The sequence below is a fragment of the Denticeps clupeoides genome, chromosome 12 (genome assembly GCF_900700375.1).
Source record: "Denticeps clupeoides chromosome 12, fDenClu1.1, whole genome shotgun sequence".
Classification (NCBI taxonomy): Eukaryota; Metazoa; Chordata; class Actinopteri; order Clupeiformes; family Denticipitidae; genus Denticeps; species Denticeps clupeoides.
Genome location: NC_041718.1, coordinates 352,286 through 640,643, shown reverse-complemented (window position 1 = coordinate 640,643; position 288,358 = coordinate 352,286). Strand labels below are relative to the sequence as shown.

Genomic DNA, 288,358 nt, shown 5'->3' with positions numbered 1-288,358 from the left:
TACGTTGAGGATATTGTGCTGCAGTATCAGAGATGCAGAATAGAGTTTACATGTGCAAATTTTTACAACAGTATTAATTATAAATGTGCAGTTTCTTTGATACAAATGCTTGTTTAGCTGACAGGAGAGATGCAACAAATGTGGTAGTAATACCCCACTATTAGAAACGTGCCAGTGGCTTAGTGCTGCGTGTGCAAGGGTGGTGTCCCTTTTTGATCATGACTGATACTCTCCTAAGTACAAAGTTATCTGCAATAACCATACAGTCCAAAATCTATTCTTTTTCATTCAGATACCTTAATGAACATTCTGTATTCAAAATTCTGAGATAACCGGACCTACTTAGTGGCATAAATTACCTTTTACACTAATACGCTTAAATAAGAACATGATGGTAGAATGGGCAATGACTGGTGCACCAGTAATGCACCAGTAATGATAAAGTTGATATGAGTCTGTCTTTTTGTGTCCTTTGGGGTCTTGTGTCCATTGTTGTACTGATCTCATTTAATGTCTGTAGTGTAAATTATTTTCGCAGGCAGACTCCAAAAAGAAGGGAGAAAGGAATTCCTCTAACATGATGCGTCTTATCCTGCTCCTCTGCGTTGCCTGTGTATGGTTGGTTCCTGTGATCCTGTTGTCTTACTCCTTTGGTTACAGGGGCATATGTGCCTGTCTAGTTTTCACTCCTCTTCCACAGGGGATAGTCCGGTGACTCCTCAGAGTAGTTAATTGACCAAAGAAATAGGTCGATCTGGTTCCTGACCTCTGAGTCTCTGGTTGAGAGAGGTCTTCAAGATACCAGAGCCATAAACCAAGGAATGATGTCTCTCCCAGAATAAGGCTGTATGAACATCTGGTGGGGCAGCCTCCAACCTGTCCGTGTCCTCTACAAAAGCATTTGATTCAATTTCCACATTTTGTTCAATTTTGTTCATATCTTCCACTGATAAAAGACTTGACTCACTGCTTATCAAATTGAAACAAATGATGAAGAATGTTTGGTTCCTCCAAATCATTATACCAAGTATATTGGAATTCACCACAACAAGCAGGAGGAACTAATAAAAAAACAACAAAGCGACTAAATCAGTTAATCATACTGTATATATTTAGCATTAAAACACCTAATCTAACACCCACTCTTCAGAAAAAAAAGTTACTGGAGCTTTGCATTTCGTTTCTCTGTCGCACTATAAACTTACTTCTATGACAGTGTTGAAAATGTTGACTTTATTTATTTTATTGTATATTATATAATTTCATTATTATTTTAAAAATGATATATTTCTCAATAATTTAAATAGTTTTTCTAGGGGAACTTAATGTATACTCATACACAATATGTAAAATAAATGTAATTACAATTTATTTATTGTATTTTATTTTTTATTTTTGTACTAAGTTTATTGTACTGTTACTGTGTTTTGTTCATTTCAGTTCACAATGATAATCTTTGGACAGACTGATGTTAAAACTATTATCTAAGAGTGTAAAATTGAATATGTGCATTATTGATTTCTGGTAAGCAATTGCATGCTGTAATGAGAGTTCTCTCAATAAATCACCTTTTTTATGGAACTATGTCTTATTGATGGGGAATGTGCAGAAGTAGGAATCATTATAACACAAATGAAGCGTGTGCGATGGCCAAAAAGAACAGAAATTAACGAAAACTAACCCAAAGGCATGTGCCCCATTGTGACAGGAAACTGATAAGCAAGGCTTTAGCTGTAGACCACATTAATGAAATAATTAGCAGCATTGTCTCGTTGCCCAGCAGCATTGCATTGCCAGGCAGAACCCAGTCGTGACACTGTTGAACATAGCCTTGAGTTCAGCTGTTGATTTTTTTAAAGATTTGATTCCACAAAGCATTTAAGTGATTACCGATTACGATCGTTCAAGATTCTACACTGTCCTTCCAGATTTGAATGGTGCAATGGATATTTTCAACCTAATTTTATGAGTTTCTGCAAATTAAACAATCAAGGGGAGAGGTGGCATAACCGAAAGGTTGCCGGTTCAATTCCCCAGCTCGGAAGGTTTCACTGAGGTGCCCTTGAGCAACAAGATCCAAAAAGAAGCTGTGGATGACTGGACAGGTACGTGAGCTGCTCAAAGCTCAAGACTCCGCCTTCAGGATGGGTGACAAGTGAATACAAAACTGTCTCGAGCTAATAGAGCAGCAAAGCGTGCACACGGGCAGAAAATTCACAGCCACTTCCAGTACAGCGGTGACACACGGCGCATGTGGCAGGGCATCCAGACCACAAACTACAGGACTAAAACCTCTGCCTATGACAGTGACCACTCCCTCCCAGATACGCTAAATGACTTCTATGCATGATTCGACAAATAGAACGACGGGACAATTTTTGTCTAGAATCACCTGTGTTTCCTTCCTCGGTTGTGACACTTGGCATAAACTGTACATTTTTTCCAAGTCATTTCCTGTCATGGGGTAAACACCCAGCTGAAACTGACATGCAGAATAAAGACATGGAATAGTAGAATCATGTCTTGTGGTCTGGTGAGACAAAGCTAAAGGTATTTGGCCGCAAACAGGTGAGGAAAGCAAAGACAAGTGTGCTTTGGCTATTGAAGCATACTGAAGCAGAGCATGATCCCCTCCCTTTGGAAACAAGATAAAGACCACAAATGTACCTCCAAGACTACCACTGCCTTGAGTCTTTTGTCACAATATGGACATTTTCACTTGGTTGTGTGCTTACCTTTGTGGCAAGCAGTTTAACCATTCATTGCTGTATGTTTGTAAATTACATGTCCCCTCAAATAACAACTGTTATACAAGTTGCACATATATAATTTGAAAGATTTAATGTGAGGGGTGTATGCACTTTTGTGAGATTCTGTAGCCTATCAGATTCTGGCAGTTTAATGTGCGTGCATCTTTGGACACCATTGGGCTAAAACATTCATGCATCTTGCAAAAAATGCTGTAGCCACATCTCCATGCTTTATTGCATTAGAAACACAATGCGGTTCGATCTGAGGCTGAAATTGACACCTGCTTGTTGTTTTCTCAATTAACATATCTAAACGTGTTCATAATGAAAAGGCACATTTTTTCTGTACCTTTGAGGTTCTTAAAAATGTCATAGGTTATTACATTTACATTTAAGGCATTTGGCAGATGCCCTTATCCAGAGCTACTTACAACGTGCTTTCAAGTTGCCAACGATGAATGCGAGGGGGGACCTCGAGGGGAAGTTCATTCCACCACCGAGGGGCCAATACAGAGAAGAGTCTAGACGAGTGTCTTCCTTTTACCTTCAGAGATGGAAGGACCAGTGCTGCACGGGGTGTTATAAGGGCTGTGAGGTAGGATGGTTCTACCACAGATGATTTAAATATCAAACTGCACAGTCTTCACATAAGTGTTTACATAAATATTAATAAACCTCAAATCACCCTTTTTTTCAATGTAGGCCAGGTGTGGTCTATGAATCAGTTTAGGACAACAAATCCAGACAGTGTTTCTGTGTTTGTTTTATTTGTTTACTCATTTATTTATTTATTCATATCCTTTAATATTTAAGTTTATGGGGTGCTAATGTAGTTTTTTCCCATTGTTTTTACCATTTCATGCCTTCCCACCAAAAGAAGCTGACTGTGTCTGTGGGTTGAGAAGATGGATTGTTTGCTACATTGCTCTAAATCTTTGTCATCTGCTCTTTAGGGTCTCTCACACCTGTCACATGCCTGTTTACAACATTAACATTTCATGACAAAATGCACAGAAAAATAATCACTGGCATTTTCTATACAGCAGTTAGAACCACATTCATTACTCTTCATTATCAGTCTCCTAGAAATAGTCATAAACAACTATAAATCAGTCCTAAAAATTTTAGAATAAACAATTATTATATACCTGTTAGACTCTAGGCTCTTTTCAGAGATCCCTGAATTACAACTGACACACTGCTAACTGCTGATTAGTTTGGGGTATTTCATTTTCAATCATGAAAAGAATTTGCTGGTCCAATCAAGAGTCTCTAAGGAAGATCATGTGACACAATAAATAAAGTGCTTTACAGGAGCATTAAAACAGGGACAAACAAGTGCCATCAGGGCACTTAATGACATTTAACTAATCTTTTCACCTACAAATTAATTCTTTTTTTCATGTGCAATAAGGTTTCTACCTCTATCTCACCCTTTAATTTAACATTTATATTTTGTATTTTTATTATATTTTGTATTATATTAGTATATGTCTTCTTATAAGCTAGCTTTTTTTTCTACACACAGTATTTAATGTACCCCTCAGGCTCAGGGACTGCACCTAATTTCATTGTACTTGTTACAATGACAATAAAGAAATTCTGATTTTAAATTTAACAGGTTACAAACTACACAGAATACACTGAAACAGTCCTTTACCCATAACAATAAAAGGTCTTCCTATTTACCCCTTCAGAGAAAGTGATGAAATCATAAACAGGAACAGAACGGCAGATCGGCAACATCATAAGCAAACAAGAGTCCAAAAAGCGTGGTCAGGTGAAGAAGAAAAAGAAGAAGAAAGTGAAGTGATTCTCATTATGAAACAGTGAAGCACAGCACACGGTGCACAAAACAAAATGTCTCCTCTGCTTTTAAAATCCCCCATAGTGAGCAGTGGGCAGCCATGACAGGCGTCGTGGGGGACGATGCTTTGCTCAGTGGCACCTCAGTGGATTCGAACCAGCAACCTTCTGATTACGGGGCCGCTTCATTAACCGCTAGACCACCACTGCCCCAGAAGAGCTGAGGTAGAAAAAAGCAGTTGTTATGCGATATAATCAGTCCAGAAAAATTGGCTAACAACAAATGTGACAGAAGATCGACAATGAGTTTGCATTGTAGCCAAGAGGCACTGTTTTATGTCCGCAGTTGACCCCTGGTCAAAGCCCTTCCAGGCTGGCTAGTCCTGGGGTTACCATATGCCACCTGCCATCCAGGTGGCCAGGCAGCAGCCATGACACCCTCACATCTGCAGGACATGACTATTTGAACTGGGACAGACCTTCACAATGTGCCCAGAGGGCTATAGTGTTCTGGCCAGCTGGGAGTCAATATCATTACAACAGAGCCATTTCTTGTAAATGTCTCCATCAATGATGACTCAGGACATCCGCCTTGGCATACATTATCTGTGGCAGGGATTCATCTGGCTGCCCCATCAGAATACAATTAGGTGTTAAAGGTTAAGAGTCCCTGACATCCGAGGAACATGACCCAGTGGTTTAGAGTCAAGCATTACCTCAATAAGCACAGTATGTAGGAACTATATGTATAGAGGTTGGGCTCCCACTGTGGCATGCAGGACCGAGCAGGAGCACGGTTAAGTGCAGATTTGAAGGAAAGTGCAAAGGAAAGAAAAGACAAAAGCAATCAGTGAAATAAAAAAACTGCTCAGGTCTGATCACAAACGTGAATCAACATGGACTATCAACATGGTTCCTGCCAGAATAGAATAAAATATCTTGGGTCAGGTCCAAGTCAGGTAAGTGTGATTCATGACAGAGGTATTTCACTCCGCCAGTAAGGTATTTACTTATGTCACCTGACAAGATTGTGCAATGCAAAAGCTAAGTCCGCACACCCAATGCTTTTAGTCCCCTTACTCCCCTATGTGAGAATGTGGTGCCCTACCTTGCTACCACCCACGGCACCGCCTGGGGGAATGTCTGAGACAATGAGGGGAGGCTTCAGTACTCGATATCACAGCGGCCCACTGAAGAATTGATAGCCTAACAAACTCCAATTTTCTCCCTGAACTTGCGAATTAGGTGAGATGCCCCTACTCCCAAGTACATACCTTCATACACACAGTATGATTAAAGTAATAATAACAATTTATTACAAAACAGAAACAACAATAAACTGAACTGTGCTCAGTCCATTCACAATCCTTCTTAAATAAAAATATGAAAAATGGAAAAAGAAAGAGTCCTGATCCTCCGAACAAAAACACACAAAGCTACTGGATTATCCTCCTCCTTAGGATAATTCCTTCGTCTTCGTCAGCACAATGCCACAACTCAAAAAGCAGCTCTTGTAAACTCAAATAGTTTCTCATTCGGCATACAAGTTAAAGAAAATGGTAACAGAGAAAAAACTAGTTTGGCGCACAACCTCACCACTCGCTCATAAAACTCGGGCCCTTCTGAACAATTTTTTCACAAAACAGACTTGGTTGTTCCAATACACATATGGCAGAACTTACGCAAGGAAAAATACTCCCAAAACAAAAACAGTTCAGCGCAAGGCTATAAATTCGTCTGACGATTCTAAAGTCAAAAATAAAATAAGGAAAACCGGACTTCACCCTTGATGATGATTGCGTGTCCCCACTTCCTTCCCATTGGCTAGGCTTCTCGTAAGGTCAGGGCATTTGACCACCCACGGCCTCTCACTCTCCAGTGCGGCATGGGAAACAAATGTCCTCCACTCAAGATTGTGCGACTTCTACATACGATAACTTACTATGATGGGTCAGCAAATCTTCTAGCTTACTTTTACACTCTATTCACTCTATTCACTCTATTCTTGCCGAAACCTGTGCGATCGCTTTCACCGTATTAGAACCTATTGCCTGCATGACCACACTTCTTCCTGTTGCCTTCACATACTTCTCTAGACCTTTCTAGACTCTTCCAGAGTATCTCAGACTACCTTCCACACGCAAGGCTAGCCGAGACTTTTCTGGCCCCTCACCAACGTCAGTGAAGACGTCAACCTGAAAAGACACAACACACCACATTTAAATCCAAAGACATTCAATGCAATGTATAGCAACAGGACGTATCATTACTTCATATCATAGTACCTAGTAGGCAATTTTCCACATGTGTCTCTTTGACTACATCTAAGAATAAGAGGATTTTCACATTCACTGTGATCATCAGTCAATGGAATGTTCAGAATCATTCAGTATTTGATCAGGTATTCGATCCCGTGCACACAGTACACCTCTGCCTAGCATCCTGCTCACCAATGTTCAGTCACTGGAGAACAAGCTCGACGACCTCAGGGCCAGGATAAAGTTCCAAAGAGACATCCAGGACTGCAACCTCCTCTGCTTCACCGAGACATGGCCGAGTTCTTCTCGGTCCACCGCATGGACAGGACACGTGACTCGGGGAAGACACGGTGAGGAGGCATGTGTTTGATGGTAAATAACAACTGGTGCAACAGCGTTGTCCCTCTCACACACCGAATCTGGAACTATTGTCCATCAAATGTTGTCCTTTTTACATTCCTCGGGAGTTCACATCGGTCATCATCAGCGCCGCTTACATTCCACCGAAAGCGGACAAACACACTGCCTTATGCGAACTGCAGGAGGCGCTCACACAGCACCAAACACAGCACCGGGACGCTGTGCTTATTGTGGCAGGAGATTTTAATAATGCCAGCCTCAAACGCGCAGCGCCAAACTTTCATCAGCATTTCACCTGCCCCACCAGGGGCGAAAGGACACTGGACCATTGTTACACGACAATAAAGGACGGATACAGGGCACAATCTTGTCCACCGTTTTGAAAATCTGAACACGCCGCATCTTCCTCATGCCTAAATACAAAGAAAGGCTTAAACAGGAAGTTCCGGTTCAGAGGAAGGTGTCACACTGGACGGACCAATCGGTGGCCGCTCTTCAGGACTCACTGGATGACGCAGACTGGGGCATGTTTCAAAGTAGCTCCGGAAACATTAGTGAGTTTGCGGAAGCGGTTGTGAGTTTCATTGGGAAACAACAACAACAACAACAACATTTATTATTATATAGCCCAAAATCACATACAGTATGTCTCAATGGGCTTTGACAGGCCTTACAGTTGACACCCCCCACACTTGACCCTTCTGCACACAAGGAAAAACTCCACACAAAAAACTGTAGGAGAGAGAAAAAAAGAAAGGAAGAAACCTTGGGAAGGAGTGATACAGAGAGGGACCCCCTTCCAGGGTAGAGTGAGCCTGCAAATGGTGTCAGTGCAGGGTTGGATATGATATAATGATAAGTCCTACGGTTGTAGGGTTGGAGAAGTCCAGGATGTATTCAGTGTCATGGTCTAGATTACGTGTCCGTAATGATGTTACTGGTCCATTTGAAGATCCCTGAAGCTGTAGTTGTAATGGTGGTGGTGGCTGTGGTGACCCTCTGGTTTGTTTCATGTTTTGTCCTTGTAAAGCAGTTGTCAGGAACCAGGATTTATTTGCTGGTCTGATCACTGGGGTCTTGATTCCGTGTCTCGGAGAAAAACAAACAGAAGCAGCGGCAGACGGTTGCACTGTACGACCAATACTGAAATATGTGGTTATAATGGTATATTGGTGCTACAGTGGCCCGGTACCCTAACTCGGACAGCCTAACTGGTGAATTTAACTTTGTCTGTGATAAACTGGACTTTATAATTGACACTGCGTCAAAGTCAAGTGAAATGAGGGTCTAGGACTTTAGCAAAAAGCCAGTGAAAACAGATAGGTTTTGAGATTGGATTTAAACACTGAGACTGTGTCTGAATCCCGGACACTGACAGGCAAGCTGTTCCACAACTGCGGAGCTCTATAGGAGAAGGATCTGCTCCCAGCTGTGACCTTCTGCACCTTTGGTTCCAGTAGTGACCCCGCACCCATTGATCGAAGGGGGCGTGGCGGTTCGTAAGGAACCAAAAGTTCACTCAGGTACTGTGGGGCGAGACCATTTAGAGCTTTATAGATAGATTTAAACGATAGTCAGAACATTTCCCAATCAGAAGCCGTGGGTGGGTAAAAACATCGCGATGCTCTGAAATCTCGCACCGCGACCTATAACGAGGGGCTTGCTTCCGGGGACATGGAACCATACAATGTGGCGTCGTACAGCGTCAGGAAAGTGGTGAAGGAGGTGAAGCAGCACAGAGTCACAACTCGAACAGAGTGACTCTAGGAGCCTGTGGCAGGGACTAAGGACAATAACGGACTATAAAGCACCAGCATCCGGTACAATGAACGCAGACGTGTTTCTGGCAGATGAGCTAAATACATTCTATGCTCGCTTCGAGGCTGCAGTTAAGGCGCTAGCGATGCTACGGCTAGCGGCTCCAACAGCTGCAGACAGGAGGACACGGCCAGCACAGAGAACGCGTTCGTCATCACCGAGCATGACGTGAGGAGAGCTTTCAAGAGAGTGAACACCAGGAAGGCAGCAGTACCAGAATCTCGGGGAGAATCCTCAGAGCCTGCGCAGACCAGCTAGCACCTGTGTTCAGAGAGATATTCAACCTCTCTCTATTTCAGTCAGTGATCCCCACATGCTTCAAGGAGTCCCCAAGAAAACCCATCCTGCCTCCCTCAATGACTCCCGCCCTGTAGCCCTCACCTCAGTAGTGATGAAGATCTTTGAATGGCTGGTCAGAGACATCATTTCTTCACTACCGGACACACTCGACCCACTACTGAATGCTTGGGACTCAGCTCATCTCTCTGCCAGTGGATCTCCAACTTCCTAACTGGGAGACCACAGGCAGGAAGGATAGGCGAACATGTCTCAGCCTCCATCACTCTCAGCACTGGAGCCCCCCAGGGCTGTGTTTTGAACCCCCTGCTGCACTCCCTGTACACATACAACTGTACAGCCACTACTAACTCCACCACCATCATCAAGTTTGCTGACCACACTGTCGTGGTGGGCCTGATCTCTGACAAAGACGAGACGGCCTACCTGGAGGAGGTTGGAAATCTGGTGAACTGGTGCCAGAGGAACAATCTCCACCTGAACGTCAGCAAGACAAAGGAGTGGACTTCAGTACAAAGCAGGAGAGGACCATCCAGACCCCTGTCATCAGCAGGAGCCCAGTGGAGAGAGTTGACAGCTTCCGTTACCTTGGTGTTAACATCACGCAGGACCTGTCATGGTCCTGTCACATCGACATCGTAGTGAAAAAGGCCTGGCAGCATCTCTACCACCTCAGACGCACCTCAGAAACTTCTACTCCTGCACCATAGAGAGCATCCTGACGGGACATCTCAACCTGGTTCGGGAACAGCACCATGCAGGACAGGTGAGCCCTACAGAGGGTGGATCGATCAGCCGAACCTTCAATCTATCTACAGAAAACTGTGCTGTACCATTGCCAGGAAGATAGTGAAGGACCTCAGCCACCCAAACAATGGACTCTTCTCTCTGCTGTGATCAGGGAAGCACTTTCGCTCCCTGAAGTCCTGAAGTGAGGAGGAGCTGTCTGAGCTCTCAACAACAACAGTACATAGAACTCCAGCACTTTCACCTTCAATCACTCTGCACAAATCACTTTGCACAAAATCTTTGCGCTTTTTACTTTACTGCTCTTTTTTTTAGATATATACATTGTCTTTCACTCATTTGCACACCTTCACCCTACCTGTTACACATATTTTATGTTAGAGACGTAAAAGTGTAATATTTGGTTATGTTTGCAATAGTTGCATAATGGTCTTCATTGTATACTTGCAACATTTGCAATACTGTGGCCTGTAGCAGTCGCAAAAAGCATTTCACTGCATATCATACAGTGTATGACTATGTATGTGACAAATAAAATTTGAATTTGAAATTTGAGGTACTGTCACAACCATGCGGGCATGACGAGGAAGGTGCACAGAGAGGAGGACTGAGAGGTGATGAGGAGACAAGGAAGCAAGGACGCAATCGCTGACATCACGAAACCGGGGTTGACTATGTGAAGCACAAGACAGGGGAGACATCCGAGACACTGGTGAACATGGAACATAACTTCAAAGACTTGACAGTGAACAGAAATGAACAGGGCAGCTTTATTCAATTGACACAGGTTAAAACGATTACACAGGACAACAGTGAAACTCCTCTCCGGATCCCAGACCGGAGTAACCCCTTTCGGACCGGATCATGACAGAACCCCCCCTCTTAGGGCACGACCCCTGATGGGCCAGGCAAAGCAGTCCATGAAGGAGGGAGGGAAGTCCATACACTGAGTTTAAATGGATCGAGTGGACGATAAGAGGAATCGAGCAGAATCGATTCTAGAGGAGAGAACAGAATGCGATGAACATCTGAGAGGAATGATAAATGATTGAATGAGTGGATTTACGTTGGACGAGCGGCGGATGTCCTGCACAGACGGCTTTGGGCCAGTGTGGTACCGGCCCCTCGTCCGCCATCCGCATGCATCCGCGGATCACGGTCAGTCTCCGGCTCACCCCGCTGAATGGCCACTTCTCACCTTCAACACCGCCAGACACGGGACTGAGAGGCAGGGGTCGGGACCCTGCAGAGAGTGAAGCCATGGAAGGCCAGGGACAAGGAAGTTGTCGGCGTCCTCCCGGCGAGTCGCGGCTCCTTTGATCTCAGCGGGGCTGCATCAGCGGCGTCCAAATGTGCGGTCAGGTCTTTCTATCACAACCATGCGGGCATGACGAGGCAGGTGCACGGAGAGGGGGACTGAGAGGTGATGAGGAGACGAGGATGCAATCGCTGTCATCACGAAACCTGGGCTTAATAGGTGAAGCACAAGACAGGGGAGACATCCAAGACACTGGTGAACATGGAACATAACTTCAAAGACTGACGGACAGAAATGAACAGGGCAGCTTTATACAATTGACACAGGTGAAAAAGATTAGGGAACATTACACAGGACAACAGTGAAACTCTGGTCAAGATTCCGGACCGAAGTAACCCCTTTCGGACTGGATCATGACAGGTACATTCTCAAACACAGTGTTCTCCTCTATATCACAATTACTTGTTTCCATTTCATTCACCAGAATGAGTCATGATGCTTATTCACCCAATCATCCAAGTTTTACGCTGAATTTGAAGTCTTTTCCTCCTAATATATCCATTGGCAGATGAGCGACTCTATCAAATATCAAGTAGACTGCTGGGTAATCAGTGGCTGCATGGACTTTGTTGTAGGCCATGACTAACTTCTTCTCAGGGGTCAATGTCCTTAACATGTCATGGTTCTATTAAACCATCCCTCGGATCACAAATCACTCCCCTATGCAATCTGATACGGTCAATCTGTCTAGCGAGTCATTTCAGTTTCAGACTCATGTCACGCAATTCAATGAGTGTAGGTTCCCTTTGGTTCTGCACTGTAATGTACACTGGACTCACGTCAACATCACTCCTCTGTTGTTCTTTAATTTCCTACACCTGAGTCCTCAGACACACTTTTTCTTAGGTCCTAGGGATACGCTGTGAATACTTACGTACATTTTCTCTTTTTTTTTATTATTTTAATAAATAATAAACGTAAAGTAAGCTTTTTTCACATTGTCATTATGGGGTGTTGTGTGTAGAATTCTGAGAAAAAAATAATTTAATCACTTTTGGAATAATGTGGGGCAGTGGTGGCCTAGCGGTTAAGGAAGCGGCCCCATTATCAGAGGGTTGCCAGTTTGAATGCCGAGCCACCAAGGTGCCACTGAGAAAGTACTGTAATGACACACTGATCCCCAGGTGCCTGTCATGGCTGCCCACTGCTCACATTTTGTTGTGCTATACTGCAAAAAGTAATGCAGTGTGAATGCTTTCTGGATGCACTGTACATGTGTCCACAAAGATCTCTGCTTGACTGTCTGACATTTTATGCTGGATGGCAGCACATTATCTGAAACTCAACCCCAGCAAAAAATCATGCCACCACTTCCATTCCCTGTATCACTCTGCACCACTAAATGCTTTCCCCACGTACACTACTGTGAGCGAAACTGAGCATAAGAGACAAGGCTGAAGAGTTTTATTGGATGCCTATGGTCTTCAAGCCTCAAATGACACTGCATCCCTGATCAGCATGAACACATGAATGACATTAATAGATGTGGCCAAGGAAAACTTCCAAAAAACACTGTCTGTAAGCACAATCTGCTGTGTCATCTACAAATGCTCAGTCATGCAAAAAGGAAGCCGTATTTGAACATGGTGAAAATTTTTGTCATATCCTGAAGACTATTCTATCATCACCCAAGCTCTACTTCCACCTATAGCCATGGTAAAGACTGAGTCCCCTGATTCTCCATGTGCTGCCACTGGGGCCATTCAGTCCTGTATACCTCTCCTCGTTGCTGCTGTTCTGCCTCCCGATGCTAGTTATATAAACTAATCCATTGGTTTTACACCACAGCATTGCCTTCACTAAGTGGTAAATTAAACATATTCCGAATAGCTACTTAACTATAAGAAGGCTCTTAGCGCGGCTCGATCAACATATCTCTCCTCATTAATAGACAAAAACTAAAATATTATAAATTCTATACTCAAAATTGTTAACTCGTCGCTTAGCACCGGCCACATACCAAGTTCGTTCAAGGTAGCAGTCATTAGACCCCTGGTTAAAAAGACTGATCTTGATCGCAGTCAGCTTTCAAATTATAGACCAATATCCAACCTTCTGTTTATATCAAAAATCTTAGAAAAAGTTGTAGCCCAGAAGCTGAGCAACAATATCCATGAAGTATATCAATCGGGATTTAGACCTCATCATAGCACTGAGACAGCCCTAGTTAAAGTGGTGAAAGTGAAAGTGAAGTGATTGTCACATGATACACAGCAGCACAGCACACGGTGCACACAGTGAAATTTGTCCACTGCATTTAACCCATCACCCTGAGTGAACAGTGGGCAGCCATGACAGGTGCCCGGGGAGCAGTGTGTGGGGACGGTGCTTTGCTCAGTGGCACCTCAGTGGAACCTTGGCGGATCGGGATTCGAACCAGCAAACTTTTGATAACGGGGCTGCTTCCTTAACCGCTAGGCCACCACTGCCCCACGTGACCTGCTGTTGGCCTCTGATCAGGGACGCATCTTGCTGCTTGTCCTGCTTGATCTGAGTGCAGCGTTTGACACTATCGATCACGCTATTCTCCTTGCCAGGTTAGAGAATGTTATTGGGATTAAGGGAACAGCCCTTGAATGGTTCAGATCATATTTGACCAACCGATATCAGTTTGTGGACATCAATGGTGTTTCATCTTCACATAATAAAGTAGAGTTTGGTGTTCCACAAGGTTCTGTCCTAGGTTCGTTACTTTCTTCCCTATAAATGTTGCCTTTAGGTGACGTCATCCGCAAACATGGTATTAGCTTTCATTGCTACGCTGATGCTGTCAGCAATGCCAGATCAGAGGTAGCAGCTGAACAAAATAGAGAATTGTCTGAAGGACATTAGACAGTGGATGCTCACCAACTTTCTCCTGTTAAACCCTGACAAGACAGAAGCTCTTGTACTTGGGCCTCAAGCAGCCAGGCATAAGCTGGCTGACTACACCATAACCCTGGATAGCCTTTCTATTTATTTCTATTGAAGTAAGGGATCTAGGTGTCATCATTGATGCAGGTCTCTCATTCAATTCGCATGTAGGTAATGTCACTAGGATATCATTCTTTCACCTTAGAAATATTTTGAATATAATTTCAATGCATGATGCAGAAAAGTTGGTCCATGCATTTATTACATCAATGTTATCGTCTGGATGCTCTAGTAGGTGCATGAGTAAACTATAGCTAGTACAGAATGCTGCAGTCAGTTTGGTCCAGCCTGCAAGATCAATCAAGTGCCCAGACTACTAGCAGACCCCAGTGAAGAGACCAGCAAATAAATCCTAGTTCCTGACAACTGCATAGCATGAAACGAACCAGAGGGTCACCACAGCCACCAACCACCATTACAACTACAGCTTCAGGGATCTTCAAGTGGACCAGTAGCATCATTATGGACACGTAATCTAGACCATGACACTAGACTACATTCTAAACTTCTCCAAACCTACAACTGTAGGACTTATTATTATATTGTACAAATCATCACCAGCCCTGCACTGACACCATTTGCAGGCTCACTCTACCCTGGAAGGGGGTCCCTCTCTGTATCACTCCTTCCCAAGGTTTCTTCCTTTCTTTTTTTCTCTCTCCTAGAGTTTTTTTTCTGTGGAGTTTTCCTTGTGTGCAGAAGGGTCAAGTGTGGGGGTGTCAACTGTAGGGCTTGTCAAAGTCCATTGACACATACACTGATTTTGGGCTATATAAGAAATAAATGTTGTTGGTACATGCTTGAAAAAAAAACTATGGTAACCTGTTACATCCCTGGTCTTGGGTCAGAGACATAGCAAATGGGACAAAGGAGCAGAAACTCCAAAACGACACAATTGCACTTATGGCTAACCGTTTATTACAAACAAAGACATATAAACAGACAGACAAAACACACACAAAACACTTCAGTTTTTGTCAGTTGCGTTACGATTCAAGTCTTTGTTATTCTTGTCCTCTGGTCACAATCCTTCACTTCACACTAAGGCTGTGCAATATGGACAAAATAATTTTTTGAACAAATTTTGTGATTGCAATTTTATTTGCGATTTTGGCAACTGTTTTTGCTTTTTGAAACAAGCTACATACATTCTAAATGTATTCAGTACACAAGAAGTGCATAACAAAACATTTCACAATGAAATAACATAGTATTGTGTTTAATAAACAAAACTGTAGTAAAATTGTCTTTAAAACAGACAACATAAAATAAATTAAGATTAATTAACCTCAACTCTAGTTAATAACAATAAATAAAAACTAAATCAAAAACTAAATCTCTTAAAGGTTTTTTGCAAGAAATGAGTAGCGAGATGGCAGCTGGTATCTTTTGTCAAGTGTTTGAATTAGTCTTCGGAAGCAGTCTTTACTGACGATGTGCGCAGGCATTATATCTTTGCATGTATAATAGCGTCGGTAAATTCTTTGTGCCGTTTTGATCCGTTCTCATAAGGCACGGTGCTTGCACATGCTTGAACAATGGATACTTCACTCTGTTCAGGCTGTCTTTGTGTGCTTTTGTATGTTTCGATGGACTTTGTCGACATGCATTGATCATGCAGTTTTTTATGATGCAGTTTTAAGTGTTGGAACAGATTTGTAGTATTGCTCCGTTTCGTTGGAATAATCATTTCACAAGTCTTGCAAATTACCTTTCTTTGTGACACATCCTCTCTCCTGAATCCAAAATACTCCAAAACGACTGACGCGGAATTTCTCTTTGGCACCAAATCATTTTGACCTGCATCCATATTTTTTGTTCTTTCCTCCCGCTCGCCTATTCGGTTCTCCCGATCAGCTTCGTTGTGCGCTCTGATTGGTTAACATCTTTCTCCCGCTCAGTTTAGCTGTGATTGCCCGGTGCGCTGCGTCAGCCCTGATTGGTTAACAAATTAAAATCATGCACACAAGAACGTATTCTGAATAAAAATCTAAATAAATTAATGGATAAAATCGCAGCCTTAAGCGGTTTAGAAATCGCATGTGCTTAAATCGCAGTTTTTTTTGCGATTTTTTTCCTTCCCGCTTCACCCCAACACCCTCTCCTCTTGTCCCAAAGCTGATGCCATTTTGAGCCCTCTTCCCTATTACAGCCCACCAATCATGACAGGAAGGGGGAGGAGTCCAATGAAAATACTCACACAGTCATTGTGATACACATCAGCACAGCACACGGTGCACACAGTGAAATGTGTCCTCTAAATTAAGCCATCACACTTGGTGAGCAGTGGGCAGCTATGACAGGCGCCTTTGCTCAGTGGAACCTTGGCGGATCGGGATTCGAAAATGGCAACTTTCTCATTACCTGGCCACTTCCTTAACCGCTAGGCCACCACTGCTCCATGAGCTAAGTAAAAAACAAATGTGGCTGGTAGCGCGGCGGCGCTCGGGAGACAGAGAATCTTCAGTCAGGAAGAGAGAGCGACGTCGAGACTCGGTTTGGACTGCGCACGCGCAAAATACAATTATCGCTTTTTTAATCGCGCTAATAGAATGCATAGAACCGCCTCCTGGATATAGTGAGATGCCTTCCGGATATACTGAAATGACTTTTTACTTTACTTTACTTTATTTAGCAGACGCTTTTATCCAAAGCGACTTACAAGAGGAAGACACCAGCAATTCTCGTTTGATTTCTATAGAATATTGAGTTTACAAACTAAGAGCCCTGATAAGGCTCAGACTTGTCAATGAAGAGCATGCTCAGAGATTGTTAGGCGCTAGACGAAGAAAAATTATAATGTATTTATACATTTTTGTATTGTTTGTGCAATGTGTATGCATGTGCGTGTGTAAGTGTTAGATTTGTCTGTAATATTTTTTGAACAAGAGGGTTTTCACCTGCTTCTTAAAAGTGGTGATAGTCTCGGCTAGTCGTGTGAAGGAGGGCAGGTTGTTCCACCAGCCAGGGACAACAACGGAGAACAGAGATGATTGGAATCGGAGACCCCGTGAAGAAGGAATTTTTAGTCTCCTTTCGTTTGCAGATCTGAGAGAGCGTGCAGGGACTTCCGGATATACTGAATTGACTTCCGGATATAGTGAAAAGTTTCTTTTTTTTTGTTACATAAGACTTCATCACATGTATGTGTGTGAGCATTTAATGTATGTGTGTGAGCATTTAATGTGTGTGTGTGTGCTTTTCACCTGTATCTGTGTGAGCATTTCATATGTGTGTGTGTGTGTGTGTGTGTGTGCGTGCTTTTCACCGGTATGTGTGTGAGCATTTCATATGTGTGTGTGCGTGCTTTTCACCTAAATGTGTGTGAGCATTTCATATGTGTGTGTGTGTTCTTTTCACCTGTATGTGTGTGAGCATTTCACCTGTATGTGTGTGAGCATTTTATATGTGTGTGTGTTTGCTTTTCTCCTGTATGTGTGTGAGCATTTCATATGTGTGTGTGTGTGTGTGTGTGTGTGTGCTTTTCACCTGTATGTGTGTGAGCATTTCATATGTGTGTGTGCGAGTTTTCAGTAGGATAAATGCATGCTTGTCAGTTTCATATGTGAATGTGTGTGTGTTTCACATGTGTTTGTGAAACAAAAGTCTGAAATATTTCCTAAACGACCTCTCATAGTTTTGTCCTGAAGCGGGTCTGTCTGTAATTTCCCTGTCAACTAATGAGAGCTGGACTGGTCCTGACTGGTCTTTTTCAAACTTACCATCAATTCAGAGATGTCTAAAACACTGTTCTCAGTAGACATACTGATTGAACATGGAGACCAATCTTACTGAAATAATACACTTGTATTCCCCTATTAATCTTTCTGAGAAAGTAGCAGTTAGCCAAAGCAATCTGCTTGGCCTCTGGTGTCTCTCATTTGAAAGCTCTAGCAGAGACTGATGTGCCCTGGATCTCTGGAATGGCAGATGTGTGTAAAGGAAAACAGCATTAGGTAACATGAAGACTGTAGCAATGACCAGAAGCAATTTTCAAAAGCAAAAATATAAGTTTTAGTAATCATTGTTAGATTTCCATAGGAGAACTGATACATGAGTCAGGATATCTCTGATTTTTAAAAGCCCAAGCAGTAAAGAATGTAAGACAAGTTACATATACAGTTGCAATCAGAAGTGAAAGTATACATAGAAACTGGTGCACCAGACAGATCTCTTCTTTTTTTAATTGTTTCTCAGATTTTTAAAATTGTTTCTCAGCATTTGGCTGCCATCATTTCATTCAGCAGATTTATATCTGAATTTTTCATTTCATTATACAAAACTTGGACTTTGTCTATTGCCTATCTATAAACTGTGCACAGCTTTTCTTTCTTCCAATTTGTCTTCAATTATTTTGTTAAATATGTAATTTATCCTGTTTTTATATTGCTCCAATTACATTACGATATTGGCTCAATCCCCTGAATTTCAGCATTGCAGTGTAGCTCCTCTCCTCCTTGGGTAGCCCTGCCCACTCTCTTTATGCTTTGTGCACTCCCAAACCTTATTGCACACTTGTACTTGCATATGAACTTAAACAAGTAAAAATTAAAACACTTAAAAACGATCAAAGTGACCTGGGAATTTCTGTTTGTCTGTTTGCCTTCTGAATGGAAGTTTTCTTCTTGCCAGCCTGGAAGCATCTATACTTATGTACTAATCAGACAACAACAAACACACAAATGTGACAGTGCTGCATAAGCAAATCAAAATGGTTCTTCATATGTAATAATCTCTCTCCAAGATGCTGGTATTTATTTTCCCTGACAGAACTGATTCTTTGATTTAATTGGAAACACAATGCAGCTAATAGTGGGTGGCAGGGATATTAATGCACCTGAATGCTCCTCTCACCTCCGTGCCACTCACTCATGCCTGTGGCTACGATAACCCTTGTTGTCCTCTTATCTACCTGCCACATCACCTTTTATTTACACATCTGAGAAGTGGAAAAGAGTAGGAGCAAAATGCTTCCAAGTGCTTAGACACTAATACCTACCTAACCGTGGAGAGAAGACATGCTAGCAGATTGTGAAAGTTCAGAATATTCAGTCAGTTGGCAGAAAGATGATTGCTTCACACTGCAGATCTTGACATATCTTTAGACAGGTGAAACTTCCTCGTAAAACCTTTCTGTCTGTGATATAAAATGGTTAATATATTGCAATATCTCATCTTTGATTATATGTTTGGACTGGCGGGTAGGCTTTTACTAGTATAATGGTGTCATTTGGAGTGAGCAAAAGGAGCACCTGAGAGCTCTTTTCCTTGTTTAATGATGGAAACAAATCAGACAATTTAACACAATTTAAAATAATTTCTGTGGTGGAGAATAATTCCGTCATACACATAATTTCAGTTTTACTGTTACTAAAAAGCTACAATTTTAAGAGCATGTTTGATTGATGTGCCTAGAGTGTTGGTATCAGTATTTCCAGTCTCTATTGACCTGTTTTCTTTTCTTAAATCCAAAAATGAAATTGAATTGTCCCAACATCTAACTGTAATTGTGGATCTCTTCCAGTTCAGTACTAGCAGTATGATGTAATTATACAACATAACACTTGGGAATAAAATTCACCAGAGGGTGAAGGGGACCATCTGTACTTTTATCATCCTTACAATCTAGGAACTTGCATTGTTATGGGGTTCTCTGAACCATCAACTGTAAACTCAATTAGACTATTACGTTTTTGTATCACTCAGTAATAATGACAGCTGTTTTGGTCGCTAGCATAAGTGGCCTTCCCAATAAGGAGAGCTCCAATTTTTTTCTGAATCTACAATAGATGTGCTTGTGGGTGAAGTGGAAAGCCCAAAAGATTGGTTGGTGGTCAAAATAGCAGGATGGCAAATAAAAACTGAGTTGCAACAGGTAACAAATGCTGTGAATGAAGTGAAGTTACAAGATAAACGATATAATTTGCACATTTATCGAATGCACGTTTTCTATTTATCTAAATAAATTCGTTTACAACAGCTGTGGTGCGTAGATTAAAGGTGTAGATGAAGTTAAGATTTAAATCTAATTTTATGTTTCACTATTCTAAATATTTGACAGAAAAAGTGCCATTAAATGTATGATTTATTACTCACAAGCAAAAGGAATTATTATATATGTACTAATTCCACTCATGTTTTTGCTCACCCTATTCACCCACGATCACATTTCTCAAAGTATGCGTAGGAAGAGGCATACACATATTTTGGGCTCATTTTGAGCCTACTCAGCAGTAATAAATTAGACCCCTGGTCTCTCATGTCCTTCAGCTGTCTCTTCAGGTTTTCTCAAAGACAGACACTTCATTAATTATAATTATTCTTGTATTCTTGTATAAATATTCTATAACAAGGCTGTGAATACCTATGTAAATATGATTTCTCAAATGCTTTTTTTGCCAAAAAAAATCATTTACTCCATTTGGGAATAAGACTAAAAAAACTAAATGTGAAAAAGTAATGCACAGTGATTACTATCCATATGGACTGTAACCAATAAATGGTAACAGCCAGGAAAAGTCAAAGAGAAATGATTGTCATTGTGAAGCACAGCATATGGTGAACACAACAAAATGTGTCCTCTGCATTTAACCCATCACTTTTGGTGAGCAGTGGGCAGCCAAGGGAGCTGTGTGTGGGATCAGTGCTTTGCTCAGTGGCACCTCAGGGGTACCTTGGTGGTTCAGGATTCGAATGACAGACATGACCAAAGCACAGAGGGAAAAGGAGAGAGAAAAAGAGTTGGACAGAAAGTCAACATATAGAGGAGGAAGGAGAAAAAAAATGGGGTTGGTTTGGTGAAAGATAGGGAATGAATACAGACCATCTGCTTCTGTACCTGCTTAAACAGAAAAAAAACAGCAACATGCAAAATATGTATATATCACAGTAAATAATTCATATTAAACATTATTGAACAGCACACAGTACTAATAATACAAGACATGTACAGCTATTCTGTGTGAGTCAATGTTTCTGCGCCCTTATGAGCCCTAGAAATTATTCTTCCTTGTTATGCTGACCAATCATTTAGTGTGTGAGCTCAGCCCAACCCAACACACCAAGATTTAGGTTTTTATGTGTGGAGGTAAGCCACCTGCGGCAGCATTTGCATGAAGTGGCTGTCGGGTGCTGGGAGCATGGTCGGATGCGCAGTGCAAGGTCTTCCTCAACCACCCTAGATTCCAGAGCTCAGTCTGGAATGCACCAAGGGGAGCAGTGAGGCGCTTTTAACCATTTTATCTCTGATTTTCAAGTTACAGCCTCTCTTTCCAGCTTTTGCTGCTGACTGGTCACGCTGTGGAATGGGCGGTGGCTTGCCTCAATTCACCCAACTCCGTGATGCTGTCATATCCAGTCTTTGTGGCAAAATCCATGTTCTGCCACCCGGATAGCGTCGCATTTCAGTTATTATCATTTACACCAGGGTACTTTGACTGTTAGTCAATTCACTGCAAAGTTCTGGATCCTGGCCGCCAAGTCACCGCTGGACACCCAAGCCCTCCGAGTAATTTATTACGAAGGTCTGACCCCGCGAATCCGCAGGGAGATGGTCAGCCGGGAGATGCCGGACTCCTTTGACTCTCTTGTTCCGCTGGCATTGCACATAGATCACGACCTGCTGGCCCATCCGAAGCAAACCAGATCCTCTTCCAGTGTGCACCATATTCCCCGGCCTCCACCATCTCTTCCTAGACACACCTCTGCTTGTCCAAACTACCTAGGGGAGCCCATGCAGCTAGGAAGGGCTATTCCCACGGACATCAAGAGGGAACAACGTTATAAGGAGGGTCTGTGTGCGTCCTGTACTTCCCCTTCTCACCTCCTTGCCATACTCAACCAGGAAACGTGCCACCTAATTGAGCTGGACGGCATGAGACACACCAGTCACCATCTCACCATGTTATGTCGACTTACCATCACCTCCGCCTGAACACCCAAGTCAAAGAAATTCAATTCCTGATCACAACCATCATCACCTCACCTCTACTCCTCAGGTTCCCCTTGCTGGCTGTCCATGAGTCACACCTGTCCTGGTCATCGGGAGTGGTGCTAGAATGGTGATTGTCATCGCCACTGTCTCCAACCTAGGCCATCTCCAACCACCAAAACTACAGTAACACCTGCTTGACCTGATCTGGACACCGTCTCAGCCTGCTACCACCCCAGCCTCCTTCTCCAACATGTCGTTCGCCCGGGTTCCTTCAGAACTTCTCTAATCGGGGACCCCAGTTCGTCTCAGCTGTGTGGAAGGCGTTCTGTCGGCATGTTGGCTCCACCTGCAGTCTCTTCTCTGGCTATCACCCACAAACCAATGGCCAGGTGAAGAAAACAAACCAACAGCTGGGACGATACCTGCAGTGCTTCACATCAGACCACCAATACACATGGCCACATTACTGGTGTCTTCCTCTTGTAAGTCACTTTGGATAAAACTGTCTGCTAAGTAAAGTAAAGTAAAGTAAAGTAAATGTAACTCCTGTGGGCGTAGTTGATTAGTAACCTGCAGGTCTCATTCTTCACTGGATACAACCCTTTTTAGACCTCATCTCGCTGCTTGTCCTGCTTAACCTCAGTGCAGCGTTTGACACTATTGATTACGCTATTCTCCTTGCCAGGTTAAATAATGTTGTTTGGAATAAGGAAACAGCCCTTGTATGGTTCAGATCATATTGGATCGATCAGTATCAATTTGTGGACATCAATGGTGATTCGTCATCACATAGTAAAGTAGAGTTTGGTGACGTCATTCACAAACGTATCTATCAGCAATGCCAGATGAAAGGCAGTAGCTGAGCAGAATAGAGAATTATCTGAAGGACATTAGACAGTGGATGTTCACCAACTTTTTTCTGTTAAAGTCTTTCTATCTCACCAACTACTAAAGTAAAGGATCTAGGTGTCAAATTCAAATTGGCTCGCTACTGTTAACACCCACGGCATCTGCAAAAAGCCTTGGAGTTTGGATAGATGACAAACTGAGTTTGAACCATCACGTTGCTGCGATCTCCAGATCCTGCAGGTTCACTCTCTACAACATTCGCAAGATTCAGCCTTTTCTCTCGCAACAGGCTACGCAGCTCCTCGTCCAGGCAATGGTCATCTTCAAACTCCACTATTGTAACTCTCTCCTGGCTGGAGCCTCTGCAGTCACCATAAAACCACTCCAGATGATCCAAAATATGGTAGCCCGTCTCATCTTCAATCAGCCAAAATACACCCTTGTTACACCTCTTCTTACCTCCCTCCACTGGCTCCCGGTAGCAGCTCGCATTGAGTTCAAATCCTTGATGCTTGCCTACAGGGCTGTAAATGGAACTGCGCCCTCCTACATCAATACAATACTACCTAGCTGCACTCCTGCTCGCTCTCTCAGATCGGCAAATGAAAGGAGACTAAAAATTCCTTCTTCACGGGGTCTCCGATTCCAATCATCTCTGTTCTCCGTTGTTGTCCCTGGCTGGTGGAACAACCTGCCCTCCTCCACACGACTAGCCGAGACTATCACCACTTTTAAGAAGCAGGTGAAAACCCTCTTGTTCAAAAAATATTACAGACAAATTTACATTTACATTTACAGCATTTATCAGACGCCCTTATCCAGAGCGACTTACAATCAGTAGTTACAGGGACAGTCTCCCTGGAGCAACTTAGGGTTAAGTGTCTTGCTCAGGGACACAATGGTAGTAAGTGGGATTCGAACCCGGGTCTTCTGGTTCATAGGCAAGTGTGTTATCCACTAGGCTACTAACACCCTAATCTAACAAATCTAACACTTACACACGCACATGCGTACACATTGCACAAACAATACAAAAATGTCTAAATTCATTATAATTTTTCTTCGTCTAGCACCTAACAATCTCTGAGCATGCTCTTCGCTGACAAGTTCTATAGAAATCGAACGAGAATTGCTGGTGTCTTCCTCTTGTAAGTCGCTTTGGATAAAGGTGTCTGCTAAATAAAGTAAAGTAAAGTAAAGTAAAGGTGTCCTCATTGCACTGACACCATTTGCAGGCTCACTCTACTGTGTAAGGGGTATCTCTGATCGCTCCTTCCCATGGTTTCTTCCCATTGAGACATACTGTGTTTGATTTTGGGCTATATAAGAAATACATGTTGTTGTAAATGTTGTTGTTTTGTTTAGTGCTGGCTTCTGGACACTGATTCGACCATGGAGGCCATTTCGAGACAGAATTCAACAAACTGTTCTGGTTCACACAGGGACTTCAGGTGACCAGGTCTCATGGAGCTCTGCTGCAGTGGAAAATGGGCTGGCCTGGGATTTTCAAGCCACCAAACGGTCCTCTGGAGGAGTTGTCTTGCGGGGTCTGCCTGACCTGGGCTTGTCAAAATATCTCCAGTCTTTTCAAATCTTTTTTGTATCCTCATTGAAGTTGTCTGCCACATCAGCAGTGGATCTGGTCTTCAGCCTCTTGATAATCAACACTTTAGTCTCAGGGTGAGTTTGCAGAAGTCTAGATGCATTTGATGTGAAGGTCTAGTGCACTGGGGTTCTTTTTATACACACCTGAGACGTAATTGATCTGTCATTATTAGTCATAGTTGAAGCTCATATGACAAGGTGACAACACCTATTTCTTTGCAAAAATTGACTGAAAGCTTTGAATATTAGAATACTTTTTGACAGTTTCATTTTGCACTGAAACATTATTACAAAAGCTATTGAGAATAAAATGAGCCATTTCTTGTAAAAAAAAAAAAAAAAGTATGCACTAATTATGCAAAATAAAAGGGTAATGTGGGTGCGGCTAAGGGTATAATGAGAGCTGGGGTTTGGGTGTAAAGAATTGTTGTAAAGAACTCCAAAAGGTCTGAATTGTGACCCTGCAACATGGTTTGATATTGGCTTTGCCGAAGTAATTGTACCGGATTATTACTCAGAAGAGACAAGCAGCGTTTTTTCTTGTGGCCTTCAGAGATGTTGGATTGATGGATGTCCTTCATCAACCACCTTAGGCACTCTCTTGTTGGACCACTTTCATCTACTGCCTCTTCACCGTGGCACTGCAGGGTTGATCTACAGAGCATAATAAAAACCTGGTCAGCAAGGTTGACATCAGTCAAAGAAGAAAAACTAGACATAAACATCCACAAAAGTTATTTGGTTGCTAGTAGGGAAGTGACAAATGTCAACCTTTCTGACCAGGTTTTTCAACATGGTGAACCCTGCAGGAAAAAAGCCAATGTTATCTCATTATCTCAAAGATTATTATAACGTATAATGTTTTATGATCTATATCAATTTACATGCCCACTTCGGAGTACCACTAGAGAGCAATCTTGTAAAGCTGGCTACTGTCTGCTACTCTTGATTTGTTTATGTTACTTTGCTGAAATTAATTTGAGCTTTTATTGTTTTATTCACTAACAATTATTTCACCATGTTTTATGTAAAATAACAATCATCAGAAAGTACTTCCATTCTTTCAAGATGGCAATTATGTAGAGAGAGAGAGAAGTTGCTTGGTCTTCAAGAATAACAATCAATTCTTAGAAAGAAGAATAAGTCATCGATTGATCAGCAATTACCAGTATTCGTGCATCAATGGAAGGCAGTGGAGTGGACAGGAGTGAAGTGGATTTCTGGATTGACGAAGATATGACCAACAACTCTGTGGACGATGGAGGGATCAACAGCTCACTGAAGGGTGTAAGATCCACTATCTGAGGGGAGTTCAGAGTGAACTGTGTCACGCTCTTTGGCATGGCGAGGCAAGTTATCTGGAATGATGGCTGGACATAATGATGAAGAAGGACGCATATGCACGACGTCACAAAACAGGGGCTTAATATTTGATGAACAGGACCGGGGGGACATCCAGGAACATGTAACATGTAACAATGACCCGACTGTGAACAAACACGAACAGGGCAGCTTTATACGATCAGCCACAGGTGAAAAGATCTGGAAACATTACACAGAACAAACATGAAACTCCAGATCCTGGACCCGGAATAACCCCCCCGAGACTGGATCATGACAAACTGTGGTTGGGCCCAAGACGCTCCAGATTTTGTAACACTACTCTAATTTAATAAACAGCTCTGGTCGGGGTTTCCAGGTGAGTTCAGAAAGACACATCAAAATATATATAAAAAAACACAAAGACAGGCTGCTTGATCCATTTTTTGTGTTCATAGAGCTTAAATGCAAACCTTCTGATTACGGCGCCGCTTCCTTAACCGCTAGGCCACCACTGCCCCTGAGAACAAAACAGACACACAAATTTGAGTTTACCTAAAATGCCAATTTCAGCAGCTTGAAATAATGACCGAATTAATAACTACATTTTAACTAAACTGAAATAGCACACTTGAAAAAATGGCTGTATTTTTAATGGTTGTTTTATGACTGAATATTTGATTTTAAATGCTGTAATTCCAATTGAAATAAATTCAACAGAAGCTGCAATATATAAACTTACATGCCCGCTGTATTTAGCCACGTCCGTTATAAGGGGCAGTAGTGGCCTAGCGGTTAAGGAAGCGGCCCCACAATCAGAAGGTTGCTGGTTCGAATCCCGATCCGCCAAGGTGCCACTGAGGTGCCACTGAGCAAAGCACCGTCCCCACACAGTGGGCGCCTGTCATGGCTGCTCACTCAGGGAGATGGATTAAATGCAGAGGACAAATTTCACTGTGTGCACCGTGTGCTGTGCTGCTGTGTATCACATGTGATAATCACTTTACTTTATTATTATTATTATAACCATTAAGGAATGGTTATAACATATGTAATTATATGTGAGTATTGGGACATGTAGAGTGAAATAAATGACTCTTAAAGTTTGTGTCAATCTCCAATAGCACATTTAGTGCATTAATGTCCCCAAATGGATAGTCTGATAAATATTGTAAATGTAAATGTGTCTAATAATATCTCTTGTAATATGGATTCCTTGAGATTTGCCGCTACCAGCACTCTTTTCAGATTGGTACTTTCAGAATCACCTGAATGTGTAAAGAAATTGATCACACTTTTGAAGATGTAAGAAAACTGAAAAAATATCAAGAAAATGAACCCTTTTGGTCACATATTAATTTAATCTCTTTATTAAAAGAACCGGTGCATATAGCTGATTTAGTGGTCTTTCCTCTTATTCCAGTGAATTTGAATCAATGATGTATTGTGGTGTCTGTGCTTTGCCTTGTTCTTTCTTTCCTCCCTTATACCCCCTTATATGATTGTTCATTTGATTTGGTGGAGACACCCAAGATTCCAGAGAGTGCAGCATTATTGTGCAGTAGCCATGTGACAGCTACACTCAACCCTGCAATTACAACTGCAATGCATCTCTTTAATGTCAACTGTATTAAGTAAGAGTTTCAACAACAAAAAAATCTGCAATTCTCTCTTACTCCTAAACTGATTAGCCCTGGTACTCAGGTTTGTGGCTGATGGAGCCCATTCCGGGGCACTGGGTACACAGCGGGGGATTCCCCAAGGGCAGGGTGCACACTCACACACTCACACCTACGGTCAAGTTAGTCGCCAATCCTAATGTGTATGAGGAAACCAGAGAGCCCAGAGGAATTCCACCAACCAACACGGGAGAGCATGCAAATGTGACGCAAGCCTGAACTCGCAACCTTGGAGGTGTGATGCCAAATTTATAACCTCCATATCCATCAGCAATTCTCACAAAAGTCAAATCCAATTATATTGTTTCACCCCAAATACAAACATCCACTTTCAATAATGCACCAGAACATGTGCTGCAACAACAGCCATTTGGAACCTGCATATGTCATTATGTAAAAGTTGTAGTCAACCTCAAGACCAGATGTCTGACTGAACTCTTATCTCTCTATTATCCCCAATGGAGTGTGTAACAGCTTTATCCCGCAGAAGTGTGTCTATCTCCGTTCCACTGCAGGGCTGGAGATAAGACACACTCTCCAGAGAAGCTCGTAATTGAACATTTACTGAACAAAGGGCTATCGAAGTGAAGCCAGGCCATAAAATGGAGATAAGCCTGGATGGATTCGGGATATCACCGACTCATCGGCCAGACCCCCTGAGAACCTTCTGTCTGCTCCAGGATAAATCATTGTGAATACCTTTAAGTGTTATGGATATTACCAATTTTATTTAGTGTGAAGTTCATAGTGCCAGGAGGGAGGAAGTAGGACACACTTTTTACCATGAGGTCAGCAGAGTGCCAAGTCATATTTAAGATGCATTTAACATTTAGAAGTGTCTACAAAGGCAAGGCTAGAGTATATAGGTTTGTATTCATTTCAAAGATGTTTTCAGCTTTCCTGTGCTTAGCGGCCAACTTGTGAGACCCTCATTTGCAGTCAGAATATGGAGATCCAGCAGATCAAAGCATAGCTCCAAATATATCAACTGCTGTCAGAGATATCCTACTACACATGCCTGCCAAGCTTACAAGCTCAGGGAAATGGCTTTGTTTATAATGCAGCACATGTGTCTACAGATTCTGATGTTTTGATGTTTTCTAGATTTGTAACTGCTGTATCACATCACATGACTTTTCACCTAGCCCTTTCCAGTTCCAGCCTGTCTTTGTAAAATAAAGCCTTAATCGACAAAAGTGGGAGACTATGCCACCTATGGCCTGATATAGTAAAAATAGTTTGGAAACTTTAACTATCTTAATTACATAACTGTTATCATTACATATGAATGCCACCACTCATGGCTACTGCTAGTAGCTAGTCAGAATTGAGGATAAAGAAAACCAAATGCAAAATTAAAGGATCAACAAGAACAAAAGAATAGAAAATTGATGTTTACCATAAAAAGAGCAAGCCATTGTTTATTACTCTTCTAAGAACGCTTATCTAATTCTTGGAATTATGATATATTAGATGATTACTACAATTTTGTCAGGTCTCACTTAACTGCTTTTTGTTGTGTTGTTGTTTTTTTTGGAATGGACAGTAGACAGCCCACAGGGATTACACCTTAAACAAATAGGGAACCTTTTTAGGTTTTTGTATTAGGTTTTAATAAATGTACATGTAAGTATCTTCTTCCAGAATGTGTAAATGCTTTTCAGTATTCAGAATGACTAAATGTGAGTTTGGATTATAATTAAAACTACAAAGTCTGTACCCTTTTTCAATTAAAATTTAATTTACCAAAAAAAACAAAACAAATATATTCTCAGAACTATAAGCAGAACTATAATTTTGATGAACAAACATTGCGGTTACAATGTTCATGAATATGGAAACAAGAAAAAGAGAGAAAACTTTATGCTTTGGAGGAAAAAGTGTGAAAAGCCTGCCAGAAAGGACTGCAGGCCATCTATCTTCCAAAAATGGTATCAGTCGATTGTCTTATGAAACAAAAAATGACTATAAGCCTCTCGGTAGATGTCCACCCACCAAAGCGTAGGAAGTCTTTTATGTCACTGCACTGCTCCTCCAATCTAGAGAAAGTCATTTGTATCCACCCTCATTCCTAGAACCTGCAACTGATTCCTGACAGCTGTGAAAATACTCATGGCCAGGTTAGCTGCAATGGAGTGGCCGCCTGTGTGATTTATTAAGGGGTGCTGGTGTGATCGTATTACTTCTGTCTGGGGAGGCTGTTCAGCAAGGATACCGATGGGATAGAGAGCACAGCAGACTAAGATAGGACTGTTAGGCTTGCTCCCTCTCTGACCAAGCAGGGACACTGATAGGTTTGCTGTCCCACTGTATTACGACTGTCCACATCACTTACAGCTCCAGCTACCGGGGCCTAAGGTTTTGGCTAGGCTCTTGCTTGGAAGGCAGTCATGGAATGTTTCTCATCCTCCTCAATTGAACACCTTGGTGGCATTTGGATCCATGAATCCAACTGAATCAATTCTGCAAACTTTCTCCTGATGCTTCCTGTTTGCTGCAGCATAGTTTCTGTTTCCAGTTTTTCTTTTTCTTCCTTCAGCTGCACCCAGCAGAGTGGATTAAGACTGATATAGCAAAAGTTTACACTGGATGATGTGACCAACCCAGTTTGCTCAGGCTAGGGACCAGCACAGAGAACTATGCTGGTGCGTGCATCTCTAATGATGGGTTTCCAATAATGATCAAGTTCTCTGTTTGCAGTAGAACTGTCTATTGGGTTGAGAATGGCAGGGTGCTGAGCGTTCTACAACAATGTTGGTGTGGATTAATTGTATTAAAATCTTCTTGATTTTGGATAGAGAATGTTTTTATTCATCATTGTAGAAGTATTAAACTACCCTGTTTCTTTTCATATTCATCAAACTATTTCATTGTGCTGTATGATCAATGTCAATGTGATATACAGGTGATGGTCTGGTCACAGTGTTGGAGTGACTGTACTGTAATAGAAAGATCAATCACACAATCACAATACTGAATAAATCCCAGCCACACTTTCCCTCATAATCAGATGAAGTCATGACCTGCATTGGAGTAGTTGTGCATGTAACCTTGATATTCATGCTATGAGAAAAGAGCTTTAAAAGGGTAATATTTGAACGGCAGTGGCAAACAATATAGCATGCAGAGAGAAAAACATTAAAACATTTGCTTTGATTTTCTCATTGCAAAATTAATGAAGGGGATCATACCAGGGGGATCAATAAGCAGCCAGTTGGCATGCGCATGACATTTTTCAATCTTATTTGTGGGATGTGTGGCATTGCCTGAGCATTGTGCATTTGGTAGGTGCTTCATCAGGCAACCATGTTCAGATATGCTGCAGGGATTGGTCATCAGTTACAGAAGGAGAGATAGCAGAGACAAAAGAAGACACAGATAAAGCGAACATCCCCATGGTTTGCTGTAGCACCTGACTTATGAACACATATCATGTTCACATTCATAGCAGTATATCTTAAAAATACGTACATATATACATATATCTGTATATATGTGAGTTTGTGTGTCAATTAGATCTAGATGATTTAAAGGGTTTTCCATATAGAAATAAACCTGTTGATGTACGATAATTGAAATTACTGTACATTTCATGATCAAGCAATTGGGGTAGACTGAATTTATGGCAGCTCAGCCCTTTGGTGCATTCTACGGCAAATACAGCAATGAAACATGCCCCTGACAATGATTTCAAATCAGTTTTCAGCGTTCAGAATGTTGTTACATTCATTAATGACATCCTAAGCTCAAGGCTTCAGACTGGGCAGGATAAACAGTCCATAAGACGAATCCTTGGTTTATCTGGAGGTGGCTGATTGAACCCCACTTCTGCATAAAAATAGAGAGTGAAAACATATGCATATGCACAATTACCTGGCAGATAGTAAAAACCACAAACTTACAACAACAACAACAACATTAATTTCTTATATAGCCCAAAATCACATACAGTATGTCTCAATGGGCTTTGACAGGCCCTACAGTTGACACCCCCCACACTTGACCCTTCTGCACACAAGGAAAAACTCCACACAAAAAAAAACTCTAGGAGAGAGAAAAAGAAAGGAAGAAACCTTGGGAAGGAGTGATACAGAGAGGGACCCCCTTCCAGGGTAGAGTGAGCCTGCAAATGGTGTCAGTGCAGGGTTGGGGATGATATAATAATAAGTCCTACAGTTGTAGGGTTGGAGAAGTCCAGGATGTAGTCAGTGTCTAGATTATGACTATCTAGATGGTCTAGATTACGTGTCCATAATGATGTTAAATTAAAGCTACATGTGATTATTTAAATAAACTGACTTGACATTCTTACATGGGTTTTTGTGAAAATGTATTTTTGTCACCCACCCAAGCGCAAGCGTTTCAAACTAAAGAAAGTTGTTTATTAAAAAAAAGAATAAAAGGGGATGAAATTCCCAAAAGGATTCACAGAATTCAGCAGTTTGACTGGCACAGATAACAATCGGCACCTACACGAACAAAATCATTGTGGTGGTGCAAGATAATGCAGTTGCAGTCAATAACACAGAAGAAAGTCAGGACAGGTTGCGGGTGAAGATAGAAAGAGCAGATGAACTGAGGGCATGACAAAAGGTGGGGGAACAATGAACCTGTTGGGACAGGGGCAGCACGACGTTACAGTGCTTTTTGCCCGCTGTCAAGATTGAAACAATTATTGTCCAACTTCAACAAACATTAACAGGTAAGTGTGCTTACTGTGACTAGTGGTGGTAGTAGCATAGTGGGTAAGACACACATTTATGAACCAAAACGCTGCAGTCACAGGTTTAAACCCAAGCATCTACTATTTCTAAAAGTTTCTTTATTTGATAAACTATAACAAGTACATACCCAACACAAGGCATGCATATGACTGAGTAGAATATGTAATTGAGTAAAGATTCAAGCAAAAAACACAAAAACAAGCACCCTGGGAAATAATGTAAGTGAAAGTGTCACATTTGACACAGCAGGTGCCAGAGAGCAGTGTGTTGACCTCAGTGACCTCAGAGACCTGAGTGGCATCTTGGCGGTACAAGATTTGAACCTGCAATCTTTCAGTTACAAGTCCACTTCTTTACCCACTTGGCCACAACTAAATTTGGGTGGATCATTCAATGGATCTACAACATTGTCTCAAATGTAGAGAAATTCTAAATTGTCGAAGGAACAAATGACAAGGGAGCAACCTGCATGTTATTTAACTTGATTGAATGCATTGTGTTTAGGAATAGACAGACATGACTAAATGAAAATATATTGGGAATAAATCCAGTTTGATTGAAATTAAACTGCTTTATTTCATAGTTTTAAATGTCTGATCACAATTTAAGAGAACAAGGGGAAAACTTCTAAAAGTATCTGAAGTAGGAATTAAGATCTTTCGGGTTAAACTCCACATTTGGTCTTAATATTATATAATTTTGTCCTCAATTTCACAATGTTTCTACTTAACTTTTAATAAAACACCACATTGTTTACTGAAAATAGAATTGTATTTATACTTTCGGTTTAAGATCTTATTGTAGACTAGACCGTAAAAAGGAAGTTCTAAGCAGTTCTAAAGCTGGAAGCATTTATTTTATGTCAATTAAGCTCCCTATTTTAGCCAATTCATAAGAAATAATATGACCCCTTAATTACAACCTGCAAGGCGTTGAGCCAGAGGAGAAAAAAAAGATGACAGTGATTATGGAACTCAACGAAGTGTTAGAAGAGATTATGCATACTGGGGGTGATATAGCCTGAGTGAACACAAAAACCTGTAGAGCAATGCCTGCTTTGTGCCCCCTGCTGTTGCATTATTCTCTGCATTTCAGTGCAGTTTCTCTGCAGTTTCCTTGTCCTTGACTGTTCCTGTAACTACTGATTGTAAGTCGCTCTGGATAAAGGAGTCTGATAAATGCTCTAAATGTAAATGTAATCCACCCTCTGTCAAATCCAGGAGATCCGAGCAGACCTTTGGAAAGAGAGAGAGGTCCAGCACACCACAACCAGCCAGCTGCAACAGATTGTGAGCGAATTCTCAATTATGGTCCAGCAGTAATTTGGGACCTGGACCAAGCTGCCTCCACCCACAATAGTCGCCCTTGTCGTGGAGGCAAGCTTTGACAAGCTTTGAGTGCTCCAGTCTCTGTCTTACCACCATAAGCTCCACCTCTAGTCGCTCTGCCAGTGATGCCAGGACTGAAGCAGACTGACTCACCCTCTTTCTCTCTCTCTGAGTCAGTCTTCAACTTAGTCCTTTAATCCTGTGTGTGCAGGTAGTGAGGCGGCAGAGGAACTAGACCCCAGTCAGGAGACCCCAGACCCAGCTGCACCAGAGAAAGATCAGGATGACTGGGTTGACGGTTTACCCTTATCCAGCAAGGGGGGCACTCATATCATGTAATTTTTTGGGGGTGCAGTATGAGCTGGGGGCTCCAGTACTGGGGCCAGAGGGCGGAGGAGCTCCACCTTGCTATTCAGGAAGGTAGGATGGGCCATAACCTGAAGGACAATACCAGGACAATACTCGACTACTGTAACTCTCTCCTGGCTGGATCCTCTGCAGTCACCATAAAACCACTCCAGATGATCCAAAATATGGTAGCCCGTCTCATTTTCAATCAGCCAAAATACACCCATGTTACACCTCTTCTTACCTCCCTCCACTGGCTCCCGGTAGCTGCTCGCATTGAGTTCAAATCCTTGATGCTTGCCTACAGGGCTGTAAATGGAACTGCGCCCTCCTACATCAACACACTACTACCTAGCTACACCCCTGCACGCTCTCTCAGATCTGCAAACGAAAGGAGACTAAAAATTCCTTCTTCACGGGGTCTCCAATTCCAATCATCTCTGTTCTCCGTTGTTGTCCCTGGCTGGTGGAACAACCTATTCTCCTCCACACGACTAGCCGAGACTATCACCACTTTTAAGAAGCAGGTGAAAACCCTCTTGTTCAAAAAATATTACAGACAAATCTAACACTTACACACGCACATGCGTACACATTGCACAAACAATACAAAAATGTATAAATACATTATAATTTTTCTTTGTCTAGCACCTAACAATCTCTGAGGATGCTCTTCACTGACAAGTCTGAGCCTTATCAGGGCTCTTAGTTTGTAAACTCAATATTCTATAGAAATCGAACGAGAATTGCTGGTGTCTTCCTCTTGTAAGTCGCTTTGGATAAAAGCGTCTGCTAAATAAAGTAAAGTAAAGTAAAGTAAAGGACCGGAACAGTGAGGTCCTTGAATCACCTTAGAGGACATGCATACTACATAGTGGCAAATTGCATAGTGGCAAAATATAGTGCTAGGTTGAACATGCAGGGACAGGTTCTGAGTGTTCCACATCCCTCGGAACGGGCTAAGCTGGGACTGGGTCAGTGAGGTCCACAAACCTCCATTTCGGAGTGAGGCCATCTGAGTGTCTGGGCCCACCTCCAGTTCAGAAGCAGAGAGGGAGGCCCCCTGAGGGTTTGGGTTCACCTGTGCCTTGGAGGAAGGAGAAGGAGAAATAGGAGGAGATGCAAAGTTTCTTAACCTGTGTTTGCCGCCACGTCCTGTGTCTCCTCCTGGGTGTCTCAGTTTTGCGCACATTGGGGGGGTGATCCCTAAGTGTGAATGGGTTTTAACCACCCTCAGCTGCCACTCATTTGGTCTGGGTGATTAGAACAGTTCTTAAGCCTGAATTTATCAGACGCCCTTATCCAGAGCGACTTACAATCAGTAGTTACAGGGACAGCCCCCCCCCTGGAGCAACTCAGGGTTAAGTGACACAATGGTAGTAAGTGGGATTCGAACCCGGGTTTTCTGGTTCATAGGCGAGTGTGTTACCCACTAGGCTACTACCACCCTTGAATGAGAGAAGCAAAAGCTGTCATGCTTTGTGAGCTATAGATGTTAGTTTGTTTGTCACTATGACATTTTGGGCCATAGCGCCTTTTTCTTTTTTTTAATAAAACCACTTATTTACATGTTGTTTGTTCACAAACACTTGACATTTGGAAATGAAACGTATTTTACCAAATCAAAAGAAACAGTGACATGATGGCCAAAAAAAATAATACAAATTGAAACCAAAAGAAGCAGCAAGGTAGAGCAACACATAGAAATACCACCTGAATCCTGCACAGTCTGACTTATAAAGCATGTTCTAAGCACCTGCACCAAATAAGCAGCAGCTGAGGGTGATTAGAACCCTTTCTAAGAGCTCTCACACCAGAGGCCCATTTCTGAAAGGAGGTTCAACAAACTCGGAGTTTAAAATTGAACTCTGAGTTGACTTACCTAGAGATTAAAAAAAAAGTTTTCGGTTTCAGAACAGCTGAGACTAAGACTAATTCAGAGTCTTAGTTAATCAAACACATTTAACTATTAGTCAAAGATAACACAAGTAAACATATTTACATTTACAGCATTTATCAGACGCCCTTATCCAGAGCGACTTACAATCAGTAGTTACAGGGACAGTCCCCCCCTGGAGCAATTTAGGGTTAAGTGTCTTGCTCAGGGACACAATGGTAGGAAGTGGGATTCGAACCCGGGTCTTCTGGTTCATAGGCAAGTGTGTTACCCACTAGGCTACTACCACCCCTAAACACAAAATGCTTTTTTTAAATTATGTTTTTCTATTATTTAGGGAGAAAAAAAATCCAAACCTACATGGCCCTGTGTGAAAAAGTAATTGCCCCCTGAACCTAATAACTGGTTGGGCCACCCTTAACAGCAATAACTGCAATGAAGCGTTTGCGATAACTTGCAACAAGTCTTTTACAGCGCTCTGGAGGAATTTTGGCCCACTCATCTTTGCAGAATTGTTGTAATTCAGCTTTATTTGAGGGTTTTCTAGCATGAACCGCCTTTTTAAGGTCATGTCACAACATCTCAATAGGATTCAGGTCAGGACTTTGACTAGTCTTTACTTTACTTTACTTTACTTTATTTGGCAGACGCTTTTATCCAAAGCGACTTACAATGGGAAGACACCAGCAATTCTCGTTCGATTTCTATAGAATATCAAGTATACAAACTAAGAGCCCTGATAAGGCTTAGACTTGTCATTGAAGAACATGCTCGGAGAGTGTTGGGTGCTAGACTAAGAAAAATTATAATGTATTTATACATTTTGTATTTGTTTGTTAAATGTGTATGCATGTGTATGTGTTAAATTTGTCTGTAATATTTTTGGAATAAGAGGGTTTTCACCTTCTTCTTAAAAGTGGTGATAGTCTCGGCTAGTCGTGTGGAGGAGGGTAGGTTGTTCCACCAGCCAGGGACAACAACGGAGAACAGACATGATTGGAATCGGAGACCCCGTGAAGAAGGAATTTTTAGTCTCCTTTCGTTTGCCGATCTGAGAGAGCGTGTAGGAGTGTATCTAGGTAGTAGTGTGTTGATGTAGGAGGGCGCAGTTCCATTTACAGCCCTGTAGGCAAGCATCAAGGATTTGAACTCAATGCGAGCAGCTACCGGGAGCCAGTGGAGGGAGGTAAGGAGAGGTGTAACATGGGTGTATTTTGGCTGATTGAAGATGAGGCGGGCTGCCATATTTTGGACCATCTGGAGTGGTTATCTATCCAAACCCCAAGGCTTTTTGCAGATGCCGTGGGTGTTAACAATAGCGATCCAATTTGAATTGAAAGGTTTTGCTGAGGAGAATTGTTGCCCGGAAAGATCAGAATCTCGGTTTTGGATAGGTTGAGTTGGAGGTGTCGCTCAGACATCCATGCCGATATGTCTGAGAGGCAGGCCGAAATTTTTGTTGCTATAGTAGCATCTTCTGGTGGGAATGACAGATAGAGCTGGGTGTCATCAGCATAGGAGTGATGCAGGAGTCATCAGCATAGTCTTCATTTTGTTTTTATTCAGCCATTCAGAGGTGGATTTGCTGGTGTGTTTTGTCCTGCTGCAGCACCCAAGATCGCTTCAGCCTGAGTTGACAAACAGATGACCGGTCATTCTCCTTCAGGATTTTTTGGTAGACAGTAGAATTCATGGTTCCATCTATCACAGCAAGCCTTCCAGGTCCTGAAGCAGCAAAATAACCCCAGACCATCACACTACTAATTATGTTATCTTTGACTAATAGTTAACAGTTTTTGATGAGCAGAAACATTTAAGTGTGACAAACATGCAAAAGAATAAGAAATCAGGAAGGGGGCAAATAGTTTTTCACACCACAGTATATTTACACATAAAATCAGAATCAGAATCGTATTTATTGGCCAAGTAAGTGCAAGCACATACAAGGAATTTGATTCCGGTAGATGGTGTCTCTCAAGTACAATGTAGGAAAAAACAACAACAACAATCAACAACAACAACAATGTGCAAGGGTGTGGTGTTATTGTCCAAGTTGTGGATTGTTGATTTATAAATAACTATATTTACTTTTTATGAATAAATAGGTAAAAAACTAACTAAATCTTATATACAAGTGAACATAAAGTGCAGTGTGCAATGATGGAGGTGATTTACAGTATCAGCTGTTTAGGAGGGAGATGGCGAGGGGGCAGAAACTGTTCTTGTGTCGACTGGTCCTGGTCTGCAGGCTTCTATAACGTCTGCCAGAGGGCAGCAGGTCAAAGAGCCTGTGACCAGGGTGTGAGGGGTCTGAGATGATTTTCCCTGCCCTTTTCCTGGATCTGGAGAGGTACAGGTCCTGGATGGAGGGCAGGGGGGCACCGGTGATCCTTTCTGCTGACCGTACAGTCCGCTGCAGTCTGATCCTGTCCTGTTTAGTGGCTGCTCCATACCAGGCGGTGATGGAGGAGCACGGGACAGACTCAATGACCGCAGTGTAGAACTGGATCAGCAGCTCCTGTGGAAGACTGTACTTCCCTAGTTGCCTCAGGAAGTACATCCTCTGCTGGGTCTTTTTGAGGATGGAGGAGATGTTGGTCTCCCACTTCAGGTCCTGGGAAATGGTGGTGCCCAGGAACTTGAAGGTTTCCACAATAGACACCGGGTTGTCTGATATGGTGAGGGGGAGCAATGTTGAGGGATGTCTCCTGAAGTCCACCGTCATCTCCACAGTCTTGAGCGTGTTCAGCTCCAGGTTGTGTTGACTGCACCAGAGTACCAGCCGCTCAACTTCCTGTCGGTATGCAGACTCATCACCATCCTGGATGAGCCCAATGACATTGGTGTCATCTGCAAACTTCAGGAGTTTCACAGTTGAGTTTCTGGAGGTGCAGTCGTTGGTGTACAGGGAGAAGAGCAGTGAGGAGAGGACACATCCTTGAGGGGCACCAGTACTGAGGGACCGTGTTCCAGAAGTGACCTCCCCCAGCCTCACTTGCTGCTTCCTGTCTGTCAGGAAGCTGGTGATCCACTGGCAGGTACCAGGTGACACGCTGAGCTGGGAGAGTTTGGAGGTGAGGAGTTCAGGCACAATATGCCTGAAGTTTAGCAGATGATCTCTGGAGAACGTTATATGATCTGTGTGACCAAACACACAGAAAATAAACAAAAAAAGAGAAAGTAAGAGAGAGTGCAGTACCGAGGCTGCCATCTTGGCGCCGCGCAACACCACTGCATAGGTTAGCGAGGGAAAACCTAGCTGCTCAAGTTAATGTGTAAGTTTATATTTAAAGTATTTAAATACTTATTTTTTAACTATACTTAAATATTGTAACGTGTGAAGTTTATTTACTTTTTACTTGAAAAAGTGGGGAAGTTATTTCAGATGTAATTGCATTAAATTACATAAAATAGGCTACTGCATAACAAATTTGACTGCATAAGAATGCATATAACCTTAACTTAATGTTCAGAGGAAATGTTTAATTTAAGGTTCACACTTTTACACACGTTTAAGATACAATTTCTAAAATTTAGGTTTTAGAAATTTAGTAGTAGAGGTTGATACGACATTTAGAATGTAAGTAGAACTAAAAAATTGTTTTAGAACGATAAATACTCCCATTAATCTAATTACAGTACATGTCCATGTTGAAGGTAGAGTTTAAGATAATTTTTTTTTTTTTTGTAATATCAAAGTTAAAACAAAATACTATGGTATTGAATCTAATTGTAATTTTCATGTAGGTGCAATCCTGCAGATTTAAAAGACCATGGCAGCAGCTGAAAATTAAATCTAAAACATATACAAAAAATATAAATAAAAATATGACACCTTGTCCCTGAGTCTGAACACTGGAAGGTTCAGAGCCAGTCACTCCCCAGGACACAAGTGCTTACATAAAATGTAAGAGGGCTACACACACACATACATACACACACACATATATAAAACTATTTCCTTTTATTTTTGGATTGTTCTGAATAGATTCTGATGGCAATATCTGCCTTTAGGAGCCTCCTGTCTTTAAAGAAACCCAGGCAGTTGTAAGTGTCCTAATTTGGTGTATTGAGTAAGCTAAGTAATATTATAAAGTGTGCTCAACCAAATGCTCATCCTCTCAAGATCTAGGGGATGAGGACACCATTTCTGCTGATACAGAGAGGCCTATTTAGGTAATGTTATGTCTCTAGACATTAAACCTTTTTTACAATCACATCTTCACATTTTAGTGTCCATAAACCTATAGAAAGTAAGTATATCCAAGTATAAACGTATATTCTTGTCTTCTCCCATCACCTCCAGGCTGTGGAAGAACAGGAATATAGACTGCATCTGTTTAAACAAATAGATAAAGAATAAAGAAATTAAATACTTGATTCGACAGATCCTATAGTCAAATATGGAAATTTGTGGTGGTGGCTGACTGTGCTACATTGAATTGCTGCTGTGGTCCTTGTTCAGGTTCTGGGTAGGGGGTTAGCAGTGTAGGCTGGCATGGGTAGCCTCTATCCCCCAGCAGATAGCAGTCAATCTCTCCTGTAAAAAAAGTTCACATTGGTTTAGTGCTGTATTGAAGTGCCCAAATGCATACATTTACTTACCACTTTGGGCCACTTGGCCTCAACATTGGTGATAATATGGGCAGCATCACATATTACACTTTCAGAGGTCACAGCAAAATGTTATTAACTGAACATATATATTGTTTCATATTAAATACATTTGAACGCTACAAACCAGCAAATCTGTAAAATTCCTCTTTGATGACTCCCAGGGGTTTGTGGTCATGAAAAGTCAAGTCAAAGTCAGCTTTATTGTCAATTCTGCCACATGTGCAGGACATGCAGAGAATTGAAATTTCGTTACTCTCAGACCCATGGTGCTTACAAGTAACATTAAATACAAACAGCAACATTAAATACAAAGGTATAAATACAATTTTTAAAAACACAATATACAAATAAGGGCACATGGTGGAGAGTGCAAACCATGTAAACAATGTGAACAATGTAGTGCAACAATGTAGTGCAACAGAGCTTGTAAGTGTTAAAGTGACAAAGTGACAAAGTGATTGCAATGAAAAACAGTAACGCTCAAACAAAAATGTATGGGATAAAACAAGAAATCGACTCTGGGTCTCTTGCCCGACGTAAATTAATACAAATTAATACAGCCTTCTCCTCTATGGCATCCTCCAAAAAAGGACATGCCATTCTTGTAACATTCTTGTTCTTTGTGTTACCGAAATGTAGGCAATGAATGACTAAGGACAAGGTGAGAAATACCACTTAGTCTTTAAAAAAGGGGATGAGACCGACAGAAACTCAGAGTTTAGAGAAAAAACCTGCTCCTGACCAGGTTAGGTTCACAGAGTAAGTTACCACGGTAACTGACTCAGAGTAAAAGTTACCTCTCTTTCAGAAACAGGCTTGACTTACCCTGCTTTCTCGAGTTTGGCAAATCTGACACTTTGAAACGGTAAACCCTGAGTTTCTCTCATTTCAGGGTTAACATACTCTGAGTTTTCACTTAACCTCCTTTCTGATTCGTGCCTCTGGACTGTCATGATCCGGTCCGGAAGGGGTAACTCCGGGTCCAGAGTTTGGACCGGAGTTTCATGTTGGTCCTGTGTTAGTATGTTTCCTGATTGTTTTGACCTGTGTCTGATTGTATAAAGATGCCCAAACCGTGTTGTTCACTTTCGGGTCATTGTTACTTGACATCTCCCATGGCAACTATGTATCGTGACATTGTGCATATGCTTCCTTCTTCCTTGCCATGGCCAGCCGTCGTTCCAGATCTACTGACTGTCATGTCAAATCAGCGTGACAGAATGACCAGACCTGATTTGGAAGAAGCCAACGCCGCCCCTCTGAGATCCAAGGAGCCGTGACTCACCAGGAGGACTCCACCAGACCCCTTGTGCCTGGTCAGTGTTTGCTTCGAGTTCCGCAGTGTCCCAATGCACCCAATGGTTTTTCCGGATGGTCAAGGACGCCTGCCCCATAGTCCCATGTTTTGTGGTGTTCAAGGTAAAAAAAAAACTGCCATTTTTAGCGGGATGTGCCGGAGACTGACTTGAGCGGCGGGCACCTGTGGGAGGTGGACAGGGTGTTGGTGTTGAACCGCCACTCCACTATCTTGAATGCTGTATCAGTCATTAGTCATTTTTCATTCATCTCAGCTAATCATGTTCTCTAATATTAATATTAATCTCATCTCTATTTGCCTTGTTTCATTTTTTTGTTCATGTTCAAAAAGATTCCATGTTTGAACTATGAACGGGTCATAGTTACATGATTTTCACTCCTGTCCTGTTCATGTATTAAAGCCCTGTTTTGTCGTGGGTATGCGTTCTTTTTCCATGTCCAGCCAAAGTGGCAGGTATGGTGAAACACTGTTATCTCTCAAAGGTTTTTTTCTGGCCTTTACTATGTCTCCCAGATTGATGGTTTCAAATTACTTATAAAACATTGCATGTTGCACCATGGTCTTAAATGAAGTCTTTAGCATGGACTATTTATTTATTTTCCCCATTTTGAGCCTAATAGTTTTGCCCAACAAAGGCAAAATTATAAGGAAGAGCACCGCCTTAGGGGCAATTACTTAATTTTATTACATTTTACTCGTTAATTTGTTCACAAATACTTAGTAAATATTTCCTGATTGAAAAGACTAATCCATAATTTAACACATTTTTAAAAAAAGAGTTTTCACATTTTCAGTTACTCAAAGGCAATTTTTTATGTTTTTTTTGTTTTGTCACATTCATTTTGAAATTCCTGAAAAGCATCTGGCCTTAATTAACTTACATGTAAATAACCGAGAGGCAACAATGCATAATATCACAAATAACTGATCATAAAAGTGATCATTAACACTGACATTTACACTGGAATATCTGCAAGCTTGTCATCAATATACTTTTCAGTTGTGGACAGAGATGCTTGCTTTCCTTTTGCACTTCAAACTGTTGGGTTTAGTGATTAAGTTTAAGCTACTTAAAAGTTCTGCTTTCTAAATTTACTGTTATGACATTTATCAGACACCCATATCCATAGTGACTTACATATGTACGAGCACTTGCAGGAAGTACTGCAGCTTGGAGCAGGTGTCAGTAGTTACAGGGACCGCTTCCCTGGAGATACTTAGGGTTAAGAGTCTCGCTCATGGACACAATGGTAGTAAGTGGGGTTTGAACCTGTGACTTTGTGGTCTTCTGATTCATAAGTGGGTATGTTATTGACAGTGCTACTTCAGCATTTCTTCTGATTTCTCGAGGGTGTCAGTGTCAGTCTCTTCACTTACCCTCTTCATTTTGATTTCATGCAGCTCATCAGTGACGGTCTTTCACTTTATCTCAACACCTTATGCCATGACACCCACAGGACCACCTTACTTGCCTCTACCACACTTTTTTTTAAGACTCTGCATGAGTCCCTTTTTGGACTGATTACCCTAGTACAAACTCTGCCTGTCTTAATGTTTACGCTTCCCCACACATGTTGCCGATCAGCGTGCTCTTTACCCTTGACTATGCATAGTTGTAGCAAGCCGTTACAATCCCCTTCCCACTGCAATCAGCTCTGATCATGACACCTTGCCGTTCTTCCTGTCTTTTCTCCTCATCGGGGTAGAAATAGTGCTTAGGTCTGGCTCCTGAAACTGAAAGGCGATCTCTCCCTCTATAATGCTCAAACAGATAGCACATGGTCTTTGAGCCACCAAAAAACGTCTCTCCTGGTTAACCACAGTCAGATCAACAAGACTTTTAGAATCTTGACCACATTCCACAATCTGGAAAATTATGGTTGTGTCCTCATTGACTCGTACAGGATGGTGTCAATCTAATTCCCTAAATTTCACTTGCAGAGCAGTCAAAATCACAGAACTTCCCAAACTCTCTAATTACATTCATAAAACTTTGCCTCATCTATAAGTTTAGCTTCAACACGTTTGTGCAGCAGTCTTTTAAACTGACTGGCAAATAGCTCCAAAAATAAAAAGATGATTTACTTGGTCACAAAACAGGACACATGAACAGGGAATCATGAACACACATAATAAACATCAAACTCTTGCCTGGAATGTAGATGTTTAAGGTTAAAAGTCAGGATATGACAGATGGACTACATTTTCATGTAATGGAAATCATGTAATGGAGAGAAGTACTGCAGCTTGGAGCAGGTGTCAGGCTGGAGACTTGGGGGTAAAAGCCAGCAATGTAGCTGAGCAATGATCCACGCTCAGCAGGAGCCTGAAGCTTACCTCCCTTTGCATGGCTAGTTAGCGCTGCCTCTGCTGCCTTTCCCATGACATTTAGCATGTCTCGGGTGCTGCGCTTTTAAGCGTATACTTATCCAAGTTAACCAAACCATTGTTAAATCGACACTTGCCCAGTTGCGCAAGTTACTATAGACCTGCTTGAAAATGTAACCATATAAAGATGTTTCTTATATTTCTGGAACCATTCACTTCATGATGCCTTTATATGTCAATCACATTTCTGTAAATTTCTCTTTTCAATTATTTTTTCAGGTTTTTAATGACAGTATCAAACCCTGAATAAAACTGTTCAAAAGCACTGTAATTCTGAAACTGCTGTTTGTATTACGATAAACTTTGTAATACCGTGGAATGGTTTTAAAGAGATGCAGAGCGTGACATTATCATGAAATCCTAGAGTAGATCAAAACTTCTTAAGACTCCTCAGGCATGCGTGCTGGGCACATATGAATGATGCTCACTGCCGTGACCCCATCTTGCATCCTGCTCAAGATTGTCAGTCTTCCAGGATTCATTGCAGTAGGTATCTGTAGGTGTCAGAGGCGCCATGTTTAGGACACCCCAACAGAGATGAGAGGCTGTTCCCTTCAGGCATTGTGGCACAGCAGACCCACGCCTGCCCTGCTGGAGAAGTCAGGCGGGACCCATCAAATGCAGCACTGCAGTCTACCTTTATCACGCCTCCAGGCTCACGACTTACGCCCACCCAGCCACAGGCAAGCATTAGGCTTTAGAAAAGAGTGTAGTGGAAAGAAGAAAAAAGAAGAAAGTCAGGGGAAAAAGGCAGAGAAATCTAATCACAGACTCCCATTTTTCTGCACTTTGATTTTGTCTTCTGGCCCTGTAAAGCCAACAACATGTCCCTGTCATTCGACACCATCATATATTCAATTGATAGCTAGTAACGGAAATAAAAAAACAACTTTGGCTTGAAATCATCTTTTTATTTTTATTTTGAGTTGGCTCAGAAGAATACAGATTCTGAACGTGACAGATATATCTCACTGGATGATTTCTGGTGATTTCTTGTTGCTTAAGCTAATTCGATCCCGACTTTCCCAGATCCCATAAGTGTAAGCACATACTGCTGTCTTACTGTTATACTGTTCTGTCTCTTACATTTTAGATTTTTTTCACCCACTACAAATAAATAAGTAACTCAGTCTGACTCTTAATTATACACGCTAGCCATTTCATTATGTACTCATCATACATCTAATCACTATCAAATGAGCACCTTTGATTGCATATGACTCTGAAAACAGTGTTGTGGTTTAAATGTTGATGGGATGTTGGATTTGTGCTAGCTTTTTTAAATTGGTGTGAATTAAAATGGTTGTGAAAAACAGATGTTGTTGTAACTAATCCAAGGGAGACACAATACTCCTGCATGTAACCGCTACAATGTGATGATTAGGCTGTACAGACATGTATGGCGGTGCAATACATGTCAGTGTTAGGCAGGGTGTCATGGAGCAAAAGTCAGAAGTGCATGACATTTTAAAAGTTTAATAATAAATGATCAGAAAAGAGGCACGAGGGCCACAAAACAGAACAGAAAATTTACTCAAACATTATTTATAACTATAGATAAAAAGAGTACACATCCATACATCCTGTGAGGGACCAAGCAGGCAGTTTTTTCATTATTCCCTCCCACACAAAAAAGCAAAAGCAGTACAGAAAATATCCAGTATTGTTCAGGGCCCATATAAAAGATCAACAAAAGAAAAATAAATTAAAAGAAAAGTAACTCCAACTGAACAAGCCACACAGGGGAATTATTGACTGATCAAACTATAAAAAACACAGTAGTAAGATTAACAAAATCTTAAAATGCAATATTCAGTGTATGTGTTGTGATAATATTGACATGTTCTATACAGTACTATATTTATAAAAAAATAAAATATATATAAAAATAGCATATACAAAAAGTATAACTGCAAATCCCCAACCCCTCTGAGGTGACCATTGGTGGTACAGTCTGATTAACCATTTCCTCTATGGAACTGGTTGGCACACTGGACTCATCTTTCCAACAGCAGCAGATATCCCTCCAACAGCAGCAGAACCATAAGTGGAAATAGTGTGACTAGCTTTTTTAATTAAACTGTATTTTATAATTCAAATGTTTATTATGTAAATTTTATATCACAGATGTTTAAGGTTAATTGTCATGATGGCTGGACATGGTGAGGAAGGAGAACGCACATGCACGACATCACGAGACAGGGGTTTATAACATGGAGCACATGACATAGGAAAAACAACTCGATGGAGAACAGTCACGAAAAGGTGACAATCATACAAAGGTGAAAACAATCAGGAAACTTGGCAACACAGGAGGAACATGAAACTGTGTTCCAAAGCCTGGACATGGACATTAACATAATTTAAGGAAAGTTGATTAAATATCAACCAAAACTAAAGGAGTTCAGTGCATAAGGTTTTCCAACATTGGAGTGTATCAGAGGGCCTTGTATCAGAAATGTGGCCATCACCCATCTATGCATATGAGGCTATGCAGAAAGGGTAGTGGTGGCCTAGTGGCTATGGAAGTGGACCCACAATCGCAGGGTTGTCGGTTCAAATCCCGAACTACCAAGGTGCCATTGAGGTGCCACTGACCAAGATACAACACACGGCTGCCCACTGCTCCCTCATCAGTCTGAATCCTCTAAATCTTTTGAATTATGCTTTATCTGTTAATATCTGTTCTGATATTAACACTCCATCTCAAATGGTGATATAATTTTAACAACTTTTTCTTAACTTTGAGAATATTCATAATTTATTTAGAAATAAATATGAACTATACTGAATATATATTGCTGTTTTCATTATTATTAATTCACATCTCAGGCTATAAAAGCAGCTGAACACTGAAGTGTTAGAGGTGATGCTGCTCTGGTCAGGAAGGCTGAGAGTGGGTGGACAGAAAGCATTGAGGCTAGAAGAGATTATGAAGACTGCCAGTTTCAACTATAGAGACATTCTTAAAAAGCCAAAACTGATTCCAGGCTGTAATGTTCTTAATGCAAATGATTACATAAAGTAAGTGGCACACCTAGAATATTCTTATGCAACTGCTTACATTTTTGCTTTTTTTGTCAAAGCCATCTAAACATGTAATGACATCCTTTTCCCACCATCCAGGAACAATGTATAGATTAACTAGAATGCACAATTTTGTTTGGTGGAAAATTATGATGGAAGGAGCCAAGAATGAGCCGTGGCAGAAAGCAGTTTATGTCGGTGGGGGAGGTCACTGCAGTTTTCAGGCAGCTTGCTCAGGGCAGCTTGGAGAAGAAGAAGAAGAACAACAAAAGGATCTTATGTTATGCAGAGCCACATTTTCTGGATTGGTTGTCATGGAAACTACAGGTTTTGTAGAACTACTCTCACTGGAGGTGGAGGAGGGAGAGTGTTGACCTGTACGCATGTACTCAGATGCTCTCCCTTGTGTGTTTATACACAGCTGCTGCCTCTCACCTATCTGACCTCTGTGTTCCATTAAAAAGGATCTAATAAAAAAAAACTGGATAGAACATGTCTATCTTTAAACAGGTTCTTTGGTCTTGGCTTTTGTCTTCTAATGCATTTTTATTTATTTTCAGAGAGCATTGAGAATTAGTGGCCATCTTCATTTTGCTTAATAGTTGTCTGAAATGCCAGACTGTTTTGATTTAGACTGCTGCTTTTCTCGGTGTGAGCATGATTACCTTGGATGTTATTATTTCTTCCATTGATTAAATCCCATAAATTTCACAGCATGAGGTTCTATAGTGGGTAGGCGCGCTGGGATGACTTAAGCAACATGGCGTTCTCTACATTTCATTTGAATTCTTTCAACCACGGCGGTGAAGTGAGAACAGAGATACATATTATTTCCTCCACGTGGTGCATGCAGGAGTTATGGGGGGCCGACGCCAGCTGCTCCATCATCATCTCACGGGTTGCCTCCTCAGTCAGGCCCCCATTTATCACAGGGAAGGTGTGGGTGCCCAAGCGACATTGTGTTTATGCAACTTAAAGAGCTCCTGGCGGCCATGTAACATTGATGTATGGTGCGCCACACAGGAGCAGATGATGTGCGCGGCAGGAGCATAGAGGAGAAGAAGGGGCTGGGGCCAGTCCACACAATGTCCACAGGAGCTCATCAAACTGGCGGCCATTTTCTGAAAACACTAAACACCTGGAGCATGTATTGAGATGCCCCTTTCTCTATCTAGGTATACTCTCTGTATACTACTGCAGATTCTTAATAGGTTTCTATAATCCTCTGCAATTTTCCAGACATTATGCCGGTTTTAGCATGATGCTAGTTCCAAAGAATAATGTCAATAATGTATAACCTGTAAATTTACTGGTTTTACTTTAAACTATTTTAGTTTATAAATTTTATTGCCAGCACAATGCAGTTTCTCCAGATTATTCAAAAACACAGCATCTAAATTGATTTAATGAAGCATGACCCTGGGTGAATAGAGATTGCATGATATCAAAGGCATCAAAGATACACAGATTATAAAAAATTAACTTTGCAAACAATGCCAGTGGATGTGACAAATCCACTTCACAGCAAAAAATCAAAAGGTGCTCTGCTTGACCCACTCAGTGCTGCAAGGTTGAGAATAACAATATCAGATGTGATGTGCAGGCTCACATGGTTTGCTGTTCATTGCAGGGCTTTCAGTATTGATTCAACATACAAGGGTGTCCCACGTCTGTAAATGAGGACAGGTAACACCTGGGGCCTGCTCAGCCTCCATTGAGCAATCAACACGCCTTATCACTTAAATATCATGAAAAGCGAAAAACAATTTCGTGGCTCCATGTATAATCGCTGCTCCATCCTGGTTCTGTGTCTTGTCCACTGAGTTTCTGAAAAGCAGTTCCATTTTTTTCCGCCAACAAAGGGTTAAATTTATTGTGCTGCTACCAGGGGTCAGAGATGAAATGTCAAATAGTTACTTAGCATGCCGTTGAAATAGATCAATGTGTCTTTCATAGCCCTCCATATACCGCAATTCCCCCACAAGTAAATGGAAAGGCCTCCACGGGAATATACAATCCCTGGCAGACAGGTTAATAACTTGCTTTGCTTTGGATAGCTCAAATTGGGTTCTATTGACACCTGCTATTTCCCTTCAGACAGAGTGAAGAACCTCATCAAATCATGGACAGAGCTGGTGGAGGAAATAGCCATCTTCATAAGTGTTGTTTTGTATTATTCCACTGAATTTCATGAAGAACTTTATTTGATTTATTGCTGCTTTATTTTGGAAATGGGAAAAAAAGAGTCAGTTATGCAAAGCTACTAAATGCAATGAAAATGCAATGTTTCGTTTTTTGTGCATTTCATACTTTCTTGACCTTGACATTTCTTAATGCAACATATTTTAACCTGAACATTATATAAATGTTTATATAATTAATTAATGCTTTTTCAGGTCACCAATTCATTAATGGATAAACACAAACATGCAACAGCTGTTTCTGATGCTTATTGTTTCACAAATTGTTAATATTAAATACATTTCCTCATTACAATTGTACTATTGTATATAAAATTGTGTATAACTATATTCATCTTTTATATAAAAGCACTTATAGCGGTTAGAGAAAATATGTGAAAACCATTGAATTTTGTGTCTATCTGCACTAAGTACAATTCAGGTTCAGCTAATATAATGGGGCTAAAATAATAACACAAAAAAATCAGAATATCAAATCATGGAAACATCATCTCAACCATGAACTACGGTGGTGGGAACATCATGATTTGCCCTTGATTAGCTGCATCAGTGCCTTTCTAGCTCATTGAGGGGAAGATGAATTTCTCAAAATAATGTGAGGATGTTGGGTGATGCAACCGGACATTGACCCAAAACAAGTGACCCAATACAAACCAAGTCAGATCCTAAACCTCAACCAAACAGAGGTGCTTTGGAATGAGTTGAAGAGAACCATGAGATATCCAAAGAATGTGACAGCTTCTGACAGGAAGAACGGGCCAAGATGTTTGTCCACTCAGATGTTTTTGCGTTATTACTTTAGTGTCATTATATTTCTCAATACCTTTGACTTAAATCTGATCAAATTTTATGACACACACACACACACACACACACACACACACACAAATGTCAATTCAGCATTGTCACTTTGGAGGAAAAACATAGAGAACATTGAAACTTCGTACATCCAAACTGTATCTAGTGTATCTAGTATAGTGTAACTGTATCTGATTGAAGAATATTGTAGGAAGAACCAGCCTTGTCTTGAGAGAGGTTAAAACTAAAACAAACACAACTTAGTTGGAAAGGAAATTCCTGTACTCAAGTTAAAAATGAAATGCATTATTTTTAGATTCCTTTAACTCATGAGGTCTCATAAGTTGGGCACACCCTGACATTACTTCTGGTTGTATGGACAATCCTAAAAACGCAGATGCTTTGTGACATTAAGACCTTATATATAAATTTAACGGAGAACACATAATGCATGCATGTGAAAATGCCTAGAAGTGCACCAGAGGCAATCACAAAAAAGAATCAGAAGAGAGAATCAGACCCCACAGTTCTGAAATGAGAATAAATACCCACCACATGACTTTCATTAATGACTTTCACATACTGGACTGGTCATTAATCATCTGTAACTTCTTTTTGATATCACACCTCTGTCTATACACATATTTATATATGTGTGACATTTATATTACCTAGTTTCTGGACACCAAGTTGTCATAGCATGATAAATGTGTTTGGAAGAATGAATGAAAATGTAATACTAGTGGTTCCTTTATTGAAGTCACAAAAAAGTTCCACTGCAAAATATAAAAATAAATGTTACAGACTAACATGAAGTCTAAGACGGCAGTGGTTCAACAGATCCAAATGACTAGACTGGGTCATTAGTATTAGAATTTTCAGTCTTACAGCTGCTTCTCATCCAAGTGAATGGGCCCACTCACAAGTTTGCCTAAGAACACAGCCATGAATAAAGAATGGTTCTCACATCACCAAAGACGGGAAGGACCCATGTGCTTAAACACAAACAATTTTATTTAAAGTGGATGAAAACACATAGGACTCTACATGGGGCAAATAGAAGTGGAAGAGGAAGGTGAAGAGCCTTCATGGGTGAGGGCCTCTCAGGGTCTGTCATCCTTGCCAGCCCACCACCCAGGCTCCAGATTCTGATAAGACGCATGGGCAAGGACCGCTCAGAATCCATGACACACATGCAGTATTCAGCATTTTTCAGCATTCTCGCTGTTGCTTTTGTGTTTTGGTCCTGATAGTGCATGTTAGAGACTGTTTACTGACTGTGTGTCATCATGTTTTGTCTTTATTGCTGTTGTGCCACACTTAGAAAACGACTTAGAAATCTTGTTGTGGACCCAGTGTAGGGTAGGTTAGCCTAGGTTTTTTTATTTCCTGTAGTGCCGTACAGAGTCCTAGCTACGGTAGTGGTTTTGTCTTTGTGTATATATGATAATTTGTATATATTGTAAATAGTCCATTAAATAGTCCATTTGTAAATAAAAAATAAAATAGTCCATTGTAAATAGTCCATTGCACCTACATTCTGTTGTGGAGTGTGTAATATCTGCATACATCGCACACCATTTCTCCTTACACTTCTTCCCCTGACCCTAGACTGGGAGAAGAAACAATACAATTACACTTTGTGAATTAAGTTCAAATTACAGATTAAAAACAATAAGAGTAATTAAATGTCAAAATGTAGATAATAATAATAATAAATTGTAGAAAAAGTGAAAATGAAGGGATTGTCATTGTGAAACAAAGGACAGCACACAGTGCACACAAAGAAATGTCCTCTGCTTTTAACCCATCACCCTTGGTGAGCAGTGGACAGCCATGACATGCGCCCAGGGAGCAGTGTATGGGGATGGTGCTTTTGCTCAGTGGCATCCCAGTGGCACCTTGGCAATTCAGGACTCCAATCAGGAACCTTCTGATTAGGGTCTGTTTCCTTAGTCGCTAGGTTACTTCAATCACTCAGTTGCTATTATGCAAAACAATTATCATCATAAGCACAGCATTTAGAAAGTGATTGTTTACCTGATAATCAGTTTAAGGATAAATAATATCTCACAAATTTCACAGTTATCACGTTAGTGTAGGTGTGAATGTCAATATGTTTTGGCTTTTCCCTTTTTTTGCTTCAAATGCAGTACTAAGGTCCCTATGCTTAGATCATGCTTGCTCTAATTGTAACATTTAAAATCAATTACTTAATAATTGTGGATCAGTTCAGAAAACAAGTTCATAGATTAGAAATTTTTGAGATGATTCTACACATTAACATCACTCATTATTTTAACATCATCCATACTTAAACCCATATGTTAACCCCACCTCAACTTGAAGACAGCCATGACAGCAGAGCCAAGAGCTGATCTGCATACTGCTGCAATTGTGTTTAAAAAGCGAGGCATATGTTGTCAAGACAAGACAAAGATCATGCTACATCACTTCTGCATGACAAGGATATGAGCGAGAAAGAGAGAGAGAAAATATGACTTTTCTGTAGAAACTCAGCTCTTGTCTGAAGTCTGTGAGATATTTGGCAGAATCCTTCATTTTGACCTGCAGCAACAACACCTGCAGCTGTAACAGAGATCCAGATTTCATAACAGAAAGCAAATAAAAAGTGTTTAATTACAAAACACTCAATAAATATTAAAAGTTAAATGGCGGAATGCAATAACAGAGTCAAGATGGGGCTGTATGGTCAAACATCAGTAGTTCAGCATATTATTAATAAATAAATCTTAGTCTTTGTCTGTTGATATTTTTAGTAACAGGTAGCCTTGAAAGATGATCATGATGAGAAGAAATACATGGCTTTTTGCATCTCTTTTTGTTGAACACAGACAAAGCTCTCGAGACTTTGTCCTGGTGCACTTTGTGTCTGCTTTGACAAAGACATGTCTTTGTCACTTCCTGACAGACACAAACTTCCAGCAGGGCTCTGCTGAATATGCATGCTGTCAGCTAAGTGTGGAGTTGTGTGCTAATACTCCACCAATCAATGCCAGCTTTCATGCCATTTTGGAATTCCAAACATGATTCCCAGACAATTTGTGCAAGAAAAGCTTCCCCTCTGTCCCCTTCTGGGAATAATGATGGATTGGGCTTTTCTACATTTGATATTCCCTCCTTTATCTGTAATATGATATATAATAACTCCATATAAGAAGTTACTGACCCTGTGACTAGGCTGATTTTTAAGGCAGCTTGCTGTTTCTCACTGTGTTCAAAACCAAATGCATGTTGGTTTGTTGACATACCATGAAACAAACCAGAGGGTCACCACAGCCACCACCACCGTTACATCTACAGCTATAGGGATCTTCAAATGGACCAGTAACATCATTATGGACACGTAATCTAGACCATGACACTGACTACATCCTGGACTTCTCCAACCCTACAACTGTAGGACTTATTATTATATCATCATCAAAAAAAGGAAAATAGATGTTAGGCAAACATTCATCCTCCCTTTGGTTCGCCACATAAAACTCCAGCAAGCTAATTAACTAGTTAGCCTGGACCAAGCAGGTAACCAAAAACTTACCACTTTCATCTGGAATGAGAGAAGGATTTTTTTTTTCTCCAACGTGTTTGTCTCATCTTCCAATATACCATCACTATTCCAAAGAAGGGAAATGTGAAGTCATCAGAGTAAAGTAAAAACCAACAATGCATATTGATTAACATGGTGCTTGTGGGAAACACACTTGCATATGAACTAGAAGACAACAAAGCCACAGGTTGAAACCCCACTTGGTCTCACGTCTTGTCTTGGTCTCGATTGTAGCGTGGTTGGTCTTGGTCGTAGTCTCGAATTAGTGTGTTTTGGTCTTGGTACATTCAAGTCTCGGCAGTGTCTTGACCTTGATACTCTCTGGTCTCGGCAATGTCTTGGTCTCGGTTTAGGTGGTCTTGACTATAACACTACCTGTCACTACTGACTGTATGTAAGACTCTCTGGATAAGGGCATGTCATAAATGCCTATAATTTGTAATACGGGTGATTCATTTTGACTTGGCCATTTTAAAAGTTGTTTAAAGGTGTGGGCACAACACATACTTTAAATTGCTTTATTGAACTTAAATGGCTATTAATGTGTTATTTAAGGTGTCAGCATGAAGCCTCTTTTGGGGTTAAGGGCCAATTGTTGAGAAATATAGCCATCTTAAAGAGTAATTTAATCAATTATTTAAAACATAAATTCATTTTAGAGCTTATAAAAAAAAATGGACATGAAGTAGTTTTAGTGCCGATGATGCATTGGTTGGGTTACCAAACAAGATGGCGCCGGTGAGGTCGGCTGCCGTCGTGACTGCTCCGACCAAGTTTAGTTTGTTATTGTTTTTTAAACCTTCTTTCAACAACCCTACACCGGCAAATCTACCACCATGGAATGCATTAAATACAGTAGAGACACTCTTGTTTCTATTAGTATACAATGCACTTACAATACGAAGACTTTGACTGCTTTTCCGGATCCCAGCTGGCCGAGTGAAATCCTGAGGAAGAACAAAGGACGCGATGCAAAGCGGCTGCCCCGGGGGAAACGAGCCGGTGTCAGGAACCGGCTGAGGGCCCGTGCACACAGCACACCTCTGTCTAACATCCTGCTCGCCAACGTCCAGTCACTGGAGAACAAGCTCGATGACCTCAGGGCCAGGGTAAAGATCCAAAGAGACATCCGGGACTGCAACCTCCTCTGCTTGAGACATGGCTGAACCCAGCGGTGCCGGACAACGACATCCAGCCGGCCGAGTTTTTCTCGGTTCACCACATGGACAGGACACGCAACTCGGGGAAGACACGGGGAGGCGGAGTGTGTTTGATGGTAAATAAAAACTGGTGCAATTCCGTTGTCCCCCTCACACACTTGTGCTTACCGAATCTGGAACTATTGTCCATCAAGTGTCGTCCCTCCGTCCTCCGGAGTTCACATCGGTCATCATCAGCGCCGTTTACATTCCACCGAAAGCGGACACGGACACTGCCTTATGCGAACTGCAGGAGGCGCTCACACAGCACCAAACACAGCACCAGAACGCTGCGCTTATTGTGGCAGGAGATTTCAATAATGCCAGCCTTAAACGCGCAGCGCCGAATTTTCATCAGCACATCACCTGCCCCACCATGGGAGAAAGGACACTGGACATTGTTACACGACAATAAAGGACGGATACAGGGCACAATCTCGTCCACCATTTGGAAAATCCGACCACGCCGCCATCTTCCTCATGCCTAAATACAAACAAAGGCTTAAACAGGAAGTTCCTGTTCAGAGGGAGGTGGCACGCTGGACGGACCAATCGGTGGCCGCTCTTCAGGACGTACTGGATGACGCAGACTGGGGCATGTTCCAGAGTAGTTCCGGAAACATCAGTGAGTTTGCGGAAGCGGTTGTAAGTTTCATTGGGAAACTAACAGACGACACCGTTCAGAAAATGATCGTCAGAACGTTTCCCAATCAGAAGCCGTGGGTGGATAAAACCGTCCACGACGCTCTGAAATCTCGCACCGCGACTTATAACGCGGGGCTCGCTTCCGGGGACATGGAACCATACAAGGCTGCGTCGTACAGCGTCAGGAAAGCGATGAAGGAGGCGAAGCAGCGCTACGGGAAGAAACTGGAGTCGCAACTTGAACAGAGTGACTCTAGGAGCCTGTGGCGGGGACTAAGGACAATAACAGACTATAAAGCACCAACATACGGTACGACGAACGCAGACGTGTCTCTGGCAGACAAGCTAAATACATTCTATGCTCGCTTCGAGGCTGCAGCTAAAGGCGCTAGCGATGCTATGGCTAACGGCTCATCTCAGCTCATCTCTCTGTCAGTGGATCTCCAACTTTCTAACCGGGAGACCACAGGCAGTAAGGATGGGTGGACATGTCTCAGCCTCCATCACCCTCAGCACTGGAGCCCCCCAGGGCTGTGTTTTGAGCCCCCTGCTGTACTCCCTGTACACCCATGACTGTACAGCCACTACTAACTCCACCACCATCATCAAGTTTGCTGACGACACTGTCGTGGTGGGCCTGATCTCTGACAACGACCTGGAGGAGGTTGGAAATCTGGTGAACTGGTGCCAGAGGAACTATCTCTACCTGAACGTCAGCAAGACAAAGGAGTTAATAATGGACTTCAGTACAAAGCAGGAGAGGACCTACCAGACCCCTGTTATCAACAGGAGCCCAGTGGAGAGAGTGGACAGCTTCAGTTACCTCGGTGTCTACATCACGCAGGACCTGTCATGGTCCTGTCACATCAACACCATGGTGAAAAAGGCCCGGCAGTGTCTTTACCACCTCAGACGCCTGAGAGACTTCAGACTGCCCTCCAAGGTGCTCAGGAACTTCTACTCCTGCACCATAGAGAGCATCCTGATGGGAAATATCTCAACCTGGTTCGGGAACAGCACCATGAAGGACAGAGGGTGGTTCGATCAGCCGAACGAATCATCCGTACCAAGCTCCCTGACCTTCAATCTATCTACAGCAAACGGTGCTGTACCAGGGCCAGGAAGATAGTGAAGGACCTCAGCCATTCCAACAATGGACTCTTCTCTCTGCTGCGATCAGGGAAGCGCTTTCGCTCCCTGAAGTCCAACACAGAGAGAATGAGGAGGAGCTTCTTCCCGCAGGCTGTCCGAGCTCTCAACAACAACAGTACATAGAACTCCAGCACTTTCACCTTCAATCACTCTAGACTCTTTGCATAAATCACTTTGCACAAATCACTTTTGCGCAATATCACTTTGCACAAAATCTTTGAGCTTTTTACTTTACTGCTCTTTTTTTTAAACATTGTTACATATATTTTGTGTTAAAGGCGTAAAAGTGTAATATTTGGTTATGTTTGCAATACTTGCAACATTTGCAATACTGTGGTCTATAGCAGTCGTAAAAAGCATTTCACTGCATATCATACCATGTATGACTATGTATGTGACACATAGAATTTGAATTTGAAATTGTTTACTGACTGAACTATTGAAAAAACTTTTCTTTTTTTTTTTTTACAGCAATGACTGCCAGAGATACCGAGGGGGCATGGGACAATCACAGCAGGTGCTCCTGCAACTGATTATGGAGTCCAGATCCATCTCAGCTGAAACCAATTATGAACCAGGACTCCGTGAGGCAGACTCCAGTAGGTGCTGTGACATGATGACTTTGTGGATGCTTAGCTCCTGTAATAAGTGCTAGACAATTTTCATGTGTCGGTGTGTGAGTGTGTGCGTGTTAGACTTGTTTGAAGTACTTTTTAAACAAGTGAGCTTTCAAATGTTTCTTAAAGGTGGTGGTTGTCTTGGCTAGTTGAATGGAGCAGGGCAAGTCGTTCCACCAGCCAGAGACAACAAAGGATTTAAACTCACTGCAAACAGCTACCGGGAGCCAGTGGAGAGAGGTGAGAAGGGTGTATTTCGGCTGATTGAAAATGAAGCGGGCTGCCACATTTTAGACCATCTGGAGGGGTTTTATGGTGACTGCAGAAGCTCCATCCAGGAGAGAGTTACAATAGTTGAATTTAGAAATGACCATTGCCTGGACAAGGAGCTGAGTAGCCTGTTGTGAAAGAAAAGGCCTAATCTTGTGAATGTTGTAGAGAGTGAACCTGCAGGATCTGGAGGTCACAGCAAAATGATAGTTCAGACTCAGTTTGTCATCAATCTAAATTCCAAGGCTTTTTGCAGACGTCGTAGGTGTTAGTAGTAGCGAGCCAATTTGAATTGAGAAGTTTGAGAAGATTTGAAGTTGAGAAGATCAAAATCTCAGTTTTGGATCAATTCAATTGGAGGTGTCGCTCAGACATCCATGCTGAGATGTCCAAGAGACAGGCCGAATTTTTTGTTGTAATAGTGGTATCTTTTGGTGGGAAAGACAAATCAGCGTAGGAGTGATAGGAAAAGCCATGTGATTGGATGTCTGAAAGTTGAGTCATGGCAACTGGACTTTCTTTCTTTAATATAGAGACGTTTCATTCTGCATCCACAGAACATTGTCAATCTGAATTGCAGAATGAAATGTCTCTACATTAAAGAAAAGAAGTCCAGTTTCCATGACTCAACTTTCAGACAAATTCACTTGGATGACTGAGAATCTTCACAAATATGTGATTGGATGATGTGACCAAGTGAGTTGAGTGTATATTGAGAATAGAAGGGGGTCAAGGACAGAGCCTTGTGGAACCTGGTACTCCAGATGTCTCACCTCCCCATGATACCTTGAAGAACCTGTCTTAAACAAGATAATCAATATCAATTACAAATTGATTACAAAATTTTCATTGGTTACAATATTTGAATCAATGAATTTAAAGCCAATCAAATTTAAACGTCTACATTTTTATATGGGTTAAAAATAGATGGACACAAGTTGAAGTACAATGAGTAAATAAAATTGATTCAGTAAATGATTTTGCATAATTAATATATGTTTAATATTTCAGTGTTTCTAATCACTAATATGGACACAAAAAATAGCATAATCTGGGTTAGCTACATACCATTAATCTCATTGATTTGTCCTCAAAAGGGAAATTATTGCTTATTAATTTCAGCATTATCATAATCTTAATAATCTTAATGTCTAGGAAGTAGACAAGGAAGGGTTGGCATCTTCTATAAAAAAGTAGTCTACTCATCATTGTGGTTTTCCGCTTTGTTGCTGCTCATTTTTTCTCTAAATTGAGGTCGGCATGCCTCATTTTTTCTCTATATTGATTGCCTGTCATCTGTTCTTCCAACTGCCTGCCTTCCACCCAACACTGCCTCTCCTCAATCTTTTTGTGTTCTGGACCTTGCCGTTGCTGACACTTGCCTGAAGACTTCTCTATTGCCTAACCAAGTATGTTAGAATATTTTGCTATAAGGATAACCTTTTCAGATGTGTAAAAAAAGTAAAGACTGCAGACTAAATGCTGTTGAGGGCAAATAATTACACTACAGTCATATCATAACCTAAACCCTTAAGATAAGCATGACTTTTAGCAGGTCCATACTTTACATGTTGCAACAGAAGCAATGAATACTTTTTTTTGGCTTTAGTTCAGATAGTCCTAGCCTGAACACTGATACCATTGTTAACACCTATTTTAAACATTATCAAGGGTCTTCGTTTGGATCAGCCCATACAGGATAACCTTCAGTTTCATAGAGCATCAGTGAGGCTCTAGTGAGGTACCCATAGCCTTTTTGTTGGTTCACAACCACTGTTACTAAGCACTGCATTAACAGCAATACTCTACATGACCAGCAGTTGCTCTGATCGAATTTTCTAGCATTATGGTTGTCAAACTCCTCCACATCCTGCTTAGACTCAACACCGTCACCTTATCATGATGAAGGAGTTTGAGAGCCCTAATAATCCTAGGAGCTATGTTGTCTGGGGCACTTGGTGCCCCTGGTAGGGTCTCCAATGACACATTGGACTTAGGTAAAGGGCGAGACAAAGAATGGTTCAAAAGACCTTTCATGGAAAAAAACATCAAAGAGTCAGTGTACCTGGCCCAGAGGGTTAGCGAGGTAACACCCTGATGCCAGGCCTGGAGTTGGGGCCCGTGAGCGAGTGCCTGGTGGCCGGGCTTTCGCCCATGGGGCCCGACCGAGCACAGCCCGAACTGGATACATGGGCTCATCCAACTGTGGACCCACCACCCGCAGGAGGAATATGAAAGGTCCGGTGCAATGTGGATCGTGTGGCAGACCGAGGCGGGAGCTTTGGCCGTCTGATCTCTCTGGCAGGGAAGGAGCTGGAACTTGTGGAAGAGGTTGAGTGGTACCGGCTAGATATAGTCGGACTCACCTTGACACCTAGCATTAGCTCTGGAACCCAAGTCCTTGAGAAAGGTTGCTGGAGTTACTCGGGGTGAGAGGCAGAGGGCTGGGGTTGGTTTTTTGTTAGCCCCAAGACTCTTAGCCTGTTTGTTGGGGTTTACCCCGGGGGACGAGAAGGTAGCTTCCCTGCGCCTTTGGGTCGGGGAAAGGGTCCTGACTGCTATTCGCGCTTATGAATAACAGCTCAGAATACCCACCCTTTTTGGGACGAGTGCTAGATAGTGCTTTCCCCACTATTTCCCCACAATGGGGACTCCATTGTCCTGCTGGGGGACTTCAACGCTCACGTGGGCAATGACAGCACGACCTGGAGGGGCGTGATTGGGATGAACGGCCCCGCCAGATCTGAACTTGAGTGTTGTTTCATTATTGGACTTCTGTGCAAGCCGCAGTTTGGCCATAACAAAGATCATGTTCGAACATAAGGACGCCCATTGGTACACTTGGTACCAGGGCAGCCTAAGTCACAGGTCAATTATTGACTTTGTAGTCTTATCATCTGACCTGCAGCTATATGTTTTGGACACTCGGGTGAAGAGGTGGACACCAGAGGTTAGGGGAGCTGTCAGGCTGAAGAAGGAGGCCTATGGGGCATGACTGGTCTGTGGATCTACAGAAACAGCAGACAGGCACCTGATGGCCAAGCGGGGTGCAGCAGTGGCAGTCACCGAGGCAAAATCTTGAGCGTGGGAGGAGTTCGGTGAGGCCATGGAGACAGACTACCGAGGTTCTGGTAGGTTCTGGTAAACCATCCGGCGCCTCAGGAGAGGAAAGCAGCAACTCGCTCACACTGTTTACAGTAGGGATGGGGAGCTGCTGACTTCGACTGGGGCTATAGTTGGGCAGTGGAAGGAATACTCTGAGGAGCTCCTCAATCCCCCCAATGCGATGAGGAACCAGAGCTGGTATGCCTGGGTATGGACTGTCCAATCTCAGGGGCAGATGCTACTGAGGTAGTCAAACAGCTACACAGCAGTGGAACCCTGGGGGTGGATGAGATCCATCCTGGGAATCTCATGGCTATGGATGTTGTAGGGCTGTCATGGTAGACACGTCTCTGCAACATTGCGTAGGGCAGTTCCGGTGGAGTGGCAGACTGGTGATCCCCGTTTTTAAGAAAGGGGACCAGAGGCTGTGTTCCACCTATAGCGGGATCACACTCCTCAGTCTCCCTGGAAAGGTCTACTCCAAGGTACTGGAGAGGAGGGTCCGGTCGATAGTTGAGTCTCGGATTGAGGAGGAGCAATGTGGTTTTCGTCCTGGCCGAGGAAATGTGGAGCCTTGCTAGGGTAATGGAGGGGGCATAGGAGTTTGCCAAACCAATCCACATGTGTTTTGTGGATTTGGAGAAGGCTTCTGACCATGTCCCCAGGGGCACCCTATGGGGGGCGCTCCAGGAGTATGGGGTAAGGGCCATTCAGTCCCTTTACCAGAGGAGCGTGAGTTTGGTCCGCATAGTCAGCAGTGAGTCGGACCTGTTCCCGGAGAGGGTTGGACTCCGCCAGGGCTGCCCTTTGTCACCGGTTCTGTTCACAACCTATATGGACAGAATTTCTAGGAGCAGCCATGGTGTGGAGGGTGTCGTAGTTTGGTGGTAGGTTTGCAGCCAAGTGTGAAGCGGCTGGGATTTGGATCAGCACCTCCAAATCTGAGACCAAATTATATCTCCAGTCTGGTCTGGGAACGCCTTGGGGTCCTCCCGGAAAAACTGGTGGAGGAGGCTGGGGAGAGGGCTATTTGAGATTCCCTACTTGGGATGCTGCCCCCGCGACCCGGACCTTATAAGCAAAGGCAGATGAGGACACCATTTTCAAGAATAGACTTGGACAGACCTGATCTATTAGTGATTTTCAAATGCAGACTTTGGCTTTTCTGGACTATTATATGCAAACTGGTTTCAGATCTTTAGATATTAAAAGTATTGTTTTATTTCATAATTCTTTGTGTAAGTTCTGATTGTATATTGTGATATATATATTTCTCTATGTTGTAGTCATGCCACTCACAAACTGATGTAAAATAATGTAACATATCAAATGAAAGTGATATAACTTACCATATCTTACCTTATACAATCAGTGACATAACAGTGCTTATATCCAAACCATGACTGAAGTTAGATGAAGTCCTTCACATCCCTTTAAAAGTGAAACTGTGAACATGAAGTTTTCAATCAGGGCCAATGTGGAGTTATGATAGTGTTCCAAATGCAGTGTAGTGTAGTACATTGTTGTTCGCTTTTCAACACAGCAAATAGTATGACTTGTGATTGAGTTCAGATAAGTGAGTGATCGAGGTGCACACATCTTCATTTGCTGACTGAAAATTAGCATTTGTAACAGGACTGCAGTCTTCCTAACAAAAAATTATGACTGATGTACATGACTTTGCTTGAGTCCAGCATTCTTCTGTCTTCAGCATGGGTTATGAAAAGGGACAGCAGGTAAAGCAGCTGAACCACCTAAACAACAGAAAGCAGAATACACCCCAGAACATAACCCATCTGGTCAAAGATATACACAATAAACAAAAGTCTCAATTTGTCTATATCCAAGGTGGCATCTTTATCACAAAACATCAATCAAGTCATTCAGTGTAAGACAACCCCCAACAGACTGGGGGCCTTTACAAATGAAACCATGACAATATTTGACCTTAAAACACATAATTCTACATGAATGATCCAAAAACCTTCCACTGAGGTCTCAGAATATGGACAACTGCTTATTCTGTACCCACTCAACATGCAGATGCTGCAATTGGTCTATTCCAGCCAAGACTGTCAATTCACTTCTTTTAGTACTAGAGTGTGAATCAGTAATGCTAATTGAATAAAAGTAGAAAATTACTTTCTAGGTGACAACTGCAACTGAACAGCATTTTCTAGGTGAGAAAATCATTCCTTGAAAAACACATGGGATGGGCAGAGCTGAAAATGGGACTGCAGTCATCCAGCAGGGGTGCTAGATCTCTGGTGTCTTCACTGTTTTGAGATGATACAGACGTGTTAACAGTTCAGTTTAAAGCAATGACTCCCACCCTAACCTGATCTGAGCCGAAATGTGCCATTAAACATTTAAAAATACTCTCAAATATTTGGTGTGTGGGGGTGACTTTCATGAACAGTGGGATCTTCCTGTGATCAGGGAACAATTAAAGAAAATAACCAAATGGTTTTATTTCATGTTAATACATTCTTGGGACAACACATTATACTTGCATGAGTGGCCAAAACAGAAATGTCTTCCACAATATTGGCACATAAGCTGCAAGGGCAACATGAATATACAAACAGTATAAAACATACATGCTTTTATTATTTTTTATATATATTTTTTTAAATATATATATATTTATCTTTTTCACAATTCCTCCATAGTTGCTGGGCAATAAGAAAAATCAGAGACAAATTAAAGCCATATTCTGCCTTGGGTGAAAATCCAAGAAAGCAGTAAAGGAAGCAGTAAAAAGAAATGGTAAAAATCTCTCCATCAAGAGCAGGTCGACATCCCAGTCTCTTGGTGAAATACTCATTTGACTGATTTTACTCACTGTACTTTGACATCAAACATACTGGGCATGCATTGACAACTGCTACGTGAACACCTTGTTAAATCTACAACACCTTCACGTGGCGCACTCTACATCCCCCTGCTGACATGGCAGCTAGTCCACATCCTCTTCAGGAGAACACCTTCACCTCATTAATGGGAGAAACGTTTCCAACAGAAGAATATGGCTTTAATATAATGTGCATCCAAGAAGCGAAAAATAAACTCAGATAAACAACAAACAAGAATGCCTGAAAAAAAGAACCACACAAAGTTTTACAAGAGTTTTGGAAAACTTGCAATTTTTGGAAGTACATGTAAAGACAAGAAGTAGCCGACCCTCGACTGGTGGGCGGGGTGAAGGAGCAAGGGCATTGCTGCTCACGAGACACAGTGAGGGATGTGTCTGTCCTCCCAGTTCAGCAATACCAGTCAGGGCCTCCACACCAGGAGCCACAACATCTGGCTTGCATTCACACTATGATACGGCAGTGCTGAACATTCTGTTAGCAGCATCCACTTTACCATTTTTTATCTCATGAAAGAAAAACTCAGCATCTCTGTGTGTCTTTTCTCATTTCTTTAGATATTTTTAGTTATTATTTTGTGAAAATACCAGTCAGCCTCCTCAAATGAAAGTTGTAGCCGAGGAGCCGGCCACAGTCCTGATTCCTGTTGTGGGTGGGCAGCACAGCTCAGGGACGCAAGACGTTTTTTTTTTTATTTCTTTATTTTTCTTTTTTTCTTTTATCTTTTGCCAGAGGGGCAGAGACCAAGCATCCTCATTGATCAAACTCCCGCTCTGAAGAAGGCCCTTAGATCACAAGGTCATTGTAACTCACATACTTCTTCTTTGCTGCTGGACCTGGGGACAGGAGGAAGAATTAGTTTTATTTTGGTATTTTTTTCTTTTTACTTTTTCAGAAGACATGAATCATGAAGCAAAATAAAAATACCTACACATCTTCACTGGGTCACATAATTCTTTTGTGAGAATGTGCACTGTATCAACAAACCTTTTAGCAGTCTGATTTCCAGTAAGACCCAGTTTGTTTGAGTATATCAAGTTTAAAACAACTTCCCACATAAAGAATCCAATGAAACAAACAACTGAAGCTCACTTCAGCCTAGGGCTTCATTTTCTAATGGATTCCATTATGTCATTTGTGTGAGAGAGTAACTGAATTATGTTACTAATTACATCATATAAAGATAATTAGTTAACTTTATTTTATTTAAATTACACTTAGGTAAACTGACTGACTGATTGATTTATTAATTGGCTGATTAAAAAGAAAATCTGATCCTAGTATTATTTGACTGATAAAAATAAAACAGCCCTAAAGCCCTAGTCTAAAATTTGAAACGCACACATTTTAGCAGCAACTTAAAAGCGCCCCTGATACATCAACTAATGAACAGAGCACTTTAAATGAATAATTCAGGTATACATTAGCTTTTGCATGCAGTCTATATGAATGTACAATTCTGTGCACTAATATTCCTGGCAGTGGTGATTTGTCCTGGATTCTTTATGGTCTCTTCTAGTGATCCTCCTCAGGATACCCTGATGATTAGCCAGTTCTATTATTAAGGCATTTTTCTATCTTGTTCTCTTTGCTCTGAGCCCCTAAGTGAGAAGAGACCTTTAACCCTACCTCACTAGACTTAACCCCCCCCCCCCCCCCCCCCCCCCACACACACACACACACACACACACCTCCCGTCTCTCCCACAAATCTATCTATCTATCTCTCTCTCTCTCTCTCTCGCTTTCTCTCTCTCTCTCTCACACACACACACACACACACACACACACACACTCCTCTTTTTACTGAACTGTGTTGATTGTCTCCCACAACAAACAAAGAAACTGCTTACATCACGTATCTATGCTGTTATACAAATTTATCACACTACAGCATTAATTCATGCTGCGATACCAAGAGGTCACAGAGGTCACTTTTGCACTGTTGTCACATTTACACACTGGGGAAATCTAAGCATTAAATGTGTTAAGTTTTCAACACAAGTTTTAAAGTGCATGCATTCACCAGCTCACACTCAGACAGACTTGTGTATTTACAGCTGCAATGGTGCGACCTTTAAAGACCTGCAGGTAATTATGTACTTCCTGTAGCTATTGGACTTAATCACAAATTATCACGGCTATTTACCAAGGCATTTTAAGTTCTGCTGGACCCAGAAGTCATTATAAATGTTTCAAGTAAAGGTCAGTGTGTGAGAAAATAATACTGGCTCAAAAGAACTTAAACTCTTTTCAATGTTAGGCCTTCTTGAATGGGATCTTGTAGGGGATGTACTTATTAAGTATTCACCTTCTGTTTAACCTGTGTATTATCTCATGTAAGAACAAATTCATGCATTTTTACATTATTAGCAGATAACTAGGAGTATCTGGAGTCACATTTATTTGATGATGGTATGTGGGGATCAGCACCTTAATTAACAGAGATTTAAAAAAACGAATGATTAAGCATGTATTGTTAATATTCATATAGTGCTTGTGGACTTCCAAATCATTTACCTCTGACCTGTAAAGAAAAAAATGTCTTTACAAGAAAAATCTGAGCCATCAATTCATGTCACAATATGGTTTTCTATATTCTATATCCCGGTCCGCCAAGGTGCCACTGAGGTGCCATTGAGCAAAGTACCCACACACTTCTCCCCAGGCACCTGCTATGGCTGCCCACTGCTCAATAAGGGTGATGGAATAAAAACAGAGGGCACATTTTGTTGTGTGCACCGTGTGCTATGCTGCAGTGTTTCACAATGACAATCAATTCACGTTCACTATATTCATTACATATTTTATTCTATCAATGCTGTTACATTATTTTTCATAAATACACCTAAATACATATGCATACATATGTAAAATTTCTTTCTGAATCATGCTGTGCTATGATTTTCTTTTTTTTTTCCCCTAAAAAATTAAATTAGTTTCCCCACCTGCTCAATAGAGACCCAGCACAACTCTCTCCCACTCCCATGAAGTGCCTGCACTGTAATTATTTAAAAGTGTCCATCTAGAAAATTAAACCTTTAAAGCAAATGTGTATACAAGCCCTAGTCTGCTTCTACTTGATGTTGTTCATGTTTTATTGTTCATAAATGTTGTCATTAATTGTTGCCCTCAATCCATTGGCACTAGTCCCTTTTAGCAAAACAAAAAATACACTGTTTTACAGTACATTTAGCTATAATTTGAAGACCTAGTTTATGCCCTAGTTTATCCCATCCTGTACCATGTAGACACATCACCATAATACAATGTTATTTTCAACCAGTGTATAACATGCGAATATAAGTACAGTACAGCACTAAACAATATGTGAAATCATAAAATCCAAGTTTTCAGCTGTTTCAGTGAGACTCCAGACGCATTTTTTTCTCAAACTCTGACCCAATCAGGCTTTTACTTTACTTTACTTTACTTTACTTTATTTGGCAGACGCTTTTATCCAAAGCGACTTACAATGGGAAGACACCAGCAATTCTCGTTCGATTTCTATAGAATATCAAGTATACAAACTAAGAGCCCTGATAAGGCTTAGACTTGTCATTGAAGAACATGCTCGGAGAGTGTTGGGTGCTAGACTAAGAAAAATTATAATGTATTTATACATTTTGTATTTGTTTGTTAAATGTGTATGCATGTGTATGTGTTAAATTTGTCTGTAATATTTTTGGAATAAGAGGGTTTTCACCTTCTTCTTAAAAGTGGTGATAGTCTCGGCTAGTCGTGTGGAGGAGGGTAGGTTGTTCCACCAGCCAGGGACAACAACGGAGAACAGACATGATTGGAATCGGAGACCCCGTGAAGAAGGAATTTTTAGTCTCCTTTCGTTTGCCGATCTGAGAGAGCGTGTAGGAGTGTATCTAGGTAGTAGGCTCAGGCATCACTGGCTCTTTGTAATTATAACAATTACATTTTCTTCAGGAGAAATCTGTATCCTGAGCTTGCACTCTCTCTGACCAAACAGATCCGATTTCACCTGATGCACCAGTCTGCTGTGTGATAAAGCATCTCTAAGCATAATGACTGCTCCAAAATTCATTATCACCCTCATTCTCTCTCGGCACTAGAGCCTTAAAGAACGCCACGCTATAAATTTCCTAATGGGTCTTGTCTCCCGGATTCATTCTACCAAGCAGACGAAGGAGTGGCACACTTATCAGCCGAGATATCTGCCATGTAGCCCGTCTCTGCACAGTAGCTGTCCTTGACTATGTGAGACAAAGGCAGCTCTCCACCATAATCACAGAAGTATGCAACAATGAAAGAAGAATGAAAATGATCCAGAATAGATTTTAAATCAGGCAGTGTTTATAATTATGACTGACTGACATAATCTGTAATGACAATCAATGAGAGGGCAAATCATTGTTAAATTGGCTATTCAAATTGAGCACTGAAATTGTAACATTTCATGACTCTCTTCAGATAAGGCCCCTCTGTTCTTTCTCAGATTTTACGAAATTAAACAGATCAGAAAGCTTTCAATTTTAAGTTTGTATGTCTATGTAAATAAGTAAAGACTGACATCAGAATGACTTTACTGTGATTCCGTGTTTCGTTACATTCCCAGGTTTAGTCTGCTCCGTCATTTTTTATTGTATTTATTATGCAATGTTTCAAACTAGGCTGTTTTTTTTTTTGTTTTTACTCAGATAAAACAAAAATGTATGTGATTTTATGTATGATTTATGCAAATGAAAAATCTCTATTTATGTCACAACAGTAAGTCACTAATAATACCTGGTAGTTAGAGCAGTCTTTCAGGATGTCCCTTTTTATGCATTTGACTACTTTACCCTGCACTGTAAAAAATGGCTGGAAAAACAATCAAGTAGTGTTTTATTTACACTTATATTTACTAAACTACTAAACCAAACAAAACTGTTTATTTTACAGTAAGTAAATGTTAAAATAATTCTATTTCTATGTGGAAACTCTAGATGACTATAATTTTAACAATGGAAAATTGTACTACTAAAAAACTACACAATACAGGTAAAATTACATTATCACAGTGTTGATCTAATGTTGATCTAATTTGTACAGAAGAAAACTGTATAATCATTTACAAATAAATATGTTATAATTTACAAGCAAGATTGTATGTAAAATATACATACACTAATCAGCTATAACATTCTAACTGAATAACACAAATTATTTTGAGACCATAATGTGTTGTGAGGTGTATTGGAAGCAGTAAATGAGTCTTGTTCTTTTAACAGAGGCAAGTGGCCAAAGCGCGTAACTTTAAAAAGACAGTTGTCTTAAAGGAAGAAGAGGCAATCATTTTAATACTTGCAATGACTGACAGCGTATACTTGTTTATCAGTTTATTTTTTTGTTATTATAAATGATAAAATGGTTGGTAATGTCATTGTATAATATTAAGGCTTTAATGCCAATCTAAATGTAAAAGTGTGAATTTCAGTGTATATTTTACATTCCCGTTTGAATTTCAAACCAGGTGAGATCTGTGTAGTCAAGTTTCCAGGCTGCAGGTTTCTATTTGTTCTCTGATTGGACAACGCAATTATCGCGAGAGCAGCCAGCGATGCAAAGTTGCAACGAGTGGAGCTGGATCTACATGAAGACACAGAGAGTCACGTCTATAACACTGGTAAGCTAATGTCTTTTTTCCTGTGAATCTGAACTATATGACCAATGGTTGTGTGGAAAATACAAGCTTCTCTCTTTAACCGTCGATGCATTTAGCAGTTAGTGTAACGCGTCTCACCGGGCCTGTCTAATTAGCTTGAGACTAAAATCTTCCAGTTTGTTTTTTAATTAACTTTAGTTAAGTAGTAGTTTTTATTGCATTTTGGCAGAGGTTACAAACTTTACTAATATGGCATAATAATAGACAGGTTGTTAGTCTGATAAATATGATAACCTGCCGTTTTTGCAGCAAACCAATAGAGAGTTTGAAGGGTTGTGTTTTACATTGTAGAGTTCATAAAAACAAACCTCATTGTTTTTTCAAATGTGTTGGTGCTGACTGCAAGCAGACATTTTGTACTTATGCAGCTTTTTAAGCTCATTTCTATCGTGTACATAACAGACCTACAGTTCCTGCTATTGCTGCAGCAGTTGTTACAGAATTCAAATGTGCAATTTTGCTGTGTATGCGCCAATTTCACACAGTGAAAGGACTTGTATCGCACTTAAAAGAGCACTTGACATGTCTTTTAAAAGAGCACACGGCCTGTGACGTGTCGTAAAAATACATTCACTGTGAAATCATTTACTGCTCACATGTACAGGAAACATAAAGCATGTTCAGAGGATAGCATAATTGAGATGTACAGTGTCAGGATTGACTGCAGCTGTGCTCATCACCGGTGGCCAATCCTGACAGCGCATTAAAAACCCTAGATTTCCTCCCCTTCGGAAGGGACGACATTTTAGTGGACCTTGTGCACGTATGTGAATGTGTGTTTTTTGAGTTCTGGCAATCACCACACGCCTGTGGGTTAGTTTTAGTTCTCCCCTTTGTTTAAATCCTTTTTGGCCACCGTGCCATTGTTTATTTGTATTTACTTATTTTTATTTTATAATAAAAACCCCTTCATAGCATGTCCTGCTTCTGCGCTTCCTTCTCCCGTAAGTCCGTAGTCATGACATACAGATTGCCTCTACTTCAGCTATTAGTGCACATAAAGATGCTTCGCAGAGCTCAAATGATATCACAACAAATATAAGCTTTGAAATGACAGAAAATTTAAATGAGACTTTCCTTAGGAATGTATCTTTGTTCTACCTAAAACTGCAAGGGCAGCTTTTTCTTCCAGCTTCAACAATACAGACAGTTGTGGAAGAGAGGCAAAATGTGCATGAGTTGGGACAGGATTACACTTTATGTAAACTACGGTCACTTAAAAAAAAATTACATGGGTCTTACTGATGATGCTATTGCTAAAATATGTGATTCAGATAAATAAATACAAAGAGTTTCATTTGTTTCATCAGACCAACAACTCTTTGTCCTCATTCTCTTTTTAAAAAAAAAATCTTTTGTCGTTTTGGTTGTTAATAAAACTTTTATTTATTTAATGCTGTTGTCTGTGTTTTCATCTTTTTCCAAAGGTGTTTTTTCTCCATCAACCCAGAAAAGGGGCAGTGGTGGCCTAGTGGTTATTTGTGTCACATGAGTCAAAATCACATTTGTTACATTTTGTTCCTGAAAGTCTTTTATTACAAATAAATAAATACATACAAATAGCTTTCCACTGCCACATTTTTGCTTAAGGAACTCTGATGGCTTTTTCCCCAATATGGGTTTTTCTTTGTAAAATTCCTAACACAAGTCCTTTTTGGTAGCACTCACTTTTTCCATAATTTGCTATTTTACAGCCTTCTTCTAAAATGCTACATTTTTTTTATAAAATGGTCCATAGTGGAAAAGTATGAACGTGTTTTAAACCATTAAATGTGTGACATTTTTAAACTTTAAACATAATAGATACATGAGTATTGACACGCACACATTTGGCTGCATTTACATTGGGGGGTTTCTCTTTCCTGCTGATCCTTCAAGATCAGTCAGACATATTTAGGTCTTTCCATAGATGTTCATCTGGATTCAGTCACTCATGGACATTGACAGACTGCTACTATTGTTATTTTGCCTGTCTGAGTTCCAGAGCACTCAGGTTATCTTAAAGAATCTCTCTATATGGGGCTGCTGGCATCTTATCTTTATTGTGATCTAGTTGCCCAGTTCCTGCAATATAGATGAACATGTGCCACTCCAAATCATGTTCAATCAACTGAATTTACCACAGGTTAACTTCAGTAAAGTAGTCAAAATCTGAGCTCAATTTAAGTGTGAATACTTATGTACTTTATGAATATGGATATATATTATTCATGATGAGAATCACATTAGACGGTATTAGACTGCAATAGAATGTAAAAATCCAGTGCAATTTATATTTTTATGTATTTTTCGTACTTATACCAGTCTAATTTGTATACATTGTGTATACTACTATTTTATTTGTTTGTTATTTAAGTCCTTCTTATTCTATTCCTGTCTTTAACTATATGTCTCACACAGAGTCAACTGCACCTTAAATTTCATTGCTCCTTGAAAAGGGAATAAATAAAGATTTATTTTATCTTATCTATCTTAAAACATTCTATTAATGTACAAATGACTAACTGGAGAAACTGCTGTATGGCCATACTGGAAGGCCATACTCAGGCCAGCTCTGACCAGCAAGATTAATCATCTTACATTGTGATTCTGTGCTGGTCATTCCCGTCCTAAACTGTCATGGCACATTCAGAGCCATGGTAATGTGCTTCATAGAATGCACTCCTGTGACTGCATATCACCTGATTTGCATATCATATATCTCAAGAGCTACTTTTATGTTACAGTTGCTATTATGTTGCTAGGCAACAATGCAGTAGTGTTAATGAACTTCATTACTTGGCAATAGATGCTATTCCTGTTGTGCCTAACAACATCCCTTAAGCATTATATGCAGGCCTCTGGTGGCTTATTGGTTTAATTAAAGCAGGAATTTAGGAATAATTGCAATGTGCATTGACTACTGGCATTCAGACACAAGCTCATTGTTTCTCATGTCCCAAAAGAGTATTAAAGGATCATGAATGTGAGAGTGCAGCTTGCTGACTGGCAGGCAGCATCTGAAGCATCACCTGCTGCTCTTTTTTTGAATGCACGTCCGGATGTGACACAGTTGTGTAAAAAATGCTGTGTTAATAAACTTAATAGTGACAGTGATACCCGTTAGGTAGCGCTTCTCCACACTCTTTTCCTTTGCTTTATATCAGGCATTTCAGGGATCAGGGCACATGTCCAGCCTCTCCTCTGATGATAAATATCAGTGCATTGCCTCACAGGGATGAAGGATGAAACAGAGGGAGAAAAAGGCAGAGAGATATAGAGATAGTGAGAGTGTGGTGTGTGCTACAGAGAGGGAATCGGAAAGAGGGGCAGGACAGCCAACACAGATGGCACTTGGCACTAACGGTGGAGTGGGGCAGTCTGTGTGTCAGAATCATCTGATTCACATGAAGCACCTAAACACACTCTGAAAATGTGTGAGGCAATGCTTGTATCCTACTCAAGAGTCATGGATATTCTAACATTGTGTAGAATATAGGTTCAAACATTTTTTTTCAGCTATCACTGGACATTCAGATCAGAGTTCATTCTTAATACTTCTGATGGTGGAGTGATTAGTATCATGGTGGCACTTAATCAGAAGAGGAAGCATAATCTGTAATGACAGACATGGACTCGATCGGAACACATTTCCGGATTAATGCAATGTTGCTTTGCTGCCTTTTCAAAGTGTATTATTAACTTCTAGGAATGCTCTGTTAACATTTTCCACATGCCCTTCCCACAAGCCTTAATAAAATGAAACAAGGTCAAGGCATAAAATGAAAAAGTACAAGATTAATTTGGTCTTACCTGATAACATTGACAATTAGCCTGTTGAAGAGAGAAGTACAAAGCTGTAGTTTAAAGCACAAAAAAAACATTTGAAAGTCATCTGAATTTGCATATTTACTCTCACACTAACATGGAATTGGTGGAAAGTAAGATATGCAACAGGGCAGATTTTGGGAGTGGACAAGTCATTTGCTTAAGATGATGGCATCAAGAAAATGACAGCTGTGCAAAAAGCAACGGGACTCAGACACTTTGGCCAGAATGTTTGTCAAGGCACTAAGGAATGAATGCTCTGTATCCAACCATAACACAAAAGGACTAAATGGCTAATGACCGAATGCCATTATACAACCCATCATTTTCTTGGTGCTGGTTTGTGAGCACTGAGTCCTTGGGGAGAGGGGAGGGGGGGTAAGATATTCCCTACTGGGGAGTTCATGCTGAAATGAAGCAGATGGTCAAGGACATCAGCTGGTGAAAGAGGAGATGCCAACTGTCGGAGGTGATGCTGTAAGGGACTGCACCTGGGCAGGTTTACATAACACAACTGTGACCAATTGGAGTTGGATTTTTAACCCCTAGCTTTTCTGTTGACATACAGGACACAAAAGGCTGACTTCTTCAGCCAAAGAAAAACAGACATGACATTTTTCTTAAGTGACTATATGAAAGTGAAGTTAAAGTGATGTGATTGTCATTGTGAAACACAGCACAGCACATGGTGCACACAACAAAATGTTTCCTCTGCTTTTAACCATAACCCTTGCTGAGCAGTGGGCAACGATGAAAGGTGCCCAAGGAGCAGTGTGTTGGGATGGAGCTTTGCTCAGTGGCACCTCAGTGGTATCTTGGTGGTTCGGGAGTCAAACTGGCAACCTTCTGATTACGTGTAAGTTTCCTCTGGGTACCGCTGCCCCATATAAAACTGCAAAAGGTATAAAACCAGATACAGGAAAAATCCAGATACAAATCCTCAAGGAACCTCAAACACAATCCAGATAGCATTTTTTGATGGTGAATAAATGTCACTAAAATATAACTAATTGAATTTCTTTTTGTTTTCAAGAATTGTTTGCATTTAAATGGAAAAGCATTATGAAATGTACATATTGTACATTGTTTGATTCTATTGTATTTAGTTGAAGCCATACTTGGCTAAATTAATTAAGTAATTTTGGCTTATCTGCAGTACAACCAGTAGCATTCAATGTTTTATTTGTAATTATTTAAATGAAATCCACAACAGTTTTAATCTATGTCTGATTACTGAAGATCAGTAATGTGCTTGGAAGGACATAAACTGCTGTAAAGTGAGTCTTTTTTGACAAAGCAACATCATAGAATATTACTCATTCCCTCATAAGTTCTTTTTCTAATACCTACCCTGAAGCAATTATGATAATAATTAAGACAAAAAAAAGATGGGCCATTTGAAAGGTTGTTGGAAAATTTTAGTTTTAGATTATGGAGTGGTCACAAAGAAAAGGGGCTTTTTTGCAGACTGCTATACAGTCCAATATAAGTCTGATTTTAACCTTGATGTTCCAAGGTTGGCTAAAACATCCACATGAGTCACCCTTAACAGCTATGTGTCTGCTCTATGTCTGCACTGCAGAGAGCAGCCCTGATACCATGGCAAACTCAATCGCACTAAAAGGAATGGAGCCTGCACCCCGCTTATAAATGTGTCACCAAATAAATAAATAAAGCAAATGAAACAGCAAAAATAGAAATTGTATGAAATTATTGTGACCTGCACATGCGGTAACTGCCTTTGGTGTCACTACAGTCACTGAGTTATTCGGCTGAGTGGATAATGACACCATGCCAAAAAATTTCACACATTCTGCATTTGTTTAAAAGTGTGGCCACAGAATTTAGCATAAACAAAATTTAACATATTCTCTGTACAGATTCAGTAAATAGCTTAATCGTTCTTTCTCTTTTTCATGACACAGATTAACAATTTTATGAATTGCTTTTTGTAATGCCTTTTTTCAAAGTCAACCAGAAATAAGCTTTTATGGGCCATTAGATTTAAACAAATATCTGATGATAAAAATCCACTAAATTCAGAGCGGGTGGGATGTACATGTATATTTGATTTATGGACAAAGTGAAATCCAAATACAGCATATCCTTCCCACATCTCTGTATTCTGGAAGTGTGCTGGAGGTGGGCTGGCATGGTGGCACTCACTGTTTGGATCCACATTCTCACAGAGCTCGGTCTTGGCCTCGCCGTTGGGCCGGTCACTGGGCTTGTGGGAGAGACGTGTGGACATGGTGGCTGCTGTGACGACCGCCTTGAAGCTGCGCTTCCTCTTCTGCACATTGAGCTCTGGGTGGAAGATGATGACGTAAACTTTGGGCATGTAGAGCATCCCCAATGCCACTGATGCACTCAGGTTCATAGAGATGGTCAGGGTTGTGGTTTGGATGTAGAGCTGAAAGAAAGGTAGATAAATTCACAGTTGTATGTGAAGTTGTAAACACATTTTCAGTAGGCAGGACTGTGTCCATTGACCTCCAAAATTTAATCAATGTTTGTGTCAATTCTGAAGACTGAAGGTCGTTCATTGCGATGTCCTAAAAAAAGATCATATTTTGGTCAGAATTTCAATCAGATTTAAAGAAAAATTAGATAACATTCCATCAAAGTATTTAAAAGATATAGTGTTTAAATAAATTAGGATAAATGAACACACAGATGCATAACATGGACAGTTTAGTCAAGCTCGCCGATCATTGCTGGATTTTTTAATTGGGTACTGTTCTTGTCACAGTATACACAGGAGAGAATTCAGTTTATTGACCGACTCTGCTACAACAGGTGGTGATTTGCTTGTTATCATTGCATTTTTTGTGCTTGACCTATTACATAATCGACCAAAACAGCAGCCAAACAATTCAGCTGACTTTAAATTGGCATGATGTCAAACTGTGAATTGGACAGTTTGTTACAATTTCATACATGCTGTATACTTCACATTTTCTGTTGCCATGTTAGCTTTATCCAAATTCCACAGAGAGGAAAATGTGCAGCAGAAGTAGCTCTACTATCAGTTGCACTATCTGGGTGTATTTCATTTCTGTCAGATTAACATGTTTGCACATTTATTCAGACTAAAAATAATATTTTGATTTAGTAAATTTCAGGCAAATTTAATGAAACACACTTACATGCTAATTGTCAATGTTGCCAATAAGTAAACATGTGGGGGACTGTCACGTCTACGGACTTACGGGGGAAGGAAGCGCAGAGGTCTGACATGTTGGGAAGGGGGTTTTATTATTAAATAAACAATAAACACAAATAAAGATGGGCGCGGTGGCCGAAAACAGTTTAACATAAATCACGAACTGAAACAAACCCGTAGGCGTGTGGCGATTGCCAGAACTCAAAACACATAAAACAAAACTAGGTCAAGTTCGTGCAGCGAGTTCACGAAAATGCCAGCGACCCCGAAAGGGTGGAAACTTCCGGCATTTATGGGGCGTCAGGATTAAAGTCAGGTGTGGAGCCCAGCTGCAGGCAATCCTGACAGAGCCCCCCCTCCAAGGGCTACGTCCTCGGAGCCCCAACAGTACCATCAGTGGAGGCGGCGGGGCGGACGGCGGCAACCTCAGGGCTCCTGCCCTGCTGTATCCTCCCCTTGGAGGACCCGGTCCCTCGGGCTGGCTCCCCGGCGTGGTCAGGCGTGGCGGCCCCGGTCCCTCGGGCTGGCTCCCCGGCGTGGTCAGGCGTGGCGGCCCCGGTCCCTCGGGCTGGCTCCCCGGCGTGGTCAGGCGTGGCGGCCCCGGTCCCTCGGGCTGGATCCCCGGCGTGGTCAGGGCGTGGCGGCCCCGGTCCCTCGGGCTGGCTCCCCGGCGTGGTCAGGCGTGGCGGCCCCGGTCCCTCGGGCTGGCTCCCCGGCGTGGTCAGGCGTGGCGGCCCCGGTCCCTCGGGCTGGCTCCCCGGCGTGGTCAGGCGTGGCGGCCCCGGTGCCTCGGGCTGGCTCCCCGGCGTGGTCAGGCGTGGCGGCCCCGGTGCCTCGGGCTGGCTCCCCGGCGTGGTCAGGCGTGGCGGCCCCGGTGCCTCGGGCTGGCTCCCCGGCGTGGTCAGGCGTGGCGGCCCCGGTGCCTCGGGCTGGCTCCCCGGCGTGGTCAGGCGTGGCGGCCCCGGTGCCTCGGGCTGGCTCCCCGGCGTGGTCAGGCGTGGCGGCCCCGGTCCCTCGGGCTGGCTCCCCGGCGTGGTCCCGCTTGGCGGCCCCGGACCCTCGGCCTGGCTCCCCGGCGTGGTCCCGCATGGCGGCCCCGGACCCTCGGCCTGGCTCCCCGGCGTGGTCCCGCGTGGCGGCCCCGGACTCTCGTACCTGCACACAATAATCAGGGCCGATCCATCTGGGTATGTGTGGGCCCTGTCTCCACACATCCCCTCTGACACTTCTTGTGTCACCCCCTGCACCGCGCAGGGAGATTGTCCCAGAGCCTCCGGCGACTGTTCCAGGCACCCCAGGCTGGTGCCTTCTGGGACTATGCAGCCCCTCTCGCTGCACGGCCCTGGTGCCAAGGGGGGGGCATTGCCAGACCATCCGGCTAGCCCCTTCTGCGTCCGTTGGGACAAGCAGGCCCTCTTCCTGCCTGTCCCAGCTGGGTCCTCATGCCTACCCGGGGGCTCTATGGCGCTCCACCCCTCTGGAGGCAGACGCAGGCCCATGCCTGGCCTGCCCTCCTCACTGGCTACCGGAGGACCCAGCTCCATCGCTTCCCCACCTCCCCTCCCCTCAGGAGGAGTCCCCAACCCGAACTGCACCCCCCCAAAAAATTCTTTGGGGGAGCACCCCCCCCGGCTGGACTTAGGGGTACCTTGGGGCTTGTCCACCTCGCCTTGGACCAGCACATTCGGGTCAGGAACCTCCTCCCTGGGGTTCGGCTCCGCGGCTGGGTCGCCATCTGGTGGACACAAAGAGGGGAAGTGGGGGCGACATACGGACACATATGCCACGCACACACACACAGACAGAGACAGACCGAAGAGAGGGTCGTCTAGTTCCCTCTCTGAGCACTCCGGGACCTCCTCAGGGGGCACAGCCAGGATCTCGGGAGGCGCAACCTTCTCGTCGCCCGCCAGTGCTTGGTCTTCTTGCCCCGGATCCTGACTGGCGCTGGATGTGGTGGAGGGGCAGAGTTCGATCCCTGGCTCAGGCTCTGGCCGATCAAACTCCGCCCTCAGTCTCTGCTGGAAGTCCCGAAAACTGCTGTCTGTCTCTCCCTGCTGCCAGAGGGCTGCGCTCCAGCCCCATGCTGACCCAAGCAGACACGAGAGGATGGTGGTGGTCTTATCAGTGTCTGCTGCCCCACTGAAGGGTCCCGGGACAATTGGGCTGTCCCACACGGGGCTGGGCACGGCGCTGGAGATGGTGGTAGGTGTGTGGTGTGGAGGGGGGTGGACGTCTTCTCCAGCAGGTGTGGGCGCTGGTGCTGCGCTGCCATTTCGCTGGGGAACGTCCGGGCAGAGGGAAGGCGGGTCGGCGACTGGAGCAGGAATGGAGGATTCCCTGCGAGGCAGTCCCGGCAGCGCAGTTGCTGGCTGGCGACCTCCCGTCGCCCTCTTCCACCAGCTTTCCTCACACTGCTGGGAGGGACGTGGGTTTCCACGGACCTCGTGACGATCCTGGATGGGCGCGATGGGCGGAGCCATCCCGGCAACGACCGCCCACCGAAAATCCACGTCATCATCGCTTTCGTCATCCGTGTCCTCCCACCGGTGACTCCAAGGGTCGTCCACCCTGCGGACATCCTGGACCCATGGCGCGATAAGCTCCCATGGGCAGTACTCTGGCCATTCGGGCTGGAGGCTGCCCACCTCCTCGCTGGAGGAACGGCGCCGTTGTTGTTGCCGCTTCTCACCCCCCTGGAAGTGACGTGGGTCCCCACGGACCTTGCGACGATCGCAGACTGGTGCGATGGGCGGAGCCCAACTCTCGTCTCCCGTGCTCTCGTCGTCGTCCGTGTCGTCCCAGTCCACGGGGAGCCTTGCCAGCAGAGCGCAGAGTTCTTGGCTCGACATGGCGAAGATCGTGGGGGTCGCATCTTCTGCGCTCGCTGCCCACGTCACTTCCTCGCTGCTGCCGACGCCAACGTCCTCGCTCCGCCCACTCACCCGCCGACGTTGTCGCTTCCGGGTTTCGCGGAGTTTCCCGGGGGTGACGTCATCACGCGGCGCCGCGTACCACGGCTTCTCGGGGAGAAAACGCTCCACCAGAACGGGTGCCGCGTCTCTCCCCTGGTGTCCGCGTTCGCCCCGCCGGGCTGCGTCCTTCGCGGCGTTTCTTCTCCTCTGCTTTCCACCTCTGCGCTTTTGGGTGGGTCGCTGGCATTCTGTCACGTCTACGGACTTACGGGGGAAGGAAGCGCAGAGGTCTGACATGTTGGGAAGGGGGTTTTATTATTAAATAAACAATAAACACAAATAAAGATGGGCGCGGTGGCCGAAAACAGTTTAACATAAATCACGAACTGAAACAAACCCGTAGGCGTGTGGCGATTGCCAGAACTCAAAACACATAAAACAAAACTAGGTCAAGTTCGTGCAGCGAGTTCACGAAAATGCCAGCGACCCCGAAAGGGTGGAAACTTCCGGCATTTATGGGGCGTCAGGATTAAAGTCAGGTGTGGAGCCCAGCTGCAGGCAATCCTGACAGGGACTCAGTCATCAATAGAAATAAAGGAGGGGAATTTACAGTACTTGGATTATTATGAACTTGCATATTAAAATATAATTTAATTTAAAAATACATAAACAGATGGGGGCAGAGGTGGCCTAGCAGGTAAGGATGCGGACCCGTAATCATAAGGATGCAAGTTCAAATCCTGACCCGCCAAGGTAACGCTGAGGTGTCACCGAGCACAGTAGCATCCCCACACATGGATGCCCACTGCTTAATAAGGGTGATGGGTTAAATGCTGAGGACATTTTTAGTTGTATGCACCATGTACTGTGCTTGCTGTGCATCATAATGATAATCACTTCAGCTTTGCTTTCACTTTAAAAAGAAAAGAAAAATCTGAAACGTTGTAGCTTTATATAATGTGCTTGATTTTTTTTATTGCAGGTTTTTCATTAATTGCATTATTATTTTGCACACATTTGGCTTTGTTACATGTAAAGTAGACATGCCAATGTCTACTTTACAGCATAGACTGAGGCAGGGTTATTGCAGCTGATTTTCAAGCTGCAGAAACCTGTTTGTGTTTAGGGGGTTATGGCCCCTTCACCAGCCTGGGGAATTCACTAGGACCATTCATTCAAGCATCAGGTCAGTGTATGTGAAGTTTCCAGTCTTCACATTTTCATTTGTACATTTGTACAAGACACATCTTCACATATGTCATTTGTACAAGATGTCAAATCACAAAGGATGGAGGTGAGAACTTGGATGGAAGTGAGATGCAGGGTGGATGCTCTTCTCTGAGCTGTAACCTTAATTTATCCACAAGTCAATCAGGACACAAGGCGTTATGAGACATTAGATTTAATGGAACTTAAGGAACTTATGAAAACATTGCGTTGGACAGCTTATTTTTTACTCTTCTGTAATTATGTTGTATTATTGCTGTAAATATACACAACAAATACTTGATACATGTCTGAAAGTTGAGTCATGGCAACTGGACTTTCTTTCTTTAAGGTTGAGAAGTTTCATTTTGCATCAACAGAACTTTCCGGGAATGGAAGAAAGGGCAGCGAAATAGGTTGGAGATAGGTTGTGTCTCAGACAAAAAAAAAACAGGCCCAATTCACACGTTCACCAGGTTGGCCACATTTAACGACCCGCTTAATGGAGGTAGGAGGAGCTGCCAGGGCGGAGCTGTCACATCCACCCACCCCTCCCCCTGCCTTTGTTCAATCACAAATGTAGAATCACATTTATTGGCCAAGTATGTGATTAAACACTTACAAGGAATTTGATTCCTGTTGAAACATGTATATAACATACTGTCATGATCCGGACCGGCAGGGGTTACTCCGGTTACACGATCAATGTTCCTTGATCGTGTTCACCTGTTGTCTATTTATATAATTGTATAAAACTATCCTGTTCGTGTCTGTTCGTCGTCGGGTCATTGTGCGTGTTAATGTTCCCTTGTCTCGTGTGTAGATTGTATTAAACCCCTGTCCTGTGATCGTGCGAATGCGTCCTCCTTCACCGCCATGTCCAGCCCACCCGTGACACATACGTACATATAACAATGTACAATTGTTACGTCCCTGGACGTATGCTCCCACGTGTTCTGTGTGTTTGGCTGTGTTTTTGCGTCCTGTCCCTTTTAGGTTGACTTCGTGGGAGGAGTTGAGGCCTACCAGCTCCATCTGCCATTGGTCACCTCCACTTATTTAAAGAGATTTCAGATGGTGTTCGGGAGGTCCCCAGGGTCTGCTAGGCCCTTATGCTTTTGGGAGGTCCCCAGGGTCCACGGAGATCTGCATAGAGCTCCGTTGGGGATCTCATTCGTGTTTCTTGTTTCGTTGTGTGATAGACCCTTTGTTGTTTAGCTTGTTAGCTGTTAGCCTGTCATGTGCCATTTTTGGTAACTTGTATGTGTTTTAGTTATCCCTGCTGTTATCCCATCCCTTCCATTAAGCTGTTTTGATGTTGGTTAGCTGTCCTGAGTCCTCTGTCTTATTGAACCTGTTAGCACACTGTAAATAAAAGCACTGTTTGTATCGTTTGTTTGGTTGCATGTGTAACAGGGACCTCCTCCTCTCCACACCCTTGTTGCGTTTCTGAGACCCCTAGACTTAGGAACGTGACAACAATATAGTCTAATATCTCATAGGACTGTTCCTGTAATCTTTGCACAACATCTGCTTAACCTTCTGAATGTCATTAATAAAAAACAGAAATGAATTTATAAACAGAATTGGCTCAGATTCATGCTTTCACAAAGCTAGCCAATCCTTTATATAAGACTTAATCTCTTCTCAATCACTGTAATTGTACTTTGTCGGCAGCTGAACAGATAATAAGCTGTCAGCTCATTGATTTGCTGATTGCAGAGTTGCTTATCACACTGTTCTAATTGTTGCAAAATGTTATCAATCTACATGATCATAGATAACCAAAGACAAAATGACACCGCAGATTATCTGTCCAATTGTGGTGTAATTATGTTGCGGAATCCCATCAAGGTGCACCGGTTCATGTGTTAAAGAAATTATGTGCACCATGCTGCTCAAACTTTTTTGTATTGCCATTGGTACAAAACAGTTGCGAGAAGCCCACCTCCCTATATCCACTCAATAAAAGTGAACAGAACTTCATTTCCTTTGGGAAAGAGGGACTTATACTGGAAATGAAGTGTTTGCTAGAATTTAAAAATGTGAACTCAGCTGCTCCGTAGTGCAGTATTGAAGGGTATAGCATATCGGTCTAATTGTTTGAAATGTTTTTGCATCCAAAAAGGAAGATGGTATGAGAAAAAGCAGTCATGTTAATTAAGGAGACTGGCGTGGAGTGTGAGGGGAATTCATTATGAGCCTCAGTGCTGGAACTGGAACAGTGGAGGGGACACCGTCTCGGCCTGTATTCATTTTTTTCCACTCTGTTGTACTACTGTAGATATGCTGGTTTTTAACTTGTTGACTTGGAGCTCGTTGATAAATATTTACAGTGTTTCAAAAAAGGGGTCAACCTGAGCAGAAATAAGGAGCCCTGCTCAGTAACATCACACACTGTGATGCTGCAGGAGAAAACACAGAGGAGGATGTTCGCGCGTGTTTCGCAGCGCAAAGTGTCATCAGCTCGTCAAATGAGTGACTCTGGTTTGAACCAGCCGTTTGAGAAAAGCACCCCCAACCACCATCTTGAGATGTGCAGCAACAAGCACAAAAAAAAATTCCCGGGCAAACACTCAATACCTCCGCCAAGTTACCTCTTATTCTTCTCTTCTTCATTTTTTGAAGACTAAAGGAAGTTAAGAGGAAATTTGCACTGCCACACAAAATGACTGTGTTTCCATTCATGTCAGATAAAGGCTGACAGGCCTGTCAACACTGTTAGAGCTCCATAAAGAGCAGGAAAAGATAGCAGTATAACTGCTGAGGAAAGTGGCATAGCTGATTTAATGTTTCATTCAAAGCGGTGGCAACTGTTTCATTATGAACTAATGCAACACTCAGTAAACTCCTCCAGACAGGTATCAGCAACAATACATAGCAAACTGGTGGTAGGAAACTGGAGCACCATGGAAAGCATGGGAAGGTGCCATATGTACAATCATTTCCTGCATGTTAAAGCCAAGGCAGATTTCCACCTTTCTTCCACTGCTTGATACTTAGGGAGCACATCTTGGCAATCTGATTGAACTTGGCATATCCAGTAGGGGAGATAATGGAAGCTTAGCTCTATCACAAACGATGGAGTTTAGATGGTCTCACCCCACCATTTGCTTTTATCTCAAAGAGCTTAAAAAATCATGTCATTATCCTCTTCAAGCTGAAGTCATGTTTGGGTGGTGGATGTTGTGTTGCTGTGCAAATACTACACTTACACTTCTCTTTCTCTACTACTACTGTCATGATCCGGACTGGCAGGGGTTACTCCGGATCCGGAGTTCAGACCGGAGTTTCATGTTTGTCCTGTGTAATGTTCCCTGATCGTGTTCACCTGATGTATATTTATATATTTGTATAAAGCTATCCTGTTCGTGTCTGTTCGCCGTCGGGTCATTGTGCGTGTTTATGTTCCCTTGTCTCGTGTAGTTTGTATTAAACCCCTGTCGTGTGAAGTCGTGCGAATGTGTCCTCCTTCCTCGCCATGTCCAGCCCCACCGTGACAACTACTACTATTACTACTAATTATAATAATATCATTAAAATGTTCTAAAATGTTGAAACAATCTGGAAAAATATGATGACACCCCTAAAAACTACTTCTGCTTCCTGACATCTGTTTTTTTTTTTCCATTTTCAATAAATTACTGGTAGTTTAATTAAATCATTAAGAGACATTTGAAAGGTCCAAAATGGCACCCAGAATCCGACACTGTCATGTTCCCAGCTACCTGTCTGTTCTCCAATTCTGTGATTATCTGACCAGAGCTTTGTGTTTAGTTAGTTTTGTAATCCATTGATTACCTAAATTGTTCTCCCCTTTAATCACTGGTATCCATTTATCTGTGCTGTGTTTAGTTGTTCTGGCCACTGTCTACCATTAGTTGCGTGTAGTTTTGCAGCCTTTGTGTGGGCCCACGTGGCAGTAATTTATATTTGCATTTAGCATGGTCTTCCCCTTAACAAATCATATCCACTTACTGGGATGAATGCATATAAATGTCCTCCCTCTCTAATGATATAGAATTCACACTAGTCTGTTTGCAAATGCAGTAAAATATACCAGAGAGAAGGCAGCAGACACATTGACACTGGATTTCTGCACAGGTTTCACAGCAGTGCATAAAGCAGTAATTATGTACATGGGCTTTATAGGCTTTCCTGTATATTTATATGCCAGAGAGTCAGTGGAGGTATTTTAAACAGTGCTACTGTTCATGATGTGTTGTGCATGTTCATAGTGTATCCAGTGACTTGACTATGTGTTTGGGTTGAATAAGGAAGGGGTCAATACCCCTGGCCAGTGAGTGCAGCACGTACGTCAGCATGAGAAAACATACAATCTTTTATTCACACCATCTGTAGTCAGGCTGTGTGTATATAGGTCAGTGAACGCAGGTGCTTTCATATGTGCTTCTCTTCCATGAGTGCACTGCAGCCAAACTCACGCCTAATCTCCCCGATGCAGAGCCACAGCCCATACACACCCTCCTAAATGTCACCCAGAATCAGTCTCTCCTCCAGAAACCACCAACAATGGAAGTCAGAACTACCATTGTCCCCCTGAACAAGACACTTAACCCTGAGTATCTCCATGTAAGTCACTCTGGATAAGGGTGTTTGAAAAATGATAAGACTATCAGAAAAATCTGAAAAAAGTAGTGACAACTATCTAATCAGCCAATAGGAAGGTATGTTGATATATCCCTGATATGAACTGATATGATGCTCATGTACAGCTGAAATATCCAATGGACTTTAACCACTAAAATCTAAAACAAGATGTTTTTTAGGAGCACATATGTTCTAACCAGACACCAGTTCTCCACTTGTAGATCCCCTTTGCAGCGCAGTGAATTCCTTTTGAGATAACACAAACAGATTTAATTTTACATATTTAAACACCCCAGGGGTAACAGAGAGACCTGTATATTATAAGGAAAGATGCTGTACATGTTCTACCATGTTTGTCCAATGATGCAGAACTCCAGCTGCCTGTGGCTTTGTTAGTGCAAGCTGTCCATATCACTGTTAGTTACGTAAGAAGATTTTTTGGAGAGTAAACATTTTGTAGAAAAAGTATGATTCCTCCTGGCCACCCTGCGTGAAAAAGAAAAGTCCCTTAAGACAAAACAACATGTCAGTCTAAATGTAGCTAAATATCGGTGGGTGTTGACTGTAAAATAAATCCCAGAGTAAAGAAGGAGCTACATGGGGCCTTCAGGGCCTGCCTGCCCCCACATAGTGCAGTAAACACCACCTACTCACTAAAGTAGGCCAGCTGAAGCAAGAGAATGAGATTGAGCTGACCGACAAGGCTTCCACTTTTCATAACTGTTTCCAGTCACCCCACGGTCTATGAAAGAGCATTTTGTTAAAAGCTCTGCTGGAAACGAATGCGAATCAGGAATTTACATGCATGCTTAGTGCAGCTGCTTCGAATGGTGGAGATGCAAATGAAAGCAGGGCAGATGCTACAGTGACACACTTCTCTATCTCCAGGGAACCACACAGATTCTGGAGGCTCAGGGCTCAAGTACTTTTTAGGGTTAATGGAAGCAAACGAAAGGGTCTCAGGAATGTGGGTCATGCTTTCGCAGAAGTCATGGGCAGCATGGAGAGTCAAACAACTGCACAAGTACAGTTATAAAGACAAAAGAACTAATACAACACATTCTGTCAGGATTGCGGAGCAGGGAAGGAAGCAATCGCACAACTCACAAACAGGTGATTTTAATAAAAACAGAACACATGGACATCTAAATACTGAACGTGGTAAAAAGACAAATAAACGAACAAGGACATGACATGGTGTGGATACATTTATACTAAACAGATATACAAAATATAACAGTCAGTGCAATCAGGAAACACAAGACAAGGCAAACATGAATTCCTGAGAAATGTCCGTATCATTCATTTAAATACTGATGGAATCTTTTGTTATCTGCAAAAGCAGAAATATGTGGGGAAGAAATATATTACAAATATATTGAAATATAATTCATTGTTCCAATAAGAGCAGTTTTATTACTAAAGAGACACATAAAACACAAATAAGATGTTGATGTGAATTCTGTAAACAAGTGTGCCAGGCAAGTGCCTGCCTTTTGATGTGAATTTGTTTAACTGTGCAGTGGTACTTCTTAATAAAAACATTTAGATTTAACTTTTGTTAAGTGAATGGCACCCGGGGAGCAGTATGAAGGGGACTTCAGTTGTACTTCGAAATTTGAACCCCCAATCGTCTGATTATGAGTCCACTTCTTTACCTACTAGGCCAAGGAAAAAACATTGAAGAGGCACATTGGAAAAAAAGGGGATGAAAACGTCGAGCTGGTTTGATTTGAGATCAGAACTGAATAACTGAGAGAGGATTCCATGATTAAATAGAACAGGAATCACCTGTCACTCCCCTTTCCCATCATGTGACGCCGATGCAGAGTGTCTCGAGACGTGATGTTTATTTTAAAATGCAGTGCATTTATATTGTGATTTTTATACTGTACATATTATAATATTGGCCTTGGTTTGATTTAACATTTTTCCTTATGCACATCCTAATGTTTTCAGTCAGAGCATATATGGTGTTAAATGTGCTGAGAAAAACTAAAGAGAAGTGGGACCAGAGACTGACAGACAGGGTCCTAAAGCTCAACAGAGAGACAGAGACACCAAAGACAGGTCTCAGAGTCAGCAAAAGGGCCCACATGACATAGTCATCCTCATGTCATCGCCTCCCTTTACTGTATAGTTGATTGGCAGATGAGGAACCCTTCAGGCCCTCACATTGCTTCACATTTTGCCTACATAGCATGAATGATCCTGGTCATTTTTGAGATAAATATGTTTCTTTAGGTAACAGGAGACACAATGAATGAACAGCTCTGTAGCGTATGCCCAGGATCACAGATGGCCGATCTTCAAAGACCCTTTTAACCTTTGACACTTACGTATAAATTACAAACCTGAACCCTTATTCTACACTTAGATGGAGGCTTGATTGCCCACAGTCTTCCCCCACTATTACAAGTGATACACAATCACGCACACACTTAAACACATTTTCTGTATCTTGTGCTAGGAATATGCGATTATAAGTGGATCCAGTATATGCATACAATGTGTGTACATTCCCTTGTATGAATTATACTAGTTACAGCTTTCTATTTCCATTAATTGCCTTTACTTAAGTGTATAAGTGTATCTCTACTTTCCTACCTACTAAAGGTCCCTTTCTTGGTATCAGAAGGAACATCTCTTTATTACTGAAACAGTGATGCATACTATGTGATCACAAAATGCATCATACAATTTCTAAAAGGTAGAAATTGTAACTGCAGTGAACTGCAGTTTCTCTCTGGGCCAGCAATAAAAAAGTAAAATAAAAATAAAGTGAAGTGATTGTCACATGTGATACACAGCAGCACAGCACACGGTGCACACAGTGAAATTTGTCCTCTGCATTTAACCCATCACCCTGAGTGAGCAGTGGGCAGCCATGACCGGCGCCCGGGGAGCAGTGTGTGGGGATGGTGCTTTGCTCAGTGGCACCTCAGTGGCACCTTGGCGGATCGAGATTCGAACCGGCAACCTTCTGATTACGGGGCCGCTTCCTTAACCGCTAGGCCACCACTGCCCCGCTAGGCCACCACTGCCCAAGGGGTCGTAAAACCAAGACAAAGAAAGTTTCTCCCACCAAAAAATTCACACTTGTGAATGGCCATTCATGCCATTCAGCATCAAAAGTGCTTCTTCCAGGCCCGCATCGCTCAGAAAAATCTTCTTCCTCCTGAGACACTTCTTTTCAACACTTTGTTAAGCTCATCTCTTGGGCTTAATCTTCGGCAAGTTTACCTTCAAGTAACTTCAAGGAAAACCTCCAGCTCACGCCTAAAGGTTGAGGATCTTGACCCTACCGTATCAGGACTCTTTTGCATGAAACAAGGACCAATGCAATAACGTTTTATAACTATTTAGATGCGTGTTTAAACTTGAACCCCTTTTTATGGTGAACCTTGATTTTCTGACGATTCTCATTAGGCTGTGGTTAATTGATGTGAAATACTGCCATTCTCTTTTCCTCACTTTCCTTTATCCTGTATGTATGTTTGTTTAATTGTTGTATGTTAGCTATAGCCTTGTTAATTAAATTCTTTAAATTCACAATCATTTGTTTCTGTGTGCTGCTCACAATCTGGACTCATTGAACGTTGATCCTTTAAGCTACATGCTAAATTACTGCTAGCACTGCAGAGTGGGAAAGCTACCCTTCCTGGCCAAGGGGGGTAATCGTTCCCAGAATTGATAAATAATTATATTATCTGCTCGGTGGACGGACAGATCAAGTAATTGTAACATTAATTCTGCTACAGTTTATCCTAAAATCTAATTTAAATGTTTATAATTAATTAGAAATATTTCCCTTTTGAGCAAATTCGTTACAGCTCCATGAAGGCTGAATGTGAAAAGTCTGAAACAATGGTGGTTTAAAATAATATGTCCTGCCCTCCTCCCTAATCGCCTTGAGCAACATGGGTAAGGTAGGAATATTTTTGCACAGCCTGGACAAAAAGTTACTCTGTAGCACATCCTGACTTTTTGTAGCAGGGTGCTGATTTGTGGTTTGCTGTATGACGAACTTAATGCTGTGTTCAAAAATTATTCATTTCAGCAAATGATCTACAGACACTGAGCCTTACTAAGAACTATTTTATTATTAACATCATTAACCGTTTCCTCATGTTGCCCTTGACATAATTCTTTACATTTAACTTGTGTTCAGTGCACATGCATGGCTCATTTAACAGTCAGATCCCCCAGCTCCTGTACTGTACCCTACCGCATGTATGGGTTTAACCGTGGAATTTTTTGAGATTTAAATAGCATGGATGACTTTTATATACCTGCAGTTAGATTGCAGGATTATTAGAAATGTAAATTTCTGTCACACAGTTTATTGAACTAAATGTTCCTAAGAGGCACTGATATATTAACAGAGACTGTGTACTATGGAAGCCTGCAATAGATACTTTTTTTTATTTAACTGTCACAAAATGCAAGTTTGAGTTACCAACATTGTGAATGTTGGTTAATAAAAAAACTCATAAATATGCTGACACACTGTTCCCTGGGCTTGGCTGGGTGTCTGTTTCAGAAATGTATTACCCATTACCATCATTCCTACTGAACCTTCAACCAGCACCTTAGATATAAGAATAGGATTTTTAAATGTCAGATATCTCACTCCTAAAACGCTCATTGTTAATTAAATTATTACAGATCAGGGGTTTGATGTACTGTGCCTGACTGAAACTTTGTTAAAACAAAAATCTATAGCGTTAAATGAGTCTAGCTCTCCTGGATACAGTTATGTACACCAATCTCGCTTAACTGGAAGAGGAGGTGGCAGTATTTTATAATGATAACCTCGGTATTACAAATAAACCCAGACATGGATTTAACTATTTTGAGATTCTCTATACCAACATAACCTATATAGTCTTGCAAAATAAAAAGCATAAGTTAGCAACTTTTCATTCTATACACACATGTATTTCTATATTTGGTGAATTTGTGTCTTTCGTATTTGCAGGTCAGTCAGTGTGTGGGATATTATGTTTAGATATGGTAAGCTTTGGTGAAGGTGAATGTGAAGGTATCACACACAGGCAGCTGCAGTACACTGAGTACACGTCAGTGTTAGAGTAAACTTCTTGGGGGGAAGGGGAGTGACACATTCCAATTGGCCACCCATTTACAAATTTGGCAGAGAGTTGGCTGACCCATTGGGGTCAGAAAAACCAGGGACTTCTAGTGTTAAGGGAATCAGTTTGTTTATCAGTTTGTGGACATCAATGGTGATTCGTCTCCACATAGTAATATAGTTTGGTGTTCCACAATGTTTTGTCCTAGGTCCGTTGCTATCTTTCTTATAAATGTTACCTTTAGTTGACGTCATTCGCAAACACGGTATTATCTTTCATTGCTACACTGACAACACAGAGTTGTGTCTATCAGCAATGCCAGACGAAAGGCAGCAGCGTAACAGAATAGAGAATTGTCTGAAGGCCATTAGACAGTGGATGCTCACCAACTTTCTTCTGTTAAACAGAATAAGACAGAAGCTCTTGTACTTGGGTCCAGGCATAAGCTGGCTGACTACATCATAACTCTGGATAGCCTTTTTATCTCACTAAGTACTGAAGTAAAGGATCTAGGTGTCCTCATTGATGGTCTCTCATTCGAATCGCTTGTAGATAATATAACTAGGATAGCATTCTTTCACCTTAGAAATATTGCAAAAATAAGAAACATCATCTCAATGCACGATGCAGAAAAGTTGGTCCATACATTTATGACATCAGGTTTCGATTACTGCAACGCATTACTGTCTGGATGCTCTAGTAGGTGCATGAGTAAACTCCAGCTAGTTCAGAATGCTGCACTAGAACTAGAACTAGAACTAGAAAATGCGATCACATCACTCCAGTCTTACAATTGCTGCACTGGCTACCCACCAAATTTAGGATTTTTTACAAAATTCTACTTTTGACTTTTGAAAGCTGTAAGTGGTCTTGCCAAGCAGTACCTGAGTGAACTTTTAGTTATTTACGACCCGCCACGCCCCCTGCATTCAAGGGGGTCACTACTGGTACCCAAAGAACAGAAGGTCACAGCTGGGAGCAGATCCTTCTCATAAAGAGCTCCGCAGTTGTGGAACAGCTTGCCGGTCAGTGTTCGGGACTCAGACACAGTCTAAACTAAAAACACATCTGTGTCAATTATTAAGTCCACTTTATCACACAGTCACCCTGTTAAGCACAGACAGTGTTAACCTTAGTTAGGCTGTCTTAGTTAGGGTACCGGGTCACTGTTGCACAAATATACCACTATAACTACATATTTCAGTATCAGTCATACCAACACTTCTGTTTGTTCTCTCTGAGACACTAGATCAAGCGTACAGACTACTGGCAGACTCCAGTGAAGAGACCAGAAGATTAATCCTGGTTCCTGGCAACTGCTAAATGAGGACTTAGCATGAAATGAATCAGAGGGTCACAGCAACCACCACAACCGTAACAACTAAAACAGGGATTTTCAAAGGGACCAGTAGCATCATAATGGACACGTAATGTACACAATGACACTGGTCTACACTTTGGATTTCTCCACCTTTACAACTGAAGGACTCTACAACTTTTTCTCTTATTGGACAAACTGACACAATTTGCAGGCTCACTCTACCTCAGGCTCACTCTAAGAGGGTCCCTCTCTGTATCATTCCTTCCCAAGGTTTCTTCTTTTCTTTTTTTCTCTCTCCTAGAGTTTTTTTTGTGTGGAGTTTTTCCTGGTGTGGAAAAGGGTCAAGTGTGGGGGGTGTCAACTTAGGGCCTGTAGGTCCATTGAGATATACTGTATGTGATTTTGGGCTGTATAAGAAATAAATGTTGTTGTTGTTGAATACTGGTGTTTGAGACACAAGGAGAAAAATGTGGATGCAAGCTTGATGTAGTGTATGGTGAGAAAGTATTTCAGAAGGCCCAGTAAAATAATTTGCTATTTCTAACAATTTAAATAATATGAGATTTCTGAACCAGGGCAGGAGGCAGATTGTGTTTATTCAGCAGAGCATCCAGCTGAATTTTTTGTTTTGATCCATCTTCTCTTGCAGGCAAAGAGGCAGTGAAATTAACTCACTTCCTTAGTTTTGTACAGTTGTTTATCAGCAGTTTTATTTTCCTGAGCTGTTTAAAGTAACACTGCACATGAATTTAAACCCCAAAGATGGGTTTCATGCCTGGCTGAAAATACATTTTGTATGATCACTTACATATCAGGTTTTTTCAAAAAAGCATGTGTAGCTCACTGCTCTAGTTCTAGCTCTAGCCATCTATGCTATTTATTGATAATTATTTTTAACTTGCTAACGACTCCCTCGCAGCAGAGCTCCTCATTCTTGACTTCAATGTCATTCAGTTATGCAAAATCTGACCCAATGATGCTTTAACCAGCCTGATATCTTACACAGGAATACACATGCACATACACGTCAAACCGCAATGTGCCATGCTTCTCTTCAGGGCTAAAATAATTCAATATTTAGCACCTGGGGCTATGGTGGCATTGTGAAAATCCAGAGTGGCTCTTGCTGGTGATTAATGTCGTAGTCAAATATAGCAAGGCTATTAGCCTCCGCAAGGGACAAGGAGAGAATGAGGAAATGGTTGAAAAAAAAACAAACAAACAAATGAAACCAACAAATAAATAAATAAGTAACTAACATTTAGCCAGTTGGGGGGGGGAAGTGGCTGCAGGGTCCAATTGCTCCTTGGGAAATAATGTTATTAGGAGCACCTGCTCCATAGGCAGCTGCATCCCACTTCAGCTAGCTGCTGGATCCTGACAATCTTCCAGAAGCATTTATCAAAAGACCCTCCATCCCTGAACATTGGACTGTTGGGAGAGAGGTGGGTGGAGGAAAACATACACATGCATTAATGGATATGGCAAAGAAATAGAAAAAAACCCCACACCATTAGCATTGCAAATGTTCTATCTAGGTGGGAAAGATGCAGTATCACTCATCACCAATTTTAATTAATTTTAGTATAACGCTCATCACAAACTGACTCACATCAGAGACCAGTAATGATACCTGACTGCTACTGAAGGTTCTGGAGATTTCTGAAGTTGAGGCATCAAATGCTGATTCATTTGTATTACAAAACAGATGCTGCAGTTTGACTATGTTAGATAAGTGAAGGTGACTGTTTTTGTCATTGTGCACAGCAAGCGGTGACACAACGAAATGTGTCCTCTGCATTTAACCATCACCCTTAGTGAGCTGAGGGCAGCCATGAAAGGAGCGCGGGGAGCAGCGTCTGGGGACGGTACATTGATCCGTACCAGTATACCAGTAGGCCATTTTTTTCTTTATGTGATATATTGTCTTATAAAATATATATTATGTATTCATTTAAAAAGATGTGCTTTCACTTTAAAGGTTTTCATCAGTGCTGAGTTATCAACTTGTAGAATAACCATAAATAAATAAATAAACAAACAAAAACTATATAAACTATTGTCATTAAGTATGATTAAAGTAAACTCAGTAACAGGAATTTGACTGTCCAAATCAATTAGGCTAAAATGTCACCCCATGTTTGATAATATTATGTTTATGTTAAAAACAATCTAATAAATTATGTAAATAATGATAAACAGCAGACTGCCAACATGACTTAATAGAATAATGATTCATCAGACAAAGTCAATTTCTTCAAAAGTCAGCACCTCACACACACTGTGCGTCCACACACACTTTATCAAAAAAAGATTCAAGAGTCAAGACATGTTTATTGTCAGCCCAGTCATATACAGAGTCATGCTGAAATAATGGCTGAAGGGTTGAATTGTTTTTCTAAAATCGTGGTGTACAAAATCAATATGAAACATGCTGTACTGAAACAGCCAATCTTATTCACTTCACCTACCAGTGGTGTAAATCTGAGGTGCTGTAAAAAGCTCAGGTAGTCCTCCTGAGATGTACAGTATAGGCCAAAAGTTTGGACACACCTTCTCATTCAATGTGTATTCTTTATTTTCATGACCATTTACGTTGGTAGATTCTCACTGAAGACATCAAAACTATGAATGAACACATGTGGAGTTATGTACTTAACAAAAAAGGTGAAATAACTGAAAAACATGTTTTATATTCTAGTTTCTTCAAAATAGCCACACTTTGCTCTGGTTACTGCTCTGCACACTCTTGGCATTCTCTCGATGAGCTTCAGGAGGTTGTCACCTGAAATGGTTTTCCAACAGTCTTTCCAAGGAGTTCCCAGAGGTGTTTAGCACTTGCCTTCACTCTGCAGTCCAGCTACCCCAAACCATCTCAATTGGGTTCAGGTCCAATGACTGTGGAGGCCAATTCTCCACTTTTTGTTAAGTCTCCATATGTATTTATTCATAGTTTTGATGCCTTCAGTGAGAATCTACCAATGTAAATGGTCATGAAAATAAAGAAAACACATTGAATGAGAAGGTGTGTCCAAACTTTTGGCCTGTACTGTATCTCTGCACATTATTATTAAGTCAGTAGTTTGTTTTATCAGTAAAAGCTTTAACAATTTCATGAGTTATGCTAAATGTATAGTTCTTAATATTAACATGTGATTAACTAACTTTTTTAACAGATATAAGATTTTAAGTGTGATTCTCTTGTGAGCAAAATAACACTTCTCTCGTTCTCTCTCTACTTCAATCATTGTGAGTGCAGCTGAAACAAACATAAATGAAACAAACATAATGAAAAATCTGAATAGTTAGCTCCTGAAATATTGTTAAATCACTCCTGGAACATGTTGCAATCTGCTGTAAGAGTAACTGCATGTCCAAAATATGATTAGACAATATTTCTAAACAAAGAACAAATATTCTGTTCCAATAAGAGAATATTTGATTTATCACATTTTGTCAAGGATTGGGATGTTTGTTTTATTTTTATTATAGCTGGGGTTTCATGGCTCAGATATGACAAGGCGTTATACACTTCTAAATGTGTATTTAAAAAAGTGTATGAACCATTTCAACACTATGCATGAAGCATGAAGGAACACCTCAGTAATAAAGTTTGTAAATCCAAGAAATCAGTAGAGAATTGCACCTTGTATATTTGTGTGAAAAAGTGTAGCTGCTTTACAAAAAGTATTTAATGCAATGATTTTAACTTGTTGTTCTTGGTACAGCTTTAAATGTCTTCTACTTGAATTTATTCCAGTAGAAGACTAGGCATGAAAAAATATAAAATCAAAAGTCAAATAAAACTGTATGCAGATGTTTCCCATGGCAAACATATTATTCAATCTGAGATCAAATAGTATGTCAGAAAACAGTAGATAAAGCTTACTCTGCTTCTAAGTTCAAGGTCTCCAGCCCTTCTCTCTTGTTGAACAGCCTTCATTCCAAGGTCTTGTCCTGGATTTGCAGCCAAAGTGTGTGGCAATGTCTTGATCTACAGTGAGGTGCAAGATTGATGCAGCAACCACAATCATGAACAAGTGAAAGAAGCAATGAGGAAGATTCCACACAATTGATTGCTGGATTATGAGAAGGTGGAGTTTCATAGGTGTAACAGCACACTGGCTGGATCCATGCAGTTTTTAAAGGCTTTCGATTGCACTTGCATGCAAGTGGATAACAATAGTTCAAATTCACTCTGGGCAGTGTATGGCCTAGCTGGGGAAGTGGTTGACCTAGCAGGTAAGAAAACAGACCTATAATCAGAAGATTGCTGAACCACCAAGGTGCCACCGTCCCCACACATGCTCCCCAGGTGCTTTTCATGGCTGTCCACTGCTCACCAAGGTTAATGGGTTTAAAGCAGAGGACACATTTTGTTGTATCTGTTTCTCAACAGTGGATGTTAATTATGCAAACAGAGCAGAGTGTCATCGTCAGAGTTCATGGTGCACGAACAGACATGACTGGTTTGTGGGAGTGGGAGTGGGAGTGAATTTGAAGCAGTGCCTGGCTTGATTATGGACGTGGTTCGAGGGAAAATTGCAGGGCTGTGGGGGCAGGGCGAGGAGTTCAAGGACATAAGCATGTTGGAGGGAGAAAGACGAAAGGGGTAGGCTAGAGTCGTGGTCGATAAACGGGCAAGAGGTCGAAGTACAATACGGCAAACAGGTTCATGAAGGCTAGCGTCAAAGAAAAACTATCTCAATGAGCGGGCAGCACCCAAGATGGCTGCCTGGCTTTTATTCGAAGTGTTGACCCCATTCTCTTCTGTTTCCGGGTTACCGGGTTATCTGCCGTCGATGTCTGCCCCCTGGAGGCCAGGTGGTGGGACGGTGGCCATGACAGGACTCTTTCATTTTTTTTATTTTGTGTGTTTCAAGTGTTAATGCCAACAAAAAAAAATACACACACACAGGCGATATCTGGTAGATGGTGCCATAGGTGTAGCCCTGTGATTAATTCATGCTTTTTTTTGTATAATATGCTGTACTCTCTGTATACCTATGACTGTGCAGCCACTACAAACTCCACCACCATCATTAAGTTTGCTGACACTGTTGTGGTGGGCCTGATCTCTGACAACGATGAGACAGCCAACCTGAAGGAGGTTGGAAATCTGGAGAATTGGTGCCAGAGGAACAATCTCCACCTGAACGTCCGCAAGACAAATGAGTTGACAGTGGACTTTAGTACCAAGTAGGAGAGGAACTATCAAACCCCTGTCATCAACAGGAGCCCAGTGGAGAGAGCTTCCAAAACCTTGGTGTTTACATCATGCAGGACCTGTCCTGGTCCTGTCACATCAACACCATGGTGAAAAAGGCCCGGCAGTGTCTCTACCACCTCAGACGCCTGAGAGACTTCAGACTGCCCTCCAATGTGTTTAGGAACTTCTACTCCACTAGACAGCATCCTGATGGGAAACATCTCAACCTGGTTCGGGAACAGCACCATGCGGGACAGGCAAGCCCTACAGAGGGTGGTTCGATCAGCTGAACGCATCATCTGTATCAAGCTCTGTGATCTTCAATTGATCTACAGCAAGCGGTAATGGACCAGGGCCAGGAAGATAGTGAAGGACCTCAGCTACCCTAACAATGGCCTGTTTTCTCTGCTGCGATCAGGGAAGCAACACAGAGAGAATGAGGATGAGCTTCTTCCCGCAGGCTATACAAGCTCTCAACTACAACAACACTACACAGGACAGAACTCTGCATATCATACCATTTCACTACATATCATACAATGTATGACTGTGTATGTGAAAAATAAAATTAGAATTTTAGAATTTTGATTTTGAAATGCATGAAATTCCTTTTTTATACTTATTTTGCAAATTAATTACTATTATTTTTATGAAAGTCACAATTGCTGTCCCAGAAGCAGTTAAACCCGGGGTCAAGACCAAGTATAACAACCAATAGGTCATTGACGCTAGACTTATAAAGTGTAGGAGGAGACAAGGACCTCCGGTGCGGTGGGACACAAGGAGGCGGGTAAGTTCCCTCCGACTTAGTATGTGAACTCGAACCGGTGTAAGCCGCAACACCACACGGATGTTGTCATTCGCGTTACAGTACAATTTAGTACGGGGCAGGACAGGAGGAAGGAGTTCAGGAGAGAGAATAAGAGAAGGTCAGGAACGGTCTTACTTTTAGACGAAGGAGTGGAGCCAAGTACAGCTCCAGCGCCGTGTAAGCCGGTCCCCTGTCGACGATACATGGCGACAGCGGATACGGCGCCAGCGGATAAACAGATGATCAGATGAAGGGATTCAGCTTGCTGACATGGAATACTGGATGGGCAAGGACAGTAGGTGAGAGTTGGAGACAATAGGCGAGCGACTCATTCAGCCGACTGAGGATCCGAAACAGCCCAATGTACCAAGGGGACAGTTTGCGTGACGAAGATCCTGGGTGGATAGTCACACTCTCTGTCCCACTCTGAAGCGCAGTTGGTGTGGGTGCCGGTGGTCGTGCTGGGCTGACGTCCTGCGGGTGGCGGTGATGAGGGCCGACTGCACTGTTCTCCAGGTGTTTCAGCACGCACGGATCATCTGACAGGCGGGTTGAAAGCCATAACAGACTTCAAATCGGCTATGTCCGGTGGTGGAGGAAACCTGCAGGTTATGGGCCAGGTAGGCTGGGCAGGGTGACCAAGTGGACCACCTTATGGTTCTATGGTCAGGATGGTGGTCATTCCGTTGGTTTCAGGGAGACTGGTGATGAAGTCCAAGGTGAGGTGGGTCCAGGGACAATGAGGAATGGGAAGAGGACACAGGGAACCAACCGCAGGAGTGTTTGGAGTCTTGGTCCGGCACAGATGTCACAGGCGTCCACGTAGGCCTGTATATCCCACCGTAACAAAGGCCACCAGAACGCCTGGTGAATGAAGGAGAGGGTCCTTTACGCGGGATGGCCCGAGAGTACAGAGGAGTGGCTCCAGTGCAGCTGGAGGTGTTGGGGAAGTACAGGCACCCTGGTGGGATGTTGGCCGGGCCAGGGTCGGATGTCTGGGCATCCTGGACCTTAGTCTCCAGGGACCACCGGAGAGGACCCAGGATGCGATGAGGTAGGAGAATGGAGTCTGCTATCTGAACAGGGCGTCGGCTTTTTGGTTCCTGAAACCAAGACGGTAAGATAGGGGTGGCAGCTGGGCAGCTTTGAAAGGGCTGAAGATGGCGGCTAGGTCGTGGTAACAGGGAGGAACGTAATATAAAACAGAACGGGTTGATTCTGGATTCAAGGCGGAGGATGGAGAGGGCTGTGGCAGAAGGCAGTGGTGATGGCAATGCGCTCCCAACTCCAACACCACACCTGATGACCAGGAGAGATGAGGTTCGTGGAGAGAATCAACTCATGAGTTGATTCACTCTTACGAAGACTACGTGATGAGGGTTGGTAGCAACAGCAGATGAACTGCCCCTATTAACATGAAGGTTGCCATAAAGAAGGGTCTCTCCACTGCTTTTCAACTCAACAATGGACCTCCAAATCCAGACATTAAAGGATACGAATGAGGACTACAGTTGGGATGGTATAACTACCTTAGTTTTAGCGGATGATCTGGTGATCTTCATCTGTATGAACAGAGGAAGTGTAAAGGTCCTAAAGTGCAATGGTTTTATGTTCCAAAAGGTGCAGTGTTAACTAAGAGAGACTGGTACATGAGCTCAGACACAATTTGATATGTAGAGCCTTTATAAATAAATTGTATTTATTTGTTTGTTTATTCATTTATTTAAAATGTGCTAAAATGTGTGCAATAATTTACAAGTGAAAAATAAGGGCTTTAAGTGATCAAAGAAAAAAAAATCTAACATGAACGTAATGATAAACACCATAAAACAAAACTCTGTTTTGGGCAGGCTAAATTCAACCTGATCCTGCACCAATTCTGAGACCTCACTTTTTCTCACCAGTGAAATGTCCGTCGCCCAGGCATACCAACAGGTGCACACATTTTGGGCAATCAGGTTGACAACGATGACAAAACGAAACTACGATCCAGAACACCCAGAGAGTCAGGCCTTGACAACTTAAGCAAGTACTTCAGTTGTTTAACTTAAGTAAAATCTGACTGTGACTTGGAGTATCATTTGATCAATGGTGTCTGTACTTACTGTTTTGGCGATTATAACATAACTACTACTTCATAAAAAATATTATAATAATATGAAATTAATAATTATTTATCAGACTCCCTTATCCAGAGTGACTTACAATCAGTACTTACAGGGACAATAACCCTTCTAGGAAATTAGGGTTATGTGTGCTCATGGACACAATGGTATTCTTTAGGCTAGGACCACCCGTTATAACTACAATTCCAATTCCAGATGTAAAAACTGTAGCAGTTTTGTAAAATGATAAAACAATGCAATAGAAATGAATAGAAAGAGTGCCCTCTACCGTGTGTGCCTTGTGTAGGTCTGTTAAATGCCAGTAACTATGCTTTTCCGGTGGTATGAGGGCTTAAGGGGTAAACACACAATTGAGCTTTAATGGCTCTGCTTTAAAACAAACAAAATAAATTATTATGATAAAGACCAGTATAATTAGCTGTCATAGCTACTGCTTCACCAGTTTTCAATAAATACTAATACTCTCTATTTTTGTATTTTGTCTATTCTTTTCTAATTTCTTCTTTTTGCATTTTGAATGCAGCCTACAGCACTGAATGTGTGTATTCCAATAATGAAACCAAATTATGATACAATAAAAAAATAGATTACACACAATAAATTAAAGAGTGACTAGTTTGGAATCAGATTATGCAACTGAGGTGACATACATCACCCTATTTGTGTTGCCTTATAATTTCCTGGTGCCTGACATCTTGCCTGACATCTCGTTTAAAATTAAATTTTATCACGTGTCCTTATGGAGGTTTTATGATGTATCTAGCATTGATTATTATAATAAGACAGATACACTATCCAAGGCCATTGAAATATAATTGAATTACACTTTTAAAGGGTGTATATGTTAAAGAGGCATATTGTATTCATGCCCTGTCCTCATGGTGTCAATAAACAGTTTGCAGTATGTCTCTGTGCTAGCAGAACCTGGTATGATGTTTTTAAAACATATTCTTAGGCAATCATGCTATATACATTTGAGTGTGTTTGTGTGTGCATGTGTTTGTATACCACTCTGCTTCAATAAAAATCCTCCACACACCCACCCAAATATCAGTGTGCTCGGGCTCATTTGTATTCCACTCAGTGTTGACCAGGTAATGACAAGAAGCATAGGCCACCATGTCTGCAATCAACGGGGGTGTCTGGCTGACGTCAGACACAAAGAGTCGCTTTGCCCAGACCAAGCCTTTGCTGCTAATGAGCCCGCCTCTCAAGACCCCCTATCATGTACATCATCTCCAGCATCCTGGCAGCACAGCGGAGCAGGTAATAGGGCTGAGCCTCCGTGGTCCTTCCCCCACACCACCAATGCATTTCAAATCAAGTTGAGGACATGATTTTCTCTTTTAGGTATGTTTTAAGTATATGGCTCTGTGGCAAAAGATGATCATTACCAGCAATTCATAGGTTTAAGAAAATATTTTCAGCCAACAGAGCAGGTCTAAACAAAAACCCGTCAGTGCGATATTTTGTATAAAGACCAGCACCTGAAATGTGCTCAATTTGAAGCTAGCATTGGTTCACAATATAGCCAGTGGTTAGACAATCATGCCAAAAATGCTTTTATCAGAACTGTTAATTGTTTTAACTGTCAAATAAATCCATTTTCTACCATGTGAATGCCATGGCAGGAAAAGCCTGAACTTGTAAATCCTGAACCACAATTGAGCCATTATGAGAACCTTACACCATAAATGGAATGGAAATTGAGCCGAAACGGACACAAATGTGGCGTTAAGGCCTCAGAGAGTAGAATATTCACAATCAAAATGCGCAAAAAATGTAATGGTACTAAGTAGTTTCATACCTGACTAACCTACACCTGCAGCAGCCCCCGCCGCCCCAACTTTCCCCGAGTGAAACGCGTAATGCTGATAAACAGCATAGCAGCCCATCATTATACCCACGTGGAGCGTTCATATCTTTGCACCTCATCAAAGTTCAGCGATCTGGGCCCTTGGCAGCTTTAAAATTCCTCCAACAGAAATTACGTACTTTAATGCTGAATGTAAAAATTTTAACAAAAAATTGGCAGTTCTTACCTTCTCTGCAGACTGTGCTGTGCCGAAGAATATGGGGATGAATGCGAGCCAGACAATGCAGGTGGTGTACATGGTGAAGCCGATTGGCTTGGCTTCGTTAAAGTTTTCGGGGACACCACGGGTCTTGATGGCATACACAGTACATGTCACCATAAGTAGGATACTATATCCCAGTGAGCAGATAATCTGCAGGTCTGTTATGTCGCATTTCAGCATGCCTCTGGCCTGGCTGGGGTTCATGGTTTTCTGCTCGTCGTAGTCAATGACAATGTTGGGGGGATCCACGCCAAACCAGATGAAGACCCCGAGTAGCTGCACCGAGATCAGGCTGGAGGTGATGGCCAGCTGCGATGTGGGGCTGATCAGCCTAGGCGGTGTCACTGACTTCTTCCCTTCCTCGAAGATTCGGTAGATCCGGTTTGTTTTGGTGAGCAGCGCTGCATAGCTGATACACATGCCGAGACCCAGGAAGATGCGTCGGAATGAACAGATGCCCACGTCTGGCTTGGCGATCATGAGGAAGGTAATGATATAACAGAGGAAGATGCCTGTGAGAAGCACGTAACTCAACTCACGTCCAGAGGCACGGACAATGGGTGTGTCGTTGTACCGGATGAAAGTTGCCATGACAAAGATGGTGGCAATTATGCCAAGCATGGCCAGGAAGACAGGAATGACAGCCCACGGAGAGTGCCACTCTAGCTTGACGATGGGGATGGGCTGGCACCCCGTACGGTTGCCATTGGGTCGCATGTTGTAGGGACAGAGTTTGCAAGTAGTCTCGTCGTACTGGTACTGGTAACCATCACAGAGCTCACAGTGCCAACAGCAGGGCATGCCCTTCACCATCTTCTTCCGTTCACCAGTTTTACATGGCAGGTTGCACACTGAGATTGGGATCCCCGTCTCCCCATTGGGCCACTGCATGTCCTCTATCTATAAACCAAAAGAATGGAATCATTAAGGCTGTCAGATAGCATTAACAACTAACCCATACTGCTCTTTGCAATGGACACTCTTCCAACTTTCAAATAAAGTATAGCTCCAGATGTACCCATTTAGTAGATATTAATTCTGTGAAAGGTACAATATCAATATGTTAAAGATGACATGTCTGTAATACATTGATGTGATGGATTTTAAAACACTTTTCTTGTCATAACCAATGCCCTTCCAATTTAGGCTCATGGAGAAACTGCACGTGTACCATGCTTTTCACCATGCACCCATGCAGATGATTCAGTGAGTTGGGTTAAAAAAATGCATTATTAAAATGGAGACTTCTTTAACTGTATTACCATATTCAGCCAGACAGCCCTAATTGATTGACCTTTCATTATTTACACTCATATGCAAGTATTTGAATATGGGAACATCTCATCCTGTGTAACAGAGAGAAGGAACCATCAAAATTCACAGTCACTCAAAAAATCTTCCTTAATCCTTACTATTCAATTTCATTTTTCTCTGGTCTCCTAGACTATTGATTTAACATTGCCTTTGCACACCCACTACTTAATGGTGACTTTAGATCATCTCTTTGTGCGCCAAGATCACCATGGTTACCGAGATGCAATACCCTAGAGGAGATGAATAAAAGAAGCCTGCATTACCCAGCAGGAACTAATTGTCTTCAAGATAAGCAAACAAAATCCATTTACACAAATCTGAAAAGTGGAAAAAGTGGAACTGATATCAACTTCCAGTCTTCTGAAAAGCTTTCATGGATGCTCACACAATTAGCTGCAATGCATGTTTGATTTTTTCCTTCCTCTGGATCACTACAGTTAAAACTTTCATTACCAACAATTAGTGCTGAAATAAAAAAAGAAGAAATGGGAGTCGGGTATAAATGGGACAGTGTTTGTTTCAGTCGTGGTACCAATGCACAAGTGACACCTGTGAAGAGGTGGTTGGCACATAGCTCGAGTGGTTTGATTGGACACGGTGAGGCATTCCAGTGACAGAACAAAAGAGAAACTCCCAGCAACTCACTAATCTGCCAGCTGAATGTTGTCTGTGTGCTTCAGAGGAAAAGAGGAGCTCTCGCTCTCTTTTTTTAATATGTTCCTCTCAAATTTCCTGGATATTTCTGAACACCCCTTTTCTATGCCATTTTTCTGCCATATATGGCCCTGTATTTTAATTTTTTTTTCTACGCATAAGCTCATTAGCCCAGAAACACCAACAAGGAACACAAACACTTCAAAATTACATGAGTGTTGGACAGTTCTATGAGTCCAGGGGGATTTAATAAGCAAACTCAGGTGACTGCAGGACCTGTCTTTTGAATTACAAATAAGATGCATTATGTAAGCAGCGGTGGCGTCACTGTCTCTGCTGACGTCTTTATCTGAGTTTGCTGCTGCCGCATGCTGGCTTGCAGGCTCATCTTGCCATGAGCAATAGTCAGAACACAATCAATTATTTACCATGAACAGCAAATATCTCTCAGATAGAACACATGCAGCATAGATGGTGTGAATTATTAAAGCAGCAGAAAATGGTGTGGAAGCCACAACAGTATGAATGTCAAGCATTACGCTGCTGTACATGAAATTTAAAAAATATATATTCTATCCTGTTAACAATCCTGTAACTAGACATGGCCACAAAAAACCTCAGCCATTGAGGACAACAAAAATGCACCTACAAACAACCTTTATAGTGCATTTATTTAAAATATAATGTAATATACAGTATCTTGGTCTAAAATCTTCTCTAGAGTCCTCAGAGACTTGACCTAAAAATGACTGTCCACCAACATTTACCATCCAACCTGCTAGAACTGGAGAGGATCTGCAAGGTGGAATGGCAGAGGATTCCCAAATCTAGGTTTGAAAAACTTGTTGCATCTTTCCCAAAAAGACCCAGGGCTGTATTAGATCAAAAGGGTGCTTCTACTAAGGATTTGAATACTTAGGACCTTGTGATATTTCAGTTGTTCTTTTGTTAATAAATCTGCAAATATGTCAACAAATCAGGGTCCTGTGTGTACAATAATGAGGAAAAAAATACTTGATGCTTTTAGCAAATGGCTGCAATATAACAAAGAGTGAAAAATCTGAGGAGGTCTGAATACTTTATGTACCCACTATATGTTCTGCAAACCCAGGCCAGGGTCTCCATTCGCCTTCAGTTGCACAAATAGCCAGTCCTTGAGCCAAATGTTTGAACATGTCTCTGTGGAACTATGTGTAGAAATTAGGAACTCCAGCAAACTGCCATACACAGGAGTCAATTTCCTGCCGGCAAAACTCCAGATATGCTTTGCAGCCCCTCCATAGCCTGTAGATAATCCTCTTGGTCGTCTGAGCTGTTTGAGGGTAAATGGGACATGAGTGTTTTGTAACAGACATAGCCAGAGAACAATGGGCATGATTGCAATGCTCTGAATTGGGATTAGGGAAGTCAAATGAAGATGGTACTTTTAGGATTAGGATATTACTGATATTTATGTCTCATCTTTCAATTTAGTATTTTTATTTTTAAAGGGAAGGGAATCAAGCTCTAGATTCTGCTAGTCATTTTGTGGTTGATCCTCCTCAGGATTCTATTTTCTTTGTGGTCTTATCTGGAGAGAAGGCTGAGGAAGCAATGGAGGTGGGTGGGGTAGTTCCTATATTTAGAGCATTCCCCATCCTTCTGTTTGCAGCCCCCTCTGTCTTATCAGGCAGCAGCAGCATCCCCTAGGCTGGTCTATTCCATTTACCTGGTTGTCAGCAATGTCATCCAGTAAATCAATTCTCCTTTTGTTACAGTGTTTATGTGACCTTAGACCCCCAAATAGTTTCAGTGCTCATACAGGTTATAAGAGAAAGTCTTATATGAACAAAAGTCTTATATGAACAAATAAAGGTTTAGAGAATCACTATTGGAGGTAGAGATGAAAAATGCATTCCACATCTGCAGCCTTCTGACATCATTGCTGATTTCAGGCCTTCACAGCAAAGGTCATGGGGTTGTGCTAACTATGATCAAAGTTTTACCACTGGTCTCTAAAACTTCAGAAGTGCTCTCTTTTTTATTAAAAAACACTATGTCTACTGATGTCCACCATGAACAAGATTTATTATGAGCAATGAAACCACAAGTAAGGACAGGAGGAGGGAAGACACAGAATCTTTCAATTTGTCAGGATTTGCCAGTATTGAATTTTATATTTTTGGGAAACATTGTTGAGAACAGATATTAAGATACCCAAGTTTTTGTGAGGCTTTGACTACTTTTGATCTGTGAATTTGATAAAAATATGTCTATTACATACCTTATTTTCATATTTAAAGACACAAATCTAGCATTTAATAAACCTTAATGACACGATGTTACAAGTTACCAGTTTGCCATTGTCCAATCTTTACTTTAAAGAAGGTCTCACCTATCATATGTTATTTTTTTTCCTGAATGATTTTGCTGCGCTAGGGCAAATCTGCCAGCAGTTTGAAGCTCCAGTTGCTAAGAAACAGAGAATTAAATACCGCTACTTTTTTTCCTCAGTGGCCAAAGGATTCTGGTGCAACACCTTTTTGGCCAGGTTTGGTCAGCCTGATCTGTACTCCATTAAATTGCCAGGTTTTGTGTAGTTGAAACAGCAACAACACCTCCAGGCATCTTTCCAAAACACATGGAAGTGTGATATTATGGCTGCATTGCGGTCTTGTGAGGGAGTTCAGGACTAGAGAGCAGCAGCGTGAAAGCATGCTCATTAATTTGCTTTCTGCATGCAGCCCCAAGTAGTTTAATTCCAGACATCGACTTCCACTTCCCTGCCTGGACTTTAGGGGTCTCCTTCCTGAATGCTCAGAAGTAAGCCCAGAGTGAAAACAGCATGGAGATTAACAGCCCTGTTGCTATGGATACCAAGCAAGATCCATCTTCTCCTTGGCCTTGAGCACTGCGTATTTAATTCCCCACCATCTCTTCTTGTCCCTGTGTGTGTGGGACATCAGAGCGCCTATCCTGCGGAGGTGGCGGCACTCGACACAGTGAAAGAGGAGAGTGGGTGATGTGTTGATTCTGTTTATGCTATTAGTGACAGGAGCCTTGGTAATGTTTGTTTCTGCTTTCTGACAGACAACACAGTCGCCGTTGTAATACAGTCTTGTAGTGCAGTGTGTGTCACTTCCTGTGCTGGCACTGTCAGTCTCTGCCGTGAATTTAATCTTAATGTACTTGTCTGCATCAGTGTATTTGACTTGATAATTAACTGTTCCATATATATATATATATATATGTGTGTGTGTGTGTGTGTGTGTGTGTGTGTGTGTGTGTTTTGGCAGATTTATTAACAAAGACAGTATCACAGATCACAGATGAAATATCACAGATCTTTTGGGACATGGATGGAAAATAAACTAAAAATGCTGTCCTGAATCTTTGCCTTCATTTACTGAACAATCAGGCTATGTAAATTCCACCTTTGAAAAAAACTCTAAACTCCACAACCTTGTTCAGAACACAGGCCTTTCATGGTCATTCTGTCAGACTGTATTAATCCTCTAGGTTTAAGTAGTGTAGAGTAAATTAACCTCAAAAGAGTGGTTATGAATTAATTACGCAAATGATATGCGTTCAGTAATTTATTAATAATTACAAGTGTTTGACGCCTTGACCACCGAGAGAGTCTTATGGTAAATAATATACTGATCTTAGTAATGTGTAAAAAAGAGGGCGTCAAACACTTGTAATTATTCACGGTTACTAATAAACAATCTTAATAGAGCTGGCACGATGTCACGATTGGGTGCACCTGCAGACGTATCTGGCACTTATCTGTAGGGCGGTTTTAAGGTGCTGTTGAGTGGCCCATCGAGGCTGCAATATTTTTGTGTCCCTTGTTTTCAGCCCTCGTGCTTTATTTAATTTATTGTTAATAAATCTTGTTTCCCAGTATGTCCCGCCTCTGCACTTACATTTTTTTTACATTTACAGCATTTATCAGACACCCTTATCCAGAGCAACGTACAATCAGTAGTTACAGGGACAGTCCCCCTGGAGCAACTTAGGGTTAAGTGTCTTGCTCAGGGACACAATAGTAGTAAGTGGGACTTGAACCTGGGTCTTCTGGTTCATAGGCGAGTGTGTTACCCACTAGGCTACTACCACTACTTCCTTCCCTCATCAGCTTGCGTACGTGACAGAATGTCGCAGCCCAAACCTAAAGCGCAAAGGTAAAAGGCAGAGGAAGAAGACCACGCGGAAGAACCCTGGCAGTCATGATGACTACAGGGCCAACGGGGAGCGCTGGGGTCAGGGAGTTCCGCCCCCACGTACTGGTTGAGCGGTTTCTTCCCAGTGACATGGGGGTTGAGCCGTGGCGAGGAGCGCCGTGGTATGACGCTGATCCCCAGGTGATGTGGGATGCAGCATTGCCGGGTGACAAGAGGGTCAGGTCAACCGTGTTCCTAGCTGTGCCTCCTGAGGAGGTCCCGAAGATCCCAGAGAGGTAGCCAGAAGACCCTCTCTTTTGTCTGTCTGTGTGTGTGTGTGTGTAAGTTGAGCAGCCCATTAGGGTTGCAACATTTTTATGTTGACCGTATAACATATAAGAAGTGGTGTTTTCAGTTCTGGTAATTGCCACATGGCTATTTTTTTTTAACACAAAACTTGGTACACCCTCCAGAAATGTCTTTTATGGGTTTTATCAAACAGACAAATCTATTGCTACAACAAACCACATAAAACCTCAGATTATAGAAACATTTACAGAAAGGTTTAATTCATCCCCAAATTCACACCTAATCATGATACCAGTATAATGATAAGATGGTAGCTCTCATTTAACTAGATATCAGGTTCAAACTTGTACGAGCAGAATGGTGTTGAAGATAACTTTGCATGATGTATGCAGACCCTTGTTTGAGCTGACAGGTAAGATACAATGAGAGGCTACCTGACTATTAGTAACATACAAGTAGCCTGGTGGGTATGGGTGTGAGTGTTCCTACTCTCAGGCAGGCTGTGATGTCAGCTGGCAGCATTCTTGCATTCCACGGATCGCGGTTTCTGCTTCTTGCTTGGGTTGCGAGTTTAGAGGTTGATGATACTGTGCCTGGTGGTTGCTACGAAGTCGTACGGTGTGTGTCGAGTCGAGCCAAAGTTGAGTGGCACACTTATACTAACGAAAGACTGGCAGACGAAAGACCAGCAGGCAAAAGACGACGAAAGACCGGCGGCCTAAGGACGGGCCAACAAAAAGACAGACCAGCTAAAGACGGCAAAAGACCGGCGGGTGAAGGATGGGTCAGCGAAAGACAGACCAGGCGACAGACAACGAAAGACAAGAAACTTAAAGGGTCAGCTCTTTTATACTCACTATTGATCTCCACCTTAATAATGCCACGGGCCAATAAAGGGAGTTTTAGGAGACAAATTTGAATCCTCTCCTCCTTGAACTGTCACCTTATTGTGGTGGGGGAGTTTGAGAGCCCTAATGATCCTTGGAGCTATGTTGTCTTAGGCACTTGGTGCCCCTGTTAGGGTCTCCCATGACAAATTGGTCTTAGGTAAAGAGTGAGACAAAGAAAGACAGAGTACCCGGCCCAGAGGGTTACCGGGGTCTCAAAGTGATGGTTGGGCTTTCGCCCATGGGACCCGGCTGGGCCCAGCCCAAACCGGATACATGGGCTCATCCAGCTGTGGACACACCCACCACCCGCAGGAGGAACATGAAGGGTCCGGTGCAATGTGGACCAATGTGGTTGTTTGCGCTTATGCGCCAAATAGCAGCTTAGAGTACACACACTTTTTGGAGTCCCTGGGATAAGTGCTAGATAATGCTCCGACTCCACTATCCTGCTGGGGGACTTCAATGCTCACGTGGGCAATGACAGCATGACCTGGGGGGGCGTGACTTTTTTTTTTTGTTAAGTGATTGTCACACGTGATACACAGCAGCACAGCACACAGTGCACACAGTGAAATTTGTCCTATGCATTTAACCCATCACTCTGAGTGGTGATGGGTTAAACGGCAGAGAGCTCCAGTCTGACTCAGACGCCAGCAAGGTGGAGGTGGGGTACTGGTTTGGGCTGGAATCATCAAAGATGAGCTTTTTGGGTTGAGGATGAAGTCAAACTCAACTCCCAGTCCTACTGCCAGTTTCTGGGAGACACCTTCTTCAAGCAGTGGTACAGGAAGAAGTCTGCATCCTTCAAGAAAAACATGATTTTCATGAAGGACAATGCTCCATCACACGCGTCCAAGTACTCCACAGCGTGGCTGGCAAGAAAGGGTATAAAAGAAGAAAAACTAATGACATGGCCTCCTTGTTCACCTGATCTGAACCCCATTGAGAACTGTGGTCCATCATCAAATGTGAGATTTACAAGGAGGGAAAACAGTACACCTCTCTGAACAGTGTCTGTTATATGTTGGTTAACTCCAACTGAGTCTAGTAAAGACAGCAATGCTGTTCTTAGAGTCTTCGAATTTATCACAATGGATGTTAAAGTCGCTGACAATTAGGGCTTTATCCACAGATACAACTAAGTTGGAGACAAAATTTGTAAATTCACTAAGAAACTCGGAGTAAGGTCCAGGGGGTCTGTAAATGAAAATCAATGGAATGGGGTTTCACTTAGTTACAGAGGAGGGGGAGCTGTGACTTGTATGAGTTGTTAATAAATTGGAGAGGTACATTTGACCATCTGGATTTTGATCTCCGGTGCTGGGGTGCAGGACATCTGTTATCTCCAGTGTCATAAACCAAGCACTGTGAGACAGGCTGATCTGGCTTGAGATAATAGTGCATATTAATGCTGATTAAGCTGCACATATAATGGTGGCATCCAACCTGTGTATGTTCCCTACAGTGGCTTCTGGAGACATCCATGTGAGAGACCCTGACAGTATCGTTTCATGCTTGAAAGGCCAAATGAGTGCAGCCTTCATAATGTTTTTTTTCTGCAGTAATAGATGGCATCATCACATCACATCTCCAACCCCATAAGCTCTCGCTTACTATTATGTTTCCCACTTGTATGAGATTTGATGAGATGACTGGCACCTCTGAAGGGCTGTCAGCTTTACCACTGGAGCACTGGCCATGATCATGTTAGGTGGGCTAATAAGTACAATTTGAAGCCAAGGAAAAACGCACAATAAATAGAGACAAGTGACTTAAATACAAGCAATATGCAATGCCACTCAGCCAGTGAGGACAACAAAAATAGGCCTACAAGAACCCTTTACAGTCAGTTTTTCTTTGTATGCATTGTTGAAACAACCATTTCACCAGCTCACAGATAGAATTAGGCAATGCTTTATTGTTTAATATCAGCATTGTGCCTCAGTACCTACACTGACATCTGATCGAATATCTAGCAGTGCTTCATTGAAGAGGCAGAAAAGTTCAGCTAAATGATCCCTAATCAATGTGCTTGATTTATAGTTATTTGGAAGAAGGACTGGAGGACCTGCATATGCGCCAGTGTTCTGCAATGTTCTGCAAAACTATTAAATCAATTAAACCCTGGTCCATCTCAAGCACTTTGGAATGGAAAGTGCTTGAAACTCTCTTGAAAGCAGAACAAACAGAAGATGAATATGATTAAATTTAAACAAATGACAAAATCCATGTGGAGCATCTGCAACTGTTTTCCAGCTTATCTTTTAATGGAGCTATCTCCCTAATTGACACGCGAACCAGGACCAGAACGAGAGAGACGTGTAGGAGGAGACGAGAAACCTCGGTGCGGCGGGAGGCAGGTAAGTTCCTCCGCGTTTATCTGCGAATGTGGACGGCGCAAGCCGCAACACCACACTGATTTTGTCGTTCGCATGTTAAGACATGAGACAGGGCAGGACAGGGCGACAGGAAGGAGTTCATGAATCAGGAGAACAGGTACGGTCTTACTGGGTTGAAGGTTTTCGGGGCCGAGTCGAATGGCGTGAGCAGTTGGCAGCTGCTCTCTAGCCTAATATATAGGAGTCACGTTACCTTGTTTCCGTGTTACTCCCGGTCACATGATGGAATCATGTAACACTAATATAAACACTGGTTCTAATTAAGGACAATAGTCACAAGTTAATGACTTTTTATTTGATAATGCAAATGTGCTTAAAATTAATAAACTATTAAAACTGAAACAGGTGGTAAAAAGGGTAAGTTGGATGATCAGTATTATTTGCCAGTCTCATCTGGAAACCACTGGCAACTTCTCAGCTCAAACCTACTGAATCAACCTCAAAATCAATGTCTCTTGCTGATACTCATACAATAGTCCAAACACTTGATTTGCCTTCTTGACTGTTCAATGCAAGAAAAATGACATGGTGAAATTATCTATGTGAATTTGACAAAGAGAAATGATGGATGTCTAGGTTCAAGCATCCCCAAAACAGCAGGTTCTGGGATGTGCCTGGTTAGTGGATCAAGGAAGAGTAGGTCATGGCTGACTACTTGATGACCAATGCAATCTGATGGATCATGGTTTATTTCACATTGGGTATGTCATTTACCTAGGAGAACAGATGGCAGCAATATGCACCATGGAAACAACCCAAGTCAGCAGAAGCAGTGTGACCTATTAATCCTGTGGAGGATTGGTATGTGTGTAAATGTAAAATATTAGTATAACTCTGAATTTATAAACAGCTGATCACACATCAACCACATTTTTATTAGAGGCAGATTACATTAAGGGTTTGCTTAGTTGGCTTTTTGATGAGCTGGGTGGATATCTAGAGGGTTCATCATTTGACACCCTTGGAAGGTTGGATTAAAATATGTGATCAATAAAACACATTAAGACATATTAACAAGAATATTATGCTGTTGTTTCTGATTAGTTGCCAAGAATCACAACCACAGCATCGCCTTCTGAAACTAGTTCCGGTTGCCCAGAGAAACAGAGAATTAATAATTTAGTCAGTGAGCACAAAATGGTGGTCATAACTTCCCCTGCTTTCTCTGCAGCAGGCCTGATCATTAAGTCCCCTGGCCGGTGGGAGGTGGTGTATAAGTGCTATTTGATGTGTGAGCTGTGGGCGACCTCTGAGACGCCTGTGATGGACTCATCTGTGACTCAGCGGCGTCTTGGGAACAGTGAGTCACCACACAGCCACAGAGTGCCGTGTAGTGATGGAGGACGGAATTCCGCAAGGAAGAAGCAAACCGCTCCTGGGAAAGGATCGGCAACAAATATCCACAATTACTGGGTCATGCCTTGATTTTAATCTATGTAATTATTCCTTCACAAATCTCAGCGGCACCTCACATAGATTGTGAACAGATGTCAGAAGACACACAGGAAAAGAAATTAGATCACCTCCTTTCTGACATCCCATTTCCAACGTATGCACTGCACATAAATAATGCCACATGCCACAGCTGTGCAAGAGATGGGGATGCCAGAGAAATGGGAAATTCACACAATTATTCAAAATCTTCAATGGTCATCTGAGTTACTAACTATTTTAATTACGTCTAATCAGCATTAATTATTACTACTAGCAATGCCAAAGAAGGTCTTCATATTATCATGAACTCATTAATTTGTTACAAATTCTGCAGGCATACTTCCCTAATTTGGCTTGATTGTGGTGGGCTACAGGATGTACCTCTCTACTGTTCCCTGTTGTGGATATATAAAGCAAAATGTGACTGCTAATTAAACTGTAGGAGCAATATCAGCAACTGTTTGATGTATCGAGCAGTGAGTGATCTGTCTGAATGCAAGTTTTGTTCAGAACCATCACAATGGGAGAGTCCCTTGTTACATGCTGTCAACTCCATGTCCTCAAGCCACAGAACTACTGAGTTGGGTGTTCGACCTATACATCATTTAATCATTCATGTTCATTGAGAATCTTTCATGGCCACGGATGACCAAAGTGAAAGTGAAGTGAAAGTGAAGTGATTGTCACACGTGATAAACAGCAGCACAGCACACGGTGCACACAGTGAAATTTGTCCTATGCATTTAACCCATCACCCTGAGTGAGCAGTGGGCAGCCATGACAGGCGCCCGGGGAGCAGTGTTTGGGGACGGTGCTTTGCTCAGTGGCACCTCAGTGGTACCTTGGCAGATCGGGATTCGAACCAGCAACCTTCTGATTACAGGGCCGCTTCCTTAACCACTAGGCCACCACTGCCCCAAGACCAAGAGGTCCAAGAGGTCAACCATCCAAGAGTAGTTGAACCATAGGTCGAAGTCACACATAAATATCCGATGCCCATTTCATGACTCGTTCCTCTGCTGGAAACCTTTTCTACTGACTTGTATTGCTCCACACCGACTGATTGCTCCCGGCCGACATCTTCTGGATTGCCCCTGTCTATTCCTGTCTCTGCCTCAACTGTTGCTGACCGCCCACTTTGCCCGCTTCGACTGCGACAATCCGACCATCCAGCCCTCTCATGAACCCATGCCTGATGATGCCAACCCATGCAGTCTGACTCTGATTAAACCTCCCATCTTCCAGCACACCTACGCCATGGTAACTCCAGTTTCCTCTGCTACAAGACATGCTGCATCTCCCGCTGTGGACCCCGCATCGCCTGCACAAATTTAATATATTATATTTTACATTTCAGGAAAAATTGTTGTAAAATATCAGTGATACATGTAAAATATCAGCATACATGTATGCATGATTTGTTAGTGGGGTGTGAATGAGTAAAACAATGCATGTGTCAGACACAGTGGTCAGGGCAAATGTAACAGAGGTTTGTTAAAAGATGGATCAGTAAATCAGTAAAAAGACTGTAACAACGACATCTTTGTTTGTCTCTCTGTCTCAGCCATAATTATTTACATTTACATTTATAGCATTTATCAGACGCCCTTATCCAGAGCAACTTACAATCAGTAGTTACAGGGACAGTCCCCCTGGAGCAACTTAGGGTTAAGTGTCTTGCTAATTATGGATCCCAACTTCTCTGGACGACAATTGGGCACTAGAGGGTTACTTGGAATTTGCCAAAGGAGTTGCTAAATTCACCTTTAGTTCCTTCTCATCACCTGACTCCACCCACTGGCCTGGGAGAGAAATCTGAGATCCCAAGCCCACGTGTCTGCCTGAGGTCCCCAACGACACCAAAGCTGGTTCCACAAACTGATTTTGAATCCACTTCAATTCAAAATTGGTTTGTGTGTAGCAAATGCACCTTGCGTCTCGCCAACACAACTAATGCATAGAGCTGCGCTTAGCACCAAGTTGAAAACAGAGCCAGAAACATAGACAAAAGTTAACTTGCTGGTTCCCAGATTGTCTGTTCTTTGTCTGACATGCAGTGGTACAGCTGAAACCTTTTTTGTTCCTCAACTTTTGGCTGATCTGAGTAATGTTCTCGCCATGTTACTCACAGAGGTCAATGTGCACTTCCTGTCAGCTAAATTAGTCTGGTTACTCATGCAAATTTTTACTGCATATGGAAAGTCACATATGAAAAAAATTCTAGCTATGTAAGGCATATCCGTAAAGTAATTGATGCATTTATAATAAGGCTAGTTAATAAGCCCACGGCAAAGGCTTTTCCAATGTAATTGAGAGATCAGTCAGAGGTTACTGTCTGCTTAGCTCTAGTTATAAAGCTGCAGTTCTGCACAGTTCTCTGGGGATTAAGACTGTCCACAAATCTGTATGTATGGTTCTAGATAGAGAAACACACACAAACTCTGCATTTCACATATTGTATGGCACAAGAGTTTAAGGATAGTTGTTGAATCAATTCTTAAAATATAATGTTTGCTGGTATTAAAGTACTAAATCTGGCCTGTGAGTGAGATTTAAATTAATTAAATAAAATAGGAAAAATCAGACAGCATCAAAATGTCAATAAGCATAAGGTATGCAAGTCACTCTTCAAGAACATGACTAACTGAGTAATAACTGGATGTAGATGCTGTATGATGATGGACACAGAATATTGAAAGGGAAACAGTCTATCTAGATAACAAAATAATACAATTATGAAAATGTCCCCAGGTCAAAACACAACAAGTTTGCAGATTGGTGGTTAGTACAGTGCTGGTAGCATAAAATATATTTGTTTTCCCCATAGAAATCTTTATTACGTATCAGCAAAGCACAGAAAAAAAAGAATGAAAAAAAAGTCCTGTAGGAAACAAGCTATGCATAGAAAACAAATCATGCTTTGCAGGATTGATTTCTGCTAAGGTTAGTACAAACAGCTGCTTCTTCTTCCAGCTTAATTTTAATTCATGGTGCATGAATTAAGCCAATGGTTATGGCTCTGGAAACAAAGCGATGGAATCTTATGTGTAAATGAACTTCCGTGTTCTGATCGAAAGTTAGGAAAGAAATAAATGCCCTAACAGCTGTAATAGGAAACAGAGATTTTTTTTTACTTTTGAATTCTATAAATCTGCACTCTATAACATTTCTTGACAGGCAGAACTGAGAATCCATTAAAGTGAAAACAAGCAGTTTGTAAACATGCATGTTTTCTTACATTGAGTTGCAGGGTGTCCATCCACTGACCGATCACTTTGTACCCTGGAGTGCTGCTGTTATTCATCTGGTACTGGAACAGGTCGTAGCGTCCCGGCGCGTCGCCATTGCGATTGAAAGTCACAGGTGTCCCTGCACTTCCTACAGAGAGGGAAAAAAATGTTTGCAATGGTGGAAAATTAAATGTCTGACAATAGGAGGGGCTCCACAGTCAATTGTCTGCTGCTGGTGTCTCTCCAATTGCTCTGCAGGATTTGAATAGAAAGAGTCAGGATGGTGGAATACAGCACAGCTGTTTCAAAATTCCAGTTGTTCATACGCTAAAGGGAGCAAAGTAGTTCAATCATTAATCAAAATCAATGGAATCGAGGCTGTATGAGTGTCGTTCACCCTTTTGATGCACCATCTGGGCAAGGTTACTGTTACTGTTTTTGCAAAGTGAATCTTCACTTTTAATGTCAACTGTTGCCAAAGCAATGAATAATTACATAGCTATATTCCTAGCTTACCTCAGGCATCTGTCCCTGGTAGAGACTTATGAACAACTTTCTGGTACAGCCAATCTTTTTCCTTGACAAGGTCTGATAAAATGAGGCTTTAGGACCGGATAGCTTAGAATATTATTTTCCATCAGGCTTCGGAACTATAATAAATCTAGGAGATTTTAAATGAGAGATATATGGACAATATAATTGAAAAGCAACATGAATTAGAATTAGTAACCCTTACCTGGCAACATATGTGTTTAACATAAGTAACGTCCCATTTCACCTTTTAGGTTTATTAATGTTGACTGCTCTATCTTGTGCAAGATAAAAGCTTTTGTTATCTAATTTTGGATTCCTGTAATTATCATTATTATTATAGGAAACATATGAATTTGGGGGTGTAATGTCATGTGGGATGAAAGATGAAGGGCAGGAGTATGACATCATGGTTGATATAAATAGATAAAATAGTTATCTGCATATTTAAGAACAGTTACTAACTACTCTTGTTGGTGGGTAAATATTTCTGGCATTCACAATTTTATTCAAAGCGACTTACAATCAGTAGTTGCAGGGACAGTTCCCCAGGAGACACTCAGGGTTAAGTGCTTCCTCAGGGATACAATGGTACTAAATGGAGTTTGAACCTGTGATCATATGGTTCATAGGTGAGTGTGTTACCCACTAGGCTGCTGGAATGTTCCCAGCAGAAAATATGAGCCCTTTTTGTATGTGACTAATATTAAATTAATAGAGTATTAAAAGGAAGGACGAGAAACACTACTTAAATGCACATACCCCACCCCATTCTAGCAAAGATTTGTCTTGGCTTGAAACTCAGTTAAACTTTGTAGCCATATTACTACACCAAAATGAAATTTTAACTTATCATTTTTTCTTAATTGTCCTCTATGCTCCCTCCTCAGAATATGTAGCAATCCCACAACACCATATTAGAGAAAAAATACACAACTGGAATATAACTAAAATTCATAAATTCAATTTTACCATTTTAAAACAATACATTTTTAGGGGATAGATATTTTTAAGGCTAGTTTTCTCTGTTTCTCTCTCTCTTTCCAAAATGAACAAGAGAGCAGATGGATGAAAGGTTGGGCATGGTGCTGCTAACAGCCATCCAGGCCCCCATACTTCCTGTTTGTAATCCTCCACTCATAAGAGTCCTAGCGCTCTAGGACCACAAAAGCAGTCTTTCTGTTGTCTTATCATGCCAGACAACAATGTGTGTGTGTGTGTGTGTGTGTGTGTGTGCGTGTATGCATATACATCAGCAATTTGACCTGTAGCAAGAAACACAACACTATCCATTAGCACACCACTGGCAAAAGGCTGTTAGCATATAGCATAAAACATGTTAGCATAATACATTAAAATCATTTATGGTCTCGTCTAGGTATGTACGTGGGGATCTGAGTATCTCATGATTCAAACATTTCTGGGAAAATGTATTAATATATAATCTATATAAGAGACAAGCTACTCTGAGCACACTGATACTGCCACTCCTTCACCATTAATCATGCAAATGTTACTGTACAATTCTGTGGACCACTGAGCCGTCACACACCAATTCCAGTGCAACTCAATCAGAACAATGGAACCCGAGAATACAGACAGAAAGGGGGGGTTCTTTATTGCAGCATGTGAGAAAATTAGCAGAGGCATAAGAAGATGAAATAATAAAAATGAGAGTGTGATACAGAGGTGCCATAAGTAAGCATGACTGTGTTGCTGTGCACAGTGCTGTAAAGTGGTGTGGGCGGAATACTGCTGCTCTCTCGTCACCTCAGTATCTTTCCCATTCTCTCTGCACGGCAGTCAGGGGATAACTGCAATCACAGGCTGAGAGTAGAGAGCTTGACATGAGAAGAGTGTGTGTGTGTGTGTGTGTGTGTGTGTGTGCGCACTTCCCACACTCTCACAGACAGACGGATTGACAGAGAGAGGGGAGATGAGTAGGAGTAGTAAAAAAGCTGGTTGAACTGCAGTTGACTGTCTGTGAGCATGCCTCATTTTGAGCAGGCTGCTGAAAAACTTCACCTGCTCTGAGTTCATTCCCAATAAGCATCGAAATAAACAAAAACACACTGGGAGTATGCATGTGTGTTTTTTGTGTTGGACTTGCATATTTCTCAGACAACATGCTTCCTGACACCTATATCATGAGAGGATTCCTTAGTTATAATGCAGCAACCTACATGTACATGAAGGATTCATGATGCAGTCAAATATGCATAGAGCTGCACATTTATCCTGCATCAATATCTTAATGAGCAATGCCGTAACGCCCAGTTAGAGTCTGGAGATTACAAATACAAAGAAACAGCATTAACATACCTCTATAAACATCTACACTGAAATATTTAAGCATATACTAGATTACACTATACTATGAGACACTGGTGTGCTGTGTTTAAATGCACATTACCAGAGACAGTATGATACTGCAGACATCTCATAATCTCATAATATGTATCTTTATTATAATATGTAAATGTTTGTAATTATCCCACAGTCAAGACCATCAAAGAAAACTGAAACACATTAGAACTAGCCTCTCTGATGAAAGAGTTACATTAGCGACAAAACTCTTGGTGATGTTCTTAAGCAATGTCATTCAGGCAGGTAATGACTGTAAACAAGTCCATAAGATATTTATTGGGAGTAGCCATATTGTGGGATCATGGGAGGCTTTCACCCTTAGGATCCCTCTTAGCCAATCAAAATATCATGTCTTAACTAAAATTCTAATTGCAGTGATTAATACTTTAGTGTCTGCATCACATCTTTTGTCCATTTTTTTCTCCAGCCCCTACGGTCCATAGTTGAAAGATATTGCACATTACTTTCAAGAAGAATAGTTTTGTGACATACAGTTTGCAATAGGTGTTTTGCATCTGTACATGTGTATTTAAATAAATTCTGATTTACAAAGGTTTGCATGGTTAACCATGGAGAAAATTGTCCACCTTGTACCAGAGGCAGTTTTCGCCATTCTAATGAGCACCCATACCCACTAGCTGTGTAATTGTGAAACAGTAAATTGTGTTTGAGGTTCTCAGAACATATTGATTGATTTTACCCCCAGCAAATGTACACTGGAAAAGACCAAGACCAAGACACACTAAGGGAAAGACCAAGACAAAAACACACTCAGATCAACACAAGTGTCATTACTAATTCATGTTGCTTTTCAATTATATTGTCCATATATCTCTCATTTAAATTTTCCTAGATTTATTATAGTTACAAAGCCTGATGGAAAATAATATTCTAAGCTATCCGCTTCTAATCCTGTTTTATCAGACCTTGTCAAGGAAAAAGATGGGCTGTACCAGAAAGTTGTTCATAATAAGTCTCTTTGTAATGATCCCTTGCTTTTAATTGAAGACAATGGACATTTGGCTCTCAAATTTTCACTGACTCTAAAAAAAAATTCTGAGGGGTCAGTTTAAGAAATATTAAATAACTGTCCTAAACTTGCACATGCAGACTGTTGTACAGAAAGTTGATGTTTTCCAAACCGCCAAGGTGCCACTGATCAAGGTACCGTCCCCACATACCTTTCACCTTTTATGGCTGCCCACTGCTCATTAAAGTGATTTATTAAATGCAGATGACACATTTCGTTGTGTCACCATGTGCAGTGTTGCAGTGTTTCACAATGACATTCACTTTTACTATCAGAGGATAATAAATTGTGCGCACAGGATAATTTTGTGGTACTTAAGGCGCTCCGTATTAGTGATATATAGCTGCTTGATAAATCATTACTACAAACAAATGACTGCACTATGCCTGCATACAAGCCATTGTCAGATTTAGGCATTTTTCCCTTATAGTTCACGACAAAAAACGCAGAGCTAGTCAATGGTCTTGTAATTAATTATCTTACCTTCATGGTGCCTTCTCATCAGATGCTGTTAAATTGACATGCTGTCTTAACTATCTCCGTCAAGGTCAAGATGGTTCGACAAAATCGGCATACGGCAAGGTGCAAATGGGCAATAGAAAAATGCATGTGTGCAAAAATAAATAAATAATGTTTTCCTGAACATACCCGTCATGCCACTCGGCCCATGTCAAAAACTTTGTGGACATTTTTGGACATTTCTATGTGTATGATCTGTGTAACTGTAATGCGCTGGTAGTGTCCATTGAGATAATGTATACAATGTAGCATTTTTAAAATAGATGCATCTGACTGGTTGCATTTTAATTTAGGTGTGTAATAAATAATAATATTATTTACAGCAAATATCTGCAAAACAAATGACAAATTGTTCACATTCTATGTGCATTTGTGCATTGTTAGTAGATCACATGATGAACAGAACTTTTCTTGGATCACAGCCCCAAGCCAGTATGCCCTGCTTGGTACATTCAATTTTGTAAATGCATGGCAGAGTTATGGAACCATTCATTAATGCAAAATTAAGCTTAATCAAAATGTGTTTGGCATAGTTAAGCATAACTGAAATGAATGGCACTGGACCAATTTGATATTAACACAAACCATCTGTACAGTGCCACACACAGTTAGGTCCATTAATATTTGTACAGTGACAAAGTTTCATTATTAAAACTGTACATCACCAGAATGGATTTTAAATTAAATGACTGAGATGCCATCAAAGTGAAACATTTTGGCTTTAATAAAACAAAAAAAAAAAATCCCTGCTTGAAAATGACATAGATAAAGTATTAAGGAAGTGGCCCCGTAATCAGAAGGTTGCCGGTTCCAATGCCGATCAGCCAAGGTGCAACTGAGGTGCCACTGAGCAAAGCACTGTCCCCACACACTGCTCCTCGGGCACCTGTTAGGGCTGCCCACTGCTCACTAATGGTGATGGGTTAAAAGCAGAGGACACCGTGTGCAGTGCTGCAGTGTGCAGTATGGATTGCTTGAGCTTCCACAGCTTTCACTTTCAGTGAAAGTGAAAGCTATGGAAGCTCAAGCAATCCATAGTATCCATAGCATCTTGATCTGCAGCAAAATAATGCTAAATATTGCTAAAATATCTATTATTTTATATATCATTTCATACTAATAGAACTACATCATATTATAACTTAACTACATAAAACCCAGCCACAGGGGACGAACGGTCAGGGGACAAAGGGTCTGGTGTAAAATGAGAGCAGAAGAAGAAGATAATATAAATAAGATAATATCTGCAGGGCTCAACTTTTCATTGAGTCATTACAGCTAAATAAAGTCATTACAGTCTCAATAAACAGAAAAAGTTTAATTCAAAAACCCAAAAAGCCTAACACAGGGTAGATAAAAAAAGGTAGGAGATGTTTTGTCTTGTGAGCCCTAATGATCCTTATGTGTATACCATCACATACTTAATGATACTTATAATTATTTTATATCAGTAATTAAGCCTTTGTTTTTCTCCCTCCATGGTTGCTTGTCACTTGTGGGGGTGGGTGCTCAGTCCAAGTCATTTTTGGAATAGCCCACAGGTCAGCCACCTTGTGACCCGTTCTGTGGCTTCGGTCAAAGTTTGAATGGCTCTCTTCTTCCCGTGAGCAGCACGCATCTGCAGACGGCGGACAAGGTGCTGGTACCATACAGGTCTGAAGCCATTTGCGCAGGACTACCACTGCTCGTCCATCGTGAATCCCGGATCAATCATCAGTCATTTTTCATTCATCTCAGCCATTCATCTTCCACTCAGGTTCAAAAAGTCTATGGACTTCCTTCCCTCCTTCGTGGACTGCTTTGGCTGGCACGTCGGGTGTCGTGCCTGGGAGGGAGTGTACTGTCATGATACGGTCCGGAAGGGGCTTCACATTCATCCTGTGTAATGTTTCCTAATCGTGTTCACCTGTTTCTGATGTATAAAGCTGCCCTGTTCGTGTCTGTTCACCGTCGGGTCATTGTAACATTGTTACATGTTACATGTCTCCCCTGTCAGGTACATCATCCCTGTTTTGTGACATTGTGCAAATGCATCCTTCATCGTCAAGTCTTGTCATTATTTCAGATCACCTGCCTCGCCATGCCAAACGGCCCTGACACAAAGTGAGTCTTCCAGACCCTTTCCTGGCCCCTCCACACTAACTCATGGTGCGTTGCCAATTTTCTTTAATTTGCTTTTTCCATTCACTCTTCCCAGGGCACTGTGAGTTTGCATTTACATTTACATTTACGGCATTTAGCAGACGCCCTTATCCAGAGCGACTTACAATCAGTATTTACATGGACAGTCCCCCTGGAGCAACTTAGGGTTAAGTGTCTTGCTCAGGGACACAATGGTAGTAAGCGGGATTTGAACCTGGTTCTTTTGGTTCATAGGCGAGTGTGTTACCCACTAGGCTACTGATTGAGCCTGTTTTGTTGTCTCAGGGATAATGTCATCGCCTTGCCAAAGTGGTGTTCTAACTATCTGCTGAGAACTTCAGCCGCTCCCCCAGATTGGCATGCAGATGCCATTCAAAGGTTGTGTAGAGGAAGCCTGATAATTCCATCTCCAGCTTTGACAAAGGAGATACCATGTTCCTAGAACTAATGGTGTTGGCAGGGCATAGGCAATATTGGCAAATGATAAAGGTGCCATCCATCCAGGAGGTGCCGCGAACAGAAGAAAAAAAAAGTAACATTCACAATGATACGTAACTATCATATAAGGCCACTGCATTGCAAGGTGCCACGACCTAAAATCTTGCCAAGGGCTACAAATTTGTTAGGGCTGGGCCTGGTTGTTTCTGCCACAGCCTTCAGCACTTGGTCAATTATTAAGAAAACTGATAAAATTACAAAACATGTCAGTCTCCAGAATATAACCATATAGACCAAGCATACCAGTGATGTCTTCATTTATAGACACCTTGATATTAGCTTGCACAATTATTTAGTCAATAAAACATGATTGGGCGGGTCACAATTTTGACAGGTTACAACAAAAACGTTTGTTCCGGGGAGACGGGCTGTCAAACTCAGGCACCAAATCTCAAATTCAGGTTCTGTGACACTGCTGTGAGTAAAACCGGGTTGCTGTGATGCAAACTCTAATTTCACACATACTTTTTAAAAAAATTAAACATCACAATGTCTTAAGCTTGTCTTCAGTGTGTGGCAGAGATCCATAAAATATGCACAAATTCTAAGAATTTCATATCTTAAAATAATAAAAGACTTTAATCATGCACTCTTCTAGGCCATCCGTTCACTGAGGCCTGTGTACTGTAAATGTTTGATTTGAAAAGGGGGCTCCATATTCACAAAGTTTAAAAAAGGGCAGATTAGTATGCAGGGAGCTTCATATCGTTTTTTTATCTTTACACTGGAGGCTAGTTTTCAGAAAGCCCTTTGAAAGATGTGGCACAAACGTCAGTAGCAAAACTTCAAGCAGTGTTTTTTCAATTCCCATCTTCCGGTTTCCTGCTGTACATGCCTGTAACTCCCTTAATCGCCAAGGCTTACACATACAACCCAGTGAAAATACAACTGCGACCAGCATTCTAGACAGCAAGACACACAAGCCTAAGCCTGACCTCTTTCAGTCCGGTCAAAAAGGAGGAATTACTGATGACAGGAGGCAGTCTTGGTAATACCAAAAAAAGTTTAAAATTGCAGTGCGTTGATTCAGCTCTTAATGACAAGCTTATGTTAGCCAATTAATGGTTTACCCTATTATTATTTTATGTATGCAGAGTGTAATTGCCACAGAAAACAAATGTTATGTTTTTTTTTTTTTTGATGCCTCTGGTGGCTTGACAATGTTGATAATGTTGATAATTATAGTTGTAATAGTTGACAAACAAGTTGAATGCTCCCCCCCAGAAGTGATTGTCATTGTGATATACAGCAGCACAGCACATGGTGCACACACGGTGCACACAGTGAAATGTGTCCTCTGCATTTAACCCATCACCCTTGGTGAGCAGGTGCCTTGTGGGCATCTCAGTGGCAGCATGGGGGATCATTGCATTCACATTTACATTAACGGCATTTATCAGACACCCTTATCCAGAGCGACTTACAATCAGTAGTTATAGGGTCAGTCACCCTGGAGCAACTTAGGGTTAAGTGTCTTGCTCAGGGACACAATGGTAGTAAGTGGGATTTGAACCTGGGTCTTCTGGTTCATAGGTGAGTTTTTTACCCACTTGGCTACTACCACCCATTGGAACCGGCAACCTTCTGATTACGGGGCCACTTCCCTAATCGCTAGGCCATCACTGCCTCCTCAAACAGGATTATCTGTAAGAAGTGGGATTCGAACCCACGCCTCCAGGAGACACTGCGACCTGAATGCAGCGCCTTAGACTGCTCGGCCATCCTGACCTACTAACGGATTTAGGGACACTAAATCAACCACGAAGGGACTCGGTCTTAATCTGCTGTAAGATGGGACATCGCAGGGCCATGGCATTGCCGCACTTTTGTTTTGCATAGCGGCCATCTGTAAGATGGGACATCGCAGGGCCATGAGGTTTCTGTGCTTTTGTTGTGCATGGAGATTCAACACCTCAATCTTACATGTCTTTGTCGGATGGCATTGCAGCAATTGGCGGCCCTCCCCCGAGCCAAAGGTGCGAGGCGCCAGCCGTCGGGACCACCTGCTCTCTTTGTCTGCCCCAGACAGGAGACTCCGAGGGCGTGACGAAAGAAACAAGAAATTCTGATTGGTCTGTGACAACTTCCTGTGGGTCAAATGTATAAAGCATGTTCATGTGAGGTAGCGGGCGCCTTTTTTCTGAGCTGCTTTTCCATTGGAGCCGGACATTCCGGCTTTCGAGTCTTTTCTCTCCATTTTTTCTCCTGGATCAGGTGATGTCTCTGAAGCTTGGTTCAGGCTGTTGTGTCTTTTTCTATCTTTTCCTCCTGTCTTTCATTTTGGTTTTCTCTGTAACATTGTTACCTTTTTTACATACAATATTTACATGTAACTGCAATAATAATCTACTGGGGTTAATACATTAGAAACTGTTCATCCTTTTATCCTCTATTGTGCCATGCCTCTTTCTGCCAGGTAGCATCAAGTGGCTTAAATACAGTGCTTTTGTGTGTAGAGAGAGAGTTTTTACTCTGTTCTCCCCAGTTTTACACTGCGGTGGGGTGGGGTGGGGTGTGCAGCAGCAATGGGGTGTGGTGTGCAGCAGCAATGGAAGACCCAACCAAAAACAGAAACAGCCATGACCCGCTGCTACACAACAACCAGACGCTAACAACAGCCATCCTAATATTATAGTATTCTTAGTTGAGAATGTGCAGTGTTTCAGCCAAGGGCACTATTCTCACCATCATTGATTGCTTTTCCAAAGATGTCCACCTCACCCTGATCTGGTTGCCCTTGGCTGTTGCCACCATGGACTTGTTGCTACGATACATGCGCCTGCATAGGTTAGCCCAAAACGTTGTCTCCGATTTAGGTCCCCAGTTCACCCTTGCTTTCTGTAAAGCCTTTTGCTGACTCATTGGGCCCTCCTGTAGCCTCTCTTCCGGCAACAACCAGCACTCCTGGTCACACCTCATCATTTGGGCTGAGCTGTCCAACAACCTTTACATCTCCACAACAACAGGGCTCAGCCAGTGTCAGGGACCATGTGTGGCTGTCAATCCAATATCACGGCCTCCACATTAAATTCTTGCATCGTGTTCACTTACCGTCCCTGTCATTCAGTGTCTTTCTTCCGGTTCCACCCTGTTTACTCTCTTTACTCAATTCTTCAGCACCCCATCCCCCCATCGAATACCACCCTCCTTCTCAAGTCATCAGCAGAGGTCTGGCCTATACGTTGGATCCTGGACTCTTACCGACAGGGACATGACGCCTAGTACCTGGTCCATAGGGAGGGCTTGATCATTGTCTTCATACTGGAGCCGTCTGATTACAGTTCTGGTGGGGGATCTTTGGTGAATCAGTGTAACCCACATAGGAAGATTATCCTTCAGTTGTGTTTTTTTTATTATTTAGAAAAACATGACAGATTTAGCCACCAAAAAAAAGAAAAAGAAACTCACTGAGAAGAAAATCAGGGTCACTGATCATTCCTCACCACTCCCTTGGTAAGATTAATGCTGGGGAATCAGGATGAGGGTATCAACCTCTGTGCTGTCCCAGCAACGCTCCACACAAGGTTCACTACATCATTCCAGCTGGGTGCACTGCTGGGAGATGGAGGAAGGCAAGCGGAAACCGGCGAAACACAAGGAACTGGGATTTTATGGGGCTTTCTTCATGAGATCTTGGTAGTTCTGCAGGCAGTGCCTGAGTCAGAGACTCCACCTCTAGCTGGAGGAGTATTGCTTTTTCTCTCTCTCTTTGTGTGTCCAATTCTCTCCAGTATGTTTTGTCTGTCTTTCTCTCCCACTTTCTCTCCCTACAGAAAAGATGGTCCCTCGTGCTCCGGTGCCCTGTTTTCAATCTCTCCAGCACCCAATACAACAGTCAGTTGTCCAGAAATGTTCCAGTGCTGAGGAGGAGGACCCCAAATACACTAAGGCTGGCTCCACAGGAGTTCTGTGTTTTCTGCAGCCTGCACCCTTAGTTTGTGTTTTTGGCCATTGTACACTCCTTGTATTTATTACATTAAAAAACTCTGTTACTTACTTTATGTTTGTTTTCAGTTCCTGGCAATCGCCACACGCCTGCTGGTTTGTTTTTGTAGGTTTCCTTTGTTTTGGCCCTTGTGCCTGTTTTGTTTCTTTGTGTTAATAAATCGTTGTTTCCCAGTATATCGTGTTTCTGTGCTTCCTTCCGCTGTCAGCCTGATGTGACAGAATGGCGCAGAAGAGCAAAATTAAATGGCAGAAGAGGAAGAAGACAGAGGAGAGCTCTATTTTATGGGTCAGCGCACAATGTCCACAATGTCCCTTCTTATGTTTTTGTGTTATGTTTTCTTCCATGTCTTTTTGAACACGGTGAATCTCCAAAGCATCGAAATCTCGTCTTCTATATAGTGAGATTACAAAGTGGACGTTGACTTTGACTTCCAGTCGTGGTGAGTGCGGGTGCCAGCAAGGAGCGCTGGAAGGTCCCCCGTGGTGTCGAGGTGTTCCACGGCCTGACGTGATGGGACGGGGATCTGACCCCCAGACCAGACAGAGCATTTGTTTGCAGGGGTCGCACCGTGGCGGGTGATGGACCCCGCGATGATCCATGACACCTGGAAGTCAGGTTCGCTGTGGGTGTGTGGTTGGAAGGACAGCCTGGAGGAAGTCGTCAGAAGCGAGAGAAATGCGTGGGATGATGGCACAAGGATCGTGTAACCCAATACACATGTGCTGACCAACGTGGACCTCTGCAGGATCCTCGCCAACAACCAAGTGGACAGGGAGAACGCAGACGCGGAATACCAAACAAGACCCACCCACTTCCTGACGGGACGGGACTCCTGTATCATTCCCGGGCATGTGAAGAGGTGAGCAGCGAGGAGGAGGAAGATGGCAATGAGTAAGTTGGGGTAAGCTAGAGGAACATGGCCAACCAGCATCTGTGCTGCTGAGCCTGCCTCACAATTAACTCATCCCTCCATTGTCAGTCCTGGACTCCACATTCTGCCCAGGCATTCCCCGTGAGCTGCAGAGGAGCTGCCCGCCGCTGCCTATGAGAGACCTGAATCAATGAGGACACCTAGATCCTTTTCTTCTGTACTTGGTGAGATAGTCAGTTGTGATGTAGTCAGCCATCTTATGTCTGGACCCAAGTACAAGAGCTTATGTCTTATCAGGGTTTAATAGAAGAAAGTTTGTGAGCATCCACTGACCTGTGCCCATTTTCTGGGATGGATTCTAGCAGCAAACTCTATTCTGTTCAGCTGCCTTGTTTGTGAATTACGTCACCTAAAGGTAACATGTATAAGGAAAATAGCAACGGCCCTAGAATAGAATATTGTGGAACACCAAACTCTACTTCGACTCACCATTGATGTCCACAAACTGATACCAATCTGTCAGATATGATCTGAACAATATGAGGGCTATTCCCTCAATCCCAATAACATTCTCTAACCTGTCAAGGAGAATAGCATGATTAATAGTGTCAAACGCTACACTCAGGTCAAGCAGGACAAGCAGCGAGATGCGTCCCTGATCAGAGGCCAACAACAGGTCATTAACCACTTTAGCCAGTGCTGTCTCAGTGATATGATGATGCATAAATCCCGATTGATATATATTTATGTTGTTGCTGTCTAGGCACATGCTCAGCTGCTGGCCCACAACTTTTTCTAAAATGTTTGATATAAACGGAAGGTTTGGATATCAGTCTATAATTTGAAAGCTGACTGTGATCAAGATCAGGTTTTTTAATCAGGGGTCTAATGACTGCTACCTTGAATGAACTTGGTACATGGCCAATGGAATGAACTTTGCAAGACTACATGGCTTATGTTGGTATAGAGAATCTCAGCATGTGCAGGCCCAAACCAGCAGTTTCTGCATGTACTAACAAAAATGTTACTTCATTTTTAAAGCATGCATGTGATTTATTTGTATTATTTAACACTGAGAATTATTTCAAAACTGAGTGGTTAGCACTATTGCTTTCTGCAAAAATATCTGGGTTATATTCCCGGGTGTTTCTGTTTTACTCGATGTATCTCATAAATTAGTATTAAATTGTAATGTATTGTAGCATTGGCAGCCAATAGGGCTGACCTAATTACCATAAGGGCTGCCTCTGGGGTTAGTGAGTCAAGGTTTACCCACCGTTAGGGTGTGTTGGGGGAATTAGTGGGCTGTTGCCTGGTAGTTGGGAGTAACTGGAGCAGGCAGGGGGTGTGTGATGATCTTGGCTGAATGCCTCCCCTGTTGCCCTGCTGTTAACCTCTTGTACTGGTACCTAGTTTAATAGGTGCTAGCTAATAAAAGGCTTTTTTGAGCTACTCCGCTGTGTCAAACGTCTCTTCTCTCCCCATCATGGAGCCCGTCGCTACAGTATTATATGGATGTTGATTTTGAAGTACTGAAAGTGATCCCCAGCTAGGTCACTTGGAGGTGACTAGCATGTTGTCGAAAGGTCAAAATGCTAGATGTGTCCTGTAGCATCAGCAGATTCATGCAGAGTACTTCTACATTTTTCATGAAGCATTTCTATCTGAAAGTGGTCTCACCAGCAATTCAAGTTACAGTTAAATTTCTGTTGCATTTCTGAAGGGTTTACAAGCAAATGTGCATTCTTGATCAGCATTGAATGTTGTTTGTTTTTAATTCCCCTTTTCCTTTCTTTGTGACTGACCAGAAATTTTAATTGTGCCACAGAGCCGCACACAAGAGATTAGACTTTAGATTTACATCTTGCACACTCTGAAATCATTTCATCCAGTGGCAGCTGTAATAAAAAAAGTAATGCGTGTGAGGCTGCCATGAGACACATTTTTTGTAAAATCTGTGAGTGTTACAACGCTATACTCCATTCCTTGCCATCATCACAAGCTAGACATCAAAGAAGAGGAGGATCATTGATCTTACAGTACTGTGAAGTACACTTAATTAGGCTAGTGAAAATGCTGGTGTTGTCAGTATTATGATTCTCCCCTTCCTATATGGGGCTATAAACAGGGGACAGATATCCAGACACCAAAGAAGAACAAGAGTTGGGGCAGGTTCAGCCATGCACAAATTCATACTTTAGATACTGTAAGTTGTGATACAACCTTCTGATTTTGGGTTCCTTAGCTGCTAGGGTTGTCTGGATTGAGGTTGACAAGACTTAAAAATATTCTATATATATATTATTTGTTGAACCCTTTGCCTTTACTCCACGGTCCAGCTCACCCCAAAACTTCTCGATTGGGTTCAGGTCCTGTGACTGTGGAGGCCAGGTCATCTTGGGGTCATTGTCCTGTTGAAAAATAAATGATCGTCCAATTTCTGAGGCTGGTGACTTGGATGAACTTGTCTTCAGAAGCAGAGGTTACTCTTGGTCTTCCTTTCTGGGTTGGTTCTCACGTGTGCCAGTTTAGTTGTAGCGCATGATGGTTTTTGTGATTCCACTTGGGGACACAATTAAAGTTTTTGCAATTTTCTGGACTGACTGACCTTCATTGCCCACTCGTTTTCCTTTAGTAATCAGAGTAAAGGATGGCTCTCTCTCTCTCTCTCTCTCTCATATATATATATATATATATATATATATATATATAGAGAGAGAGAGAGAGAGAGAGAGAGAGAGAGAGGGATTTTACATATTTTATGTTTACAAATAGAATATTGCCAACCTCAGCGCAGATACACCTTGGACAATTCTGAATTGGAAACTGCGGCCTTAGAGAGTAAAGATACTTACAGGTACTAAAAGAAAAGCTTCTGAGGCAATTATCAACTGTCAGATCTACAGCACATTGTTGTTTGTTTGTTTTTGGTTTGCTCTGCTCACATGGCTAAATAAAATGCAATTTAGTGAATTGTTATTCTATTTTTTTATGAAAAATACTTTGAAATGAACTAATGATTGCATCAGAACATTGAATTGCCAATTGCAAAATGTAATATCAAATTACATGCTCTGACTTAATATTGCATTGCCATTTTTGTGCTTAAAAAATTCCATAGCCAATGTGAATCTTGGTGTGTTTAAATGTTTGTTCTTTAGCATTGCTTATTAGTTTAGCTATGTATGTGTACATACACTGAGGCAGAAACAAATGAAGCACTCAACAAAACAGGTAAAACTAGTGCCTAAAGAGTAAATCGTAGATTTCCCACAATACTGGTGTGGTCTTGTGCATAGTATGTGCTGAGGCAGGGTACATTGGGCACCTGGGAGTGAGTGTGAGTCTGTTCATTTTCAGCGGATACAGTGTTACAGTTGTTAATATTTGGACATTATTATTATCATAAGATGTCAGTTACCTTGTAAAATTGACAAACTGTCAATTACTGTGTACATGCCCTCTGTGCCACAACCTCTGCAAACTGAAGTTGAAAAAGCAGGTTCTGGTTCCCATGTAACTGCACTACTCACCATTGAAACTGACATTGCGAATATACTTGAGCAGCTTCTTCCCTCCAGCCTGGTCCATCTCAGGGCAGACCCCTGAGGTGTCGGGACAGAGCTCCTTCTGCATGTTGTGCAGGGCATGGGCCATGGCATAAACTGCATCAATCACAAACTGGACTTTCCCCTCTTGCTCATACTTCGAGTCTGTACCTATCCGTTCCTGCCCTGCAAAAAGAAAGAGCATACAAAGAAAAAGATGGAGGTGAATCAGTATGGACCTCACATGGGCTCAAACCCCAGTATATGGCATACTCAATCTGCAACCTGACCACAAAACCAAGTTTGATAGTCAAGATCCCCACTGCTCCATCACAGTCTGCATCCCGGCATATGAAATCAACAGTCCTCACAATGTGTGGGCTGTGATATTTCAAAATAATTTTAACAGTTGAAACTCGTGTTTGATACAACAAAATAATGATATATTACTACTACTAATAAGAATGATACTAGTCATGATACTTTCTATTACCACTTACTGAAGTTTGCTGCTAGAATCCATCCCAGAAAATGGGCACAGGTCAGGGTCTCAAGTGCCCTTTTTCCAATGCTCTAGTGCCCATTAGGACCCAGTGCTGCTCTTTTCCACAGAAAAAAACTTTGTGTCCCCTAAATGTTGCTGGTCTAGTAGCGCAAACCGGTGACATCACAAGCAGTGGCCGGAGTGATCGGCAGCTTTAGAAGAGAAAATGGTGGAGAGTCCGGTAAACATGGAGAAATTAAACATATTAAAGCTCTTCTAGCTATATGAACATCCACAAAAACTCAACAAAAATTAAAAAGTGCAATGAAGAAATAAGAGAAGAAAGTCACAGGCTTCACACAAACCAACAAAAGTATCAATAAGCTAAAAATGAAGAAAGAGTACAAGGGGAAACGTCCAAAGGGCAGCGTCCAAAGATTTCTATTGTAACTTTGGTGCTGGAATTTCTGTTAAATGGGCATGACCTTAGAAAAAGAAGACCGCCCAGTTCCTGCAGCAGCAAGGAAGCCCACCAGCCAGATTGTACTTCTACTTAAATAACATTTTTAATTCACTCATCCACAGATATTATCAGATTATTTAATTGTATAGTGTACTTTTTATATTACACTGTTAGCTATTTATTTTATTTTTTGTTGCTCTTATCTTGTACTGTTCACTGTCTGCTGTGAAAATGTAAATCTCCCACTTGTGGGATTAATAAAGAATCATCATCATAAGATAATCATCAATATCTTAATATTTAGGGTGATAATATTAATATTTAGACATCCTCTTCTCCCTGGATATGACCTCTTTTTGAGACCTGGAAATTGTGTATTACTGGGTTTTTAGAGTTGTCTGGGTTTTAGAGCTGCCTAAATATTTGTCAGGTCATGGCATCCTACATGCCTATTCACTTTCACGTGCACTAGTGGATCAGTTTCCCACTCGCTTTTGCTAGTGGATGTACTCTAATATTGCAAGTGGAATTTTAGCTAGCAACACCCTCCCCACTCACGCTAAGGTGCCCAGTTTTTCACAAGCCTTAATCTAATCACCTTACTATTATTATCATTGTTATCATAAACTTAGCCTAATGTAGAATCCACATGTGCCTCCACATGTCCACATGAGTCAGGCCTCCCCATTTTAATCCTGGGGTTGCTGTTTCCTATTCAGACAGTCAGGCCTTAGCCCATTTCACTACAACACCAAATGCAAAGGTTAAACCTCCATATGAGTCATCAGCTATAGTAAACTAACCAAACATGCACCTCTGGCTTCGCCCAGCAAGTGACTTTGTCCCAACTGCATGAGCTGCAAGTCTGAGTCAGTGCCCCCAAGGAGACTAGGGCACAGAAATGTCATCTCCACCTAAGAGGTACACGATTTAATCATTTTCATTTTCCTTGACTCACTTCTACTTTAGCAGAAAATAGAACAAGTGACACTGTTCCCTCCTGCCATGCATTGTGCCCTCAAAGTCTCCTCCTCACCCATGTTAGGATAATATATATTTTTATGTATATATATTATTTGAGTCTTCACTCAAAGGAAAACATGATGACAAAAATGAGTAAGAACAGGGAAGTCATTTGAAACTCTTATAAAAAGATCACATTAAACATACATTTATTATTATACTGATCACATCAGCCAAGTCACCTCAGATTAAAGAAAATACTTATTTTAAGTGTCCTTTTGAAAAGAATGTTCATCCATTTCATATCAAGCAGCTAAATGTGGCCCATATGGTGGAAAGTATTAAATATTATATCAGTACAATGTATATATTGACAAACAGAAGATATAATACCTGATACATTTGCCTGTCTTGACACTTTAAATTGTAAAAGATAATAAGAAATAGAATTATGAACGCATACTAACCTGTTAACTGCATACTCATTAAACTGTACATAATGAAAATGTTCATTAGCAGGTGTTGTTTGCTACATATTAGGGCTGCACGATTTGGGGAAAAAGACATATTGCAATTATTGAGATCAATATTGCGATATGCGATATGATCAAGAACACCTGCTTGTATATCAATGAAAAGTCGCATACAAATTACTAATAGTGAAATGTTTAATTTCAAAGTGAAACCTACAAACTACTTATAACAACTTGAAACGCCCAGTGCTTTCAAAATACAATATTCTGAAAATTAAATAATCACAAAAAACTCTTTTACATTACTGTCGAACGACAAACCCTGGTAAGGCTAAACAACTGTTTTGATTGTATTTGGCCATTATAAATATTTTAGTACTTACGTTTAACCAAAACGTTGTTTGGAGGCTGACACAGGGATGCATAGCTTTGCTATCTTAGCTAAGGTTAAGATTTGTAAACTGAGGTGAATTTCTTTCACCTTCAAAGTTTGAGAAAAGTTAACTAAACAGCTAAGAACAGTCTAAATAGTTAATGCCTACGTTTAGCCAAAACGTTGTTTGGAGGCTGACTTGAACACAGGAATGCATAACTTCGCTAGCATAGCCTAGCTTAGCTAAGGTTAAGACTTATAAAATGGGATTTTATAATGGCCAAATATATTCAAAACAGTGGTCCAGCCTTACCTATGAAATGTAATCCCCCGGGATCTGGTTTGGAGCATACAGCGGTTTGTACAGCCCCAAGCAGCACAAGAGTGAGGCATTTTGATGCACTTCTCTCGATAGACATGTATATGCTTCACGCCACAGCAGAGCCTGTCGCAATATGGCGGCGACGTTGACGTACGCGTACCCATATGTCTATGCGAGTCACGAATCTGAGGTCTCCATTGAACCAAATAAAAAGTCATGTGACCAAACACGTCACATTCGACTGAAGTGAGACTTCAGTCAGCTCGTAAACTTTGAGAGAATGAGTGTTGCCGATTCAATCCAATTAAATCGCAGCTTTTTGCGTTCATGTAATCGCACAGACTGACATTGCGATTACGATTGCAATTAGATTAATCGTGCAGCACTAGTACATATTTATGTCTGAATTATACATATGGTAAAAATGCATTGCAGGTTGTTTGTAACTTTATTAATGTTAGCAATACAATATTAACATACTTCCCATCTATAATACATCCTGCTGCACATCTTCCGTAGGTAGACAACTCTCCTGTGCAGAATTGTCCACATATATCTACGAAAATAAATAGAATTCTTATAATTCACGACAACAAGGCCACCTTTTTTTTTATATATAACTTATTGATCCAGTTCTGACACCCATTGTAAAACTTTTCTGTGGTGCATGGGGATCAGAACAGTCACTCTAATTGATACAAATGTGATGTACTTCACTCTTCTTTTAAAGATGCAGAGAGTAGAAAAAGCCAGGAAACTCATGCAGTCTCATCTGTTTCGGACCCCATTCAGTTGCTGCCAATATAATTTCATGTCTGCATCATAATTACATGCTATGTTTATCTTTGTTTCACGGACATGTGTCTTGTTTCTATTTCCACCAACAAGTTGAAGAACACGGACTGAAGATAATGACTATGACAGGCATTTCCCAGCCAATTTCAGAGGAGCAGAAAATAGTCAGTTCTTTTATTTCATGGTGATCAAAGGCACAGATAATCTGATCTGAGAGATGGAAATTTGACCCTCTGACATTTTAATGTCATTTTTAGCTGCATCTATGGGATGCAGACTGGGAATTAAAGCCAGAAGGCAAACTTATTTTATGTATTTGTGTATGTGGTTGCTCAAATCCTATATATTTTTTATTTTATAATTTCTTTAATCTTTAGTTTTCCTCATTTAAATTAGCCACAGCAACTAATTAAACCTGAAGGGCCCAACGGGCACTGGCAATATCAAAGGAAATCTTTCACATAAACCCATATCTAGGTTTCTTCATTGTTCATCCATCCTGAGCCTGCAGGGTAAATGGACAGAAATGCAATCTTTAAGCCAACATTTTGCCTTTATGGTGGCTCCAGCCACACACATATATATATGTATGTATATATGTGTGTGTGTGTGTGTGTGTGTGTATATATATATATATATATATATATATATAAAAAATTTCTGACTGGACTTTTTAATATCCATTTTTCACCAGACAGTAGTGTCAAAACACTTGGGGGGACTCAACGAATTCCCCCATTCTGTGCTTTTGAAAAGTATGTTTATTCACTCTTGTCATGCAGATGAAGACATGCATTCCAGTAACATAATTAAAAAAAAAATCATATTGTTTATAAACACCATAGTTTCTTAAGCGTTTGAGGTTACCTATATATAACAGTCAATAATTCCTACAGGCAACAAAAATGAAAACAATTTGGATATTGCAACAAAAATAGCCTCAATTAGCTATTAGTTCTTCTGATTGTGTAAAGCTGCCCTGTCTTTTCGTGTCCAGTCATTATTACTTGATGTCTTCCCTGTCCTGTTCACCATGTATTAAACTCCTGTTTCGAGATGTTGTGCATATGCGTCCTTCTTAATCGTCATGTCCAGCATTCCTTCCAGATATACTGCCTCACTAGATGCAACCAGCGTGACATTTGTATGCCTGTTTGCTGATCAATAATTACCCTCCTAACGTATCATATGAGTTATAGTAATGTCTGAGGTTCGTCGACTGACATGGCTGAAATGGATTTTCTAAAACGGTTAGGAGGTGCTATGACCCTTAGTGAGCACGTGCAGTGGAGTGTGCAGAGAGTTGTGTTACGGTGTAACCAGGCAGGCTGTCATTCCAGCCCAAGAGTGTTCAGTCAAAACACAGTTTTCCTCTGAAACCCACTCACCAGAACTAATGTCTGTCCAATCCTCTGTGTTTTTCTCTAAAATGAATTCTTCTGAAGGATTGTGTGGTGTGCGTGTGTGTGTCTGTGTGTGTGTGTGTGTGTGTGTGTGTGTGTGTGAGAAAGAGAGACCAGAAGAAATGGGATTGATCATAGCCTCAATGCTTCAAATTCAGGGAAGATTAAAGCTAGGGTGTTACTACTGGTATTCAGTAGATGACCCAGAAGAGGGCACATAGGCATGTCTGCGTTAATGATAATTCAACCACAGATGCTGTTTGACTATTCAAAGTATTACGTGACACAGTAATATGCTACCCTCGGGTTTGCTTTACTAAAACATCCAATGTAGGTGAGATATGGCGTTCATGATCCCTTGCAGGGGGATGGACATTTAATTGAAATCAGTGCAATAACTATTCAAAAGCAGGCTGGGAATCAGCAATCTTGACTGTCCATTAGCCTAAATACTGTTAACAGACACTAGGCACCGTTTTAAGCACCTTTTATGTTATTTCTTGTTTTTAGCTAATTATTTAACAGCATTTAAAATATAAACCAGGTCACAATGCAGAATTGCTTCGCTTTCAGACTTTAATATATACAAAGGAATGTTGGCAAGGGGGGTTCAACTCCAGTCCTGCAGAGAAAAATGGCTCGAAATGAATCTGTAAATTGTTGTCTTCTCACCTCAGATTATATAAACAACAACAATTTGTTGATGATGGATTTTTAATGGTGCTCCAGTTTGGTGTGTCCTTATTTACTAATTTATTTAGGTCAACATCTGGACAACTGGACAAAGCCTAAATTTATATAGGATACAAACAATACATTTAAACAGTATTATCTCAAATTGTCAAAAAATGATGGTAAGATTAAGATAGGCAATGGATTTGATGCCTTTTTTCTCCTCTTTGTTTTGTCCTGGTGTTTTTGGTGTGTTTCTGTTCTGTGTTTGTGTTGTGTTTGCAGGATGCCTGGTGATTGCAAATTGAGCCACCCTGTTCCTGCTGTGGACAGCCAAAATAAAATGGGCCTCTGTTTCCTTTTTCGAGGCTGTGCTTGCCCTGCCATCCACCACAGCCGCCTCCCTAGCAATTCCTGATTGCATCACTTCCGGTTTCCCCTGCACTTCCCCTAGGAGGCGAACCACAAATTGGACACAGCTGACTCGGAGAGGGTCTTTCTACAGCCCTTAAAGTCTATTTCAGGTGGTGCCTGTCCTATTTTCTGACTGCTCCAAACCAATCTATGATGAGGAGCACAAGAAGATGTTTCAATGACTGGGATTAATAAAGATTTCTGATTCTGTGCAAAAAGAAGTATCAATTTCTGGGCCTTTTTGAGGATTGAGCTGTTGGGATATGGTGGCACCCAAAATCCTGAACGTCACAGGGCTGCTGCATGTGGTGAGGTCAAGGGTTAAAAAGGGAAGTTTCATAAACTCCATCATCATCTCCACAGTCTTGAGCACCTGGTTGTTCTGACAGTACATGAAGGTGCAGTCATTTTTTTATAGAAGGAGAACAGCACAGGTGCAGCTAACCCATGAATAAGACCTCCTCAAGCCTCACATGCCTGTCAAGATGCTGGTGATCCACTAAAAGATAGCATGGGATACATTAAGCTGAGAGAGATTGAAGAAGATTTCGGAAACAATGGTGTTGGCAACAGGTGGGTGGTAGTAGCCTAGTGGGTAACACACTCACCTATTAACCAGAAGACCCGGATCAAATCCCACTTACTCCCATTGTGGATCAAATCCCACTTACTCCCTGAGCAAGACACTTAACCCTAAGTTGCTCCAGGGGGACTGTCCCTGTAACTAATGATTGTAAGTTTCTCTGGATAAGGGCGTCTGATAAATGTTGTAAAAATAATGTATACAGGTGGCATCTGTATTTAGTGACATATTGTAGGCCTTTCCACACTGAGTGTTTTCCAGTTTTTCAGAATAGCTTCTTTTAGTAATTCTTATCCACAGAAATAAAAAAAAAGACAGCGCAGTATCAATGACTCCATCCATGCCACCATTCATATGTTCCCTCCCACAACCTAAGATGTAAGCAGTCAGACAATAAAAGAACCCCACAAAAAAAGAACGTTCAGTTCAGTTGAGTTTCCCCTCTTTTGTTCAGATGAGGGTTGCAGCGGCAGCAGGGTTTTGTCAGATAACATCTCTTATCCTAGCATCAGTCTCCAGCCAGTCCTGGGGATCACAAGGAGTCCAAGACAAACAGGAGTGTCATGATCCAGTCTGGCAGGGGTTACTCCAGGTCCGTGTTCATCATGTGTAATGTTTCCTAATCGTGTTCACCAGTGTCTGATTGTACAAAGCTGCCCTGTTTGTGTCTGTTCGCTGTCGGGTCATTGTTTGGTGATGTTTACCTTGTCTTGTCTATCATGTATTGCAACGTGTCCGGTGCAACTCTTAGTGGTAACCCCTGTACCCGCTGGTGGACACCGGAGGTTTAGGGAGCAGTCAGGCTGGAGAAGGAGGCCTACAAGGCATGGCTAGTCTGTGGGTCTCCAGAAGAAGCAGTACCGGATGGCCAAGCATGGTGCAGCAGTGGCAATAGCAGAGGCAAAATCTAAGGCATAGGAGGAGTTCGGTGAGGCTATAGAGAAAGACTACAATCTGCTCCTCAATTCCACCGATGGGCATTCCGAGGAGGAACCAGGGCTGGGATGCCTGGGTATGGACTTTCCAATCTCAGGGGCAGACGTTTCTGAGGGAGTCAAACAGCTACACAGTGGCGGAGCCCCGGGGCTGAATGACATCCATCCTGGGTATCTCATGGACAACATCAGGGATGTTGTAGGGCTGTCGTGGTTGACATGTCTCTGCAACATTACGTGGAGGGTCCAGTCGATTGCTGAGTTTCAGATTGAGGAGGAGCAATGTGGTTTTCGTCCTGGCTGTGGAACTGTGGACCAGCTCTTTACCCTTGCTGGGGTGATGGAAGGGTGAATGGGAGTTTGCCCAACCAATCCCCATGTGTTTTGTGAATTTTGAGGAGGCTTATGATCGTGTCCCCAGGGGCACCCTATGAGGGGCGCTCCAGGAGTATGGGGTGGATGGCCTTTTGTTAAGGCCCATTCAGTCCTTGTACCAGAGGAGTGTGAGTTTGGTTGGCATAGCCAGCAGTAAGTCGGACCTGTTCCCGGTGAAGGTTGGACTCCACCAGGGCTGCCCTTTTTCACCGGTTCTGTTCATAAACTATATGGACAGAATTTCTAGGTGCAGCCGTGGTTTGGAGGGTATGGTGACAAAGAGTCTCGTCTCTGCTTATTGTGGATGATGTGGTCCTCCTAGCTTTATCAGTCTCTGACCTTGAGCTCTTGCTGGGAAGGTTCGCAGCCAAGTGTGAAGCAGTTGGGATGAGGATCAGCAGATCCAAATCTGAGACCATGGTTCTTGACCAGAAAAGGGTAGCTTGCCCACTCCAGGTCAGTAGAGTGGTCCTTCCTCAAGTGGAGCAGTTTAAGTATCTCGGGGTCTTGTTCATGAGTGAATGGAAGAAGGCAGCAGGAGAGGGCTGTCTGGGATTCCCTACTTGGGATGCTGGTCCCACGACCTGGACCCGGATAAGCGGAAGAGACGAAGACGAAGCTCATACCATGTATGACTGTGTACGTGACAAATAAAATTTAAATTTGAATACTGATTGTAAGTCACTCTGGATAAGGGTGTCTGGTAAATGGTTTAAAGTCCTTTAGGCCGTATAGTGGTTTGAGTGCTCTGTATTTGATGTGTGTGTTTCACTTTCATGTTGTTTACTAGATGGAGTTTAGGGAATTGATGGTTCCGCCTACCTATTTCCTCATCATCAGTCTACCAATCTACTCATCAGACAGGAACATTTAAGGTCCAGCCACCAGACCTGCCCTTGTAAAGCCGTAGGAGGATAGAGAGGAGAGTTTGGGAGTGTTGGAGAAAAGCTAGAGAAAAGCTAGTGTTGTGTTTTTTTGTGTAAACTATATATAGGAGGTTGTTCCTTCTGTCGGTTGTTGTTATGTACAGCACTCTAGGTTTAGTTGTTCACTTCTCACTGTAAATAAATGCATGTGTATTCCCTCTCCTTCATTGTCACACACATCCCTCTCCTTCATGGTCACATTTCCCAACCCCTAGACAGGGACATGACAATTGTGTAAATGTTATTAGCGACAATAATTCAGCTGATTCAAATATTCCTATATATTTTTTCACCTTAACCAAATTCATTATAAGAAACTGAATGGCTACAACTATGTAAAGTATTTGAAAGACATTATTTCTCTAAGTTTGTCAACTCCGATAAGGGTTTGTTAATTCAGATAGGTGGTTTACACCAGCTGTAAATTCAAGATTTACTCTCCCATTTGAACACAAATGATTGCAGGTGAGAATGGTGATTGCATGGTAACCACTAGATGAGGTTGTGTTTGTGATGCAATATGTGATTATATTAATACATTAATACTCTGTCAAGGCTGAGCTGTGCTAATGGAAAACAGTGACCTGTAGCTGCAAAAGGGATCAGATAAGAAGGATCCTTTCTGAAGATTTGCGTTCTCATTATGTCGTTATATATGTTGGTGTATGTAATCAGAAAAAAAATCAAAATGCGCACCCAGCAGTCAAGCATCACCTGTATACTTCCTGATTATGTCTGTTATCCTGTTCAGTCCTGACCCAGTTTATTTGCACACATGCACACACACAAACAAACTTCCATCATCATCTCCAGACTGCCTTACAGTATAATGTTATTCTACTGATAGCAACAACTTTTCCTCTTCAAGACATTTCCAACTGTCACACAACCACACACACACAGACTCACATGCACACTCAAGTAAGTCCACAAAGCCCAGAGCATATATAAATACACACACTATGAGGCTCTATCATGCAACAGCCGGCAGCCCTACAGCAAACCCGAATGGCAGCATGTGCTTTGACTGCTCTGCAGCTGATGAGCAGGGAGCACCACCAACATGCACCAGCACTGTTCGAAGGCAAAGGGGCAATTCACACAATACACATCCCAGCAAGGTGTTCTTGTCCTGGCCAGCTGAAGTATTTCCCCAGCAGCGATGAAGTTGAACAGTTGTTTAAGATCACAAGCCAATATATTGCACAAGAAGAATGCATGCCTTTGTAAATGTGCTGTTGCCAATGCTCCGCCGTCATGTGAAAGAATCACACTCTGTCAATCCTCAGGCTGTTGGCTTTTATGTGACATCCTTTAATGAGCAGCATGATTAAAAAGTCAAGACTTTTTCATGTGGGCCAAACCCAGGAGCTAGTAAACTATGTATACAATTAGCTAATTACAATCAACTTCATTATGTGTAACAAGCGCAGACAGTTGGGGTGCAACAGCTGGGAATAGTTTTGGGAGCCATCGGATAGTTGTGGTGGCAAAATCTACATTTACATTTACATTACATTTGGTGGCCAAATCTAGAACCAGAGTGGGAATTTCCATGAAGCAGCTCACATTTGTCACAAATAAATATAGAAACTTGGAAAAAGCCCATAATTAGCAAGACAATTCTCCTGGATGCGCTTGTCTTCTCCACTTTAGGGGTGGGACACTTTGATATTTAATAGGGCTATGATATCAAATTGTTATATCACAACATAACGGTATATTGCAACCCTAATACATTAAAAAGTGAGGTCAGAACCAGTGAAGAGGTTCCTCTTCAACTATGTCTTACATTTCTGGAACATAAATAAGGGCTTCCCCAAACTGTTTTTACAAAGTTGGAAGCATAAAAGTGTTTCAAACATTAAGATTTATTTACAATTTTAAGCAATATTAACCCTGCAACATTGTTGCACATTTCGACAAACTCATGAATTATCAAACAATTCCATCATTTCCAAACAATTAATTATTCATATAACAATATCCCAGCCAGTGGGGACGCATGTGACAGTGTATTTCTTGGTTCCGGTCCCAAGCCTGGCTAAATGGGGAGGGATACGTCAGGAAGGGCATCCAGCATAAAACGTTTGCCAAATCAATTGTGTGGACAGCCAGAATGGTTGATCCACTATGGCAATTCCTAATGGGAGCAGCTGAAGGATCATGACTTATTTACATAACCACCAAGGGGTTTAATGCCCTAGTACAATATATGTATAAATTAGATACTCAATATTTAAACTATTAAAACATTTGAATTATTCATTCTTTTTTAATGCTTTTAATAAAATCTGACTGAATACTCAGACCACAAACATGATTTGCTTTACACAGTAGTATAATAATATCTGAAGCACCTACAAAACAGTACAGAAGTAGTTGAAAAAAAAGCCAGCGGACTTCACAGAGTTTATGCCTCTCTGCCAATTAATGAAAGCCTCATGATGGCTTTTCTGCTTAATTGATTTGGTTTGAGAGAATGTAAAACACTGCATGCATTCTATACAAAAATTGTCCAAACACTACAACCGAGAAAACTCACAATAGGTCAAATATTTTTTTAATAAGTAGATTTATTGGGCTGAATTTGATGCAATTCTGTGTTCTTGTAGCTCCAGTAAGTTCACATGACCTTCTCACTTTGAATGACTGCTGAGAAGTTTAGATGAGATCATTATATAGTAGAGGGCTCGATGTTGGGATGCTGTGCTTTGTGCCCCTAAATGGCATTCTAATAAGCCAACAGCAATAGGACCCCTCACTGTGTAACTGGGCCAAGAGAGCTCGCCAGACATCAGTCAACCCCTCAACAGAATACTGCCAAACCTGCAGCTGTGGTAATGTTGTAACAGACAAACAGACAAAAATTATGCCTGAGAACCAATCTAAAACAGAAGTGGCTGCCAGCTGTGGATGTGTTTTTTAGCCGACCGTGAAAGCATACAAAGAAAATAATAACCTGTACACTTCCTGCTGGTGTCTTCTTTCTTGGATGAGCTCATTAGCTTGCAGTTGAAGTTCTCTTCCCAATATTCGGCAAACCACACATTCCGACGATTGTTCTCAAGTGTGCGTGAGGTGAAGTAGGCATCAAAACCTGCAAATAGGATGAAAGTTAGACACTCACATACAGGTTTTTACAGTCAATAAAAATTAAACTACAACATAAAACATATTAATAAATGAAGATTAAAGAAACATTTAAATTTCATGAAATTTCTATTTATTTACTATGCATAATAAAATACAAATAAAAAGAAGCAAGTAATTAAGTAATCATAACAATTAGTGCCACAGTTAGAAATGCGCACAAAAAGGACAACATTTATTTCTTATAATGATGTGAAAGTGATTGTGAAACACAGCAGCTGTCACCTCTGAGATCTGAGGGGAGAATGAAGCGCAGAGGCGGTACATCCTGTAAATGGGATTTTATTACTAATAACACAAAAAAGTTTAAGATGGGACGTCGCAAGACCATAACGTTTCTGTACTTTTGTTGTGCATGGAGATTCAACTCCTCTGTTTACATGTCTTCCAAAGGTGTGAGGCACCGGCCATGGGGACTGCTTGCTCTCTTTGTCTTTCCCCAGACGGGAGGCACTGGGGGCGTGATGTCAGAAACAACAGGTTCTGATTGGTCTGTGAGAGCTTCCTGTAGGTCAGGTGTATAAAGGATTGTTCATGTGTGGTAGTGGGACTTTTCACTTTGTTTCTCAGCTGCTTTTCCATTGGACGCCTTCCGGCTTTTGAGTCTTCCCTCTCTCCCTTTACTCTTTCTTTTCATCTTGGTTTTTCTCTGTAACATTGGTACCTTTTAACATACAATATTCACATTTAAAAAAAAAACTGGTGTTAATAAATTAGAAACTGCTCATCATTTTAACCTCTATTGTGCCATGCCTCTTTCTGCCAGGTAACATCAAGTTGGAGTGGTTTGAATACAGTGCTTTTGTGTGTAGAGAGAGACAGTTTTTTACTCCACTCTCCCCGTTTTTTTTACAAAATGAAAAACAGCATGAGGGCTGAAAACAAAGGAAAAAGGAGGGGAACAAAAACAAACACGCAGGCGTGTGGCGATTGCCAGAACTGAAAACAATTAAACTTACACAGTCGACATAAAAATGTCACAGCCCCGAGTGGCTGCTTAGACGTGCCTTATAACCGCCCTGATGTCATGCAAATTGGTGCCAGGTGAGTATCCAGCTGCACCTAATTGTGACAGAGCCCCCCCTACATGGTCATCAGTGGGGAAGGTGAGGTGGACTGCGGCAACCACAGGGCTCCTGCCCTGCTGTGTCCTCCCACCGGATGACCCAGACCCTCTGGCTGGCTCCCAGATGTCATTGCGCATGGTGACCTCGGTCTGTCCAGCCTGCACACAAAAGTCAGGGCCGAATATTCCGGGTACTTCGGGTCCTGTCTCCACATGTTCCCTCTTATGCTTCTTGCGTCGCTTCCTGCCCTGCGCAGGAAGGCGGTCCCGGACCCTCCGGCAACCGCTTATTGCACCCCAGCGTGGTGCCTTCTGGATACATGCAGCCCCTCTCGCTGCATGTCCCTGCTGGCAGTGTGACCAGCTCCCCTCCCTGCACCTTGCAGGGTGGCGCCCCCAGACCCTCTGGCAACCGTTTACTGCATGCCTGGGTGGTGGCTTCCGATCACATGCAGCCCCTCTCACTGCACGTCCCTGCTGCCAGTGTGACCAGCAGCACTCCGTGCACCGCGCAGTGAGGCAGTCCCCAGAACCTTCGGCACCCATTTACTGCACCCCAGGGTGGTGCCTTCTGAGCTGCGTCCCGCACTCACCACAACTGGCTGAGTTCTTCCTCATAGTTCTCCTCTGCTTGTTACCTCTGCTCTTTAGGTGGGGGCTGCGACATTTTGTCACGTCCGTGAGTTGATGGGGGAATGAAGCACAGAGGCAGGACATACTGGAAACGGGATTTTATTAATAATAACACAACAAAGGAAAAAACGTCACAAGCACTGAAAACAGGGGGAAAAGGGGTAGAACATAAACAAACACGCAGGCGTGTGGCGATTGCCAGAACTGAAAACAACTAATCTCATAAGTTGCACGGCCCACATAAAGACGTGCCTTAATAAACAACTAATCTCTTAAATTGCACGGCCCACATAAAGACGTGCCCTACTGTCATACAGATTGGTGCCAGGTGAGTCTGCAGCTGCACCTAATCATGACAGCAGCACAGCACATGGTGCACACAATGAAATATGTTCTCTGCTTTTAACCCATCACCCTTAGTAAGCAGTGGGCAGCCATGACAGGTGCCCAGGGAGAAGTGTGGGGATGGTGCTTTGCTCAGTGGCACCTCAGTGGCACCTTGGCAACCTTCTGATTACGAGGCCGCTTCCTTAACCACTAGGCCACCACTGCCCACAGGAGAAAGAAGCGCAAGATTTATTAACACAACAAAGGAAAACAGCCCGAGGGCAAAAACAGTGGAAAGAAATGGGAGAACAAAAACTAACCCACATGCGTTTGCCAATTTCCAGAAACCGAAAACAGACATAAGGTAAGTAACAGGGTCCACATAAAATGCTGCAGCCTCGATGGTCTGCTCAACAAGTCCTAGGTGGTAGTTGCCTAATGGGTAACACACTCGCCTATGAACCAGAAGACCCAGGTTCAAATCACACTTACTACCATTGTGTCCCTAAGCAAGACACTTAACCCTAAGTTGCTCCAGGGGGACTGTCCCTGTAACTACTGATTGTAAGTCGCTCTGGATAAGGGCGTCTGATAAATGCTGTAAATGTAAATGTATAACCAGGCTTCAGCCATGTCTACCTAATTAACCACACCTGTTCCATGGCTGGAGCCCTGATGTCAATCGGATGCATTTCTAGGTCCACCCAATAGTGCTGTACAGTATGTTTTAATGGGCTTTGACAGGCCCTACATTTGACACCCCCCACACTTGACCCTTCTGCACACAAAGAAAAACTCCACACAAAAAAAAGACTCTAGGAGAGAGAAAAAAGAAAGGAAGAAACCTTGGGAAGGAGTGATACAGAGGGGGGCCCCCTTCCAGGTTAGAGTGAGTAGTGTCAGTGCAGGATCTGTGATGATTTGTCTAATAAGAGAAAAAGTCCTACAGTTGTAGAGATGGAGAACTCCAAAGTGTAGTCCAGTGTTATGGCGTACATTACGTGCCCATTATGATGCTACTGGAACAAAGAAAGCAAATCTGAATGAACACAACAGATAATTTAAAGGGCTGGCCCAGAGACTAATTTCCTTGTTGCAGCAGTATTCACCCACTACATGAGAGCGAGAGAGCCAAGGAAAGATCAACTGCCAGTGACATGACCTGTGTCACTCTGGTGCTGCAGCCTGACTGGCATGCATGTATCACTTCCGTTGTCCATTCACCGTTTGCTTTCCCCTGCTTACACTGTTATTCTTATATATTCTTACACACTGCTCATGTTCAAAACTGCTTTAAGACCATGTATTGTAATCCACCACTCGGGATTGCACATGCTACAAATTCTAGAGCAAGTTGCTATGTGGAATTGGTGAAAAAATAATAATAATAAAAAAAGAATGACATGAGAGCTGCTGGGGTTGTTTCCTATGATTAAGAATGTTGAGTGTTTTTGAAGAAGCAATTTTTCTATTGACAACATTTTAATGTTCCTACAATACATTTAATCAATGAATCAGTACCATAGACAGCACCTCTTTACTATTTACTAACTAGGTTCTAATTTTTTATGTATCATCAGATCTTCATAGTTTCCATATTAAACAATTCCTGCTCAATTCAAGCAGTGTGTTACATTAGAGTGTGTTACATTAGAGAAAATATAAATATTTGCACTCCAGGACTCCAGGTTGGAGACATCTGGCCTGGAGCGTCCTTACTCAAAGCTCTGTAATTTTGAGGTGTGGGTTGTTCATTCGTCTCTGAGAAATTAATAGGCAGCATGTGCTTCTCTGTTATGGAGAAACAAAGCCGCTGTCCTTTCCACTCACCAATGTCACCTTGACCCTATTCCACACCTATTGGTGGGGTGAGGAGGGTTATAGATGTATGCTGCGGATGACATGTGAAATGTGAAGGGAATGCAACCTAAAATTACACATTTCAGTGAGACCGTCTGCTATAATTTAGGATCTTGTATTTAAATGTCAAGAAGCTCTCTGGGCATTACTGACTTGATGGACTGTTTAATTTTTTCCTCTGCACTCAGGTGACCATTGAGTGAGGGGGGTTGGTCCTGTCATGTCACTGCCTGAGCAGGTGTTGAAATATTACATTGGGAAATGCCATATCTACATGTACTTATGATTGTGTAACACAAAACTTTAGCAATGTATCTTTTTCTCCCTTCCTACTTTCCAACTCAATGGTGGATGTCATGTATATCCTCCTTCACACACTCACAAGGTCCTTCGTTCACCAGTAGTTCCAGTCAAACCTCTCTTTAGCAGCATTGATGATTATCCGAACATCATGAACATTTAACATATTGTATTATTTTTATTCCACCATTGCCTGGCATATAAACCTGGCATATAGAAACTTTATCCTCCCTCCTACAACTTCAGTCATCAGAAAGAATGAAAAAAGTCATCTTATTCCAGGTCTGAGGCAGTCATGAGTGAAAGCCCATCTGACAGCTCCTAGCTGTAATGACAAGAAATATGAGGTAGCAGAATTTCACATGACACTTAGTATGACAGCCCCCCGCAAGGTTAAATGCCCAGGTCAGGTCAGACAGTCCACTGCTCAGATGAACCAAAAGATCACACTTGCAAGATCCCACTTGCAGGGTAGAAAAAGATATTAAATCTAAACAAATATAAACTAATAGAAACATAAACATACCCACTTCTCGAGCTTTTGGTGGTAAACAGTCTGACCCCCTTCACAGCAAGCTGGACTACACTGTTTACCAAGGGTTAGGGGTTAAATGCAGAGGCAAAAATGCATTGCGTTGTTCGCACCGTGTGCTGTGCATGACCATCATGACCAGCATTAAGGGTTTCAGCCATGTTTAATCACTCATGGCAAACTGCAGTAATTATTGACTGGAACAATAATCATGATTATGGTAGACATGGCACAACATGGAAAGGAGGCCACATCTTAGAAAGAGTACTACAGGCAGACACTCAGGGGGTTTCTCAGATGTGTAAAATTCAAGATAAAAGATGTCGTTTAATGGCATACTTAAGGAGCGAGGTATGGGTTTTTCAGGAAAAAGTATTTAATCATTTTATTTCAGCAGTTTAGCATTCCCAAGGTGACTATGATATTATGATGCCATGGATTTTTGTCAGGGACACATGGCAAGAATAAGATAAATGCAAGCACACAACTCACAAACAGGGGGACTGGCCACTGGGATACACATGTGATGTGTGTTTCTTCATGCCAGTCCCAAGGCCTGGTAAAAGGGGGGGTTGCTTCAGGAAGGGCATAAAATATTTGCCAAATCTCTGACTGGTTGATCTGCTGTGTCAACCTCTAATGGGAGCAACCGAAAGTAAACAACATTGTGATGACTATGATTAGACAGGATGCTGACAGAATGAGGATTTTCAGATGCATCACTTATGAGTAGTGAAAGTGAAGTGGTTGTCATTATGAAACACTGCAGCACAGCACACGGTGCACACAATGAAATGTGTCCTCTGCTTTTTTTTGTGAGCAGTGGGCAGCCATGACAGGTGCCCGGGGAGCAGTGTGCCTTTGGTCAGTGGCACCTCAGTGGCACCTTGGTGGATCGGGATTGGAACCGGCAACTTTCTGATTACGGGGCGACTTCCTTAACCACTATGGCATATTGTTCATTTATGAATATACAACATGCAGCTCATGATACACAATCAAAAATCCCCACATCGTTTGGGAATGTCTACCAGTCTCATCTCTTTGGGATTATGTAACAAACACAGTTTCCATGATCATGAGAAACAATTCAAACTAGTTCTTTTTCTCATTTATGATGTTGCTTTGACTCTACAACCCACTTTAACAAATGCAAATGAACTATGATGAAACAATGGTTTCTTGAAAGTGAAGTGATTGTCATTGTGAGACACTACAGCACAGCACATGGTGCACAGAAAGAAATGTGTCCTCTGCTTTTAACCCATCACCCTTGTGGGCAGTGGGCAGTATTTTTTTAATGGTCCAGTGTGATATTGCTTGTGTGTCTGAGAAAACAGATATAAAGTGTGATGTGTCAGTTGACTGTGTACCAAAATATGATAATTTTCCTGTTCATTAACTGTTCTTGTTATTTAATATATCCATTAATTACAGGATTTAAAAAAAAAGATATTGTTCACAAAATGAGTAACTGAAAAGCTGAATCCATCCAGCTTTCCAATCTGCAAGCAGATTTTCTGAATTTTCCAAGCATTGCTCTTGGCCAAATTAAGCGAGAGGCAGTGGAGGTCGGGTCCCCTCTGCTCATTAGTGCGGGGAGAAATGTCCTCTTTGAAGCATCTTAATATCATTAGTATTGGCACATGTGCTTGACCTCTAAAGGAAACAATCAGTCTCAACCATGAGCTAATGAAAAATGCCATTACACACATTAGAAAAATTTGCAGATGAGATTGTGTTTATATTTAAAAAGGCAATCTTCCTTCTTTTTCCATTCGGCTATCAAACATTCAGCTGTAGAATCTTCGTAATAAAAGACTGTTCTGAGAATATTTCCTGAATCATCTCACAGAGCAGGGCGGCAGTTATGGGGACTGAAAGCTGTGCATTCGTTTTCACTCAGGGGACTGGGAATGGCCGCCTGTCAAGTTGGAGGGCAGCTTGACTGAGCAAGTTCATAGAGACAGGCTTGATGGATTAGAAATATGAAAACCCGGTTTTGGTTAAGGTCAGGCAAAGAAAGTGAATATGTTAATGCTCTGCTAACACTGTGCGAGAATGGACCGCTGCTCAGTATGGGAGGGATTTGTAAATGTGATGGTGTGTTTCCTCAGATTGCACTTCATTCAACAATAGAGCAGACTTGTCTGTGCCGTAATATTTACACCAGAATGAATGAGTAAACAAACACTCAGACACAGACAATGCCAGTCAGAAGTGCTTAGAAAGAGGCCCAAACAAGAAGTTTGTGTAATGCAATAACTATGCAATTACAACAGCAATTGTAATCCATTGTAACATCCATTACAACAACCATGTGATGAACTAAAAGTGCACAGCACACGGTGCGAACAACGCAATGCATTTTTGCCTCTGCATTTAACCCCTAACCCTTGGTAAGCAGTAGGCAGTGAAAGATTCCCATGGAGCAGTTTGTGGGGATGGTGCTCAGTGGCACCTCAGTGGTATCTTGATGGTTCAAGATTTGAACTGGCATTGAAGATTTGTTTCAAAAGATCTTGATTGTGATTTAAAGTGAAGTTAACCCAATATGCACATCAATAGTAGAGACAAAGGAACAAATTTAAATATAGTTATTATAGTAGTTAAAATACTGCAACATCAGTTTTTTTAGGTCCCCAGTCATGAAAATTTCACTTTATGAGATTATGTAACATTAATATGTTCCCCCAAGCCTGTCTATGGTCCTACAGTGGCTAGAAATGGTAATACATATTAAGAGTGCTATGGCCATTCTGCTTCATCGTTCAGAGAGTGCCAGCACTGTCGTTTGGTCTGCGGTGGTCCACAGCCCTCTCGCAGCCTGTTGCTAAACAGGTCTATTGTTTTGTGGCATGACAATTTTCAGGCAACTGCACCTCTGTTGTAGACCAAAGCGACCCTTTACCCACCGTGTTGGTTTTGGAGCGTTGCAAAAATGTGACATCATATATTCTTGTCACCACTTTTGATAAAAAGTGAATCAAAAGACATGGTAAACTGCCTCTAACTTCTTCTGTGAATTGTATCTGATTGCCAGGTTAAATGGGACTCTGAGGGAAATGATGCACATAGGCAGGTCTGATAGAAGCCATATTCACTTCTGAGCCAATATCTTCTTCTGAGCCAAATCTTTCTACTCACAATCTTAATTAGGCTGCCTCAAGAAAACACCAGTTGTGTTAATCCCAGTTGCATCCTATTAAAAAGTGTGAGAGCACAAAAGCTAAATAGTACATAATAGGACAATTTGGGAAAAGGGCTATTTTCAGAAGTGGTGTGTGCATACACCTCCCTAATCATTAGTGCAGGTTTAATTACTGTCATTCAGAGCTTCATTAGCACCATCGTTGATCGCAAATGTATTTGATGCTGAAAAGTTTGAGCGAGAAGAGGTACTGTAGTGAAAATCTATGTGTGTGTGTAAGATAGAGATCCAAGGGTGACACTTCCAGGGCTCTCACCACAGAGAGCAATCTACAGCAAAATGCCAGCGCCCAAACAAACACAGCAGGGAGTCGTCCTTCAACCTGCGGTCAAGCTGAGAGTTTAATCATGAAATTGAAATGAATCCACGAGAACAAAAACGTCATTAGGTGAAGCAGAGAAAACATACTCTGTCTGATCTAATCAGTGACAATCGTCTGACCCTAGACCAGACAACTGGGATCTCTGCTAATGCTCAACCTCACTGTAACACTTGTACCTGAAGATGGTGAAAAAAATCTCTCTTCATATGAAAAAAATATTTTCTGTCAGAGTTTGTGTAAAAATGTTTTTTGTAAATTACAATTTCAAATTTTTTAAATTGAGAGAAAAGTTGAATGGTTAGTGAAATAGTTACACATTTGTACAGACTCCTTCATTGCTTTCATTGCCTAGGCATTGCTAATTCACTTTTACATAATAATCCTATGATTTTATGTCTGCATACATCCTGATAATATTTTCCTATAGTTTTCCTTTTTTATGCTTTCCATTGAACTCTTTCTGACAGACAACCACTTGCAATCAGAGTAGTAAGATGTACTTTTCATTATTAATACATTCTTGGATACATTACAGTACTATGTCCTCCAAACATGGCTTCAAACACCTGGGAAGTCTGAGATGCATCAGAACTTCCAGTTGTATCTTTTGTATCACAGAAATGTGGCAAACCCAGTTGTTATGGCAACAACACATATTCTGAGGGAGCACATACTCATTACTCATACTATATTTTCATATTTTTGCCCCTACAATAACCCTGAATCAGGGTACACCTTTAATCATATTGCCCACAAGGATTCTACTGTTGGGGAAAAATGCTTGACACAGAAACACAGTTTTATTAATAAATAAAACAGGGCACATGAAATACACAGAAATATAAAACACGCACACACAAAACAAAGAAAAAATGCCAAATGGCAAAACGGTGATACATTTTGTTCTAGTTCTAACAGGTGACAACAACAAAGGTAATCAGAGGAACACAAGACAAAGCAAAAACTAAACGCTGATCATCGGGGAATGATTGGAAATGTGACATTTCCAATCATTCCAATCAAATTTAAATTGCTCTATTTTCCTTCAGGAAGGCCACCAAAGGAAGGGCACTCATTATGAACCCATTTACAACATTAGGCCTGCCATTTTGAGGAACTTTGCAATGAATTTAGCACCAAACACTGGTGCCCAGCCATATCGATGTCTGTGAGAAGTTTTCAGAAGAAGAGAGGCAGTAGCATTTTACCAGTCACAGGCAACAAAGGTTGTAAAATGTAAAATTATTGTAAATGCAATAGTTCACTTAGAAATGCATATGAACGGCAATAAAATAAAATCACCCCCACTGGATGCCAATATGAATGGCAACATGTACTGTAAAACTGTAAGGGTAGTGAAATGACGTAACACACAATCTTTATCGAATCAATACAAAATTCAGTTTTTCATTGGCAAATTATACAAAAATTAACCTTGCTTGGCTTCTCCATATGTAATGCCACACATTTGTCTCGAGCACAGCAGCATTGCATTTTTAGGTAAATATTGATCAGTGTTGTATTTTTGTGTGGTCTGTTCAGATAATATTTTGAGAAATTTGTGTTGCAGTCCTATTATAAAGCTGAAAACTGCTCATGTGAAAGATTCCAATACATTCAAATACATTTTCTATATTTCTACACATGGACCTTAATGAAATTAAGATTTTTATTCAGAAAATCACTGTTCAATAAAAAAGCAACAATTTGTGTTGTTGCATATATTCAGTTTTGTTCCTCACTGTGTAGATTTGACTTTTGAGCAACTATACAAGGGTGAAGCTAGACTTGGTGTAACTTTGCAGTTGCTGGTCTGGCTTTCTGTTTTCAAGCTGAGGAAAGGCCTTCTGTCTATTGTCATCTTTAAGGTTCAATGAAAATGGAGGTGATATGAATAAAGAAGATAGGTGGGGGCGGGGTGAGAGGGCAGTAGCAGTATTAGCTAACGTGATTAGCGCATTCCTGGCCCGTGCCTCCACCACGGGAGGGATTCTTTCTGACAGTCTGCCACTGACACTTCAGTCTAAGTTAGTTGACAGGAACATGGGCAGCCATTGTGCTGAAAACTGCCCCAGTCTTTTAAAAGGGAGGGGTTGGAGCAGGTCAGACAAACAAATGCTATTTTCTAGTACCATTTCCTGCAGTTTCAGTCATGTTGTTTTAAAAAGGTGCCACTGAGGTGCCACTGAGCAAAGCACCCTCATCACACACTGCTCCCCAGGTGCCTGTCATGGCTGCTCACTAAGGGTGATGAGACACACCGAGGGGACAGTTTGTGTGACTCGGTCCAGAGATGAAGATCTTGAGTTGACAGCTCGGAAGCGCAGTTGGTTTCGGTGTCTGTGTCGTCAGTCATATTGGGATGATGCGGCGGGTGGATGTGATGAGGGCCAACCGCGCTGTTCTCCAGACGTTTCCGCAGCCACGGATCATCTGACGGGTCAACAGGACCCCACCAGCGGTCACATGGTGGGCGAAGAAGGCCGGTTGGAATCTGTAGCAGACCTCAAAAAGTAGACCTGTGGGCTCTGCCCAAAGGAGGTAACCTGGCCAGGTGCGCTGATGATCCGAAACATGTCAGGCGTGTAACCACACAGACAATCGTGAGAGATTGGATACGCCCTTGTAGCGTGCGGGATTGACCCAAACGCGGAGAGAGCCGTGGGAGGTTGGAAAACACACGCGATTTGTTGTTGTAATGACCGAGCGCTAAAAGCAGAACCCCACCGGGGAAACGGCGTTACAATATACCGGCCGATAAAAGTAGCTCACGAGCTGAAGAGAAGGGGAACTCACGGTACCGGAGATGGAGAGGACTGGAGACGGGATCAGGAAACAGGTAGGAGCTCATGGACCATGAATGAAACACGATGTCTGAGCGAGGAGCAGGTCCGGGACTTACTGTTTATATCCTGTCCTAACCAATCCTTGCTCTTCCTCGCAGTCACCTGACTCGCTCACCTGACAGAAGCGAAGCACCAGAGGTATCGGCCAAGCTGTTGGTTGGTTCTCTCTACCTTGCCGTTGGTCTGAGGGTGGTAGCCAGAGGACAGACTGCAGTTGGAAACGAGTCGGCAGAATGCCTTCCACATAGCTGAGACAAATTGGGGTGCCTGATCAGAGACAACGTCCTGGGTGAACCTGTGAATGCGAACGACATGCTGGAGCACAAGTTCAGCAGTTGTGGCAGAGGAGGGCAGGCTGGGCAGGGTGACCAACAGAAGCGATCCACAATGTTCAGGATGGTGGTCATTCCGTTGGCTTCGGGGAGACCGGTGATGAAGTCCAAGGTGAGATAGGTCTAGGGACGCCGAGGAATTGGAAGAGGGTGCAGGGGACCATAAGCAGGAGTGTTGTGAGACTTGGTCCGAGCATGATGTCACAAGCATCCACATAGGCCTGTACATCCCTTCATAACGATGGCCACCAGAAACCAGTGAAGGACATCGGACCGGCAGGTGTGGGGATGTACAGGCACCCTGGTAGGACATTGGCTTGGGGGCCCGGATCTTAGTCTCCTGGGACCACCGGTGAGGGCATAGGATGCGGTGGGATGGAAGGATTGATTCGGGTTCAGAGGAAGAGCTGTCGGGACAGGGCGTCGGCTTTCTGATTCCAGGAACCAGGGAGGTAGGACAGGTGGAAATGAAATTGTTCAAAAAAGATGTCCCACCTCACCTGATGTCATATGAAAAGGGCCTGTTGAGGGTTTGATGAAAGCAGTGGGGTTGTGACTGTGTGACTGTACTGTAGCTACGGATGAAGTGACCAAAGAAATTCACAAACCCAAGAAACCTTTGCAGTTGTTTCAGTGTCATGGGTAGGGGTCACAATGCCACTGCTTCCAGCTTCTTGGGCTCCATGGCCACACCCTGGGGTGAGATGGTAAAGCCCAGCAACATGGTGGAGCGCTGGTGTAAGGCACATTTGTTCAGCTTACAATACAGCTGGTGTGCCAGCAATCACATGTTGTATGTGGCTTTCCAGGGTTGGTGAATAAATGAGGACATCGTCCAGGTAGGGTGGATGAATGCAGTTTTCCACCTGTTGCCCTCTCAGATTGTAGGCAGAGCACAGATCCAACTTTGTGAAGTACTTGATGAGTGGCAATGGAGACACTTCGAGATACTGTGTGGGCACATACCAGGGCATAATTACCAGAGTTTATCAGTGCACTCCCTGTTGATCTAAAGATAGGAACAAATGGGCCATACAATCCAAGAGCTCTCTCTTTCCAGGAGCAAAGGTCATTCAGAGATCCCGCCAGAAGTTCTGGAGAACAAAGAAAAATCCTTTCTTTAATTCTTCTGGGTGAGTAATTTTATCTATCTGTACTGTTATCTATTAATGCACCGTTCCGTTTTGCACAGCAGTATTTGCACATGTATTATTTATTTCACTAGTTTAGCACTGTCTCATTGTTGTATCCTACCATGTCCATACAGGATAACTGCTAGGAAGCCCAAAATATCCCCAACTTCCCGACTAGGCCCACAGGAGGTCAGCTGTCCACGTTTACCACCAAGACCTTGACTTCCACCTAAAAATGGTGCATTGAGCCACTACAGAAGATCTGATCAGGATAACCTCAAGGCAAGAAGTCAGACAGTTCCTGGACCGACATTCAGAATATGTCAAGGCAGATGCAACTCTTTTGAAAGTCTTCCTCCTTCTTAGACCCAGATATTACTTTCTACACCTCAAGCGATCATATTCCGAAATGAACCAAACATTGAAGTGGACTTCAACTTCCTCCAGAATGTCCATCCCAAAAATAGCCATTACCTGGGGTTCTTGGCATGCCCTCGCACATGATCAGGTGTGAATTTGGGGATTAGTGAAACCTTGTGATGTGTGAGAGAGAGAGAGAGAGAGAGAGAGAGAGAGAGATATATATATATATATATATATATATATATATATATATATATATATATATATATAAGGTGTGTGTGTGTGTCTGTGTGTATATGAACTGCATTCATATATAACTATGAAATTTCATATATAACTATGAAAAAACTATGAATGAACACATGTGGAGTTATGTACTTAACAAAAAAAGTTGAAATAACTGAAAACATGTTTTATATTCTAAATTCTTCAAAATAGTCACCCTTTGCTCTGATTACTGCTTTGCACACTCTTGGCATTCTCTTGATGAGCTTCAAGAGGTAGTCTGTCAGGATCCGGTCCAAAATGGGGGTTAATTGTTGTCCTGTGTAATGTTCCCTAATCGTTTTCACCTGTGTTAATTGTATAAAGCTGCCCTGTTAGTTTCTGTTCGCTGTCAGGTCTTTAAAGTTATGTTCCATGTTCACCAGTGTCTACGTCTCGGATGTCTCCCCTGTCCTGTGATTCACCATTAAACCCCTGTTCCGTGATGTCAGGTGAAAGCGTCCTCCATTCCTCGTCATTCCTCGTCACTCCTCATCATCCTCTCCGTTCACCCGCCATGTCATGCCCGCATGGACGTGACAGAAAGACCTGACCCACATTTGGACGCCACCTGACGCAGCCCCGCTGAGATCGGAGGAGCCGCGACTCGCCGGGAGGACGCCGCCAGCTTCCTTGTCCCTGGTCTTCCATGGCTTCATGTTCAGCAGGGTCCCGACCCCTGACTCTCAGTCCCGTGTCTGGCAGCGTTGAAGGTGAGGAGCGGCCATTCAGCGGGGCGAGCCGGAGACTGACAGGGAGCGGCGGACGCATGCGGATGGCGGACGAGGTGCCGGTACCTCACTGGCCCAAAGCCGTCTGCGCTGGACATCCGCCGCTCGTCCATCTGGAATACCGGACCAGTCATTCATTCATTCAGTCAGTCATTTATCATTCCTACCTGTTCATCATCTTTTCTCTCCTCGAGTCAATTCCGTTCGATTCCTCCTGTCCACTCAAACCATTCAGACTCTGTGTTTGGATTTTTCTCCCTCCTTCATGGACTGCTTCGTCTGGCCCGCCAGGTGTCGTGCCATAGGAGGGGGGATTCTGTCAGGATCCGGTCCGAAATGGGGGTTAATTGTTGTCCTGTGTAATGTTCCCTAATCGTTTTCACCTGTGTTAATTGTATAAAGCTGCCCTGTTCGTTTCTGTTCGCTGTCAGGTCTTTAAAGTTATGTTCCATGTTCACCAGTGTCTACGTCTCGGATGTCTCCCCTGTCCTGTGATTCACCATTAAACCCCTGTTCCGTGATGTCAGGTGAAAGCGTCCTCCATTCCTCGTCACTCCTCGTCATCCTCTCCGTTCACCCGCCGTGTCATGCCCGCATGGACGTGACATAGTCACCTGAAATGGTTTTCCAAAAGTCTTGAAGGAGTTCCCAGAGGTGTTTAGCACTTGTTGGCCCCTTTGCCTTCACTCTGCGGTCCTGCTCACTCCAAACCATCTGGATTGGATTCAGGTCCGGAGACTGAGGAGACAGCTGGCCTTAAAGGCTTACAGTAAATAGGACATGTGCTGGTGAGACCTCACGAAGCTCCAATGTCTACACAAGTGCCTTTGACACACCATACAGTCACAAGACCAAATTGACACCGTCCGAATCCTAGACCGCCCAGAACTTGACACAGATACAGAGCGACGACAATCCGACAATCATTGCCGGATACGGGCATCACCTGTCTTCCCTCTGTGGTTTCACGGTCAAGCCCCCAGACATTCCATATCTGGACAAACTGTCCCTGAAGCCTGCATTGTGATGACGTGATAACACATGGAAGAGATCACAATTTCAGCCTATACTAAAAGTGTTCCCATCCAACTCATTATTAAACCGGGCCAGGAAATGTCCAGCACTCTAGCATTCTTTCAGACATCCCAAGAGTTTGAAGACCTCTGAAGCCATAGCTCTGCTAGAAGTGACCTCCAGAGTCACCTGCATTCTTGTTTCTTGGGAGAAATCAGCAGTCATGATTTTCATGCTTTTGAAGTCACGCAACCCACAGCTACCACCAAGTCACCTTGTGGAGTCTCCCGGAAGTTCCTGCAATGATGGACAGGGGCGTCAACTTTGATAGTTGAGATATCCCCGGTAGGGGATAGAGGACAAAACGTTGCGGTGGGTTGCAGTGGGTTGACCACACCCGAGATTTGAAGAAAGGAACATTTGAAACCAAGCTGAACCAAGGGAACCTAACACATGCCAGTACCCAAAGAAAAGGGGGAGAGTCGGAGAAGCAATGCCGGCCCTACAGCATCACACTATTGGCTAAGGCCTCAACCTGGGGGCTAATTACCAATTAAACCAATTAGGGGGCTATGAGCAGCATCCTTTGCAATGTCTCAGAGGACAACTCAACCCCCATCCACTCCCAACATTCATGTCTCAGTGATGCACACATCCCATTGCCAACTTAGTATATTAGCATTGACTGTTCATGGGATATGTATGACTCTGTGGTACTCGTGAAGCCGAGCTGTAATAGTAACATCATAGCCTGCTCCTTAAATTTGCACCTGATAATCTGATTATTATTTTACTTATTTTATTAAGTAAAATCCGGCACCTTAACATTTATCAAGATAGCTGTATGAATGAGTATGAATGAAATGTATCTCCCTCTCCTCTTTGATGTTGTTTGTAAAAGTTTTAGAACTTGTACAGTAAAAACCGTGTACAGTAAAATTCCATTTAACCATTGATTTCCATGAAGTTGAGGACAAAAAATATATAGGACTATATTCAAAGGTTTTAGACAGATATGAAAAAAAAGTGCTCTCACCACTTTAGCACAGCTCTCACCATCCTTTTCTTCTCCTAAATCTCCTTCACTCTCCTTCAATCTCCCTCATTCCCTCAGCTCTCAGCTATGGACAGACACACTCACTGGAGCTCACATCAAACATGACACAGTTCACTGTGCTGCAATGAAACGCCCTCCTATTATTAGGGGGCTATGAGCAGCATCCTTAGCAATGTCTCAGAGGACAACTCAACCCCCATCCACTCCCAACACTCACGTCTCAGTGATGCACACACACAAACAGACAGTCCTGTGTGGATGGGGAATCATCCAAACCCATGGGGATTTCTTCAAACCTCAGCGCTCTGGATGGCTGGGTGAGCACCAGACCGTTAGCCTTCAGCCCCAGTGCGGATGACCATCAGAATCTCATGCCATTGGCTTAGTGACTCCTCTTCCCCCGCAAGTTCACTGGCATATAAACTGAGCCTTCATAGAATGCAGCTGTCAGTTAACACATATTCTGTGTTGCTTACTTGATGCAGAACAACCCACCATAACTGCAGTAACGGAGATCCTATAACAGCCATTTAGCATTTGTTACTTAAGTCCTTATACTTGTCCATTTTTTCTGAGGACAAATTGCTCACTTGCATATGTCACCCACCACCAGGTGAAACTATACTACCATAGTCAATGTTAATCACTACAGCTGTCAGTTTTGCCAATGTAATGGCTAAAGGGTGTATATAAAATAAATCATAGCAATGACCATTTTCAAATGGTCATTGCTACCATACAGCAACTGTAGCTACAGCTACAGCTCTCTTACCAGCTATGGTTGCTCTTTTTGGCAGGATGGTGACGGCCCCCACGGCTGCGTCTTCAAGCTGGTGAATTGGGCTGCTCTTGGCCCCCCAGCTATCTGAGCCAATCCACAGGAAGTGTCCAACTTGGTCAGCTCTCTTAGTAGCATTCAGAATTCCCCTGAAACTCACCCACATACAAATGAGTCCCACTTTCAAAGACAGAGTGGAAAATATGTACACATCCTACCAACCTACCATCCTACCAATATATCTACTCAATCATCTGGCATTAAGTTATGACTGACCTTCTATGACTGACATATTCTTAAACCAAGCAATGCCCTGTTAAATATTTGTTTTAGTTATTGAGAAGTCAGGATTGCTTTCAAACTAATGTCCATAGTCAAATAGTTACAATTTGGTTGTGGGTTTTGCACTCTTATAATACCAGAAATCCATTTACTGAAGTTAATTTTGTCTTGTTCTACTATTCTGAGACCAGAGATGCAATTTTATGCAGATTTTTTTCCAGTACTAAGCTTGCAGGAAAGTTTTTTGCAACTCACCGAATGTCTTCGTCAGAGGCAAAAATAATGATGGCACGAGCGTTGCTGGTGCTAAGGAGCTGCTGAATTATCTTGTCAAAGTCGGCCTGCTTGCGGTCGTGTGGGATTTTCAAAGACTGTGCAATGCAGATCCCACCTGGACAGAGAGAAAAAGAAAAAGATAAACACAACTATTTTAAGACTCTAGCAAGAAGAAAGGGACTAAAAAGAATTATTTGCCTGAGAATAGAAGATGTTTAATAGAATGAAGGTGGGGATAAAGAACATAGTTTTCCTTTTCTTTTTGATAAGAACAAAAAATCCTTTTGGTAGACCAAAATCAGCATAATAAAGAAAATCAACTCTTTAACAGGCTTTAACCATCCAGATATATAGCTTGGTCAATGTCCAGAGTTTCAAAAGACAGCATATAACACATTTGAAGATGTTTACACAAGGTACGAAGCCTGACAATGTGCGTCAATGTCCCACACATAAAGAACTCACTTGCACAACGAGTTTTATTGTTATCAATCCTCTGAACTGAAGGCACTATAAAGCAAGAGGCTGTATAGCATTACCTCCTGCTACCGGAATGAAAAAATTAATTAACTATTAATTCCTACTATTTTAAGGGTAAGGGCCCTGTTTAAATGACCAGATGTGCACAGTCTGAATTGTGTGGGGCAAGAACAATTTAGCCCAAATGTATTATTGCTAGATTAATAAAGGAAAATGATTGTTGTGGTGAAATGTTTTGTTCTTATTCTCTAAATTAATTGTGGCTGTTCTTTTAGCATAAAATACTTAACAATCGGCGTCATCTCATGTTCTCTTTAAAAGCTTTTTGGCTTTTTGGCCATTATAGTGAAAGATCTGCAAGGTAGATTGGAATGGCACATGGCAGCAGCTGAATTTCACCAAAGTTCCATGAGATGCTGCAGGCAGGTACAAGGTTTTCTAGCATCATCAGAATGGCCACATAAAGGATGAATCCAATGACATCAAGGGGAAAAAAACCTTGTCACTCCCCACCTCTGAAGCAATAGAGGAAGAAAATCTCCTATTCCTGTACCTGCACAGATGGGAGCAGGTATATTTACTATTTAAATGAGACAGGAAACAAACTAGCAGACAAGCTACTTACTGCTCAGCAAAAGATGAAAAGAAATGACTTAATTACTCACTGCACTATTCACTACTCTATGTACAAGGCCACTGACCAACACCACTTTCCACTCTACACTGTACACACAATTCTTGGACATCATGAACACAAAGTCATCAGGTTCAGGCATCACCTTACACCGGAGTTGATTCAGTTTCATGATTATACACAAAATCTTTTTTTCAGACCAACCTTTCATCATCATAACAAATGTGATTTCATGGGCTGATGTAAGCTAGTCAAACTATCCAGTTGGCCTGCTGCTGGAATTCTCAAGGAACAACAATCTAAAAAAGGATATATGAGAAGTGCATTGAAATTAATTTAACAAGATGTAATGTAATACATGCAATGTACTGTGCTGCTGAAAGCACATTATTCACATCACAAGTTTGTGCTTATGCCCTGTGATACTAATTGATTTCTCAATGTAGTGATAATTGTGTACCTGCTGAGAAATCTCCTAAACAATGACGGCTCATGGCAGCCTGCATCAGTCAAGCAGGAAATTTCTTTATTGCATCTGGGTGACATTCATTTAAATGACAATGTTTAACCACAGGGTTCCTATTCATAGCTTTGACAGACGCACCATGTCCTGTGGTGAAATCGAAGCCATGAGAATGTGGTAGTTCAGACTGAGCAGTTGTGTTAAAACATAAACCTGAACACTTCTGACCCATCAAATCCACCTGATATTACTAAACTGATGTGTCAAATAATGCTAGCTCCCCATTTAGAGCATGTCACTGTGCACTCAGGGCTGAGTAAATTGGTAAAGACTGGTACTGCAGATAAAAGTTATAAATACAATGCCCTTGTTTGTGTTGTTATCTGCTCTGCTCTCATACAGTGAGAATTGTTTTCTTGAGTATTTTGATTGAGGATAAGCACTGTTACATTTTACAATGTTTTCTCAATACTATTTCACATTCAAATATTGTAATGATAAAATATTGTAATTATGGTAAAATCACATGTAAAATCCAATTATCAGTGAATTACTGGCTACTCGGTTATTACAGTAATAATTTCAATATACAGGCATTTATTGTAATTCATTTTAAGCAATATACAGCAGTTCCATAGCTACCAACTGCTATACCACAATAATCCTATGTCCATGGCTGCTGTGGAAGTACTGTAAATAGTTGGTGATCTATTGTAATTCCCTGTGACATTTTACAATAAATGACTGTGAAAGTCAATTAGTAGCCTGTATTTACAAGCAAAAATTCTACAGTGTGCAAAAACTATTTAGTTCATGCATTTACTAATGAGTGAAAGATGAGTTCAAATGAGTTAAATTATAAGTGCAAGTGTTTTAAGGGCTTCAAACTGAACAATGTGAATGTCTTCTTTTGCAGTATTGTAGGCAACGTTAAACTTGATTATCATATCAGCCTGATGATCTGTTTTGATGCTGCCTGATGCTGACTTCTGCAGGTCCTCCTCAACCAGCACCTCCACCCCAGATCCCATCTCACCAAATTCTTTCATGCATTTTTTTCACCTACATTACCAAGTCAACAATGAGCTCAGCAGTTCAGGATAGGAAAGCAAGAGAATAGAGAATTGTTAGGCAAAAATTAGTCTCACATTATCATGTGAGACTAGCCGAGGCGTTGCAGTAATAAGTATTTGTATTTTTCATTTCAAAATATAGCATATTTCAGGTTTTGGTGAAAATGAAGTCTGTCTGAAAAAAGAACATTCCACATGACGTACTGAAGCTAGAAGAGTATAGAGAGAGCACAGGACAAGTCATTGCATGAATCAGAAACTCTGAGTCTACAAAGACAACCATGGGCACCAACATAATAAATATAATAAAGTGAAGTGATTGTCATTGTGATACACAGCACAGCACACAATGCACACAACGAAATGTGTCCTCTGCTTTTAACCCATCACCCTTAGTGAACAGTGGGCAGCCATGACAAGCGCCCAAAGAGCAGTGTGTGGGGACAGTGCTTTGCTCAGTGGCACCTTGGTCGATCGGGATTTGACCTTCAACCTTCTGATTACAGGGCCGCTTCCTTAATTGCTAGGCCACCACTGCCCAAAGTCAGTTGTTTGGGGTGAGAGTGTGGAATGAGGGGCAGTGGTGGCCTAGCGGTTAAGGAAGTGGCCCTGTAATCAGAAGGTACAGAACCACCATGCAATATTTAGTGAAATGAAAGTGAAATTGAAAGTGAAATCGAAATAATTGTGATACACTGCAGCACAGCACACGTGCACACAATTAAATGTGTCATCTACTTTTAAACCATCAGCCTGGGGAGCAGTGTGTGGGGACGGTGTGGGGAGTGGCACCTCAGTGGTGGACTGGGATTCGAATCGGCAACCTTCTGATTACAGGGCTGCTTCCTTAACCGCTAGGCCACCACTGCTTTGTTCGCTTTTCCTCTTTGTTTACTTTTTGTTATAATTCTGCTTTTTTGTCCTTAAAATTTTTTCAAGTTTTGCTCAGTATTCTGGTTTCACTTTGCCCTGTTACATAAATATATGTGGCTCAACTTGTACATACCAAAACACTGTATTGCACTCTGGAGGCACATACAATGCAATATGATGTCACGTGATGAATGGTGTGTCTCTCTCTCTACCTCTGCATTTGCTCTCAGCAGGATTTAAGCTAATCAGCCCATGATTGAACTCCTCCCACTCAGTTCTGTGATTGGTGGCCTTGAGTGGTGTGGAGCACTCAAAATTCAAATTTTATTTGTCACATACATAGTCATACACGGTATGATATGCCATAATGGTGACTGTAACAGAAGCTTGAGAGGTCTGAGCAGGAGAGCTGTAAAGAGAGGAACTACATGGCAGTCTTATGTCCTTTGCTATTAGCAAAGTGACCATTTGGCTTTATTTTTACCCCATATGTGTGTGTTTGTTACTTTTTTTTTGTTACTTTTCATGCTTTTCGGGTTTGATGGGGTGTTTTCTCTTCTCTCCTTTTTGTAGTGCCCCTGACTTTAGACAAGAGGTGTGACAGCAATCATGGTTTTTCTTAACAAAAAAAAAAAAGTAATACCAGCCTGTGAGGATAGTCTATGAAATATGGAATTTCTATCTGACAATGACATTATCCCTGCCAGACATGTGCAATAAAACATAATCCTTGAATGTGTAAAAGTGTCCTTGGCAGATCAATTGATCAGCTTAGTTTTCTATATTTCATCTGGCCCATCATAAATCCCTGTGACTTAACCAACAGCATGTTCATTTTCAGGATGTTAGCGAGGACCTTGTTTTGCAGATGATTGTTTTTGACCTCATGCAATGAATTTATGAGCTGTGAAACGTTTTGTTTGGAGAAAGAGAATGTTTATTCTAGCATTATTTACTATGCTACCATATGTCAAACACGGGAAAAAAATCACAATTTCACAGAATTGCTGAATTATTAAAGCTTCTAAAATCTGTTAAAATCTCAGTTAAATAACATATTAAATACAGGAGTGGATGTTGTAGCCGAATGTGGACTCACCTCTGCTGACCTTACAAAAGAAAACGGCACCACCCGGTGGACTACCTTGGTATACAAAATATTGATATTTGGTGTCCCTCTATCGATTCAATATCACCAAAAAAATATAATATTATGCTGTATATTTTTATTTGTAACATCCCTAATGCTGATATTTTGTCCCAAGGTACCATCCCTACGCAACGATCATGCCTTGCTGCTCACTGCACCTCACCAGACCTCACCTTATCTTGCCTTATCTGTTATGACATTAGACACTTTAAAACATATTGAGTATCATAGTATCACTCACTTACAATCTATTACTCAGGATCCCAGCTGCTGAAGCCCATCCCAGGACATCACCACGAGTGGGACACCAACCCAGCACAGGGCGCACACACACCATTCACTCACACACTTACATTTAAGGTCAATCTAGAGACAACAACCTCTCTGACTAAATGGGGAAGAGTAAAGTGATACATTTGGGAAATTACAGCCCAGCAAAGGGTGTGTTAAGCTTGAGACTCACTGACAGATGCTAGTTCTGTTGATGCATTAGCAATTTAGAGTTGCAAGAGTGATCAGATCACTCTTAATATTTAGAATTCAAAGCACTTCCTATCATTAATGAGATGCATGTACAGAGACAAAAAACATGGAACGTGAGAGAGGTGCCTTTGTACACATTACTGACTCTTCTCTATCAAAATGCAATCCACTTCGAAAGATATTCCAAGTGATGAACACAGTTGTAGCTGTTGCAACATATGTAAATGGACATAACACAGATGAAATATACTCTTCATCGATTGAGCAATAACTACTAAAGCAAAAGGTTATTTAGCACTGTTTGCCTGCTGGTATTGAACAGTCTTTTGACGCCAAGCACTTACACAGATGTATAATCCTGTGTATTTTTCATATAGCTACTTCAGATTTCATTTCTATGCCTTCTGCTGTCTTGTGCGCAGGGGTCCATCTTTATGATCTATTCAGGCTTGCAATACACATTATGAGTAAAATTTGAGTAAAAATTGATTGGAGGAGTCTTGTGAGTCTTAAAATTAACGCTGTACAAATTCATGTACAATCTTGTACTGTTCTCGATCATGGCAAGCCAACAGTGTTACATTAATACATTGCTTATAGACATTTAATTAAACCGGGACTGATTTGAAGTGATTGTCATTGTGAAATACAGCAGAGCACACACCAGTGCACACAACAAAAGGGAGAAGTTTACTTTACCTTACTTTATTTTGCTGACGCTTTTATCCAAAGCGACTTACAGGAGGAAGACACCAGCAATTCTCGTTCGATTTCTATAGATTTTGAGCCTAACTTGTCAGCAAAGAGCATGCTCGGAGATTGTTAAGTGCTAGATGAAGAAACAATTATATATATATATATATATGTGTGTGTGTGTGTGTGTGTGTGTGTGTGTGTGTGAGTGTGTGTTAGATTTGTCTGAAATACTTTTTGAATAAGTGGGTTTTCAACTGCTTCTTAAGAGAGGTGAGAAGAGGTGTAACATGGGTGTATTTTGGCTGATTGAAGATGAGACGGGCTGCCATAAATTGGATAATCTAGAGTGGTTTTATGGTGACTGCAGAGGCTCCAGGCAGGAGAGAGTTACAATAGTCGAGTTTCGAGATGACCATTGCCTGGACGAGGAGCTGCGTAGCCTGTTGTGAGAGTTTACTTACTGTTTATTCTTAATAGAATGTGATTTACTAAAAATAATAAATAGTGGATAATAATTGTGGTTATCATTGTAAATAAAAAAGAAAGCACTGTATCTCCTTCAATTCGCTCAGTATTTCACAATGGGAATGCCCTCAGCGTGACCGATCGCGGAAGCACCAATGACATCCGTCGCAATGGCAGCTGCACCCCGGGAGCCCCGCATCCCTATATTAGGTGCTGCAGCCCACCGGAACGGCCTTCTCGCACTCTACCCTGTGAAGATGTGCTAACTTAACTCAGTGCCCGGACTGTGGCTGCACCCTGCTTACAGTTCACAGGCAAACTGTCAAGGACCTCGCCGCAGAATGCAGACCTGCAGTCGCCTTCCTTGAGGTTCTGAGAGGTCTTCCCCGCTGGCCTCCAAAAACCACCTTACGCGTCAAAGCGAGGGGGTAGGAAAGCAGAAAAAAGCGAAAGGACGAAATTAGACGACCATTTAGAGGTCTTACCAAGTTCTAATGGCCAACTTCTGTCCTGCCGGGTCCTCCGGGACAAAGGACTTCGTGTCCCACTATTGCCCCGCAGCCTGTGGTTTCAGTATCTCAGGCAAGGACCCACGCCCCATGTGCATCACGTGCATGGGGGTGAAGCACGCTCAGGCATTGCTTGCAGACCTGGATGGCTGCACTCACTGCAAAGCCATGTCGGTGAAAACCCTGGAGAGGAGACTACACTTTGCCACGGCCACACGCAAAACCGCGGCGGAGGGCGCCTCAAAACCCCCTCCACCCCGCGCCTCCACGAGCTGGGCAGACATAATGGACGTTGAGTCCCCTATGCAGCCCCCGCAGCTTCAGACAGGGGACAAAGCCGTCATACGTGGCGGTTGCTGCAAAGCACCGCCCGGCTCCTCCCCCCAGTGGTAAGAAGTGCCGGCAGACCTAGGGATTCATTTCCCTCACAGCAGGGGCGTCGCCAGCACCACGTTGTCTCTGGCCTCCCCCCTCCCTTGACCGATGTTGCGCTTGCCCCTCCCCCAGCAAAACGGGTGAAGCTGTGCACGTCAGCTGACAGTTCTGTTCAATGTTCAGCGGCCACTTATGTTCCCCCGCTTCATTGCAGGACACCGTTCGGACGAGCTTGAGAGTGAAGCGGGTAAGACGGGTTTGTCCCCGTTCATTTTCCCCTTGCTGTTCTCAGGGTTCATTAAAAATTACTCTGTCGCATCCAAGACACCGGCTGAGGGTGCAGTTACAGAACCAAAAACTAAACTTAAGCGGAGAGTGTCATAAGGCACCGTGGAGGAAATGCAGCAGGGTTTTTATTCTCGCTATTTCCTGGTTCCAAAATGGGACGGTGGGCTCCGCCCTATTCTGGACCTGCGTGTTCTCAACAACATCTCAGACAGTTCAGATTCAGAATGCTCACGCACAAGGGCCTTTTTCGCTCGGCCCGTCCCGGCGACTGGTTCACTACAGTGGACCTGCAGGACGCGTACTTTAACATAGGAATCTATCCTGCCCACAGGCGGTATCTCAGGTCCTGTTACCATGGCGTGGCTTACGAGTTTCTCACGGTCCCATTCGGCCTGAGCCTCGCGCCCCGTGTATTCAGCAAATGTATAGAAGCAGCTCTGACCCCGCTCAGATCATCTGGCGTCTGGGTTCTGGCGTATCTGGACGATTATGTGCTCTGCGCCCGATCGCGCGAGCAGGCAGTGCACGAAACGAAGGTACTGGTGACCCACCTCACAAGCCTAGGTTTCAGTATAAACTACGTCAAGAGCGGACTTTCATTTTAATTTATGTACATATAAAGAATATTTTGCATGTGTGTTATTTTGTGAATATTTTTTTGTATGTTCTTTTAATACTGTATATTGTGGAGAGAGGTGTAGAAAGACGCGATGTGTGACGCGATGTTCTGACGCGATGTTCTGACGCGACCTTACTTTTTGTACAGAATACACTTTGCACAGAAAATCTCTTGGGTGTCAGCTCATCATTTGTGGTTCAAGAAACGAAATAAAAAAATTACACAATGCAGAAGAAGAACCGCTACACTATGATGACTTTCACCTTGATATTTTAGCGCGGATGTATACCTAGCCAAATTGCACTGTATGGGGCGAGAACGAGTCTTCGAACTGTGAAATTACCACATCAAACGTGACGTGGTAACATGGATGCAGCTATTTAACTGAATAAACAGTTGGTAAACACAAGTACATCTTATTGAACATAATTTATTTTCATCACCAATTATCATAGTAGAACAGCTTTCTCAAGCAGTTTTTGATGCATTTTGGAAACAGGAGATGAGCCCCTGGTCTAATGCGCCACCTGGCTTGAGAAACCCGTTCTCAAAGACTTACTTTTAGTCATTATTTGGGTAGCACACATATTCTGAATGTCTCTAATTAATACATAACTCAATAATTCTGTGGATGGGTCCATTGCATTGATGCTTTATCAAAAGAGACATTGAGTGACAGATGCTGTCGCCCATACCATAATGAATGAATGTACAGGTTGTTGTGCAGACATAGATATCTCACATACATCTAATGACTCCTGCAGGTAGTGAAGCATAATTTGTCCTAAGAAGGCTGTATCCAGAGAAGGGTGTGCAAAAAATGGTTTGATCCTGGCAAACAGAGGTGGAATAGTGGAGGGGGAAAGGCTTATTTTCAGTGTTTCCTCCCTCTAGACTGTCTAAGTAAATCAAAATCATGGTAGGAAAATGAATAGCATCTGTACTCGTCATTTTTCTGCACAATTATTTTCACATTAATTTATCACCTGTCTGAGTGCCTGAACATCGGCCCAAAAAATCCTTTACAATGACAATAACTTTAACAACAGGGAAAGAGATGGTAAACTGATGCTTTAAACAAATGATGCGCCATTGATGGCAGGGTCTCTGCCAATTTCTGACAAATCTGACGAATGACGAACTTCAGGCAAAAACGCTCCAGTCTCCTGACCACAGCTGAGCCTTCAGATGCTGGCCACTCATCACATAAAGTCCAAGTTATTACCTCCATGGCAGCCTGCCACTGACAGCCACCGGGGGTGAGCTGCAAAATTTATCTGTATTATCCATGACAAAATATTGATCTGGGTAATCATTTTTAGGTTAATCTACGTCCATTTCTGGGCAAGTGCAATGGCCTGAAATATGACTTCATTCCAGGGCTACTAAATCCAAAATTACACACAGAGTGTCAAAACTTACAAGGTCAGGCTTGAGCTATCGCTGAGTCTTGTCAGGCCTGAGTGATCGGAAGTGCTGCAACGGCGAACCCACAGCCCCAAGGTCGTAATTAAAATTTCAGGGCTAGATTTTGAACGCCTCTTACTCACCCCAAGTTATGTTTTACGATTCCCTTAAAATCAAATACTTTCCATGTATCACTGGCCAAAAAACATATGCACACTCGTTCATACCTATTACGATGTTAGAATAGCCAATCTGAATATTGAGTCTGGTGGATCAATAGGCCACATTATGGAGATTTGTGGCCAACCACAGATCCTTTGCCAAGGTTGTGCTATTCATCTGCATAGGATGCACAGATAAGGTTGTCAGGTCCAATCAAGCCACACGCATTTTAGTTTAGCAATTTTAAGGGAATTCACAGCTGACCTCTAAAATGTCAAACCACTTTTTTTGTCCAATGGAGCACAAAAAGTTCCACTGGACAATGTTTGTCTGAATTGCAATAAATAATTACATAAAAATTGTCTGAATTGCAATAATTGTCTGAATTGCAATAAATAATTACATAAAAATGTAATTAACCATTGTTAAGTAAAATCCTTAACAATGGTGTTCATTTTTATGGGTAGGGTTGGGGGAGTTTTTTTCTCTCTTGTGGCCTCTTTTCCATCAGCAAAACTCAAATCCCATTTAAATCATAACAAATACCAAAAAATATGCAGCATATTTTAGCCAAATTGCAGATTGGGGTGTGCTGTTTTAGAAGAAGAACAAAGAAACAGGCGATGAAGAGGATCATAGACCATGGTCAGCCAAGGAAAGATGAAAAACACATCAAGGTTATTTCCCTTGAAATGTCCCGCAGTTTTCTTCAGCTAAAAACTGGCAGATGGCAGTTTGTTCACCGAAGGCCTGGATAGTGGAAAAAATAATGAGTGACTGCAGGCAACAGCGAAGCATAGTGGAAGATGCTTGCAAGTCTCGGACTGCATTTCTGAAAATGGAGTTGGAGATTTGTTCAGGATTAATGGTGTTCCCAATGCTGAGAAATGCAGGCAGATACTTACCCATCATGCAGTACCTGTGGTGGGGCAGCGGTGGCCTAGTGGAAGGAAGCTGACCTGTAATCAGAAGGTTGCGAGTTCGAATCCCGAACTGCCAAGGTGCCACTGAGCAAATTACTGTCCCCACACACTGCAGAGGACACATTTTGTTGTGTCACCCTGTGTTGCAGTTTATCGCTTCACTTAAATTAGCCAGAAATATGATTGACCCCAAATTTATTCTGCAGCAGGAAAACAACCCCAAATATGCAGCAAATGCCATCAAGAACTCCATTGTGAGAAGGAGTCCTGGAAGTATGGTTCTAATGCTGCATTTGAAGATCAGCAGTCAGTATCTGCCAATGACAGCTGGTGTCAAAAATTAGACAAAGTTCTGCACTGTCGCTCAAAGGCTGCATTCTGCAAACTACATGGTCTATAAAGACTCTATGTCTTTTGATCTCTAATACCCCTGTGTGAGGATGTGGGTTTCTGTATTTTAGTACATTCTATGTCCAACATTAAATCTTCCTTTTTGGAGTCAATTGAAAATGCCTTATTCTTGCCACAAACTGAGGCACCATATATGAGACATGGTGATATATAGGTGACTTTCTGGTAGATTACTGTGCATAGCAGTCTATAATAATAATAAATAAATAAGAACATGTGCCAGCAAACAATTGATTGATAGGATAGGCCTGAACGAAACTTGACCTTATGTATTCTCAGTAGACAGCATGGTAACCCAAGGCTGGCTTATTACAATGACTGAATGGAGGGTGTAAACAGCCATATCATTATGAGAAGTCATTATCCTGGATTGCCTTCTCACACTGCCAAGTTGTGGCAGAGGGAAAATAATCAGCAGAATCATTTCGGTTGTGCACTCCTGACAAGTGACATCATATTGGAGTGGGAGGAGGAAGATGCAGAGCTTGCGCTTGTCATTTACACAAAACGATAGGAACAGCATGAAACTCTAGAAGAAAAAAATTCAATATGTTGTGAAACCGTATCCTGGAACAATGTCACCATACTGCAGAGTGAGAATTTACAAAATCAAAAATCAGTACTTAGCTTTTTGTTTGTCTTATGATACAATAAACAGAAGAAACTCTGGAATGCAGTGAATCAGCTTATGAACACTCATCAGCCACACAATAATAGTTGTAATTGTAATAATCGACAAACAAAAGGTAACTTATTAAATCACTCATTTTGCAGTGCTTAATTGCCATGTATTTAATACTAAAGCCTGCTATAATGCATTTTTAAAACTGTTACAGAGACAAGTGCGGCAAAGAGGCTCAGAGAGGGAATGATGAATTTTAACCTGAGGTCAGGGGACAGAAGTCCAGTTCATAGTCAGTAATGCCCATTCATGGCAATGGTGTATCCATAAAAGAAACAGACTCAATAATCCAGTAACATGGACACTGATAAGTGGGGCGCCGGTATTGCATTACCTTACATTACATTACATTATCTTGCAATCGCTGGCAGATGCTTTTATCTAAAATGACTTTACAAGCGAGAAATAACACTCAAGCTTCAGAACAGACAGAAAGCAACTAACAGTGCACAGTGAGTTAGGAATGTTAATATGTTAGCAGTTTATGGATTTTCTGCACCTTTAACTCAAAGGTAACACATTTTAAATGTACATTTTATATTGTAGATGTTATGCATTTGAAATACAATTGAATAAAAAATAAAAACATGCAGTATCTTTAACCCTCCTAACGGTCCATGAATCAGCACCATTGAACTAATCTATGCATTTTATTACTTATGTAAGCATATATAACACAATAGGGAAATCTCTGTGAGAGGAGGTTAGAGATGTACAAAAGTTGATCCTGAGGATAGCTATAGAATGACCCGATAAGGAGGTACAGATCTCACAAAACTAAAATCTGAACTAGGGGTGGGCAATTTATTGAATATATTTGACGAATCACAATTTGTACCATATGCAAGGTAGTAAATGACTATCATGAACATAAATTAACTACAAATCAACTATAAATCATGTCCTAATTATTATGGTAAAAAAGACAGAATGTACCTCACTTTTGAGGTTCAGAATGTCTCTTTTTTTGAAACCTGGAAACTGATTCTGGCCAGATTTTCAGAATGTCTGGGTTTTAAAACTGCATAAACATTTGATTCGATTGATTGATTGATTGATTGATTGATTGATGAAAACCTTTATTGCTGTTGCAAACCATGTCAAAAGTACAAGTACTACTGAAACTTGGCCATTGACGACCCGACCATACATATACACAACGCAGTACATTGGGGTGGGGGAAAAAGTCAGGAAGATAGGGAAAAAGGTCAGAAACAAAAGCAAGGTTCACATTAGGATAGAGGAGGGGATAAAAAGAGACAACCCCCAGATTGTAGTCCAATGGGGAGTACATTGTGGGAACCATAAGAAAAAAACCCACCTCAACAGCAAAAGCACATAGACTGTAAAAGTCTATTTTTATAAAATAGACTTTTATAAGCATATAAAGTAAAAGTCAATTGCCACAGGAGAGGGGAAAAGGGTGGTGAATGTAATCCCACCTAAACAAGCATCAGCTCTGGTGCTGCTGGCAGAACGGCACACACACAGACCCACCATTTCACGCCGGGGGGATACGTGTGCATATCATTACGTGTGTATATGTGTGTGTGTGATTAACTGTCCTTGGGTTGAGGAAGGGAGAGAGTAAATGAGAGAGTCAAGCTGCCCTGGCCGTGACGGGAGATGTTGATTCTGCAGCAGGTACTGATTAGGGGAGCCGAATGCAGATAGGAAGAGTTGTTTGGGTTTTTCCGCCGAAGAGCTGAAACTTTTGCAGCTGTTCTATAGCCTCTGGTCTGCTCCGTCCAAATTTCTGTGCAAAGCCGCTAGCTTCTCCATGATGTAACATACAAAACAATTACAATAGTCCCAGTGATGGTATCCAATTTTACATTCCATAGTCACAAACTGTGAGACCATGGCTCTGCCCATTCCATCAAACAGTCCGGCCAGCCTGGTGGGGTTTTTGACGGCTGTTGCCGTTGCCTTCGATTTCCAATACACCAGGGCAATGCCTAATCGGTTCCAAATTTGTAGATGTCTTCGATGTCCTCCACAGAAAGAGCAGACAGGCACATGATCCTCCATTTCTCCCATCCATCCATCATGTACCCGGCAGCAAACGTTCCGGCAGGACTGGGTTTGAGCAGAGTTTATACATGGAAAAGCAGGCAACAGTGCACCAAGCAAGTCATCAGAAGTTTTCAGAATGAGGAGTAATCCGCAGTCATAATCCAAAGGCAAAGGAGCAAAGGACATTGTTCAGACATTGTTATGCAACTGCAATAAAGCTGCAGGCCCGTTTACGAGATGCAAGAAGAACTAGGGTTTCCAAACAAACCATTCGCAACTAACTCCACCGTTTTGGCTTGTAAAGTAATTAAAGTAAAGTAAAGTAAAGTAAAGGTTTGAATGCCAGATGACCATTGCAGGTGACTAAAATTAACACCAAGACACCGCCGTGAACGTTTGCAGTGGGCACTAGACCATGTGACCTGGACAATGAAGCAGTGTCGTGTCAGCGTTGCTGGAGAAGGCGAGGTATGCGATACACTGAGGTCAACATGGTCCCCAGGGTATGCTTTGGTGGAGGAGGTGTAACAGTCTGGGCAGGCATCACCATTCAGCGCAAAACAGATTTTGTTATTGTACATGGCTTAGTAACTGCACGTTCTTAACTCAGAGACATCATACAACCCATCATCATTCCCCAATTCCATCAGCACACCCCAAACTTTCTGTTCATGCATGATAGGCGGTTAAGGAAGCAGTCCCATAATCAGAAGGTTGCCAGTTTAAATCCCGATCCCTCAAAGTGCCACTGAGGTGCCACTGAGCAAAGCACCGTCCCCACACACTGCTACCTGGGTGCCTGTCACTGCTGCCCACTGCTCAGTAAGGGTGATGGGTTAAAAGCAGAGGACACATTTCACTGTGTGCACCATGTGATGTGCTGCTGTGTATCACAATCACTTAAATTTTTTTTTTTTTTTAATGCTCCACCATATCGTGGCAGAACTGTAACAGATCGACTTCAGGATGTTGGAGTGCCTCATATGGTATGGTCATCAATGTCCCCTGACCTGAACCCCATAGAGCACGTCTGTGACCAGTTGAAGAAGAGACATAATGATCATACCCACCCCCTAGTTGTGCTTTGTGACCTGGCAGAACTGCATTTAGAACTTGTGGAAAAGTGGAACGCATTGCCGCAGTGGAATGCATTGCCTCAGCATTGACTTTCATTGTGGCAAATAGTGCAATCACCCACTACTTACATTGTAATTTTTTGTTATTTGGGGCTATCCTTGTTATTGTCAAATGGGGGCTAATAACTATTAAACTAATGCAAATGGTGATTCTTCTCATGCATTATTTGTAATATCAAAGGGAACTTTTACTTATTTCATTAAAATTCTGAGCAAATAGGAAAATTACTAATGTAAATAACAATATCCCTAACTTATGGTGAAAAATGTATTTCTTGAAAATTCTCCTAGATTTACTGAATACAAGGTATTACCAAGTAAAATCGTCTCCTTCCAGATGCACTAATTTTAAGTATTTTGAGTTCTGATGTCAGGTCTTTACAGCAAAACACTTACTGACCTTGAGTTTCTTACTGTGAGTCACAGGTCCAGTAGAAAAAAAAAAAAGAAAACTTGGGTCTCTTCCAGCAGTCTGGTCTCTAAAGGCACAAAAGATCAAAGCTTGAACTCAGAGGTAGTGAGTAGCAGGCAGTACAGTGCCCAGTGCAAGGACTTCACACCAATGTCAGTCTCAATCAGAAACCATAAAGCTGATCTGACTTCAGACTAGCAAAATTCCTGGACCTTCTTCAGTCAGCCATAATCAGTGTCTGGAGTACCCCGTTACTACAATTTCACAAATCTTGGCAGTAATATTGTGGTTAATACCATTTTAATACATAGAAAAATACCCATGACTGCAGCTGAAATGTGCACAGTACATGTTGGCGTTGTAATGGACAGTTGCACACTACATGCTATCTATAAGCTCAACATGTGTGTGTGTGTGTGTGTGTGTGTGTGTGTGTGTTTCTCCAGACATGTAGATTCCAGTGATTAAGTAATTATTATATAAGTAATTATTTCTCTCAAGTTTGGGTGATCGTTTGATTAATATGTCCCACCTTAAGACAATTTAAAAGGAAAAGTATATATAGGTCTCAGCCTATATTTCTTTTAAAAACATATTTTATGGTAATGCCACCCTGCCCTAATTGGCTGGTAAAGTATTTTGCAACTGCAACTGATTCCTGTGGTGCATTCAGTAAAAGTTAGGAACCTCCATTCATTAACAAAATAAAATTGGGTGTGTTCTTGCTTGTAATCTTCAGCACTAAGCAGCAGACATGTTTGTCCTTAGAGCATATGAATGTCTTATTTAGACTGTACTACTGTAAGGGGTTTTGGACTGAAATCACAGAAAGTCCTCTGAGATCTCCTGACCGGCATAAATTTGTTACATTTTACATTTACATTTATGGCATTTGGCAGATGCCCTTATCCAGAGCGACTTACAACATGCTTTCCTGTTACCATCAATAAAGTAATCAGTTCTGCTTCAGTTCTATGACTCAAACCATGAATACAATCATTTTATTTAACTCATTTGTAGTTTTACTTGCAGAGTTGCATATTCTCTAAAGAGGAAGGTCTTAAGCTGCCGTTTAAAAATATTCAGCAACTGTCCCGTGCTGACCTTGAGGGGAAATTTAATCCACCATATAGGGGACAAGACAGAGAAGAGTCTAGATGACTGTCTTCCTCCTACCTTCAGATGTGGAGTGATCAGGCAACCTGTAATGGAGGGTCGGAGAGTGCAAACAATAGAGAGTGTAAACAATAATAAGGGCTCCGAGGTCTGTTGGTGCTATCCCATGCTTGGCTTTGTAGGCCAGCATTAGTATTTTGAATCTGATGCAGGCAGCTACTGGGAGCCAGTGGAGGGAGTGCAGCAGTTGGGTGGTGAGAGATAATTTGGGAAGTTGCTGCTGCATTCTGTATTAGTTGTAAAGGCCAGATGGCATTCAGGGGTAGACCTGCTCGAAGGGAGTTACACTAATCCAGTCGTGAGACTACTAGAAACTGAACAAGTATCTGGGTGGCCTGATATTGTAGAGGAGGAATCTACATGAGTGGGAAAAATTGGTGATGTGAGATCTGTTAGTTGTTCAGGTAGATAGCAAGATCCTGATGAAGTGAAGAATCTGCTGGAAAGAATATTAGTTCAGTTTTGGTGGGACTGAGTTTTACATAAATCTGTACATCTGAGGGAGGAAAAGAGAAGAAGTGTTGTCTGCAGTGCTTATGGAAGATGGAGCAGAGGGAGACGGAGGGTTCAATAGAGATGAGAATATGTTTAGAAGTTTCTGAGGGTTGTGGGAAGATGGTTTGCAGTTTTGAGTCAGTGGATGAAAGATGTGAAAGAGTGCAGGAAGATTCAGATGAAAGTGATACAGAGTGAAGTTTATGTTAATTGAATGATGGATGGTGAGCAGTCTCGATAGATAGAGTGAGGGTGAAGGACATAAAGTGGTGATCAGAGATTTGAAGTGGAGTGGAAGAAAGGTTGGTAGGTTGAGAGGGATGACTGAAGACCAGGACCAGGACATCTTTTGTGTGTGGAAGAGATGCTGCTGTTGGCCAAGGAGAAAAAGTGGAGAAGGGAAAGAAGGCAACTGGAGTTTGTCAAGTAGAAGTTTGAAAAGATTTAAAGGGGAGTCTATGAAGTGAAAGTGAAGTGATGTCATTGTGATACACAGCACAGAACACAGTGAACACAACGAAATGTGTCCTCTGCTTTTAACCCATCACCCTTGGTAAACAGTGGGCAGCCATGACAGGAGCCTGGGGAGCAGTGTGTGGGGACCCTGCTTTGCTGATTACGGGTCGCTTCCTTACCCGCTAGGCCACCACTGCCCCAAATATGGAGTGCTTCACTGATGATGACCCCATAGCAGTAGCAAGCACCCATAACTGTAGCAAGATTGCTGAGCAGAGTGCCCAATTCATCAATAAAGGTTCCAGAGGGCAATATATGACTATGATAAAGATAAGAAGAAACTGAGAAGAAACTGAGACTGCATGTAACTTAAAGAAAGAGATTTTAAGATTTGTGAGAGGCAGCGGTGTGAAAGACCAATTCTGTGATAGCAAGAGGTCAGTACCACCACCTGTCCGGGTTTTCCTAGGAGTGTGGGAGAAGTTATAGGCAGAAGAGAGAGCAGCATGTGTTGTCCACGGAGTGGAGAGTAGTAAGGATGGAAATTAAGTCAGCTTTTTTAGCAGCAGACTTGAAGTTCCAGAGTTGGCTTTTCAGAGGAAAGACAGCGTACAGCATGCTCCAAAGGGCAGGGTTTACATGACAACAACTTCACAAAGACAGCTTCTAAAATCCAGTGTAGCCAGAATGAGGGTTACCGTCGATCATTGGAACCTGAAAAACCTTTAATGGGGATCCTTCATTTCATTATGACAACACCCCTCATTCCAATCACTGGTAAAATCCAAAAACAACTCCCCATAGTTCAAATAGCATTCTATGTGTGAAATTTTCTTCTGTACATTCATGGCTGGTACATGTTCCCTGTATTTGGCTGCACTGTGAAGCTGTTTACATCTTCAGCATATCTTCTTGTCAACATCCATGGATGCTATCTGAGCAGTTTTGTTTTATGTGAGACAGGGACAAAGTGGGGACAGTCTATAAATGCACTCTGCAGGGTCAAATGAAAAATGCAATCACAACCTTACTTTGCCCCCATAGAAACCACAGAGGAGAAAGTAAAATGGGTCAGACTGTTAAAACAGGCCTCCGAGCGTGGGCAGCAGTGGAAGAGCGTCCAGCAGTGTACTCCCTGTTCAGCACAGCGCCATGTGTGGTACATGTGAAGGAAGGCATCTAGCCAGCCAAATACCAGAAGCTGCTGATATACTGTACCAAACTGCAGAAAAGAAGGGGAGTGGGATACCTATGGGGGGTGAGTAGGCCCAGTTGTTTGTTCTTCTGTAAACAGGTAGCAAATGGGTTTGAGTGGGTCTGCTCGCCACTTCAAGTAAATTAAATATCAATACATGTGCATACCACCCTTGGAATGGGGTTAGGTAAAATGCTAAATCAATTTAGATCTGATTTTTCCCATTTTTTCCATGGAGGAGCATGAATTAAAATTATACACATCTTGCTCAAGCCGGGATAACATTGGAAAGCACCTCAAAATAATGGCGTGTGTAGCAGAGAAAAATTGAGCATAACCAAAGAAAATGTTCAGGTTTCCACTCTGCATATTATGCTTCAACTGTGGGCCTTTTTCCCCAAGTCTCTGAGGATTGTGCTATAATGCATGTGACCTATTCACAACAGAATGTATCTGACGGGATGTTGTGCCCAAGCTAATACAAGAAGGAGAGCTGTAGGCCATAGATGGCAAAGGAGTTAAATACAACTCCTTTGCCTCACTTCAGACTTCTTCAGTGTTAGATCAAATGTTTTGTTTTTTTTTTTTTTTGGAAAATGCCAAAGACAAAAAGTAATAAATAACAAAAATATACAAGTAATAAATAACGAAAAACCCTGTGTTCGATCCCAAAGTTACTACTTCATATAACACATATTATCCCATAATGCATTTTGGACTTCATAGACTTCACATTTTAATCACTCAACACATTGTTCCACATGTTTTGGTGTTATTAAACTTATTATGAAACTCTATTTGAATAAAAACTATATGCATATTTCTAATTTTGTATTCACACACACAAAAAAACTTGATCTGCATGTTAATGAGTTTGCGATAAAGAGTTGACATTTAAATGAGGCTGGTGGAAAATTGGTAATTTTGGTCCTGTTGCACTAAACTATTTAAACCACATCTATTTAAACCATGTGACTACAGTACAAGATGCCGGGAGAACCCATGCTTCAGTCTGGCACAAATAAAAAAGATAACTTATTACATATCCTAAAAAAATAAAATGTCTTTCTATGGTCATTGATCAATGGAGCATAATATGTTTAGCATTTAATCTATCAGGTGTGTTTTAATAAACTATAAATACATTGTCGGCAATTAATTTTATAATCGATTCATTGTGTCACGCAACGTGGAGACATTTGATTATAAAATAACTTGAGTTGAGAGTGGAGCGGAGTGAACACTGATGCTAGCAGAGTTTGGCACATCATAGATAGGGCGAAGCAAAAATTAAAAAACAAGCAGAGGTAGGGGAAAGATACAAGACCATATGGGCCATAATTTGCCTGCATTTTAACGCATGGATTATGCTAAAGATGTTTTTATGAATCAAATGACGCTTTAAACAAAGTTTCTAACACCTGTTTTTTTTTGCATACAGTAAAATAGACCACACACTTTTATAGGAGTAAGATGTTTGTGCAATTTCTAAAGATTTTAGTTCTGTTTTTTAATAAAGGGTTAGGAATGAATGCTTTTCTTTTTTTTTTTATCTGATTCTATGATTAATACAAATAAATAAGAATAATCGACAGATTAATCGTTTTTTTAAATAATCCTTACTTGCAGCCCTACTTAAATCACAGAGCACAGAGCAAAACAACTTCTTAAATGAAGGGAGAGGGAGTGGGAACAATGGTTTTTTAATTGAACTCCACATGATTTCCCAATCCTCTTACACATGTTCGTCATGAAAAACCATTAACCACTTCATTCGTGTTATCTAGTTAACCAGGGGCATTACAGCTGCATTGGTCTTCACTGTGGAGACATTCAGAGCCCTGAGGTCCTTTCATGTCTGCCCACTGGTTACCAAGGGTGATAGGTTAAAAGCAAGGACACGTTTCGTTGTGTGCACCGTGTGCTGTGTATCACAATGACAATCACTTTACATTCACTTTCACATGAACTATCAGGACAAAACATCCTAAAGAGTCAAACATTATGGAGAATTATGATATAGGAATAGTGAATTTGTCTCAAAAATGCAATTGTTTCCAATTTCAACAAATAAAAAAAAATACAGTATTGAACAAAGTAAAGCATCTGACATCAAAGTGTTTTTGATTTGATTTCTTTGTATAATTAAATTTATTTGTACAATTAAATTTCTCATTTGCTGTCCACATACAAATGCTGAGTCAAAGGTTTAATATAAATACCAATTAAAACTTCACTGTTTCACTGTTTCACTGTTTGCGCAACTATTTATGAAGTTTGTTGTCTACAGGTGTATTTGTTCTAGTAAATTTAATGCATAAAAGTACTCAAATGAAAAATATTAATATAGCAAGTAACCAAAATTATTCCTGGTAAAAAAGGTACCTCACCCAAACTGTTATTTCAATGTATAAATTTCACCTTATTGATTATTTTCTTTCAGCTTTTGTCTGTTTACTGATAATCAATTATTTGCACACACTATGAATTCTTATTGAAATTACAAAGATGAATGAATATTTGACTGAAAATGGGATTTTGACTGAAAATGGGAAAATATTTAGCTATTTAATGAAGAGAACAATTAGTTTGTAACTCACTCATTCCCTTCTCATTTCTGTTATTAATATGAAGATTTTGAGACTGTCTAAATGAAGTCCTTGGTTGTTTATGCACAATTAACATTTTGAAGCTTCTGAAGAAACATTGACTGCTTGCATCTTTAACCCCATCTGAGGAACTATCTGAGGAACTGAAGGTCCAAGTCTTTCTTTAGCTCTGAGAATTAATAATCTACCGATTCCATTTTTTCACTCCCACACAGCCTGAGGGACTTAAATGAAAGGTAAAAAAAGCCTAAAGAAATATTCTAAATGCCTTTGGCTGCCGTAATATTACTTAACCATGTGCTAGAAAAAGCATTATTAATAACATTTTCAAGCCTGTAATATTCCAAAGGCCTTCAGCAAAACATCATAATTAATCCAGTGTTTTACAATATGAAATATTGATTGTGAGGTTACTTATTTATTGTCACTGTACAGGGTTTAGTCACACTGCTGCAGCAGCAATGCAGAAAACAAGAGAATGAAGATCAGCAGATGACAATGAACCTAGGTCAGTTTCAAATACAGAAAATTTCAAATATACTTTGTGATGCGTTTGAGCATCTGCTACAAAGATAGAAGATGTTCAATGCAGTTGTTGGCAAATAGTAACTCCTAGTACGTCCTTCATCAGAATATAAACAAAATGTAAATGGTTAAATGATCATGAAAAATTTGTAACTCAATAACTTAATAAAGTGAAAAATATATAAATCCAAACAAAATGCAATTTAAAAAATGGGTGGAATATAAAAAAGTTCATTGACCAGAATGAGTAGAGAGTTGCAGGCACACCCGGTTGTGGTACATCACAAGCCTCACCATCAGACTCGGCATTATGATAACTGCCTAACTCTCCAGAGGTCCGAGCACCCCATCTCCTGCACAGCCGGCCATTATTGTCATTACGGGTTCATAGATCTGTCCTTAAGAACCTCTGACAGGCTAATCAATTTTACAGGCTCACATCCTTTATGGGCCTGTCCAACCGTGATCCAGCAAGTGAGGCCCTGCCGTTTGATGTAGTGGGAGTTTACAGACGAGCCCGGGTGTGCACCACACGCCTATCCAGCTATCCATTATGGGATAATGTTCTGGGAGAGCAGGAGCATGATTATAGAGCCGAGGATGGGGTATGAATGGATGCTGTTTGCTGAAAGATTGTGCAAGATTCAGGCCTTTCTACAAAACCAGAAAAATCCTGCATTCAAGTGCATGAATGAGAAATGGTGTATGTGTGCGTATGTGTTGTATTGGGGAAGGACGGATTCGGGGTATCCCGTTAAAAGGTAAGTTTAGCAACAGCTATGCATTAGAGGAAAACCCATGCTCAGAGGAAACCCCAGAGGCTCAATCCATCTGAAGTAAAATAATGAAAATGGCTGCAAAGCAAATAAAACACATATTTGCTGCAGTGGCTCCACAGTCACTAAAGAATATTATCAGTAAAATAAGTCATTATGGATGTAAAAATACATCAATTCTACTGATTTACTATAATCTACTACATTGGAAGAAAGATTCTATGATTTATACTCTATTGGGTATGAGAAAATCAAATTCCCTGCATGTACAGTATGTAGTTTCCTCTTCATTTCTTTATTTCTTGTTAGTGTCAGTTCATATAGTTCAGCTTTGATTTGCTGTTGTTCCACATTCTCTCAGGACAAATGACACAATTTTGACTGATTATTATTCTGTATGGGTTATCAAAGCACAAGACCATGATAAATACATGATATAAATACTTTGTGGAATCTAAAAATAATCAAAAGCTTTCAAATTTGATAGAGCAAAATGGGTCTGAAATAAGCACACTGGTTTCAATACTAATTTGTTCTTGAGTTTATTAACCCCTTCAAGCAAAATTCTTTACATTTACATTTATGGCATTTATCAAACTCCCTTATCCAGAGCGACTTACAATCAGTAGTTACAGGGACAGTCCCCCCCTGGAGCAATTTAGGGTTAAGTGTCTTGCTCAGGGACACAATGGTAGTAAGTGGGACTTGAACCCGGGTCTTCTGGTTCATAGGCGAGTGTGCTACCCACTAGGCTACTACCACGCTGTATTCTTTATTCATCTAAATGATAAAGAGGTGCTGTATATTTAGCTATTTCCTCTCATTGTAAGAGGTTTGAGATCATACATAGAATATGGAAGTAATCCAGTGGCTGTAATGTGTATAGTGCTTCAAAATTTAACCATGGTAACATACATTTGGGTTATAACACAGCACATTATGAAATTTTTGCATCTGGGCAGGACTGAAAGATCTGAATCAATCAGTTCTTGCCCAACTTTAACAATTTAGAATGACAATGAAAAATAACAGAAATCCGTAAACCGTAATACTGTCTGTTTTTATTTAGGATAGGGTTTGAACAAATATTATGTTGCACATATGTGGTATAGACGCATGCTCCCTGAAACCATAATTCAATAGGAAGCAGGAATCTATACTAAAGTGAAAGTGAAGTGATTGTCATTGTGAAACACAGCACAGCACACAGTGCACACAATGAAATGTGTCCTCTGCTTTAAACCCATCAGCTTTGGTTAGCAGTGCGCAGCCATGACAGGTGCCCGGGGAGCAGTGTGTGTGGGCGGTGGCACCTTGGCAGATCAGGATTCGAGCCTGCAACCTTCTGATTACGGGGGCGCTTCCTTAATCACTAGGCCACCACTTCCTCATAATAAAAGTGATTCATAAAAGCAGAAAAAAAAATTATTCATTAATTGGTTTCTAGCACACAAAATGCTAGAACAATATAATTTCAAGCGATAAAAAGTTGTTTTTTTACCATTAGCCACTAAGCAGCATCTGCTAAACAACAGTAGGGTCTGCAAATCATTATTGTTTGATTAAAAATCAAATAGACAAAGGTCCAACCACAGCCTAGACCAAAGGCACGTGGAACATCTCACTCTGTTCACCTCCGTTCCAATCATATAGCCACTGCCAGCACACTCACTTTCTTTATTGATTATTCACAATTCATTGTAAGGTTCGTATAATGAGCTATTGGCAGGAAATGAGGGTCCATTTGCAGAAAAAGTGTTGCACTTAAGGCAAAGTACTTGTTGGCCCAAAACACAAGGACTCACATCTGCCACTCACTCAAATTACCGCTTCAGCCCAGTTTCCAAACAACTGCTGCAAATAAATAAATAGATTTTTCCGTTTTTATGAACTTCTGCATTATGATGAGTTCAGTATGTTTATGGGATCTTGGACATCACTGTATGATATAGCACTGCATCACAACTGCTCAACTGAACAGGCACATATTTGGCAGTGCAAAAACCCTGTACCAGCTTCAGGTAGATGTTTTGAGAAATCATATGAGAATTCAACCAATCATAATAAAACTATAATCCTGGAGAAATGTGACGTCACAGTGAATAGTACCATATAATATTTATCACGGGTGGTTGAAGTAATGGATCATGTAAGGACTGTTTATACTAGTGAAATTTCAAGCCTTCATAAAAATTGCATGATGCCTACATGCATGTGCAATATGCTGTCTCAGTATGGGAGACAATGCAGCCAATTTTGTTGCCATTTATAATTCATGTTGGAGCCATTTAAAAAAATAAAAGGCAGTGAATATTTCAGTAGATATAATACTTCAATAGTTTATTTGGAGTGCCAAGAGCTTAATCCGATGTGAAAAAGGAACCACATGGATCATAAATGCACTTGAATTCATTTTTATTTCAAGTGCAAAACATCAATATAATAAAAATTTACTACTAATAATACATCAAATATTAAAATTTCCTGTTTTAATTTATTTTTCAGGAAACTGGCCTTTTGACCACTATCAACCAGCCAGCAGCTTCCGCACCAGGACCCACAAGAAGAAAAATCAGACGCTGGTAATGAAAGAGCAGGAGAAAGTGAGAGTGAGACAGAGAAGGAGGCAGCTTTGAATTCCTGAGAGGTTTATCGCACATCTTTTTAAGAATTCTATTTGAGGGAGTGAGTCAGCGAGGAGCTTGTCTCGGGCCCTCAGCATGCGGTATTAAAGTCGGATTTGTGCCTCCTCTGTTCAAGCCCTGGCTCCCTCTTTCAGAATTGGCAAGATGAGTCGTGTCTGTGTGCTGGATCCCACAGTTTAGGGAACTTCTGTGATGGTGGGGGGCTGTGCTCTGTGCAGCAGCAGGCTGTTCATATGTTCCAATTCGATTGTGGGACATCTAAAAAATCTTTGTTTCCACACGACAGGGAAAAAAAATATTTTAGTTTTTTTCAGGCTGCTGCTAACCATGACTACATAGCCATCGTAGGCAGCAGCCTGCACAAAATTCTTCAAAAATCCAATACTGAGTACCAACTATTATTATTAGTATGTATGTATGTATGTATGTGTGTGTGTGTGTGTGTGTGTGTGTGTGTGTGTATATATAAATAAACTCATTATACTATTTACTATTTATATTAGTATAATGAGTTGAGGGTCACATGTATTAAGTTTCTGGGGTGCAGAGAACGGTCAGTACAACTGTTGCACCAGATTTGTGTACAGCATATCCAGAAATGTATAGTGAAGTGAAAGTGAAGTGATTGTCATTGTGATACACAGCACAGCACATAGTGCACACTACGTAATGTGTCCTCTGTCCTCTGCGCCTCCTGCCTTATGCGAGCTGCAGGAGGTGCTCACACAGCACCAAACACAGCACCGGGACGCTGCGCTTATTGTGGCAGGAGATTTTAATAATGCCAGCCTCAAACACACAGTGCCAAACTTTCATCAGCATGTCACCTGCCCCACCAGGGGCGAAAAGACACTGGACCATTGCTACACGACAATAAAAGGACGTATACAGGGCACAATCTCGTCCACCGTTTGGAAAATCTGACCATGCCAAATACAAACAAAGGCTTGAACAGGAAGTTCCGGTTCAGATGGCAGTGGCATGCTGGACGGACCAATCGGTGACCAATCGGCAGACTGGGGCATGTTTCAAAGTAGTTCCAGACACATTAGTGAGTTTGCAGAAGCGGTTGTGAGTTTCATTGGGAAGTGCAGTGGTGGCCTAACGGTTAAGGAAGCGGTCCCATAATCAGAATCCCGATCCGCCAAGGTGCCACTGAGGTGCCACTGAGCAAAGCACCGTCCCCACACACTGCTCCCCGGGCGCCTGTCATGGCTGCCCACTGCTCACTCTGGGTGATGGGTTAAATGCAGAGGACAAATGTCACTGTGTGCACCGTGTGCTGTGCTGCTGTGTATCACAAGTGACAATCACTTCACACTTTACTTATTTGAAACGACACCAATCAGAAGCCGTGGGTGGATAAAACCATCTGCAACGCTCTGAAATCTCGCACCGTGACCTATAACGCGGGGCTTGCTTCCGGGGACATGGAACCATACAAGGCTGCGTCGTACAGCACGTCATGCTCGCTGATGACGAACATGTTCTCGGTGCTGGCAGTGTCCTCCTGTCTGCAGCTTTTGGAGCAGCTAGCCAAAGCAACGCTAGAGTCTTTAGCTGCAGAGAGTGAACACCAGGAAGGCAGCAGGACCAGACGGCATCTCGGGGTGAATCCTCAGAGCCTGCACAGACCAGCTAGCACCTGTGTTCACAGATATATTCAACCTCTCTCTATCTCAGTCAGTGATCCCCACATGCTTCAAGAAGTCCATCATTGTTCCGTTACCAAAGAAAAACCCATCCTGCCTCCCTCAATGACTACCGACCTGTAGCCCTCACATCAGTAGTGATGAAGATCTTTTTGTCATTACTGGACACACTCGACCCACTACAGTTTGCTAACTATCCCAACCGATCCACAGACGACACCATCTCATATCTCCTCCATACAGCACTCACCCACCAGGACACTCGGAAGGAAAATCATGTTAAAATGTTTTTCATTGACTACAGTTTAGCATTTAACACAATAATCCCTTCTACACTCACCACCAAGCTGGAGCACCTGGGACTCAGCTCATCTCTCTCTCAGTGGATCTCCAACTTCCTAAGACCACAGGCACTAAGGATGGGTGGATATAACTCTCAGCACTGGAGCCCCCCAGGGCTGTGTTTTAAGCCCCCTGCTGTACTCCCTGTTCACATACAACTGTACAGCCACTACTAACTCCACCACCATCATCAAGTTTGCTGACCACACCGTCGTGGTGGGCCTGATCCCCGACAACGACGAGACGGCCTACCTGGAGGAGGTTGGAAATCTGGTGAACTGGTGCCAGAGGAACAATCTCCACCTGAACGTCAGCAAGACAAAGGAGTTAATGGACTTCAGTACCAAGCAGGAGAGCACCTACCAGACCCCTGTCATCAACAGGAGCCCAGTGGAGAGAGTGGACTGCTTTCGTTACCTCGGTGTCTACATCACGTAGGTGAAGGTGTGCAATGAGTAATTCAAATGTCACATCAACACCATGGTGAAAAAGGCCCGGGAGCGTCTCTACCACCTCAGATGCCTGAGAGACTTCAGACTGCCCTCCAAGGTGCTCAGGAACTTATACTCCTGCATCATAGAGAGCATCCTGACGAGAAATATCTCAATCTGGTTCGGGAACAGCACCATGCAGGACAGGCGAGCCCCTAGGGTGGTTCAATCAGCCGAACGAATCATCCGTACCAAGCTCCCTGATCTTCAATCTATCTACAGCAAACGATGCTGTACCAGGGCCAGGAAGATAGTGAATTACCTCAGCCACCCCAACAATGGACTCTTCTCTCTGCTGCGATCATTTGCACACCTTCACCCTACCTGTTACACATATTTTATGTTAAAGACGTAAAAGTGTAATATTTGGTTATGTTTGCAATATTTGCATTTTGGTCATCATTGTATACTTGCAACATTTGCAATACTGTGGTCTGTAGCAGTCGCAAAAAGCATTTCACTGCATATCATACCGTGTATGACTATGTATGTGACAAATACATTTTTAATTTGAATTTTAACCCATCACCCTAAGTGAGCAGTGGGCAGCCATGACAGTCACCTTATAATTACGGGGCCACTTCCTTAAATGCTAGGTCACCACTGCCCCATAGTGCTTCCTGATGTAAAGGCACATTTCATAGATGAGGTGATCCTATAAAACTGGATTTGTGTGTGGCAGCCTGTACCTGATCATGCCTGTGCCTCGGTATAACATTAGGCCAGAGGGGAATATGCTACGCTAACAGCCAGCAGCGATTACAGAGGTCAAAGAAGCGGATCTTATTGTCGCTGCGAGATGCTAGATGAAAATGGCACACCCCAGAGCCATTATGCAAGAGCCATTCAATTATTGACGAGACGGTGGAGATGACCGCTGAGCTTCTTACGAGACGCCACAAGGCACTACCACTCTCCTTTTCCATGCCTGTGAAGGTGGTCATCAGGATCTCTGCAGAACCCTTTACTGGCATGAGCGGAAAAGGCAATAAATCTCCTGCAATTTCCTTCGGAGAAGAAAAGAATCCCAGCGGAGAGGATGTGTCTTGCCTGTCTGCCCCCTTTTCTTCTTTTATTATAATTTTTTTTTGTGTGTGTGAAAGTGAAGTGATTGTCATTGCAGCACACATTGACACAACAAAATGTGTCCACTGCTTTTAACCCATCACTCTTGATTAGCAGTGGGCAGCCCGGGGAGCAGTGTGAGGGGACGGTGCTTTGCTCAGTGGCACCTCAATGGCACCTTGACAGATTGGGATTCAAACTGGCAACCTTCTGATTATGGGGCCACTCCCTTAACCGCTAGGCCACCACTGCCCTTTTATGTTTTTCTGTTTTCTTGTTTTTTGTTTCCTTTCTTCTTGCCTGATTACTAAATTTTCAAATTACTAAAGCTAATTTGAACTGGTTATCTGTGTAAAAGACACCTGTCCACATCTTCAAACAGTCAGACTCCAACCGTCATGGATTAAAATCCTGCAGCACATGTCCAGGCCCATTAAAAAATTGCCAGAAATCAACTAGATGATCCAGAGGATAATTGGGAGAATGTTGTGTGGTCATTCTCTCTCTCTTATATGGAGCTGTACACAACAGAAGAAGAAAGAATGCATGCACAAATTAGCACAAATTAAATTTTTTAGTTCTGTCACAGCTGAATTTTGGAAAGAGATTTAAGATATAGTATTACAAAACCGCCAAGACCTATATAAAAGCAAAAAAAAAAAATCATAATAGGGGACCTTTAAAATGATACACAAATCCTTGAATGTTGCATTTTCTCCACAAATTTGCATTCTGTCATTATTTATTACACTAAACCTGGCCAGAAGATGCAGTGCATCTGAGTCTCATAAGTGATGGTGCTGGCTCTCACAGGCCCCGCCTACAAAGCCTCTTGAGTGATTAATCATTGCGTATGCTCACAGAGGATCAACACGTATTGATCTTGGCTGACCACAGATAACATTCCGACAAGGGATGGTACTCCCACCTCATTAGTGTGTCATTACAAAGGGACACTTAATGCAGCTGGAGTAGCACCCCCGCCCACCCTAGCAGCCCTTGCTGTGCAAAGGCTCACTGTTGGTAATGTAAGAGTCCTGTTAATGGGCCAGCAAGGGACACCATATTCTCGGTGTGGACAGCGCAAGGCAGCAATGCTGACAGAGGGCTATGGCTATAAAAGGGAATGAATAATGAATTGGGGAGGGGGGGCAGAGCCCCTCAGATCGCTGTGTGGATGCTGCTGAGCTCTTGGACAGCAAGGAAGTGTGAGACATCTTAATAACATGAATCTACTCCAGGCTGTGACAAGAAAGAAATTACTACCTGAACACAAATATGAAAGAAAGAATGTGACTGACTAATGAGCACCTCCACCTGATATTATGAGGACTGCATAAATGAAGTTAATCACATTAAGATTAAAAGAGAAACAATGTTGATAGAGGTGGTGTTGATGTCATGCCATTGGTGTCATGAGCAGCTATTTGCCATTAATAAAATCTGTGGTATATGAGACACTGTGGATTTACAGACTTGGCCAGATTAGTAAATGTTTTTTTTTTTTTTCTGAGCATTCTATCTAAACAATATGACCTTAAATAGAGCGCACCTGATATAAGCTGCACCTCCAAATGATTAAAAGAAAAAATATATTTTACATAAATAAGACGCACTTGTCTATAATCTGCAGGTGGCCAGTAGAAACATGAGATATTAATGGAGCAAGATGTAATGGGAACGTTTTTTTAAACTTTCAATTAAATACATAAATTAGTGGAATGAGTAATAAATGTGCAAAGTAAAATGTGAAAAGCAAAATACTGTTGTGTTAAGTGGAACAGTGCATTAATAGATAATTTTACAGACATATAGTGGGGCAGTGGGGCAGTGGTGGCCTAGCGGTTAAGGAAGCTGCCCTGTAATCAGAAGGTTGCCGGTTCGAATCCAGATCCACCAAGGTGCCACTGAGGTGCCACTGAGCAGAGCACCGGTCCCACACACTGCTCCCCAGGCACCTCATGGCTGCCCACTGCTCATTACGGGTGATACAAAGTAACAAAGTGTAGTGATTGTCACATGTGATACACAGCAGCACAGCACACAGTGAAATTTGTCCTCTGCATTTAACCCATCACCCTGACTGAGCAGTGGGCAGCCATGACAGGGTTAAAAACAGAGGAAACATTTGGTTCGCTGTGCTGTGTATCACAATGACAATCACTTCACTTTCACTTTCACATATTACTCAATATAACAGAGGTAGTGTGTGTGTATCAGACCAGAGTGGAAAGTCTAATGGCATGTGGAAAGAAGCTATTGCATAGTATGGCATTGAGGGCCCGATGCTTCGGTAGAATCCTTCACAATGCTGATGTTTTTCCAGCTGCAGTCTGCTTGGTAAATGTCCATTATGGAGGGAAGCGATCATCTTCTCAGCTGTCCTCACTATCCGCTGTATGGTCTTACGGTGCAGTTCCCAAACCAGACAGTGATGCAGCTGGTTAGAATGCTCTCAATAGTCCCTCTAAATAAGGTGGTGAGGATGGGTGGTGGGAGATGGGCTTTTCTCAGCCTCCGCAGGAAGTACAGACGCTGCTGGGCTTTCTTGCCTGTTGAGCTGGTGTTGAGAATTCAGGAGAGGTCCTCCTCTAGATGAACAGCAAGGAACTTTGTGTTTTTGACACAAAGATCCATCAATGTTCAGTGGAGAGTAGTTCCTCTGTTGTCTTCTGAAGTCAACAATCATCTCCTTTGTGTTTTCCATGTTCAGAAATATATTGTTGGCCTTACACCGATCTGTCAGTCATTGCACCTCCTTTCTGTATGCTGACTTATTGTTCTTGCTGATGAGACCCTGGTTGTGTCACCAGTGAACTTGAGGATTTAGTTAGAGCGTCGTGAATCAGCAGGGTGAACAGCATTGGACTGAGCACACCACAGTGGTCAGTGTGGTAGTGCTGGAGATGCTGTTCCTGATCCAGACAGACTGAGGTCTCTCAGTCAGGAAGTCCAAGATCCAGTTGCAGAGGGAGGTTTACAGGCCAAGCAGGCTCAGCTTACATTTACATTTACAGCATTTATCAGACGCCCTTATCCAGAGCGACTTACAATCAGTAGTTACGGGGACTGCCACCCTGGGGAAATTTAGGGTTAAGTGTCTTGCTCAGGGACACAATGGTAGTAAGCGGGATTTGAACCTGGGTCTTCTGGTTCATGAGCGAGTGTGTTACCCACTAGGCTACTACCACCTTTATGCAGCACCTCAGCTTTTTGTTTGGTCTTGTGGTGATGGACTTGAAGACTGTAACATCATCAGTGCATTTGCTGATGTAGCTGTTCACTGATGTCGTGTAGTCCTCCATGTTTATGGTGTTGTCACCATTGGTTGCAGCCTTCCTGAACATTTGCCGGTCAAAACATTTTCGCACTCAAAACAGTCTTGAAGAGCAGAAATGGTCCCTGCCGGCCACGTTCACACCTGCTTCAGAACAAGTTTTGTGTGTCTGACAAGCAGTCTGTATGATGGAATTAGCATAACAGTGATGTGGTCTGATTGGCTGAGATGGGGGCGGAGCTCAGACGTTTGTGTATACGAGATCCAGTGTGAGATCCTCTTGTCGCAAAGTCTACACGCAGATGGAATTTAGGAAGAAATTACTTAAGATTTGCATGGGTGAAAACTCCGGCGACAACAAACAGTCTGTCAGGGAGTACAAAAAAGCACCGTTGTGGAACCGTTGAGGCTGCTGCAAGCTACTGTTGCACTGTGACAGTATTATGATCATGTTAATATTGTCATGTCTGCAGTAAGACAACCTGGAATCACACCTGCATCTTGTATTGTTGTGACATCATTATTGTTCTTATTGAAACCACACTGCATATCATGGTTAGAGCTCATACCTAACAGCTCTAATTTGGCATGACCTACCCCACCTCCCATCAAATGCCCAGGTCTAGTCACATTTTTGCATAATGAAAAAGCAGCAAAATGTCTCTGAGAGACCACTTTGGTTTAAGAAGGCTGCTCATATTTTAGCTCAGTGGCTAGAGAGTTTGACTATACTTTTAACCTCTGGTGAGAAATGAGAAAAACTGGAACACCCAGTACTGTACTGCATCTAAAGACATCATCACACCGTGTTCCCGACATGGGAGGCTCAGTTCTGAGAAAACCTTGCCGTTAAAAATGAATGAAACAATGCTGCAGTTAATCTGTGGCAATGATGATCACTAACAATGGGAGGCTGATGTAGCACCCTCGTTTATTATTGATTTGAAGACTGAAATTTTGAAAAGGTACTTAGGCAAGGCTTGAGAATAATGCAGTCCATTTAGCTTGGGCAAACACCTAGGGGCAGCCGGAGAAACGCAAGAGCATTATGACTGCTTGCTCCCCCAGGGGGTTGGATAATGGCTGCCTAACATTCATCACCTGAAGACAAGAGTGCGACACACAGAGCCTGGATTGCCCTAAAAAAAAGGCAGGGAACACTGCTATTGGGATTCAAATGAAGCTGTTCCAAACATTCTGAAGACGCTCAATTTTCCGCGAGCATGGGCACTGTAGCTAAATAATCTGCCCCAATTTCTAAGTAGTAGGAAATCATTAAATGTTTGCCTGCCACGTGTGTTCCCAGGGCGTACAGATGCAGCAGGTAAAGCAACACACAGAACAAATGTAATATAAATTCTGAGGTTTCAATATAAGTGAGGTGGTGTAATATCTCAAAAACTTAAACTCAATTGTATGAAGGCTGTAAAAAAATTTTGATTCCTGAAAAAAAATGTATGAAAACAGGCCCTTGTGACAAACCATAGATGTCCATAAATTAGGGTATGTGTATTAAAAAAAAACTTTAAACACATTTACTGAAATTAATTGAATACTTAAATACTTTGCTGGTAATGACAGCTCTGAAATGGCCCCTGCAGTGGTGGCCTTATGGGTAAAGATGTGGACCTGTAATCGGAAGGTTGCCAAGGTGCCACTGAAGTGCCACTTTCTCTTCAAGAAACTGGACACATGCATGGCTCAGTTGTGATTTTGTCCAGGTCTTCCACAGGATTTGAAACAGTCTTCAAATCTGAAACGTTCTGTGGGTCCATTTTAGGGACTTTCTATAGGAATCAGGCCAGGTGAGAGTCTGCTAGGCTCTCTGCTTGTTTCATCTTTATTCATCCTTCCTTCAATTATATGAATTATGCCAGAGCCATATATTGAAAAAGAACCCAACAACTTGATGTTCTCACCTCAAAACATGCTTATCAGGATTTCGTTCCAGCTCTGCGAGCTGGCCACAGAAGGTGGGTAGGGGTTAGGTACACGTGTGTACCTTAGTCAGACAGTTTTTCTAATGAGCAGCAGGGGGTCTCAATTAACTTTCTCACTGAGTTGGGATCTTTATTTTTCCATGACACCTTCAAATAAGACAAATATGTTAAATTCTTAGAGTTAAATTCTGGTCTCATCTGACCAGACTGTATTCTCCTAGTATTTCTCATGCTTGTCTAAATGTTGTCCAGCAAACTTTAAATGTTTCCTTGATGGCTTTTTCTTCAGCAATGGAGTGGTAGGCCTTTTTATTTTTGAGTGACATAAACATGGAGCATGGAAAAGGGGATGGATCTGTGCATGTACTGATTTCTAATGACAGATGTCAACTTTGAACTTCATCTTTATATTATTTGAAGCATAAATTTACGAGGTGCCAAAATCTTACTAGACTAAAGCAAAGCTGAAATTAGTGACAAACTACAGAGCTCTGGACATCAATGTGACACCGTAACAAACACAACAGACAGCAGCCTAAACTATTTTGCCCCTACTCTACAGGAACTTTGTCATGTTCCCAAGCTGAATGGCAGCGCATCACCAGCGCCTTCACATGCTGGAGAAGACGTCCACCACCCCCTACGCCCACCAACATCTCCACCAACGAGCAGACACGGATGAGATCACCACCAGAGGACTTCTGGACTTCCTGCAAAGACTGAGGGCGGAGTTTGATCGGCCAGAGCCTGAGCCAGGTATCGAACTCTGCCCCTCCACCACATCCAGTGCCAGGCAGGATTCGGGGCAAGAAGACCCAGCACTGGCGGGCGACGAAAAGGTCGTGCCTTCCGAGATCCTGGCGACGAAAAGGTCGTGCCTTCCGAGATCCTGGCGGTGCCAGACAACCCTTTCTTCTGTTTGTCTCTGTCTGTGTGTGTGTGTGTGTGTGTGTGTGTGTGTGTGTGTGTGTGCATATCAAACACAATGCTGTTTGATATGCATATTTTTTATGATCTAAAAACTCACAATAATATTCTAAAACTCACATGTAGATAAATGTCAATTATGATGGAAAGTTTATTAACACTGCGTACCACATTAGATAATGTTGCTCTCTTCAAAAGGAAGATAGTCAGAGATAAAAATGTAATACCTTGGTATAATGATCATACGCGCTCGCTTCAAGTTCAATTTCAAATAACTTGAACTTGAAGCGAGCGCGTATAATGATCATACGCACTCGCTTAAGAAGACCACCCGGAAAAATAGAATGTAAATGGCATCAAAGCAAATTTAATGTATTCTGAATAGCGTAGACTGACCACGTACAAAGTTCATTCAAGGTAGCAGTCATTAGACCCCTGATTAAAAAACCTTATCTTGATGGCAGTCAGCTTTCGAATTATAGACCGATATCCAACCTTCAGTTTACATAAAATTTTTTGAAAAAGTTCTAGGCCAGCAGCTGTGCGCATACCTAGACAGCTACGACATTCATGAAGTATATCAATCGGGATTTAGACCTTAATCATAGCACTGAGATTGTGTCGGTTAAAGTGGTTAATGACCTGCTGTTGGCCTCTGATCAAGACACATCTCGCTATTCTCCTTGAGAGGTTACAGAATGTTGTTGGGATTAAGGGAATAGCCCTCGTGTGGTTCAGATCATATCTGACTGATCAGTATCAGTTTGTGTACATCAATAGTAATTCGTCTTCACATAGTAAAGTTGGTGTTCCACAAGGTTCCGTCCTAGGTCTGTTGCTATTTTCCTTATACATGTTACCTTTACGTCATGTCATTCGCAAACACGGTATTATCTTTCACTGCTGGCACTTGTATTTATCAGCAATGCCAGACAAGAGGCAGAAGCTGAATAGAATAGAAAATTGTCTCAAAGATATAAGACAGTAGATGCTCACCAAATATCTTCTGCTTAACCCTGATATGACAGAAAGCTCTTGTACATCAAGATCCAGATCTGTCTGACTACATCATAACTCTGGATAGCCTTTCTATCTCACCAAGTACAGAAGTAAAGGATCTAGGAGTCCTCATCGACGCAGGTCTATCATTTGATTCACATGTAGATAATATCACTAGGATAGCATTCTTTCACCTTAGCAATATTGCAAAGATAAGAAATATGATCTCAATTTACAATGCAGAAAAGTTGGTCCACGCCTTTATTGCACTACTACAACACATTACTGTCTGGATGTTCTGGAAGGTGCATGAGTAAACTCCAGCTAGTTCAGAATGCTGCAGCAAGTGTTCTAACTAGAACTAGAAAATTCAACCACATCACCCTGATCTTACAATCACTGCACTGATGAAATCATTCAGATAATATCTACAGGCAACCCAACCACCTGTCCACTAGATCCAATCCCTTCTGCAATGCTTCAAACCATCTCCCCTGACCTCATCCCTTTCATTTCTTATATCATAAACAGCTCAATGTCATCTGGCCATGTACCATCCGCCTTTAAAACAGCCAGGGTTCTTCCAATCCTAAAGAAACCCACTACAGACCAGTTTCCCTCCTCTCATTTCTATCCAAAATCCTTGAGTGCTGTGTCTACAATCAGCTATCACTTCACAGAACAACCTCCTGGATCCTAACCAGTCTGGCTTCAGAACAGCTCATACTACTGAAACGGCCCTTCTGGCTGTTACCGAGCAGCTATATGCGGCCAGATTGGCAAAACTGTCATATGTACTTATTCTCCTCGACCTCTCTGACACCGTTAACCACAAGACTCTCTTGTCAATCCTGAAGAGGCTTGGAATTCAGGGCTCTGCATGGCAGTGGTTTGCTTCCTACCTTGATGAGCGATCTTACCAAGTGACTTGGAAAAGATCCACCTCTACCTCACGTAGACTCTCCACTGGTGTCCCTTAAGGCTAGGTGCTAGGTCCTCTCCTTTTCTCACTCTACACGAGATCACTTGGTGAAGTCATTTCCTCACATGGATTATCCTACCACTGCTATGCTGACGACACACAACTCCTCTTCTCCTTTCCTCCCTCTGATCTACATGCTGCTTCCAAAATGTCTAACCGACATCTCGTCTTGGATGGCAGCCCATCACCTCCAACTCAATCCCACCAAAACTGAACTAATATTCATTCCAGCAGATTCTTCACCAAATCAGGATCTTGCTATTTACCTGGACAACTCACAGCTCTCTCCTTCTACAACAGCCCACAGCCCTTGGCGTAACAATAGACAACCAACTCTCCTTCTCGACTGACATCAGCAACCTTTCTCGCTCATGTAGATTCCTTCTCTACAATATCAGACGAATCCACCCTTATCTGTCAACCCAGGCCACCCAACTACTGAATCAGTAGTCCAATCTCAAGACTGGACTACTGCAACTCCCTTCTAGCTGGTCTACCACTAAGCACCATCTGACCATTACAACTCATACAAAATGCAGCAGCACGACTGATCTTCAACCTCCCCAAATTACACTGGCTCCCAGTAGCTGCACGCATCAGATTCAAAATACTGATGCCGGCCTACAAAGCCAAACATGAAGTAGCCCCATCCTACCTCACAGCCCTTATTACACCTCGCACTGCACCTTGTATTCTCCGAGCCTCCAGTACTGCTTGACTGGTCCCTCCATCGCTAAAGGTAAAAGGAAAACATTCATCTAGACTCTTCTTCGTCTTGGCCCCTTGGTGGTGGAATGAACTTCCCCTCGAGGTCAGAACAGCTCAGTCACTGAGTATTTTCAAATGACAGCTCAAGACCTTCCTCTTTAAAGAATATTTAGATTATCTTGTAACTTTCTTATTGTTGAACTTCCGTACAGAAATCTGTAAAAACAGAGTGAATAAAAAGATTGTATAGTAAATGTAATTGTTGTTGTAAATGTAAATGCACTGGCTAGCAATCAAATTCAGGTTTGACTTCAAAATCCTACTTTTGAACTATAAAGCTCTAAATGGTCTTGATGCAGTACATAAGTGAACTAAACATCAACAACAACAACATTTATTTCGTATATAGCCCAAAATCACATACAGTATGTCTCAATGGGCTTTGACAGGCCCTACAGTTGACACCCCCCACACTTGACCCTTCTGCACACAAGGAAAAACTCCACACAAAAAAAACTCTAGGAGAGAGAAAAAAAGAAAGGAAGAAACCTTGGGAAGGAGTGATACAGAGAGGGACCCCCTTCCAGGGTAGAGTGAGCCTGCAAATGGTGTCAGTGCAGGGTTGGATATGATATAATGAGTCCTACAGTTGTAGGGTTGGAGAAGTCCAGGATGTATTCAGTGTCATGGTCTAGATTACGTGTCCGTAATGATGTTACTCTCATTTATTTACAACTTGCCATGCCCCCTGCGTTCGAAGGGTGCGGGGTCACTACTGGTACCCAAAGTACAGAAGGTCACAGTTGGGAGCAGATCCTCCTCCTATACAGCAGCTGTGCAATGGCTTGATGGTCAATGTTCAGAACCTTCTATTAAAATCCCAGACACAGTGTCAGTATTAAGTCCACTTTATTACACAGCCACCCTGTCAAGCACAGACAATGTTAAATTCACCTTAGTTAGGCTGTCAGAGTTAGGGTACCGGGTCACTGTTGTACAAATATACCAGTATAGCCACATATTTCTGTACCAGTTTTAAAATGCCACCGTCTGCCGCGCCTTCTGTTTGTTCTCTCCAAGTGCGCAGACCACTAGTAAGTCCAGTGAAAAGACCATCAGATGAATCCTAGTCCCTAGCAATGAACTGCTAATGAGACTACTTAGCATGAAACAAACCAGAGGGTTACTACAGCCACCACCAGGGATCTTCAAATAGACCAGTAGCATTTTAATGGACACACAATGTACACTATGACACTGCACTAAACAACTACTCTGCACTGTCCAGTACCTCCAAACATGGACAGATGCTCTTTACTGTACTTTGGACTTTTCCACCACTACAACTGTAGGATTTTTCCTGTTCTTGGACAAATCATCACCAACCCTGCACTGACACCAATTGCAGGCTACCCTGGAAGTGGGTCCCTCTCTATATCACTCCTTCCCAAGGTTTCTTTTTTTCCTCTCTCCTAGAGTTTTTTGTGTGGAGTTTTTCCTTGTATGCAGAAGGGGCAAGTGTGTGTGTGTGTGTGTGTGTGGGGGGGGGGTGTTCAACTGTAGGGCCTGTCAAAGCCCATTGAGACATACTATATGTGATTATGGGCTAAATAAGAAATAAATGTTGTTGTTGTTGTTGACAGGGGGACCCCTAACAGGAGCAGAAGAAGGAAAAAAAGATACACTTCTATTAACATTTCCCAGACAAGAGACGATTTCTATGAACTTGTGTGTGTGAATGTTACTGTTCTAAATGAAGATGTCTTTGCAGAGAGTTGAAGGTGGGGCCAGATCAATTTGCTTCATTTATGATGAACAAAAATCCAGTGCATCTTCAGGTTTGTGCCCTGTTTTATATTAATAGATGCGTTTGAAGTTGAAAGCAGACAGAGAGGCCATTAATCTTCAATCCCCCTGTGATCACTCTTGGATGAAGGCTTCCAGTGTGGAGTCTTCTAGAAAGATTCTCCATTTGCAAATATACTATGCACATAATCATATTCAACACGATTCCATTTATCCAATGTATCCAAGTTCTGGAACATTTGAACCCAACACTCAAGATGAAGAAAATCCCTAAGAACTAAATCTATTGAATAGGATGTAAAGAACAGAAAGCACATCTTTGAATGCACCATTCAAAAGAAATAAATGAGAACAATTTAGACTGGGATTGTCCCATGTGTAGAGATAGGAAATTTTAGTTTGTGAACATTTAGAACAAAAAAAACTAAAATGTAAAATGTATCCTCAATGGATATCCCTCACAATAAACAAAGTTTATTCAAGGACATAGTTTCCTGAAATTAAATGCAGATCTAAAGACATGAGGTCTCAACAGGTTCTCGCTGTAAGAATGATACAGCCTTTCAGGTAACTCTCAGTAAAGTCTCAAGTCAATTTTATCAAGTACCAAGAAAGTCAATAAGCCAATGTCAATTTTAATTATGACCACATAGGGAAGCCACACAGGAATACACTCCAACTTCTTACTGTCTGACTTTTGTGAAACAACTGTTTGATGTTCACATAAATGGAAAACATTTCTGTTTTATGAGTTGAGAAACTTTACAGACTACTGATTTATCCAGAGATAATCGTGCTACAGTTGCAAATATTATTTTTCATTCTTTAGATCTTGATTTGACATAAAATTATCATAAATACTATTATAACAACTATCATTAAAAGCATAATCTACCAGAAGAAATGTGGTATTTTGAAGAAGTTATACAGTTAGTGGTGAGGTTGTCACGTGACTTTGGTTGAATGGCAGCATGAACACGGAACCGGGTGACTTGTTTCCCATTTAATCAGCGTTCTGATTGCCGGCCAGTGCTCAGTCATTGTGTGTCAGTGTGGCAATGACTCGGTAAGCTCAATCCTTTCTCCTGCTTTCCTCAACCCTGATTCCTTGTTTGTGATGTTTGTTACTCGCAGAGTAAATGGTGGAGACTCACCCAATACTTTGCGTCCTCTCCAGATGTTGGTCTCCTCCAACATTCGCTCTTTCATTGAGTCACACCACAGCCCCGTGACAGAAGTTGAGTATTTTCTTATTAAATCAGCATGACATTTTTAAAGCCAAGCCAAATTAAAGGAACGTCATTTAATTTGGCTAACCTCTGTAAGTCTTGAAAGTACAGCAAACTACACACCAGACTGGTCAATACCAAAACAAAATGACTAAACATACAAATTGCATGACAAATTATATACCCTGCATTAAGACGTTTGGTCTTCATGAAATAGTTTTAGGGCTTGGATATAATTCTAAATTGTAATAAATAGATTTGATCAATAGGAAATTTGAAATGTTTAATACTAAATATACAGTACAGGCCAAAATTTTGGACACACCTTCTCATTCAATGTGTTTTCTTTATTTTCATGACCATTTACATTGGTAGAACTATGAATGAACACATGTGGAGTTATGTACTTAACTGGCCTCCACAGTCACCAGACCTGAACCCAATCGAGATGGTTTGGGGTGAGTTGGACCACAGAGTAAACGCTAAGGGGCCAACAAGTGCTAAACACCTCTGGAAACTCTTTCAAGAACGCCAAGAGTGTGCAAAGCAGAAATCAGAGCAAAGGGTGGCTATTTTGAAGAAACTAGAATATATAACATGTTTTCAGTTATTTCACACATGAGAAAGTGTGTCCAAACCTTTGGCCTGTACTGGACATATTAAAGCTGGTGACTGACCTGTGGAACTCTCTTTGGTATGTTAGGGACAACTGCTTTTTCTGAAATATTATTACGACCTGGATAATATGTCAGTGTTGTGTCATAATCCACACCCTTGTGTGTGTGTGTATGGGGGGGTTAATGTACTGTATCATTAAATATTAGATGTTACATTAGATACTACACCTAGTAACAGTACTGAGATAAGAGTACAGTAGTAACTGTGATGCTAGACTTTTTTTAATTAATTAACTACACCTTACACAGCTAAACATGTTATGACGCACACTAAACACCTATTTTTTATGATAAATTGTTTCATTATTAAAAGTAATGCTGATGATCATGCACTTAGTTTAAATTTCTACATGTTAGCAGAGTACACATTGCATGCTCACAACTTTTTTGTTCCTGCAATGGGCCTGCATGTTGTAGCAAGGGTGTGGATTATGACACAACACTGATATCTTATCCAGGTCCTAAACTATGTACTTCTTTTTTATAATCGTGCACGTTTACTGATGCTATACTCCCTCACACATGCCTCATCTCCTTGGAAAAAGGTCATGTGTTACAAATCTGCTCTAATTAAAAAAAGAAACACAGAGCCAACAGTTTATCACACATTTAAGATAATAATTACACATTTTAGAAACTAATAACTGCTACATCTGTTAAAATCCCTCCTTAGTAGACTTAGTAGACTTTCCTCCTTATAGACTTAAACTGAATAAACTACAGAAACCCAGGTATGTCCTTGGCAAATGAAAAACTGGAGAGGGTGGAGACTGAGATATGACACAATGTCTCTCATGAGCCTTTCAGTGTCCTGAAAAACTATAAAGCATGTCACACTGCATTAATTTGCATGAATCTGCATTAAAATATAATGTGAGATGTGCAGTGAAAAAATGAATTATTTGCATTTTAACAGTGACAGGAAATTGTGCATTTAAAAGCATTTCTTTTAAACATTTCAGGACTTTCATCCTCAAGTTCGCATTGGAAACATTTAAAGGAAAAATGACTCTCACAATTTGCAATTCCACAGGTACTCTTCCATCTACCAGGACCAGGACAGTGGCTCTGCCCTGATTCACCTCAAAGCTAAATGCTAAAATCAGATGCATGACTGGTAGGTTTTGTCATGTCTCCCATCCTGCTAGAAGTCGGTGTAAATAAAGACATGCCCTGTGTGCTTCACAGAAACACAGAAAAGGGATTTTTAAAAGAACTTTAGAAGGATGGAAAAGAAGCCACACGACTCGGCAAATCAGTGAAGATGCTATCCATCTCCTTGCTAAATTGAAGTGAGATGGTTAATTTACCTGAATGCTTGCCGCATGGTGCGAATTTCCTCATTTTGAATGTTGCAAACCGACCACTGAATCAATGCCGGGTTTAATTTGTAACACTGTTTACTGTAAAGAAATATGTGTGTGTGTTTATTAATGCTCCCAGATCATTAAACAGCCAATGGAACAAATCTAGTCATAAATTTAAATGCCAGTAGATAGATCTGTAACAAAATTTTAAGAGAACTGGCACAGATTATTGTTTATTATGCCTGTATTCAAGTTGTAGAAGAGGAGACATGCTTGCTGACATTGCACTTTCACATCAGACATGGCGAGAGTGGTAAAATGGATAATAAAAAAAACAGCTGAAGTCCAGGTCGACAGCCTTGTGCCACAGGGCTGGTCTTACAAATTTAAATCATGTTATTGTATATGGAACTCTATTAAACATGCATAGCACAGGCTGGTCCTAGCATGGTGGGTAAAGCCAGAAATGTACATGCGAGCTACATATGCATATCTTTTAAACATTAGATATGCTAATGTTTGTGCTGATGTACTTGCGTCTGTACTATGCATTGTACTCCTTCCAACCAGGGGTCAGTGTCGAGGGCGCCAACCAAATAAATAAATGAATACTTGTATATTTCAATCATTGAGTGCAGATCTTAGAACACTGCTCCTATAAAATTATGCAAGTATTGCATCCCTATCCGTTTCACTAATGTTTGAGTACATGTACAAAAACCAACGGAAAGAACACAGGATACGGATACAGGATAGTTTATGCATCAGAAGACCATGTGAATTCATCATGTAAGATCTTAAATGTGGTGGCAAGAAACTGATCAGTGAAAGTAAGAAATCATAATAATAATTACAATTTTATTAATAATAATAATTCTTATTATTTTGGAAAGGCAAAATGTTTTTTTTTCTTTTGGAGCAAAGAGCAAAGGTTTTCATATAACAGGTTAGCAGTGCATATCAATTAGCTTTAGTGTTGAAAATAAAATTGTGATTATTTGGTTTTTAGCCTCTTTTCCATTGAGAACTAATGTTCTTACTCTTCTTAGTTCTGCTTTCATTACCATAAATTTGGCTTTAGCCAAGATCTCTCTACCTCTGTCCATCTGCAGAGATTCTGGCTATAACTGTGTGAATGCGGGGGTTAGTCCTCCACATTAATTATCTATGTATTTTTCTAACGACCAGCCCATGAGTAGTAATATACCACACTGGTGACTTGCCTGATATCAATATGTTGACATTCCTGATTGACAGCTAATCTTTCCCAGACCCTGTTAATTAAAATCTTGTTCGCTTCGTACAGCCAATAAAAAATTGGATTGTGCTCACCTGATTCCCTGGATATTTGCATAAAAGCCTCCACCCCCTTCTCCCCGTAGCTCCCTTCTGAAGCCACTGTGGAGACGTAATTCCAGCCCATTGCCTTGACGATGTCAACCATGGCCTGGGCCTGGAAGGAGTCCGGAGGCACCACCCTGGAGAAAAAGTCGTAGCGGCGGTCGTCACTCAACTCTGGTGCTGTGGAGGCGTAACTGATCTGAGGGATCTGCAAGAATGGCATGGAGAGAAAACACACACACACACAAAATACAGCCATGTCAGAGACAGGGGCAAGGAGAACGACGGCAAGAGAGACAGACAAGTGCTTTACAGCTGGGGGAACCTGACAGAGAGATTTGGCATCACAGTCACATCCAGAGCTAAAGGCAGGAGCAGGGAACTACTCCGACACTACTGAGCTCTCTCACTGACAGCTGCTCACACTTTACATCCAATTTCCAAATCTATCTATCTATCTATCTATCTATCTATCTATCTATCTATCTATCTATCTATCTATCTATCTATCTATCTATCTATCTATCTATCTATCTATCTATCTATCTATCTATCTAACTGGGATGTCATCAAATGTTGATGTTAAAATTATTAATTGGCATCTTGTTCTTTTAATATGCATTGTGAAGGGCATTATAGTATCACAATGCTTTATTGATTTATCTATCTAATTAACTATTTAACTTTTGTGTAGCTGTGAGTAGGTGTTTTTTTTTTATTAATAAGTCTGGGGTTTGTGTGTGGGTGGGTAAAATGTACTGTACAACTAAATACTTACATTAGATGTTGCATTAGATTCTACACTCAGTAACAGTAATGAGACAAGAGTACAGTAGTATCTGTGATGCTAGACTTGTCATTGTTTTATCCAAAAGCATTAATTAACTACACCTTAGACAGCTTAACATGTTATGGTGCACACTAAACACATATTTTTATGTTCAATTGTTTCATTACGAAAAGTATTTTTGACAATCATGCACTTAGTTTAGATTTTACATGTTAGCAGAGAGCACATTGCATGCTCACAATTTGCAGACAGCAAGTGTTCCTGTTTTTTTTCTTTTGTTTTTTTGTGTGTTGTTGTCACAACACTGGCATATTATCCAGGTTGTATAATATATATTCTTTTTTTATAATTGCGCAGGTTTACTGATATACTCCCTCACACGTCTCATCTCTTTGAGAAATGTGCCCTGTTATAAATCTGCTCTCATTAAAAAAAGAAACTATTTCTTCACTGAAGTTCAAGGTTCTTTGACTCACAGTCCTTTGGGCAGTGTATCCTGGATACAGTGCCCGAATGGCTTCACTGAATATTACTTTGCAAATTGCACATTCTCAGTAATAAATTGCATAAGTTACACATATTACATTACTTAGCACACAAAAATATCCTTAAAACTATAATTCAAAACATCAATCAGGCTGTCAACTGCCCCATGGAATTATCCAGTCTCAGTGTCAAGATCAGCACTTCTTGAGGTAAAAGAAGATGCAATATAAAATTAAAATACAATATGATGAGGAATTCTCACAAAATGTTGGGCTAATGTATAATTTAATCATTGCATGGTCATAAAGTCCTTGCTGGTTTTACATAATACCTATGTCTTGGTTTATGAAATTAGCCTTAAGGCAATTTTAGTATTCCAATATGATATGTAATGGACATCAGATAGTCACTGCTATACAATTTATTATATTAGCATGTTTTCATCTGTATTATGTGTGTTCTATATGCAGCAAATGGATATACTGAAACGTGCAAATGAGCATGAATGATGATCTGAACATGTCTGAAAACCACTTTTGAATGGAAAATCAGCAAGATTACAGGCCAGGCTTGTCACATCCAGGGTAAACCTATTAACAAGCAAACACATCATATTGGACATGCTGTATGACTTCTGTAATATAAATTATAAACAAAGCATGCAGTAATATGTAGAAGAAAAACAGAGACTAGTACAGAATGGTGAATATCCACTTAATTTCTTATGCAGTTTTTTCATCCTCACAAACATGCAAAAGTGTTTGTTCAGTATTTAGTAGAAGCACCCTTTTGATCTAATGTTTAGGATCATTGTCTTGTTGGAAGGTAAACCTTCATCCCAGTCTGAGGTTCTAAGTACTCTAGAGAAGGTCCAGGATATCCCTGGACGTCATCTTTGCCTCGATTGCAACCAGTCGTGCTGTCCCTGCAGCAGCAAAACACCCCCACAGCATGATGCTACCACCTCCATGTTTCACTGTTGGAACTGTATTGGACAGGTGATGAGCAGTGCCTGGTTATTGCCAAACATACTGCTGCTTAGAATTAAGGCCAAAAAGTTCTATTTTGTTCTCATCAAACCAGAGTGCAAACCTTAAGTGCAGCAGAAACTTTTTTGTAACCCTGGCCAGATCTGTGTCTTGCCACAATTCTGTTTCTGAGTTTTTCAGGCAGTTCCTTTGACCTCATGATTCTCATTTGCTCTGAGATGCATTGTGAGGTGTGTGGCTTTCCTAATCAAGTCCAATCCAAGTCAAGTCCAAGTATAATCACAGCTGGACTCAAATGAAGATGTAGAACCATCCAAAGGATGTTCAAATATATGACTGTCACAGCAAAGGGTCAGAATACTCACATGGTATACATGAAATATACCATGTGATATTTCAGTTTTTTGTTAATAAATCTGCAAGCAATTGCATCTGGCAACAATTCTGTGTTTTTCTGTCATTACTGGGTGCTGTTTATACATTAATGAAGCAAATGGCTGCAATATAATAAAGATATACCATCTGTACCAATTGTATATACTACATAGCATTTCCCTATATTTTAAAGTTGTTTCAAATGAAAAGAGTAAAGACTCATTTCTAAATGGTACTGGTGAATATGCAGTGTATGCTTATGTATCCTGTGTGTGTGTGTGTGTGTGTGTGTGTGTGTGTGTGTGTGTGTGTGTGTGTGTGTGTGTATGTGTGAGTGTGCACTAATGTTGCTTCAGAACTCAAGGAAGGAAAAATTGCAGGCATTTATGACAAACATTGCTGACCAACAGGAACTGTCACAAGTGACCCAAGACAAATATGTAAGAATGAGCTCGGCCAAGCTATCAAACCTGAATTATAATTGATGTTGAAGGTTCTCCAGTCTGCTTCTGAAAGCAGTTAAATAATCTCTTGCCTTGAGCAAAATATCTGTGCTTGAGAGCGTGCCAAAAAAATCCCTTCATCAGACATCATAATTACAGCATTGATAGAGGTCAGAATAGAAATTGGAAGAGGCAAGCATACAAGGTCCAGCTCAGATAGGACCACTTCCCACTGGCAGACCAATTAACTTGAACCTACCCAGTAAATCCAATTGTTATAATTAATTAGTCTCATTATAATTAATTATAATAACTTCAACAAATTACATGTGTTAGGCAGAATGGCTTTTGCATGATTTTTTTTTCAAGCTTCAATGGTATGGTTCGGGTGGCTTTTTTCTGCTGTTCAAGGGGTCAGGTGAGCACGGATTGAGCACTGACCATTTTTCTGCTTAAAATCATAGCGTCCACACAGGCATTCAGCACCAGCATTCGGTCGGCTGCGCATTCTGGTGATGTCAAATAAACGTTGTATGCAATGTATTCTTGTTGTTAATTTAGGTCGAAAACCATGAAAATCCTTACACAACGACAAGCAAACTCCAGAAAAGCTGCGATCGAATGCACTTTTTTTTTATTTTTTATTTTTTGCAGACGCACCCTGACGTAACACATCAGAGCACTTGTCAGTGGTGTTTGAAAAATGGAAAGTAGAAAGAGCAAGGGTGGCGCAGAGAAGGCTAGAATTTGAATTGCAGCTAAATGTGCAAAAACTTTTTCACAAATACGCGCTCGTGGTTTGTAACGTCAAACGAGGATGATGAAACGGGTAAGGCAAGATTTTGAACTTTGCCTGCAAACCGCTCTTCAAGTTCATTATCAAGTCAGTGAATTCTGTGGCGGTGTGGTTATATAATTTAAATAATAGTACGATGCGATGTCACATATGTGCAAAACTTTGTCTTGTACTGTGTACTGAAAAATAAATTCTCATGTCTTTGGACAATGATACTGTAATAAAGTGATACCACTTTTTTGGAAAACAAGAACGAGTACGAGTACTTGCATTTCAGTACTCGCCTATACCGATACCGAGTACTTACTAAAAACATGATTTAAATTTACAGGTAACAGCTTTAGTCATATAATTTAACAAAACAAGGGACTAGTTTGGAAATAAGAACATTTATTTAAAATGAAAAGCATGTTGTATACCCCACGTCTGGAGCATTTTCTCAAACACATGCGCTATAGCCTGGCTGGTGTGTGAGCCGCGGAATTGTTTCAGCGTGAAACTCTCATCTATCCACTGGGAGTTTAGGCTAATTACCGTCACTGGGCTAACACTGCTTGTCCAAATATCCGTGGTGAAACTAAACGCAGAGGTGGCTTGCTGTAGGCTGTGGATATATTTTTTCACGGAGTCATGTAGTTTAGGCAGCTCCATGTCAGTCATGTAGCGGCAGCTAGGGACATCATTTCTGGGCTCCAGAACATGGAGGAGACGCAGGAATCCCACATTTTCTACCTCCGAGAGTGGCTGGTCACTCAATGCAATGTACTCAATAATTGCCTGTGTTATTTTCACAGCATGTGGATTGTTTTGTCGTCTTCATTCACTTTGAAATAGTTCCACACGTCTGACATGTCTTAGCCCGCCTTCTCCCCGCTCTGAGCTGCAGCCGGTGCCTGGGGGCACTCAAACACAGACATTTCTCAGACCGTAGTATTAGTCCCCGGTATCGGGTGACTTTTAACGAGTACGAGTACTTAAAGAAATGTGGTATCGAGGTCGATACCAGATACCGATTTTGCCCTTAACTCATATTTGTGAATTCTAAGGTGTGATGGAACTGTTTCCTAGCAGAGGTGCACTTTTTCTTAATTAAATTTTTATTTAAGATTTTTTATTTATTCTTTTATTTTATGTGTAACGTTTGGATATCTGTTAATACTTATTTGCACAGAATAGAGATTGTCACATTGTTGAAAAGAATTATGTTGTCTCATGTTGACATTGTGAAGTAACCCTTACTTAGTTGGAAATATTTTAGAAAAATACACTGAATTACAAGGCTGTACAAAACAGTGCACTATTGTAGACTTAACATATAAGGTTAAAATTACAAAATTAAAATTTGTTGGCAGAACTGAGGCATGGAATTCCAGTGCTGAAAATGAGTCCCACTCCAGCCCCGTATCTGACTGACCTCCTACTAATAATCATTTACTTAAATTAATCCAAGTCTGGCTGCTCTAAAACAAATTTTGATGATTCCAGGCTTCACTGTGGGCTAGTGGGAGGGATAAAAAGACAAAAAATGAAAATCCCATATTATTATAAAACATTTGACAATTAAAATGGTGAAGACAATTTTACCAAATATTTGTGCGCATTTTGTAGCAGCCACTTTACTGAAGAGAAAAAGCATCATAACCACCCAGAAATACCTCTGTAGTCCCATGCGTTTCAAAAGTTTAATTTATTTACTTTATTTAATAAAAAAAATTTATGAGGTTGCCAAAAATCACTCACCCCTCACAAATCAGTCCTCTGCTGTTTAGACATTGCTCCCCCAAAGAATTTTTTGGGGGGGTGCAGTTCGGGTTGGGGGCTCCTCCTGAGGGGAGGGTAGGTGGGGAAGCGATTGAGCTGGGTCCTCCGGTAGCCGGTGAGGAGGGCGGGCCAGGCATGGGCCTGCGTCCGCCTCCAGAGGGGTGCCATAGAGCCCACGGGTAGGCATGAGGACCCAGCTGGGACAGGCAGGAAGAGGGCCAGCTTGTCCCAACGGACGCAGAAGGGGCTAGCCGGATGGTCTGGCAATGCCCCCTCCTTGGAACCAGGGCCGTGCAGCGAGAGGGGCTGCATAGTCCCAGAAGGCACCAGCCTGGGGTGCCTGGAACAGTCGGCGGAAGCTCTGGGACAATCTCCCTGCGCGGTGCAGGGGGTGACACAAGACGTGTCAGAGGGGAGACAGGGCCCACACGTACCCAGATGGATCGGCCCTGATTATTGTGTGCAGGTACGGGAGTCCTGGGCCGAGGGTCAGGGGCCGGCAAGCGGGACCACGCCGGGGAGCCAGGCCGAGGGTCCGGCGCTGCCAAGCGGGACCACGCCGGGGAGCCAGGCCGAGGGACCGGGGCCGCCACGCCAGACCACGCCGGGGAGCCAGGCCGAGGGTCCGGCGCCGCCACGCCTGGCTAGGCCGAGGGACCGGGGCCGCCACGCCTGACCACGCCGGGGAGCCAGGCCGAGGGACCGGGGCCGCCACGCCTGACCACGCCGGGGAGCCAGGCCGAGGGACCGGGGCCGCCACGCCTGACCATGCCGGGGAGCCAGGCCGAGGGACCGGGGCCGCCACGCCTGACCACGCCGGGGAGCCAGCCCGAGGGACGTAGCCCTTGGAGGGGGGGCTCTGTCAGGATTGCCTGCAGCTGGGCTCCACACCAGACTCCAATCCTGACGCCCCATAAATGCCGGATGTTTCCGCCCCTTCTTGGTCTCCGGCATTTTCGTGGACTCTCTGCACGAACTTGACCTGGTTTAGTTTCATATGTGTTTTGAGTTCTGGCAATCGGCACACGCCTACGGGTTAGTTTGTGTTTTTTATTGTAGTTAAATTGTTTTCGGCCACCGCGCCGCTGTTTATTTGTATTTATTGTTTATTTGTTAATAAAACCCCGTTCCCAGCATGTCAGACCTCTGCGCTTCCTTCCCCCGTAAGTCCGTAGTCGTGACACCACCACCCCCACCACCCCTTCAATTAGCCTTTTGATCTCCTTTGATTTCAAAGAAGGGGAGATGTATCACAAAAAAGTTAAATAAGGGGCAGTGGTGGCCTAGTGGTTAAGGAAGTGGCCCCATAATCAGAAGGTCGTCGGTTCGAATCCTGATCCGTCAAGGTTCTATTGAGGTGCCCCCGGCACCTGTCATGGCTGCCCACTGCTCAACAAGGGTGATGGGTTAAAAGCAGAGGACACATTTCGTTGTGTGCACCATGTATCACAATGAAAATCACTTCACTTTCACTTCACTTTCAAACAGTCAGTGCCACTGAGGTCACCTTGATCCCCACACACAGGCTGCCCACTGCTCACTAAGGGTTATGGGTTAAATGCAGAGGACACATTTCACTGTGTGCTGTGCTGTGTCACACGACAATTAATCACTTTTACTTTCAGACAGTGATGCCTCGATCAATTAAGTTGCGTAATGATAGAAATTATTGATTTTATGTTTATTCCTGGACGTGTTTTTGCTCACTGGTATATTTATCAGTTATCCGAGTTATTTCCTGACTATTTTAGGTTTGTTTACTAAATCCCACTTTGGCTGTTGACACTCATTCTATTAGCTGGCTATTGCACAAATGGCAGCTGCCTTTAACATAGAGCACCAATCCTCCACAAATGCTGAGCAGAAATCCCCTCCAAAACATTTTTGGTTTGACAATAGCCTTTTCCAACCGAGAGAGGAAAATTGCCTTCCCGGCCAGCGTGACTCAGTGATCTTTTGGTAATGCAAAGTGCATTATCTTGGGTGATTTTATGGCTTATGTGCTCTTGTGAACATTATCAGAGTGCTAGAATGAGATTTAGTACAGATATAAACTAGCCAGCCAAGGTTTTCAATTACTTGTTCAGTTTAATCGCCACTCCCACAGACAAGCTGTGGTAAAAGTGTTCCCTGCACAAGGTAAATTTTTCCAGTCCAACCACATGGTCTTGATGGAATGTCATTTTCAATTAAACAAGTAAATGTACTTATGAAATTTCTATGCATTATCGTAGATGAAGAGTAAATGTGGTCACATGTCCAAGTTCTGCCTGAAGGCCTGCATTTGAGCTCATACCTGCTGTCTTCACCCCCCTCTCCCCCTTCTCATTTGTCTCTGTCTCACACACACACACACACACACACACAGACTCAGACATACAGACACACACACAGACAAGGAGAGAGAAATAATATTTGGGTGCAGTGTGTGGCCTTGGCCTCGACAGATTGCCTTCTCTGTATTTATGTGTCTGTGTGCATGACAGCAGGGCTGTGATGAGCTTTGTGCTCTGCCTCAGCCTCGGCAAGGATCCCCATTATCTTCCTCCATTATCTTGTCCATCAGGAGACAGAATGAGCAGGTGAGACAACATGTCCGCTGCCTGTCTTTGTGACCCCTCAGGACCATTCAGAGGCTCAGAAGAAGAGCCACAATCCAGCCCCCTTCAGCATGCAACAAGTGGCACTACCAGCCCATCATGCTCCTTCATCCAGAGTGATTGTGGATAGTAATTTTGAGACTTTTATAATTTGTTTAAAGCACTGAGAATGGCCTAGCTACAACAAGACAACAGAAGTTATCTAACATAATAAAACCAATTGACGTGTCTCCTGTCTATGTTTCCTGTCTATTTTTCTTCTTCCTGTCTATAACCTGAAGATGAACTCCATTAAGAGATTAGCTTTCTGAAAAGCACTCGGGAGAGCAAGCAATGGATGGAACCGGCATATTTTTGAAAACCTATCAACTATCACCACGATTACTGTTGGTCCATCTGAGTAGGGAAGGTCTGTGACGAAATCCACAGCAACCGGGCATGGGTAGTGGCTGCAACGTCTCCATAGGAAGCTGGGGTGAGTCCTTTGATGTTGCACAGTGTGGGACTTGATGTCCAGTTCCCTGGCCATGTTGAACCACCAGTAACTTCCTCTCCACTTCCTCTCAGCCGTTTTGCATGTTATATGAAATTAGGAATACATTCAAAAATCTGCGTGTAGTGAACATGCATGGTGTGTCACTTTGCACCTAGTGCCAGGTCAGAAGAGTGTGTTAGTACGTGAACGTGAGTTCCAACATATTCATAGTCCCACTGAATGAGACTAATCCAGCATTGTCTGAGCCGAGCCAAACGAATAAAATTATACGGGAAGCAGAGTTGATCGGACTTCATTTTCTGGGTCTCTGCAGGGGAAAATTTTTATCATTATGACCTGTTCATAAAGGTGCAGCAAATCATCAGTTTCATTACAACTACTAATTTTCTCCAGCCTGCACTTCTGATTGTCAGATGAAAATTTGTGGCACATTTTCCTTATTTTAACTGAGCCAGCAGAAAAGATCAGCCAATATGTGTAGAATAGCCTTCGAGTTAAGATTTACTAATTTTAGCATATGGTGAATAACACAATCGAATAGATGGGTGTAAATAAATCAAATACACTGAAATGTCAGGTAAAGGATTGATTTCTATATCTTAATAGCCTGAGAAAGTTTTTTAAGCAAATAAGTTCTAAAGTTCTATATTTTCACATTCTTAGCCTTCAAATATTTCAACTATTTGTGGACCCTTAATGATGGGAAAAAAAACCTTTACAAGCTATGAAAGGTGTGGGGGTGCCTGACTGAAAAACAATATTCATTCACTGAATCTAGACACTCACGTCAACAACAGATTAGGCTTTAAAATATATTGTTTCCTTACTCAGTGAGCTCAATACTCTGAAATGCAGTCATCACATCTGGTTGAAGGCTGTTTAATCTGCTTTCAGTGTGTTAGTGTAGTATTTGAAGGCAATGGCAACTGAGTTAAATTACATTTTAGGACAACATAATGAAAATGAGCTGTGGTTTTAACATCACTTAAGTACAGTCAAAAGCTGAAAACCAGGAAATAACCTTCTAAAAGATTTTTAGAAAATGTAATTCATGGCTCAAGTCAAGTGAAGATACTTCTGCTGATTGATAATAATGAGTGAAGCAAGGTTTTCAGAACAACTAACAGTCTGCATTAAACAGGTTTTTCCACAGGCCAAGTGCCTATTGTGTGCTACTACCCAGAAAAAAGCATATAAAACGACAAAAGTGACAAAAGTCCCAGATTTAGAAAATTCTAATAGAATCATACTGTGACCTAGCAGGATCACTGAATGATCCTGTAAATGCCTCAACTGGAATAAATCTGTGGTTAGACACCTCTTTCCAGAGTGGGGTCAGACACCACTTAGCCTCTGAACATGTAAGTCATGATTAAATTCCAGGCTTATGCTGTGTGACAACTGTAGTTTTTCCAAAATGTTGGCAAAATTAAATCAACTGCATAACATAATTATTGGAAAATTATGTACAGCTCACGGACACAGTGTCAACGCAGAGCAAAGAATTGAGGAGAGGCTAATCTCAGGGGCATTTTTGATTTTAATATTTTTATAATCTTGCAATATAAATGTAACAATACACTGATTCTACATGGCTGTGAATAATTTAGGATTAAAAAAGATATATATTTTATCTGTTTCTCCAGTGTCAAAAATTATCTTAAAACATGGCCAACCAAAGAAAGAATAGACAGCCTGTGTGTTTCAATGAACAGGTGGGGAATCAGCAAACACATGTCAAGCAGTGAACTGAAGACTTTATGTTTGTGCATTAAATGTGTGTTGTGCAGCTTAATTAACAGCATTACCCAAAAGCAGGCACAGGTGTTGAATGCATTAATGCAGCAACTTTAATTTCATTCGAAGCCCATTTTCTAAATGTGAGAACTTTGTTTTTTGTTCTTTAGTTCTAATGTCAATGCCATGACAGGTACCCGGGAAGCAGTGTGTGGGGACGGTGCTTTGCTCAGTTGCACCTCAGTGGCACTTTGGCGGATTGGTATTCAAACCGGCAACCTTCTGATTATGGGACCGCTTCCTTAACTGCTAGGCCACCACTGCCCCAATTTACAGTTTATTTACAGTTTATTGTTTTAACTTATTTATTTAAGTTAAAAATACATTATTCATAAATTCCTAGTTGTACTTCATTTTATTCCTATCAATTTCTTTCTGTCCTTTGTTTCTTTCATTCTTTCATTCTTTCTTTACTCTATATCACTAACAAGCTCAAATTCAGTCATTCATTCAGAACTCCGGGTTCTCACCTCAAAATTCAGCTTGTATCAAATCAGCTGTTATAAAGCTGTTATTTTTCTTCTCCCATTATCTCCCTCTCATCGATCAAAATACACTGTGCTTATGTAAAAATTCTCTTTGTTCTGTTTGTTCCCTGCGGTAAAAGCAATGAAGAAAGAGGACATTAAAATGAGCCACCCTACATCTCCCCATCTTCATCCACAGGGGAACTATGGGGAACTGTGGCACTGCATCCTGTCATGATCCGGTCCGGCAGGGGCAACTCTGGGTCCGGGCTTTGGACCGGAGTTTCATGTTTGTCCTCTGTTATTATGTTTCCTGATTGTTTTTAACTGTATGTGATTGTATAAAACTGCCCTGTTTGTGTCTGTTCACCATCGGGTCATTGTTACTTGATGTTTCCCCTGTCCTGTTGCGTGACGTTGTGCGTATGCATCCTTTTTTCCTGCCATCGTTCCAGATCGCCTTCCTCGCCATGTCAAACCAGTGTGACAGAATGACCTGACTGGACACAGCAAACGCCGCCCCGCTGAGATCCAAGGAGCCGCGAGTCGCCGGGAAGTTGCCACCAGCCCCCTTGTCCCTGGCCAGACTTCATGTTCTGCAGGGTTCCGACGCGCCCCACAAGTTTTCTGGATGGTCAAGGATGCCTGCCCCATAGTCCCATGTCTGCCGGTTTTCAAGGTGAGAAGCGGCCATTCAGCGGGGCGTGCCGGAGACTGACCAGAACAGTAGGAGCCTGTGGATGGCAGACAGGGTGACGCTCCCACAGGGGCCTGAATACAGGATTCAGACCGGAGTTTCATGTTCGTCCTGTGTTATTATGTTTCCTGATTGTTTTCACCCTTATAAGATTGTACAAAGCTGCCCCATTCATGTCGGCTCATTGTTACTTGATGTTTCCCCTGTCCTGTTCACCATCTATTAAACCCCTGTTTTGTGACATCATACGCATGCGTCCTTCTTCCTTGCCATGTCCTGCCATTGATCCAGATCTCCTTCCTCGCCATGTCAAACCACCATAACACTAACGTCAAATGAGTGACAATTCTGGCATTTGTACTGGTGCTGGGATGGTATGAGCTGCCCAAGGCCAGCAGGCAAGCTGTGTTTAACTTCATGATGTTGTGAGATTCATTGGGGTTTCCTCAACGCTTCCATAGTCAGAACACACACACACAAAAGCACCACCACCAGGAAAATGTCTATTGTCTCAGAATACAACAAAACCAGTTCCAAGAGAGCTTACAGTGGAATGACAAATAGTTTTATTGTGACAAGACATGCGCCGACCAAAAATTGCCCAGAGCCCTGGAGAAATATGCGCTGTATTGTACCAACTGTTACACTCCATTCCGGCCTCATTGATGACCATTCAGACCCAGGGCATCATGCCACTAAGCAGATTTACCCTCCTGCTGCATGGCTTCATACGAGCCCTTCTCTTCATCAGGCTTCATCAGGCGGGAACAAAAGTTGATTATGTCCCTGTTTTCCAGCAATACCAACAGCTGAACAATATTCTCAATGGGTTGCGCCTTTCAGTTATTAATCCCAAGCATTGCAGTGAGGTCTCTTCCATGACATTGGGTTTTATTGATTCAAGGACTGACACTCAGAGACTTTCCCATTGCTCTGGATAGGAACGTGTTCCGCTCAACTCGATGTGTGCACCTGAGCTCCACCCTGATCATGTGGCACTTCCTAAGGCTAAAGCTTTAAAGTACATAACAGGATTACAATCCTGAATATGTCCCTCTCTCATATTAGTTTGCAGAATTGAACCCTCATCCACTGTGGGGCATTTCCTTTGAAATGAGGGGCAGAGGCAATTCCAAAAAAAACAAGTAAAGCATACTAAAAACGGGCCTGGAGCAGAGAGAGCGCTAAGCCACAATCTCCGTCTGACAGCATATGTTTACCATGGCATAACTAAAGTCGAGAGAAATGCAGGTAACGGAAACAAGATTTGGGATAGGATGGTGAATAAGCTATGTAAAGTGTGTCAGCCACCGCTGGTTAAACACAGAGGCCGGAGAACCTGATACAGTGCTCTGGAACTATAATGACAACATGAAAGCTCTGAATGACCAAATTTTTACAGAAGACATTAAATTTGACTATAATAAACAGGCTATCATATCAGTCGTACAAGATAATGAAATACTGTATATCATCCTACAATATAGAAAGGGTTCAAATGTCCAGACGATATCAACTGTCAATTCATGAAATAGGATGCATGAAACTCCTACACCACCCCTACTGCTGGCTTCTCCTCGGCTGAAATCTTTAGGACACACCTTTAGTGTGGCACTGAAAAATATGAGATGCTTCTTAACACTGTAAAAGCTTGTCTTGTTCTTGTGGTCTTAGTGGTTTAATCTGAACATGACCTGGTTCCTCATGCTTGGACACTCACAGCTCTCACATCCTTTCAAGTCAGCAGCTCTTTCAGACCCTCCATCCTCTCCACTTTATTTTATGCTTTGCAAAGAGCTTTTAGTCTCAGAACAAAGCCCTCTTTAGACATGAGATTTGATTAGAAACATTGCTGCTCCACAAGGTTGTTTTTAGCATCATTAAATTGCTTGTTATTGTGACAGGCTTACCACTGCCAGAATGGCATCCTCTTCCATTGAGCACAGGATTTAGTTAGCACTTTTTCTTGAATGTGGAGCATTCTTTTTTTTTACAAATGGACTGGATAATTCTCAAGTCACAGTGGTAGTTGAGAAACCACAAACACTGTTAGTTCCACTTTCAAAAAAAAGTAAATTACCTGTGTTGCAAGGGAGAGTAGATATTATGCTACAATTTCTAAACAAAAGGAAAATCCATGCAAAATGTTATTATGTTTTGGTCATGCTACATGTAATTATGCTATGAAATAATGCTATAAACTAAGAATGCTTTCAAAAATGAACATGTTCCTTTTATAACATGTTCCTTTTCATAACCACCCTTTGACTTAAAAGCAACATTAATTCTTCTAGACACACTTACGATACACACTATGCGATACACTTGCACACAGTTTTAGAAGAAACTCTGCTGGTAGGCTGGAAAACTAACCACATATCTTCTGTGTTTGTAGGCTTCCTCAGGTCCTTCTGTCTCTTCAGCATTGAGGACATTGAACTCAATTTGCTGAAATGCAGCCACAGACTTGCAGGGAATCGCCGCCATGTTCCATTGTTGCCTGCTGTTCTCACATGCATAGTTGAGTCACTTTTTAGTAGCAATTCTTCCTTGAATGTGAAAGTGAAGTGTCACGGTTGCAGGTGCCGGCAGAATTGTGAAGTTGTGAAAAACTGCAGCACAGTACACGGTGACAAAATGAAATATGTCCTCTGCATTTAACCCGCCTGGGGAGCAATGTGTGTCGATTATATTTTTCCTCAGTGGCACCTTGCCTGGTCGGGATTCGAAACAGCAACCTTTCTGCTCTACTAAGCCACTGGTTGGACTAGAGGCCAGATCAATTCTGGCGAGATGACATTATATGGGTGTGAATGTGAAAGAAACAACACAGCACACGGTGCAAACAACGAAAAGTGTCTCCTGCTTTTAACCCATCACCCTTGGTGAGCAGTGGGCAGCCATGACAGGCATCTGGGGGAGCAGGTGCTTTGCTCAGTGTCACCTCAGTGGATCCTTGGAAGCTCGGGATTCGAAACGGTAACTTTCTTTTTACTGGGCCGCTTCCTTAACCACTAGGCCACCACTGCCCCGCTAAGTACCAGTTCTGAGATAATGGCGCTGCTGGACATCCGATTTAGAAGGGAAATAAGCTTGATCAGCACATCTTAAAACATTAGTCATTGAAACATTAGCTTGAAATCTTTGTCCGGGAAACATCTTGCAGATGCTGTTGTAGTTTGGTTGTAAATGACAGTTTGTCAAATTAAATGTGAAATTATTCACCTTAATATTAATCCTACAATATTTTAGACGATAAACCCAACACTGCTCAAGGGCATTTTTTTTTTTTTTATGGTGTTTACAATTCCACATATTAGATGAGGAATGTTGACAGCAGTCCAGCACACAGTGCATTATTTAGATAGCCAGGAGTGATTTGACTGTGTTTTGATCTGATTCCACCATGTTTCCTGATCAATACCATTGAGTCTGGCAGCTCTCCCTGCTATATATATGTTTCTGTGGCGAGTGTTGCCACGCCACTAGAAGTAATGACAGGTGGTTTCATAACATGTTGGGCTGCTCCTGAAGAACTTCAAACGGGCAAACACACACTGCTCATCCCCTCTACTTCCTTTTTATTCTTTAATGGGAAATTATTAAACCATGCAATTATGTTGAGGGTAATTAAACATTAGATTCTTTATAAAAAAAGACAAGGGGAGTTACTTAATGTTGAAACTTAAGCAGTCAATTTTTTTGAGTTGCAACTAGAGCACTCAACCTGAGATAGATAAAACTGTTGGCATGCATGTATACAGGCATTGGTTTGTGTTTCCAGAGCTGATGAGAACATGGAGGAATAGGAAAGGAAAGAGAAAAGGAGAGCTGTGAGCTGCCTGGCCACAATCCTTCCACATGACTGACTGACAGTGAGCGTTCCTTTGTGCAGTGGAGCAGCAAGCTTTGGCCATGGTGCCCAGACCACGGTTAGAGCCCTGCGTATTTTAAGAAACCCAGCACGCCAATCACATGTGCCCAACTGGCACATGTGACATGGCATGGTGGCATGGTGCCTCAGTCACCATCTGAATCGTGAGACAAACAACAAAAACAAATAAAGGGCCAAAAATGTTCCTGTTCCTGCCTGGAAATTTGCAGCATCAATGTTAATATGAATATTTTACAGCTGATATTCACAAATAGAACTAATTAATGAGGCATTTTTTATAAGAAATATTGAACTGTGACTGTACTGTGACTCTGATTTCCTATTAATGTACACACTATGGGAGCATTAACAATGTTTCTTTTGTCTATCCATTTAATCACTCTTGAAAGAGACAAATACATAATACATCACACTGCTGAATAGAAGTCTTAAAACTGTCTTCATCAATAGCGGTTCACCTTTTCTGATGGCACCTATTTCATATTCATTATTTCATATTAATGCACCTTTTGAGTACAAAAAATTTATTGAACAATAGTGCTGAATTTGCTACATTTGCATGAATCTCCAATAAAATAAATTGCACACATGTAATCTGGTACAATTGCTTAAGCGCCATCTCATCTGCCCTTGGCATTATGTCTCCCAATTCAGTTTTCCATGTCATTCTTGTTTATTCCATTCAATCAGCTTCTATTGTGCTTCCCAGGCAGGTGACTCAGGTTCATTGTACGTGCAGAGCGGTTCAGAGGAGTTTTCCACTTTCTCTCATTCGGCTGTAATGAATGTGGCCAACAGGGACCATTTCAATTAAAGTCCTTGAGTAGATGGAGAGTTATCCACATATCTTGACGACAGTTTCATGTGACAACATGAATGAAACCTGAATATCAATGCGAGGCCTGCTGGAGAGATGCCACTGGAGCAGTGCAGACAAGAATCCATCATGAGGTTTGCTTTACAATCAAAGAAAGACTGTGCTGTGATAGCACAGTTAAATTCTCGGCTATTGAATGTCTATAAAGAAGTCACCAACAAAACATTCAGCATAGCATGGTTAGCAGCTGATACTAACCCTACCATCACTTGACTCAGATGATACTATCCCCCCATCACATGCTCTGCTGCAGAAGATGGTATTTATCTCAGAGTTACATGTAAGTACTAGTCATCACTGGATTTTGGGGACACAGGAGCATCCATAGCGTGTTATGATCCGCATGCTGGAAGGTAGACAAGCTCCAGGAAGGCAGGAGAAGCGATCCGGCAGGCCTTGGGCTTTTGGTTACCGCGGCAGGAGAAAACAGCAATGAGGCTGTCTTGAGTACAGTCCAGAACAGAAGGGGAGGTGCAAGACTGTTGTGGCAGGATGAAGGGTTTGTGGTCATTCAGACGTCAAAGTAAAGAATGGGTAGGCAAAACTTGTGGTCAAATCATCAGACTAGGGTCGTAGATCAAAAGCAAAAGGCGAGAGTCAATAAGAAAGAATTATCAAAGAGCATTGGAGCAAAGAGCACTGTCCCCTGTTGCTGTTGCATACTCCCTGGGAGCCAGGCGATGGGACAGTGGCCGTGACAGTACTCACTAGACCAGGTGGTCTGACTTCACACTCAGCGTTGTTCAGGTAATTACAACAGGAGCACCACAGTTGGAAGAGCTAAAAAAGACCAAGCTTCTCTGCTGCCTGCAGTGAGTGAATGTGTGCGAGTGTGCCCAGAAGAGCACCGAGTGTCCTCTATGCAAAATTAAATAACTAAATATACCTTAATAATCATATTTAGAGGCTGATATTTAATATCAAAATTTACTGAACTCATTTTGAAATACAGCTCATTATTGTAAAATATATTTAATTCTGCTATATAAATGTACTTATTATTGTGAAATATTGTCATTATTTTGTCCCAACATTATAGATTGGAGAGTCTTTTTATTTAATTTTAACAGTTTTTATGTCAAAACATCCCCACCCCAGCAAGGGTTTCTCGACTCTTAACTGCCCCATTTCCATACAGCCATGATCATGTGAGCCCTCAGTAATTTACATTTGCATTTACAGCATTTATCAGACGCCCTTATCCATATCATATCAAGATTCACCCAGATTCATATCAAGAAGAAAGACAATCTCATACTATTGCTTGGGTTTTCATCACACTCTCTATTTATTTGGCATACAGAGTCTCAGTTCCTCCACACCCAGGTAAATGTAGTTACAGGGACAGTCACCCTGGAGCAATTTAGGGTTAAGTGTCTTGCTCAGGGACACAATGGTAGTAAGTGGGATTTGAACCTGGGTCTTCTGGTTCATAGGCGAGTGTGTTACCCACTAGGCTACTACTACCCTGTAATGGTTTGGGTCAGTGTAGTGGAGTCAAGTCTGGTGAAGCAGATTCATATCAAGAAGAAAGACAATCTTATACTATTGCTTATTTGGCTTACAGAGTCTCAGTTCCTCCACACCCAGGTAAATGTCGGTAACCATTCATATAGGAACCAGGGACATTATGCATACCAGACATCACTGGTTTATATGTAATATAAAAGGAAATAATAAAAAAGAATGACTGGGACGACACTGGTCTGCTTAGTTTCTCTGCTAGTTGAAGAGTCAATCTGCAGCAAGGCCGGGGCATATGACTAACCTCGCCCACAGCATAGTGAGTTTCAACTCCTCAGTATCCATTATTTGTATTACCTGACCACAGTGGCTGAGAACTGCAAATCGAATAAATATTTCATTAAAAATATAAAATGTAATAAAACAATATCACGAAGCAAATTTCCAAGCTGCAAACCATGTGGAAAGGAAAGGTACTATAGACTACAAGTTCACGTTTTCTGACCAAACTGCTGGACCCAAGCCCTAAAATAATTAGAACTGCTCTAGCCTATATAGCCTATCGGGTGTGTGTAATTGGGATTTTAAATAATTTATGTTTAGAAATCTAATTTTGGTAACCTCACCACAGATGAAATTGTGCAGACCCCTTGCCATCTCTACGAACATGAAATAATATTTCACAAAAAAATTTATATATAATGCAATATTTTCACAACAAATGATATATCAAAATGTTCAGATATTTTACAATTGAATTTTGATATATATCAGTCTCTTATTTATTGATATGGTTATTTATTTCATTATGTCATATATATATATATATATATATATATATATATATATATATATATATATATATATATATATATATATATATATTTTTTTTTTTTTTTTTTTTTTTTTTTTTTTTTTTTTTTTAAGGAGACTCATAAGGCTCTGGCAGGTAGGACATAAAGTTCATTTTCACTACACTGTTACTGGTGTCAGATGATGGTTCTGGTGCTCGGCCACTGCTGAACTTGGAGACAACTAAAAATAATTAAATAGAAATATCTGCACCAAAACCATTACATCATAATAGAAATCTTTTGGACCTCCACCACTGCCACTTTTACACAGCCCGTTTATTTATTTATTGTGTTTCTTCCTTTTTTTTTTTTAGCTTATTGACAATTCGGTTGTTTCCTTTATTTCTTCATACACTTTATTGAATTTGGTGGAAATCCATTTAGCATTTTTCTTTTCTAAAGCTGCCGAACACTCCCCCCACCGCTTGTGATGGGTTTGTGAAAAGCTCGGCACTGGTTCCAAAATTGGAACTGGCACGGAAACCACAGCAGTGGAAAAGGGGTATAGACAATGGTTATGGACAGTGATTATCCATCTGACAGGAGCTGTGTTTGCTGCAAACCTCAAGTAATCCATATCCATAGTACAAGATTTTGCAGAGATATCTAGGAGGACTCCAAAATATCCATTTGGCTCATTCACACCATATACGCCATTTGATATTTATTAGGTCCCAAAAATTCACTTTACATGTCACTTTACTTATTAACTTAATCTATTCCATTTTTGGGTATTATAATCTGAATCATTTTGTATTATAATTATATTAGTTATATATCACTATAATTGCATATAACATTGCAGTAGTAGTTACATTCAATAATATAAAGAGTGTAAAAAAAAAAAAAATTAGATTTGCTCATAATGCAACATAAAACAATAAAACAATGCAATAAGAATCAACAGAATGACCACCCACTGGATATGTGCCCTTTTATTTAGGCTTCAACAGTTTATGATGCCCAGTGACAAACCTTCACAGGAGTTAAGCATTTAATGACATACCTATTTGGTTTCATTAATGAGGGAAATCCCAAATCGTAGCCTCTGTGACTAATTCCACTCAAGAGGAAATCACAGCTCTTATTGAGCATATTATTATTGGACCTGTCTCAGCTGTCTGAGCTTACCTTTGGTGCATGCTAAATTATATAAATAAAAGAAATGCTTTGCTGATGTTCTTCGTAGCAATATCCTCCATTTTTCATATTTTCCTATTTCACCCCAAGTGAAGAAGAAATGACATGCAAGTACTTAAACACACCATTCCAGATGCCAAACACAAACACTCTTTATAATGTATATTAACTATGTGTATATGTATTTGTCATGATCCGGTCCAGCAGGGGCTACTCCGGTTCATGTTGGTCCTGTGTTAGTATGTTTCCTGGTTGTGTTCACCTGTGTCTGATTGTATAAAGCTGCCCAGTTCGTGTCTTTTCTCCATCATGTCATCATGGACATGGCAATGTCTCTCTTGTCCTGTTAACCATGTATTAAACCCCTGTCTCATAACGTCGTGCATATGCATCCTTCTTCCTCGCCATGTCCAGCCATCGTTCCAGATCTACTGCCTCGTCATGTTGATCCAGCGTGACAGTATTTAACAGCTGCATGGCATGACACCTCCTGAAATAACCACCACTATTGTATGCTCCATCAGCAGACCAAAAGAACAGACCCAGCAGGGCAAAAGAACAAACACTGAGCGTGCTCCAACCCCAGGGTGTGAAACCGCCATCTGTATCATTCTTGTTAATCTAATGAGCCATGATTCACACGCACAAGGACAAATGTGCAACTTAGAGAGCACGGACGGACTTCAGCAGTGGACCTTTTACTCTGGCATGATGATCATGATTATCTGCCCTCCTCTCACATCATGGGCTCAATTGTTATTTGAAGCCGCTTCTGGTGGTGTAATTATATCATCATTTGGGGTAATTTACACTTCTGCAGTTCACATGCCAAAGTTCAACAAATGAGCTAAATCATCCAAGAAAAAACAATAAGCACATACACACACACAAGTATGAGGTTTATACTTCTCAAATATGACTTTTTGAAATTACACCCCATCAATGAAGTGCCTGCACTCCTGCCTACATGCAACGTACATCTAGTATGGAACAGGACAGCCAATACTTTTCATATAGGCTGGAAATTGAAATCCTGATGCTGCAGGCACCAGAGGGGCTGTTACAGAATGCAAATTAGCGAGTTACAAAGATTCCATTTCCCATGGCTCTTGGCAGAAACCTGCAAAGAATTAATGTGTTTGAACCTGGGGCAATGACCCCACACACACACCACAGCCAACCACCACCAGTGATGGTAAAATGGTGTTGCGGAGATACAAGAGTTAGAACTTGTTTATGAAAAGAATAAAAAGAAATGTCTATTTTCCCAGCATATATAATTATTCATGTATTCTTGTTCAATCGCCCTTACTATTATTGCAAAGTATTTTCTCTCTTCTGCCACAGGCTGTAATGGAGCAGCAGGAGTTGTTGGGACAGCGGGACACAGCAGGCATCATTAGCATTGACCCTGGCGCACACCACAGGTTGCTCTCCAAACCACATTCTCGCTTGTGTGCCCCACTCAAATCAGGCCTTGGAAATATGCAGTCTTGCTCAGGTCAGCGGTTTATTCATGATGCCAGACTCATATCAGACCCCCCTCTGCCCAGAGATGGAACACTGCACAGCATCTGCATAAACAAGCGGAGCCTCAGTGCTCACTTCGCAATGTCTTTGCTTTAGCAGGACTGGGACAGCCCTATTCATGTCACCCCAGGCCTCTACTCAGGGACCTACTTATGAAGATTTTGGTTTGTCCATTTTCTGTTGCCTCGCTGAAGAAAAAGTATTTGTGTAAAGTTTGTCACAGTGTGAGTTGGCACACCCATCTCTAACCCCTTTGCCACTACTGTGCTGTAATATATATGAGAGGGAGAGAGAGATCTCATAAGTGATTAGTGACAGTGCAACACCGATAGCACAAATGTGTCCCTGAGGGACATTCCTTATTCTGCCTGGCCCTTCTTACTGGAAAATCCTTTTTTTCAGTTGTATACATAATTGTTATCTGTTAGCTAGACTTTTTTCACATTGAAAAAAACATCTAGCCATTTTGACTACCAGTGCTTACACAATGCCAAAGGGACAAAGCATTTTGGGGACACTGACTATTTACATGAGAAAGGAATTTAGATTTGACATGTGGGTAAACTGTTTTGGGAGAGATTTAAGCTTTTGCAGGTGATCCATGGTGTTGTGCTAAACATCCAGGTTATTTTGGCAAAAGCACTAAGTGAATGCAAATGAGCCAAAGCGATTGAGAAAGATCTTTGAAATTTTGGTACTGACACTTTATATGGTAAAGGAATCTAGTTTTGAAGCATGTGTGAGCAGTTTTGGGAGGGATATGGACTTTTGTGGACTTATGGGCTAGTGAGCTCTAATGTTGCGTAGAACTGTAAAACTGTTTGGCAAAATTATCTTCTATAGTTTTAACAATGTAATTTCTGTTTCAAGAAATTGGCCAAACCAACAGAGAAAAAACTGTAAGACCTACTAATTTAAATATACATAGAAGAAATAGAAAAGAAAGAAAGAAAGTGAAGTGATTGTCATTGTGATACACTGCAGCACAGCACACAACGAAAAGTGTCCTCTTGCTTGTGTCCTCACCCTTGATGGGTGATGGAGTAGACTGCTACTCCAGGAGAGAAATCAGTATATACACGTAATATAAAATAATATAATATAAGCAATTTATATGGCAAAACAAACAAAAATAAATAATATATATAATGACAGGGAACTGAATATATGGGATGAAACTGGAATATATGGATTTCATCATTTTATGTTTTCAATAATGTTAGTTTGTTGCAGGGACTATTCTAGGCAGGGGTACTGGGGCAATGCCACAGCAAATGCTCTGACTGCTCCACTAAAGCTAAAGATGTGACATCACAAAGAAACAGATTTAGGCAGAACTTTGGCTTGTAGAATAAAATACAGCAATGGTCTGAGCAGCACAGCGCAGTCTGTGTCAACTATCACAGCTGTACACATCACGTCTGAAGATTTTTGTTGAAGATTTGCTGAAGATTTACTTAGAAGTAAATTTTTGATGGATAGTTAATATTCACATCAAGTAGTAGATGGATATAAGTATAAATTTACTTTAATGTAGTTGAATATGCTATCCAAAGGAAATGAACCCGCAACCACAACGACCCGTTGTTGCACTGGAGGAAACAGAATCTAACCTGCCATTGACGTCATGATTAGCATCTAATGCTAGTACTGCATCTAGTACTTTCTGATGTTTCTGTAAGATGTCTAATTTGGTCAGTCAAAAAATCAATTAATTGCCATGCATGCTGGTAAACTTGCACAAGCTCCAAAGCAGAAACAATTCTTGAAACATGAAAAAAGAGGCATGACACATACTACTGATATTCATTAAAGCTGAAAGGCCATACCTTTAGTAGTTATGAAACAATAAAAGTTATTGTTGTGTGTTCCTGATGTTATTCTGTCTAACTACGTAGGAGTCACCCAACACATTTGAATTAAAAGACAAGTGCTGGCTTTTGTTTACATCCAAGAACAGTCTGTCTCAAGACTCAGTCGCTTTGTCTGCATATGTGGGTGGCTGTGCAGATTCCTACAATCTAGAGTCAAAAGACACACTAGCAACATAAATGTTGCTCGCAAGTATCCAACAGTCCCAGAGAGAACAGGCCCTGTAGCGTAGGAAGTGTGCAGTCTGGGTGAACCATGTAGGCGGCATCTATCCACGAATCTGTTCATTAACACAACGCTCACTTTTTGAAGCTGTTACTTTAATCTGTAGCTGAGGGGTAGACCTACAGGTAGGCCAAATGTCACCCATGCATTAGGTAATGTAGAAGTGGCCTATAACATAGAAGTGAGCTATTTTTTTAATTATTTCAGAATCAGAGAGCAAAAAAATTTACTATGATTGCTGCAATCATAGTAATGGTAAATACTAAAGTAAACTAACTGGCTGGGTAGTGAGAGGACTAAATGGAGTGTTTCTTACTCCATTCTTAACAGCCTGCTTTTCAAGGATGCTAACTAATAAAATCCTAAAAGACTGTTCTAATATATATTATCCTTCAAATTCTCCCAAAGACCAAGTCCTTAATTCTGAAATACATCTATGATTCTTTTAAAGCACAAACCAATCTATGTTCAGCTAATTCAAGTAATATAACTGTAAACCCTCAATAGGCTTATTTGACACCATTTAAATGTGCATTATTGAAATGCATTGCTCTTCATGTTAAACAGTCTTTGAAACAAAAAAACATCAACTTCCTCATCAGCATCAAGAAAAAGTCTGAATATAAATAAACCCTGCATGCCTTGGAGGTGTGTGCGGTAAAAGGCATGGGGTGCAGAGTTTTTGTATTTGTTGAGGAATTCAATTTGTTGAGTTTAATAGTAGAGCGGTCCATTATAACTAATTAGTTAATTTGATCGGGAGATGATCAGTTGATCAGTGCTTTATTTGACAAGATGGCAATTGCTGCTTTAGTTTAATCATTCTCCTGTATGCTAGTCATATCTCGGCTGCATTGGTCTACAATCTGCATATGTTATTAGAAATGAGAAAACAGACCGTCTGCCCACCTCCATAACCACTGTTCACCATATCATGATCAAACCATTGTGTCCCTGAGCAAGACATTTAATCCTGAGTGTCTCCAGGGGGATTGTCCCTGAAACTACTGATTATAAGTCACTCTCAATAAGGGCATCTGATCAATGCTGTAAATGTAAAGATACAGAGGAAGTGGGGCAAGACGTGTTGTAATTGAAACCTGTATCAGCCTGGAATCTGAGTGCCATGATGCTTACATCTCTGAAGATGTGTCTGATTAACTCCCATTCAATGGTAAACAAGGATCAAATACTGAATTACTTTCTTAAAACTTGGCAGCAGAAGCAGCAGTTTCATTAATTTAAATATGTGTCTGCAGGTAAGAGGCCAGGTGGAGGTCTTACAGCAGTCTTGAAAAATGCAGTTTCCTTCTAGTTGGTAAGCATGCAAGACTAGTAACTTTCAAATCAAAGTGGAACAAAGTTGGCCAGTTTAAACGATCTATCTGATTAATCTATTGTCCTCTTGCTCTGGATGGTTGGCTATCGATCCTTTCGATCAGTGATCATAGGTGCATGTCATTTTTTTGCGATTGCCATGCCTCAATGTCTTTAAAGACTGGCCATGTTTGCATATCAACCACTTTATTTTTTTATGTATTTTGTTTATTAGCAGTGAATGTGTTACTATGACTACAATAGCTGTTTACTTTGAGTGTAGAATGATGATTTACCACCACACCCTGGAAACAAATGATTCACTACATTTACGTGCAGTGAATTTGAAGAAGCCCTTCCTTCCAGCTCTGATCCTGCTGTCCTTTACAAAAGAAACCTTTGTCAGTACAAAGTAGACAATAAGACACTGGCAAGAAACCCCATCCCATTCTCATGGGGAGACAGCACTACACTAATTTGGAGCTTGCAGATGGTGACATGGATGTAGTCTCAGATCTGTATCACTGGCCCTTGGCGTATTTTTCACCCCTTTCTGTGTAATTTCTCTCAACTAATCACAAGACTGAATGTCCATGGACTGAATGGGGTTTGGTGAGCAAACCCCAATCATTTGGTTGACAGAGTGCAACACAAACTAGAGAAGTGCACCTTGCAAAGGAGACAGTGGCACACTGTGAGGGGACTGTGTGGTGACCTGCTGGCTCTTTGACAGCTGCTTTTATTTAAACACCTCATTTGTGGATGTGAGGGTAATCCTGACGTCCCAGACAGAGCAGAGTTTCTTCTCTGGTCTCGCTGATGTAATGAGCTCATTATAGACTCCTGGAAATGTCACACATATAACGCTTGTTATTGTTCTATCTTTCTCTTCCCCATCCTTTGTCTGTTTCTTGTCAGTGCAAGATTGCAACAGAATTCTAAAACAGGTAACTTACCCCAAGTGTAATTTTTCACAGGTGACCCTAAAGCTGAATTTCAGCTGCCACATGACACCCATCACCGTCACCACTGTGGAGTGAGGCAGCAACTGCCATTTTCTTTCGTCAAGGGTAAATCAATTCTTTTTTTATTTATTTATTGTGTTTTCATTGGGGGGGGGTGGCATAATCATCCTTTTTTTACTATATAATTACATCATTAAATGTGAGACTTTGATGCGTTGATGCAGCAAACCTTGTCACTTTACCTTTAGGTGACTAAGTCTTTCCATTTGATCCAGCATAGTGGGGGAATGTCATCCCATTGCCACAGAAAACACACACACCCCTCCAGGATAATACTCTGTGGAACGAACTTTAATTAAATGTTTGCTGCAGAACGTTTCTCACACCTTCCCTTGCCTCTTTCTCAGGTAGTAGCCTAGTGGGCCTATGAACCAGAAGACCCAGGTTCAAATCCCGCTTACTACCATTGTGTCCCTGAGCAAGACACTTAACCCTAAGTTGCTCCAGGGGGACTGTCCCCTGTAACTACTGATTGTAAGTCGCTCTGGATAAGGGCGTCTGATAAATGCCATAAATGTAAATGTAAAGCAGTGAGACCCATATAGACTAAATATATGTATAACAGGTTATTATGTCAGTCATTATATGAACCCAAGGTGTCTTCTAATGAGGCCAAAGTTAAAGAGGACAGGACTCTGTTGTTCATTACACTGGCTCACCTGCGGTGTGTGTGTGTGTGTGTGTGTGTGTGTGTGTGTGTGTGTGTTTGTTTCTTTGTAGGTAAAATAGAAAGCTTTTTTCTTAACATGATAGTTCAAAGGAAAAGGGTTTTTCACTCAGTGCCACTTGAAATCCTTTTCGAAGCAAACTGGCCAAATGGAACAGATAGCTAAGGCTTCGGGGATCCCTTTTTCAAAAAGTGAGTAGCCTGAAATCATTCCTCTACCACTTTCAATCTCTGACGCGTTCTTCTGTGAGACTGATAATGAGAGAAAAGTGAAAGAAAATAGAGGAGGTAGGGCAGCGGAACGGGAAGAGCCCTCCCCCTCAGATGAGACAGCTTTGATACAGCACTTAGTCTTAATCGCCTCACTTGTTGGTAATTGATATTCACACAGGAAGTCGAGGAGATGGGCAGGTGTGCCAGAGCCTTTTTTACATAGAGTTAAGGAAGGCGTGGAGGAGTGTTCGATGTGGGAGCAACAAAATACGCTTGTGTGGAGTGAGGACTTGGTGAGGTGAGGTGCTTCCAATGGATCACTTTAGAACAGAAGCGAAAATTAGTCTGAGACCAGATGAATTGGTTGGCACCTCCAGGCTTCCACTCTGTTTTTTTTTTTTATGAAAACACTTTCATTCTGTAAGAGAAGCTCTCAATTTCTGTGCCACCCTGACTGAGATAGTGGGGCAGAGGTTCCAAAGATATGGGTTACTTGTTGTATTCTTCTAAACATGTTCTGGGGTTAGTTAATAACAGAAAATTATTATTATTTTTTTTTATCATGGCAGTCACTTCCTCATCCTGTGCAGTTCCTCATCTGTCTGCTATCAAAACATATTTACTTCACTCCAGACAGAAAGGGTCTAAAATCCTTACAGATTTCACCGGCAGTCAATTAAAGCCAATTGAATTGAACATGACATGGTGGCCATCAAGGGTTCAAATGGAATACCAGTAGTGACATGCCATTCAGAGCCTGGAAAACGGACAAGTGCCAGGCTTTGATGCATGCACATGCACATTTCTAACATTCAAACAAAATGTACTTTGAATGTATTGTGACACCAATTCTTTAGGCTAAAATAATGTCACAAATTCCATGACCAAGTGTTTTGCCAGCATTTGCTTCTGTAGCTGATCTTTGCTTGACTCTAACAAATCATGTTTGTGTCTTTAAGGGTTGACCCCATAGCACCAGTGACCTAAACTTGCCCAATTTCAAACAATTATTATTAATAAAAACAAAATGGTGCCAGACTAAACTAAGTTCCAACTACATACCCATATGCTATTTCATTTTATCTGACCTGTTTGCAAATGAAGTGTCTACAGAGATTTGTAAGCACTTGTTTCTTCTGGATCAGCCCATTTATCGTTGCAGCTTGGGGGGGGGTTAATGAATAATTGATTATTTCTTCATTAACAGTGACAACTGTTGGGTTGGCTTCAGCTGGAGACATCTCCTGTGCCCAATCAGAACAACTTTTAAAAGGCTCTGACATTCTTTTGTGGACCGTGCAATGTATTGTTTGTAACCTTGTTTCAGTTCTGGCAATCGCCACACGTCTGCGGGTTTGTTTAAGTTCTCCCCTTTTTTCCCCTGTTTTTGGCCCTCGCGCTGTTTTGATTTCTGTTCGTTAATAAATCTTGTTCCCAGAATGTCCTGTCTCTGCGCTTCTTTCCCTTGTCAGCTCACCGACGTGACAGAATGTCGCAGCCCCTATGGGCGGAACCACAGAGCCTTTTAAAAGCTGTTCTGATTACACACTAGCAACCTTGAAAAAAACAACCCTGGAACCTACAGACCCTTTTTCACATATTCATACTAATTTGGTTCTACAGTTTCTCGTTTTTAACAAAGTTTGTGTGGATTTTTTTTTTTAATTATGGCGAACACACAAGGAAACATCAAAATGATCTGCACAAGATGCACAAGATGACAGTTATTTACTTTCCAGATAAGTATGTCAACTGTGAAAGTAGTTTCACCATTTCTAATATTCCCACAACCAAATAGCAAACTCCCTCAAAACATTAAAGCATGTTGCCTTGTTTTATGAATCATCTTAACTCCATCCACATTCTTAAATATGGCAAATAGCCAATACCATGCACAGACTTTGTTTCATACCCATTTGATGCAGCAACAGCAGACAAGTGCAAACAATTGGAGCAGCTTGTATCCATTATCTGGATATTCAGACCTATAATTAAGCCGCAATGTGGAGAAAAGGAGAGAATCAAAACTGACTTTATTACTTCCCATATGGTAGGGGAGTGGGGGAAGGATAAAAGGATTAAATTAAATAAATAAGTAAGGAGTTGGTGGCAGATCGTAATTGATACTGGGAAATCAATGAGCAATAAAAAAGTTTGGCATTTTGGATTTGCCAACTGGAATATTGTGCAGCGTCAGAGCCATGGGGCAAATAAGGGGATGTTCTGAAGACTGCTTAGAAAACCAACTGAGATGATGTGCATTAGGCAGCGCTGCAGTGTCTTCATGACTCTGTGTTATTTATTGTAAGCAGTCTATGGAGAAAACTTCCTGGTGAGGAGAAAACAACGAGTCGTGCTCTCGCCTACTGTATCCTCATGCAGGAGGGAGGCGATCTGTTTGGCCGCGCTGGTGACGTTTCACAGAGAGCTGAGAACTCACCAGCTGGTGTTCAGAGAGGCTTCACCCAAACGCACACACAAAGGCCCACACAGTGTCCATTCCAGTCGCCCACAGGGAGGACACGGCTGATAGTGAGCCTACACAACTGTCATCATTCCAGCTGGAAGCCCACTGAGAAATCCTCTGTGAGGTATTTTCTTGATACAGAAAATTCCAAATCACATCAATATTTCAGTGTGATTGGTCTATATGCACTGCATTAATAGCGCAATAATGTGGTGTTTTTCTTGGTTCAGTGTAAGCAGTGACTAGTTTGACCATCAAGGTACCACTGAGGTCCCCATGATTAAGGTACAGTACACACTGCTCACTAAGGGTGAGGGGTTAAATGTCACCATGTTAAATGTTAAATGTCACCATGTTCAGTGCTGCAGTGTTTCACAATGACAAAAACCACTTTCACTTTGTTAACCTAGTTCTGTGCCGATTCGGTTCAATACACCACTTTTTTATTAGGGCTTTCAAGTTAACACTTTCACTGCTTTCACTGCTTTCACTGCTTAGTTCATTTGCTTTTGTCGAGATCGGTCAGTGTGTTTATAACATTGTATCATTTTCCTCTTGGTTCGGTTTCCTTTCAAACAGAAAAACCAAAGCGAGAAATTTCTGTCTGCTGCTTTCTCAGTTGTATCGCCACAAGAACAACAAAAGTAAATCTAGGAAGCAGAAGACATTGAAAGACTCAAATCACGTGATAGCATTCGGTCATTTATTGGTTTGGTACACATTCTCACCAGAATATAGCCCACCTATTTTTGTGCGTTTGTTTTAATATGCATTGAGTGTTCAAACCGGACCAAAACAAACTAATCCAAGAGGGGAAACAAAGTTAAGTTCGATTCAAGCACTAAATCCTGTCGCTGTAAAAGCACCTGACGAGACATTTTGAAGAATCCAGTGCAAAAAACATATTTAGTACTTTTTGTTTGATTAATCTGTTTTTTCAGAGTTGCCTCTTTTTCCATTATGGCTGCTTTGTTCACTATTGTCATCATCAAAAGCCCCTTGATGAGATGCTCATTAATATATATGATAAGAAGGACTGTTTGAAACCATCCCCGTTGTCTAATTTAAGGTGGTGGAGAGAAGACAAGAGTGATGATGCCATCACAGCAAGAGCTCCCTGACTTTTTGACTTGTTTGCTATTTTGTGTTTGTTTATTACATATCATCATTTCATAGTCCTGTGTATCCAATTTTGTTCTATGATGCAAACAATACAAGACTCATAAATGAATAGGTGCTTCCAAACTTTTGGCTGGTAGTGTATTAAACTTGATGTGATGATGGTGACCCCTGCACCATGACGGATTTTCACGTGCCCAATAGAATCCAAGCGACTAAGCAGCATAACTGAAAGTCTTAAAAGTGAAAATGAAAAAGAGCGAGATGTAAGCAAATACATATGTTGTCAAAATTCCAAAAAGCATTGTTAGCATAATAAAAGACTATATAATTCCTTAAATTTCACAGAAATTCTGGCTAAAAAAAAACATCCTGTGCCATAGCAAGAATGTCCCTGAGTGTTAAATTTGGGTCCAAATTTTAAGCACCTTGAGCATAGATGAGGTGCAAGATGAAAGGCCAGTGGCCAGTGCATTGAAGGCATTAAAATGCTGCACAGCAGTCCATTGGGGATGGAGAGTGTAATATCTGAAAAGGGCTTCTGACGCCTCAGCAACTTACTTACTGCAGACAAGTCACGTCACTGTTCACTATTGAATTCAAATGCTGCAGTATTACGGTAAAGACAAAAGGTGAGAAATGAGAGGAAGGAAAACCAGACAGAAAGGGAGAAAACGATCAAGAGAGGGCATATGAAATGGAGATCAAGGAGGAAAGAAACAAAAGCAGACAAGCTTTCAATCCACTAATTACACAGATACATGAAATTACTCTAAACCCACATCATCATTTCTAACATCAACACCTTTTTACAGAGTAGTAAAAGTTGTGAACATTCATAACAACTATAGAAAATTTCCGCTCAGAAGTCATCTGCTCTTTGTATAAATGTCTTAAATAGGGCATTGACAAAAACTATATTAAACTGAAAATAATCTAGATCAACCTCATTTCAGTTACAGTGCATGTTGTTGTCATGATGGGTTTAAAGTTTGTTTATGTCACTGAATCTATATCTATCTGGACAGCTTCTTGTTATCTGTATTGAGGAGAAAAATCACAGTACCCACACAGTCATCTTCCTGAAATAAAGATGATTTGAACTCCTTCCTGTAAATTCATCACACACTGACATGTAGTCTCCTCTTTTACAAGCAAAGAAAATGGAGGGAAACACACAAAGCAATATAGCCATATAGATATTGCTAGACCAAGTCCACTTCGAAACCTGTGGATTGATTCTCAGCATCTTGCCAATGTCAAAGGTCAGCCAATCAGAATTCTTGAATCAAAGGACATTATATAGGTTAAAAACACTGAATGCTGGGTTAAAATGCCAAAACAATGGCAAATAAATGTGTAGAATTTTATTCAGTAATATCCGAAATGTCAGTGCTACCTTCTATGGTCTGGATGATTTGCTATTGCTTTAATGCTTCTTCTAGTAAACTTTAAAAACAAGTCATTTGCCTTTATTAGTCTAGGATGAAATTCCACTGCATGACACTCTCATTTAAAAACATACAGCACTCTTCACATATCAACATTCATACATGACATAAATCCACACCCTGAAATAGGGACATGCCTGAAAGTAAGTGATACTATGAGGACAAATTACACATTCAAAACCCAAAGTGACAATAAATCAAAAGTCCAGCAGTAAAAGCTATTTGCAGCCAGGGCTGCTGGCCTGACATGCGGAAAAGGAGTATAGTGGTGCTGGAGTGTCTCGTGGCATGGACAGATTGTAATCACTGAGGGCCACAAATGTTTTATCAGAACATTGCACAGCAGAATGTTAGGGGATCTGTCTGAGAGAACTGGATAATACAAAGGGTGGTTCCACAAAATATACCCTTCAAAATACCGAAACTGTCCAACAATACAGCCCTTATGCAGAAGAAGATCCACTTGCTCGTCAGATAAGTTCTGAACTTATACTATCTGAATAACACTGCATAATAGCAACACAGCAAAAAAGAACCAAAGCAAAAGGAGAAACAGTACACAAAATTAATCGTCAGCAATTCCCCACTGCGAACAGACACATTGAAAAGTTTTGGGTCATTTAGAAATGTCCTTGTTTTCCATTAAAATAATTTGCATAAAAAACATTACTATATTTATTAGAAATAATCATTGATGCTGACCTACATGGATTTCCTTGTTGGCCCTTACAAGTCATCTGAATTATGATCTACAAGTATGCCTTTTTTAGGGAGATTCTCGTTGTCACTGTTGCTTTTGTTTGTTCCCTGGGGGGCTTGAGTACTATTCTAATGTGATGACAATGTTCATTGTAAAAAGTTCTGTATAAATAAAAAAAAAAAATTATAAATAAAAAATAATGTAACCCACAATTGCTAATGCACTCCACTAGTCTGAATGTGTAGAACAGTGCACATTCCCTTCACACACACACACACACACACAAATGAATGCAAGATTTATTTAACCAAACTGTTACATAGGTTTCTGAAACAGCTAAATGCATTCACTGTATAGTGTCTGGCGTCCAGAAATCACCAAACTTTTTCTGATGTAGACACACATGCACATGCTCAGCTGATGTAAAGTCATAGCATCATTAAAAGTGAACATCATAAGCAAGAAAACAAACAGCTTCGTTGCGCTCTAATCAGCCATGACAGGCCTCCTTAACACCAGTGTAGGCCAGTTATACATCTTCAATCTGTAAAAGACACAAACACACCTGACAAGCACTGCTGGCCCACAGGCCAATTCACTGAACTCATGAGATCCTCATAAATCCAGCTGAACATTTAAACCGGGTCCACATCAGGTCATTTACTCAAATCACAATTATAGATTTATTGTGAAAAGATTCACTTGTCAACTCATTTTTGGTTTAAAACAAAATATGCTTGTACAAAGATGTACGTTTAGTGGTGTATTTGATTGCATGAGATATTGCAAGACTGAAACACAAACATTTCTTTAATTTAGACATATATAGTGTGTTGGTTAATAAATCAACAGCTGCCATTGTACTTTTTATAGAAAGTCAGAATGATCTGCCTAACATCTGAGATATGCAAAGTAGTGGCATCCCACACAGTGTGGTGACAGAGGGAGCCATTTCCAGGTAAGAAGCACAGAGAAGAGCAGGGTTCTAGAGAAGAGCAGGGTTGGGTCATATAGCCTATAACTGTATAAATGCTTAAGGTTTTATTGCATAAAATTACACCAATAAGATGTATTTAACAAAAGTTTATAACTTTTATTTTGAACCAAAGCATAATAATGGTTTGGACCAGAGAGCTGCAGTTGTGGAGAAATGGCTCACATTTGTTAACTGGTTAACCTTTTCTCTCACTGAAATGAGACTCCAACTGCAGTCGTGCTTTATCAGCCAAAAAATGAAGTTGATGCTTTGGGTCATATACTAATGGGGACCATATATCTGGCAATCTGTTTTGTGATTGTGGCTGTAGTTTTCTTCCATTTTGCACTAACGTGACTAGAGTATGAAAAAACATGTATGGTGCCCATGTCATGCCAAATACCTAAGCAACTAAAAAAACGTATCCAGGGAATTGAATTTATTGCATATATCGTCACTGTCACAGTCCTGGAGAGGGACCAGAACGTGAGTATGTGTGGGAACAAATGAGAAACCCCGGTGCGGTCGGACGCAAGGAGGCAGGTAAGTTTCCTCCTGTTTAATATACGAACGAGAGCCGGCATGAGCCGCAACACCATACAGATGTTGTCATTCAAATTTTGGGACGGTGCAGGATGAGAGGGAAGAGTAGAGCGGAAATGATCAGGATGAGTCTTACAGATTTGAGGTGAGGAAGGAGCCGAGTTGATTTGACAGATGCCAATCAATGACTTAGTGGATGGCAGTGGCCATCTTGCCAATTCATAGGAGTCACGTGACGTTACCTAATTTCTGTGTTGCTCCAGGTCACATGCATGGAATCATGTGACATCTGGTGCTTTTAATGAAGTAGCTGCTTTTTAGGGAATTAATTCTTCAGCAGTACCACTTCCAGCAATGTTTGGATTCACCATCACAACTTTGTGCCGCATGTGAGCCTAATCAGCTGTGTAATGTTGTAACATCTATACACCATGAAATTACCATATCATAATATTTAATTATTTCATGTGCAAAAAACAATATTATCATGAATACCTTTAAAGAAGCGCACCCAGATCATGTGAAAGTGAAGTGACACGTTGGCGAATCAGGATTCGAACCGTAACCTTCCAATTATGGGTCCGCTTCTTTACCCCCTAGGACACCACTGCCAGAGCCTACAGTGTACTGTGTTTGAAAAGCAAAAAGTGGATACATTTCATCCATTGTGCCTTGTTGATTTATCATATAGTTCACTGCTTGTATGTTGATTTAAATATGGTTTTTACTGCCTTTTTTACTGACCCCAAAAAGGGCAAAAACTTTACCGTAATACAGCCATTATGTGCGCTTGATCAGCTCAGACAATTCATACAAGCTGCTCTCCATCAGTGAGACGGTGATGTTTCCCTTGTCGTGTGCTCCATGTAATATATCCCTGTCTTGTGGCATCATGCATATGCATCCTTTTTTCTCGCCACGTCCGGCCATCGGGACAACCATTTAAACCGAATCAAATCAATCAATGAAATCGGGAGATATGCCTGCGCGCAATGTCTAGAATTACAACCAAAATACACAAAAGTCCAGAGCATGCGATATATGTCTATGTTTTTGTAGATTCTGAAAGAAGACCAAATCTTCGTCTGATGAAGAGCATCTTCTGTGCATAGAAGGATGACAGTTGGCATCCATAGGGTGAAAACACCCATACACTGCCTCAACAACTGACTCAAGCAATGGCATGATACATAATAATGTAGTTTATTTATATCCAACTGTACAACTAATTTTGAAGTGAAAGTGAAGTGATTGTGATGCACTGCAGCACCGCACACACAACGAAATGTGTGCTTTTAACCCATCACCCTTAGTGAGCAGACGGCCGCCGTGAAAGGTGCCCAGGGAGCAGAGTGTGGGGGTGGTACATTGCTCAGTGGCACCTCAGTGGCACCTTGGCGGATCGGGATTCGAAGCGGCAACCTTCTGATTATGGGGCCCGCTTCCTTAGCCACTAGGCGGCAGTCATTTCTAATCAATAAATATTCTTTGTTAATAAAAAATAATATTTCTTTTGCATGTTCTTCTTTTGAATGGTGAACATTGAGCAGTTGTTATCACCTCAAATGCATTTGCTAAATTTGTATTGCAATCATCAAATCAGCAGACAGCATTCAAACTTTGCTTTTGAGAACTGGTGCAGGACTTCTTCATTTTTATGAGAGTAGGACATTGAAAACTGCTGCCACAACTTTGTATAGATGTGTACTAGGATCTGGTCAAGGGGCTTGTCCTGTGTTATTATTTTTCCCAATTGTCTTCAGCTGTGTCTCTGTCTGTATTAAGCTTTCCTGTTTGTTTCTGATTGTTGTTTGATGTTTTCCCCTGCTGTGTGCTTCATGTAATAAGTCCTCTGTCTTGTGACATCCTGCGTATGCATCCTCCATCCTCACAACGTCCAACAACGTTGACAATTACACTATTAAAGACTTCAACCCTGTATTAAAAACCTAGATATCTGGGGACTTATATCACAAAAGTCATGATGGACTTTTGATGGAAAAGTTCAATTCTTGAAAATCTTCTGAACATACATAGCAAACATGGAGCCCATACCAGGACACAGGGTGGGGTGCCTACCCACCACCCACCAAAATAATATTTTTCTTTGTCTACAATGGAAAATAACAAATGCTAGTAATCTGTGAACTACAGCCCAATACATTGTGAAAAATTAACACTGACCATAAAACCTAAATATCCCTACATTCCAAATATATGTTGTTTTGTGTTCATTTCCTACCACCAAGTTACAACAGTTCATTTCAATTTCCTGAGGAAATAATGTTATAGAGACCGTGATTAATCCAGCAAACAATCCCTGCTGCTTTATTCTTGCTTTCCCCTATTATTACCATGGAAACGCAACCTACCATAATTAATCTGTTATAATCTAGAGCAACCAAATGCTATGTGAGAAAGATAACGGAATGCCTGGCCAATTTGTTTATTCTGAAAGAAAATATCAGTGACCATCAAAACATGGCATCTTTTTGCAGCATTGAACTGAAATGGTGTGTCCTATTAGATCATAAATGTATCTGCTCTTGCATACTGTAAAAAGCACTATATTCAGACACAGCACAGTCATGAGATATATCCAAACTCCAGGAATTTCCATAAACTAACACTGCACAGAATCTGTCATGGACACCAATCATTACCACTAATAAACTCCTAATAACTCCCCATAATGATGGGCAGCTGGGCTGGGTTAGAGAGCCGCAACGAGGACCAACAAATAGTGGCAGCCTCTTCACCCCTCCTCTGCCAACGTAGATCACTAAGTCTAATGTGTAGTGGTAGACCGGTCAGTCGATGAATCCAGTCAGGGAAGCACTCAATTGGTATACTGGGACCCTCTTCACTGCTGTGTTATCAGAGCATGGGGTTTCCATTCAGGAGATTTTGCTAATTCCTCCCATATGGGCAACAGAATCCCGGAACCTTGATCTAATCAGCATCACACCTGTACCAGTCAGCTCTCACAATGCACATGCAGCACAGCCTAACTAGAATGCCATATAGGCTTAATAGGACCAGGAATCACAGTGGTGGCCTAGTGGGGAAGGGAGCCGTAATCAGAAGGTTGTTGGTTAAAATTCCAAACCACGAAGGTTCCACTGAGCAAGGTACCGACCCCCGGCACCTGTCATGGCTGTCCACTACTCAAGGACACAATTTATGTTTGTGTGTGTGCTGTGCTGCAGTGTATCACAATGACAATCACGTCACTTCAAAATATAAAAAATATCAATAAACACATTTGTTCAAAAATACTACAATAATACAATAGTTTTGTCCATTAAAATAACTAATTTTAGGGCAGTGGTGGCCTAGCGGTTAAGGAAGCGGCCCCGTAATCAGAAGGTTGCCGGTTCAAATCCCGATCCGCCAAGGTGCCACTGAGCAAAGCACCGTTCCCACACACTGCTCCCCGGGCGCCTGTCATGGTTGCCCACTGCTCACTCAGGGTGATGGGTTAAATGCAGAGGACAAATTTCACTGTGTGCACCGTGTGCTGTGTATCACATGTGACAATCACTTCACTTCACAAATACATAAAAAAACAGTTGTTTCATGTTGTAAATAGTAGCTGGAAATGACTGTCAATAAATGTATATTTATTTTTCTTATTCATTTTCGATCTTGTTTCGTTTCTCGTAAAAAAAAAAAAGAACATTTCTAAATGACCCTTAACTTTTAACACAAGTGTATTTTTTGAGCTGATGTCACAATACTGTTGATTCTGCAGTACTTGACGTATTGTAGTGTGATGTTCAGCTTCCCCTGGATGCCACAGGGGCAGCCAGTGCATCAGAGGAGCAAGCCATGATCGCGGCTATCTGTGGCTGAATACCATCGGATATGGAATCCACCTGGCGGCACCGTGGATGGGGCATAGCGAATCTCCAACACACAGCCCCAGTGTCTCCCTCTGTCTGGTTTGAAGTGAAGTGAAAAGTGAAGTGAAAGTGAAGTGATTGTCACACGTGATACCCATCACCCTGAATGAGCAGTGGGCAGCCATGACAGGCGCCCGGGGATCAGTGTGTGGGGACGGTGCTTTGCTCAGTGGCACCTCAGTGGTACCTTGGCAGATCGGGATTCGAACCAGCAACCTTCTGATTACGGGGCCGCTTCCTTAACCACTAGGCCATGTTGTATGTTGTGCTGTATGTTGTCTGTCTTTTTGTGTGTGTGTATCCGGGATTGCCAGCTGCTGGTTCTCATGGTCATTTGCAAGGCATAAGACTTGTTAAGGCAGGCAAGCAGGCAGCAGTGTCCAGCTGCACAGAGTCTACACAGGACCAGAAGGGACAGTTTTTAGCCTGAGACATGGTTGTTTTTGCCCATTCCCTTGATGTGTTCCTTTTTTCCATACCCTCAGTGTCCATCGTTTCATTCCCCCTTCGGTCGTGACACAGGGCAATAATGTTAGGTGCAAACATAAGGTCTTCTGGTAGGCCTTCTCACAATATATAACCACATAAATTTATTGTCACCCCTTACTGTTTTATGACCTGAGTATCATGTCTGTATAATGAACTCATATCAGAAACTTTATCCCAAGTGTTAAATAGGATTATAGTGCTTATGGAAATGGGTTTTCCACAGTGTTGCCATTTCCATTCAAAGCATATTTTCATGTAATAATTTCATTTTCTGATTCAGCTAAATGCCCGTTAAAAGCTTCATTTGGGCCGCGACTGCACAGCTCTTTGGTCAATTGAGTACCACTTAAATCCTGCATGCTGTTCACAGAGGATTTTTTCTAACCTCCACCAATAAAATTATGCTTTTACTTTGAATTTGTTTTATGCTTTGTTCATGCCACCTCTTTAAATTTTTTACTGTGGATCGATGGACCAAATCACAAAATATATACTGCCCTGCCAAAACGTGTATTTAAATGAGCAAATAGGCAGTGGTTTATATATTTTTCATCCAATTAAAATATTTTAACTGATGCAGTGAATATCATAACTTTGGAAGATACATCCCATGGTAATGAAAAAGATGTCACATTTCAGAAAGATCAAATTATTGGACTGCATCAGGCAAATACAACAACTAAGGAAGTCACTGAAACCACTAATGTTTAGAAATGATGTTTAACTGTGAATGGGGAACACTTAACATTTGGAAAAGTTAAATGTTAGAAAATGGACAAACCACACAGAAAAACAATGCTGTCCTCTATTTTCTCCCCAAAAACTCAGTATACTGCATCAGACAAAATATCAACACAAAATAAATATTGTGTGCTTCACATACCTGGATGAACCCGAAATGTGTGTCTCCCACACAAGGTGCCCATTCTGATTACACGCCTCATCTTGATGCCTGACCCAAGAAACACCTAAACCACCTCATTCTGACAAAGGAACCCCTGGCCTGTCAGCAATAAGCTTTTCTGCTCGGCTGGACAGCCTTTACAGAGCTAAGTCGACTGAAAAAAGAAAAAAACCTCAAGGCTCCTAAGGTGGTTCAACCAAACAGAAGGCAGTGCATGGATTTTGATAACCAAAGTGCCTGTGATGAGGACAAGAAAAAAAAGTGGACATTGAAGACAATGTAAGGAACACACAAGACAACAAGAGCAATGCAGAACAAAGGAGAACTCAGAAACATAGGACCTTAACATGACAGAGATGGTCCCTTCTCTTTTGGGAAGAAACACCATGCATGGTATGTGACACATCAGTTACCAAACAGTTTGAAAATGTCAGGCCTAATACATTTTTATTTATGGCCATATTTCTTATTTCATATAGCTGATTTCCAGAGTCCTTCAATATCTGTAAAAATGAAAATTCTAAGTTTGCTTGACACAGACAAAAGATGAAAATCCCAGCATCATCCAAATCTTAAAATACATTCTGTATAGGGTCACAATGCACTTGGGCAAAATATAAATTTTGTCTCTCATCTGCGACTAATCCAAAATCCATTACTTAAAAAGAATAAATAAAAAAAGTTTCTCTGTCTAAAAGTCTCAGGCATGATATTGTGCAGTCTATCATGTCAAGTGCTGGTTTCTATACATGACATATCCGTATCTGATTTCAGAATGAGATGAGATCTCAGGAGCAGCTTTGACAAAACACCAGGGTGTGTAATACTCATAATGAAAAAAAATCCATATAGCTAAACTGCAGAAACACACGTTCGATGGAGAAAAAATTGCCCTTTTCTAACTCTCTGTGCACTATACCATGGTGAAGGCCATGCTGAGACTGGGGAACCTACTTAGTATTAGCCTTGTGGTCATAACTTTCTGACTTATTATAAAGGTGCCAGTCTCAAGCTGAATGTGGAATTTATCTACTGTATATATGGAACCACAAATTTTTCTCTGCATGCTCTGACACTCCTGGTCAAATCTTTTGTAACTGTCCTGTGCAAAAGGAAATTAGTTTTTTTTTTTCCTTCAGTGAATGCAGGACTAATCACTTTTCCAACAAAGGAAATACTTTTGAGCCAATGAAGAAAGTTTCATTCCATATATCCAGTTCCCAGTCATTATATATATTATTTATTTCCATAATATATATACAAACTCTTGGCATTCTCTCGATGAGCTTCAAGAGAAAGAGTTTTCGAACAGTCTTGAGTTCCCAGAGGTGTTTAGCACTTGTTGGCCCTTGCCTTTACTCTGCGGTCTAGCTCACCCCAAACAATCTCGATTGGGTTCAGGTCCGGTGAATGTGGAGGCCAGATCTCCACTTTTTGTTAAGTACATAACTCCACATGTATTCTTTCAGTGTTTTGATTCCTTTGGTGAGAATGGTCAGGAAAAAAAAAAACACATTACAGCCCCAAGCAGGCCTGTACTGTATATGTCTCTCTCTCTCTCTCTCTCTCTCTCTCTCTATATATATATATATATATATATATATATATATATATATATATATGAAAAGTCGCATACTAACAGTAAAATGTTTAATTTCAAAGTGAAACATACAAACTACTTATAACCTGAAATGCCCAGTGCTTTCAAAATACAATATTCTACAAAATTAAATAAATAACAAAAAACTATTTTACATTACTGTCGAACGACAAACCCTGGTAAGGCTAAACAACTGTTTTGATTATATTTGGCCATTATAAAATCCCATATTATAGTTCTTACGTTTAACCAAAACGTTGTTTGGAGGCTGACTTGAACTCAGGGATGCATAGTTTTGCAAGCTTAGCTAAGGTTAAGATTTGTAAACTGAGGTGAATTTCTTTAGGAAACCTTCAAAGTTTGAGAAAACTTAACTAAACAGCTAAGAACAGTCTAAATAGTTAATGCCTACGTTTAGCCAAAACGTTGTTTGGAGGCTGACTTGAACACAGGAATGCATAGCTTCGCTAGCTTAGCCTATCTTAGCTAAGGATAAGACTTATAAAACGGGGATTTTATAATGGCCAAATATATTAAAAACAATTGTCCAGCCTTACCTATGAAATGTAATCCCCCGAGATCTGGTTTGGAGCGTACAGCGGTTTGTACAGCCCCAAGCAGCACAAGAGTGAGGCACTTTTATGCACTTCTCTCCATAGACATGTATATGCTTCATGCCACAGCAGAGCCTCTCGCAATATGGCGGCGACGTTGACGTACGATGCAGCGCGTCATGCGGTGTCTAACCATATGTCTCCGAATCGAAAGTCATGTGACCAAATACGTCACATCCGACTGAAGTGAGACTCGCAAACTTTCAGAGAATGAGAGAATGGATCGGATATGTTGCCGATCCAATCCATGTACTAATAATTTAAATCGCAGTTTTTTGCGTTCATGTAATCGCACAGACTGACATCGCGATTACGATTGTGATTAGATTAATCATGCAGCACTAATATATACACACACACACACAGACACACACACGCACACATTTTATGGCAAATAAATGCAAATAAATAAGATCACTAGAGATCCTGGTGTATTTAAACAGTTAAAGCCTAATCTATGGATTCTTCAGAATTCATTTTGGAGCCCATCTTTGATTACACAGACACTAAATGTGATTCATTCATTTTTTAATGCCTTGCCTGCTCAATGCTGTATTTCTGGTGATAAGGCATCTCAGGAAAGAAATGAATAGCAATGTGTTCTTTCTGCATCAGTGGAATCATGTGAATCAATTACCACAGTAAACCGAACATTATAATCTTTCATTACAGCACACTTGAAGTGATAGACACAACTTTAATGAGGTTTTCTTGTGATTGAGAATAGGCTGGCAATTTGTTTCACACTGGAAGCTCATTAACTCTAAAAAACCTAAAGTGACTTGACCCCACTAAACTTAACTTGTCAGCATCCGACTGTGGCAAATTCTGTAAGAAAGTTGATTGAAAGGAAGCATATGTTGTGCCACTCAGAGCTGTCAATTCCAGTGTAAAATCCATTTGTTTTTTAAATATTGTTTCTCAGAGCTGACAGCCCCAAAAAATAATTGCCTGTGAATCTAAATATGGGGGTTCATATTTGGAATCTGGTTAATGTTTAAGCAAACCCCTCTAGCCTCGCTGCCTAAAAGTTGGACCAAAAGTTAGAATTAACCCCAATTCATACGGGGCAGCAGGTACATCAAATTAATTTGAAAGTGGAAGTGCTTGGAGGGACAAGGCGCGATTTCTCATTAGATTAATCACACATGGACACTTGCAGGATTACACACAGCTTTGGGGGAGGGCTATTTCTTGTCGCAGCTATTTGACTGATGAGTGAAAAAAAAGATCTGTGTGATCAATGTGAAGCGATGTGTATGGTTATTAAGTAACTTATTGCATAATTATGCATATCATGCAGTTTCTAGCTGGTATCATGCTGCACTGGCTCTTTTCCCATTGTCTTTGAAGTAGGGGAATGAATCAAGACTTACTCAGCCACTAGCGAGCCACACAATGCCATTCGCTTCCGTCTCATTATGCATTGTTATTAGGATACATAGCAGTTTGTGCCAGAAATGTTCCCAAGGCCTTTATGTGTAACTATTGATGATGTGCAATGCAATGATGCAAATTTTACACTGTAAAAGCTGTTTTGCTAGTGGCTGATTCTGATTTAGTTTTACAGTGTGTGTGTGTGTAAGTGAGAAAGAGTGAGAAAGCCCTGTTTCTTCCTAAAATGGCCTTTTGCTTCTCGATGAAAGAAGAAGCACTGAAATCCTTGATTGACAAGCATTATGAAACTGAAAAGGAGTCATGCCAGGTTTTCTCATCAGTGCAGTGAAGCCAACTTCCTCTACTCTGTAGCCATGGTGACACCACAGGTTGGAGTACACACTCTGCCAAGTATTCATCATAATGTCTTCATAATGCACATATGAAGGTTGAACAAATCCCAGCACGCTGATACTCCTTCATCTTGTTTGTTCCCTGCTATGTTCTCCACAATGCATCCCCAGTCTTCCTACTTGTTTAAGAGGTAGAGGTTTATAGAGCAGAGCTAATCATAGGGTGGTAGTAGCCTAGTGGGTAACACACTCGCCTATGAACCAGAAGACCCAGGTTCAAATCCCACTTACTACCATTGTGTCCCTGAGCAAGACACTTAACCCTAAGTTGCTCCAGGGGGGACTGTCCCCATAACTACTGATTGTAAGTCGCTTTGGATAAGGGCGTCTGATAAATGCAGCAAAATTTCCAGTCCAGCAAAATTTAATCAATAGTCTCAACAATAGTCTAGATGTACAGCCTAAAGGCAACAGAGGTACAGCCGTGGTCAGAACCTTACATACAACCATCATGTTAATACAAAGTTAAGTAAAGTGATTGACATTATGAAGCACAGCAAGCGGGGCACACAATGAAATGTGTGCCCCAGTGTGTGGAGACGGTATATGCTCAGAGGAAGCTTGGCAGCTCGAGATTCGAACCTTGGGATAGAAACCTTCTGATTACTGGTATGATTCCTTACCTGCTAGGCCACCAGAATATGTGATGACACGTACAGGCTCGCAACTAGTGTATGCAAACTTCTGAGGTTTGAGGTTTGATGAACTGTCCTACTGAAACTGAGATATAGCCACCTCATTCTGATTCACTGACATATAGTGACAATTTTTCCATTGCACTTTACATGTCTTCCTATTCATTTCCCTATACTGAAACCTGCACTGTTTTAATACTGTCTAAATGACAATGGCATGTCACATATTTTCACTTAAGAAGGCAGTGACTGACAGCCTTGACAGGATGAGACCAGGCTTCTCAAATGTATGTGGGCCTGACATTGCTCCATTGCTTTCAGAACAAGGCTGCAGAACAGAGGTGTCACATGTTTCTTTACACTCAGTGCTTTAATTGTTCTTTCTGAATTCCCTCTCAATCTGTTTTAGTTTTTTGTGATTTTGTATCCATCAGATGGATCATTTAGGCAAATCATGTGACAAATGTCAATGCAAGAAGAATGAACCCAGAGGGAGAGCAAGAATCTATTGATTGGAAGAGAGTTATTTCATTAATTACTTCTATGTGTATCATCGACACCTCCTAAACAAGCTACGTGATCTGTGCTTCAGATTATTTATGGCTGTTTCCCTGCCTGGGAGTCCTTGTCCTTGTAAGGCCAACAGTTATGCCTTATTGTCACGTTGGGCTGGACATGGCGATGAAGGAGGACGCATACGCACGATGTCACACGCCAGGGGTTTAATACAAACTGGGAAGGGACAAGGGAACATTAACACGCAATGACCCGAGGGCGAACAGACACGAACAGGATAGCTTTATACAATTATATAAATATACACCAGGTGAACACGATCAGGGAACATTACACAAGACGAACTCCAGGCCGAACTCCAGACCCGGAGTCACCCCTGCCGGTCCGGATCATGACACGTATGACACTGGATGGGTATATTTCAAATGTTAAACCAAAAACATAAAAAATGTTCATGTATTCTTACATTACTGCAAAATATGGCTGTTAATCCCTTCAGGAAAATGTAACTGGCCCTCTGAGCTTTGCACCACATTAGATTCACAGTCATCTGAAAATAACCTGTGTAGTAGCGATCTGGTAAAATGTGCCAAAAATGCTGAATTCCCCAAAGTTAATTTTCGCTCACGGCAAAAAAAGACAGCCTTAAACCCACATCTTGGAAAAAATTAATGAGGTGGAAGTCTGTTTTAGGAAGGCTGTCCAAGGACAGGGGTCGTGGTGGGATTACAACCGGTGGCATCATGAGGAGACCACTGCAAAGATAAGAAAGCCAGCAGCCAATGCAGAGAGGCTATCTGAGCACCGCTGACCTTCAACCTTTAAATCAAAGCCTGGCCTTGCAGCCAGAGCAGGCAGATGTCCTGGCAGATGTCACATGCAGAGTTATCAAGATTATTCAATGCCAAACTGGATATGAGAATATAAACTCAACACAATCTTTAAACATATTGTTTTATACACACAAGAAAAACATAAAATTTCAATTAGCAGATTTTAGCTTGACTTTTATAGCTGGTACAGGTGATTTTTGTCCTTTTGAAGCTGTGTCTAAAAGAGCCTGGATATCTTAGTCGGTAGAGCATCAGACTTTTAATCTGAGGGTCCAGGGTTCAAGTCCCTGTTCAGGTGAATTGTTGAGTAACTGCTGAGTACATAGAGAATTGTTACTATTATCTACAACAGTCAAACTTTTGGGGTGGTAGTAGTAGCCTAGTGGTAACACACTCACCTATTAACCAGAATACCCAGGTTCAAATCCCACTTACTACCAATGTGTCCCTGAGCAAGACGCTTGACCCTAAGTTGCTCCAGGGGGGACTGTCCCTGTAACTACTGATTGTAGTTGAATGTTGTAAATGTAAATGTAAATCAGAGGCTCTTGCTTTCCAGTTGCATTTGAAGACTGAATGCATCGTATTGGTAGGAGGTTTTCTGAAATGAAAAGCTCTCCCTAATTTAGTTGTGCCGGAACAGGATGAATTTCTGACTGGGAGTTTAAGACCCCAGGTGGGTCAAGAAATCAATATACTACTAAAAATAAGCAATTACTCTATTACCATATGGCCTGGGGTGGCACCTTCTGACCCAGGATAGACCTGTACACCCAGAACCCTATTGAATAAAGTAGTTACTGAAAGAAAGTGAATCAATTATTATAACCAAGGGATATTGATATAGGTATCAAGAAGCATATAACTAGATACTGCAGTATTTTACACCGGCACTCCTGAGAAAAAATTATACAAAAACATTGAGACATTCAGATTGATCAAGGATCAATCAAGGAGCAGCAACAGCTTCATCATGTCCACCCTGTTCTCCATTACTATTATTTTAAATAACTAAATCGCTTTATGTATTACAAATTTGTTACTTGAAATGTTATCCTCCTCTGGTATTGAAAAAGCAATACAGGAAAAATTTCAGAGATAGTATGGACTTTCCATGGTGGAAAAGGGACAATATTTAATTTGTTAATTTCTGTCGAATATTTATTACATAATAACTGCCATAATAAATGTCTTTTCTTTGTTTTCTAGTGTGGTGTCAATATGCAGTTTTTAGTACTTGTTAAACATACATATCACATATCCCTAATGCAGTATTGATACATGCCATATTCCAAATACATATTCCTGTTATAACCTTAGGTCTCCATTACAATATCCACTCATTGAACAATGAAACCGTCACTGAATTAATTTTGCCAACAGTGTAAAATGACTAAGGCAGCATCATCACCATGTGCATCATTAATTATATTATCTTTGCAAATTACAACACATAGCCAATTAATCATATACTTGTTACACAATAATTTATTTTTTCTTTTTTTTTAAGGAAAATTAATGATGCACACTCTGATAATGTGTTGTTGGTTCAAACACTAACACTGTATGAATAACAAGGAGGACCACCACAATAGAAGGAGCCCTGACCTTAGATCTCTGATGCTATAAAAACTGCAGCAGAACACTGCAGCAGAAACAGGAAATGTAACTTGATCAATTATATTTTGTGACTGGAAGAAGGTTGGTTCTTTTTTTATTCTTTTTTATATTATTATTATTATTTTGCATTTTAGTGAAGCTCAATGCTAAGTGCTTGCATTAAAGGGATCCACTTAAGTTTGGCCAGCACTTGTGAGTGTTTCCTGATGAGACAGTGTCAGCGGGGGAATATTTATCATGGAAAACATGTGATTTGGCTTCATTCTAGGGATGTTAATGGCAGCCTTTCAGGCCTTACTTTACAATGGCCTCTATTTGCTGCCCATTTAAAAGATGTAAGAATCCTGCTGCAAAAGATTGTGTCACATTAGCCTTAATTAGAGACAAAACTCAGACACAGTAAGTAAGGCAATGATCATCTCTACAGAATACACAATTTTTCTACATTAGAGAAAACAGTCAGCAAGCCACAAAGTAAAAAAATTGCTATCTCTCTCTGAGATGATGCGGAATGTCCACTAATAACTCTCAAAATAGTATTGTTGGAAAATGAAATTATTGTAATTTTATAAATTGAATGTTGATCAATATGCAACAAAGTGCAGTATTTTAACTATAAATTCTGTTTAATTATTAATGTTATAGTAACCATGAGAAACCATATTTATTCATCGCTGGCAGTCATGTTTATGATGTCTGCAGATATATGCTGTTCTATTGACTGCAGATGTACATCAAATAATGAGCCTGTGAATATTCTGAATAAGATTAACAGAAATAATAAGAAGAAGGAAATGAGAACAATTTGTAAAACATTCTGTGAGGTTCTGGAATCTCTGGCCTACTTACAGAGATTTTATTCAAGTGCATTCCATGTGAAAAGTATAGCTGCTGGAATTACACTCCACAAGTCAACCTACTCCGAGGGAAGGTAAAGGAACTCACAGAAGCAGCATGGAAATCAGCATAAGCCATCACCAGTGGGACATCATCAGCTATATTTATCTCTTAATGTGGAGCATGGAAATACCCAGATAATCCATTTGCGTCATTAGAGCAAAGCTAGATTGGGTTTTTACCGATTTAATTGCAGGAATCAGAGAACAGAGATTCCTCACATAGCAACAAATGCCTCGCAATTAGCTGTATGTGAGATTCACTATGTCGTCTTGCATTTGCTGTGTATTTATCATACACACCTTCGAGGGCTGACTGCTTGGTTACAGCAGGTGAACAGATCTGATAATTTCAGGTCGTCAGCAATGCTATATTTACCTCATTATACACAGTGCTGTCCCTTCCCGAGATCAGACATGCTGTTTCTGCTTTCATTGGTTGAGAAATGCAATTTTCACACTATTTAATTATGTAAGAATGAGGACAGGGCCCAATATGCTCTGGTGACCCTGTGACGACTGAAGGATGGGTAAACCCAACTAAAGAGCCTATTTCTGAACAGATGCATAACCCTGGTGTGTACCTGAACATCAGATGTAGTGAGAAACAACAGAACTGAGCAGAAACATGGGTGTCGCCATTTCTACATTAAGCCAGGAAACTATTTATTTGAATTAAGTGTGTGCATGCCTTGCTGTTAGTCTGCCCTGGGTGGGTCACGGGATGAATTACCATGAAGGCTTATGGAAAGCAGTCTGCATTTTTACAATGAGTGCTGAATTTACATTTACATTTTCAGCATTTATCAGACGCCCTTATCCAGAGCGACTTACAATCAATAGTAACAGGGACAGTCCCCCCCAGAGCAACTTAGGGTTAAGTGTCTTGCTCAGGGACACAATGGTAGTAAGTGGGATTTGAACCTGGGTCTTCTGGTTCATAGGCGAGTGTGTTACCCACTAGGCTACTACCACCCTGAATTTGATAAAATTATCTCTCTCTGCAACCTCTGTTAGATTGTGGAATTATGAAACTGTAACTATTGTCTGAAGTCACTGAGCATATCTGGCAGCATTGTTGTATGAGGATGTGAGTGAAATTCTGCTCGTCCAATCGCTATATCGATTGCTACAAACAGGTTGAACCTGTTACCCAATGGTGGCCAACTCTATCCATTAATGGACATTCTGCATCATCTCAGAGAGAGATGGCTGAAATGGCAAGAAGGGAAAATTACAACACATAGGACCTGTTAGGTATTAAAAACCAGAGCCAAACCTAGCTTATCCAATACATCTGGGTTCATATATACCAATATTTTCAGGTTTCCTGGCAATTTGCTCTGACGTGACACTGGGTTTGCAGATATTGATTAATCGTTCAAAGCCACGCCAAAGCGAATTTTAAACCATTAGTCTTGACGGCCAAGTCTGGGAAGGGTCCTGCGTTTGGTTGGGGTTGCCAGATCGGTTCATAGTTCGACGCGGTGGGATGATTGGCTACGGATACGGCCTGCTTACCTGGAAAAGGCGCAGTATGTTGGCGACCATTATGGAGACCGAACTGGCCGAGGCCCCGATGACACCCACAACTTTTTCAGGCTTTACGAAGACGGGCGGCTCCCCGTTCGTGCACCGTACATCCGATGTGTCCTTCTGTATGAGCGCCTGCACGAAGGTGAGCGACTGCTCCAGCGCGTAGGTGTCCCTGGAGCACGTATCCAACACGCGTGCACCCAGTGTGATGTTGGGCAGAAGCTCGTCGTCGCTGTTGATCTGGTCCAGTGCGTACATCATCGCCTCCAGCCTGTGGATCCCGTTCTCCTTCTTAATGTCGCCGCAGGGCTCCCCGGGGAGACCGCGGGCATGGACGGGGAACAGGCCACCCAGGGTCAGGTCCCCCTCCATCCGTATGGAATGTGGCGCGTAAACCTCCTGCGAGAGCGCGAGATCCGCCACGGTTTTCAGCATGCACAGCAGCCGTAGCGCCGAGCAGGGTTTCGGTAGCCTGAGAAGGCGGTGCGCAGCCATGTCTCTGTCTCTGCCGCCGCCGCCGCCGGATTCAGTTTTTGATGGAGGCGGGAAAAATAATAAAAAACGTTCAAAACACTTCAGATCGGTCAAGATCCCAGAAGATGTGCAAAAAGCCCATAGTCCCGACAGTCCGAAATCACAAAGAACGTTTAGTTCCCAAATACCGAGAGACGGAGAGACGGCACCTTACCGGCCAGCGTAGCTTGTTGCTCACAGGAGCCGTCGCCGTAGTAAAAAAATAATGAATAAATAAACGAAAAAAAAAATCCCATTCGACCCCCGACCACCAAAGCAGGTGCGATCTTTTTGTCTCTGTGCTACAATGTGAGGTGTGGACCTTTATAATCGGAGCAGAAATCTAAAGGAAACGCAAATCGACCAAGCGAAAAGTTCCCGTGTGTTTAAAAAAAAATTTAAAGCTCGTGATTTTCGGTTCTGATCCGACGGAGCTCTATTCCAGACTCCAAATGCGCTCCAACTTCGCTCGGGATTCGAGACGAACGGGGATCCGCATCTCACCAGAGAAAATGTCTACACCTGCTGCCTCCCCGCCATCGACGAACCCCTCACAAGAATGGTGAGAATAAAAAAAAATCAATGAGACGGAAACACCAATACCTCCTCCTCCTCCTTTCACTCCACCCAGAAATTCAACCCACTCGCTGCATCGCGCAGTGAACGCCCGGAGCTCGAGTACGCCGAAAGGATACGTGCGTATTTTATTCTTTGTCACGTCAGCGACTCATTATGCCAATGATATGACGTTAAAGACCGAGTGTTGAACCTAAATCGACGCGGAAAGAGAAGGCACGTTTCTGGAGAAATTTCATCGGGATTCCTGGAATCTCCTCCGCTCAGGCGTCTACTTGTGGTGATACTTTCCCGGACTCGAGGTCTACATGTAGCGGTGCACGCGGATTAATTGAGAAATCTTGCATTAATTACAGACACAATTTACTGTATAGTGTATGGTATAAAATAATGTTCCGGTGTTTGACAGCATACATGTACATGTATGTATTACAACACAGCTTATGTTAAGGCCTGTGGCAAAACGGATATGGCAATATGTTATTCGCTTCAAATTTCCCACTATCAACTAGAACACTAATAAGCATGTGCTGACGTGCTTTGCAATCACTCTGAAATTCCTGAAAGTCATTAGGTCAAACATGACAAAATGTGTATTATATTTAAGACTTCATATAGAATAAAAATAATTCAAAGGAGAGAATCCACGTGCAGATTCCCTATCTGATGCAGACATAGGCAATACATTCTTCATTTCCTCTTATGCAATGAATCAATTTTTTTATGATCAGACATTAAAATCCAGACCAGAATGTTTCAGTCAACCAGTCACTTTACATGTCCACAAATGGACAAAACCACATGGTCACAACATCATAGGCATGTTTTGTTTTCTGAATGTTGAATGAAACATTGAATGTTGACAGAAATAAGAAGCAAAAAAAATTTACTTAATTGTGTTAAATGATTCCTTTTTGCCTCTGTGATTTGTACATTCAGGACTACCTGCCTATGTGAAAGATTTTTCTTTTTTTAAGGGTTTGTGCTTTATTATTGCTGATGTTTATTTTGTTCACATAACTTCAAATCTTGTGCTTTTATAGTCAGATCCTGGTGTGCTACCAATCACACAAGGCACCAGACCTGACTTTAGTTAAAGTGTCTCAGATGGATGCTCTATACATCACTCAGTCAGCAGTCACCACCAGACGGACACCTGGGACTTTAATTCTAGTTCTAATGTATAACAAATAAGTGTTCATCAATAATTATTGAATTCATTCATCATATGACAGAAAGTAGACCCATTTGAAACTCAAATGTTTTAATTTGTTCATGAAACTGGTTAATGTTGTGTGTAAGTCAATTGGCTGAGTGCTAATATTATTATATTATTATTATTATCTTCCAAAGGCTATAAACCACGGACACAGAAAGTAGATGACTGAAGATCTTTATCAAGGACTGCAAGAGAAGTGAGTGTGAACGGGTGTCTGATGGCTCTTGATCAGGCAAGTTGTATTTTTGAGGAATAATTTTATTATTGAACAACAACCATGTTCTCAATGAACCCAAAAAACTCATTAATATCAAAGCTGAATGTTTTTGGAAGTAGTTTTTAGTTTGTTTTTATTTTTAGCTATTTTAGGGGGTTATCTGTGTGTGCAGGTGACTATTACTGTGCATAATAATTAGGCAACTTAACAAAAAACAAATATATACCCATTTCAATTATTTATTTTAACCAGTAAAACCAATATAACATCTCCACATTCACAAATATACATTTCTGACATTCAAAAACAAATCAGCGACCAATATAGCCACCTTTCTTTGCAAGGACACTCAAAAGCCTGCCATCCATGGATTCTGTCAGTGTTTTGATCTGTTCACCATCAACATTGCGTGCAGCAACAACCACAGCCTCCCAGACACTGTTCAGAGAGGTGTACTGTTTTCCCTCCTTGTAAATCTCACATTTGATGATGGACCACAGGTTCTCAATGGGGTTCAGATCAGGTGAACAAGGAGGCCATGTCATTTGTTTTTCTTCTTTTATACCCTTACTTGCCAGCCACGCTGTGGAGTACTTGGACGCGTGTGATGGAGCATTGTCCTGCATGAAAATCATGTTTTTCTTGAAGGATGCAGACTTCTTCCTGTACCAGAAACTGGCAGTAGGACTGGGAGTTGAGCTTGACTCCATCCTCAACCCGAAAAGGCCCCACAAGCTCATCTTTGATGATACCAGCCCAAACCAGTACTCCACCTCCACCTTGCTGGCGTCTGAGTCAGACTGGAGCTCTCTGCCCTTTACCAATCCAGCCACGGGCCCATTCATCTGGCCCATCAAGACTCTCATTTCATCAGTCCATAAAACCTTAGAAAAATCAGTCTTGAGATATTGTCCCAGTCTTGACGTTTCAGCTTGTGTGTCTTGTTCAGTGGTGGTCGTCTTTCAGCCTTTCTTACCTTGGCCATGTCTCTGAGTATTGCACACCTTGTGCTTTTGGGCACTCCAGTGATGTTGCAGCTCTGAAATATGGCCAAACTGGTGGCAAGTGGCATCTTGGCAGCTGCACGCTTGACTTTTCTCAGTTCATTCAGTTATTTTGTGCCTTGGTTTTTCCAAACACTTGCGACCCTGTTGACTATTTTGAATGAAACACTTGATTGTTCGATGATCACGCTTCAGAAGCTTTGCAATTTTAAGAGTGCTGCCTCCCTCTGCAAGATATCTCACTATTTTTGACTTTTGAGCCTGTCAAGTCCTTATTTTGACCAATTTTGCTAAAGGAAAGGAAGTTGCCTAATAATTATGCACACCTGATATAGGATGTTGATGTCATTAGACCACACCCCTTCTCATTACAGAGATGCACATCACCTAATATGCTTAATTGGTAGTAGGCTTACAGCTTGGAGTAAGACAACATGCATGAAGAGGATGATGTGGACAAAATACTCATTTGCCTAATAATTCTGCACTCCCTGTATATGAAAGAAAGAAGACTAAAAACCTACTACTACAACTACATCGTAGCAGGGGATGTGGAACCTGAATGTAAAGCTGGTAAAGCGAAGGAACTTATTGAGGCAGTTGAACATAATTCAGCACTTTTTGACCAATATCTTGAATGGTAACGCCCATGAATGGTAGCGTCATATTGGAAAGGACACAGGATAGATAAGCATTAGTCCCACTCACTTCATCACATTAATAGTCATCCACAATTTCGTGACACTTTCTCAATCATAGTTGTGTGGGCCTTTGGCCAGTGCCAAATCTCACTGTTCGAAATTAATGAATAACTTAGTGAACAAAAATAAGCCATCATTCTACAGCATTATTAAAGTGGTGCACTTGATCAATGCACCTGACACCTCCCTGCAAAATTAAATTGAACCGGGAATGAGCATGAATATAGATCTTCAGGTAAGCCTTCCTGGCAGACAATTCCGTTGGGCCTTGACTGCTGAAACTGTGCCAACATGCCTGGCATATTTCCTTATACATACAGGATAATCCAGAACCAACAACATCATTTCCATTGGGCGGATAATCACTAAAGGCTGACTAATTATTACAGAGATTCCAGGTGTCCTGCTTGGCCTTTTGTTCCTATGAATCCGATCAATTCTAACAGCTATCAGTCTCCTCCCTTTTCATTAGCCTCACTCGGGGGAGCTAGTTTTCTCTAGTTGCTCCTAATTTGAGAAACAGCACTTTGGGAAGATTTTCCTGCCTTTTTGTAAATGTCAGACCTGCTTATACTATAAATGATCCCCTGTATTTCATTTATTTCAAGTTGAGGTGTTCCTGAGGCTACCAGTTCAGAGCACTTGCTGCCATTTATATGCGTAATTGAGTTGCTTGGATTTGTTTCCATGTCAGATATATGGCTTTTGACTGCAACTCTTCCATGAAGACCACGGTTGTAACCAGGTCTAGAGTACAGCTCTTCATGTTCTTTATAAATTGGCTGACCACTGGCTCTATGATACTCCAGATTGCCCATTTATTTGGGCTTCTTCAAAAGTGCCCCAGTCTGCTTAAAATCTTTGAAGTGACCGATTGGAGCTGGCTCTTGAATGAGACATGGAGCTGTTTATCCCTCTCCTGTTCTGTCTGTTTTGTGCTTTGCATGTTATTGGTGAACTATATGATATGTCCATACTGAACAATAGGGGGAGGGCTATGGTTACAGACACAGCGAACGAGTTTAGAGAAAGGGAGAATCGGGGACGAGAGTTTACTCACATTCTACAGATGTCATGGTAGCGATACTGTGCATTTATGCAAAATCCATTTCAAAGCGGGGCAGAGAAGATAATAACAGAGAAGAAACAGGAATCTCTGGGTATTTCACCAAAGACTGCCTAAAATGTATTAGAAATTATCCATAATTACACATTGTTTTAATAATAAACTAATCTGAGGAGCTTTTTTGGGAACTTTTTTCTTAGAGCTGTGCCCTAAGAACCATCTCTCGTTAAAAAAGGCCGGAATTCTTATCACTAGTTCCTATAAGAAATTATGCTGGAGGCATTTTTGAAAAAATATTTTAAAGCATCTTTTACACCTTTCTAAAACCTTTCACAGTCTTGTACCAGGACAGCACCATGTTGCTTTGTTAGAGCAAAAAAAGGCAAAGGCTTGAATTTGTACCATGCTTACAGAAAACTAGTCCCACATGTCATATTAAGTACTGGAGTAATACAGCATTCAACTAATTGCCTAATACCTGCTTCACTAATTGCATATTAATAAGCTCTACATCTTCTGCCATGAACCTGGACTGCAATCAAGACATGATATCTGCATGATGAAGATGAAGTCAACGAGCAAGAAGGGAATATCTGCTGAGCTTTAGTAAGATTCAGCAGAGCACAGAGGTTTCATCATTATGCACTATTCCTCTTATAGCTTAAAAAAGCTATCCTTAAAATGCTCATGGAATTTGAATGATTCCTGAAATAGCTGTCATTAGCAATTCATAAGTGTTTCCAAGCTTGGCTAAAACATATTACTATTACTTTTCCCAAATCTAAAAATAAATCACTCTAGACAGTTCTACTGAGTTATATTTGAAAAAATACAGATAACTTTCAAAGTGAAGTGAATATCATTGTGAAACACTGCAGCACAGCACACAGTGCGCACAAAGAAATGTGTCAACTTAGTGAGCAGTGAGCAGCCATGAAAGGCTCACGGGGAGCAGTGTGTCAGGGACGGTGCTCAGTGACACCTCAGTGGCACCTTGGTAGCTCAGGATTCGAACCGGCAAAGAATCCTTCTGATTTTAAGGTCTGTTTCTTTACCGGCTAGGCCGCTACTGCCCCCCCTTGAAACTATGATCAGCAAAATATAGCCTCTACCTGGCCAGATAGTTGTTGCTCTTAAAAATTAAATGCCAAATTTAGCACCATAATGACAAAACACTCTCAAATTACAGAAAATGTTTCCCAATCCTTTTATCTAGGTCATTTACACTACATCACATGAATGTATAATATCCTGCTGGTGTATAAATTAAGTACATGGCCTCTTGAGGCTTTTAAGGCCTCAGATGAAACATTATGACAAAGTGTTGGCCAGTTGCTAATAACAGGAGCAAACCCCAATTAGAAAAGCCAGCTCCAGTGTCTGAACATTTTGTTCTTTTATGTATGCAATCATCAATGAAAACTGTACAGTTATCCCATACAGCTTCTCTGCAGCTGCACAAGATCAGAATGTGTCCTTCTGATCTTCCTGGCTATTCCTCAGCTATTCTCAGCTACTATTAATTTCTTTCTACTTATACTGATCAGAACTGCAGTGCAGATGAATATTTTAGAGCAGTATCACTGCTTGACATACCATATGAAAAACATGTTAAATTATTAAGGGCCTTTTTTTCTGAAGGTCTTAAAACTCTATGATACTGTCAAACAATCAGCTTTAAAAGAATAAATAATTAATGAAACTGCAAATTAAGTCTTAACCCAGGAAAATATAGTGAGTGGCTAACATGCTACTGCCAAGTGTAGAACTGGTAATGCTATTTAAAGACTGCAATAGTTGGTCAGGACTACACACAATTTATTTTTTCCATATCAGGCCCAGTTTTTATCAGAACATATAATCTGTAAACAGTGTTAGTATAAGAGCAGGTGATAACAGAATATTTATCGCTCTGGACTAACACCTATGGGTGATAGAAATTTCCTACTATTAAGACCCATCTTTTTTTTTAAAAGAACCCCTTAAAAAAATTCCTGTATCAGCAGTCTTCAATCTTTTATCAAGGCTGATATTGATATCAATTATTAATAGTTAATGTGCTCCAACTAATATTTAGAATTGTTAAGGATTTACAATAAAAAAATTAAATTAAATAAAATTTACAAAAAAATAAGATTTACAAAAAAAATTAAATAAAATTTTAAATAAATGGCGAATATATAAAGAAAAAACATGCATAAAAATGATACAGATTTATATTTACTGTATTCATAACAGTTGAAAAAATAATAATGCGTTAAAATATGTCTGAGCCATAAAAGATTAATAGATTCTTCAATAACATAATTAATTAACATCAATAACAACATTTGCTTGTTAGCCTTTTAATTAGAAGAAATACACGCCACAAAGTTATTTGATAACGTTTCATATAACATGTGAGAACACCTTCTCATAGGACTGAGTAAATACTGTAATGTAAATTAAGATCATTCACTAAAGAAAGAAAATGCTATTTTAATTTTTAGAAAATCTGCTTAGATGTATTTTTTTTCTTTAGTAAATGAATTACGCTTTCAAATGCAACCGTGCATACAATAAATATGAATGTGGACCATGTCCAAGTCTTCACCCTTTACAGCATCTGAGTCCCTTTATATGTTGGACACTGTTACACGAGACCAGCTATCAGCAGAGCATGTGCTGGTAAACCAGGACTGAGGTGAAGAAGGGCAGAAGATGTGGGGAAACATCTTGGTGCCTGTGGCCCACAGGTGGCGCCATATCCTAGTTTGTCGTCCTGTCAGCCCAATTACGAGCTCATGCATTCATGCAATGTACTTTGCACTGACTCCCTGGTTGTCATAAATGCAGACATCTGAATGTTTTGATTTGCTATTGATTTGCTGCATCAGGGCCTGGCTAGTTTACAAATCCCTGAGGTAAAGATGAATTCCCAATTGTATAAAAATATTCAGCAGAATAATGTGAGATTGTCTGTACATCAGCTGAAATTTCGTAGAATTTGGGTTATGCAACAGGACAATAACCCAAAACATCAAAGTCAGTCCACAACAGAATGGCTTTGTTGAGTAACCAAAAGAGAACCTCAACTCAATGGAATGATTTGTCACATGAGGTTTCCAAAAAATGAGATGTCCAAAAGCATTTCTGGGAGGAAGAATGGGTCTGATCCACAAATCCAGGAAGCACTGGGTTGAGGTTATTGCTGCCAAGGGGGCCTCACCAAGTTATTAAATCCAAGGGTTCAAATACTTTTTCTACTACCAATGAGTTGTTTATGGTTGATCAGAATGTTTTTGTTATTAGCTTAGGCACATTATATTTATCAATACCCTTGATCACATTTTGTGACAAAATAATTAGGGGCAGTGCTGGCCTAGCGGTTAAGGAAGTCGCCCCGTAATCAGAAGGTTGCTGGTTCAAATCCCGATCCGCCAAGGTGCTACTGAGCAAAGCATTGTCCCCACACACTACTCCCCGGGCGCCTGTCATGGCTGCCCACTGTTCACTCAGGGTGATGGGTTAAATGCAGAGGACAAATTTCACTGTGTGCTGTGCTGCTGTGTATCACAAGTGACAATCACTTCACTTTATTTTATTTTTATTTTTAATGCAGAAAACCATGAAATGCAAAAGGGTTCACAATTTTTTTCTCGCCAATTATTACATAGCAACATGCGTAAAATATTCTTAGCTAAGCTGAAGTAGTATCAGCAAATGTAGCAATACTTACCCTAAATAACAGTTGAGGCTCATGATTGAACATGAACAAACAGAGCACCAATAAGATGGCTATAAAACACCCTTAAATTAAAAAGGTACATTATTCACCATAATAAACGAAGGATTCAACATGCACAACCCTTTCAAAAATGCTAGCACAACTCTTCCCAGACAATAATGGGAGGGTACTTTAATAATCTAGTTTGTCTTAATTACTGTTTACTTAATTCCATTATATAGCTCTATTCACATTTTTTTAAGTTGTTGCCTTTAACAGTAGGCAGCCTTCTCTTTGAGGAAAGAGGCATTGCACTTAAAGACCTCAAGTACTGAGTTTTGACTGAATTTTCTTTTTTCCTCAGTGTCTAGTGTCAAATTCGTCAGGCTTAAAAATAGTAGGTGCCAATTAGTGCTTGCCTCTCTCTTTTGTGTATAATTATACAGCACAGCACAAACTCTGCTAGCTGAATGAAAATCCCTTTTAATCACGGAGTAACTCGTCCTAAGGGCTGGCTATGGGTATTTGTTGAGATTAAATAAAAAGCTACAGTGTCACCTCCTCAGAGAGATGCTGAGGCAAAGTGATTAAAAAAATGTAAGATGGTGATTGTTGCCTCTTGTCTCACAATAATTAAGGAGCAGTGAATCACTAAAATGCAGTGGTTCCTTTCACATGTGGCAAACCATTATCTGTATGGTAAAAATGTAGGAGGAGTCCATTTACAGAAGAGCTATCCAATTTAAGTGTTTTTTTTTTTAAGTGATTGTCATTGTGATACACTGAAGCACAGCCGACAGTGCACACAATGAAATGTGTCCTCTGCATTTAACCCCACACCTTCGCCATGACAGGTGCCGACTGTGTGTGGGGGTGGTACTTTGCTCAGTGACACCTCAGTGGCACCTGGGCAGATGGGTATTTGAACTGACAACCTTCCAATTTTGGGTCTGCTTCCTTACCCGCTAGGTCACCACTGCCCTGCTGATTTATTTTGGAAAATATATTTAATAAACTGGTAGCTGATAGAATAGTCTATCAGATTTTAGATTTTTTTTTGTGTGGAAACCACATATCTTGTGGGCCAATTAACGGAAAGCTTAAGCTCTTTGAGAAAGTCCCCTAAACAGACGTACTCAAACACACACATGCGCTAGTGGGGAAAGGGAAAGGTGCATGCTTTTAGGATTCTGTTTAATGGAACCAGCTGTTCAATCTCTTGGGAAGCTTACATAGAGAATGTGTGTTTATTTACATAAAGCTTACCAGGAAAATGAAATGATTTGATGAGTGCTTCAAGTCTATCATTGTATTTGTCTCTTCTGGAAAGGTAGGAATGTAGACTTTGTTTACTGTCTGTTTGTACGCTCAGTTGAAGGATTGTGTTGAACTATCAATTGTGTGGTCTGTATTGAAAGGTAGATTGTGTTTAAGCAGCATCAAGTGTTGTTATCATTATCTTACTCAGGTGGTCAATCAGTGATAGTTTCAGGTTCTATGAACTCGTGTTGAATCAACTAATATTCATTCTGGCTACTTCTTCACCACATCAGGATCTTGCTATTAACCTGGACAACTTACAGCTCTCTCCTTCTACAACAGCCCGCAACCTTGGAGTAACAATAGACAACCAACTTTTCTTTCTTGATTCACATCAGTAATCTTTCCCGCTCCTGTAGATTCCTTCTGTACAATATCAGACGAATCCGTCCTTATCTGACAACACAGGCCACCCAGATACTGGTTCAGTCCTAAGTAATCTCAGGACTGGACTACTGTACCTCCCTTCTAGCTGGTCTACCTCTATGTACCAGCCGACCTCTACAACTCATACAAAATGCAGCAGCACGACTGATCTTCAACCTTTCCTAATTCTCCCACACCACCCCTCTGCTACGTTCCCTCCACTGGCTCCCAGTAGCTGCATGCACTGCACCTCGTGTTCTCCGAGCCTCCAGTAATGCTCGCCTGGTCCCTCCATCTCTGAAGGTAAAAGGAAGACACTCATCTAGACTCTTCTCTGTCTTGGCCCCTCGGTGGTGGAATGAACTTCCCCTTGAGGTCAGAACAGCTCAGTCACTGAGTACTTTCAAACGGCTGCTCAAGACCTTGCTCTTTAGAGAATATAGATATTTAGAGAACATAGATTAACTTGTAACCGTCTTACTTATGTATAGAAACTACGTTGTTAGTCACTCTGGATAAGGGCATCTGCTAAGTGTCTTGAATGTAAATGTAAAAGCATGTAGAAAAACAATCATGGTTAAGTCTATAAAAAGTTCACTGAACCAAATAAATTGTCTGGAAACAACTGTGGATGAGTGTTGAAAAAATATATGTATATATATTCTATGTGCACATACACTGAAAAATTCAATAGGGAGGGTCTTTGAATTATACACAGTTCACAATTGCACACAAATAAAAATTAAGTTACATTTGTTAACATGATTTAGCCAAGAAAATTTCAGTTGATTATCAGTTGATTATCAGTTGATTATCGTGAATGTTAAATATACTAGATTCTTTCACTGTGACTGCATTATATCCTGCAACAACTCAACTGTCCAGGAACATATGCCAGTAACCTGTTTGAGGACTTTTGTTTAGCTGTCAACACCATTGTGGCAAACCTCCTCTCCTTCAAAAACTCTCCCAGCTCAATGTGTCACCTGGTACTTCACCAGCTTCCTGAGATCCTGAGATCACTTCTGAAATAGTACTGCACCTCCAGGAACTCAGTTGTAAAACTCTTGAATTTTGCAGATGACACCATCATTGGTCACATTCAGGATGGTGACTAATCTGCATACCAACAGGATGTTGAGCAGCTGGTACTCTGAACAAGCTCAAGACTGTAAAGATGAGAGTGGACTTTAGGAGACTTCCCTCAACACTGCTCCCCATTACTACAGTCCCTGACAAATGTATTGTTGCTTGTGTACAAATTGACCTCAGGTGCCGCTGAAATATATTTAGAATCAAGTTTGTTTTTACAACAAATGGCTCATTTCATTCCCAACAGCTTTTGTAATAATGTTTCAATGCAAAATGAAACTGTAAAAAGTATTCTAATATTCAAAGCTTAGTAAAGCCTATTAAGTACATTTTTGCAAAGACATAAGTGTTGTCGCCTTGTCATGAGCTTCACCTGTGACTAATAATCGATCAATTACTGTAGGTCTCAGGGGTGTATAAAATGAACCCCAGTACACTAGACCGTCACATCAACTGCAACTAGACCTCTGCAAAAATGCCTAATATTCACCCTGAGACTAAAGTGTTGATTATCAAGAGGCTGAAGACCAGATCCACTGTTGATGTGACAGACACCTTCAATGTGTCTCAGCATCAAGTACAGAGTATAAAAAAAAGATTTGAAGAGACTGGAGATGTTTTTGACAAGCCTAGGTCAGGCAGACCCCGCAAGACAACGGCTCAAGAGGTCCGTTTGTTGCCTTCAAAATACAAACCCAGCCCATTTTCCACTGCTGCAGAGCTCCACGAGACCTGGTCACCTGAAGTCCCTGTGTCAACCAGAACACTTTGTCGGATTCTGTCTCAAAATGGCCTCCATGGTCGAATCAGAAGCCAGCACTAAACAAAGACAATTGAAAAGCCTGCTAAAAGTATGGACGCTGGAAAAGTGGCAGAAGGTGGATTTTACAGATGAATCTTCTGTTGAATTACACCACAGTCGCCGCAAATATTGCGGGAGAGCTACTGGAGGCCGCATTGAGATTCACTCAGAAAACTGTGAAGTTTGGTGGCAGAAAAACCATGGTCTCGGGTTACATCCAGTATGGGGGTGTGTGAGAGATCTGCAGGGTGGAAAGCCACATACATTTTCTGAAATACCAAGAAATCTTAGCTACCTTTTATATTCCCAACCATAAAAGAGGCCAAATTCTGCAGCAAAATGGTGCTCCATCACATGCTTCCGTCTCCACATCAAAGTTCCTCAAGGCAAACTTGGTCAAGATGCTCCAGGATTGGCCAGCCCATTCACCAGATATGAACATCATTGACCATGTGTGGGGTAGGAAGACGAAACCAAAGAATATTGATGAACTCTGGTAGGCATGCAAGACTGCTTTCTTTGCTATTCCTGATAACTTCATCAATAAATTGTATGAATCCTTGTGTTACGTACCGTGATCATGTGATGTGTGGTTTGTATGTTCTGTCTTGTTGGTGTTTTTCCTTTTTGTAGGAGGAGCCTGTAATTTACGGAACTCCTCCCAGACCTGACGCTGATTCGCGCTCCCATCGGAGTGAGGCCATTAAAGACAGCGTGCTGCGATAAGGGCCAGGAGGAGAGAGGGAGACGAGAAAGGAAAGAAAGAAAGGGGGAGAGAAGGAGAATGGGGGAGAGAAGGAGAAAGGGAAAACACCTTGCCAAACCAAATGGATGCAGTCCTTCAAGCTCATGGAAGTCATACAAGATATTACATTTTGATCTTACAGCACCACTACTTAATTTGTTGACATATTTTTGCATTTGCAGTAAATTTGTTCAACTTCTGTATAGGCGACTAAACTTTTGTCTTGCCAAAATTTGACCTTTCTGTCTTGATTAAATGATAAATCTTTTTTTCAGAGAAACTAATTCATTTCAATGCATTAAACATAATTTGGTAGGGTTTAAGCTTTTCATATGAGCTATTTCTAACACCAACTGATTAATTAAAAGTCAGATTAATACCAGGTGTTTCTACAAAACAGATAAGCGACAAGACATTTGTCAGGGACTGTATATCAGACAGCCCTATGTCTTCTGTTAAGACCTTCAAGTTCCTAGGTACCTATATATATATGGATGAGTAAAATAAACAAACAAACATCTCACAGGACCTGAAGTGGGAGACCAACATCTTCTCCATCCAGACTGCAACAGATTCTATGGATGACAGAAACTATCATTGCGTTCCCCTGCCCTCCATTAAGGAAAAAGCGCTGGGAAGATGATTACAGATCCCTCGCACCCTGGACACAGACTTTTGATCTGCCCTTTGGCCAGGACCAGCAGACCAGGACCAGCAGACACAGGTTGTTTCCCCTCACAGTCACCCCTTTAAACAGCAGAACTGTTACACACATTTCAACTGCACTTTGTGTACACTTGTGGTATTATTTCTGTATTCTTTGTTTTTTCTGTATATGCGATTTAGACTATATTCTATATTATTTTTTTATACTCTTGTATATGAAAGACACCATCAACTGTAATAAAATTCATTGTATGTGTTCACTCACATACTTGGCCAGTAAACGTGATAATGATTTGATTTTGACATATTCTGTTTAATTGATTTATTGGATGGTTTTGTATTTGTGTACTGTAATTACATTTAACATAGCAAAAGCCTACATGGTCTCTTTAACAATATGTAAAATATAAGTTGCAAGTTGTCTGATTCCTGTACAACAATACTATTTAACACTACATACAAACAATAAGGCGTGTGTAAATTCTCTTTTACCAAATACATAAAACCCATATAAACTATATGCAATGTCCATAACTGTCACGTGAGTCCATTCACATGACCGGGAGCAACATGGAGATGAGGGACTCCCGTAAATTGTCAAGATGGCCACTGCCAGCTGCTCAGTCATTGATTTTCATTTGACAACTTGACTCAGCTTTTTTCACCTCAGCCAAAGTAAGAGTTATCCTGTCAGTCAGAGTTATCCGGTGGTCAGCATGAGATGGCTGCCAGGTGCTGGGGGCATGGCGAGGTGAGTACGGCGGCGTCTCACCACTACCCCACTTCCTGGTCGCAGATCGCCCTCCTGCTCTCACTGCTGACTGGCTTCTCCACGGAATGGGCAGCAACATGGTTAAATGCCCCCACTTCTGTGTCGCATATCCAGCATTTGTGGCGGAACGGAAGACCATGTTCTGCCATCCGGATAGCGTGGAAGACATCTCGTTGCAGCGTTACCATCTGCGCCAGGGTTCCTCATCAGTCAGTCAATTCACCCCGAAATTCCAGACCCTGGTTGCCAAGACACCGCTGGATGCCCACACCCTTCAGATGATTTATTACGAAGGGCCGGCCCCGCAAATATGTGGCAAGTTGGTCAGCCAGTAGATGCCAGAGACCTATTAAGCCCTCATTCAACTGGCTCTGTGCATTAACCGCCATCTGCTGGCCCATCCAAGAACTGCTACTTCAACTCCCATTGTGCACCGGACTCCCTGACCTCCACCATCTCCACCTCGACCAGCTGCTACACGTCCAGACAACCTGGGGGAACCCATGCAGATTGGACGGGCAGCTCTCACCAATCAGGAGAGACGATACACAGTGCATACTGTGCTTCCCCTTCACACCACCATTGGAAAAATGGAGCAGCACGATCAAATGGGCCTCTTCCTTTTCACTCATTGACGCCGACATCCAGATTCTCCCTCTCAGACGTCCTTGGAGTGGAATCAGCACACCATCTCCACCACTGACTTTATGGACTCCCCGGGAGCTTCATCGACCATAATTTCGTCAGACTGCATTGAATGCCCTAAATCCCTTTCATCTCCACTAACCATTACCTCTGTGGACGGTCGGCTCATTTCACTCACCGCATGGTGGCTCTGCAGCTTGGTGTGGATTCCCACATTGAAGATATCCATTTCCTGATCACCACTATCATCACCTTACCTCTCCTCCTCGGGTTCCCCTGACTGGCCGTCTATGAGCCGTGTCAAGTACATGGAATTGTAGTACTGTGTTAATGGCTGTTGATATGTTTCTGTTTTACATTTCCACTGACTGGCGCTCATTAATGGTCCCGGGACTAATTGAACCTTAATAATCACTGGCTATGTTCCTACCAGGGACTTGAGTGTTGCAACATGCTGTTGCAACGTGTTCCAACCCTCCTACACTTTAAAAAATGCTGGGTTGTTTTTTCAACCCAAATGCGGTGTTGAGGCTGCTGTTGGGTTGATTTAACCCAATTTGGGTGCTGGGTTGGGAACGCAGACCTGAAAGAGAGCACGCACGTCACATACACTTCCAGGGACATCAGCGAGAGAAGCCGCCATTGTCTTTGCACCGTCTTTAGTTTCTGAGGGGTGAAAAAAATATGTTTCTGAGGGGCAGAAAAATAAAGCCGCGGGGGTGGGAGACGGGTGGGAAAAAATTTCTGAGGCAAAAGCTGCAGGGGGAAGGAGAGAGAAGAAATTTTGAAGTTTTCTGCGAGCTACACTGCTTAATATCGTGCTAACTAACATTTGCTATGCTAACAATGCTTAATATCTAGTGACTGCATTGGCGCCACCAATTTGTGTGTTTGGTGGCGCCAAACACAGAGATTGGTAAGCTTTAAGTATACCTTTCTGTCTACATTTGTCTGTTTTTTTCAAGTTTGGACCCTTTCAAAGGAATTTTGCTTGCTGTAACGAGGAAACCATTTTGTGGATGAACAAGGTGAGTTGTTTCCTCTATTCAAATACTACTAATTAGAAGCTGCTGGAACATTTGTAGTTTGAAACGTGCATTTGAATGTGTCTAAATTATGAGGTCGTCTTAGGTGAACAGTGAGCATTTGAAACTTGCAGCATCGTGTTTTTAGAGTAGCATAGCTGAATTCTCTACATTCAGTTTTGTAGAATTTAAATTATTTCAATGTAGGTTTGAAAAATAAATACCCACTTTCAACATATGGCAATCAACAAAAGCCACTTTAAAATGCTTTGGAAATGCAAGTAACAACAACATCAACAACATTTATTTCTTATATAGCCCAAAATCACATACAGTATGTCTCAATGGGCTTTGACAGGCCCTACAGTTGACACCCCCCACACTTGACCCTTCTGCACACAAGGAAAAACTCCACACAAAAAAAAAGTACTGCTCTGATATTCAAGAGAAGAGCACAGTTTTTTAAACATTACAGGCTAAAACATGGAACTTATACAAGAACTAAGCCCTTTGCTTGCTTGCATCAGGAATCACATTTGCTCTTAGAAGAGAGGGGGTTGTAAAGGAAGAGCCTGACATCAACCAGATGATCCAACGCTGGCCACTGAAAGCCAGGTTTGTGAATGTGTCCTTTAATTTTTTTTTTTCTTATTTGTTTTACATACATCATGTTCAGATAGGTTTATTTGTGTTATAAATAACTCTGCCTGAATATCAAAACTGAGCTTATTTTAACAGGATTGTTGGTAGAAATCCTGTTAAAATCCTTCTGTCACATGATTCCAGGTAACATGACTCCTATAAATAGGCTAGAGAGCAGCTGCCAACTGCTCAGTCATTGAATGACACACATCATTAGACTCGGCTCCGAAATCCTCAACCAAAGTAAGACCGTACCTGTCTTCTCTGTTATCCTGAATCCTGAACTCCTTCCTTCCATTCACAGATTAATGCAGAGGAACTTACCTGCCTCCGTGCGTCCCGCCGCACCGAGGTTTCTCGTCTCCTCCTACACGTCTCTCTCGTTCTGATCCTGGTTCATGTGACACCTTCCCTTGTGGCATTTCTTTATATGGACAAATAAACTGATATAAGATATATTTGCTTTGTTCTACATTCAAGTGTGTTTTAAACCACTTTGCAGAGCACAGAGCCAACAGCCATTAGATGCCTTGTCCTGAGAGGACTTCCAATCATTCTTAGAGATGACTTGTCTATGTTCTTCAAGAGCAGTTCAGTGAGTAAACCCTTTCTCCATTTGTATATATCAAATCATATCAAATTGTGCAATATACCACCTACTGTCACAACATGAAAGACGTTAATATATTAACACACACAAAATAGCTTTATTAACACACACAAAATACTCTTAGCGAGATCTACGAGACAACATTAAAAACTTTTTTGTATGTCAAACCATCTGGACACAAAGTCCAAAAAAGTCAAATTTTGGACAAGGATAATTAACGCGTTCCGAAAACACTTTTTGGGGAATTGCCAAGCCATATGTCAAACTGTGCGGAATGAAAGGCCGCACAACCTGAGATGAAAGTTGTGTGTGTGCGCTAAAATGTGTCATCGCAAATTCTAAGAAACCATTTTTTTTCACACTTATAATGGTTTGGTCACGATTTGTGGCCGTCCTGTAGTCCCCAATAAAGCAACCAATATGTCATTTTGTGCGTTTTGAGGTCTTAGCGTGGCAGCCACAAATGCACGACATGGTCTTTTTTGCTTTTTTCCTTATTTTCCAGATTTCCTCGACCCCTGTTGGGGGTAGCAACACATCCAATATGTCGGATTGTGTGTCTCAACTCCCAAGTTTCTAGCTTTTATGGCTGGTCACAGGGAGCTGAAAACATCTTCCTCTGCACAATAGTAAACCGCACTTTTGACACTTTGAACCCAATTTGTGGGCGGGCCGAACGACTTATCAAAACAAACAATATGTCTCTCCGTTGTTTCTGTGCATTTCACGGTCTTTGCGTGGCAGCCTTGAACGTAAGTTATGTCCTTTTTTGCCATTTTCCCAGTTTTCTGGGTTTTTACGGGTTTTCCAAACCTCCGTTGGTGGCACCGACTCGTCTCATATGTCAGATCATAGGACTCGATTTTCGGGTCGCTAGCTTCAGCGGTTAGCCTCAGGGAGCCAAAAACGTGTTCCCAGCACAATAGTAAATGGTCTGTCATTCTGACAGGCCCAAATTACCGTAACAGGAAGAACTTGGAGATAATTGCACTACCTGATGGGCCAGGGATGGCGGAACATTATATTGACTTTTACCTAATCAGTTACCCACTATCTACTACTTGTGCACTGAAATAATTCAAATAGTAATTTTAATGACAAGCTCATAATAATACAAGACCCCAAAAAGGATTGTGATTATTAATGTGTACAACATTTCTTTTTGAGCATGCATGTTTTTTAGAATGTAGGGACATTTGTTTCAACACAGGAAAATCAGCTTAACCAAATAGTACTTTGTTGTAGATCTGTCTAAAAATGAAATGAAGTGAAGTAATGCAAGCAATATATACTTAATCATCTTATAACTGACTGAATGAGACTGTTAAGCCAGATTTTCAGGCTCAAAACAAGCAACAATACTGAAACTTTTGTTAAAAACTGTCCTTAATGACTGAACAAGTACATTGAATTTGTGGATGACCAATACTCATGTTCCTGCTTCCTCTGTCTAATCAATGGCTGTGGTGGATTGGTCATTAACTTTGCAACTTTGTGCATTGCCATATTTTCATCCACTGCCATCAGTGGAAACCACGTCCTGCAAACTCCAGTTGGAGTTTGTGACGAATTGTGACGAGCTGAGCCAACGAGTTTTGAAACATGAGCTGGCAGGTCAGCCTTCAGATCCTGGAAAATCTGACATCCATAAATACTCTGTACATATAAATACCATAAATTCCACACTATACTGTAGATCACACCTGTATATAGTCTACCAATTCTTTAAAAAAAATACATAAATAAGCCACAATTGTCCCTATTGAATTTAAAGAACAAGGAATTAAAGGAAAGAATATTTTAAACTTTTAATTAAATAAATGCTGGTAATATCCATAACTACATCGTGTGTACACATGGTTACATTACAGTACAGTACACAGACACAGCATTACTTGTAGGATTTGTATACACTGAACTGGGAAAGACGTGGATAAGAAGGTGCTGCAACCAGCCTGCTCCGCAATGTTGCAAGATCCTTAATACCAGCAGCTATAAAAATGAAAAATTTAGTTTACAGTGTATTGAAATGCAATTCCTTGGTGCATTAACATTTTGGTCATTTTGAAGAAGATATTTATATAAATAAAGGATATGATGCAGAAATATAAATCTAAATAAATTGCCATAAAATTTTGCAAGCTAAATGTATCCTAAATTTGAAATTTACAAATATTCAAAAAACAAGGAATAGCCAAGAGAGGACAAAAGATTAAAAACAATACAAAGTGACTTGTGCATTGTGGATATTATTTGGTGCAATTTGTTTTATATGCTTAACCAGTTTCAGGTTGTTTTCGGGATTACGACATATGTAAATGAAATTACAAATTAGCATAATGTAAACACTGTTTCTATGAAGTTATGCAAATACACAAACTTATAAAACAGAATATGCAACTCTTCAACAGCCAAAGTTTTTGTTTGTTTGTATTAGATCAACAGTTGATGGGACCAAGTTAGGGCTCTGACTGCTTGTAGTACTGATGCTGCAGAACCATCTGCCAGATGGCAGGAGGTAGAACAGGGCATGTGAGGGTGGAAAGTATCCTTCACTATGCTGCAAGCTTGTTGGATGGTTTACTTCTTATAGAGTTGGTAGATCGGTAGGAGAGGGACTTCGGTGATGTTTTCCCTACCTGCTGCAGGGCCTTCTATTCAGCAACAGTGCAGTTTCTGTACCAGTTGCTGATGCACCAGACACTGATGTAGCAGTGTCTGGTACAGAAACTGCGCTGTTGTTGAACAGAAGGACCTGCAGAAAATAGAAGCAGTAGAAGCAGTCAGGGTTTTCTGAGGTCTCACTCATGTCTGTAGCTGTCTTCACCCTGGCACACACCATATAGGTGTCAATGTAGGCATGGACATCCTGTGCGGCGGACAGCCTCCAGAACACTTGGCGGATTATTGTGAGAACTCGTTGGCAGCCTGGGTGGCCGGACAGATCAGAGGAATGCCCCCATTGGAGGACCTCTGGCTGACAGGAGGCTAGGACGTAGAGGCGTCATGGAGGCATGTTCTTTGGACTGTGGTCGGACGCCTGGGCTGTTCGGACCTGTGTTTACAAATCACAGAGGTTCTACAATGTGAATAGGTGGGATGGTGGGAAAAAGAAGCAACGGCAGAATCATCAGTGGCGTGCCGATGTAAAAGTGCTTCTGCTTTAGTATTTCGCCCCCTACTGGGCTATATGACAGGTGGAAGTTGAATATTTAAAAAAATAGAGGGCCCAGTGGGCTTGATGGGGGTTTAATTGCTTGCCTTGTGAGATGGAGAGGAGGTTCTGTTCCAGACCAGAAAAGGGATGTCACTGCCTTGTAGCCAGTGTCACCATTCCTCCAAAGCCCCTGTAACGCTGCTGGGGTGGGTTTAAGTTTCATGAGAAACAGCAACAAGGATGGCATTTCTGCTCTAGACAACCTCCATGATGAAAGGGAGTGACCTATCCAGGAGGTGGAGGAGAGGAGCAGTGGTGAAGAGACAACAGAAAGAGGAGAAGGCTTGCTTGGCTGCCGGGGTCATTTGGAATTAATGTGATGAATCTTTTGTGAGAGGTTTGAGGTGATCAGTGACTGTACTTTTGCCACGGATAAAGTGTTGCTAAAAATTTGAAGGAAAGAACTGTTAGAACTGTTTGACTCTTCTGATTCCAGCTTATTGGGCTCCATGGCTCCATTCTTTTATGGAAATGAATCAAAAGCTGGCTGCTGGTGACGTAGATGGCCTGAAGGTCCCATTCTGTATTGCTTCGGCCACGATTTTAAACATGGTGCAATGTTTGGATTGCGTGAGCAAGTACAGACCAGGGGGAACACAGTGCCTGTTTGCAAATTGATTGTCATGTCCCCCGGTTGATGAGGTAGTAATTGAATGGCCTAATGGGTGCTGAAGACAGCAGCCAGATCCTGATAACACTGGGGAATCGAGGTTCTGGCAGCCTGGCCCTCATTCCAGCACTAAAGCTGTGGAACAGTTGAGGTGATGCTCACGGGCGGCCAGCCATGGGTAACCCAAAAGGAGAGTAGATATGTTGTTTACAGTGATGAAGAAGTAGAGGGTTTCCAGGCGGAGATGGAAGTGGCGTGGTCTGGTAAGTGATTGGGCCAGAAGCCACTAGATGGCCATCGATGGGTTGTGATGACCATGCACAGCTCACCACAGTCAGACGATAAAGCGCTGTGATAATGCGTGTGCGAATTCCAGTAACAGACAATCGATAACAGCCGAGAGAGTGCATCGCACAAAGTGACAATTTTACTATGCAATCTTCTGACAGCTAACGCTGAAAGACCACCGGTGTTGACGTTTGTTTAAGAAGGTGAGGAGGGAAGTAAGCATGGTCAGATGAGCCGAGAAGATTGGGAGAGCAACAAGGATAAGTGTTCATTTTAGTTTAAGTGAGTGGTGTGTTTTTTCAGCTGTTAGACGCAATGACTGAGTGCCAAATACCAAGTCTGTGCTGATTATCATCTCTGAGAATCATTCAGTGCCGCATTCTCAGCTGGAGTCATGTGACATCCATAGGTGCTTCGGGTTTAGAAGCAGGATGAATAGGACCAGTGGTCCTATGTAACAAAGTAAATTTTTTACTGTACACTACTGTATACACTACTGTACATTACTGTACAGTAGTATTTTTGTGTGTTTGTACTAAAGTATTTAGACAGGGGCTGCGGCTCCCGCAGAGCGGCCGTGCGGGAATGTTGTGGGTGGGGACAGTCACCGCGGCAACGTTGCGGCCTGCACCTGTCACGGCGGAGGAATCGCACGCTCCGGCGCGCGGAACCGGAGGTCACCGGGGTCACCGGGGCCACTGTGGCCGTACAGGCCAGCGGCGCAGGGGCAGTGCGCATATATTTACATTGTGAGAAATGTAAATATATGATCATTTTAACAGTTATAAGTGGCAAGTGGATTAATTAATGGCATTCTGTTAAAAAATTGGTCAGAAGTGACAAATTCCTTTGACCAAAAGTAAATTCATTTATCTAGTAAATTAAAATGAGACATTTAAGCCACAATAAATCACTGTATTTTTTACTTTTGTTATTTAAGAACAATTGAAGGCAAATACTTTTCTGCTTTTACTCAAGTGGAGATTTAAATAGAGGACTTTCATTAAATAATAAATAATATAAAGTGAAGTGATTGTCATTTGTGATACACAGCAGCACAGCACACAGTGCACACAGTGAAATTTGTCATCTGCATTTAACCCATCACCTTGAGTGTGCAGTGGGCAGCCATGACAGGCACCCGGGGAGCTGTGTGTGGGGAAGGTGCTTTGCTCAGTGGCACCTCAGTGGCACCTTGGTGGATCGGGATTTGAGCTGGCAACCTTCTGATTACGAGGACGCTTCCTTAACCTCTAGGCCACCACTGCCCCAAAAGGGATGTTACCATGCAGATGCTGGGATTTAGCTAATCTGCTGCAAAGAAATTTTGAGTTTATTCAACTTCCGTGGTTTAAAGTTAGACAGAATCATTGTAGAAAATAGTTTGAAACTGCTGGTTTAAGTTAGGTATACCTTCCTCAGCAAGTGCATATAACCTTCCTCAGTAAGTACGACTAACTAGTCATCATGAGTTTGTTTCAAGTTAAAAAGGGGGTTGAGTGAACTTAAGCAAACAAGCAGGGACAACTACAGACCTGAAGTTCAGTAAAGTAAAAAAAAAAGCTTTGGTTGCCTTAAACTTTAAATCTTGCATCCAAATGTCTTCCACAGATACCTGTATGGCTTTCACTTTAAAAATCAAAAACAGAGAACCCTAATGTAAATGCAATACATCAGACTGTCATTTTAACAAAAAAATATTTAATAATTCTGCAGCAAGCAAAATTTTCTGTCAGAGTGAAATGCAAAAATAAATAAAAAAATAATGCAAAAATAAGTCTTCTGGACGATTCCAGCCTGTTCCCTTATAAACAAAAGTAGACCTTTGAGAGCTGTAGCCTTTCTTTGAGCAAGCACATCAGAAGCCTGAAAGACACAGAAAAGGTTATATGTATGATGTATTCAACCAGAAGCTTAAATGCTCATTCTTTTCAAAGCTTTTATGCTCATTCACAGGTTACACATTTTACTAATTACGTACATCATTTAACACTGAATACAAGTTGCTAAATAACAAGTTGCTAAATAATTAATCAAGTTGGTCTAAGTCTTAATTTCATCTCCATAGGCTCCACCACGTGATCGGTATAATCATCTTTGATGCTTATTCATCCAAAGAAGAGAAAAAAGGTACTCTTCAGGTTGGTTTGTGTAATTCTGTAAAACTCTGCACAGATCTTCAAAAAATAAATAAATTAACAAATAAATTTGAGTAGTTAGAATCACTGAAGAATTAGGACTACACAAGACTACACCCCAAACAGAAATTCTCATTATTCAAGGGATTCTCATACCTCCATAAAATTATGGTTGAACACCTGATGTGATTATTTTGCCAGTCTTCTTGGATGTTGACTGGGTTTTGTTAAATTGCTGTCTACCTGAGAGCTGTCAGAATGCATTTAAAAAAAAAATGTATTCCGAAGACAAACAAAGCTTTTAGTGGTTTCATTTGCATTTTGGGGTGGAATAACCCTTTAATATTTAAATAAATAATTCCTAACTACATAAACTCATGTCACATGATCCAGGAGAGCCATGGAAACAAGTTGATGTAACTCCTTTAAATGGGCAAGATGGTCACTCCCAGGTCTCTCAGTCATTGAGAGGACACTGCTCCCCGGGTGCCTGTCATGGCTGCCCACTGCTCACTCAGGGTTATGGGTTAAATGCAGAGGACAAATTTCCCTGTGTGCACTGTGTGCTGTGCTGCTGTGTATCACGTGTGACAATCACTTCACTTTCACTTTCATTTGCCTTTGTTCGCAATCAACGAACCAACTCTACTCACCTCAAACCTCCAAGTAAGATCACTACTTTTCATTGCCTGCTTTCCTGTCCAGCCTACCTGACTTCTCTTTTTACTTGAGAGTTGAATATCTTGTGGATGTTGCAGCTTTGGCTGAATTTACACTCGTAGAATAACGTTGTATACGTAAGAGTCCATTTACAATTACAGCAACATTTACATTTACAGGGAGCTCTGGCCCCGTGCTGACTTCCAATCAGTAGTTACAGGGACAGTCCCCCCCTGGAGCAACTTAGGGTTAAGTGTCTAGCTCAGGGACACAATGGTAGTAAGTGGGAATTGAACCTGGGTCTTCTGGGTCTTCTGGGTCTTCTGGTTCATAGGCGAGTGTGTTACCCACTAGGCTACTACCACCCTAGGTTTGCATATTTAAAGTCCCCCACAACAATGAAGAAGCCATTCAGGTAGACTGTCTGCAGGTTGCTGATGATGTTGTAGGGTTACCAAGTGCACCACTAGCTTTAGCATTATTGCTAGCACTGGGCAGGATATAGAATGTAATGATTATAACCGCAGTGAACCCTCTCAGGATGTAGAATGGTCTGCATCTGACTGCTAAAACCTCTACGAGCTCCGTACAGTGCACTGAGACTATCGCAGTATTCCTGCACCAGCTGTTATTGATGTAGACACACAGGCCACCGCCGCATGTCTTACCTGATTAGCAGCTGGATCATGCAGCCAAGTTTTGATGAAGATAAGAACGCAGCAATGTCTTATCTCTTCCCGGGAAGTTAGAAGTGGTTAGCTTTTAACCTAGCATGGATACCGGCTCACTTGCCACGCTTCCTCCTTCTCGCACACCTCTTTCTCACTCCAATTTGATGTTACCTGGCAGAAAGAGGCATGGCACAATAGAGGTTAAAAATGAACAGTTTCTAATTTATTAACACCGGTAAATAATTATTGAGTTACATGTGAACATTGAAATGTAAAAAGGTACCAAGGTTACAGAGAAAATAAAAATGAGAAGAAAGAGTAAAGAGGGAGAAGAGAAAAAGAGGGGGAGAGAAAGACTCAGAAGCCTTCCGGCTTCCGATGGAAAACCCCCTGAGCAAGGAAGCTCAGAGTCCCTTTTCCACATTTGAGCAGACCTTTATACCCCTGGCCTACAGGAAGTTGTCACTGACCAATTAGAACCTGTTGTTTCTGATGTCACGCCCCCGGTGTCTCCCATTTGGGGAAGACAAAGAGGGTGGGTGGTCCTGACGGCTGATACTTCACACGTTCCTGTCAGACAAAAGGCATGTAAAACAGGGGTGCCGAATCTTCACCCAAAACCGTCGACGACAAAAGGCATGTAAAACAGGGGTGCCGAATCTTCACCCACAACCGTCGACAAAGGAATGTCACACCTCCCCCTGCAGACAGCTGTTATGCAACACAAAAGCAGGCTCCCGTGATGTCCATCCTTACACTAGTGACATTATCTATGTGCGAATTGAATGAGAGACCTGCATCAATGATGACACCTAGATCCTTCACTTCAATACTCGGTGAGATAGAAAGGCTATCCAGGGTTATGGTGTAGTCAGCCAGTTTATGCCTGGCTGCTTGAGGCCCAAGTACAAGCGCTTCTGTCTTGTCAGGGTTTAACAGTAGAAATTTGGTAAGCATCCACTGTCTAATGTCCTTCAGACAATTCTCTATGTTGTTCAGCTGCTGCCTCTGATCTGGCATGGCTGACAGATACAGCTGTGTGTCATCAGCGTAGCAATGAAAGCTAATAACGTGTTTGCGGATGACGTCGCCTAAAGGTAACATGTATAGAGAAAAAAGTAACGGACCTAGGACAGAACCTTGTGGAACACCAAACTCTACTTTACTATGTGAAGACGAAACACCATTGATGTCCACAAACTGATATCGGTTGATCTGAACCTTTCAAGGGCTGTTCCCTTAATCCCAATAGCATTCTCTAACCTGGCAAGGAGAATAGCATGATCGATAGTGTCAAACGCTGCACTCAGAAACCCACTGCTGATCCTACAGACATTAACAATTACAGACCAGTTTCCCTCCTCTCATTTCTATCCAAAATCCTTGAGCGCTGTGTCTACAACCAGCTATCACTCCATCTATCACAGAACAACCTCCTGGATCCTAACCAGTCTGGCTTCCGAACAGCTCGTTCCACCGAGACTGCCCTTTTGGCGGTTACCGAGCAGCTACATGCAGCCAGATTGGCAAAACTGTCATCGGTTCTTATTCTCCTTGACCTCTCTGCTGCATTTGACACCGTTAACCACAAGACTCTCTTGTCAATCCTGAAGAGGCTTGGAATTCGGGGCTCAGCATGGCAGTGGTTTGCTTCCTACCTTGATGAGCGATCTTACCAAGTGACTTGGAAAGGATCCACCTCTACCTCACGTAGACTCTCCACTGGTGTCCCTCAAGGCTCGGTGCTAGGTCCTCTCATTTTCTCCCTCTACACGAGATCACTTGGTGAGGTCATTTCCTCACATGGATTATCCTACCACTGCTATGCTGACGACACACAACTCCTCTTCTCCTTTCCTCCCTCTGACCTATATACTGCTTCCAAAAACTCTGCATGTCTAACCGACATCTTGTTTTGGATGGCAGCGCATCACCTCCAACTCAATCCCACCAAAACTGAACTAATATTCATTCCAGCAGATTCTTCACCACATCAGGATCTTGCTATTTACCTAGACAACTCGCAGCTCTCTCCTTCTGCAACAGCCCGCAACCATGGCGTAACAACAGACAACCAACTCTCCTTCTCAACTCACATCAGCAATCTTTCCCGCTCATTTAGATTCCTTCTCTACAATATCAGATGAATCCGCCCTTATCTGTCAACCCAGGCCACCCAACTACTGGTTCAGTCCTTAGTAATCTCAAGACTGGACTACTGTAACTCCCTTCTAGCTGGTCTACCTCTATGTACCATCCAACCTCCACAACTAATACAAAATGCAGCAGCACGACTAATCTTCAACCTTCCCAAATTCTCCCACACCACCCCTCTGCTACGCTCCCTCCACTTGCTCCCAGTAGCTGCACGCATCAGGTTCAAAATACTGATGCTGGCCTACAAAGCCAAACATGGAGTAGCACCATCCTACCTCACAGCCCTTATTACACCTCGCACTGCACCTCGTATACTCCGAGCCTCCAGTACTGCTCTCCTGGTCCCTCCATCTCTGAAGGTAAAAGGAAAACATTAATCTACACTCTTCTCTGTCTTGGCCCCTCTGTGGTGGAATGAACTTCCCCTCGAGGTCAGAACAGCTCAGTCACTGAGCACCTTCAAATGACAGCTCAAGACCTTCCTCTTTAAAGAATATTTAGATTAAATTGTAATTTTCTTGTTGTCGAACTTGTGTACAGAATCTACAACAGTGAATAAAATAGATGTATTCATAGTTGGGGTCCTAGTGAACCGGAATTGATCTCTTCATCGATAGTAACTTAAGCACGTTGTAAGTCGCTCTGGATAAGGGCATCTGCCAAATGCCGTAAATGTAAATGTAAATGTAATGGTTTGAAAAGCTTGTATGTGTCTGTTTTTTTGGGGCAGATAGCCTTGCATATCATCGGCATAAAAATGGAATGAAATATCATATTTTCTTAAAGTGGCTCCTAGTGGGAGTGTTTATAAAAAAAACAGCAAAGAGCCAAGTACAGAGCCCTGGGGCACCCCATAGTGCACAGGAGTCCAGGAGGATGTACATTCACCAAAGCTGACAGAAAAACCTCTGTCATAGAGGTACGATCTAAACCACTCTAGCTTAGAGATTGGTCTAACATTTTCTAAGTGGGGGTGTTTAGATGAGGTTTCTTGATTATTGGTACTATTGGTATTGGTACTATTAAGCAATTTCTGAATGCTGGGACCTAGATCCACAAAAGTATCTTTAATGAGTCTGGGTGGGACAACATCAGTAAGCAGCAATGACAGGTGCCCGGTGAGCAGTGCGTGGGGATGGTGCTTTGCTCAGTTTGAACCAGCAAACCTTCTGATTACGGGGCCGCTTCCTTAACTGCTAGGCCACCACTGACCCAAAGTAAAGCGACTTCGGTGAGACTCAATCCCGCAACCTATGAATGTCTTTGAATGCAAAGTACGTTCAATCCATGTGAAGAAAAAAAGTCATTGAGGATAAAAAATTTCTTATTCAGAGACTTGCCGTTTACCAGCGGCAGCTGTTCTCGATCTGGGGAGCTGGGGCGATGGGCCGGAGACTATGGAGATTCACTCCACCTTGTCAGCAGCCGTGGCTGGGGAGCTGAGGCTTCCGAGCCTGTGGTGACAGCAGGTACCGGTGAGGTGTATTCTACCTTGAAAAGTCTGCAGGTCGTGACTTAGCAGAGGTGTCAAGTAATGAAGTATAAATACTTAAATACTTTGTTACCTTACTTAAGTAGAAATTTTGGTTATCTATACTTTACGTATGTAATTATTTTTTAACTTCTACTCCTTACATTTTCACGCAATTATCTGTTTTTCTATTTTTTCTGTTTTTTTGTGGTGGTTGAGAAGTATAAACATACACAATTCCAAAACCTTATTGTTCTTTCTATCGTCTTTTGCGCCTACACATGATGCAAATTACATCACACTCCATCAATAGTAACTGGCTTTTTGTTTAAGTCCTAGACCCTCATTTCACTTCATGCAGTGTCAATTATAAAGTCCAGTTTATCACAGAGTCCCCCTGTTAGACACAGACAAAGTTAAATTCACCCTAGTTAGGGTACCGGGCCACTGTAGCACCAATATACCACTATAACCACGTATTTCAGTATCGGTCGTACAGTGCAACCGTCTGCCGCTGCTTCTGTTTGTTTTTCTCCGAGACACGGAATCAAGCACCCAGACTACTGGCAGACCCCAGTGAAGAGACCAGCAAATAAATCCTGGTTCCTGACAACTGCTTAACAAGGACATACCATGAAACAATCCAGAGGGTCACCACAGCCACCACCACCGTTACAACTACAGCTAAAGGGATCTTCAAATGCACCAGTAACATCATTATGGACACGTAATCTAGACCATGACACTAACTACATCCTGGACTTCTCCAACCCTACAACTGTAGGACTTATTATTATATCATCCCCAACCCTGCACTGACACCATTTGCAGGCTCACTCTACCCTGGAAGGGGGTCGCTCTCTGTATCACTCCTTCCTAAGGTTTCTTCCTTTCTTTTTTCTCTCTCCTGGAGTTTTTTTTGTGTGGAGTTTTTCCTTGTGTGCAGAAGGGTCAAGTGTTGGGGGTGTCAACTGTAGGGCCTGTCAAAGCCCATTGAGACATACTGTATGTGATTTTGGGCTATATAAGAAATAAGTGTTGTTGGCATGACTCCCATCTCATTTACAGCATTTATCAGACGGCCTTATCCAGAGCAACTTACAATCAGTAGTTACAATCTCCCGAAATGTCTCAGCCAGGCACCAGCGAGCAGTTTGGTATCCAGGAAGACCAGCCTTCTAAGCTAATGGCTTTTAAAAACTCTCCGTCTAATTTAAAAATGCATATTGAGGTAAGCTGAAAGTTTCTTATTATCAGTCACTCATTGACACAATATTGTCACAATAGTGATGTAGCATAGTTGGGTACATGCAGACATGCCATGGTTTTCTTGCTAGCAGTAGGCTATGATGTAACATTGAAATTCTTTGCCAAATGTTATCTGAACTTATATTATTTTTTTCATCACTTTTTTTTCTTGACTAATTTTACAGTTGTTTGTGTGATATATAAGCGAATTCTGCAAAGCTTCTGCAAAGCTATAGGTTTTCAGCTCTACAGCTGGTTGATTTAAACACATTCTAAGGCTAGGCAATATAATTGCATAGACAAGTAAAACTGCTTCCTAATTTGTAGTCGGACCTTCATTCTTGAACTTCAAGCTTGACATTTAATACAGCACAAGTCCTAGATAGTATGAGCTTGTAATTTGAGAAAATAATATGAATCTCATTCTGTGCATTAATTTTCTCCACAGAAAAAACACCCCACTCGTCTACAGAGGAACACACACCTAACTTCAGCTGCCCTCAAAAGGCAGTCATCCACTGAATGTTCATAATCTGTTGTTAACCCCACCAATCAAACAAGCCAATCTGTGGGAATCTCTATGGTTTTCCCAAGCAAAGGAATTTCCCAAGCACCATCGCTGTGCCTCCTCAATTGGTGGCCTAGCGGTTAAGGAAGCGGCCCCGTAATCAGAAGGTTGCCGGTTCGAATCCTGATCCGCCAAGGTGCCACTGAGCAAAAGCACCGTCCCCACACACTGCTCCCCGGGCGCCTGTCATGGCTGCTCACTGCTCACTAAGAAAGATGGGTTAAATGCAGAGGACAAATTTCACTGTGTGCACCATGTGCTGTGCTGCTGTGTATCACAAGTGACCAGAGGCGGACAGAGTACACAGGTTCATTACTTGAGTAAAAGTAGAGATACCCCTTGCTAAATTTTACTGAAGTACAAGTAAAAGTACTACAGTCAGATGTCTACTTATGTAAAAGAACTGAAGTACTTGTTTTTAAAAGTACTTGAGTATCAAGAGTACAAGAGTGAATTTTCTAAATATTGCATACAGAAACATCCTACATGGAGTTATGAAAAATGTTAATGTTAATACCTTGGAGAATGTAAAAGGAATTGAAAGTAAAAAGTCATTTTCATCTTTTTACCATGTGGCTTTATTTAACATTTCTCACTTGCCCACAAGGCAATAGCACAACAATGGCAACGCTCTGACAAACCTCTGCTAGAGTTTTAATGGATTTTTTGCACCCACATTTGAACCTGACTGTGTTAAACACACCGCATACTCAAGAACATAAAAGCAAATGCTCAGCTTACATTAATGTGTAATATCAGAAAAGAAAATTCAGCCAACAATTGTGTGTACATGTGAGTTTCTCTGTTTTTTCATCAATCAAATCTATAAACCTAAACCAGCAAAGGCAATATAGCAATGTTCTGACACACCTCTGAACCTGACCGTGATTAAGTGATTAAAGAAAATCAGCTAATCAGCTGTGTTTAGGTCAGCGTACAAATAAGGAAAAATAAAATTCAGCTCATTTGAGTGACAATATTAAGCCCCTTCCTCTGACATTGACATACAGCCAAAGGCAGGAGAAAATACTTTAAGCTGAATAACACCATTCTACACAATCTATGTTTGACAACTCTTGTGTATGTGTGTGTACTGTACTTCAATTCAATCAAATGTCATGAAGTCCTTGTTCAATTCATTCACAGAATTTTGAGAACCAAATTCTCCTCAAGTTGATCCCCTTCTTGGGGTGAAAAGCAAACCTGCTATGCTATAAAGCCTTTCACATGCTGCTGAAGCTGGCAGGGCTGTGTTGAGCTTTAGTAAGAGGTTACGCACAGCTGGATATGGGGCCAGTGTATTCACTCCTTCAGTTGTAGCAGCTAGGTATCCATCAAGTTGCTTACTTATCTAATGGGAATGCGTCTGCATGACATTGGAGAAGAAGTCATCTTCATCAGAAGAGGTTGATGTGGTATCAGGAGACCAAAGACCTTCATCGTGTTCTGGCAGATGTTCCTTGATATAACTAAGGCCTTGATTAGAAACACAGAATCACACCAACTAACACATCTTTTTGTTATTATTACTCTGTAAGTAAACAGCTGCATAGAATCATTGTTGGATGTAAAGCAAGCAAACAAAACAAAAAACAAACATTTTCCTTACCAAACTGTAGGACTGTGTCATTGCTGGTCCAAGAGATTTTGAACCTTGCAACCTTCCTCAAACCTTCAAGAAGAGCATCAACAAGTGGCTTGCAAAATCTGATTGACGGTCTGGACTTTTCAAGCTTGGTTGTGAGGGTGGTGATTGTCGGGAGCAGCCAGCCCATCTGAATGTTGACTTCTCCTTGTAGTATGTTCAAGGACTTCGCAACTGGACTCATGGTGGTGACATATTCCCTGTACCTAATAAAAACAAGAAAATAAACAAACACATATTTTTTAAAAATGTATACAGAACCACTGTGCAATGCTGGACATTTATTTATTTGTTTATGTACCTACAGCAGATAATGTGGTAAGCATTACTCTAAAAAAAATAAGAACACAATTATACATTAACACAAGCTACTTACATTGGAACACTGAGTGCAGCACAGACTGTTCTCATAGACCCCTCTCCTTGGTCTCTAATAATTCTGACCACACGTTCCACAGCCATGAAAGAGGAGTTCCGTCGAATTGAATTAGGCTGTACCAAGTGAAGCTTACAGTGTTCCTCTATAAGCTCTGCATTTTGAGGAGACCTTGATGCTTTATTCCAGAGTGCCTGACACTTAGAAAAGGCTGATCTGGACAATTTCTTGTAAGCGTCTGTCTTATTAGCCCGATCAACATCAACTGTGGAAACTAAATTTAGTAAGTGGCATGCACACCGATGATGTTTCGGCAGCTGATACTGAAGCCCATCATCTTCCTCCAGAATGGCTTCCACATCCATGAATTCCACCTCCTCTTCAACATCAGATGCATCACAATCTTCTCCTACTTCTTCTTTGTTTGTGCCTTCTGCAACTAACTCTTCATTTTCTTCCTGCTGACCAAAGACACGGAACGCTTTGACGAAATTCGAGCCGTTGTCTGTTGTAGTTCTAACAACCTTTAGACTTATTTCATACTCTGCATGAATGTCGGTCAAAACAGCTGCCAAGGCATCAAATGTGTGGGAGCCCCTTAGTTGACGACAAGCAAGGGCAGCTGAACGACGTTCAAAACTGCAAGGATCGAGCCAGTGGGCTGTTACACCTATAAAGCTCCTTCTCCTGGCCGTCCAACAATCAGTAGTGGTGTCAATGTATGGTACCGTTTTCATTTCGTTCATGAGACGTTCTTTCATTTTAGATGTAGCTGAATCAATCTTGCGGCGCACCGTTGTGCGGGACATGACAGCACTACTCGGTTGTAATTCTGCAATAAGGTCTTGGAAGGATGGTGGCTCAACCAGGGAGGACTGGAGACCTTGAACGATGAAGCGGAAGATGGTCCGATCAACCGTCTTCTGAGACACCTGCTTGGCCTCCAGCAGCTTCAGTTGCTTCGCCTTGAAGCCTGTTCCACCTTCTGATGGCCTCTTGCAGGCTGTTGAAGTCAGTTGACAGTATTCCTCTAGATGTGTCTCATGCTTTCTCTGTAAAACACAGTAAAATATTTCAGTTTACACTATAATAAACTAATAAATATTAGAAAAGATACATCATGTAGTCTACATA

General features: G+C 41.6%; 2 protein-coding genes, 1 long non-coding RNA gene and 1 other non-coding gene across 6 annotated transcripts in view; 2 read left to right on the top strand and 2 right to left on the bottom strand.

Moving 5' to 3' along the window:
• Positions 1 to 62,710: 62,710 nt before the first annotated feature.
• grm7 (glutamate metabotropic receptor 7) lies at positions 62,711 to 255,720 on the bottom strand. Of its 2 annotated transcripts, XM_028997654.1 has the most exons (11): positions 254,474 to 255,720; positions 205,110 to 205,326; positions 161,221 to 161,356; positions 160,678 to 160,832; positions 143,724 to 143,861; positions 131,566 to 131,766; positions 116,134 to 116,273; positions 101,715 to 102,650; positions 75,381 to 75,627; positions 73,200 to 73,220; positions 62,711 to 64,567 (listed from the first exon to the last, which is right to left on the bottom strand). In XM_028997654.1, the coding sequence occupies exons 1-10, from the start codon at positions 254,981 to 254,983 to the stop codon at positions 73,216 to 73,218; spliced, it is 2,685 nt and encodes an 894-aa protein (XP_028853487.1). In that variant the 5' UTR covers positions 254,984 to 255,720; the 3' UTR covers positions 62,711 to 64,567; positions 73,200 to 73,215. The 2 variants fall into 2 exon arrangements, with proteins under 2 accessions (XP_028853487.1, XP_028853486.1); XM_028997653.1 differs by lacking the exon at positions 73,200 to 73,220 and having other exon boundaries at positions 64,448 to 64,567; positions 254,474 to 255,700.
• Positions 168,613 to 195,867, top strand: LOC114800373 (uncharacterized). Its single transcript, XR_003751381.1, has 3 exons — positions 168,613 to 168,689; positions 186,236 to 186,312; positions 195,705 to 195,867. It is a non-coding gene; the product is annotated as an uncharacterized LOC114800373 (long non-coding RNA).
• Positions 250,662 to 250,734, top strand: trnak-uuu (transfer RNA lysine (anticodon UUU)). Its single transcript has one exon. It is a non-coding gene; the product is annotated as a tRNA-Lys (tRNA).
• Positions 255,721 to 280,296: 24,576 nt separating the features above from the next.
• The window catches only part of LOC114801150 (uncharacterized), a 15,558-nt gene continuing 7,496 nt past the window's right edge, over positions 280,297 to 288,358 (bottom strand). Inside the window, exons 2-5 of one of the 2 annotated variants that reach the window (XM_028999144.1) lie at positions 287,225 to 288,276; positions 286,813 to 287,054; positions 286,551 to 286,679; positions 280,297 to 280,329 (exon numbers count right to left, since the gene is read on the bottom strand). In XM_028999144.1, the coding sequence (XP_028854977.1) occupies positions 286,555 to 286,679; positions 286,813 to 287,054; positions 287,225 to 288,276 (1,419 nt within the window). In that variant the 3' untranslated portion in view covers positions 280,297 to 280,329; positions 286,551 to 286,554. The remainder of the gene's footprint in view (positions 280,330 to 286,550; positions 286,680 to 286,812; positions 287,055 to 287,224; positions 288,277 to 288,358) is intronic. The other variant, XM_028999145.1, reaches the window with a different exon arrangement.

What these genes read in the sequence shown, in the direction of transcription:
- grm7 (XM_028997653.1), bottom strand. Translation starts at nt 254,983, where the DNA reads ATGGCTGCGCACCGCCTTCTCAGGCTACCGAAACCCTGCTCGGCGCTA. An exon ending in GCAAATATCCAGGGAATCAG is followed by an intron (nt 161,357 to 205,109) that starts GTGAGCACAATC and finishes CTCTCTGTCCAG; the next exon opens with GTGGGATCTGCATTGCACAG. An exon ending in AAAAAGAGCAACCATAGCTG is followed by an intron (nt 143,862 to 160,677) that starts GTAAGAGAGCTG and finishes TCCTATTTGCAG; the next exon opens with GTTTTGATGCCTACTTCACC.